This window comes from Stegostoma tigrinum, chromosome 39 (assembly GCF_030684315.1).
Source record: "Stegostoma tigrinum isolate sSteTig4 chromosome 39, sSteTig4.hap1, whole genome shotgun sequence".
Classification (NCBI taxonomy): domain Eukaryota; kingdom Metazoa; phylum Chordata; class Chondrichthyes; order Orectolobiformes; family Stegostomatidae; genus Stegostoma; species Stegostoma tigrinum.
The window spans coordinates 14,239,653-14,474,919 of record NC_081392.1 but is presented as its reverse complement, the minus strand read 5'-3'; the positions used below and the strand labels follow the sequence as shown (position 1 = coordinate 14,474,919).

Below are 235,267 nucleotides of genomic sequence, written 5' to 3'. Positions count from 1 at the left end.
TTCAGAACATAATAAACAAGACACCAATCAGTGATAACGGGAACTGCAGATGCTGGAGAATCCAAGATAATAAAATGTGAGGCTGGATGAACACAGCAGGCCCAGCAGCATCTCGGGAGCACAAAAGCTGACATTTCGGGCCTAGACCCTTCATCAGAGGGGTCTAGGCCCGAATCATCCAAATCATCGAAAACAAAATTTAACAAAAGGAGCTACTAGGTCAAGTGGCCCAAAGCTTGTTCAAAATAGTTGGTTTTAAGTTGCGTTAAGGAGGTCACAGGGATCAGAGAAGTTTAGGGAGGGAATTCCAGAGTTTGGGGTCTAAGCAGCTGAATGCATGGCTATTTCTGTTGCAGTGCCCATCACGAACAGACACCAATCATCCTGTTTTGAATTTTGAAATGTCCTTTGAGTCGTTACTTTATCTCCCGGTTGAGCATTTGTTGGTAGAAATTTGTCCGTTCTATCTCTGTAATCTCCTCTACCTCTCACAGTCTTAGAATCCCTACAGTGCAGATATAGGAGATTTGGCCCACATCAAGCGACTCTCTGAAGAGCATCCTCTCCAGACTCACCCCATGCCTGTAACCCTGCATTTCCCACAGCTAATCCACCGACGCTACACATCCTTGAACACTACAGGGTAATTTAGTATGGCCAACACCCACATACAACCACACAATATGGAAACCCTTCAGTCCAACTTGTCTATGCTGACCAGATAACCTAAATTAATCCAGTCCCATCTGATTGCATTTGTCCCATATCCCTCTAAATCCTTCCTCTTCATGTACCCAATATCTTTGGGCTGTGGGAGAAACCCAAGCAGCATGGGGAAAACATGCAAACTTCACGTAGAAAATTGCTGAAGGCTGGAATCAAATCCAGGTCTCTGGCACTGTGAGACAGTAGTGCTAACCACTGAGCCAACATGCCTCCTTTATCCTCCCCCTTCAACTAATTCTGGCCTCTTACTTCTCCCCAGACTTTAATCAGTCCACATTTTAACAGGTTACACAGACCCTTGATGGGCACTGTAACAGAAATAGCCATGCATTCAGCTGCTTAGACCCCAAACTCTGGAATTCTCTCCCTAGACTTCTCTGATCCCTGTGACCTCCTTAACGCAACTTAAAACCAACTATTTTGAACAAGCTTTGGGCCACTTGACCTAGTAGCTCCTTCTGTTAAATTTTGTTTTCGATGAAAGCACCATGGGGCTTTTCATTACGTTTAAAGGTGCCACATAAATACATTTTGTTTCTGGTTACTATAAAGTCACTTTCACATCCTCAGGAAGTCAGAATGTCTTTGGCAGCTCGTGAATTATTTTTGAAGTGCAATCATTGTGAAGACTTCTAACACAGCGTGCTCTCGCAACAACCACAAGATAAAGCAGCAGCTATTCCAGGGCTAGCTAAGGGAGAAATTTTGTTCAGCAAGGAATGCTCCCTGGCTTTTCAACAAAATAGTTCACATTGAGTTTCTTGCGCCTATCAGAAAGGAATCCCAGTCCTTCTCTCAACTTACTCATGGTCTTGCATGACCAGGTTATTATCAGACTGCAGTTCATGGGACATTAATTCGAAGTGTTTGCCATGTTTCCCGCATCAGCACAGTGACTGCATTTCAAATGTACTTCAGGGCATAAAGGGTTTAGAAAACATCCTGACGGTTGGCTCAACGGGTTAGTGCTTCTGACTCACAGCGTCAGGGACCCAGGTTCAATTCCACCCTCAGGTGACTGTCTGTGTGGAGTTTGCATGTTCTGTGTGGGGCTGATCTGGTTTCCTTCCCACAGTCCAAAGACGTGGGCTAGCTGTGGGAAATGCAGAGACAGGGTGGGATGCCCTTTAGAGGGCCATAGTGGTCTTGATGGGGCTGAATGGCTTCCTCTCACACTACAGGGATTCTGTGATGGGCATCAGAGAAATGTACATTTTCCAAGATTGCCCAGTCTTGTGCTATTAGCTACCTATGTGGCCCATCTTCATGTCACAGAGTAGGAATAGGCCATTCAGCCCTTGAGCCTGTACCACCATTTTACATCATGGCCGATCATCTATCTTAATGACATTTTCCCACACTCTCCTCATATTCCTCGATATCTCTGTCCGGGATATACTCAACAACTGCATCTTCTGGGACATTGAATTTCAAAGATTCACCGCCCTTTGAAGAAAGCCCCTGCTCCATCCCAGTCCTAAAATGCTTGGCCTTTTATTCTGAAACTGTGTGCCCTGGTTCTGGAACCCACAGCCAAGAGAGGGGAGAAACATCCATTTCCTCTGTCCCTTTAAGAACTATATAAGCTTTTGTGAGATTGCCTCTCAATCTTCTAGAACCAGAGACTACAGGCTCCGTCTCCTCAAAAAGTCAGTCCCACCGTCCAAGGGATCAGTCTGATCAGCCTCTGCTCCCCTCCTTACATGGAAAGTGCACCCTTCCTCAGACCAGACAGCCAGGATTTCACAAATACTCAAAGGTACAGTCTTGGCCTTGTTCTGTACAATTGAAGCAAGGTATCTTTGCTGCTGTGTTCAAGCCCTTTTGTGACAAACGTATTCATTTGCTATTTGAAACTCTTACTGCACCCAACACCCGGGGTCCTTTTGGAGATCAACACTTTACAATTTCGCACGATTTAAAAAATGCTCTGCACCTTTCTTGAGCATCTTCATTGCTTTTGAAATTAATAAATAAAGGTATAAACAACAATTCAGAATTTAAGAATCAATTCCCAGGGGATTCAAGGCTGACCATGGGATAAGGTTTAGCAACTAAACAGAGAGAAGGAAGATTATATTTAATGTTATATCTGGAGGATACAGTACTTTAAAACCACCAAGATCTCTCCACAAGGAAACAGATTCTCGATTCATGTGCCTAAGGTGAAACTTGAACCCACAACCTGTAGGGGCCAAACTGACAATTAGCGCTAATTCTCTGATTGCAAATTGTCAACTTCAATGCAACTCTGACCTGCAATGCCTCTCGGCTTGGGGGCTTGGTTTGGGGGGGTAGGGGGGCTGGGTTAATGAGGACGGCTGGGAGGCGAGGTGGGGGGATGGTCTCTTGTGCGAATGAGAGAGGGAGCGAGATATACACACACACACGCGCGCGCGCACACACACACAGACACAGACACACACACACACACACACACGCATGCACCAAAGGAGTCACAGGCATGGGTTACATGATCTGGGCACCAGATCTCCTTGCGTCTGAACTCTCAGCAGTTTCGCTGGAAGCAGGAAGGCGAATATGTTTTTTCACTCTCTCTCTCGCAAAGAGAAACGTTTTGCAAAGCAGATGTTAATATTTCCCTTGAAGGGCTTTGACCTGCTCACCTGCCCTCCAAGGGCAACAGCTCCGACTGGAATGGCCCCAGTCTCTGAGGCACTGTCGAGTCAGTAGGCAGTGATTATCCCAGCCCTATTGATTGGACCTGACCTGCCAAAGCAACAGTGACCTGTGAATTGCAGAGGTCACCAGGCAGCCAAGTGCAGAGTAGATTGTGGACCCCTCCCTGACCCAGGGGAGTTGAGGGATATCTCTGGATACACTGAAGCCCATGGTCACCGTTGTCAGCTCGGAGATTCTTCCAGTTGGCAAGCAGCAGCCATTTTGAATGTCATGCGCTCAGTTACCAGAGAGACAATGACCAAGAAACAACACACAAGGCCCACACGGAGCTCCTGGCACAACTTTAAATTAGTTCGCTGTTCCTCAATCCGCCCTTTATCAACACGTTTTTAAAGATTATTTTCCAGTGATTATTCTTCTCTCTGTCTTATCTTCAAGTTGCTGACATATCTTGAGAGAGATAATAGGAACTACAGATGCTGGAGAATCCGAGATAACAAGGTGTAGAGCTGGATGAACACAGCAGGCTAAGCTGTATCAGAAGAGCAGGAAGGATGACGTTTCAGGTCTGGACCCTTCATCAGAAATGGGGGAGGGGAAGGGGGTTCTGAAATAAATAGGGAGAGAGGGGGAGGCGGATAGAAGATGGATAGAGGAGAAGATAGGTGGAGAGGAGACAGACAGGTCAAAGAGGCGGGGATGGAGCCAATAAAGGTGAGTATAGGTGGGAAGGTAGAGAGGGGATAGGTCAGTCCAGGGAGGACGGACAGGTCAAGGGGGTAGGATGAGGTTAGTAGGTAGGAAATTTGGGGGCGGCTTGAAGTGGCAGGAGGGGATAGGTGAGAGGAGGAACAGGTTAGGGAGGCAGGGATGAGCTGGGTTGGTTTGGGGATGTGGTTTGGGATGGGAGGGGAGATTTTGAAGCTGGTGAAATCCACATTGATACCATTGGGATGCAGAGTTTCCAAGCAGAATATGAATTGCTGTTCCTGCAACCTTCGGGTGGCATCGTTGTGGCACTGCAGGAGGCCCAGGATGGACATGTCGCCTGAGGAATGGGAGGGGGAGTTGAAATGGTTCGCAACTGGGAGGTGCCGCTGTTTATTGCGAATCGAGCGGAGGTGTTCTGCAAACCAGTCCCCAAGCCTCTGCTTGGTTTCCCCGATGTAGAGGAGGCCACATCGGGAACAGCGGATACCACATTGGCAGATGTGCAGGTGAACCTCTGCTTGATGTGGAAAGTCATCTTGGGGCCTGGGATGGGGGTGAGGGAGGAGGTGTGGGGGCAAGTGCAGCATTTCCTGCGGTTGCAGGGGAAGGTGTGGGTTGTGGTGGGGTTGGAGGGGAGTGTGGAGCAGACAAGGGAGTCATGGAGAGAGTGGTCTCTCCAGAAAGAAGGCAAGGGTGGGGATGGAAAAATATCTTGGGTGGTGTGGTCGGATTGTAGATGGCGGAAGTGTCGGAGGATGATGCGTTGTATCCGGAGGTTGGTGGGGTGGTGTGTGAGAACGAGGGGGATCGTCTTTTGGTGGTTATTGCGGGGACAGGGTGTAAGGGATGAGTTGCAGGAAATGCAGGATACACGGTCCAGGGCGTTCTCGACCACATATCTTGAGGTCTGGTTTCCAAGGACGATAGGCACTGGGTATTTATTCACTCGTGGGATGCAGGTGTCGCTGGCTGAGCCCAACATTTATTGGCCTGTCCCTAGTTGCCCCCCTTGAGAAGGTGGGGGCGAGCTTCCTCTTGAACCACTGCAGTGCACTGGCTATGGGTTGGCCCATAATGCCGTTAGAGAGGCAGCTGAACACAACAAGTTCTCTGATCCCCCCATTTGCTTTGATCATTTTACAGAAGGACAAACAAATTTGGACCAGGAATAGGGCATTCAAGATACTGATCCAGTAAGATCATTGGCTGATCTGATCACGGCCTCAACCCTACCCTTGGGGGTAGGAAAGCACCTATCTACCTCTGCTTGAAAATATTCAGCGAACCTCTGCAGAGGAAAGGGAACCCTGTAAACCTCTGAGAGAAAACTATTTCTCCTCATCTCCAATCATAGACTCCCTTTAGTGCAGATTGAGGCCATTCGGCCCATCAAGTATGCACCAACTTTCCAAACGGCATCCACCCAGGCTCACCCTTTCCCATGGCTCCACATTTACCATGGTTAATTCACCCAGCCTGCAAATCCCTGTACACTATGGGGACATTTAGCACAGCCCATCCACCCAAACTTTCACATCTCCAGACTGTGGAAGGAAACTGGAGCACCTGAAGGGAACCAACACAGACACGGGGAGAATGTGCAAACTCCACACAGACAGTCACCTGGAGCTGGAATTGAACCGGGTCCCTGGTGCTGTGAAGTATGTGAAAATGTGTTCCCTGGTTCTAGTGTCTCTCACAAGGGGAAAACATACACATCTCAATTTTCCGAACTCAAGCGGATACAGGCTCAATCTCTTTGGATAAACTGACAGTGATTCCTACAGTGATGTATCACCATCCTTTTATACAAACAGCTCCATTGCTTATAACCTCTTTATCTATGTGACACCCTCCAGTCTTGCCAACTCTGCAACATATCTCCACCCATCTAACTCTGCCCTATAATAGTCATAGAATCCCTACAGTGTGGAAACAGGCCATTCTGCCCAATAGGTCCACACTGCCCCTGCAAAGAGCATTCCACCCAGACCCATTATCCTACCCTGATTTCCCATGTCTAACCCACCTAGCCTAAATATCCCTGGACTCTATGGGGTAATTCAGCACAGCCGATCCACCTAGCCTGCACATCTTTGGACTGTGGGAGGAAACTGGAACACCCGGAGGAAACCCACGCAGACACGGGGAGAACGTGCAAACTCCACACAGACAGTTACCCGAAGATGGGATTGAACCCGGGTCCCTGGTGCTGTGAGGCAGCAGTGCTACCCACTGAGCCACCGTGTCACTTGCTCATCCTGTAGATTTCAAAGTGGGGGGGGGGTAAGGGAGCCTTTACCTTTAGCTCTTGAAGTTCATTCATCTGCCCCTCTCTGTTTCGCTTTTCTCACTCAAGAATGCTCTTTAAAATGTTCCTTTTTCACTGAGTTGTTGGCCTTCCTATTATATATGTGAGTAACTCAATGTTAACTTCTGTGGTACAGCATGGAAACAGGCCCTTTGGCCCAAACTGTATACACTGACCAGCTTTCCTAAACTGAACCAGTTTGATTTGCCTGCACTTTGTCAATATCCTTCTAAACATTTTTTATTCATACATCTGCCTTTTAAATGTTGTAATTGTACCAGCCACCACTTCCTCTGGCAGCTCATTCCACACACACACCACCCTCTGTGTGAAAAAGTTGCCCCTCAGGTCCCTTTTAAATCTTTCCCCTCTCACCTTAAACCTGTGCCCCTCTAGTTTTGGACTCTGCTACCCTGGGGAAAAAACATTGGCTATTCACCATCTGATTTTATAAACCTGTGTAAGGACCCCTTTTGTTCCACGAGCGGTGCCAGATAAATGCAAGTCGGCATTGTTGTTGTACCAGGAAATTGTCCAGTCCTTTTCTCCCCGCGCCCCCCAACCCCACCAAGTGACATTTGTGGCCTTCTCGAAGGAAAGCCCTCTGGTGCAGTGGATGCCATTTGGAGTTTGTTGTTAAGTGGCCTGGCTGTCATCCCAGTCTAATGAACAGTCTAAATCCACCATTCAGATAATTAGTGTCCAATTACTAGATCAGGATGCATATTATACAGACAGAGAGAGAGAGAGGGTGAATGGAGCCTCACCTTAGAGGGGGACAACTCAACCTCTCCAACGTAGCACCCCCACCTGATACTGGTTTGATTCAGTGGGGATCCTGGGAGCATAAATTCTCCAGGTTGCTGACTTTCCTACTCAGAGCTAACCACCTCACCATTCTGGCCTGTTAATTAATTTGGAAAAACACATGAATGCACTGAGGCTTAATCAAAGCACCCCCTCAACTACCCCGTTAGATTTAACCCTGACATAAGGTCATGGACTGCCCCATTGTGCAACCACCGTCAACTATTCAATGCTGTGCCAGGCAACACAGATCATTGCCATCTGCAGCAGCTCAGACACCGCTCCCTCTCCTCAGCCACGGGAGACCACAAGGAACAGATGTAGGTAATTTCTACCTGGGCACAGACCAGCCTGGTAATTACAGTCTCGGTGTGTGGGGGCTGGCAGGTTGTGGGGTGGGGGGGGGGTTATGCCGCAGACATAATGCCTAACGACTGCCCCACTGAGCCAAGGCAGCTGGCTAAGCATGACAGAGGTCAGTGTTATTACACAAAGCGTGTGTCAGCGAGCACCAACTCACTGAGTTTTTTAAAGAAAACCGCTGACAGTAAGGCAAATGCGAGCGCCGTTTGCTGTAGATCAGCCTGCCCTGTCTCCGTGCATCAATCCCCCACCAACTCCCCCCTCAATCCTCCTGAAACAACACCAAGCTCACAAGTTCCTTCAGCGACCCCGTGTTCTAACGGCTGCAGACCAGTACTGAATAGGGGCAGGGTGGTTGATGGGTTGGGGGGTGGTGATGTGATGGAGAGATGGTGCAGGATGGGTGATGCGGTGGGGAAGGTGAAGGGTGCGTGACGGGGTGGGGGAGGCGAAGGGTGGGTGATGGGGTGGGGGAGGTGAAGGGTGGGGTGAAGGTGTAGGGGAGGTGATGGGGTGGGGGAGGCGAGGGATGGGTGAAGGTGTGGGGCAGGTGATGGGTGGGTGATGGGGTGGAGGAGGGGGAGGATGGGTGATGGGGTGGAGATGGCGAAGGGTGGGTGAAGGTGTGGGGCAGGTGATGGGTGGGTGATGAGGTGGGGGAGGCGAAGGGTGAGTGATGGGGTGGGGGGTAATGGAGTTAGTGATGGTGTGGGGCAAGTTGTGGGAGGGGCAGCTAGCGAAGAGAGAGATGGCACTGTGCCTGGTATGGCCTGACGGCCCCCAACATGGGGGTCTGCCTGGCACAGGAGGACACTGGGGGATGGAGTTGGGTGAGGCATTACCCTGAGGAGGGTGCTGGGGGGGGGGTAACTCTTCTCAAGCCCCTTGGATCATTCCCAGTGCGTCCAGGGGCCCGATGTCTCTACCTGGGATCTTGCTGTGTGCAAAATGGCTGCCATCCTGCCCGCGCTCAAAAACCTGCGAGACACCCTGACCAGGCACCACACAAATGCAGGTCTTTGTGCGGTACCACCACTGGGGGGGTCAAGGATGTGCAGGATGAAGGTTAAGGGCGGACATGAAGGAGTTAATGCAGTAACTCCACAGTCTCTCCATCAGAGCCTGGGGGATCCTTAAAACTGTCCCCTTCTCCCTCATACACCTCCTGGGGCCCTCAGATACCCCCTATTCCAAACTCCTTCCCCACCCCCACCCTTGCTCTGTCCCACCCTCCCTTTTTTCTCTCCTTTCCCAACTTACCCCCTTCTGTCCACCACTCCCGTTCCTCCTGTTTGCACCTCCCTCTCTTCCTTACTCCCTCCCCTCACCCTCCCTACTCCTCCCCTTCCCATCACGCTCCTCCCACCCTTCCCGCCCCCACCCCACTTTCCCTCCCCAACCCTTTCCCTTCCCCTTTCCTTCCTCCCTACTCACCTGCCCTCTTCCCCTTCCCACTCCCCCTTCCCCACGCGCCTCGTTCTCTTCCCTTGCCCCCCCCACTCCACCTTCCCCCCATCCCCCTCCTCCCTTCGTGCCTCTCCTCTCCCCTTTTCGCCCTTTTGCCTTCCCCCCTCCCTCCCTGTTTTTACCAAACCCCTTCTTGTGTTCATTGCCCCCTCACTGCCTTCTCCCCTTGCCTCTGCACAAACCTCCAGCAACCCCCACCCCCCCCCTCCAACGTTCAGACACCGGCTGGGTCTCTCCTGGCCCTGACTCCCAGCCCCCATACTCACCCCCACAGGTGGTGTTTCAATAAACACAGGTGTCTCATTTTTGTCAGGAACCCCCCCCCCCACCCCCATAGCCTCTGGCTACTCCTCTGTCTGGGTGTGATTGGTAACCTCGCGACCCTGCTGTCTGGTCATCTGGGGTCAAGGAATCCCTTTCAGCTGGGAAAGAAGCTTCGAGAGTGACCCTGACCCTCACAGATCCACAACATGGAGCCCGTCGCTGCCTGTTTCCAGCTTAGCAAATCCTTCCAGCTCCTTTGTGTTGTTTGGCAGAGACAGGCTTTAACAGAGAATCATTAGGGAGGGTTGGGTTAAACACAAGGAACCACTGCTTCACATAGCCAACCCAAGCCTCCCATCGATCACAGGACTTGCTAACTCTGTCCACAGCCTGTTCCCTTTGAAGGGGCAAATTTAATCTGGGGCAAAATGGTGGGGCACATGCATTCCTCTACAGTTTGCAAGACTGGCTCAGACATGGAGTGCGTAGCCATCTGTCACACCCCACAAGGAAGTTGAGGGGGTGTTCCTCAAATCCCACGTTATAGAGCCCTCAGTGTGAAATCGAGGCCACACCGCCTCAGCATCTGCCTTTTCGATGAGGCGTTAACCCGAGACTTCTCGGGTGGATGCTACAAAAAGGCCCCCAGTACATTTTTGCTGAAGGGCAGTCCTTCTGGGAAGTCTGGTCAATATTGATCCCTCATCGTATAAAACACACTGTCGGGTCATTACAACAATGCTGTTTATGGGGTCTTGCTGTGCACAAGTGGGCTGTCCTGTTTCCTGCACTGGGGAATCCTCAGTTTGTGTGTTTTGCTGACTAAGTGTACATTGGCCGTTTCTCCTTGTTTATGAGCTCAGACTGAAAGTGCGGACGCCCTCTGTTTTCCAGGGTTGCTGTAAGGAACCCTGGAGGCTGGAAGTTTGGGGACCCATGGCATACTTTACTAGACCACAACATGCAGCAGTGACTGGATATCCCTTGGGTTAAGGATTTATTCAGAGCTTTTTAAAATGGGATGTGGATGTCACTGAGTGAGGCCATCAATTATTGCCGATTCTTTTTTGGATTTGATTTATTATGGTCACATGTACCTAGGTACAGTGAAAAATTTTGATTTGCACGCAGCACCAGCAGATCATATCATGCAAAGTGCATTGGGGTGATAGAACAGAGTGATATCAACATTAAATGTAAACTTTGAGAGGTCCGTTCAGAGGTCAAATAACAGCCAGAAGGAAGCTGTTCTTGAATCTTCTCTAATTGCCCTTGAACGAAGTGGGTTGTTCAAGCTATTTGACAGGGGCATTGCCATGGATGTGGAGTTCCACGTAGGCCAGACCAGGTGAGTTTGGCAGGTTTCCTTTCCTGATGGACATCAATGAACCAGACAGGTTTCGAAACAACCATCAACAGTTTCATTGCGACTATCGCCGAAACTAGCTTTCTGAATTTGCATGCTACTAGTTGTTCTCAGTGGGATATGAACCCATGCCCCCACACAGTATTAGCCCAGGCCTCTAGATGACTAGCCCAGTAAGGCAGCATTTCATCTTCATTTGTTAGAATTAGGTAAAGTTTGGGGTAAAGTTAGGATTGGTTTGAGTTACAAACATTGAATCTAGGAGCAGGAGTAGACCATTAGGCCCTTTGAGCTGCTATATCAATCAATATCGTCATGACTGATCCTCTATGTCATACTGGGTCGGGTTCCGGTTATTGATGGTTTAAGGTTAGGGTTTGGGTTTGTTTCGGGTTAGGGTTATTGGTGTGTTTCGTTTAGGGTTGCCATTCGGTTTGGTTTGGAGCGATAGGCTTGAGTTAGTTTTGGTGAAGGTCTTAGGGTTAGAGTTAGGTTTTAAGGTCAAGATAAACGGGACAGTGCCAGGTAATGAGGGTTAGGGTCAGGATAAACTGGATGGTCCCAAGCTGTGAGGTAGCTGTTCCGATTTCTCACATATTCCTTTGTTTCAATGGTAACCTCAATCTTCGATTGACTATCTCTTTCTATTGCTTTCCCTATCCTGGCCAGGTTAAGACAGTTAAACCTTGGAGTCGACATTGAGTAAATTTAAGGAGATGGACAGATGTGTAATTACTACTGGGTTGAAGGCTGACGGGGAGCAAAGTGGAGTTGAGGCTGAGATGAGATCGTATCAAATGGCAGAGCAGACTTTTACTGAATGATCTACTCTTGCTCCTAGTTCTTATGTTACTTACATCTCAACATTTGTCCACAGCCAACTGTTGCCTTCTAAATCCGTGGGATGGCACGGTAGCTCAGTGGTTAGCTCTGCTGCCTCATGACGCTAGGGACTCAGGTTTGATCCCACCCTCGGGTGACTGTCTGTGTGGAGTTTGCACATTCTCCCTGTGTCTGCCTGGGTTTCCTCCGGGTGCTCCGGTTTCCTCCCACAGTCGATGAGTAGGTTAGGTGGACTGGCCATGCGCAGGCTAGGTGGGTTAGCCATGGGAAATGCAGGATTGCAGGGATAGGGTAGAGGGGTTGGTAGGGAGAGTTGATGGGCCGAATGGCCTGCTTCTACGCTGCAGGGATTCTGTGAAATCAGTGATGTTCACTTTTGGTGTAATCCATATAAATTGGTTGGTTTTACTCCTCAGGCTCCCAATTTGGGGCATTTGCATTTTGGCTACAAAGGTTACGTTTAGGAATAGGGTTAGGGTCAGCAAACATCAGACAACACAGCCAGTAAAATTCATAGTCTTTGCATCCTGGTGCCTGCACCCAGTATTTCAGAGTGAGGTGGAGGGGGTGTACATTGTGAAATGGTTATCCCCGCCTTACCCTTGAGTTCCCACACCATCTTTCTCTCCTCTGGGGGAAGCTATCAGGCAAGTACAGAAACATTCAGAACTTGGGCTTTCTTGCTTTCCAGACCCTCTTAGGTGTTCAAAGTTACAAGGGGTCCAGACAAAGTCGGAAGGGAGAAACCTTTCCACTCTTGACAAGATCGAGAACGAAGGGGGCACGGATTTAAGAGTATAAAAAAGTGAATGGGGGAAGAAATCTTTTTTACCCAGTTGCTAGTGTGGCCTGTGAGTGTGGTGGAGGGAGATATCACTGAGGCTTTCATAAGAGATTTTGATTCTTATCTGAAAAAGGTGGTGGTGCTGGGGAGAAGGCAGGAGAACTGTAACTATTCTGAGATTCTGTGAACATGCACGTTACACTATGTAGAGTTATAGAGTCACACAGGCACGGAACAGATCCTTCAGTTAGACCAGTCCATAATCCCAAACTAAACTGCTGCTCCTGGGCCATCTCCCTCCAAACCTTTCCCATTCATGTTCTTATCCAAATATCTTTTAAACATTGTACCCATGCCCACATCCATCACTTCCTCAGGAAGTTCATTCTGCGTGAACCATCCTCTGTGTAATTTGCCCATTGTGTCTTTTTTAAACTTTTATCTCCTCTCACCTTAAAAATGTATCCCCTAGTCTCGAAATCCCCCATCCTAGGAAAAAGACAATGACCATTAACTCTCTCAATATCCCTCATGATGTTATAAACCTCCTGCACTCCAGTGAAAAAAATCCCAGCCTGTCAAGCTTTCTTTAAAGATCAAACCTTCTACACTTGGCAACATCCTGGTCAATCACTTACTGAGCCCTCCTAATACTGGTAGGAAAACCTCTTTAAAAGGGTTTGTAAAAGACAAACCACCTGAGCTGGATTTTGAGAAAGGTAACTTTTGGTCTGTTTTTGAACTGCTCAGTTTACCCGCTCTGCTGGCTTCAATCTCCTGCAGTATATTCTCGCTGCTTTTCCCTCCTAACTTTCTAGGGCATATTTTAAACCCCTTGCCTGGCTAAATTTGTCTCGCCTCGTGTTGGGTGAGTACAGCTGCATTTTCCTGGAAAACCCTTTCTGTACCCCTACTGTTAAATGATGGGAGTTGCTCATCTTGTAACCTGAAATATAACAGTGAAGTGTTATAAGTGTGCTGTTAACCTACAAACCCATTTACCATTCTCCCTTACAACCTGTCTCCCTTTTAGGGAGTTCGATGCCTTCCAGACTCTGACAGTGACAGACTGATAATGAAATAGTCTCTCTGGTACTGTCAAGAGCTCTGCTTCATTCCACAGGGCAAGTGCATTGAACTTGACAGTAAAACCAGACGCCGGACTGAACTCTGCAATGGTGGGACTGTCCCTTCAAGTGACTAGAAAAACAAGAGGTGATCTCATTAAAGCTTACAACATTTTTCACAAGGGAAAATGCTTCCCCTAAGGCTGGAGGTTAGCGAGAGGATCAAGAATCAGGTGTATGGTCTTGAGATGAGGCATTTTTTGAATCTTCACTCTGGTGAATCTTTGGAATTCTCGATCCACTAGGGCTGTGGAGACTCAGTCACTGAGTATGTTCAAGACAGATTAATATCTAGAAGTCTGTCAAAGATTGAGGGACATATGGATATCCAAAAGGAGAAATCTGTAATACCTAGAAATGAAATTATTGGAAACCAGTTTGAAGTAGACAGGACCAGTTAGACCACTGTGTATCATTTGCAAGAACTGCATCCAGGTAGTTGATCAGCCATAATCTAAGTGAACAGCAGAACAAGCTTGAGGGACCAAATGGCCTACTCCCACTCCAATTTCCTATGGTCCTATCTCTATTTCACTCTCCCTCATTCTCTACATCTGGCTCTCACCATCAATTCACCTGTCCCTCCTTCCGTCCCTCTCTCACGCTCTGCTGTAATCCCTTTCTACTATTTGACATTTTGATACCTCACGTTCGGTTTTCTTTCTCTCTCACTTTCACTTCTTCAGCTCCTCAGGCTGTCACTCTCTTGATAACTGATTAAAATCTCATGTTCCAATTCCTCCCCCAGTCTTGATCGCCACCCTCTCCCAAACCCAAGCTTCACAACCCTCTGAGATCTCTGCCTTCATGAGTACAGGAGATGGGACATCATATTACAGCTGTACAAAACATTGATGAGGCCACCCTACTATAGGAAGGATGTGATTAAATTGCAAGAAAGGTTTACAAGGATGTTACTGAGACTGGAATGTTTGAGTATCGGGAGGCTGAAAATGCATAGGCCCTTTTTTTTCCTGGAGCGTAGGAGGCTAAGAGCTGACCTTATAGAGGGTAATAAAATCAGGGGTGAGGGGGGGGGGGAGAAGAGAGGAGGAGGCGGCAAGGTCTTTTCCCCAGGGTAGGGGACTCCAAGACTAGAGGGCATAAGTTTATGGTGAGAGCAGAAAGGTTTAAAACGACCCGAAGGGCAACTTTTTCACGCAGAGGGTGGTGCATATGTGGACTGAACTGCCAGAGAAAGTGGTACATGCAGGTATAGTTACTTTTAAAAGACATTTGGACAGGTACAAGGATAGGAAAGGTTGAGAGGGATATGGGCCAAATGCAGGCAAATGGGACTAATTCAGTTTAGGAAACCTGGTCTGCATGCACAGGCTTGGCCAAAGGGCGTGTTTCCATGCTGTAAGACTCTTAATTCTAGCCTCTTGTGCATCCCCTGAATTTAACTCATCCACCACTGATGTTGGCTTCTACTGCCCAGGCCCTGAGCTCCAGAATTCCCTCTCTAAACCTTGATTTCCCCTCCACCCACTCACTCCCTCTCCTTTGAGCCACTCCTTAAAACTTACGTCATTGACCAAGGCTTCTCTCATGTGACTTAACATCCCTTTTGTGGCTCAGTGTCAAATTCTGCTTGGTAGTAACTCCCGTGAATCCACCTCGGAGGCATTTTGCTAAATTAAAAGCATTACAAGTTTATTTTCCCCACCCCCAACAAAAAGCATTATTCAAAACAAAATGTGCCTTTTACAGAGGGGCCCCATACAGACAGGTTGGCAGATTTTGATATCTGCTGAAATCACCTCTGTCTAGTAGGTGTTGAGGAGGTTAATACCAGTGTTAACTGAAAGCCTGGAGGGTTGTAAAAGGGATTAGCAACTCTTGTCTGTCTGCTACTAATACCTTGGGAATGAAAAATCTTCTCACAGAGAAAAAGCTCCATTTACAGAGTCATAGAAATAACTGAGTTCCCCTTCATGTCCACAACATCTAACTTTACTCAAGTGTGCTGACGGGGGATGAGAATAATGAAATCTCTTATTGTCTCCGGCATTACACTTTCAGTGCTCTCCTCCTGCTCAACTTTGGCCCTGTACAGCTCAGGCATAACCTTTGTTTCTCTACTTTTATAAAAACGCACAGTTTAGGATGAAGACCAGGCCATTTGGCCCATTCAGCCTGCTCTGCCAGTCAATACGATCATAATTGATCTCAAGCTTCAACTGCATTTTCCCCCCTCGCTCCCCATATTCCTTGATTCCACAAGAGGCCAAATTATCCATAGAGCTGGATGAACACAGCAGGCCAAGCAGTATCAGAGGAGCAGGAAATCTGACGTTTCGGGCCTAGACCCTTCTTCAGATTTCTGAAGGGTCTAGGCCCGAAACGTCAGCTTTGGTGCTCCTGAATGCTGCTTGGCCTGCTGTGTTCATCCAGCTCCACACCTTGTTATCTCAGATTCTCCATCATCTGCAGTTCCTACTATCTCGCCCAGGCCAAATTATCTGTCCCGACAGGGGATGTGCAACCCTCTGGGGGGTAGAGAATTCCAAATATTTACAACCTGTTTTGTACAAAAGGATTCTTCCTCATCTCAGTTTTCAAATCAGCAACCCCTCATCCTGAGGTTCTGTCCCCCCGAGTTCTTGACTCCCCAGGCCCAGGGGAGAATAGATCTGCGTCGGCCACTCCACCTTCATAGCATGGATTGTTTAATGAGATCTCCTCTCATTCTTCTAGAATCTAGAGAATATGGGCCCAATTACTCAGCATCTCATTGCAGGACAAACTCCTTCATCTTAGGGGCCAATGTACTGAAACTTTACTGTTTCACCTCCAATGCAAGGTCACACTCCCTCCAACATTTGGTGGGGGGGGGGGGGGGGTGGGGGGTTGCAAGACTGCTTTGAAAAAACCCAGAAATGATGTGCAGATTTGAGAGGAGGGCTGAAGGCAATGTAAAAGAAACTTGCATTTGCGTAGCGCCTCATGTGTAAGCTCCGGCCGCCTCAAAGCGGTTTGTCAGCCAATTCGGCCGTAGCATTTTAGGAAAACGCAGCAGATCACTGATACACAGCGTGGTCCCACAGGGAGCAGGGTGGTCGCAATGGGATAGTCTGTTTCAGGTGTTTGTTGAGGGATCAATATTGGCCCAGAGCTGCCCTGGACATTGTTTGAACACACCAAGAAAGGAGACAGCACCTCTGACAGTGCAGCAGTCCCTCAGCACCACACTGAGTGAAACAGCCTGGATGGAGCTATTCAAATTTCATATGTGGCACTTGAACCAGCGAGCCTCTGCGTCGGTCAGATTACTAAGGATTGGGTGCAAAATAGGCAAAGAACCTAGGTTCAAGGGAAGAGGGAAAAGATTTAAATGGGGCCTGAGGTGCAACGTTTTCCACACAGAGGACGGTGAGAGTATGGGAAGAGCTACCAGAGGAAGTGGTAGGAGCGGGTACAATTATAACATTTAAAACGACATTTGGACAGGCACATAGATAGGAAAGGTTCAGAGGGATATGGGCTAAATGCTGACAAATAGGACAAGTACAGTTTAGGAAACCTGGTCAGCATGGACAAGTTGGGCCAAAGGGTCTGCTTCCATGCTCTATTTCACAGGTAAGGTTGCTGTCCACTCTGCTATGGTTCTCTTCGAGCATATGTTAAGAGCCTAAAGTCTTTCTCTCCCTCCTTAAACCCCTACAAACCAACTAGACCCCATGTTAAGTGGAGAAACAAGAGGAAATAGTAAGGGTGCAACTCAATTCCACATTGATTCCCCAAATTCCACTTTCCTATTCCAGTTCTTCCCCACTCCCTCTGGGGAGGCTAGGATTCCAGTTGATAGGAGCTCTGTACTCAGCTCGAGTGACCACCTCTGGGCCGAGTCTGGTCAAAGAGAATCTGTAGGCTTCTCAACTGTGCTGGTATCACCGGTCCTCGTTTACTCATAACCCCAGTTCCCAGTGGTTGGGGGATTTCTCAAACAGGGCTTTGCAGTGATGGGGTGAACCAGTTCAGAATGTGGCAAACCCCAAGAGTCAGGATCCTAGGTGTAGAACTATTAACGTGTTTTGTGTGGCACCTTCAGCAGAGTAAAAGGGTCCTCCTCCTGTGGTACAGTGGTAATGTCCTTAACCCTGGACCGGGACACCAGGGTTCAAGCACCACCTGCTCCAGATGTCTGTAATAACGTCTCTGAACAGGTTGTTGAGGAAAAATAGTAAAATGTGTTTCAACAGGGGTATTTGTCTGACATTGAGCCCGCATTTGGAGCTGCTGACAGAAGTGTCCAAACGTGCTGCCCAGGAGGTGCATTTTAGCAAGTACCTAGAAGAAAGAGAAGCAGAGATGCTTACGAAAGGGAATTCCAGAGCATGGGGCCCAGGCAGCTGAAGGTACAGCCAGCAACAGTGGACTGATTAAAGTCAGCATTTCTACAAGAGAGCGGAACTACAGATCAGAGACCTCTGAGGGATGTAGGTGGTTACATAATCCATGGGGTGATGCTGAGCGAGGGTCATGCCTCGAGATTTGAAGCGTCAGGAGAAAGGCAGCTTGCAGCCAGGTCATGAGTATACATATGGGCTCACTGTCGATACACCCCCCCAACCCACCCTGGCACCCTATGCCTGGATTGCACAGATGTGGAGTAGTTTGCGTGAGGTCACCTAAGGAACACGCTGTTGAGAGGACAGTCTGAAACAAGGCTGAAAGAAACAACAAATTCTTTGTTAACGATTAAATCCTCCCAGGCGCCCCGACTGCTGCAGATCTCCCCCACCTCCCCAGCCATGGCTGGGTGAGAACGGATCCTGCTCACGAGCAGGGCAGTCACTGGCTTGAGAAAGCCACAGCATCCAGCAGGTCAGAGAGATAAGGAAACTCACTCCAGTTCCCCGAGACGGCCTCACAAACCACCGGCAAACACCCACAGTCACCATGGTCAGTACAGATGGTCATTGTGGTCAGGCTGCGTTTCAGCTGACATTTCCTGCTGACAGCTCATTCGTTTCTCACACTTTGGATATCCTCCATCCCCCCCACAGTCCTTCCCGTTTGTTCAGCTTCTTCCCAAGGATGGAGATGGGGTTTGGTGTCTGTGCGTGCGTAGATTTAACAGAAATCAAGGAACAGCAGACCATTCAGTCCTTCCTCACTTCTGTCGGCATTCACTTCTATCATGGCTAATCTGTATCCCAACAGCCCAACTGCAGACAGAACCGATGCCTGACACAGTCTCAGTCTGAGTGCTGCAATTTTCAATTCATCTCTCCCCAGTTGTTTTGGGTTTAAGTTTAAAGTGTCCAGCCCATTAGATTGATGTCTTTACACCCCATGTTAGCGCCTTCCATCTCCTTTTCATATTCTTCACTACGTTTCATCTACATTTGTACCCAGTTCTCCCTTTAATGCATGCGCGGGGTCAATATATTCCCGACATCTATGGGGTTAATCCTACCCTAGCCCCACACCCAGACCAAAAATGTCAAGGGTCAGGACAAACATATCTCTGGCTTCCAGCTTCCCTAGGCAATTCTCAAAATGCACTTCCTCAGATTAGCTCTCTCTATCCTCCCCTAGTGCTCCTGCATCGACAATGAGAGACAGTGGCTATCACAGTTCTACAGGTCAATCTTCTCCCAGCAGCAGCAGGATAACATACAAAAAAAAAAGCAGCCTGAACCTCTAAAACCTCAATGCTTGATGTTGATGTTGCTCCTCATAACAAATACATGCTGTTCCTGCCTTGGGAGTGTTTCATGGGGACAGTATAGAGGGAACTGTACTTTTGGATTAAAAGAGTACAGAGACTACTTCATTCAGTTTAAAAGCAGGGGATTCTGTCTCAATAAAGATCGAGCACGTGCATTTGCTTCGTAGTTTCTGCCGAAAACACACCCCAAACTAAACAGGGCAGATTAAACAGACCCAGGAAACTGCAAGACCTGCCGCTGTTTTAAGTGAAACAAATGAAAATAATTTAAACAGATTAGGAAAACCAGAACCGAGATGTGATATGAGGCAGGTACAACAAGGGCATTTAAGGGACTTTTAGGTAAGCAGATGAATATGCACAGAATGGAGAGATAAGGACCAAGGGCAGGTAGAAGGAATGAGGTTCATTTGGCATCATGTTCTGTACACTAGTGGGCCAAAGGGCCTGTTCCTGTGCCATACTGTTCTATGCTCTAAGTTGTAAGAGGCCTTACTCCATATCAAACCCTATGCTGTCCCTGTCCCTGGGAGTGTTTGATGGGGACAGTGTAGAGAGAGCTTTACTCTGTATCTAACTCCGTGCTGTTCCTGTCTTAGAGGTGTTTGATGGAGACAGTGTCGTGAAACATTTACTTTACATTTACAAGTGTAAAGAGAGCTTTACTGTGTGCTGTCCAGCACATACTTGGAAAAAAATATAAATAATACTAGCCAGAGAAAACAGAAACTTTTACTTTTTGTTAAAGGAGAAACATTTTACAGAAAGAGGCAAAAATTACAAACTGTACATGACAAAAACTCCTAAAAATATTTAAACACGTCAGAATAAAGTGGTGAAGCCCGAATCAGTCTGCAGTCACAGCAAGACACAATAATCACAGAATCACATCTTCACAAGCAGGGCCCTCCTTCCCATAGGTATAAGAGAGGGAACAAAACAAGACAGACGATGTCAATGAATTAATACAGCCAAAGGGTGGCGAGCTGGGGGAGAGAATAATCAACTCACGAAACACAGATGGTTTCCTAATTGATCTGAAAATTTTCAACAAAAGATGATTAACCAAACCAGGTTTCGCTGCATTGGAATTGCAGAGCAGGTACTGCCCAGGACAGACACTTGCTTAAACCAGCTCTGAAACAGGACATCTCCAAAATCCCTCAACATGGGTTTGAGTTGGACCTGATAGCACACACACCCAAGAGTAAACTCTGCACAGAAATGATGCTTTCTGGTAAAGAACAATTTCCTTTCCAACACAGTGACTGAAAACTCGCCAGGCACAGCACTTCTGCGGAACCAAACTGTCCGACACTTTTTAAAAAAAAAGGACAGGTGTTTCCTCCTGGTGGGGCTGTCCATCTTGGGTTTTGTGCCCTGGCAGTTCTACTTTCCGTTATGGTGCTTTGCTTCATCTCCAGTTGGGTACAGACTTGTTGCTGAATTTATTCACAAAGCAATAAGAAACATTTGGCAGGAGCACCTTCAACTCAAGGGAATGATGGTATTTTGGGGGGGGGGGGGGGGGGAAAAGAGTGGGGCTCACCACTGGCACTTAATGGGCGGGAGGCTACAACAGCCCAGAGCAGAGCCTTGTCAGAAAGGTGCAGCAGAACCTTTCTTTCGGAAAAAAATGGTATGTTTATTTGACACAGTTCTGTATTCATGCCATGCAGGCACAGTTCTGCACCATCAGAATGCACCCTCTCGCTTTCAATCTTCCCAGGCAGGTGGGATACCAAGGTGCTGGGCAAACTCTCTGTTTGTGGGAGCATCTAATCGCAGTCTGAGTCTGTGAACGTTTTAATTTGTCACTAAATACCCATTTTGGTTTTGACACACAATAACATCATTCTGGAGTCACCAAGCTATGCTAAGAAAGCACAGGGGCCCAGTCCTTGAACAGGGAAGAGAAACCAAACCATGTACCAGACCTTACAGGAAGTTCAGTTCAGTTCAGTTGCTATCACTTGTGCTCTCCAACATAGTAAGGTCACAAACTAAGGGAAGGCTTTCCTTAGTTTCAGCCTAAGGAAACTTTCAGCCCCTTAAAACTAACGAGGATGGCTGTCAAATGGAGATACAAATGTACACGCATTACATACACACACACACACACACGCGCGTCCAAACATTTTGTCAATATTGTGACTGAGAAAGCAGACAGAAGATTAGGTGTCAAAGAAGGAAAAAACAACGAGATTAAAAACAGAGCTGTTTGCTGGTACAGTCACCTTAAAGCAAATCTTTTGAAGCAGAGTCACTCTATACTTTACTAAATAAAACTGTGACAATTACAGACGTGCTTTGCTTCCAACCCTGGGTTATACACAGCTGCAGCGCAGATACAACCCAAAGTGGATGAATGTACATCGCTGACACGATAAATAGAATGTACATACATACAGGCACACGTGCACAGTAGTTATTAAGCATTTGGCTCCTGCAGCTAGTTCTTGATGGCTCTGCGTGGAGAGAATGCTGTGTTACTGGCCGTGTCAACGGATCAAGAGGAACGCTAAAATTAGCGAGGGGGCCAACTGAAGGATGAGCAGTGGCTTCTAATGACGATGGTGAGGGCTTCTTGAACGCGAGCGAGAACGTCTGGAAGACAACAGAATGAAGCAAACACATTATTTTCCGGAAACTGTTATTTTTCACCACCCCACCATCTCACATTTTTCTCCCAGAATGCTAATTGACGTGGGGGCAATTCTACTTGGGGTTAGGAGCCAACTGGATAGCTACATTAAAGAGGTCAATAGAGATTTATTGATTGAATGGCCTCCTTCAGAGCTGCATGATTCTTCAGGAGATGAACTCCTCCTTATTCGGGTGACTTGAGGTTTCACAAAAGAGCCTCAGGAACAGGTGCCAATTTGAGACTGTGTGGACCGGGCTGGAGTTGTGGGTTGGGGGGGGGGGGGAAGAGAGAGAAAGAGAGAGAGAGAGAGAGAGAGAGAGAGAGGAGATGGGGTGGGGGGAATGTGGAAGAGCATAGCAGGGGGCTGCAGCAAGCCTCAACATTTATACAGCAGTCAGTTGATGGATCACACTAAGGAGTGGCTGGTCTTCCAACCCCAGCAACTGCTGAGCTCCTTCTCTGAAATAAACCTCCTTCAATGCCAACGCAGCAGTGATGCCTTAAGGTTGTTCAGGTCTGCACTGCTCAGACAGCTCACATCCCCTCCAACAAGCATGGCCTGGCTCACAAAAGACACATTCCAGTGTTACTGTGCAGACTGGTTTCTCTTACCTTCGTGATGAGCTGCTGTAATCACGGCCTACAGGGCAAAAGAGGAGAGAATCAGTCACAGTGGGAGATGGAATCATTGCAGATACTCCCACAGGCAAATCACCCCTCCGATTCAGACCTCTGCACAAAGTGTGAGCAACTCAATTCTCAAGAGATAGGGTGATTTCACTTAACCAGCCTGTTGTTTCCATACCCAGTGTGGTATTGGGTCGGGAGAGGTGGAAGACAGGAGCACTGCATTGTTGTTGCAGATGCTGTCTTTCCGATGCAATATTAAACCAAACTTTTACCAAATCATAAAAACCGAAAGAATTGTGAATGCTGTAAATTAGGAACAAAGACAGAAGTTGCTGGAAAAGCTCAGCAGGTCTGGTAGCAACTGTGAAGAAAGAAAGAAATCAGAGTTACTGTTTCGGGTCCAGCGACTCATCCTCATGTCACCAGACCTGAAATGTTAACTCTGACTTTTTTTCTTCACAGATGCTGCTCGACTTGCTGAACTTTTCCAGCAACTTCTGCCTTACCAAATCATGCCGAAGAGACAACTTGTTATCTCACGATGGACATTCATTCAGGGAAAAGGATAATTTTCTAATGGAAAGCATGTCAATTCACACTCTCTACACACAGACACAGTCCACCCTCTGGTTGTAGATCTCTCTAAGGCTGCCACAGCAACTTGTGATACCCTCTGTGATTTCTCTGTCACCCCTTTGTGCACACAAGACAGCCTTGCATTTATACAGCACCTCTCACGATCTCAAGATATCACAAAATGGTATACAGCCACTGAAGAACATTTTAAGGTGCAGGCACTTGCATGCAATGTAGAAAATGCAACAATTTCTCCACAGCAAGATCCCACAACTGGTGATGTGATAAGGGGTCCAGGTCACCTGCAGCAGGCCCTGACAAAGGAATTATTAAAGCTGCCAATGCTGCACTCCCTCAGCACTGCTGATGGGGCACTTCAGCCTCCACATTATGCTCAGGCTTCTGGCAGAGGAGTTGGTGGAATTTTTATTTAACTAATAAAGTAGAATTGAATTCTAGTTTTAATCATCAAAAGAAAGAAATTGGCTGCCTTTACCTGCACTTACGTGTAATCACAGACCTACTCTGATGCAGTTGGCTCTTAAACTCCCCCGAAACGTCCCAAACAAACAACTCGGTTGAGGTGTATTTAGGAATAGTGAAAAAAAATTACAAAGGGGCAAAATGAAGGAGCATAACTTGACCTTCTCTTGGGAAATAAGGCAGGGAAAGTGACTGGGGTGCAAATGGTGGAGCACTTTGGGGACAGTGATCTTAATTCTATTAGTTTTACATCGTTATGGAAAAAGATAGACCCGATCTAAAAGTTAAAGCTCTAAATCGGAGTAAGGCTGATTTCAACAATAACTTTCAGACGTTGCTGGAAAAGCTCAGCAGGTCTGGCAGCATCTGTGACGAGAAATCCGAGTTAACATTTCGGGTCCGGTCACCCTTACTCAGGTTTCTGAGGGTCATTGGGCTTGAAACATTAACTGATTTTTTTCTTCACAGATGCTGCCAGGCCTGCTGAGCTTTTCCAGCAGCATTTTTCTCCCCCCTGATTTATAGCATCCGCAGTTCTTTCGATTTTTAACTTTCAAAAGTTGACTGGGAGAGGCTATTCGCAGGTAGAGGGATGGGTGGAAAGTGGAGGGCCTTTAAGAATGAGATAACAGGAATTCAGAGACAGCACGTTCCTGTTAGAGCGAAGGGCAAGACTGGTAGGTACAGGGGATGCTGGATGACGAGGGAAATTAAGGCTCTGGTCAAGAAAAAGAAGGCAGCGCATGGCTGGTAGAGACAGCTGGGATTGAGTGAATCCCTGGAGGAGTATAAAACCAGTAGGAGTATACTTAAGAGGGAAATCAGGAGGACAAAAAGGGGACATGAGTTAACTTTAGCAAAGAGGTTCTACAAACATAATTAAGGGGAAAAAAGTAAAAAGGGAGAGAATAGGGCCCCTTAAAGATCTGTGTGGAACCATGGAAGATGAGTGAGACACTAAACAAGTATTTTGCATCAGTTTTTCCTGTGGAGAAGGATATGGAAGTCAGAGAGCATAAGGAAATAAATGGTGACATAATGAAAAGTGCTCACATTGGATACAAAGGTGCATAAATGCCCGGGACCTGATCGGATGTATCCCAGAACTTTGCAGAAAGCTGGGGAAGAGACTGCTGGATACTTTACTGAGTGGCCACATGGTAAAGTGGTTAGTAACGTTAGATGACCTGGGATCCAGGGAGAGCTCGCCAATGGGACACAAAATTGGTTAAAAATAGGAGACAGAGGGTAGTGGTGGAGGGTTTTTTTTTTGGATTGGAGGCCTGTGACCAGCGGTGTGCCGCAAGGATCGGCACTGGGTCCACTGCTTTTCATCATTTGTGTCAATGATTTGGATGCAAGTACAGAAAGCATAGTTAATAAATTTTGCAGATGACACCAAAATTGGTAGTGTGATGGACAGTGAAGAAATTTATCTCAGAGTACGACAGGACCTTGATCAGATGGGCCAATGGGCTGAGGAGTAACAGAAGGGAGTTTAATTTAGATAAATGTGAGGTGTTGAACTTTGGAAATGCAAATCAGGGCAGGACTCATACAGTTAATGGTAGAGCCCTGGGGAGTGCTGGTAAACAAAGGGACCTAGGAGTGTAGGTGCATTGTTTCTTGAAAGCGGAGTCACAGGTAGACGGGATAGTGAATCCTATCCTTAATCCTGTACTCAGCTTTCAAATTCGACCTTCCAAAATGCATCACCTCGCATTTATCCAGGTTGAACTCCATCTGCCACCTCTCAGCCCATCTCTGCATCCTGTCAATGTCCCGCTGCAGCCTACAACAGCCCTCTATACTGTCAACGACACCTCCGACCTTTGTGTCGTCTGCAAACTTGCTGACCCATCCTTCAATCCCCTGATCCAAGTCATTAATAAAAATTACAAACAGTAGAGGCCCAAGGACAGAGCCCTGTGGAACCCCACTCACCACTGACTTCCAGGCAGAATATTTTCCTTCTACTACCACTCGCTGTCTTCTGTTGACCAGCCAATTCTGTATCCAAGCAGCTAAGTTCCCCTGTATCCCATTCCTCCTGACCTTCTGAATGAGCCTACCATGGGGAACCTTATCAAATGCCTTACTGAACCTGCTCCACTATTCAATACTGACCAAACCTGATCTGTCTGTGGCTTTGTTTCCCCTTTCCTGCCTGATCTCTGGGAAAGAGTTCCACAGAATAATGATTCTCAGAGTTAAAACAATTGAACTCTTCTCCATCTTAAGTGGAAGATCCTTCACTGTGTTCCCTATTTCCAAACATCTCAACCCCACTGTGTCAAGCACCCTTGGGACTTTGCGTGCGTCAACAAGATCACCTCTGTGATCTACACCTGACTGGGTATGGGCCCAGCCTGTCAATCTTTCCACACAAACTGAACTCTTTTACCTAATAAACTCAAAAGATTCCCTAAACTGTTTCTAATGCCATTTCATACTTTAAGCAATGAGTCAAAACTATGCAGTTTGCATTCTTTGAAAACAGAACAGTAGAACAGAGGAACAGGCCCTTTAGCCCACCGTGTCTGTGCTGACTGTGATGCCATTCTAAACCAATCCCAACTGCCCGCACAGGATCATATCCCTTCCATCTATTCCCTGTCTGTTCATGTCTCTGTCTAACTGCCTCTTAAATGTTGCTATGGTATCTGCTTCTACCACCTCCCTCGGCAGCACATTCCAGGCACCTACTACCCTCTACGTAAAAAGGGATGATGTCTTTTTCTAAACTGGTGCTTACTTAAGATATTTAACACACAGCTTGGGGTAGATTTTATGGTTGCGTTGACAATTGAACTGAACTGTTGCTTGTCACAGGCACCCCACAGACTTAGGGGATGGAATCCTGTCTGACCCATCCAGGCTCAATCATGAATAAGATAGGGGCTTGGACTGAGTCAGTCCCTGCTGAGTGGTGGGAGGTGCGTCAATTGACGATACATAACGGAGAGAGAGGCGGACAGAGACTACTGGGAGGTGACGGCAAATTTCAAACAACAGGAGAGGAGGAAATAAAAAGTGACATTACTGAGTGACGTACAGTTCCCAAAGTCTCTCCCACAAACGCAGCAACAGGCAGAAAATTTTACACCACGCGGGAAGACCACTTGGGATGGGCAACAATGGCACTGTCTCAATGCAGGGGAAAAAGCATGACTGGCAACAGAAAGTGCTGTGTTTACGTTAGTGTGCCACTACCTGGTGGTTGTGGGTACGCTGTCAGCAAGGGACAGCAGAGATTTAACAGCATTAGTAATTAAAATAAGCTCATGATCCAGAGTATGTGCCCAGGACCATGAGGAACTCAAACTGGCTGCAAAGTTCCCTGAACAACAATGACTAGACTTCAGAAGGTGCCTCACTGGCTGTCAAGCTCTCTGGAACATGGTGAAGCCAAGGAAGATGCTACAGAAATGCAAGGTGTTCTCCCCCCAGTTGTGGATGCCCTTAGCATTTCAGATGGTGAAAGCAGCCCTACAGTGCTTCACAGGCCTGAGGTCCTGGTCACTGGTCCGTGACAAATGGGTACCACATCCAAGGTGGCCAGACTGTATGAACCCTGGATCAGAAAGGAGAGTGAATGATAAACCCAACCCTCGCTCGTGATCAGTAACCAAGTGAACAAGGCCGGGATGGAGTAGTGATGCCCCCAAAGTCCAATAACCCATTGCTAGTCACGTGAATTCAGCCACTGACACAATTAGAACAGTACCCTATAGTTAAGGGTCAGGACAGGTGAGGAGAAAATTAGGCTGTAATTAAATTGAAAGGTTGAGCCAACAACAGCTTGTGAAAAGTGAAACTTGCTTCATTCAGCTTTGAAAGCTTTGGGGCGTCTCTGAAAGATGTGATAAATGTTACATAATGCCTTGGCTCGCTCTTTCTCTCTCAACCGTGCCAAGCGTTCATGATCAGCAAAAAAAAACAAAACACAACAGGCTGGTTTCTTAGCTCCCTCCCTCCCACATAGCTTACTTTTCCAGGAAAAGCAAAGTTCCTTTGGTGACAAACAGAAACCCGAGAGCAGCAGAACTGAGCAGTGCTGCACAGTACTGGGGAGATCCCACAGAACTACCTGTCCCAGGGCACAAGACAACCCCAATAACTTACATTTTTAGAGTGCCCTAACACAGTAAACCCACAAGGTGCTTCAGAGGAGCAATGTTCAAAATTTGACACAGAAGGAGCTAATTTTAGGACAGGTGACCCAGGGGAGCCAAGAAACGTTTGAAGAATCTCTTAAAGTAGGTGATGAAGGAGAGGTTTATGGGGGGGAATTCCAGAGCTCAGGGCACAGGCAGCTGAAGGCTCAACAATTAAAATTGTGAATTTTAACAGTCCGTAGTAACCTCATGACACTAACACTCACTGGAGATACAAAACATTACTGTAGGGATTCAATGAATAAAGTTGGTGGTGAAACTGGACACAGTGGAGGGCCAGAAAGGACAGGTTTTCTCCCTGCCACTACAGACCCATTATTGTTTTGTCCTCCCGTATGACTTCCAGCTGGCCCAGAGCTTTCGCTGGACCTGACCAACAGGGGAAAGCAGACAAAGTGACCACTAAGAAGCAGGACTGAGATGAAGATACATTCAGAAAACAAAGAATGCTGGAAAATCAGTGGGTAAAGCAACACCCATGCAGAGAGAGCAAGCTAATGTTTTTGAGTGTAGATGACTCTTCAGAGTTGAGCCGCTTGCATTTTCTGAGGTGGAATGCACAGACAGAGGCTATTCGCCCCACTCACCTTATCGCACTAAGGTACAAAGGATCTGAGCGCAATGAAACTATTGTGCCATCTGGTGGCACAATGCATCACTGCAACACAAATACCAAATTGAAGACTTGCATTTACAGAGCACCCATAGCAATATCAGGACCTGGCAAAGTGCTTCACAGGCAATAAGCAAAAGATTTCACACAGCAGGGAGCAGGAAGGAATTGCAATCCCACCAAATCAAGGCTCCTGTCACATGAGAACACAGTGACAGTGAATACGTACCATGTCTTGGGGAGCATGAACGGCTCCTTCTCGGGTATTCCTTCTCCCACTCGTCCCTTTCTTTATCTCTGCGTTCTCGCTCCCTGCATTTTTATTTTGGGAGTGTGGGGGGTAAAGGAGGAGGAGACAGCAGGAAGAAAAATGAACAAATGGCACTGTGCAACAAAACAAAAACACAACAAACTGTGCTCCTAGATACTATCTGTACACCTGCGCAGTTTCTAACTTCAACATTCTACCTGCTGGTTACTCCAGAGGATAAGTACCCAAACAAGCTTGACTATTTTTGCTCACTTTCCCAATCATAATGTTCCCACTCTCGATATTACAGATTTCAAAGGATATGAAGATTGTGCACGAAAGTGGCATTGAGCTACTGACTAGATGAGTGACAGAGCAGGCTCAATGGGCCGAATGGCCTACTCCTGCTCCCATACCCTATGTTCTCCCCACCTTTTCTGGAGCTTTGGAGTCATCAGTACTGGCACCTTGCAGTGTCTCAGTGGTGAGGCCATCATTCACAGCCAAGCGTAAACCTCTACAGGAACAGCACAGCATCCGTATCATTACAGTGTTGGGCATGCACACACAAACACAGCCATTGCTTTTAAAGAAGGGAAATTGTTTTTGAAACTCTTCACGACAAAACAAGGGCCCACAAGTGTTAATATGGCAAACAGTTAGGCAGGGTTATTTGATTAATTAGCTACCTTGTCTGGGCATGTTGGCTAATCGATTAAAAAAAACACAGGTGATTTGGTGATGGGGAAAAAAAAGACTTCACTTATGCATAAAAGCACCTCTGGATATGAGAATAAAAACTAACTGACGAGATAGATCTAAAAGGACATTTCTTGTGGTACAGTGGTAATTTCCTTAACAGTGCGTGTGCGTAGGCCCAGATTCAAATCGCACCTGCTCCAGAAGTATGTAACAATGTTTCTGAACAATTTAGACAATATCTAAAAGCTGACCAGGTGCAAGTGGTGTGTGAAGGAGCTGTAAGACTGAGCAGTCAATAAACTCTAATCACAAAGAACAGTAACTGGCTTGGATCGAGATTGACGTGCAGATTCTGAAGACAGCATATAAAAGGCTGTAAATGATCAACACAGATTTTGATCCACTTGTGTGGAATTGATGTTCTGTTCATGAAGAGCATTCTGGCGCCACCTTGTGGGGGATGCAAGAATTCAACTGAAGAAACAGTGAGCTAGCCCTTATCATCCCGCCCGACCTTGTTGGAGCGCTGGAAATTGCAGAGTATGCCTGAGCTCGTCGACAAATCAATTTTTATCAAGGATAAGTTAACCTTCAAAAAGAACACATGTGGTAGGAGCAGATCTGAGTCATTTGGCCCCGTGAGCCTGTTCCATCATTCCACTCAATAACATTGTGGCTGATCTAACTGCGGTCCCAACTACGCTTTCCTGTCTGACCAGCGCCGTCCCCACCCTCCGGCCCTTCACCTCCAACAACCCGACTCACTCATCAATCAAAAATCTGATACAGCCTTAAACGTATACAATGAACCAGCTTCCTCTGCTCTTTGTGGGGGGTCGGGGGAAGAGACAGCATTCCAAACATTAACTATCCTTGAAGAAATTCCTTCCCATGCCCATCTTCAATGGACAAACTGAAACTGCAAGTTCCACCACAGCTCATACTGAAACAAGGTGGTCTGGAATTAAACCACGGGTGCAGCCTGATCTCGCGTAGAACAATACTTGAAGAGGACTTGTTTTCAGACAGCAAGATGACGTGGTGAGGGACTGGGAAGTGTGTGGCGGATCACAACGAGAACAGGATTGAACTGGTGGCTCAACAATAGTTCGCTACCTGTATTTTGGCAACAAGCATGGGCCTGTGTACCAATAACAGTTGGAAAAGGGAACGAACAAGGGAGGAAGTGCTGCTGAATTGCCTTTGTTGATTTGGAGAAACATTCCAATTGTTCAATGCACATGAATGTACAAATTAGAATAGCTTTCTGCATTGCTTCTCTGTTGGATCCACACCATGGTCACAACCAGTGAAGCTAAGTAGAGATCTGAAGCAGAGGTTACAGCAGCCTTATACAGTAATTTACTGCACACACAAAGACAGATGGAGGGAGAAGAAAAGTATTACTTTAGTCGGATCTTTCGAGCCATGGCTCGTAGTTCATCTTCACGCTCCTGTAAAGAGAAACAAACAGTTCAACTGAAATGTTTACTCTCAGATTATTTCAAATTTTCCATATATAACAAAGTTTCTCTGTACCCACCTAGGTATAAGTCCCAGGGTGGCAGCTCCAACAGATTCTCTCACTGTTTTACCGCCACTCACTTGCCCCTGTACTCCACTCCCACCCTCATTCTCAGACACCCTCTTTGTCTAATCCACCAGTTCCTTGATCTCTTTCTGCACGCACAATGCTTCTCTTGCTTAACCATCACACCCTAGTGACCTGCTCTTTATCCACAATCAAGCCAGGCTCATTTTTATCTGTGGTGCAAGACTCTTTGCTGGCTCTTCTCCAGTTTCTCTGACTGCAATATTCTTTCCTTGCTTCCCTCTCTCAGTATCTACATCTTGATTAAGCCACTTTAATGTTAGTTCTGCCCCCAGAATAAGTATCCCCCCTTAGTACTTTCAAAAATGCCCTAAATCCCAAAGCCCTCTCACTTTAGCTGTCCATTGCTAACATGCTGAACAATTCCCTTGTTTAACACCGTCTGAAAAAGTCTCTTGCAGTCTCCTAATAACCTGCCTTGCATCATGCTCAAAACCATATGTTCCCCAGCTCCACATCATCAGACTAGAGGCTTGATGGTCAGATCTAGCATGATCATGCTAAGAAATATACTAGCGGGGCTGTTTTAATCCCAAATTGTGTTGTGTAATCTTGCATTTACTGAGAGAACAGAACACAGGCCAGTACATCACACAAACCAGCATTCCATCCATCAATTCCATCCCATCGGCTCAGGAAAGCAACCAACGTAATCAAAGGACTCCTCCCAACCCAGTTATATTCTCTTCCGTTAGACAGAAAGTATAAAAAAAGTTTGTATACAAGTACAAACAGATTTAAGAACACCTTCTTCCCCCACTCTTAGACTTCTGAATGGACCTGTCAAGTTTTAAATTTAACGGTGATCCCATTCTTTGTAGCCACCACATTGTATTCCTCGCGAATGCACTTGGTACGGTTTGATCTGCCTGTATTGCACGCTAAACAAAATTTTCACTGTACCCAGGTGCACATGCCAATAATAAATCAAATCAAAGACTGCTATAAGGCAGTCCCATTTGTCTTTCAGCCCCCGTCAACCAGATCTCCAAATGCTTTGTGAAAGTTAAATATGATCTGCTTCCAGCATCCTTTCAGGGAAGGCAGGTTTCAGATCACACCAACTCGCTGTGTCAAACTGTTTTTATCTCCATCCTGACTCTAGCAATCTTAAATGTGTGTCCTCTGGTGGCCAACAAAATGAGAGCTTCAGGCAAGCAAGAGATTGCAATCAGCGTGACAGGCAGCAACACAGTTATGTTACTTGTACTTGCTACTTATCAAATTGTGGTGGAACCATTCCTCATTGCTGGATAAATTCCCAATATGTGTACCAGGATCTGTTGGAAGGCCAAATGGACCTTTGGGCCTAATTCACCATTTGGTAAGTGACTGTGGTTTTAACTCCATTCATCTCCCTGACCCCACGTGATCTTTGACTCCCTTGTCAATCAAACAAAATCTTCTCTAACTCCGCTCTGAATAAATTAAATGATCCAGCCCCCACTGCTCTCTGGGGAAGAGAATTAAATGGGAGATCCCTCATTTTTAAACTGTACCCCTAGTTCTCGATTCCACATAAACAGGAAACTTCCTCTCAGAATCTAGGCTATCAAGCTGCCTCAGAATGCTATATTTTTTTTCTAAGATCACTTCTCCTGCCCCCGCTGTAGAGGCCCAGTTTGGTCAACTTTTGGACTTGAGAGAACCACATCACCACACCCCAGGGATCAGCCACGGTACACTTCCTTGAAGTATATTGTAACAATGTATTAGTATATCATTGCATAAGTATATAAGTAACATTATAAGTATATCTCTTCTTAAAAAGGAGGAAGCCAAAACTACACTGACCAGTTGTTGCAAAACTTCCCTACTTTTAAATCCAATGTGCTCATAGTAAAACAACATTTAATTTGCCTTCCTAATTAACTAATGTATCTACATACTGACATTTTGCGCTCCATGAGCAACACAGTATCTTTTCTGCACTGTAGCACTCTGTGGTCTCTCTTTCTCTATTTAAAAGTTACAGTCAGTAGAAATGAATATGAACAAGAATTTAAATTGAAGTCCCACTGCAACCCTCCATGAGATGCAGCTGTTCAGCACTGAGGAGTGAACTCAGTTCTAAACTAAGCACTAGCTACATGCCATAAAATATACACTTTAAAGACCAGTCAATCAAGGAATCAAAAATGGCCAATGGGATGCTGGCTTCTATGTAAAGGCAGCTGCATGAAGTTTTGCTTTAGTTAAACAGAGCACTGGTCTGGCCCGTCTGACGTAAAACATTCCCCGGAAAGAGATACTGCTTTCAGAAGGATGCACTCTGCTTGGCAGTACATTTGAACTTAAAGAGTTAAGACTTTAGGGTGCTTCAGAGTGACTCGTATTCTACAATGAAGCCCAATCTAATGACGGTGTCTAAATGACAAAGGGATCAAGGGAAGTGATGGCCTAATGGTATGATCACTGGAGACCATAGACATTATCCAGGGACCCACGTAACGTTCTGAAGACCCAGGTTTGAATCTGGCCGAATTGTGAATTCAATAAAAATCTGGATTTAGGAGTCTACTAATTCATTGTTGATTGTCAGAAAAACCTATCTGGCTCACTGACGCCCTTTAGGGAAGGTAACCTGGTCTGGCCTACATGTCACTCCAGACCCACAGCAATGTGGTTGACTCTTAACTGCCCCCTCGGCAATCAGGGATAGGCAATAAATACCAGCTCAGCCAGAGACGTCAACATCCCGTGAATGAATAAACAGAAAAAATGAAACTTGTATCCATCACGAGTGATTCCAGAGAAAACTGTGATGAACTTTTACAGCCAGGTCTGTTTAGCAGTGAATCAGCACTTCTTCGTGCAAAGGGTCAAGTAATCTGGACATCAACTTCCTCAAAAGATGTGATGCTAGAGAAATTTGCGAGACTAATAGATTTTTTTTGTTCATTCTTCCTCCTGCCGATGCACTGGCAGTAAAAGTTGGTGCCGCTGATTTTATTTTGCACATTGTAGCTACACTTCTTTTGCTGCCCCACTTCCCAGTCTCCTCTCTGTCCTAGTGTTCACTCCCCTTGAATTCCCCTCCCCCCAGTTCTCTGCTACATTTGCTATCACTCCCCTCCACATTGTACTTAAGGTTCAGGGTAATGTGTGGAAAATTGAGGGGTCTTTTGGGAAGCTCCTGTGGGTCAACAGTTTTGCAAACATTTTATAACTGGGAGATTTAACAGAAGAAAGGATAATGTATTAAGCTTCCCATTGCAGTTAGTCTGATTCGTGGAGGGTGGATTTCAGGCAAACTTTGGTTTAAATGAAAAGAACACTTTCAGATGCAGGCAGCAACATGCAGTATTAATGGCAACGATATGTCACACACACTGATGCTGCCTGGGTGGTGGGTACACTGGATTCTGGCATAGGTAAGCATTTTATGGATTATGTGACAACAGCAGGTTAAGTAGAATTAAGCCACAGATCAGCCATGACCTAAACAAGTGGGATGAATAGTCTAAAGAGCCTGAATGCTTCCCTCTATTACAATGTTTCTAAACATCCCACATCTGCAACAACTCTTCCCGCGATCTGACTGGCTGTTGCTGCCCTGGGAGATTACCTGTCGCTCCTGTTCTTGCTGCATCTGTTTCTCCTGAGCCGCTTTCTTGTCAGCTTTAACTGGAGGAGGCAAAAAAAAAGGATTAACTTCTGTCAATACGTGCCTGAAGAGGTATTCCCACTCCCACATATCTAATCATTCCAATGTACTCTCTCTCTCTCCAGGAACACAATCCCCAGCTACTCTCAATCCCTCTGGATGATTTTATAGGCTCACTTGTGATGGAGTTCCTGAGCCCAGCAGAGTTATGGCACCTTGGCCCTCAATTTGTTATGGATTAGCGGGTCTGCAGCCAATGGCGAGGGGTAATTCACATTTCACCCAAGATACATCTGAGCCTGGTAACAACAGGATGGTGGAAATTGGAGTGGGGTAATCAGTCAGGCTTTCCTTCCCCCAGATTTCGGTCCCCAGAGAACATGCCCATGCTGTGGACATTGGGCACGGCTGGGTTTGACCATGATGACTTTCAGAGGTGAACAGCTACTCAGTCACTGCTCAAGGTCATATGTAAACAGCATCACTTGGGTTGTGTAAATTGTTGTAGGATGTATGAAAAATGAACAGCCACATGTATAGCCTCCTACAGCACAGAAAAAGGCCCTTTGGCCTACTGAGTCTGCACTGGAAAAAGACAAGCGCCTAACCCATTCTAATTCCATTTCCCAGTTTATATGGCACCTTTCACAGCTGCTGGATTGTCTCAAAGCACTTAGTAGCCAGTGAGGTACTTATTGAAATGTAGTCACCATCACAGCACGTTCCCACTAACAGCAACGTGACAGCAACCAGATTTTCTTTTTTGTGTGTAAGATGTTGATGGAGTGATAAACACCGGGTCAGGGCACTGGAGAGAATTCCATCATTCTTCTTCAAAACAGTGGACATGGGATCTCTCGAATCCACCAGAGCAGACAATTTAATGTCTCATCAGAAAGAGAGCACCTCAAAGCACGTCCCTCAATACCACATCGGAGTGTCAGCATTGACTTGTGTGTTCAAGCCCCCATGTGGTCCTCTCTTCTGAAGTACAGAGTTTGGACAAAACAGGAGTTTTACTTTGTATCTAATCCCATACTGTACCTGTTCTGGAAGTATTTGATGGTGACACTGTGGACTGAGCTTTACTCTGTATCAAGTCCTGTACTGTTTCTGTTCTGAGTGTATTTGATGAGGGAATGGTGCAGAGAGAGCTTTACTCTATATGTGACCCTGTGCTGGGAGTGGTTGATGGGAGACAGTGTGGAAGGAGCTTTACTCTGTATCGAACCCCATGCTGTCCCTGTCCCAGGAGTGGTTGTTGGGAATGTATAGGTAGATTTACTATTTCTACAATCAGCAGAATTAGCAGAACCTGTTGCTTGGTCAAAGCACCGACTCAACGATCACCTTGAAGGACAGAAAGTTACCAAAATCCCGCAGGGGTTAAAAGCAGCAAATTGGGACTTAGAACCTTACACTGTTTATTCAGCGCCTTCTGCATGCGGAGTTTCAGCTTTTCCTGTGGTGTCAGCTTTGGCTGGAAGAAAGAAAAAAGGTGACATTTGTTCGGAGCCAATATTCCAGCAAGTCAGACAGTATCAAAATCCTGCATCACGTCGAGAGAAACAGCACGGAATGGGACTCATTTTTCACCCTGGAAACTCTGACTGCCTTGGCAACAGTCAGCCAACCAGCCTGTGGGAAAGGGAGAGCCCCACACAGACTGGGAGATTTACACCATTTCAAGTTACAATTACGGGCTTTCTGCAACCTAGATGAATGCAAACATAAGGTAAGGGTTTATTGCACACAGTACACTTAGCAATGATTCAAATAATAGCAGAAGCAATCAGAATTTGAACTCTCTGCAACACAATAAGCAAAGGTCTGACAACCATGCCATCAAGCACTGCTAGCTGGCACTGTTGATTCAGCCCCTAAATTACCAACATACAGCATTGTTGCAAAGACTACTGATTGCAGCACTACATTAAATTTTCTGTCCGGTACTGAGCCGTTCAGGAAGTTAACACTAATACCCTGGGCATCTCAATGTATGTGCACGACACGTTGCAGACTTGAGAATCCTGTTGCAATCTCACTGCTGAACATGAAGATGGGTCCAAGCCTCAGTGAAGAAAAGATAATTAAACCAGTTTTGTGGCCTAACCTTCTGGGAGCAAGTGGTCATTAAAAAATAGACAGAAGATACCTTCTGTTTCGTCTTTAGACAGTGGATCATACAGGACTAACAGTGTTAAATGCTTCAATGAGGATTCCATATGAAAACCTCCAGACATTATTCAGGAAACAAAGGTCAGCTTTGCTAAGGCAGGTGCTCACAGTTACAAAGGAGGTGGAAATGACAATGAGAAATTAAACATCTTCAAACCTGAGGGCTCAAGTCTGGGATTCAAAAGGTAAATGTTCAGGGCGAGTGAGATATCATTGCTCTGTCTAGCCTCAAATGTAACGGTGTTAGGAAGATTCTGCCCCCACGTTTCCCACCTCCCCCCCCCCCCCAACCACTGAGGGTGCAGATTTAACGCTTTGTTACTGCTGCTGCTGTGTTCTAATAAAGTTATGTCTACTGGGACCACTGGCAGCTTAACTGGGTGCAGGATATGGTCAACTAAATCAGAAAGTTGAGTATAGGACCCACCCGAACATGAGAGACTTGCAGTTACACAGCACCTTCCACAAGTTTCAAAGCACTTCACAGTCAATGAACTATGATTTGAAGGGTGATCACTGTTGGAAATGTAGCAGCCAATTTGCACACAAGCTCCCACAAACAGCACAGTGTCCAGGTCATTTGTTTCAGTGATCTTGGCTGAAATGATGAGAACATCAGGGACAACCTCCCTGTTGTTGTGACAGACTGTGCCTCAGGATCTTCCTTTGCCCACCAACTACAAGGAGGCAGCTTGTGCCTCATCCTCAACGAAAAACAGCACTTCTGACATCACAGTGTCCCCTCATCGCTGACTAGAATGTTGACCTGGATCACAGGCAACTTGCCAATGACACAGCCATGTAGTAAAGGCTGATGCTTCAGTACAGTACTGACAGGAGATGTTTATCTGAGGGCATGTTATGAGTAAATATAAAAGATGCTCTCACGCTGTTCTTGGAGTAAGTGAAGTGCCCTGGTTAATAATCATTTTTCTCATTTAAGTGCCCTGTCATGTTTGTCCTGCACAAAAACAGACTGTAGTTCCAAAACAGTAATTTGCTTAGTGCTGTGTTAGCATTCAGCCATATAAACTAGGGTTCATTCTTGTAAATAGCACAATTTCTTTCTGGGCTGTATAAAATGGCCACAGTAACACTAACTAGATCCTTTGGACTGTGTGTAAATGTGCACATGGGTCACAAAGGACAGTGTCAGAGCATGCAGCAGCTGTCTAGGGGTATGACTCTGTACATCAGAAAATGAAAAGCATGCAGAATAGCTTGGGAAAGGCATTTTTTTAAAAAAAGGTTAGTTTTAGTAACTTAGGCTCGACATGATCAAAGTAAACATTGAAAACTCCTGGCTTCCCATAGTCACTTAAACCTTCACCGTACCGTTTTCCTAACACATTGGTCTGAAGGTTCATGCACCATTCTGCCTTTTACCGAAAACTGATCAAACCTCTTTTGGAAAACTCCCAACACAGAACTGACTTACAATCACCTTGTAAATTTTTACCACCTCCCCGGATGCGTTTAACCCTTTGTGGGGTGCAATTCAACAACAATCAGCTGTCTTCTTACATCATGCACAAGGCAAACAGCGGGGACTGTTGTGCTGTGGAAGATGAACGCTCACTTGATGCAGGATGTGGGCAAATCAAAAGAAGCTACTCTACAGCCAGGAAAAAATGACCTGGCTTTACTTCCTCCTGGACACAGTGGGTGCTGAATAATGTCTGGAAATGCTGCCCAAGGCCTTGACCACTTATGGAACACAGGGGGCTTTCAGGCCTGCACGACTCAGAAAAATGCCTAATTTAAGAGGATGATTAGAATAGTTGTCGTGGTGATGCAAAAAGATTTAAAATACGTTGTCTTATAACACCGTAAAACCTATTTAGCCGACACTGGTGAACCACCTCTGCTGTTGCACACATTTAGCTGACAGAATTGAAACACACTTCAGAAACTCACTTGAGTATCCCTAATGGCTAGAAACTGCAAGTACAACTGTGACAGTTGACATAGCAAAATTCAATGGAAAACATGATACATTAATAGAAAAGCTAACCAGCAACTGTACAATGTGGAAGCATTAATCCTGCAAAATATAGACCTGTAACAAATTCTAAAATGTCTCTGCAGTAACTTTAGAGCATTCACAGAATCACAGGAGAGAGGAAGATTAGAGACGAGCCTTATTGATTCTTCGGCAGTTCAATGCCTTTGAATTTTAGTACAATTTGGGGGGTGGAGACAGAAAGGGAACATATTAGAACTCATTAAAAATTAATACAGTTTGTGTGTGTGAGCCAAACTGGTATGCACTCTGCTTCGTGTTTCCAGTCACTCGGCCTCAAGGACAATTTCAGGTTAAAAAGAAAAGCTACTAAAAGTTGCTGAAAGACTACTTGAGGCTGCATAAGTGTTTCTGTGAGGTTTTCAGAAGGGCTGTGTTAACGGAGGTGAGCTAAAATTCTTACTGACTTTGGCAGCTCCGGACTCTTTACCCACAGGAGTGTCAGACCTGGAATGAGAGAAAGATAGAGAAAATGCACAGTTCAGAGGATAACACAGTGCAATTTAACCAACATCTGTGTTTCACCAACTTTTAGGAGCTGGAACAATACAAACCAGTAGTTCCTAAATTTAACTGTTGGTCTGACGAATAGCTTTCAACATGTGGAAGATGGAAAACTGAATAAAATCAACAATGAACTTGATTTAAGAGTAGAAATTGCTGGGAGATCTTAGTACGTCTAGCAGCATCTGTGGAAAGGAATCAGGCTTTACGTTTCGGGTCCAGTGACCCTTCTTCAGAAGGGTATGTTCTGAAGAAGGGTTACTGGACCCAAAACGTTAATTCTGATTTCTCTCTACAGATGCTGCCAGACCTGCTAAGCTTTTCCAGCAACTTGTTTTTGTTTCTGATTTCTAGAATCCTCTTCTGTCGGTTTTGATTTAAGAGCAGTAGGCCATTCAGCTCCTATCTACACCACTTGTTGTTAAGATCCATCTGGTTTCTAATGTCCTTTACAGAAAGAAATCTGTTGCGCTTCCCTAGTCTGAACTATATGTGACTCCAGAACCACAACAACGCAATTCACTCTTACACGGCCTAACAAGCCTCTCATTTCAAAGGCAATTAAGGATGGACAACTAACGGTGATGTTGCCAGTGACTCTCATATCTCACAAAAGAATTCAGAAAATAAACTGACAGATTTAAACATTAATAAAAATAGTCACAAGCAATTCAAAGTCACGCTCACTTTTTCAATTTCTCGCCCATGGCGGGTGAAGCAGCCACTTTTCCCAGGTTCTCTTTGACGGGGGACAAAGATTTGCTCTGACTCTGGGAGCCACTCATACTGTCACTGCTGCTCCGACTGCTGCTGTTCCAACGTCGACTCGAGCTGTAGCTTGTCCTGCTGCTCCGGCGATAACGGTCACCTGAACGCGAATGACTCCTTGATCTTAAATATGAAGCAAAGATCCAACAACAGTGTGAAGCAGGGGCAAGGTACACACTGTCCAATTTGGATCCAGATACTACGTGGAACCAAGACAACTTTCTTCGTGGATAGTGTTTATTAACTACTCAGTCTTGCAGCTCTTTCTGCATACTATTCCCGTACATCTCTCATTTGGGCACTTAATCAAGCTGTTCGGAAGGGAATATGGCCAAGGAGCAGTGTCGCTACCTCTGACCTAGAGAGCCTGGGTTCAAGTGCCAGCTGTTCCAGAGGTGTGTAATAACATTTCTGAACAGGTTGAATAGAAAATACAAAAGGATGATACATCCCTAAACAGGTTGATTAGAAAGTTCTCAAAACTCATTAGAAAGTATCTCAGCCTGTTCAGAGGTTGTTGTGGCAGGGTGGTAATTGCCTATCTGTAAGCCAGGAGGCCCAGGTTCAAGTCTCACAGTGGTGTGCAATAATATCCTTGGGTAGGTCAATTTAAAAGATCTGAAAATTGGTAACTGAAAGTGATAATGGCTGGTCTTTGCATAGTGCAAACTGAACACTAGATGGCTCCCCTTCTTGGGAGTTCCAGGAGGCCAGGATGCAAGACCTACCTGTTCCAGGGGTGTGCAATGATATCCTTGAGCAAGTTGATTAGATACATATGATACACTTCCCAAACAGGTTAGACCTGAACCCAGCCATTCTGAGGTAAAGGTACGGACGCTACCAGTACGACCCATAGAGTCTCCTGTTCCCCATTTGTATCTAGCCAATTAATCAATTAACTCCAACCACGTAGCGATATTAAAACATACCTAGGCAATTTCCTGTCTCTCGTAACCTCCTGCCCTCCTCTCCTGAAGGTACTAACTTGCTGGGTACTTCATTAGCTTTGCTGGAACTTTGTGTAAGTATTACATTAATTCACGGCTCAGAAATAGGCCATTCAGCCTTACTGATCAATGTCAGCATCATGGCACCACACAAGCCTCTTCCCACCCCTCTATTTCACCATCAGCATACCCTTCGAACTATCCTTTTCTCATTTATCTAACTTCCCTCTCATTATCCAATCGAACATCACGTGCCTGTGCTACACTTGGCCATGTTCTGTATCAGAGGCATGACTCCTCACGCTGTTTGTAAACACATCACAAGCTCTCCAATAGCCCCAAATAATTTCCTTTTCCTTTCTGAGTTGCCTCCTTCCCCTAACCCTGTAACTCCCTCCTAACAAGATTTCTTTGAGTCTAGCTCTACTGATTCAGGGGCTCGGATGGAGAGCAATGTTAGATGTCTCCAGAAGGGCTTTTTGTGATAGTATGTTGACAATCCGGAGAGGAGGCCAGATTAGATTTGGTATTAGGGAATGAGTCAGGACAGCATTTTGGGCTTAGTGACAATAACTCCATAAGATTCTGAGTAGTCATGAACAAGGACAACAGTGGCCCTCAGGTGAGGGTGCTTAGTTTTGCAAAGACTAATTACATCCAAATTAGACAGGAACTGGGGAAGTTATTTGTTATTTGAGTTATTTAACTGAGCAGTTATTTGAGGGCAAATCTACATGTTATACGTGGGAGGCTTTTAAAGACCAGTTGATTAAAGCATAGGACATTGCACGTCCCTGCAAAACTGAAGGATAGGAATAGCAGGATTCAGGAACCGTGGGTGACAAGCAAAATTGTAAGCTTGGTCAAAAGGGAAAAGGATGCATACGATAGCTCTAGGTATCGACAAACTGACAAAGCCCTTGAGGAGTGGAAAGCAGGAAGGACTTAAACGCGGAATTAGGAAGGCTAAAAGGGGCAATGAAATGCCTTTAGCAAACAGGATCAAGGAAAATCCCAAGGCTTTTTATACATACATTAGAAGAGGGTAGCAAGGGAAAATGTAGGCCCACTTGAGGACAAAGGAGGGAAGTTATACATGGAGCCATAGGAAGTGGGAAAGATTCTTAATGAGTACTTTGTATTAGTATTCACCAAGGAGAAGGATATGACTGATATTGAGGTCAGGGATGAGTATGTGAATTTTCTTTTAAAGAGGTGACAGAGATATTTGATGAGGGAACGGTTGTGGATGTAGTTTACATGGGTTTTAGTGAGGTATTTGATAAAGTCCCTAAAATCACATGAGATTCAGGGTGGGCTTCCTAGATGGGCACAAAACTGGCTTGGTTATAGGAGACAGAGGGTGACAGTAGAACAGTGCTTTTCAGAATGGAGATTGGTTCTCTGTTGTTTGTAGTATTATATAAATGATCTGGAGGAAAATGTAGGTGGTCTGATTAGTAAGTTTGCAGATGTTACGAAGACTGATGGAATTTCTGGTAGTACCAACAACTGTGAAACGACAAAACAGGGTATGGATAGATTGGCAACCTGGGCACAGAAATGGTGGTTAATGCAGACAAATGATAGGTAATGAATTCTGGAGGATCAGATTTAAATGTGAATAATACTGTTAATGGTAGAACCCTTAGGAACATTAACATACAGATGGAGAGGGGAGTGCAGGTCCACAGTTCCCTAAAAGTGGCAATACAGGTGACCAAGCTGATTAAAAAGGCATATGGCATGCTTGCCTTTATCTGTCGGGGCATGGGGTACAAAAGTTGGCAAAACATACTACAGCTACATAGAACCCTTGTTAGGCTGATTTTGGACAGCTGTGTGCAATTTTGGTCATCACACTACCAGAAGGATGTGGAAACTCTGGAGAGAGTACAGAGAAGATTCACCAGGATGTTGTCCTGTCTTGAGGGCACTGGCTCTGAGTAGAAGTTTTAAAGACTAGGATTGTTTTCACTGGAAAGACGGAGGCCGAGAGGAGACCTGATAGAGGTCTACCAAATTATGAGAGGCAGACATAGGGTGGATAGTCAGAGGCTTTTTCCCGGGGTTGAAGTTTCAATTACAAGAGGGCACAGATTCAAATGTTAATGGGGTAAAGTTTAAGGGAGATGTGTGAGGTAAGGTTTTCACGCAGGCAGTAATAAGAACCTGGAACGCACTGCCAGAAGTGGTGGTGGAAGCAGGCACACTGGCGGCATTTAAAAGGCATCTGGATGGTTACGTAAACAGGGAGGGAACAGAGGGATATGGACTGAATAAGGGCAGGTTTGTTTTTCTCGTTTTACTTAGGGCATGATGATTGGCACAGGCCTGGAGGGCCAAAGGGCTTGTTCCTGTGCTGCACTTCTCTTTTGCGTCACCCCATCAATGCTGGATGAATGGGCTCACATTCAAATTCACTTTTGAAAATGACTCTATTGTTGATTTTCACTTGGGATCCACATTAAAATCCACCTCTATGGCCAAAACTCTGGTCTCTCCTGGCCACTGCAGATACTGTGTGTTGGCTTCCTTCCTTCTGAGCTGACACCTCCTACTCGCCCTTCTTTCCCTTGACCTTTTGAAGTCACACTGGACTCAAAATGTAAAACACGTTTCTTTCTCCACAGACATTGCCAGAATGCTCAATTCTTCCAGCATTTTGTGTTTATTACATTCCTACCTATCTTGTTTCTTCAACAAATGTAGCCAGCATGCATTGGGTCCCTTCATTCAAGTCATTGAAACAGTTTGTAAGTATCTCTGGTTCCAACACTGATCCTATGGCACTCCACTACTTAACAGTCTGCCAACTTGAAAGAGTCTACTGTTTCCCATTAGCTAACAATCCTCTATCCATCGTAAAACATTACCTTGGATGCCACAGGCTCTTATGTTCAGTAATGTTTTAATGTGGTGACCCATCAAATACTTCTGGGAATCTAAATGTTGCTCATCCACACACGGTCCATGCAGTCACTTGCTTCTTCAAAGAACTTAGAGAAATTACGTCTGCCTAATTCTCTGTCATTAAACGATGCTGACTCTGCTTGATGTCACGGAGACTTACTAAGTGCCCTGTCATAACCTTAACATCAGATTCTAGCATTTTCCCGATTACAGATGTTAAGCCCAATTGGCCTGCAGTTTCCTTTTATCTGGAATAAAAGAGTCTCTTTCGCTATTTTCAAATCTGAAGGTTATCAGTTTGGAAATAAGGATAATCTTGTAAATGGAACACACTGCTGCTACTGTGGTACCAGCGGTGGAGGGAATGGATGTTGACGGTGATGGATGGGGAGCCAATCAGGAGACTGCTTTGTTCTGGATGGTGTTGAGGTTTCAGTGTTGATGGAGCTGCACTCATCCAGGCAAGTGAGGAGTGTTCTTTCATGCTCTTGACTTGTTCCTTGTAGGTGATGGGCAGGTTTCGAGGAATCAGATAGTGAGTTACTTACCACTGAATTCCCACCCACACGTGTGTCTGGTATCCATTATACTTATATGATTAGTCAAGTTCAGCTTCTGGTCAATGGTAACCCCCAGGATGTTGATAGTGGGAGATTCAGCAATGTTAACATCACTGAATATCAAAGAGAGGTGGTTAGATTCTCTCACATTGGAGACTGTCATTGCCTGGCACTTGTGTTGTTTTAAAGTGCCTTTAATGAAATTAAAAATGTTCCATGAGATTTTACTTTGTGTTAGAAAATTTTAAAAAAGAGCCTCATAGAGACGGCATGTGGGCAGCCTTGTTAGAAAGTTATATTTTTAAGGACGATCTTGAGAGAAAATCGAGGTGGCGAGACATAAAGGTTTGGGAGGATATTCCAGAGCTTCAGGGTCACATCATCTGAAGATGAAGCCCCCAGTGATGGTTTGATTAAAATCAGGATTGTTATGAAGAAAGAATTAGAGGAACACTGAGATCTTCAAGTGTTCTGGGGCTGGAGGAGGGTATACAGATAAGAGGATGGGTGAGGAACCACATGGATTTGAAAATCCCAAATTGAGATATTGCTTGGAAGGGTAAGGATGTTTCTCCTGAATTCCCTGCTGAATTTACAATTGGGTGTCTCATATTAATGACTCCCGAATCTAGTATTCCCTGCAAGTGAATAAGGCGTTTGGTATATTTACCTTTATTGGTCAGTGCATTGATTACAGCAGTTAGGAGGTCATGTTGTGGTTGGACAATGATGAGGCCGCTTCTGGAATACTGTGTTCAGTTCTGGTCTCCTTGCTTTAGGAAAGATGTTATTAAACTTCAAAGGGCGCAGAAAAGATTTACAAGGATGTTGCCAGGATTGCAGGGTTCGAGCTATAGGGAGAGGGTGAATAGACTGGGATTTTTTTCCCTGGAGCATCACAGGATGAGGAGTGACCTTATAGTGGTTTATCAAATCATGAGGGGCATGGATAGGGTGAATAACCACAGTGTTTTTCCTAGGGTGGAGGAGTCCAAAACTAGACAGCATAGGTTTAAAGTGAAAGGGGAAAGATTTAAAAAGGACCAGAGGGGAAACATTTTCATGCAGAGGGTGCTGTGTGTATGGAATGAGCTGCCAGAGGTGGAGGCTGGTACAATGACAACATTTAAAAGGCATCTGGATGGGAACATGGATAGGAAGGGTTTAGAGGGACATGGGTCAAACGCTGGCAAATGGGACTACACTAGTTCAGGATATCTGGTCAGTATAGCTGAATTGGACTGAAGGGTCTGTTTCTGTGCTGTACAACTCTAACTCAAAGCTGAAACATCTTTGCTACATCTTCCCAATCAAACAGTTTAGCATTTTTTTAAATGCCTGCTAATTTTTTTGCCGAGTTCGCAATGGACTGTTGCTGAGTTAGCAGAGTGAACTGGCAGCACACCTGGATCGCCTGCCACGGCTGCGGGAGCTGACGTATCGCATCCTGTCGGCTGAACGAGACTGTGAGCGTGAGCAGCGGCGCCCGTCCCGGGAACACCCCCTGCCGTACCGCCCGTGGGACCCAGAGTAGTGCCTGTTGCGTGAACGGGAGCGTGAGTAGCGGCTTGATCGCCGATGCCTGCGGGAATGGTGGTTACGAGAACCGGACCGAGATCTGGAAGACCTGGAAGAGGAAGAGGAACGACGCCTGTGGAAGTAAACAAAGAGAAAAAGCAGAGAGAGGAGAGAAAACGAAAATCAACAGGACACACTACATCTCGCAAGCACCGAGACCAAACATGCTGCAACTTTCTTATACTCAAACCTCTTGTGACCTTTGAATTACAAATGTAAAGACTAGCACGCTGGAGGTGAAACTCAAGAATGCCCTGCCCTGGACTTGAAATTTCACTAACATAAAAAAACAGAAAATACAACGCAAGTTGAAAATTATAATAAACATAGAAGATGTTGGAAGTACTCAGGTCTGGCAAATCCCTGAAGTGAGGTGGGGGGCAGAATTTTAAATAAAAACACGTTTCAGGTTGATGACCTATCATAACCAAGAAACGTTAGAAACTGAGCAACATAAGCAAGACATGAGTGGGAAAAATGGCAAAAGGGAATTCTTGTGATCGGGTGGAAGACAGACATCACATCTCTAACTGTTCCCAGTTCCAATGACAGGTCACTGACCTGAAGCACTAACTCTGACTTCCATTGTCTCCACAGATGCTGCCTGACCTGAGTATTTCCAGCATTTTCTATCTTGATCTCTCATTTTAAGGGTCAGCTTGGTCTAAGTAGTTCCGCTGAGCTGAGGAATCTTTGTCTGGGAGCTCACCACATTCTAGGCTGACACTCCACTGCAGCGTCAGTGGACTGTTGCATTGAATGGGGTGGGGGTGGGGTAAGAGAAGGGAGTTGTAAGAAAATTGTGTTGTGATGGGGCCGAAGGATGTCAAAGAAATCCATCACTGCCAGAGGATGATTATCAGGTTACATAACTTGATTGTTCGGTGGGTTCTCAGTGTGCACAAAATAGCCCTCATTTGCCTGTACAATAATCACAGTGCTTCAAATTAACTGCCCAGAAAAGGTGACGTGCTTTTCTTGATGAGGAGCTTAACACTGACAAGTCTTACCACGTGAAAACAGCCACAGCCTCTCATTAATCCCTAGCCAGAAAACCTTCCTTTAACACAGAAGCACTGCTGCCACCAAAATTGCTTGGGTATGGCTTGCCATCATGCCCGCTTGCATTTATATAGTGACATTAACATGGAAGAACACTAGTGTTGCTTAATGCCTGTCAACATGCAGTATTAGCATCCACTCGCTACTCAGGAGAAAATGTGGTCCAACTCAAGAGTGATAGAGATGTACTGCATGGAAACGGACCCTTCAGTACAACTCACTCATCCTGACTAGATATCCTAAATTAATCCAATGCCATTTGTCAGCATTTGGCCCATATCCCTCATCCTATTCACATACAATGTTGAAAAGGCATCTGGGTTGAGTAATTGTACCAGCCTCCACCATTTCCTCTGGCAGCTCATTCCATACATGCACCACCCTCTGTGTGAAAAAGCTGCCCATTGGTTCTCTTTTAAATCTTTACCTCTCACCTTAAACCTATGCCCCTCTAGTTTTGGGCAACCCCCTACTCCAGAAAAGACCTTGTCTATTCACCCTATCCATGCCCCTGCAGATTGTATAAACTTCTATAAAGGTTACCCCTCAGCCCCCAACACTCCAGGGAAAATAGCCCCCGCCTATTCAGCCTCTCCCTGTAGCTCAAACCCTCCAACCCTTGCAATATCCTCGTAAATCTTTTCTGAACCCTTTCAAGCTTCACAACTTCCATATAGCAGGGAGACCAGAATTACAAACTTCTGACGAATATTCTCCTGGTCATGGCTTAACACTTTGACAAAATATTGTATCAAGCCAGGGGCTGTCATGGTCCATGTCCTTAATTTTTAAAAATCAAACCTTTTGTGCCTCCATTTCAAAAACTCAGTCTGCCTTCTTGTATTTCATCTCTTTTGCTCTCTTCCCAAGCACTTAATTACATGAGTTAAGCCATTATCTCTCATTAAAACTATCACAACTGCATCCCAACTCCCAAACAAACCAGTCCAAAAACATGCAGATTAGGTGGATTGGCCATATTAAAGTGCCCATAGTGTCTGGGAATATATAGGTTAGGTGGAATACCCATGGGAAATGCAGGGTTACACGAATAGTGTAGGGGTCGGGTCTGGATGGGAAGCTCTCCGGAGAGTTGGTGCAGACTCGTTGGGCTGAATGGCCTCTATCCATACTGTAGGGATTCTATGATTCTTTCATTGCTTGCTCCCTGCCCAATCTCCACTTCCCTCAGGACTCATGGGAAACCATCTTTACCAAAATATCCCACCTGAAATTCTTTTCAATCTGGTTTGATTGAGTAGCAAGTGAGCAGCTTGGCAGGTTATTCCTTGCCTGTCTCCACAACATCATCTGACCCTTTTCTTTGTGGTTCACTTCATGCAGGTGATACAGCACAAGCTGCAGTAAACCTTCACATGGTTCGTATCCCTCTGCTCATGTTCCTTTTAAATGCCTCTTAAACCTTACTGGCATATCTGTTTCTACCACCTCTCCTGGCAGTATGTTCCAGGCACCTACCACATTCTGTGTAAAATAAAAACTTTCCTCACATATCTCCTTTGAACTTTTCCCTTCTCACCCTATACCTGTCTCCACTGGTATTTGACATTTCCACCCCAGGAAAATGACTCAGACTATCCACTCCATTTTATATTCTTGTAATCAAGTCGCCCTCAGCCCATATTGCTGTAGCAAAAACAATTCAAGTTTAGCCAACCTCCCCTCTTGGCTAATACATTCCATATCCAGGCAATGTCCTGATAAACCCCTCTTGCACCCTCTCCGAAGTCCTACATCCTTCCCAAGTTGTGTGGGGACCAGAACTGCACACAGTACTCCAAATGAGGACTAATGAGGTCTTATACAGCCGCAACACTACTTGGTAACTTTTATACTCAATACCCCGACCAATGAAGGTAAGCATGCTGAATGTCTTCTTTACCACTTATTCACCCGAGTTATCACTTTCGGGAAGCTATGGACTTGGATCCCAAGATCCCTCTGTATGTCAATGCTTCTAACGGTTCTATCATTAACTGTATACTTACCTCTTGCATTTGACCTCCCAAAATGAATCACTTCACACGAGTTCAGATTAAATTCCATCTACCACTTCTCCATCCAACATTCCAACCGATCTGTATCTTGTTTATCCTCTGATAACCATCCTCACCATCCACAACTCCAATAATTTTTTAGTCGCTTACAAACTGCGTAATCAGACCACTTACATTTTCATTTGGGTTATTTAAAACCATTACAAAACAGAGGTCCCAGCACTGATCTTTGCAGAACACCAATGGTCACAGACCTCCAGTCAGAAAAATACCCCTCCACAATTATACCCGCCTCCTATGACCAAGCCAATTTTGTTTCCAATTTGCCAACTCAGCATGGACCCATGCAACTTAAATCACCTAGAGCAGCCTACCATGGGGTCCTTGTCAAATGTTTTGGTGAAGTCAACGTAGGACTACATCCACTGCCTGCCTTCACCAATCATCTTCACATTTTCAAAAATTTCAATCAAGTCTGAGAGACAAGACCTCCCCTGCATAAAGCCATACTGACTTATCTCTACTAAGTTCATTTTTTTTTATTGGAGTGTAAATTCTGTATCTAAATATCTGTCCATATCACTGATGCAAGGTTCACTGGCCTAAAATTTCCTGGATTATCCCTTTTGCCCTTCTTAAACAAAGAAACAACATTGGTTATTCCAGCATCTTCTGGAACCACAGCAATTGCTAAAGATGAAACAAAAATCTCTGTCAAGGTCCCAGAAATCTCCTTTGCATTCGTCAGTATCCTGGGGTAGATATCGTCAGGCTCTACAGACTTATTTACCTTAATGTTTCTCAAGATATCCAACACCACCACCTTTTTAATATTGACAGGCCTTGAATATCTCTATACTCTTACCTTTTCCTCAGTGAATGCTGATGTGAAACTCTCATTAAAGACCTCACCCACTTACTCTGGCTTCATACAAATTCTCTGTCCTTCAGTAGACCTATCCTTTCCCCCATTACCCTCTTGCTCCTAATTGGTGTATAAAATGCCTTGGGATTTTTCTTAATTCTACTTGCCAAGGACATTTTGCAATGAATTCCACACCTCCAATTTTATTAAAGCTCTTTTCTGCTTCCTTTATATTCCCCAAAGGTCTTATTTGCTTTCAGTTTTCTTAATGTTACACATGCTTCCTTTTCAACCAAATTTTCAATATCCTTTTGTCATCCAAGGTTCCTAAATCTTGCCATCCTTATGTTTTATCCTCACAGGAACAGTCTCAACTCTGTTCAACTGGCCTTTAAAAAATTCTTACACATCAGATCTACCCTCAAACATCTGCCCTCAACCTAAATTCTCCAGTTCCTACCTAATGCTGTTGTAATTAGCCTTCCCCCAATTTAGCGCTTTCACCTGAATCTTATCATTATCCATGACTATCTTAAAACTTATGATCGCTGCTCCCAAAATGCTCTTCGAACTGAAACTTTAAACACTGGCCAGGCTTATTCTAAAATACCATGTCTAGTACGGCCCCTTCCCTCATTCAACTATGTATTATTTCAAAAAGCCCTCCTGGGTGCACCCAACAAATTCTGTCCCATCTAAGCCCCTGGGCACCAAGGGAGTCCCAGTCAATGTTGGGTAAGTTAAAAGTCACCCACTACACCAACCCAGCTGTTTTTATATCTTTGCCTGATCTGCTTACATATCTATTCCTCTATGTCCCACTGGCTACTGGGAGGACCACAGTGAAAATCTATGGGAGGCCCAACTGATACAGGCAAGGAAATCTGTTGTTTATTTGCAGTCTGACCAAAATATGACTATGGATTCTCAGATGCTCTCAAACTCCTGCTGCACCCCCACCTCGGTCAGGTCTCGTCATAACAACAAACTAATTCCCCAAGTTCCCCACCAACAGCAGAAGTCTGCAGCCCTTGCCCACTTAACAACTCTTGCATCCCCTCAAACATTCACTTTACGGTCTCACTGGAGAAAGGTTTGGGAAGCACTGCTTCAGGGTCAATGCCAATGCCAATTCTGCCCATGCCAATTTATCTCCATGCAGAGCTTAACGACAACATGGTGGGTGAAAATGATCTGCTCATCATGGCCTTTGTTCCTTTCTAGAGTATAACATGATTGGAAGCTGTCACTGTACTGAATAATTTGTCCAGTTACGTGCATTAGCTTATAACTCCCATGGTGGGAATCTTGCAAGGCAGCGTTAGTGTCCCTGTCTCTGAACCAGGACGATGGACTCAAGTCCTAACTGTTCCAGAGGTGTGTCATAACATCTCTGAACAAGTTGTTTAGAAAATATCTAGGATTGAAAAAGACAGTCATTCCAAACCTTCTGACCCACGGTCATATTTACCACAGTAAACAGGGCTAGTGGGAATGGTTGTGTGGGACAGAGGAAGGGGCGGCACTCAGACTCTGTCAGGGTTTAAAGCGGGCCAAACCTGCAACTTAGGTATCCTGCTGTTTCAAGCCAAAGCCCTGTATATCAGTCTGAATGTCCCCCAGACATACAGTGTCACACTCATTTGCGATGTTGGACTCCCCGACTACCCTGGCTTCCAGGGGCTTTTAAAATTCAGGTTAGTGTCAGTTCCCTGGTTTCTGATTGATCTCTGCTGCTGTACGACTTCTCTCCAACAACGACAATGTGCTCTCTACTGCACAAGACCCTGGCTGCTCTCAGAATTAAACTAAATACCAGATAATTAAAGCGTGAAAACTCCCCTCTTTTGGACGCTCCAACCTTTCACCCTAGAAGCACAAGCAGCGTCTTTGGGAACGGTAAAGGAATGATTTTGAAAATTACCGACCGGGAAGAGCTGGTATGACCTGTGCCAGAGCTTTGCAGCGAATTGGAAGTCCGGTGCCTGCTCAATGGGGTCTTGGCTGTGGCCACTCCTGCCTGTGCAGCTGATGCGCCCTCATCCTCACTGCCCCCAAAACTTGTGATGTAAGTGATCTTCTCCTCGTGGGCTGGGGAGTTCGAGCGTGACCGTGATCTCGTCCCTGAGCTGGATTCAGACTGTGACCTGAAAGATCCACAAACAATACTGCATGTTACAATGAGACTAGGGCTGAAAAGTGCCCAAAGGACCACCCATCAAACATAGTAAAGGTTAATAAGGCAGAGTAAAGCTCCTTTCCTGAGCCATCAATAAAGCCCAGTTTACTAAATAAGGTTCCGGCTGGACTGTCCAAATTCTAACATTAGCATGCCTGACCAGACACTGTCCTAGAGTTTTCTCCAGATTTAGGGGAAGCTTTTTGCTGTGCAAACTGGCTTATCAAACCGAAAAGGCTAATTGCAGCAAGCTTGTAAAAAAAATATGAAACAGACATTGGTGTAGTTCAGCGTCATGAGACTAATAACTCAAAAGGCTCAAACACTCTGGAGAAGTGGGTTTAAACTCTCTGTGCGCCTTAAGTTCAATTATGTAACAATAAAGGAATTATCCATGACATTACCTGTGACTACGTACAATTCCAGACACATGGCAATGTGGATGACTCTAAAGTACCCTCTGAAATGGTCAAGCAAGCCATTCAGTTCAAAGGCAGCTCAGGATCGTCAATAAATGCAGGCCTTGTCAGTGCGGCCCACATCCCACGGAAAAAATAAAGAAAGTTGCCCTTGCACAAGTACAATTCAGCATAAAAAGTCAGCTGGAACCAGCAAGACAGTAACAGCATTTGCACGCAGACAGCTGTATTACTGTTTATTGTCATATGTGCAACACGCACAATATTTTTTCACAGATGACAAGATAATCTTGACTTGCGCATTCCTCTACAAACTGCATCATTTGAGTCATTAAGACTGCGCAACAAACTTGGAAGGTTTTGGAAGCTGAAAACTTCCAACAAAGTGATTTCACTGGAAGTCTTAACTTGTTCAATATGATAACCCACTATTGCCTGTTCCTTGGGTTCAAAAAGGAGTGGCCAACTTGGAGAGATGGAAGACAGCTGTCCAGTACACTACATTCTATTTGATAGGGCCAGCTGGAACAAGTGGGCACAATCTGAAAAGACTGGTCCAATCTATGATTCTTAAAAAAGTGGGTCATTCAAAAAAAAAACTCAGGAGACATTTCTTCCCCGAACAGAACGGACAGTGGGAATCTAAAACGCTCTTTCTCAAAAGGTGGGCATATCAATTCAGATTTCTGGAATTGATACATATTTGTTCAATAATGAAGCAAAGGATGGCATATGGATCTAAGAGATTAATGGAACAGGCTTTCAGGTCCGGATGGTTTTCTCCTGTTCCTACCCCCTCAGATTGGGGCACATCAATTTCACTAGTTAGTAGTGCTGCTTGTGTGTTGCAGTTCATTCAGGGAGTCGGAGCTGCTGCAACAACATGCACATTTTAACATCGGTAATCTGGAATTATGGCTAGTGGCGTCTTCTCAACGTGGGAGTTGTGACCCTCAGCGGAATTGAGAGCTGAAATGAGGGTTGCGAGCTATTGGGCAACAATGTCTGCCATGGAACTCTGATGGACCTGCAAGATTAACTTAAATCCTTGCGGGTTAACGTTAGCATTAGTTTCAAGAGGGCTAGGACACAGCAGCAAATGTACTGCTGAGGTGGTATAGCGATCTGGTCAGCATTTGGAATATTATGATAAGTTTCTGGCCCTGTACCTAAGAAGGATGATCTCGCGTTAGAAGGGATTCAGGGGAGGTTTTACAATAATGATCTTGGGGATAAAGGGCTTGTCAGGTGAGTAGGGGCTGAGGACTCTGGGTCTGTATTCTTTCAAGCTAAGAATGAGGGAGGATCTGACTGAACTTGCAGGATACTGTGAAGCCTGGATAGACTGGACATGGATGTTTTCACTAGTAGGAGACTAGGACCTGAAGGCACGTCAGAGTAAAAGGATGACACTTTTGAACTGAGATGAGGAGGAATTCCTTCAGCCACAGGGTGGTGAATCTGTGGAATTCATTACCGCAAAAGGCTGTGGAGGTCAAGTCACTGACTATCTTTAAGATCGTGATAAATAGGCTCTTGAATAGTAAGGGGCTCAAAAATCAGTCTCTTGGCTCAGACTCCAGGAGACAGAAGAATGGGGTTGACAAACATATCAGCCATGATTGAACAGTGAGGAAGCCTTGATGGGCCAAATGGCCTAAACCTGTTCCTATGTCTTATGATTTTATGGGTGTTTTTATTGGTGGTTTAAATAGCCAATGTTTCAAAGCTGCTTACTGTCAAAAAATCCCCACTACTTGTGAATTAACAATTTGGCAGTTTAAATGACCCACTGCTCTCCCAGCACTTCCTCACACTCTCCCCGCTCTGCCTCTCCACTGCACAGCTCTCTCGACTCTCCATCTAAACCTTTCCTAATCATCTGTTTGAATAATGTCTTTTTAAATGTTGCAATTGTGTATCCCTCTAAACGCTCTCTATTCAAGTACCTACCCAGACGTCTGTTAAATGGTGTAATTGTACCAGCATCCACCATTTCCTCTGGCAGCTCATTCCATACACGCACCACCCTCTGTGTGAAGACATTCCCTCTCAGATTCCTTTTAAATCTTTCCCCTATCGTCTTAAACCTGAGCCTTCTCATTTTGAGCTTCCCTACCCTGCGGAAAAGACATTGGCTATTCACCCCATACATGTCCCTCATGATTTTATAAACCTCTATAAGGTCACCCCTCAGCATCAAGGACCCAGGTTTGATTCCACCCTCAAGCAACTGTGTGGAGTTTGCACATTCTTCCTGTGTGTGTGTCTCCTCCGGGTGCTCCGGTTTCCTCCCACAGTCCAAAAGACGTGCAGGTTAGGGAAGACTGGCCTTGCTAAATTGCCCCGTAGCGTTCAGGGATGTGTAGATTAGGTGGGTAATAGGGGCATGGGTCTGGGTGGGATGTTCTGAGGGTTGGTGTGGACTTGTGGGGCTGAATGGCCTGTTTCCACACTGTGGGGATTCTGCGACTCTACACTGCCTCTTTCCCAAAAACCAGTGCAAAGTATTTACAAGTCAATTATGTTGTTCCCTCAGGAGTGGATTGATCTATTAGTTGGAATTCTCTTCTCCGTACTTCAGACGAAGGTTATACATTTACCTTTTATATGGATCATACGTTGGGCTGTCCCTCCTTGCATAGCTGAAAAGGAAAGCAAACAACATCAAACACTGATTCTTACTTGCATCTGCTCATCCTGCCTCATCCCTTAGGTGATGCTTGCTGCTTGTTGGATGAGTCAAACATGTTTGCCTGATGTAGCAGCAACACATTTCATGGAATGGCGAGACAGTTTCAATCCTTTACACCTCCAGTGTCTAAATCACTTCCCTCCACTGTAGGCCAATGGTCGCTACCTTTCGACCACGCAGTGTCCTTAAGCGCTTGCTGCTCAGTCAATAAACCTTGTGCCTCTGAATGCAAGGTTGTGGGTTTGTGTCCCATACACCACAGGCTTGAGCACAACACCGAGGCCAACACTCCCAGTACTGAGAGAAAGTAGACCAGCTGGGAGGTGACGTCTTTCAGTGGACATGTCAAACCCAATGTCTCATCTGTCTCTCAGGAGGCTGCAGAAGATTGCTGTAATTTCTTTCAAAGAACAACAGTTTTCTCCGGAGCCCCAGACAATCATTATCTCTCACTTAATTCTCAGATTGTTACCAGACTGGCTGGCTGTGGTGTCTCACAGTGTAAAAAGATAGAATGCCTTTTCTTAAAAAAAACATTACTGTCATACTGCGAAAAGTACTTCATTAGCCACAAAGTCCTTTGAGACAGCTGGAGCTGTGAAAGATGAATGCATCTAGTCCACACAGCAGCACAGCTTCCAGTTTGAATCTTGGGATGTGCCGATCTTAGCTGTGATGGCATTTGGGGACTAAAACTATCTTCATTTACCCTTGACGGAGCACAGACATGTCAATGTTAGGCAAGTATAGATGTCTTTAGCTGTGATGCTCTCTGCAGTCGAATAGCCGGGACCCCATTAACTCAGCACATATATGAAGGGCAAACACTTGGCTCAGGTATCAGAAATTGACTAAGCTAAGTGAACTGAGCCCTAACCATCAGTATGCTTTGGATTGAGGTGTAGAGGCAAAGCTAAAAGGACATTTTGAAAACCACAGCAAGAATCTTTGTCCACGACAATGTGACATTGACAGAGGGGCCAGGTTGAGGTAAAATGGTACATACTCTTTTTCTAAAAAAAAGGGTGGAATTGAAGAGAGGGGGCTTTTCAATGATTGGAGACACTGGGGAGAATGGCCTGTACCTGGGTGGGCTGATTTTCCTCCCCTTCAAACGCTTTTCTCTGAATTCTCTTCTTTGCCGTCGTGACCTTCGTCCCTATAAACAGAAAACATGGCAAAATAATTGCACTGCTCACCTGCACCAAACCCTAACACCATCAGTAATACTCGACAGACATGCTCCCACCAGCTGGCATGTGAAGAATAATGAAAATCCTTACCGAGTACATCGCCTTCTCCTCCTCCAGGGCCTTGGCATGTTTAATTGCCTCCACCTCCTCTTTGTCCTTACGCAGCATCCTTCAAACAGAAACGAGGATCTTACTGTAAAAATCTGACAACATATTGATGCACTACACCTTCCATTACACTTCAGGTGGTGAAAAAGCAGATGCGATATCCCCACCCAGAAAAAACAAAATCCACTGTCTGACTTTGCAGGAGATTAGAAATGGAGGAACTCCTCTTGTCCGATAAACTCTTCTCCCAAACAATCGTCCTTCAGTTAACATACCCAAACAGAGTCTACAGCAGTTCTTTAACTCAAGCCCAAAGTATAATCCCTCTGCCCGTAAAAGGCCTATTAATTTAGCAAACACTAGCCTGAGTCAGGATTTTTTCTGCTGAATAAGATGTCTTTCATTTAAGATAGTGATGAGGAAGGATTTCTTCTCCTAGGGGATTGTTAGCATTTGGAATTCCACTGCCATCAGCAGTGGACGATAAGCCACTGGATATACTCAAGGCTGAATCAGACAGGTTTTTAATCAATGGAATCAAGGGTTACGGACAATAGATGGGAAAAGTGAATTTGAGGCTACAACAGACGAGTCATTTGGTGGTCAGTTAGCCGGATGGCTGGTTTGTGATGTAGGTGCCAACAGCACTGGTTCAATTCCCTGCAGCAGCTGAGATCACTGTGACGTCTTCTCAACCTTGCTCCTCAGCCGAGGTATGGTAAGCCTCAAGTCTGAACCATGTTAAGTCATCTCTTTCTAATTAGAGGACAGCCAATGGTCCTCAGGGACTGTGGCAATTTATTTACACTTTTCAATCCAGCCCTATGATCTTATCAAGTGGTAATTTAGCTTGAGGGGTCAAATGCCCTTCTCTTTATGCTCTCATGATTGACAGGAGATGGCATTCTTACTGGTCAAATAACAGATAAGTTGCAACCTCACCTGACAAAGTCACCCTCAGACATTCCATAAGTGGTAGCGAGTTTGTTCAGCTCCAAAGTTTGTTCAGAGTTTAATTCATCAACATCCACTTCAACATCTTAAAGGTAGTAAGTAAATATTCAGAATACTTTACAGAAAAACAATCAAGACTAGCTGCAAAAAATATACGTTAAACCACGTACTGCCTTCAAAGATTAAAAAGTAAAAAAGTAACAGATATGCAACAAGATCTCTGTATGAGTTAGAATAGTCACCTCCAAGATGTTCGCACAGTCTACTGCTCCGCAGTTTCTTGTGATAGATCTGCTTCATTACTTTGTTTAACAGATGCTTTCAAGAAGCAAAAATAATCTTCTACTAAAATATGCTCATGGGATGTAGAATCATTGGCAAGGCCAGCATTGGTTACCCATCCCCAATTACCTCTGGGAGCAGTTAAGAGTTCTCTCCCCTCTGTCACTGACAGCATATTTAAAAAAGAATAATTACAACTGAGAACTCCAGTTCGTTTCTCATCCCCTACTCATTTCTTGCTTTATTCCTTCACAAGATGGGAGTGTCATTGGCAAAACAGGCATTTGTCAGCCTTCCCTAAATTACCTTGGACCAAGTGGCTTTCTAGGACATTTCAGAGGGCAGTCAGAGTCAGCTATGGCACGATGCACCTGGAGGCCAAAGCCGATAAGGACAGCAGATTTCCTTCCTGGTCACCACTATTTGTCGAGACTTTTCATAGTTTTGGATAATTAATTAATTGAACTTTAATTCTATCAACGCAGTCATGCTCCCAAAGCATTAGTCTAGATTTCTGGATTACTAGTGACATTACCACTACATCACCATCTCCAACTCTTCTCATACTTTGCCTTGCTTAACACGTTGCTATTCTGAAATCACCAGTTGTTTTTGACTTTATTATTTCACTGGTTAGGTAGCCAGACGTCAGTGGTCGGAAAGATGCTGGAGTCAATTATAAAAGATGAAATTACGACTCATTTGGATAGCAGTAACTGGATAGGTCAGAGTCAGCATGGATTTAAAAAGGGGAAATTGTGCTTGACTAAACTGCTGGAATTTTTTGAGGATGTAACTATGAAGATGGATAAGGGAGAACAGTGGATGTAGTATACCTGGACTTTCAGGAAGCCTTTGATGAAGTCCCACACAGGAGATTGGTGAACAAAATTAGGGCACATGGTATTGGGGGCAAAATACTGACTTGGGATTGAAAATTGGCTGGCTGACCGGAAGCAAAGAGTAGTAATAAACGGGTCCCTTTCGGAATGGCAGGCAGTGACCAGTGGGGTACCACAAGGTTCGGTGCTGGGACCGTAGTTGTTTACAATATACACTAATGCTATAGATGAAGGCATTAAAAGTAATATTAATAAATTTGCTGATGACACAAAGCTGGGTGGCAGGGTGAAACGTGAGGAGGATGTTATGAGAATACAGGGTGACTTGGACAGGTTAGGTGAGTGGACGGATGCATGGCAGATGCAGGTTAACGTGGATAAACGTATGGTTATCCACTTTGGTGGCAAGAACAGGAAGGCAGATTACTATCTCAATGGAGTCAAGTTAGGTAAAGGGGAAGTACAACGAGATCTAGGTGTTCTTGTACATCAGTCAATGAAAGCAAGCATGCAGGTAGTGAAGAAAGCTAATAGCATGCTGGCCTTCATAAAAGAGGAACTGAGTATAGGAGCAAAGAGGTCCTTCTGCAGCTGTACAGGGCCCTGGTGCGACCGCACCTGGAGTAATGTGTGCAGTTTTGGTCTCCAAATATGAGGAAGGACATTCTTGCTATTGAGGGAGTGCAGCGTAGGTTCACGAGGTCAATTCCCGGAATGGCGGGACCATCATATGTTGAAAGATTAGAGCGAGTGGGCTTATATACACCTGAGTTTAGAAGGATGAGAGGGGATCTGATTGAGACGTATAAGATTATTAAAGGATTAGACACTCTGGAGACAGGAAGGACGTTTCCGCTGATGGGTGAGTCCAGAACCAGAGGACACAGTTTCAAAATAAGGGGTAGGCCATTTAGAACAGAGTTGAGGAAAAACTTCTTCATCCAGAGAGTGGTGGATATATGGAATGCTCTGCCCCATAAGGCAGTGGAGGCCAAGTCTCTGGATACTTTCAAGAAAGAGATGGACAGAGCTCTTAAAGATAGTGGAATCAAGGGTTATGGGGATAAGCCCGGAACAGGGTACTCATTGTGGATGATCAGCCACGATCACAATGAATGGTGGTGCTGGCTCGAAGGGCCGAATGGCATACTCCTGCAGCTATTGTCTATAGACATGTTTATCATGGAGTGGAGAATTTACTTCCACTGTGCAAATTACATTAATCATGTCACCTTCGTTCAGTTAACCAGAACCATGAAGTGACAGGTTTGATCTTGACTCCCAAATCAGGAGCACGTATCATGACACTTCAGTGGAGTGCTACACTATCAGACATGCAGACGAAAAGTCAAGCCTGACATTAAAAGTTCCCATGGTAACACTTAAGGAGTTCTCCCTCCAACACAATGAAAACAGCATTGTTTTGTTCACCTTAGGTATCAATGGACTGCTATGCATTTCAAAACATCTCAACACTGACTAACTTTTGAAGTTCTGTTACGTGAGTCAGTCTTAGCTTAAAATAATACCCTTAACTTCAACTCAGCTGTATCATAATAGCAGTTTACATAAATGACTACAGCACCCACTTAACCTTGAAATGTACTGCAGGCTGACTTGCAAGTCCGAGGGGATCTAAACTAAAATGTTACTCAGGATGCAGATGCACTGTCAGAATGGAATGCCTCTGATGTCCATGCATCTAAAACATTAAGCATTCTTTTCTCGTGTCTGTCCTATTCTGTATTTTCAGTAACTTTCTAATTTATTTCAGATCACCCAGTTTCATTATCATATTTCTAAGCCCATTAAATTTTCCTCTCAAATTACTGTGCTTCTGAAAGCCAGGTGAGGTGCTGGTCAAATCTCATGAAAACCCACAGGTCACCACTAGGGTCAGAAATTTGACCTTGACATATTAAGAGGTGATGGCCCAGCGGTATTATCGCTAGACCGTTAACCCAGGAAGCCAGGTGGGAGACCTGGGTTCGAATCCCACCATGGCAAATGATGGAATTTGAATTCAATAATAATCTGGAAATAACAGTCTAATGATAACCGTCAAACCATTGTCAATTGTCAGGAAAAATCCATCTAATGTCCTTTAGGGAAGGAAACCTGCCATCTTTTTGGTCCCAACTACTCCAGACCCACAGCAATGTGGCTGACTCTTAACTTAGGCAATTAGGGATGGGAAATAAATGCTGGTCCAGCCAGTGACGCCCACATCCATGGATAAATGAAAATTAACAGAAGCAACTGAGTAACCTCGTTGTTTACGATATTTGACATTGTCAATTTCTACTGTGAAAGTTTCAGGGACAGTTTACAGAAACATCGCAGTCTCACCTATGTCTGGGATCTCTTCATCCGAGTCACTCTTCTCATCTGAATCTTCCTCTTCATCTTCGTCCCTCTCCTCAATCTTTTCATCTGTGGTTACTGAGCTGTCATCGTAAGTGTAGCCAATGGAAGCTTTCTTTTCTGCCAGTCTGTTATGGAGGAAGATGGACAGACTATTAATTGGAGTGAGGAAAGAGAAAGGGTTGGATCTGGCTGTCATCAAATTATTGCTGCAGAAAATTCATAGCACAGGAACATAGTTTGTTACACAGGGAGATCTTTTGCACTCTTCTTTCTGCAAGTTGCTGTGAGGGCGTTGAACTTGCTAAGTAAATAGCACTGATGCATTTAAGAGTTTAAATAGATAAAGGAAACAGAAACTGAAGGGTAAGCTGGGGGTGGGGAAATGATGCTCCGAAGCTGGGAGGATCATGTGGAACGGGGGTCAAATGGCCTATTTCTGGTACTGCAAGATTTACCTAACTTTATTATACAGAATTTCTAAGAGACAGTGATAAGCCAGTGTATAAATTAAAGATAATTCTTTGAAGGGACCCTCAGCATCTAAACAGCAATTGACAAACAGTTAAAGATTTACAGATTCCAGTCTGCTGAGAAAATGTTTCGTACTTGTTACCAAAGTGATGGCATTCAAAGGCCGAGGCAAAACGTGACAGGAAAGGAGACTTTACCCCCAGCCTGTTCCACATGGAATGCCATTCTGCTGTTTGAGATAAAAGCCACAGAATTCAAAGCAAATCCTTACTGCTGTTAACCGTGTTATAGAATTCAGATGTGTTGAAATTGCAAGTTACTTCACACAAACTAGTCAGTGTCGTTATGGAATGAATTCTTAACACTCTCTTAATTTTTACAGTTTGTGCTTCTGAGTACGCAGTGTTTCGCAGGCACATTTTATTTGGGGGTCTGAAAACTAGTCTGCTATAAGGGTATTGCAGGTGAGCAGCACCTCAGAGGAAATGCAGGGTTATGTGGATGTCTGGGTGGGGTGCTCTATTGAGGATCATTGTGGACTCCATGGGCTGGGTGGCCTGGTCCCACACTGTAAGGATTCCACAATCTCCAACCTCAGCAGACAGCTAGCAAGAATAAGAATGCTGGCAGAAGTCAGATATGAGACAATTTGGGTTTCAGAAAAAAAAAAGTAAACAGGATGGGGCTCTTTTCTCTACAAGAGAAAAATTGCAGAGGGGCTGATCTGAGAGGTGCTTAAGTGTATGAAAGGCTAGATGCAGAGAAGCTGTTTCCATTTGAAAGCAACATCAGACTTAGGGGCCATAACGACATGACAGTAATTAATAAACACCAATGGGGAATTCAGGAGAAATGTCTTCACCCCAAAGGGAGTGGCTGAAGTGAACCAGCATTGGACACAATTAAGTGAGAGATGATTAAACATGCTGGAAAAAGGAATGAGAAGGGTGAAATGCAGAGGGATGGGATTAGGCTCTGGAGGAAATGTTAAACACCACCACTGACCAGTTGGACCAAATGGTCCTGAGCTATAAACACACTTTCCTTCTTTGCCTTCAATACCCATCCCTTTAAGAGGGCAACAGTGCTACTAGCAGTAGCCCTGATTAACATCAATTCACTCAACACAAACCTGGTCCATTTGGGCATTAAGGTATCAGAGAGTCTGGGCAACAAAAGAGAGGGATAATGCATAGCTATTTCCTGTTGCATCCTTTCACCCTCCCTCCCCCTGGATTCTGAACATACTTCTTCTTCTCATCGTCGTTGGGTTTCTGCATGCCCCCGTACAGCTCATCGATGTAGATCTGGTACAGGCACTGCTCCTCAGCAACTGAAATACAGAAAGAGATCCAAGAAGGTTTAATACTTTGAAAGAAGGAATCTCCCACAGATGAACAGCAATATCTTTTCTCGGAGAGCTGTTTATCTCCGAAATTCTCTAAAACTAGGTCACTCAGTTTACTCAAGGAAGAGGCAGCCAGATTTCTGCTTACAAGGAAGTTAAGTAGTGGGGGTCAGACAGGAAAGTGGAGCTGAGACCACTGTCATATCATCCACGATCTTATTGAATGAGAGAGCATGATTAATGGGCTGAATAGCCTACCCATGCTCTTATCTTCTGATGTAATAGACAGGTTGGACAGTTGGGCAGCTGAGATACAAATAAACAGTGATCTAACTGGATGATGGAACTGGTTTGAATGGCTGATTGGCTTCTGGCCTTGCTCCTAGGCTTCTATACGTTTCTTCCTTCAGGTGGCTGTTGTATATTTCCAATATTGTTCAGACTTCTTTCAACAAGTGATGGCTCAACAACTGTAATGGAGGAGCTGCAGCCATCAATGGTTCCAATAAAAATTCATTCTGCATTTTTGGGAAACAGAAAACAAAACTGATCTCCATGGAACTGCCTGTGGATCGTCAAGGTTAAATGACAGGGTATATCATCACGAGAAATTGAAAAGGTCAGGTTTCTTTTTAAAAATGATTAGGACAACCACCAGTTTGGCCAATTAGCCAGCTGATCTACTGCAACAGCTCCACAGCCAGAAATTTGGCAAGGGTTACAGATAAAGTGATTCAAAAAACAACCTTGAAACTTACTGCCTGCAAAATCATTCTGCACCAGACCTCTGTACCGCTCGTAATTACACTTCCGTTCATCATTGTCATGTTCTGGAGAGCTGAAGAAGAAAAATTAAACTTTCATCACAAGTGTAAAATGTTTGAATTAGACACAGGGTCTGTTCTTCAAACAACCACAAAATGGTCTAATTAAGAGATATTACTTGAGCTTGCAACTTTCAGGTCAACAAAAAGCTGGTGTGAAGCTCCAACTGTTTAGATTATCAAGAATACCAGGGAGAAGTTGAGTACAGGAAAGGGGTCAGTTGTTTCAGACGGGCATGAAGATGAATCCTTTCATCACAGGACTGTGGATTACTGGAATTCTCTGCCCAAAGCATGTAATCAGAAGCGAGAGCTCCATCTCATTTCTTGTTTAGTCATAGCGTTTACAGCATGGAAACAAATCCCTCAGGCCAACTTGTCCAGATATCCCAAAGTAATCTAGTCCCATTTGACAGCATTTGGCCCTTAGCCCTCGAAGCCCTTCCTATTCATATCCTCACCAGCTGTGTTTTCTTTCTTCTTTCATGGGATGTGGATGTCACTAGCAAGACTGGCACTTGCTGCCCATCTCTAATTGCCCCTGAACAGAATGGTTTGCTCAATCATTCACAGGGCAGTTAAAGTCAACCAGTGCTGTGGGTCTGAAAAAAATCTATAGTCAGAGCAGGTAAAGGACTTCAGTAAATTGAATGGGATTTTATGATAGACTGACAAGTTTCATGATCATCATCACTGTTCCAGTCTTTTATTCTTTAAAGAAATTATTGATTTTAAATTTCTCCAGATGCTGAGATTGAGTTTGAAGCAGTGGTCCCAGGGCATTTTCCTGGGTCTGTGGATTACTAGTCTAGTGACATTACCACTACATCAATGTCTCTCCTATGGACAGAGGTCAACATCTCTGTTAATTTTAATGCTCTATTGTCGCATTTAAGGGAAGCGAATGCAACGGAGCCTGACGCAGCTATGGGAGTAACCCAACCAGATGGTCGGCTAGATCACCAGGAAAGGTGTGTGCTCAGCAGGCCAGTGGGAGGTGTGGTGATGGCCTGAATTAAGGGGCACCCTGTGTAATGGCAGGCTGTTCCTTTACAGATGTAATTCTATGCAAACTCAAGCAACAAACACCAATACGGGACCAACATGGATGGGACTGTATTAGGAGGAAAGACTGGGGTAGGCTAGGCTGGATTTAGAGGAATGAGAAGTGACTTGAGATCTTGTGGCACACTGGTAGTGTCCTTATCTCTGAAACTGGAAGGCCCAAGTTCCACCTGCTCCCGAGATACATCATAGAGTGTTTGGGCAAGTACTTCAGAATGTTCTAAATTAGACACGCCATTGTTTAAAAATAAGGGGCTGCTCTAAAACAGAGGTGGATTTTTTTCTCACAGGTTGGGTGCCTTTGGAATTGTTTTCCTCACTGGGCAGTGAGATTTAAGTTTAGGACAATTTTAAGACAAGAGGGAGACAGATTCTTAATAAGCAAAGGAATTTTTAAAAATTCGCTCGCAGGATGTATAAATCACTGTCTGAGCCACCATTTATTGTCTTCCTCTACATGCTCTTGAAAAGGTAGCACGAAGTTGCCTACAACTTCTGCAGTCCATCTGGTATACCCACAGTGCTTAGAGAGGGAGTTTCCATGATTTTGACCCAGAAACAATAATATATTTCCCAAAGGACTGGAACCTGCAGGCAGTGGTGTTCTGATGTTTCCCCTGCCTTTGTATCTCTAGACGGTTAAATTGTGGGTTTTCACGTTTCTGTCTAAGGAAAAGTTATTGGAACCAGGCAGAACTATGGAGTTGAGACCATAATCAGATCTGCCATGATCTTACTGAATGGGGGAGCAGGTTTGAAGGATCAAGGGCCTATTCCAGTTATTAATTGTTATGTACACATGTATTTCCTTAATGCCCATTAGTTTAGGTCATTGTGGATAGGCACTTGGTTAAAATTGAGTGGAGGTCTGAAGTTTTCAGGATCTTTTGGCAATTAGAGGAAGCCAAAAGGAGAGAAATTTCACTTGACCAGGGTCGATATGAGTTTCCTCTTTTTCCATCAAGTTGATACTCACAGAGCGCTCAGAAAAGGTGGTGTATACTCCAGGATGTAATCCAGATGAGCCCGAACATCAAACCGATCAATCATGTTGTTTGTATCACCCTGCCAGGGCATCCTTGAGAAATTAAAACACAAAACCATTAGTTTGGCTGAACCAAATCAGGAGCAGACAGTGTACAGGGAATAATTCAGCACTGACAATGGGAGTGCCCACATGAATTATGTACATAAATCTCCAAAGGGGGAAGTGAATTCACAACATGCAATGCTACCCACAGAGCCAGGATATTAGTAGTAATGTGTGCAAATTCATAAATGCTGGCCTAGCCAAAGTGGCCTGCGTTGTCTGAGCAAATTAAAAAAAAACTTTCTTCATATGTCAGCACCTTTTAATGTTGGAAGAGCCAACAAGTTTAGAACAGAAGCCTGGTATGTAAATGAAAACCTATAACAAAAACAGTTGGGACTTCAGTCAGCAGGATAAGCTAAAGAATTACTCTTAATCAGTCCTTCAACTGGAATTATTAATATGTAGAGAAATTGCACAACTGCTGGAAGCAGCTAGTGTGGGTGCCATGCAATTCTCTAATAATACCCTATAACTGCGACCTAAGCTGACATGTCAACAATGAAGCCTTCTCAGCTCAGGAAGTACAGAAGCTCAACAACTTGTGGCAACTTCATCTGAACCCACAGTATTCAATTTATCTGTCTACTCCTGTTCCCAACTCTTCTTATTGTTACTAACAGAAGACTGCCCATTAACTTTGTTTCACTTGGCATACTAAGCACCAAGAAGGTAACAGCACCAAAACGTATCTTGGCAACAGACAGAACACCGCACATTATTGGAAAGCAGAGGGGATTGGCAGCCATAACTCGACGGGTAGCATGCTTGCCTTATGGTCTGAAGGTCGTAGATTAAAGTCTCGCTCCAGGACCTTAACACATGTATTAACGCTGACACTGCAGGGTGATACTGGAGGAATACTGCACTGTCAGAGATGCAAACATTCCAAATGCTAAGTCCCCAGCTGTCATTGTGAATAGATGGCAGTCTTTCAAAGACAGCAGCTGGCATTTCGGCCAATCTTTATCTTGACTCAAAGTCAGAGCTTTATAGCAGAGAAAGCTGCCCATTGTCTACACGGTGATCACCAAACATCCTTCATTCTAACTCCATTTTCTAGCACTTGGCTCATAACTTTGTATGCTATTACATTTCAAGCACTCATCCAAGTAGTTCTTATGTCTTGAGCGTTCCCAACTCTGTCACTCTTTTAGGCGGTGAGTTCCAGATACCCACGAAAAATTGTTTCCTCAAATCCCCTCCAAACCTCCTGCTCTTTACTTAAAGACCGTGCCCTCTAGTTACTGAGAGGTTATTGTAAAGTTTCACCCTATCTATTTCATCTACACCCCTCATAATTTTGTATGCACCAATCATAGCCTCCCCTCAGCCTTCTCTGCGCTAAGGAAAACAACGCCAACCCATCAAATCTCTCTTCATAACAGAATTGCTCTAGGCCAGGCAACATCCCAGTAAATGCTTTCCGAACCTTATTTAGTGTAATCACATCATAGCTATAGTTATAGGTCATTCAATCTCTCAAGCCTGTTCTGCCATTCAATTCGGTCATGGTTGTTCTGTGACCTAACTCCATATACCTACCTTTAGCCACATCCCCTAATACCTTTGCTGAACAAAAAAGATATCTATCTCAGATTTTAAAATGAACTGATCTAGCATCCACTGGTATTTGTGGAAGAGAGCCTCTACCACCCTTTGCGTGTTTAAGTGCTTCCTAACATCTCTCCTAAACAGTCTGGCCCTAATTCTCAGATTATGCCCCCTAGTTATAGAAACCCCAACCAACAGGAATAATTTCTCCTTATTTATACTATATTTTCCTGTTAATATCCTGAAATCTTCAATCAGATCCTCTATATTCTAGGAAAATAATAAACAGGCCTGATTTGTATAATCCCTCCTAACATAACCCAACCCTGAAGTCCAAGAACCATTCCTGCAAACCTGCATTATACAGCTTCCATAGCCAATATATCTTTCATAAGGTATGGTGCCCAGATCTGCTCACAGTGCTCCAAGGTCTAACCAGGATTTTTACAGCTGCAGCCTGTACTCTAGTTCACTGGATATCAATGCCTGTATTCCATTAGCTTTCTTGATTATTTTCTACACCTGTTTGTGACATTTTAAAGATCTGTGCAGCTGAACCTCCAACTCTCAGGTGGGATGGGCTCCAACTGAACAGGGCCGGGTCCAGTGTTCTGGCAAAAAGGGTAAATAAGGTGATCAATAGAACTTTAAACTAGTAAATAGGGAGGGAGAAAGGGAGGAGTGAGCGTACAGGGAGTATAAAAATTAAGGGAAGGCAAAGCAGCAGGTGATGAGGAAGTTTCCAATCCATTGAAAAAAATCAGGAAAAAAGCTAAAGGGAAGGAGAACTCAAGAGCTGTTAGTAATGGAGGTGATAGGACTGAAAAAGAAGGTGCAAAAACCGGCATTAGGGCACTTTATCTGAATGCTCGGAGCATTCGAAACAAGCTGGATGAGTTGATGGCACAAATCATGGCAAATGGGTATGAGTTAGTGGCCAATACAGAGACATGGTTGCAGGATGGTCATGACTGCGAGTTAAATATCCAGGGATATCAAACTGTTCGGAAGGACAGACAAGAAGGTAAGGGAGGTGGTGTTGCTCTGATTTTTGAGGAATGTATCAGGGCAGTAGTGAGAGATGACATAGGTTCTAGTGAACAAAACGCTGAATCCATTTGGGTGGAAATTAGGAATAGCAGGGAGAAGTTGTCACTGGTAGATGTGGTCTATAGGCCACCAAATAATGACATCGTGGTGGGGCAGGCAATAAACATAGAAATAGCTAATGCATGTAAAAATAGTACAGCAATTATCATGGGGAATTTTAATCTACATATCACTTGGTCAAACCAGGTCGGTCATGGCAGCCTTGAGGAGGGGTTCATAGAATGCATCCACGATGATTTCCTTGAACAATATGTAATGGAACCTGCGGGGGAGCAAGCTACCCTCCATCTAGTCCTGTGTAATGAGACAGGAATAATGAATGATCTCAGTTAGGGATCTTCTCAGAAGGAGTGATCACAGTACGGTCAAATTTAAAATACAGATGGAACGTGAGAAGGTTAAATCCAGTACCAATGTCCCGTGCTTAAACAAAGGAGACTATGATGGGATGAGGGAGGAGTTAGCTAAGGTAGAATTGGACGAAAAAGTTTCTGGTACATCAACTGAGGAACAGTGGAGGACTTTCAAAAACGATTTTTCACAGTACTCAGCAGAAGTATATTCTAGTGATAAGGAAGAACTGTAGGAAAAGAGAAAGTCAGCCATGGATGTCTAAAGAAATAAAGGAAAGTATCAGATTGAAAAAAACACATACCAAAAAGCAAAGATTAGTAGGAAACTAGTAAACTAGGAAGTCTTTAAAGGCTAACAGAAACCCATTAAAAAAAATGAAAAGTAAGATAGATCATGAGAGTAAACTAGCTCAGAATATAAAAACAGGCAGAAAAAGTTTCTATAAATGTGTAAATCATAAAACAGTGGCGAAGGTAAACATTGGTCCTTTAGAGGATGAGAAGGCCAATTTAATAACTGGGAATGAGGAAACAGCCAAAGCGTTAAACAGTTATTTTGTGTCGGTCTTCACAGTGGAAGACACAAATAACATGCCGAAAACTGATGGCAAAATTAGAGCAGGTGAGGACAAAGAAACTATCATTATCACTGAGGAGGCAGCGCTGGGCAAGCTAATGGGGCCAAAGGTAGACAAGTCTCCTGGCCCTGATGAAATGCAGAGGGTCCTAAAAGAGGTGATGGGGCAAGTAGCAAATGTACTGGTAATTATTTACCAAAATTCACTGGGCTCTGGGTTGGTTCCCACAGATTGGAAAACAGCCAATGTGACGCCACTGTTTAAAAAGCAAGTGGACAAGAAGTAGGTAACTATAGGCCAGTTAGCTTAACTTCGGTAGTGGGGAAAATGTTTGAATTTATCATTAAGGAAGAAATAGCAAGACATCTAGATATAACATAGAACACAGAATATTACAGCACAGTACAGGCCATTCGGCCCTCAATGTTGTGCCGACCTGCCATACCAATCTGAAGACCATCTAACCTAAACTATTCCATATACGTCCATATAAGTTGTCCCATTGAGAAACAGCCAGCATGGATTCATGAAGGGTAGGTCATGTTTAACTAATTTGGTGGTATTCTTTGAGGACATTACTTGCATGGGGGGCAATGAGGATCCAGTGGATGTGGTCTGTCTGGATTTCCAGAAGGCATTTGACAAGGTGCCATGCCAAAGGCTGCTATATCAGATAAAGTTCCACAGTATTACAAAGTAATGTACTGGCATGGATAGAGGATTGGTTGACCAGTAGAAAGCAAAGAGTAGGGGTAAATGGGTGTTTTTCTGGTTGGCGGTCAGTGGCTAGCGGTGTACCTCAGGGATCAGTGTTGGAACCGCAACTGTTTACAATTTTGGAATTGGGTACTAAGTGTGGTGTGTCAAAATTTGCAGATGACACTAAGATGAGTGGTACAGCAAAGTGTGCAGAAGACGATGAAAATCTACAGAGGGATAATAGATAGTCTAAGTGAGTGGGCAAAGGTCTAGCATATGGAGTACAATGTTGATAAGTGTGAGGTCATCCATTTTGGTAGGAATAACAGCAAAACGGACTATATTTTAAATGGTAAAAAAAATTACAGCATGCTGCTGTGCAGAGGGACTTGGGTGTCCTTGTGCATGAATCTCTAAAAGCAGGACTGCAGGTGCAGCAGGTAATTAAAAAGGCAAATGGAATTTTGTCTGTCATTGCTAGAGTGTTGGAGTTTAAAAACAGGGAGGCTATGCTGCAGCTGTATAGGGTCCTCATGAGGCCACACCTGGAGTAGTGTGTGCAGTTTTGGTCTCCTTACTTGAAAAGGGATATACTGGCACTGGAGGGGGTACAGAAGAGATTCCCTCAGTTGAGAGGGTTGGATTATGAGGAGAGACTGAGTAGACTGGGATTATATTCAATGGAATTCAGAAGAATGAGGAGAGATCTTATAAGAAACATATAAGATTATGAAGGGAATAGATACAGTGGAGGCAGGGAGGTTGTTTCCTCTAGCAGGTGAAACTAGGACTAGAGGGCATCGCCTCAAAATAAAGGGAAGCAGATGTAGGACTGAGGTCAGGAGGAACTTCTTCACCCAAACAGTTGTGAATCCGTGGAATTCCCTGCCCAGTGAAGCAGTTGAAGCTACCTCACTGAATGTTTTTAAGGCAAAGCTAGATAATTCCTTTGCTGTTCAAAAAGTTAAGGGTTATGGTGAGCAGGCGGGTAAGTGGAGCTGAGTCTCAAAAAGATCAGCCACGATCTTAACAAATGGCGGAGCAGGCTCAAGGGGCCAGACGGCCTACTCCTGCTTCTAGTTCTTATGTTTTGATATCCACTGTATTTAACTTCATGCCATCTAGAAAGTACTTGAATCTATCCCTTCTCAGTTCAAAGTGGATAACCTCACACTTGCTTACATTAACCTCCATTTGTCACAGTTTTGTCTTTCAATACCTCTTTGTAATTTTATTCTAATATCTACACTGACTACAATGCTACCTATTTTAGAAATGACTTTTTTTGCCATTATCTGAGTCATTAATAATGTGAATAATTAAGACCCGAACACAGATCTTGTGACATGGGTGACATCCTGCCAAACTGAGTATCTACACATAATCTCTACTTTCTGTTGCCTGCTACACAACCAAATTCCCAGCCATCCCATAATATGGCAACCAGAACTGCACACAGTATTCCAGTTGTGGCCTAACTACATACTGCTCCATCGTAACCACCTTTTCTTGTGCTCAATACTTTGATAAATGAAGGCAAGAATCACACATAAGCCTTCTACTATAACCTTATCTACTTGTTACACTGCCTTCAGGGATCTATGAACAAGCAAGCTAAGGCCTTGCTGATTATCTGTACTTAGAATCATAGAATCCCTACAGTGCAGATAGAGGCCGTTTGGCCTACTGAGTCTGCACCGGTCCTTGTAACCCAACATTCATCATAGCTAAATCAATGTAGCCTAAAATTCCCTCGACACTATGGGGCAATTTAGCATGGCCAATCCACCTAACCTATATGCTTTTGGACTGTGGAAAGAAGCTGGAGCGCTAATCGGAAACTCATGCCGAAAGTTGGAGATGGTCTGCGTGAAGAAGTTTGTACAGTCACCTGAGATTAGAATTGCACCCAGGACCCTGGTGCTATGAGGTTTTTAGGATCCCTTGTATTCTACCCAGCAATGTGTACTCCCTTGCCTGGACAGTCCTGCTAAAATAAATCACGTCACATTTTTCAGGATTAAATTCTACTTGCCAACAGCCAGTCCATCTGTATTGCCCAACTATTTTGCCCCAGAGTGTAAATATAGTCACTTACACACTGCAGTTTGTGGGACCTTGCTTTGCGCAAATTGTTGTAACGTGGCAGCCAGTGGCTACACGTCAAAATTATTTCATTGGCAGTATGGCATCCTAGGCTCTTGAAGATGCTACGTAAATGTAAATCTCTTAGACTGACACTGGTCAGTCTATCTTCATTAATAATATAGACACTAAGACAGCGGGTGAAGCATAAATCTGCATAGAAATCCACATTACCATAGTTTATTCACAGAATGCAACATCGCACATATTAGCCTCCTGCTGACTAAACAACTGTGTCCCAGCAATGCCTTTTCAAACCGGGGTCAAACAAATAGAGTCACAGAGATTTATAGCACAAAAACAGATTCTTTGGTCCATTTTGTTCATGATGACCGGATATCCTCTACAAATCTAGTCCCATCTGCCAGCATTTGACTCATATCTCTCCAAACCCTTCCAATTCATATTCCCATCCAGATGCCTTGAACGTCTAACTACTGCTCCAACTGATCCACGCGATCTGATAGGATTCACAACCAAGAACACCTCCTGCAGACATATTCATCTGTAACATGGAAACTCCCTACTCTCCCACATCCAACAGGAACAGCACATCACTCTACTAATGACCATCTCTGTACTTTCCAACATGTGATCACTGCCGGTGTATCTTCCTCCTTTTTTGAAGTGCCGTTACTTTGATCCTTTTCCCCCCACTAAAGTTCCAAAACAAGGCAACAGCTTATAAAACAGTAATTACTACTCCTGGGATGTGAGGAAATCGGCTCCAACACTGAAAATACCTCAAAAAGGCAGCTCTTAAAGCCATGATTCTTTCCCGTCCTCCATCTTGAATTACTCAGAGATAACAAATTTACTAAGGAATCTCTCAAAGCGGAACTTTAACAATGAGTAGCTTTAATAGTCTCTATATATAATTTTGAAACAATAAAACAAATTAAATATACTGATGAACAACCCTTTTGAAAAAGGGTCTCATTTACACTTTCGAGCAAACAATTAAAAATTAGCCAAATAGATAGTGTCTTAAAGGGAAAGGCCCCTTTTTATACATTAGGACAATTACTGAAGGAATTAACTAATATTCGGCCTCTTAAAACATCTTTCTGGGGCAAAGTCTATTTTTATAATTACTTAATCAAACTCTTTTGTCACCTCAAGTCACACCTTGGTGGGACATGGGCTGGATCAGAGGGAGGGGCACTGTTAAAGACCTTTTAAAATCCAGGAACTTCAGCTGTATTGAAAGTCCATGAGCATGATAAGATTTGAACTCAGGTCTCTTCACTTCATCTCTGATGAAGTCATCAAAACTTGAAAGGTTAGCTTGCCTTCCATCCATGGATGCTGCCTGACCTGCTGTGACCTCCAACATCTTTTGCTTTCAGTATGCATTCTTCATACATGGCCTGGGTATCGAAATACTGCCGCTACATCACAAAATTTTAATTCCTTAGATATTGAAGGCATCGAAGGGTGTGGAGAGAAAGCAGGAATATGGCACTGTGATTCAGGATTTGCCATGATCGTACTGAAGGCTGGAGCAGGCTCAAGGGCTGTACTCAGGTGCATTGATTCTATGTTTGACCCTCATTTTTATTATCACCCAGGTTTTGACAGGTTATGACATTACTCCAAGGCAGGTGGGCCTTCAACCCAAATCCTCTCACTTAGAGTTTGGGACAGTAACTACCACTGTGTCACAAGACCCAAATCCGTTTTGATTAAAAAAAATCATCTTTAGTCAGCCTGTCTGAACTAATTAGAAGACATCCCCTATCACAGGTCAAGAAAGAGAGGCATGACCCCTGTACCACAAGAGCTGTGCTCAAGATGGTTAATTGATCAGCAGCCTCCATTTGTGTTCTTTACAAAACTGTTAACTTTAACAATGCAACGGTTCAGGTATGGTATCACTCACATGTTGAGAGGACTCTCGGCAGCAAGGGCCACGGCAGAATCCAGGTGAATTTTACATGCTCGACCGTGCACCTGCAGAAACTGCGCTGGATCCTTTTTCTGGAAATCAAAGATGGCAGAATGTTGCTTACATTGGGAAAAGAATTTTCAAAGCCAGGTTTTAACGTCAACTAACCCCAACGTTATAGAATCGTAGAGCAAGGAAGCAGACCTGTCAGTCCAACAAATCTACCCTAACCATGCTCCCAAACTAAACTAGTGCCATTTGCCTGCATTTGGTCCATATCCCCCCAAACCTTTCCTAGCCATGTACTTATCCAAATGTCTTTTAAAATGTTGTAACTGTACGTGCATCCTGCACTTCCTCTGGCAGTTCATTTCACACACGAACCACTGTGTAAAAAAAGTTGCACCTCATTCCTTTTTAAAGGTTTCTCCCTTCACCTTAAAAATATGCTTCTTGGTTTTAAACTACCCCGCAATAGGAAAAATACCTTTGACTATTCACCTTATCTATGCCCCTCCTGATTTTGTGAACTTCTATATGGTCACCCCTCAACCTCCTATGGTTATCCAAATTGGAAGAGTGGATGTTACAACATGGTGGCAAACTCACTATCTTCTCGTAGTACTCCCTGCGTCGCTCAGCCCGTTTCTTGTAATCCACCATCATCCCGCGCAGTTTCCGCTCGTGTTTCCGAGCCTCGTGCCACATCCTGGATTCTTAACTTGACACAAGTTACACAAAATAGCAAGTCTGAAGAGAAACAGAAAGTGATTCCAATTGAACCGGCCAGCTTTCAACAACACGCCACATTTAATTAGAACCTAGAATGCAGCAAAGCAATCCAAGACATTTCACAGACATCCCCAAAATGTAATGTGACGCCAAACTACAGGATAATGAGAGACAGAGAGGCAGATTAGGCCAAAATCTTGGCCAAAGAGGAAGCTTATAAGGAATGCTTTAAAAGAGAGCATTAGAAAGACAGAGAGGATTAATGGGGGAAGTGGAATTTTGAAACTGAGGGACCAGACAGCTGAAGGCACAGCTACCAATTAAAATTGGAGATATTCAAGAGGCCAGAATTGGAGGAATACAGAAATTGTGGAGGGCTTCAGAGATTGGAAGGGTCAAATCCATGGAGAGGTTTGAAAACAAGGACTGAAATATTAAAATCAAGATACTGCTGGATCGGGGTCAATGTAGGATGTGTGAAAATTGGTGCAAGACTACAGTGTAGGTAGCAGACTGATTTTTCCTTTTAGAGACAAAAAAAACTGCAGATGCTGGAATCATAGGTACACAAAAAGGAGGCAGGAAGAACACGCAAGCCAGGCAGCATCTGGAGGAAAGGAGAAGTCAACAGTGTCGTGTCCTTTCCTCCAGATGCTGCCTGATTTTTCCTTTTGTTGTTTACACAGGTTGGCTTCTGGCATGTGCCTAAAAAGAACATGCATCGGATTTGTCCTCACGTTTCAAAGTCCAAAGAATTAGCATTCAGGTTCAACACCAAGGAAAAGATATGACCACACTTTCCTTCACAGCATGACAGGAAACTGATCTGCAAGTGGGGTACAGAGCCATAAAAAACAAGTTTGATTCCTGATTAGCTTCAAAACACTAACACTGGAAGAGTGTATAGATGTATGTCATTTAATACATGGAAGATCATCGATATATGCGCTGGCAATCTCCTGAGAAATTGCTCAGTGACTCAGAGAATATGCTGGCCACCAAGTGAAGCCAGTTCTTCAATGTCATTCCAATTCTGGGGATAATGAATGCAGGCTGAATCCTGACACTGAAGCTCACGGGACAAAGAGAATTGCACACACAGCCGACACCCATATTTATCTCTGATTCCATCCTCTCATAGGACATGGGCAAAGGTAATAATTCCTCAAACTTGAAGCTTTACAAGCTTCTCTCTCTGTAAAAGTGATTGCAACATTTTCTCTTCCTTGTTCCAATTGCTTATACATTTAAAAGGGCAGGATTTATTGGCCATTCCTAATATCCCTTGAACTGAGTGGAACAGACAGATAAGAGTCAAACACACCACTTTGGATCCGAAGTCAAGTGTAGGCCAGAATGAGTAAGGATGGCAGATTACATTACACTAAAGAACAATGAACCAGATGGGTTTTTAAGTTTCACAGTCACTGTTACTGAGGCTAGCATGTAATTCAAGGTTTATCATTGATTGAATTTAAAATCTGCCTGCTTCTGTGCTGGATGTGAATCTATAGCCAGGGCCTCTGGATTATAACTCCAGAAACATCAAAATCTCAAAAACAGACTGTTAACTATAGATAAATGATCGCCAATAGAGGACCAAAGCCTGGATAGTAGTGCATTTTCAAATGCACTTAGTGTTGTAATCTTGATTCAGATGCAAAAAAAAGTGATGTTGACAGGTGGTATGGATAAGAGTCAAGGGCAGTAAACTAACTCAACAGATGCCAGTGAGTGTATGTGGTTCTCACAGGGGTCAAATTTGAGTACAGTGAATCCCAAACAGGTAAAATGAAACATGCAGAGAGCAGCTTGAGAATCTCCAAAGATGAGGACACAGCATCTTTAGCTTTGAACAACATCCCAAGGCATTTTGATGAGGGACAAAGAAAATGGACACTCTATCAGGGTTTGGGTTTTAAGGAGCAAGGGCACATCATAGCTTTCAGGTCCCTTCCTTGACACATGACACCTTGAATACTTAATACTGTTCTATTGTTATTGCTGAATCAAAACCATGAGACACCTCGGAAGTTTCTTTATGACATCAATTTCAGTATTTTGAGCAGAAAAGTAGTATGCTAGTACAGCAAGTATTAAGGAAGGTGTATGGAATTATGGCATTTATTGTTAAATGAAGAGAGTATAAAAGTATGGAAGTATTGCTGCAAATGTACAAGACCTTAGTGAGACTGCATAGAGGTTTGTTACCCTTGAGGGATAATTGTCATGGAGATAGTTAAGAGGATGTTCACTAGACTGATTCCAGAGATGACGTGCTTATCTTATGAAGACAGTTTGAGCAGTTTAGGCCTATATTTCTGGAGTTTAGAAGAATGAGGGGAGATCTAACTGAGGGGACCGACAGAGTAATTGCAGAAAGAACATTTCTTCGTTGGGCAATCTAGAACGATAGGTCATAATTTTAGAATGAGGGCTAGCACATTTAAAACAGAGATGAGAAGAAATTATCTTTATTCATTCACAGGATGAGAACATTGCTGGCTTTTATTGCTCATCCGAGAAGGCAGCTGACAATCAATCATTTTGTCATGGGTTTGGAGTCATATGTAGTCCAGGCCAGATGGCAAATTCCTTCCCTAAAGGACATGAGTGAACTAGACGGGTTTTTCCAACAATCAGCAATGGTTTCAGGGTCATCATTAGATTGTTAATTCCATGAATTTATTGAATTCAAATTCTAACATTGCTGTGGCAGGTTTTGGAGCCAGGTCCCAGAACATCACCTGGGTCTCTGGATTAACAGTCCAGCAATAATATCACTAAGCCATCACCACCCCAAAGGGTTGAGAATCTGTGGAGTTCACTACTCGAGTTCAATGGACGCTGGCATATTGAATAAATTTAAGGAGGTGATAAGATAAATGTTTAAAAACAATGGGTTGAAGCGTTATGGAGAGCAGGCGAGGAAGTGGAGTTGAGGCTGACAAGAGATCAGTCATGACCGTATCAAATGGCGAAGCAAGTACAAGTTGAATCACCTCCACTTGCTCCTAGTTTTCGTGGAAGGTGGGGATGGACGAATTTATGGAAATATACCAATTCAGTGGAATTTAAGCCGAAGACACTATGACAAAAAACGGAATACATACTGTCTCAATCCCTTAAACGTTTGTGTGCCCTTGAAAAAACATTACTCGCTCACTTCACTTGTACAAGAGGCACAGAGCAGCTCTGCTGAAGGTGAAAAGACAGGTAGAGTAGTGGCGTTCAACCTGGAGAGAGACAGAATGGATGTGTCATTTGTTAAGTGGGAATAAAAACTCACTCCTCTGGGATCTTACACAGAGGGGTCAACAGAGGTCTTTCAATACCAGTCTGAAATTTTAACTTTGATTCTCTCCCGCTCTGCAGTTGACGCTCAGACATTTTTGTCATTTTTTTACCAATTGGTTTTACAAAATGCACCCTGCCACATATCACTTAAATTACATTGCTTCAAGGTATTAGAGACAATTCCCTGGATCAGGTGATCCATCCATTGCCCTCCCACCTCTAATTCTACTTTGCCTCCCTTGCACCTGTCCCCACTCCTGCCATCTCCCTACATCTCTCCACCCACTCTTCCTACCCTCAACTACATTCCTCCTGACCCCCTCCCCCTACCTCTTGCCCCCCTCATCTCATCCCAACCCTCTCACTTTCAACACTCCTTCCGTAACCCCTCACCCCTCCCGTTCACCTTCAACTCACTTCAACATTCGCCTTGATCTCCTCCCTCATCTTTCCCTCCCCTACTCTTTCCACACATCACTCATAACACCTCTCCACTTACCCATCACTACCCAGCAACCTCATACCCTCCACCTCCTCATTCATCTTCAACTTGTTACCCCCCACATATCTCATCCTCCATCCTTTCCCATTCTGACCTTCATCTGCACCCGTTGCTCCCTCATATACTCCCTCCTCCCAACTTAAGCACCACATCCAAATTTAGGCTCAACCCTCCCAATTTATACACTCCTTCCCCTGACCCACCCAATTTACACCCCTAATCACCCCCAACCCTCCTTCCCCTCCTAATTCATACCCCCGGCCCCCGCTTCCCGCCTCAGTGCATACCCCAGACCCCCGCTCCCCCCCTCCTCAGTGCGTACCCCCGACCCCCGCTCCCTCACTCAGTGCGTACCACCGACCCCCAACCCCCGCTCCCCCCCTCAGTGCGTACCCGAGCCCAACTCCCCCCTCAGTGCGTACCCCCGACCCCCGCTCCCTCACTCAGTGCATACCACCGACGCCTGCTCCCCCCCTCAGTGCGTACCCGAGCCCAACTCCCCGCTCAGTGCGTACCCCCGCTCCCCCCTCAGTGCGTACCCCCGACCCCCCCTCCCCCCTCAGTGCGTACCCCCGCTCCCCCCAACTCAGTGCGTTCCCCCGCTCCCCCCCCTCCCCCCTCAGTGCGTACCCCCGCTCCCCCCCTCCCCCCTCAGTGCGTACCCCCGCTCCCCCCCCTCCCCCCTCAGTGCGTACCCCCGCTCCCCCCCCCCTCAGTGCGTACCCCCGCTCCCCCCCCTCCCCCCTCAGTGCGTACCCCCGCTCCCCCCCTCCCGCCTCAGTGCGTACCCCCGCTCCCCCCCCCCTCAGTGCGTACCCCCGCTCCCCCCTCCCCCCTCAGTGCGTACCCCCGCTCCCCCCCTCAGTGCGTACCCCCGCTCCCCCCTCAGTGCGTACCCCCGCTCCCCCCCCTCCCCCCTCAGTGCGTACCCCCGCTCCCCCCCTCCCCCCTCAGTGCGTACCCCCGCTCCCCCCTCAGTGCGTACCCCCGACCCCCGCTCCCCCCTCAGTGCGTACCCCCGACCCCCGACTCAGTGCGTACCCCCGACCCCCGCTCCCCCCTCAGTGCGTACCCCCGACCCCCGACTCAGTGCGTACCCCCGACCCCCGCTCCCCCCTCAGTGCGTACACCCGACCCCCGACTCAGTGCGTACCCCCGCTCCCCCCCTCCCCCTTCAGTGCGTACCCCCGCTCCCCCCTCCCCCCTCAGTGCGTACCCCCGCTCCCCCCCTCCCCCCTCAGTGCGTACCCCCGCTCCCCCCCTCCCCCCTCAGTGCGTACCCCCGCTCCCCCCTCAGTGCGTACCCCCGCTCCCCCCTCAGTGCGTACCCCCGCTCCCCCCCTCAGTGCGTACCCCCGCTCCCCCGCTCCCCCCTCAGTGCGTACCCCCGTTCCCCCCCTCCCCCTCAGTGCGTACCCCCGCTCCCCCCTCAGTGCGTACCCCCGCTCCCCCCCTCAGTGCGTACCCCCGCTCCCCCCCTCAGTGCGTACCCCCGCTCCCCCCCCTCCCCCTCAGTGCGTACCCCCGCTCCCCCCCTCCCCCCTCAGTGCGTACCCCCGCTCCCCCCCTCAGTGCGTACCCCCGACCCCCGCTCCCCCCTCAGTGCGTACCCCCGACCCCCGACTCAGTGCGTACCCCCGCTCCCCCCTCAGTGCGTACCCCCGCTCCCCCCCTCCCCCTTCAGTGCGTACCCCCGCTCCCCCCTCCCCCCTCAGTGCGTACCCCCGCTCCCCCCCTCCCCCCTCAGTGCGTACCCCCGCTCCCCCCTCAGTGCGTACCCCCGCTCCCCCCTCAGTGCGTACCCCCGCTCCCCCCCTCAGTGCGTACCCCCGCTCCCCCCTCAGTGCGTACCCCCGCTCCCCCCCTCAGTGCGTACCCCCGCTCCCCCCTCAGTGCGTACCCCCGTTCCCCCCCTCCCCCTCAGTGCGTACCCCCGCTCCCCCCTCAGTGCGTACCCCCGCTCCCCCCCTCAGTGCGTACCCCCGCTCCCCCCCTCAGTGCGTACCCCCGCTCCCCCCCCTCCCCCTCAGTGCGTACCCCCGCTCCCCCCCTCCCCCCTCAGTGCGTACCCCCGCTCCCCCCCTCAGTGCGTACCCCCGACCCCCGCTCCCCCCTCAGTGCGTACCCCCGACCCCCGACTCAGTGCGTACCCCCGCTCCCCCCTCAGTGCGTACCCCCGCTCCCCCCCTCCCCCCTCAGTGCGTACCCCCGCTCCCCCCTCAGTGCGTACCCCCGCTCCCCCCTCCCCCCTCAGTGCGTACCCCCGCTCCCCCCCTCCCCCCTCAGTGCGTACCCCCGCTCCCCCCCTCCCCCCTCAGTGTGTACCCCCGCTCCCCCCTCCCCCCTCAGTGCGTACCCCCGCTCCCCCCTCAGTGCGTACCCCCGCTCCCCCCTCAGTGCGTACCCCCGCTCCCCCCCTCCCCCCTCAGTGCGTACCCCCGCTCCCCCCCTCCCCCCTCAGTGCGTACCCCCGCTCCCCCCCTCCCCCCTCAGTGCGTACCCCCGACCCCCGCTCCCCCAATGCATACTCCTAACACCCGCCTTCCCCATTTACAGCCCTAGCCCCGTCACACCCTCCCAGTTTACTCCCCTAAACTCTGTTCGCCCCCTTAATTTACACCCCCATCCTATTCTTTTCTCACCCCGCCTTCAGCAGCGCCCCTCCCCCGTACACTTTTCTCCGACACAACCGATCCTTTCGCAATTCCCCGGCAGCCTCAGACCTTACTTTCCGAGTTCCTCTCACCTTTGTAAGTGAGGTGTCTTTCCTTCCAGTTTCCCTTTCTGACCCCCTCCACCACACCCAGCGTTTACCTGGTGTAAAGCTCTACCCACTCTCCGCCATCTTTTCCCTCTCCGCCCCCCACCTTGTGCCTGACCGCGCACACAACTTCTGCCCCGCACTGTCCGCTACCATGTGCTCCCTCCCGGCCACTTCCGCCCCGCTCCAGGTACTCCAGGAAAAGACCTTCTCCGGCAGTTCAGCTCCACTATCAGTTCCGCGGAATGTCTATTACATACATTTGGAGCTGTTTTCAATCATTTATTTTGTTTCGGTTTCAGTCGTACCAGCATCACAAACTAATATCCACATTATTTTTTATTAATTCACAGGAACGGAGGGAAACAGAGATAAAGTATAAATTGCGATATTGATATCCCAGAAAATAACTTACACTAAGATTTTCTTCTTTTAATTCATTAATGTAATGTGGGCATTGCCGGTTGTCTCATTATTTATTGTCCATTCTAGCTGCCCCTTGAGAAGATCGCAGTGCAATTCGTGTTGTGTAGGTAACCTCAATGTTATTGGGGAGGAAATTCAAAGACTTTGATCCAGCAACACCAAAGGAATGCTGACATATTTCCAAGTATGTGGTTTGGAGGGGAACCTGCAGGGCAGTAATGTTTCCATATTTCTACTGCCCCTTGTCTTTCTAAATGGTAGAGATCACGGATTTGGAAGGTGCTGTTGTGCATCTTGTCGACGGTACACTGCTGCTACTGAGCTTCAGTGTTGGATGGAGTGGATGTTGAAGGTGTGATGTGGTGGGTGCTGGCCTGGGACTGCTTTGATCTGAATTTTGTTGCGCTGCTTGAGTTTTCTTGCCACATATCTAGACGAGGGGGTGCTGCTTGCTAAACCAGGCCTGAGCTGCTAGGATGATCATCCTGATGAAGACAAGTGGAACCAATGTAAAGATGGGTAGTGGTGGACTTAAAATGATGGGCTTGATGCCACATTACTTCATGATAGAATTCCTACAGTGTTGAAGCAGCCATTTGGCACATCAAGTCCTCACTGACACCCTGAGGAGCATCCCACTCCCCTTCCCTATAACTGTGCATTACCCAGGGCTAATCCACCTGGCCTGCACATCTCTGGACACTATCAGTAATTTCCCAACCTAACCCACACATCTTTGGATTATGGGAGGAAACCGCAGCACCCGGAGGAAACCCATGTAGATACGGGAAGAATGTGCAAACTCCAAACAGACAGTTGCCTGAGGGTCGAATTGAATCTGTGACCCGAGTGCTGTGAGGCAGCAGGTTAACCACTGAGCCACTGTCCTCAATACTAGATCATATGAAGTTCTAACTAAGTCAAAACTGGAATACTATCAGAGATAATGGGAACTGCAGATGCTGGAGAATTCCAAGATAATAAAATGTGAGGCTGGGTGAACACAGCAGGCCAAGCAGCATCTCAGGAGCACAAAAGCTGACGTTTCGGGCCTAGACCCTTCATCAGAGAGGGGGATGGGGAGAGGGAACTGGAATAAGTAGGGAGAGAGGGGGAGGCGGACCGAAGATGGAGAGTAAAGAAGATAGGTGGAGAGAGTGTAGGTGGGGAGGTAGGGAGGGGATAGGTCAGTCCAGGGAAGACGGACAGGTCAAGGAGGTGGGATGAGGTTAGTAGGTAGCTGGGGGTGCGGCTTGGGGTGGGAGGAAGGGATGGGTGAGAGGAAGAACCAGTTAGGGAGGCAGAGACAGGTTGGACTGGTTTTGGGATGCAGTGGGTGGGGGGGGAAGAGCTGGGCTGGTTGTGTGGTGCAGTGGGGGGAGGGGACGAACTGGGCTGGTTTTGGGATGCGGTGGGGGAAGGGGAGATTTTGAAACTGGTGAAGTCCACATTGATACCATATGGCTGCAGGGTTCCCAGGCGGAATATGAGTTGCTGTTCCTGCAACCTTTGGGTGGCATCATTGTGGCAGTGCAGGAGGCCCATTTTGGACATGTCATCTAGAGAATGGGAGGGGGAGTGGAAATGGTTTGCGACTGGGAGGTGCAGTTGTTTGTTGCGAACTGAGCGGAGGTGTTCTGCAAAGCGGTCCCCAAGCCTCGACATTGGGGAAACCAAGCGGAGGCTTGGGGACCGCTTTGCAGAACACCTCCGCTCAGTTTGCAACAAACAACTGCACCTCTCAGTCGCAAACCATTTCCACTCCCCCTCCCATTCTGTAGATGACATGTCCATCATGGGCCTCCTGCACTGCCACAATGATGCCACCCGAAGGTTGCAGGAACAGCAACTCATATTCCACCTGGGAACCCTGCAGCCATATGGTATCAATGTGGACTTCACCAGTTTCAAAATCTCCCCTTCCCCTACTGCATCCCTAAACCAGCCCAGTTCGTCCCCTCCCCCCACTGCACCACACAACCAGCCCAGCTCTTCCCCCCCAACCCACTGCATCCCAAAACCAGTCCAACCTGTCTCTGCCTCCCTAACCGGTTCTTCCTCTCACCCATCCCTTCCTCCCACCCCAAGCCGCACCCCCAGCTACCTACTAACCTCATCCCACCTCCTTGACCTGTCCGTCTTCCCTGGACTGACCTATCCCCTCCCTACCTTCCCACCTACACTCTCTCTACCTATCTTCTTTACTCTCCATCTTCGGTCCGCCTCCCCCTCTCCCTATTTATTCCAGTTCCCTCTCCCCATCCCCCTCTCTGATGAAGGGTCTAGGCCCGAAACGTCAGCTTTTGTGCTCCTGAGATGCTGCTTGGCCTGCTGTGTTCATCCAGCCTCACATTTTATTATCTCAAAACTGGAATACTATTTTGCAAGCTTTCCTTAACCGTGATTTCCCTCATATTCTCAAATCCTTTCTCCAATATCAGTGCTTAAATATTGAATCCATTACATTTATATAAGAATATAGGAACAGGAGGAGGCCATTTCGCCCCTTAGGCCTGATCTGCCATTCATTGGGATCACAGTTGATCCACGGCCTAATTGCATGCACCTGCCTTTGGCCCATATTTCTTAATTTGTTTGTTAAGCAAAGGTATGATCTGTCTCAGATTTAAATTTAACACTTTCTTTTTCCTCTTCTGTCACACATTCTATAGATATTTGATTAGGTTTCATTCTTACAGTCCTAAATTTGAATTAATAAGCTTCAGGGACAAGCTAGTGTTGCTATTTAACATCAATCTGCAGACTGCTCTTCTAGCAAACAGATGTGTAGTTCATAGCTGTACCTATTAGAGCATAGAGAACCTAGCATCTTCTAGCCACTTTGATTTCATAACTATCTTTTCAAATGAGAAGAACCAAAGACAGTTGTTTTTCTCCACTGTACCTTGGCAGCAGCTGCTCCAAGTTTATTTTATTTTTAAGATGGCAACAGCAGCACAGGCAATGTCTGGGCTCAACCAGGGGCTCGTCCTCTCCGTCCACTCCTCTTTTTAAAACACATTTTTTTGGTTATTTTTAACCTACCTTGTCTCACGAAGCCCGCGGTGGTGCTGCTGCAGCTGAGGGCCTGGTGTGAAGCAGGGTAGCCAGCAGTTGACAGGCTGGGGTAGGGCAGAAAGGCCAATGATTGACGGGCCAGAGAGAAGCTGCCAGCAGGCTGGGAACCCAGAGGGGTTGGCTGGCAGACTGGGGCCCAGTGCAGTCAACCTGTCACAGACCTCAATTTTGGTAGTGCAGGGAGCGTGAGACCACATGTGGAAAGCCCACAATGTGGAGAGACTGTAGGCTACAGAAGGACTGTAACATTTAACTTTATTTCTTTACATTCCTAATTTATTACTATGAAAAACTGTAATGTACAACTTTTAGCTTTCATCTGTATTTCTCTATTTTTGTACCTAGGTACATTGCACCTAAAATGGCACCTTGTGTGATGAGATTGTACACTTCTCATTGTACTCCTGCACTTTGTACTTAAGTACATGTGACAATAAATCTAATTCTAATTCTTAATCCTCGGTATGTAGTCCTGAACCTTGGAATGTGCCTGTCTGCAACACTTGGTTGAAGTCAACTCTTTGCATTAGAAGACCAAGTTTTGGGGTAGAGCAATGAGCATGTTTCACTGAGTTCATGGTTCTCCAGTTGCAGTTGATTCTTGGTGTGCATCTCAGGGAACAGCCTGTACGGCACAGAGTCCAGCCTCTAAATGATATATTCAATACCTGCCTTTATATGGCTGGTTGGGTCTTCCCTTACATCTGAACCCCTTCTCCTCTCTTTTCAAGCAAAACATTTGTGTGAAGGTTTTCACTCTGTGTAACAGTCTATTGCTTGTAAACAAAGAATTCCTGCGTGAAAACCATTTAATTGGAAACTTTTAACTTGGAATCTAACTAATTTTAATTTTCAATGATCAATGAACAATTAGTGTGAAAAAAGTAACAGGTTAGAAACACTTGGTGTTCAACTGAACATTCTCAACCAATCTGAACAATGCATGCATTACAACAGCATATCCCTTGGGTCTCATTAACAGTATATCAAAGAATCACACACTCTGGTTAAACTGTGCGATTAAAAAATAAACCACAAATCTCATGGTGGTTTCAGTCTCAGAACCGCCTAACTTTCCTTTTTTGATGACTCCTTTAAAGGTCTGCAGGGAATCTGAGATCCAGAGATGGGTCTGCAGAATGGTTTTTCCTAGTCTTGGACTAGTCTATATACACCATGAGTAATGGCTCTATTTTGGTGTTCAACTATAAACGGTGCTCCTTTCCAGTCAGGCTTCTCGAGATTTTACGTTGGCACTGAAAGGAAAGTTTCAGACAGCCTTGCCTTTCAATGAACCCAGAAATGCAGTTGTTTGGTAAATTGGACATTATGGTGATGGTGTGGAGGATTAGCCCCAGTATGCCAAGAGATTTAGATAGTTTTTTCAAGCAAACGGGATACGACGGGATCATTGACAAAACGTCATTCCCCTGGCTACTTACTTTCAGCATCGTAAAGAGTTTAGTCTTACCAGCAACCATGCAGTCAAATCCTTTGGTGAACTAAAAACAAAAACTGCTGGAGAAACTCAGTATTTGTGGATGCCTGTGGGAAGAAATCAGAGTCAACGTTTTGAGTCTGCTGACTTCATCAGAATACTCACCAGATGAAGAGTTACCAGAATCGAAAAGCCAACTATGCTTATTTTGCACAGATGCTCCCAGACCTGGTGAGCTTCTCCAGTTCCACCACCCCCCCCCCCCGACCTTCAGCATCCACAGTTCCTTGTTTTGTTTCCTTTGATGAATTGATAAGTATGGTTGCAGACCACTACAACGCTAAACCATCTGTTAAATTGCAGGTTTAAGATAGTAAATAAACTTCCTGAGGAACCATTCACTGAGTTCTTGACAAGATTGCAGAAATTGGCGAAACTGGGAGTACAGATCAGCCCTTTGCGAAATGTTAAGGTTTGTGGAATTAACAATTCTGTGACCCAAAGAAAACTATTGACCAAACCATAGTGGGACCTCAAGAAAGCCATAGAACTGGCTCTTTCCCATGAAGACACAGAAAAAGAGGCTCAGGAGATTCAGGAGTCCATACGCAGTACCATCCTCAGGCTTTGACTAGCTACACAGTGCAGAGCCAAATTTCCAGCAGATATTGCTCACACCTCCCATTCATTGCCAAAGAAAGGTGATAGGAGTCAGGGATCACATGGTTCCAGAACCAGGCAGGAAGTTTCTCCAGCAAGGAGCAACAGTGACCATTCTGCACTTGTAGTCAAGAGGGTCCACCCCTAGACAAGACTACTGAAACAGGCAAAACATGTACTGTTCAGGCCAGAGTGTGATGTCACCTCCAGACAGGGCTTGACTTGACTTGATTCATTGTCATCACACGTACGCAAGTACAGTGAAAAGCTCTGTTTTGCGAGCAGTACAGGCAGATCATAGCAAACAAGGACATGCTGATCATAGGGTGCTTAGACAGAGCGACACCTACAGGTTACAGGAGGTATGCATCAACATTAGCAAGATCAATATTACTTGAAGTTAGCAAGGTCCATTCAGCAGATAAACTGCAGGGAAGAAGCTGTTCTTGAACCTGATCTTAAACCTGTTGGTGTCTGTTCTCAAGCTTCTGCATCTTCTGCCTCATGGAAGAGGTTGTAGGAGAGCATTTGTGGGGTGGGAGGGGTCTTTGATGTTGGGAGCCTTTCTGCGGCAAGAAGTGTAATTGGAGTCCATGGATGGGAGGTTGGCTTCTGTAATGTTCTGGGCTACACACGTAACTTTCTGTAGTTTCTTAACGGTCCTCAGCAAAGCAGTTGGCATACCAAGCCATTACGCACCCAGATAGAGTGCTTTTTATGGTGCATCTGTAAAGGTTAGAGAGAGGGTCCTTATGGACATGCCAAATTTCCAATGCTACCTGAGGAAGAAGCAGCATTGTTGTGCTTTCTTGACCGTTGCATCTACACAGTACAGGCCCTTCGGCCCACAATGTTGTGCTGACCTATTATCCTACCAAGACCAAACTACTCTGCATTCCCAACATTGTACTTTCATCCATATGCCTATCCAAGAGTCACTTAAATGTATCCAATGTATCTATATGGGAAGTCCAGGACAGATTGTCAGTTATGTCATTCCTAGGCCTTGCAAATAAAACAGCCCGAGGAAGAGGAATTGATATTGCTAAATTACATAATTGGAGCCACTTTGGAAGCAGCTAAGATAAAACTCCAAGTAAATAGCTAGCTCCTCAGCACTGAGGTAGACACGCTGTATCTGTTCTTGGGAAACAAACCTTTAGAAAATTCCTTGAAGTCTGAGAGACACCAAGGCTAGGTTGGCCACATGGTTGTGAATCAGGATATATTTACAAAGCATTTCTTTAATACTTCTGCTGTGAAACCATCATTGTTACAAGCTTGACAGCAAGCTACCACAGCTGCAGGAAATCTCAAATTGAGGTACAAAATGCTGAAAATACTCACAATCAGGCATAATCTGTGGAGAGAACCTGAGCAACAATGTCACCAAGTGAAGGGATGGGAGCAGGGTGGATGAAGGTAAAAAGGAGATTTAATCTCTCATTATCCAGCTGACCACAAAACCTGCTTTTTATATATTTCCCACTCATCCTCACTCCCTTTGCTTAAAACCTATTTCTTTTCTCATTTTGACAAAATGTCATTAACCTGAAAATAGCCTTAGGCCTTCTGGATGTTGCCAGATTTTAGCCAAATGTTTTGGGCACTGGGCAGGTTGGGCCAAACTGGGTCGTTGGTAGGGTCAATGGTCACTTGGAGCAAGGACTGGCTCAAACTTGACAAAACTACCAACAATTCTGGTGCCAGACAACACCTTGCCAGATTTTCCACGTACTTTTTATTTTAAATTGAGTAAAATTTGAGGAAAAAACAAGAAGTCAGGTACTTTCTGAAAATGTCTATTTTTGGACAACTTGCACATTTTAGACAGCCAATTTTGAGAGCGTATGTCTGTATTTCTCTAGTCATAGACATTATCGGACCGACATTTACAGTCAGTCATACAGCACGGAAACAGACTCTTCGGTCCAACCAGTGCTTGCCGAACACAATCCCAAACTAAACAGGTCTCACCTGCCTCCTCCTGACCCATAACCCTCCACACTTTTCCTATTCACATACTTATCCAAACATCTTTTAAACACTAATTGTACCCACATCCACCACTTCCTCTGGAAGTTCATTCTGCACACAAACCACTGTCTGTCTAAAAAATTTGCTCGCCAAGCCAGGGTTTGATTGCAGACGTTTCATCACCCTGCTCAGTAACATCATCAGCGTGCGTCCGGTGAGGCGTTGGTGTTCTGTCCCACTTGTTGTTTATAATGCCTCTGTTTGCTGGGGTGATTGGCATCACTTCCAGTTCTGTTTTTCAGTGGCTTGTATATTGAGTCCAGTTCAATGCATTTGTTGACGGAGTTCCAGTTGGAATGCCAGGCCTCCGGGAATTCCCTGGTACATGAGATAATGGGAACTGCAGATGCTGGAGAATTCCAAGATAATAAAATGTGAGGCTGGATGAACACAGCAGGCCAAGCAGCATCTCAGGAGCACAAAAGCTGACGTTTCGGGCCTAGACCCTCCAGAGAGGTCAGAGATAATGGGAACTGAAGAAGGTCTAGGCCCGAAACGTCAGCTTTTGTGCTCCTGAGATGCTGCTTGGCCTGCTGTGTTCATCCAGCCTCACATTCCTTGGTACGTGTCTGTTTGCCTTGTGCAATTATGGACGTGTTGTCCCTGTCGAATTTGTGTCCTTCTTTGTCCGTGTACTGAGACCAGTGACAATTGATCAACCACCCCAGCAAACTGAGGTGTATAAATAGCAAGTGGGACCGAACACCAATGCTTCACCAGAGGCGCACTGACTATGTTACCAATGGTGATGAAACATTTGCCACCAAACCCACCAGCGAGGCAAGCAAGTCTACAACCACATCCACAACCCAAGCTACAAATTACCTCAACAATTTTTTAAAAATTGCCTTGTGTCTTTTTCAAATCTCTCTTGTCACCCGGAGAATGTGTCCCCTAGGCTTCAAATCACCCATCCTAGTGGGGAAGACAACTATCATTAACTCTATTTCCCAGTATTTTCTGCCTGTGTTAAAAACCGTTTTTAAAAAAATTTTTCATGGGTGAGAGAAGCACTGGCTGGGGCAGCGTTTATTGTCTATCTCCATTTGACAAGAGGGCAGTTACAAGTTAACCGCATTGCTGCAGGTCTGGAGTCACACATAGGCCAGAGAGGGTGAGGATGGCAGATCTTCCTCCATAAAGGCTATTAGTTTTTAAAACAACAATCAATACTGGTTACATCATCACCGCTAGACTGGCTTCTTATTTCAGATTTTTAGTAAATTAAAATGTTAACCAGCTGCCAGGGTGGAATTGGAATCTACGTCCCATCAGTCTGAACCCATGCCAACCATCAGCGCCACAAAACAGGGTGGATTGTTAGCGAGTTTTGAGAAGAATTGTAGCTTGGGTTGAGGTTCTGGATGTAAGTTTGGTCGCTGAGCTGGAAGGTTCGTTTTCAGACGTTTCGTCACCATTCTAGGTAACGTCATCAGTGAGCCTCCGGTGAAGTGTTGGTGCTATGTCCCGCTTTCTATTTATCTGTTTAGGTTTCCTTGGGTTGGTGACACCATTTCCTGCATTGGTGATGCCATTTCCTGCATCGGTGACGCCATTTCCTGTTCTTTTTCTCAGAGGGTGGTAGATGGGCTCCAAAATTGATGTGTTTGTTGATGGAGTTCTGGTTGGAATGCCATGCTTCTAGGAATTCTCGTGCATGTCTCTGTTTGTTTGGCTTGTCCTAGGATGGATGTGTTGTCCCAATCAAAGTGGTGTCCTTCCTCATCTGTATGTATGGATACTAGTGATAGTGGGTCATGTCGTTTTGTGGCTAGTTGATGTTCGTGTATCCTGATGGCTAGCTTTCTGCCTGTTTGTCCAATGTAGTGTTTGTCACGGTTCTTGCAAGGTATTTTGTAGATGATGTTTGTTTTGCTTGTTGTCTGTATAGGGTCTTTTAAGTTCATTAGCTGCTGTGTTAGTGTGTTGGTGGGTTTGTGGGCTACCATTCAAACCAGCATCTACAGGAAAACAACACATACGGACCAAATACTGAACTACAGAAGCAACCATCCCAACACCCACAAACAAAGCTGCATTAGAACATTATTCCAACGAGCCACCACACACTGCAGCACAGAGGAACTACGAAGAGCAGAAGAAAATCACCTATACAGCGTATTCAAAAAGAACGGGTACCCAATGAACACAGTCCACTGATTTCTCAGCAACAAATCCAAACAAACAGACAAAACGGGCTCAGAAATCATAACCACTCTCCCCTACATCAAAGACATTTCAGAAATGACTGCCAGACTACTCAGACCTCTTGGCATCAGGGTAGCCCACAAACCCACCAACACACTAAAACAGTAGCTAATGAATTTAAAAGACCCTATACAGACAACAAGCAAAACAAACGTCATCTACAAAATACCTTGCAAGAACTGTGACAAACACTACATTGGACAAACAGGCAGAAAGCTAACCACCAGGGTACGTAAATATCAACTAGCCACAAAAAGCCATGACCCACTATCACTAGTATCCGTACATACAGATGAGAAAGGACACCACTTTGATTGGGACAACACATCCATCCTAGGACAAGCCAAACAAACAGAGACATGCACGAGAATTCCTAGAAGCATGGCATTCCAACCGGAACTCCATCAACAAACACATCGATTTGGAGCCCATCTACCACCCCCTGAGAAAAAGAGCAGGAAATGACATCACCAACCCAAGGAAACCTAAACAGATAAATAGAAAGCAGGACGTAACACCAGCGGAGTCTCACTGATGTTACCTAGAGTGGTGACGAAATGTCTGAAAACGAACCTTCCAGCTCAGCGAGCAAACTTACATCCAGGGTGGATTGTTACAGAGGCCCGTGTTAGACAATGCTGCATACTCCCCAGTCACCATCCTTAGTGTTATTGCTTGCCAATGGAGAAAGACAATTATGAAGTCAAGTCGAAACAGAGCATTTAGATCTTTGCTGGCTAAGGCAATTATGAAGCCAAGGCTGAAAAATGGATCCAGGATGTAGATCAGAATAATGTAATTACAGGCATGCCAGGCTGAATGGCATACTCCTTGTCACAGGCAGACCCCAGTTGTGACTGACGTCCATTCTGGAATCTGCTTGAAAGTCAATTTGCAGGCATGTTGGAACGCAATGCAGGACAGAAAACAACTGTTTGTAAGTTTGGGAAATGTTTGTGCATTGTTTCTTTAAAATTGCAACGACATATGGTATCACGATCATAAGTCAGGGACTCCCTGTACTATGTTGCTAAACAGCAAGGTCAGAAATCACATGACGCCAGGTCACAGTCCAACAGGTTAATTTGAAATCACAAGCTTTCGGAGTGTTACTCCCTCTTTACACTCTGAAAGCTTGTGTTTAAAAATAAACCTGTTGTTGTGTGATTTCTGACCTTGTCCACCCCTGTCCAACGTTGGCACTTGCACATCATGATTAAACAGCACACAATGAGCTGAAGTAATGAATATCTGAGACACACACTGGGCAACCGTAACCTGACACAATCTATTGTGAGCTTTGCAGATGAATCAGTTGAAACATCTACATACTGAAAAACCAGCTCTTCGAGCAAAGTAACCACAGCAGCAGTGACCTTTTCTTGAAGTTGTCATATGTGAATGTAGGGTAAGTAGTAACTGGGTTCATTTTTGATATATTCTCTAAAGGAGGGACTTAAAGAATTCAGCAACCCACAAGTTCTTCATGTCCTAAACTATTATACAGTCAAAATGTTGGGCAGCGCAGTGGCTAATATGGTTACCTGACAGTGTCAGGGAGCAGAAGTTCGATTCCTCAATTAGGCAACTGTGTGTGGAGTTTGCACGCTTTCCCAGCTTCTACACGGATTTCCTCCAGGTGCTCTGGTTTCCTCTCCCAGTCCAGATGTGCAGGTTAGCTGGATTGAAATGCTAAATTGCCCAGTGTCCAGGGATGTGCAGGCTGGGTGGGTTAGCCATGGGGAATGCAAGGTTACAAGGATGCTCTTCAGAGGGTTGGTCTGGACTTGATAGGCTGAATGGCCTATTTCCACACTGAAGGGATGTTATGATGCTAAGTGGTGGGTTAGCTTACAGTTTATACACAGACTCACACAAGTGAAGATTTAAAAAAAAAAATTCATCCATGGAATATGAGTGTCCCCTGAGAAACCAACATTTATTGCCCATCTCTAGTTGCCCAGAAGGTGGTGGTCGTGAGCTGCCTTCTTGAACCTCTGCAGTCCATGTGGTGTGGAGTCACACACAAAATGATATTAAGGAGGGATGCTCCAGGGATTTGAACCACAGACAATGAAAGAATTGGCAAGACAGTTCCAAGTGAGGATGGTGTGTGCCATGGAGGGGAACTTGCAGGTGGTGGTGTTCCCATATACCTGCTATCTTTATCCTTGTGGCTGGTAGAGGTGGAAGGTACTATCAAAGTTGCCTTGGATAGTTGCAGTACACCTTGCACCCCATGAAGCATTGCCTGCGGAAATAACACCTTCAAAAGAGGGGAAAAAATGGGCAGGAAGAGGAGGAATATATCAAGAGTTTCCTTATTAGATGTCATACACAGTGGCAAAGGAAGCTGTTTAGCAAAATGCAACAACCTGCAGCACAAGCTCTTGTTGAAGAAGGGCCATCTTATGTTCCAGATAGAGAAGAGTTCCAGAAAACAGCAAAAGAAACACAAAACAGACGGGGTATAATTTAAGAAATTTTTAAATTTTTAATTATTAACCAAGATTCTGAATAAACCCAAAGATGCTGTAAAACTCACATAATTGCACTAGGCTCACATCAGAGCCTTGGGAGGCTCAGTGGAAATATGCCCACTTACCCAGAATCAACAGATTAATCAAGTATTTTGTACAAGTGCAGGTACTTGAGGAGGCATCAACATACATTGATTGTGGGCAGAGATGCATGCTCCATCATCCATGGGTACAAAAGCAACACCGACTCTGGGGGCACCATCTCATCCTCTTTTCAAAAAAAAACTTAGATTATCAGCAACAAAAGAAATTGGACATTTTGGGCAACGTACCAGGCTCCAGGAACTAGGTAAAATGAAAGGGAGTCTTCCCTGCATAACAGCAAACTCACTACAGAGATCAGCTTTGCAGCATTAAGCAGTTAGATAGTCAACAGAAAAACGGAGGAAGGGGTAGATTGAATTTCTGTCAGTCTTGCTGGCCAAGAAAGTCAACAATAACGAGAGCAAACCGGTCTGCTGCTTTGGTCTTACCAGTTAGAGAAACGGTCGTGCAACTTACGTTGAAATTAAGTTGTAGAAGTCTGGGAGTTTTAGCAAAACAAGTGAATAAAAGGGTGCTATGAAAGAAAAGTAGAGAGGGAGCTATAGAGAGGGTCGGACAGACAAATAAATGGGGGAGGGGTGCATTGTGGAGGAGCAAGAGTGATTGACAGACAGGGGAAGGAGCAAAAAAGAGAGGGAGGGAGGGGAAAGAGAGAGAGCAGGAGAGACAGAAGGGTTAAGGAGAAGCAGAGAGGCAAGAGAAAGGGGAGACAGTATGCAGGCACACAGGGATGGGAAAAGAGGAGACAGACCAAAGTGATGGCTATTTTAATTTCTTAAAAACGAGTGTGGTCATTTTGCAGCTATATTTCATCTTATCGGGCTCCCATAAACAATTTCCCTAAACTGCTCTCAGCAATTCTCTTCTAAAAAGAGTCATATTCAAGTTAAAACTTAGGGTCTCTATCCATAAATGTTGCCTGAGTTTCCCCAGCACTTTGTTATATTTTGAATTACTAAGCATCTGCAATATCTTGCTTTTATTTTATGATCTACATTGTCTCCACAGACTGCTTGAATTGTGTCCTTTTACTCTAATAGTATGAGACTGCCATGAGTCAATTTTGAACACAGCACTTTAAAAACAGCTGATACTTTGGTGAGCTGAACTTCCAATTCACCTCTTCCTTACTCTTGTAAATTTAGCAAACAAAACGAATGTGTAATAATGAATATGAATGTCTCCTCTTTCATGCAGCAAAAGACCAAGAACACCACCACCAATGAGTGGTGCACTGTGTTGATATTAAAGTGTTATCTGTCTATAGTGCATAATCTGCTGTTGGAATTGCAAGGACAAAAGTAAAGTTTTAAATTACATTACCAAATAGTTTCATGTAAAATATTTGACTATCCTGCAGTGTATTACATAGGAGTTTAATATCTACAAACAAAACTGTAGCAGTGCTGGCGAAGTTGTCCAATGTCAGGTTCTGCAGGTGTGACAAGTGGCAAAATCTATGAAATTTTGGCCATCCTACAGAGAGATGCTTGGGTTTATTTAACCTGACAAAGGGGCAGGGTGATGGAGCAGAGGGCGAGAGGAATACACAACAGCAAGCAAAAAGCAGCTGGAAATCATTTTAACCTGGCTTCCTAAGCAGGTTTAACCTTAACATCAGTCGCTCTCATAACCTGTGCCTCTGGTTCTGGAGTTGGTGGGGTGCGTGCGTGCGCGTGCACAAAAATAGGGAATTACTGGATCAGAATAAATTGGAATTCAAATGAGTTCTCAATCCCTTTTTCCTATTGTCAAAATTATTTCAGCTTGCACAGAATTGATGCATTCTGCCTTTTTAAAAAAATCTGTGCCCTTCTGGAGACAGGGAGATGGCTGTTCGCAGGTCACACCACATTGCTGCATCTTTTCACTGTGTTTTGAGAAACCTCTACCCCCATTCATTTGGCCAGAAATAGGTCCTGCAAGAAAATCACTGGCAGAGCAAAAGGCCACTTAAATTGGAAGCACAAGCCAATTACTTATGGGTGAATTAGAAGAGAACAGAGTCCCAAATCTTATGCAGGGCCAGGAACATGAGGATGGAGCCGGTGTTGCCTTTTGCCCACAGTAAGTACTGGACCAGGTTGCTTGGGAGGAAAGGGACAGGGAACACACAACTCTGCTCAGAACCTGCTGGGCACAGCTTCACATCTGATGCGCTCCCCCGTGGGAGGGCCAACCTGACTGCTCAAAAATTCTCACATGGTATAACAGTCATTTTAAAAGCAGTATTCTCAGAAATCACTCCCTCCACCCAAACACTCCCTTACCAGCCCCAGCAACAGTCATTATTCTCACAGAAAATCTTTGTTCTTCTCCATGACTCCCATCCAGGCATTTCACATTATCTCCATTTCTGATCATACAGCCACTGTGTGAAATTTCAATATATTAGTGTCCCATGTCACCATCACACCCCCTCCTATTCATTTCAGTGGTGCTGACTGGATAGATTCACTATGCTTACAGCTTAGCAAGTCTCTCTTTCTCACCTCCAGGAACAAGCATCTGGTGTCACTCAGCCCAAACATTCAAGATAAATGAATCATTAACGGCTGGTAAACAACAGACTGTTTCTCCTTTCCTCACACTGTTGGCCAATGCTGCTGACCCTTACTCATATGCATGACCAATGTCACCTTACATTATTTCTAGCTGAGCATTACAGTACTCTGAGGGCAATACTCATTCCTGTTTTCACCCAGTGTATGCTTCCAGACACTGGCTACTGAGACCGAATCAGGTACCATGTCTGACATTTCTGTGCCCTAGCCCTGAGACACTGAAACCAATTACAGCTCAGCTGTGAATGATGCAGTTTCCCGACCTGTCTAGGACCTTGAAACAAGCTTTTTATGTGTAGATTTAAACATTTGACCCAATCCTAACAGCTGAATTGCAGAATAAATTAGAATCTCTTCCAAACGATAAACTGCCTCACGTATAACTAATGGCTGCTTTGTTCACTTAAAGGGCAAGGGTACAGTTTTTCCCAAAAGACGTCATGTCCAAAAAATCTACATTAGTGTCATTCACAGATCCGATCTTGAAGGACATTAATCTCCTGGAATATACAACAGATTACGAGTTGCATTGACAAAGTATAAACAAGTTCAAATAAACAGGGAACTTGTCATAAGGAGTCTGTTAAAGAGTACTCCAATTACACAGGATGTCAGGGTTTGGGTCTGCTGCACAATTTCTAATTGGGTTGACAAATTTCAGAGACCAGATTCGCATTTCTGTTCCTGCGAACAGGGGCATGTTTCCATAAAGGCGGTGGTGTTTACTACCATGATCACTGACTCATTCTCATCAGTCACAGCAACAACCTCTGATTTTGCATAATCATTCTATTTCAGTCGTGGGTCCCCGAGGGGGACAGCTTTGAGAAGTGACTACAGTAGCAATTAGCTCGGTTTCTACATGGATATGTTCCCGCCGATGTGAACTGTGTATATGTGTGTGTGCCACATGCAACAGAGAACAATGGAGAGAGAGGGGGAGAACAACAGAGACAGCAAGTGTGTGTGTGAGGGAGAAAGTGCAAGACAGAGCAAGTGTGTGTGCGTGTGTGAGCGCGTGCGAGAGAGAGAGAGAGAGAGAGAGAGAGAGAGAGAGAGAGAGAGAGAGAGAGAGAGAGAGAGAGAGAGAGAGAGAGAGAGAACACACGCAAGGGACAGTGAATGAGAGACAGCGAGGGAGAGAGCGTGAGTGCGACAGATAGAGAGAACGCAAACGAGAGCAAGCAAGAATCCAGCACTGCAGTCAATTCCTTTGATATTTCCCTTAAAACAAAAACAGAAACCCACTGAAATGAAAAGGAATCAATGTCCAGGGTCCAACTGTTCAGTGATGTGTTGCCAGGACATGAACATGACAATGACAATTACACAAACCAACCCTATAACCCCCACCAACTCCTCCAAGACAGCCAAAGTGTACAAGAGTTGCCACTACAAACAAAGACTGCGAACAAAAAACAATTATTACAACAATCTCCCCACAAGAGGAAACATCAGGAAACAATAAAAATGAAGAAGCCCAGCAACACCATTTCACACTCATTTCTAAACATAGTGTTCGACTAGAAATCAAATCTTCAGCATTTGGAAGTTACAGAATCAATTTATACATATCCTGCTGTAATTTTTGCATGCAGTTAAGTCTTGATGCACTGCCCTGAAACATTTATTGCACTTCTTAAAAGATCATCTGGAATCTGACACCCAGCCTTTCAGGGCTGATGCCAAAGTCCTGTTTAATTTGGATTAATTGTGGAGAGACACCCTCACCCGCTCTTCCGACCTTCTTTCACACAAAAGTTTTTTTTAAATATATAATCTTTTCTAAAATGAGAAGGTTCTTGCACATTTTAAACTCTCCCCTTGTCTGCTCACTCCCATCCTCTCTCGATCATTCATCACCGTGACCTTTCAAACACTGGTCACATTTGCGAATGTGGGGTAGTCACAAAACATTGCATACCTGTGGCTTGCACATCACAATCGCAGTTAGTCTTTCAGGCAGTTTGTAAATTACTTTCTTTCTTCAACTTCACAAAAGATTGATCCACACTCTCCTGCGCTCAGAAGCAAGGATCAGGTCACCATTTATCCAAACGTGACAACCCCGGTACTGCAATAAATTGTGTTTCTGCTCCTCAGGTTTCTTACAGTTGTCTCAAAAACAGAATGATGCATCTGGGATGACCTCAGTTGGCAGGCTGTTAACTACTGCCTCAGAATGCTTCACTGGTCTTCGCTGGACAGTCAGAAGAAATTGACCAGTACAGGAATCTACATTAAACATCAAACTTCAGGAGGCAGATACCACAGTTGTCAAATGTGCATCCCAATCCCAGGATAAGGCTTTAGAAAAGGATGGTCCTTTCCCCTATATAACCTCAGTTGCAGCTCAGCTGGATAAAATGTGCAGACACAACAAGTACTTACAGAATATGCTACCATTACTTTCTCAAAACTCAAAAAAAGCCAATTTACATTTCTGAATAATGGGTAGCAGAAACATACACAAACAAATACCCCATCAGGTTCAGGTCATGACATAAATCACAAGAGAAAAGAGCCTGAATTACTTAATGCTGATTGGAATCCAAATGACATGTCGTGATGCTAATTTTCTCTTTGTATAATGAAGGTTTTTAAAAAAGTGTTCCAGCAAAGTTCTCATCTTACTTTTTTCTTCCTGACTGCCACTTTTACAGATAAAAATACCTCTCCCTGTGTAAGGGAGGAAATGTAACACAGTGAGCCAAAACACCGAGGTAGAATTGGGAATAACTATCCCACTGACCTCACAGTGTCTAACAGAATCAGGATGCATGTCTTTCCATAATATTTCCATTGCTGAAAGGGCAACAAGGTATATATTGATGACTACCATTTAAACTGATGAACTTTTGTTCTTTCTGAGAGCTACTGCTGCAAAGAAAATTTCTGAAAACTACTAGAATTGCAATTAGTTCTAAATGCAAAATCTCCCTTGCAAAATCAATTCTGAGGTAATACAATGGTGTACCCCCTATACAGGGACTGCTGGATAAGATCATCTCACTTTGTTATCAAGAAACCTCAAATGGACTTCTTGCATCCCCCACTCATCCTGTGCAATAGGGGGAGCAACCAAGACCATGTATTGCTTCAGTTCAGTTACCCTGTCTCAGTGAGACAATTTTCCCAGGCTTCACAGTGAAAATTTGGTGCTGGAGGGAGATGGGTGAAGCGTGATTCTACAAAGTATGATTTCATATCCCAGGGGCAGCTTCAAACAACAGTAAAGGAAGTAGTCCTTTCTTATTTTCTCCCCCAGGCCCATCCAAGAGGAGGAAAACAGCTTTTTCTTCTGGTAATGCTCATGTTTACGGTTTTTAGTTAGTTGGTGTGTAAATAGGTTGGGGGGGGGGGTCAGGGGGAGGAAGAGAACGAAACACAGTTAGAGACAGATCGAGAAACAGACATTTTGCGTGTGTGCGGGCATGTGTGTGCGCGTGAGAGACAGTGACAAAGAGAGAGTGAGAGGGGCAGACAGAGAATTTGAAAAAAGTGGGAATTTAACACAAATTGCTGAATGCAGATTCAAAAATCTGCACAGGCGTCTTGACCAGTGGAGATTACGACTGTCTGACTGCTATCGTCAGTAAACAAGAAATTGCAGTGAGATTGTGCAGAAGTATATCAGATTGGAAATTTGAAAATAAATCATATTGGAAATGAAACAGCTGATCAGTCAACATTTATACTGGTTGGTGATGGGTTTGAAATGAAAATTCATAAACTTCCTGTTCTATTTAGCAACATGGTCTGGTAAGCAAGGATTCTTTCCCCAGTATTTTCTGCATTATTTCCCATCGTGTCAATTTAATTGATTCCGAATTAATTACCCATGTAATCAGACAGAAGGAAAAGGATGGGTTCACTCCACACAGCTCCAATAGCAGTGTAGATTGCCAGGTGTGGGTTTGTAGGAAGAAAGGAGGCTATTATAATGCTGAGTTCTGAGCAGTCACCAGTTCAGAAGTAACAGCCTCTGCACCTTTGATTAAAGAAAGTGTAAGTAGGAAAATGGTGCACAGCAAAGTGAATAAAGAGCCATGAAGAGCAAAGTAACCCATTTATTGGTGGCAAATTTCAGTTTTTTTGCCAACTCTGTGGGTTATTTCTGCTGAAAAGGACGGAGATTATGATTTATCTGCTGCACCACAGATCAAATTGTGAAAAAAAAAGTGTTTTGGCCACTGGAAAAGCTTTTGCACATTGTCAAACATCATTGTGCCGGTCTGGCAGTTTAATGGGAATAATTATTGAAGAGGTATCCATAATTTTTAACCTCCCACAACCCTCCACCCTCCTCAAAGATTCACAAGTGCAATGTAGAAAGCCCCTAGGTGATCAATCTACTTTTACCAAATGATTGGGGACTTGACTCATGTCACTGACCAGATTAACTAACATTCAGCGAGTTCAATTAGTGTTAACGTCTAGTTGCCGAAGTCAGTAATCCTACATGTGGATAAGTAGTTTTGAATAGTCTTAACCGTCCTGCTAACTCAAAAGTTGCATTAAAATTGGAGCATTCAAACTGCAACTCCTCAGGCAAACTCCACACTGCCAATTTTTAAAACATTAACCAGACATCAATAAACATCAACACTAAAAATAAATAGCATCTAATCCAAAATTAAAAACAAAATCTCACTGGTAAACTAGAACACAAACAGTACCAAGCTGAAAATTATCTTTTGAGTGTCTCTGATTTTCTCCCCGGCGTTTCCTCAGTGCAAATCCTTTCACTATCAGGAGAGAAGACGGATCACAGGGTGGACCAACAATCAGGATTAAGCAGGCAAGGGGTTGGTTTCTGGAATCGTGGATCTGCCCCTTGCTAGGGCTGAGACTACTAGCAAAAAATATGAAGAGACAGTGGTGGAAAATCCTACTTGCAGTTTACCATGAATGCCCTGATGGCATGATACATGCACTGTCAGAGCAAATGTCCATTGTCTAAGTCACGCTGTTAACAGTCTCTTCCAGACTCGACGGTCCCAGGCACATCTCTCGTGTTCAGATGGTCTCTGTTTCCACAAACGAGACACAACTTCCCCCAGCAGACAGGGTTGGACAGCAATCTCACTTCCTCAGGTGGCACTTTCTTTGGTTTGTACTCCAAGCATATCCCTTTTCTGGAGGCGAGATGGAATGGCATGAACAGCAAGGTGAATTGACAGTGGATAGTCCGATGGCCCCTGCTAGAGAGGGGGAGAGAGAGAGAGAGAGAGAGAGAGAGAGAGAGAGAGAGAGAGAGAGATTGACAGCAATGAGGAGAGGGCAAGAGAGAAAATACATCTTTTTGTTGGTGCTGAGGGGGCTTGGGAATCTTCAAGGACAGTCTCGGTACATTCAGCAAGACCCAAAAGACACTGTGGAATAATAAAAGTGAATATCTGAGTTAATACTGATACATCAATAGGGGAAAGTCAAAAGTGACAAGAATCAAAAGTGACAAGTGACAAGAAATCACAAGCAAAATATTCGGATGTGAAGTACTTCCTTACTTGCTCACACTCCTGATGTTTCACGACATGTCTCTTGACTCGCTTCCAGCAACAACTCCTCCAGCTCCTTTTCAGTTTTGGGAGATGTAAACTCTTCAAAAATAAATGAAAACTATTCACAGAAAGGGCAAGGACCAGTACATGGTGAAAAACAAAAATAGTTTTAAAACACTGGGGATCGTAAGGCTTTTTACTGATTGCTATTTTGAAAAAAAAAGGAAAACTTTGTTCTTTGCTGGAAGTGCTGCTTCCTCCTGTGAAATGTCTCACATTCACCAGGAACCCTTTTTAAACTCTGAACCGAAGTGCCTGTATTTCATGATTGTGTGTGGATGTCAGGTGCTGTCAGGGTTTATAACCTTGGGAAAGTGTGGGCATGGGCTGCTCAGAATCAGCAGAGCCAAGACACAGTGAAACTTGTTGCAGTATCTCCTTGAGGGCTTTGGCTCTAATTGTTAACTTAGCCAAGACCTTCAGGTCTTGTGGGAAAATATGGGTCAGTGAAGGTGGTTGCTAGTATGTCTCAGGGAGCATGGAAGGAACGGAGACAAAGTTTGGACAACTTTAGTCAATTGTACATGATGAACTGTTGATAGGGATACTATGCCTAAGTCTAACTGCACAAGGAACGTCAATTATAAAGTGCATTCTGCCTAACTTAATTTTAAACATCCAAGAGAAAGAATTTTAAAAATTGCTGGAGAGGGGGACGAGTTATCCAATAGTTATTGTTGTTTTTAAAATATTGAATAATGTAGTAATTACAAGGATGTTGCCATTGTTGAGGGGTTTGACCTAATACAGAGAAGCTGAATAGCCTGGGGATGTTTTGCCTGGCATGTTGGAGGCTGAAGGGTGACCTTATAGAGCTGTATGAAATAATGAAGGGCACGGATAGGTTGAAAGGTCTTTTCCCTTGGGTTCCCGGGGTAGGGCAGCCCAAAACTAAGGGGCATAGGTTTAAGGAGAGGGGGGAAAAATTTAAAAGGAACCCAAGGGGAAACATTTTCATGCAGACGGTGCTGCACATATAGAATGAGCTGCCAGAGGTGGTGGTGAAGGTTGGTACAGTTACAACAATTGGAGTGGCACAATAGCTCAGTGGTTGGCAGCGCTGCCTCAAAGCATCAGGGATCCAAGTTCAATCCCAGTCTTGGGTGGTCATTCTCCCTGTGTCTGCATGGGATTCATGCAGTTTCCTCCTACAGTCCAAATACGTGCAGGTTAGGTGGATTGACCATGAGAAATACAGGGTTACAGGGATAGGTAAGAAGGCGAGTCTGGATGGTATCCTCTTTGGAGAGTGGGCTAAATGGCCTATTTCCACACTGCAGAGATTCTGGAACATTTAAAAGACATCGGATGGGCATGAATAGGAAGGATTTAGAGCAATTTGGACAAAATAGTGGTAAATGGGACTACATTCATTTTAGATATCTGGTCAGCATGGATGAGTTGGAGCAAAAAGCTGTACAATTCTATGGCTCTAAGTAAAGGATCAAAGAAAGAGACAACTTCAAGTTCTGTGAAAATTGAGTTAGAGGTTAGAATATGATGCAAAAATTCTTGTTGGTATTGGTATCGTAATGTGGTGGATTTGTAGAAGAGGGATTCATTTGCAGCTAAGGAGGGGGACATGGAGTACGATTTATTGAATTTTTGCTTCAATTAAAGATCATTAGTGCTAATTTATTAGGAGTCAGATTTAATCCATCAGAACACATACTCACCATGCTCAATGCTGCAGCTCATTGCTTTACCATCCTTGCCTGTGGTCAGCACTGTTGTCTCAGGGAGCCTTTGTACAAGCTCCGCTTTCAGTCCATTTGGTAAGGCAGCCCCATGTACCGTGTGATCACAGTCTCTGGCACAAACCGTCTCAAAGTCATGCTCAGGGTTAGCTACCCCTCTGTCCAGGTCTGACAGACTTTCAGTCTGGGAGCTACCATCTGGGGCAGGAGCTGGTACAGTCAAAGTTGTCAGAGGGTCTGATGCTGAACAAGGCAAAGGCTCTGATGGGGATTCTGTCTCTTTAGTGGAGATAGTATGCTTTCTGCTTTGCGTCGTTTCATTATGCCATTGCATGTCCTGGTTGCTGGGGTTCTCTGGTGGGCTCTCCACTCTGGTTACAAAAAAGACTTTGTGTCCCCTGCCTGGACTGGACACCAGGCGCTCATTGTTTCTTGGTGTGATCTCGATTGGTGAGCTGACGATCACTGGACTTTCAGGCCCTGGAGATTTTAATTCAGTGGGAATCAGCATTGGCTGTTCACCAAAGGCGGTTGGGCTGCTTCTGTGACTCACATCACCTGCTATGACCGAGTCCTTTCCGCAATGTGTTTCCACAAGATCCTGCCGTTGAAGCTGCTGTTTCTCAGAGCTTGACGTTCCAACCACACTCACTTGTGCCTGGTTCTGGTTCAATTCCAACTGTGCTGCAGACTGCAGATTTTGCTCCACAGGACAGGACATTACAATCGATTCACTGGTGCCAACCAGCTCTTCAGCATTCTTGGGTATGGATGGTACTGTCTCTTGGGTAGCTCCATTTTCTGAACCCTCTGGCATTTTCTGGGTCTTCAGACAGGCCTGGCTTTTTTGGGGCTCTTCCTTATTTTCACACAATGTCACAGTGATCTCTGGCATCGACGCAGATTGCTGCATCTTATGTTCTTTCTCCTCCTTCTCCTTTGCCAGGATGAAGTTCCTCTTGCAGCCATTTTGAATCTCTGTGAGAAGAGCCTTCTGAGTTTCAATGAAGCTCTTTACCTGAAGAGAAAGTAGAATGGCTGGTCGGTTATACAGGAACAACTTTTGTTTATATAGCAACTTTATTGCAGTAAAGCACCCTGACTTGCTTCAGACAAGAATCAACAAAACTTGAATCACGAGGAGATATTAGGTCAGGTGACTAGCAGCAAGGTCAGAGAGGTATTGAGAAATGTCTTAAAGGAAGAGACATAGAGAAAGATATATGTATTTTACAGACAGCGAGCAAATATGGTAGACAGGCAGACTCTTTCTCACAGAAGGTGTCAAGTATCAAGGGGTGACAATATTACAACATGTCAAGCTTCAAAATGATAAAATGCCAGAATTAGCTCAGGAGCTAACAACCACTTTTGCCAGGAGTTAAATAATCAATAGCAGGAATAATTTTACTGAACATGGAAAGCTTCGAAAAAAATCCTTAACTAAGAAGTATGTTAGGCTTCAAACCAGAAATTTTACATTATATATAAAGTTTGAAGAGCAGAAAAAGACAAGCTTTTCCATCAAGGCTGCTCCAGTCCATGGTAGTTTGGATACCTCCATTAGAATTTTCTTTTCTCCCCAATATATCCTGCAACGATCACTAGGTAGTCAAAATGATGTGCAGCAAAGTGAAGGTAAATTGCTTGTGCGGTTGTGTTTAAGAATTCTTTAAAATGGAAAAGGAAGGACTGGAGATGGATATCTGAAACATAAGCCTAAGATTTTCTATTTTTTAAATTTGTTTGTGGGTTATGAACATCATTATCTAAATCGTAGAATCACTGAATCACTACAGTGTGGAAGCCGGCCTTTTGGCCCATCAAGTCCACATGATCCTCCGAAAAGCATCACACCCAGAAGTACCCTGCTATCCCATCCCTGTAACCCTGCACTTTCCCCACAGTTGACCCACCTAGTGTGCACTTCCCGGGATGCTATGGGCAATATAGCATGCCAATTGACTTAACTTACACTTCTTTGAACTGTGGGAGGAAACCGGAGCACCTGGAGGAAACCCAGGCAGACACAGGGAGAATATGCAAACTCCACACAGACAGAGTCACCGGAGGCTGGAATTGAACCTAGGTCTCCAGTGCTGTGAAGCAGCAGCACGAGCCACTGTGCCACTCATGTCAACATCTATTGCCCATCTCTAAACATTCCATCAGAAGGTGGACGACTGCAGTCCATGTGGGTATATCCACAGTTTTGTCGGAAAGGAAGTTGTAGGATTTTGACCCAACGGCAGTGAAGGAATGGCAGCATAATTCCAATTCTGGAATAATGTTTGGCTGGGAAAAGAACTTGAAAGTGTGGTGTTCTCATGCAACTGTTGCCATTGTTCTTCTGGAAGGTAAGGGTCACAAGTTGGGAAGGTATTGTCAAAAAGCCTTGGTGATATGCTGCAGTGCACCTTGTGGATGGTAAACACTTAACCACTATGCGTCAGTGGCGAAGGGAGTGAATGTTGAAGGTGGATAGGGATCAATCAAGTGGGCTTTTCAAGCTTCGTTGGAGCTGCACTCATCTAGGCATGTGTCAAGTTTTCCATCTCACTCGATGTATGCATTGTACTTGGTGGGCAGGGACTGGGAGGCAGGAGGTAAATTACTTGCTGTAAAATCTCTAGCCTCTAACCTGGTCTTGTAGCTATTGATGCAAGGAATATTCCATTTCAAAACAAGGGAGACAATGATTACTAACTGTTTCTTTCTTGGGCTCCCTGTCCAGGTCAAGCCTTAGCAGGGAATGGTTCACTTTAAGGGCTAGTGAGAGCGCCATAAGTCCACCAGTCTTGATCTCATTTTCACGCAGATCCAAGCGGAGCAGACGGGGACTGTCAGCAATGAATTCTGCCACAGCCACAGCGCCTAGTGACAGAAAAAAAATCATAGCAACATAATTCCATTCGTCATCATCAACACCGCAAGTTAAAAACAGTTCATGTCCACTACTGTAAATAACATATCAGAAACTTAATCATTAAATTCCTGGTATGGAACGTAGCCAAGCAAATAACTTGAGAATGATAGTTGAGCTGTAAAGTTGCATAAATTCTCAGGTATATAGTGGGCCAGGGAATAAAATTTAAACAAGTTTACAAACTTTTAAGGAAAACATGCAATTTTATTTGCCCCCTTCTGACTCTTGAAGGTACTGACTACTGCATAAATTGGTTCTGTGGATATTGAGCGACCTGCCTGGGATGGGATGTAATAGTGGTGTTGTCACTAGTATGGCAATTCACATCTCCAGAGCATCAGCCTGAGCATATGAGTTCAAATCCTGCCACTGCAACTGGCTTTAAATTCAATTAATAAGATCAGGAACCGAAGCCTAGGCTCAGGAATGGTGATCATCTATGGTGAGACTACCATCAAATGTCATGAAGATCCATCTGGTGCACTGATTGAAATCTGCCACTCTTATCTGGACTGGCTTATGCAAGAGTCCACATCCACTGCAACGTGTTTGACACTTAACTGCCCTTGGAAGTGGCCTAGCAGCCAATCAATCCAAGGACAATTATGGGATGGTCAATACATGCTGGCCTTTCCAGCGATGCCCATGTTTCATGAAAGCATAAAGAGTCCAGCACGTTCAAGTAGTATACATGAAGGGCACCATACTTTAAAATTCTACCTCCACTAGTGCAGGTACAACTCCAGTAAGGTTCATTGCATTGAGAATAGAATTAATCTTTTCTGACTCTTCTCCTCTTTGGGCCAGCCCATCAAATGAACTGTTGTCAGTATGCACCGTCAGTTAAAACTCATATGTGAATAGCAAGCGCTCAAACAAGATGCTGGAAGGGACACAGCACCTTAGAATTGCTCATTCAAGAGAGGTCACTGTTTTCAACAATGCAAAAAGAAATGGCAAGATCGGAATCATAGTACATGATAATCATCAGCCTGGGTGAATTGCAGAACTTTGTCCAATCTTTCCTTCCTGCAAAGAAACAGTCTACTCCTGAATATCTGAACCTGTAGCAGTTCATCTGATTTCTTCTTGCAGACAGTGAGTGTCATTTGGCTATTTGACTGTGGAGTGCATCACAATTGAGTCCAGTCCTATCTTCTGCAGGATTGTTTCCAGTATTGGGAGTGGGCTTTGGAGTTTGACCACAGGATAACAATCGCACATGGGACAACTGACTCTTACCCATAACAACCACCCTATTGATAACATTGGTGCTGTGAGACAATGGTAGCCTCCCCAGATAATTTGTGATACAGTTCAACTGATCTAGACAGGGACAAAAAAGAAAAATCTTTCCATTTGGACAGCCCTTTTGGATAGTTAGTTAGTTTTGAGACAAATTTATCAATAATGTACTTTAGTTGTATAGATCTTAAAACAGAGCAGTGCAATAAAAATGCTCAGAAAATTGGTCTGAAAGCTGCAGGATGCAGCAAGATGCACATCTGAATGGGAGTCATGTGTTTCACTCTTACCTTCACAGGTGAGTTTTGTAGATGCCAATCCCAAACGCAGGACCGATCGATTTGCAATCAGTCCATCTTTGAGTTTGTGTACACCTTCATTGCCAATAGCATTGTGGCCGAGATTTAAGGTTTCCAGACTCAATGTATAGGGCTGAGAGAATAAAAAGAGAAAGAGCGAATATAGGTGAAAGAAGGGAGATTTATTTTTCAATGTAACTTGAATCAGTCTGTTGATTTTGCACTGAAAACATTTGCAGATGCAGCTCCTCACAACAGCAGAGCAGTAGAAACCACCTGGACTGAAATCACTAGTTCAATGCAAAATTTAAATGGATAGGTGTCATATTAAATTGTGACATATAGTTGAGGCAATTTTCACTTCTGAACACAACTGTTGGGAGTCTGTGAGAGCGCGAGAGCGAGAGCGACTTAAATCACATGTTTCCATCTGGAAGAACTTGAATTCAATTAATGCCTCTTGGAGAATGAAATCTGCTATCCTTAGCCAGTCTGTCCTATATCAGACTCCATAGACACAACACTGAAGCTGGCTCTTAACTGCCCTCTCAAGTGGCCTCACAACAGAATCATCTAAAGGGCAATTAGGGATGGACAACCCAAGGTGACACACACATTCCATGTAAGAAATTTTTAAAAACTGAATATTTTTCTGTCAGTTTAAGTGGCTTTATTCAGTAACTTGACCTATCCGCATCATTAAAAACCAAAAGAACTGCGGATGCTGTAAATTAGGAACAAAAAAACAAAATTGCTGGAAAAGCTCAGCAGGTCTGGCAGCATCTTTGAGGGACAAAATAGAGTTAACATTTCGGGTCTGGTTCCGAGGGTCACCGGACCCGAAACGTTAGCTCCGTTTTCTCCTTCACAGATGCTGCCAGACCTGCTGAGCTTTTCTAGCAACTTTGTTTTTGTTCGGCATCACTATTACATTTGTAGTGACAAAATGTGCCCAACCTGTGTGAATGATAACTCCATCACATCTAAGCTGCCTACCCTGGTGTTTGAATCTTTGGGTGTATAGTTTGACTGGATCTGCTTTAAAAAAAGGAATCATTTTTCTAGCACATTTCACAACCGGTCTGCAGTGTAGTTAATGAAGTCACTTTGAGGTGTAGTCACTGTCGTAGGAAGTGTTAAAGGTTATTGCACAGCAAGCAGCACTGTGGTAATGACCAAATTGTCTGTTTTGGGATGATGATTGAGGGATAAAAGTTGGTTTAGACACTAGGGGGAACTCCTTTGCTTGATCTGTGCCATGAGATCTTCAACAGTCAACTGAGAGACACTCCCAATAGTTGGCACTTCCAAAAGAACAGCCCTCCCCCAGAATGCAGTGCAATACAAAGTCAGATTTGTACACTTGTGTTTGGTTCAGGACTTGAACCCACAACATTCTGGATTTTAAGGCATGTGTTTGTTTCAAATTCTTTTAAGTGATGTGGATCATCAGAAAAGGCTTATGAACATCAGAAATAAAGCAGAGTTAAAATGAAGGTGCAGAAAGAAACAACAGGTAGCAATCAAAATTTTGAAGTGCATTGTAGCTCAGCTCATTATGGGTCAGAGTAAATGTTGGGGCTACACAGTGTGACTGCAAACAATTAATTCAGAGTTGTCTGGAATGTTTACATAGGCAATTCCATTATAACTGATTACATAGGAATTTTCAGCATTAAATATTGACAGAAGACATCTGAATAAATCTCATGACAACTGGAAGTCATATCTGTGGACAGGAAATGTCCAGATTATGCCTGGTAATGTTTAAAAATTACTAAAAGTACAGCCCACAGTAACGGAATATGTAGTTCCAAAACAGCGTGATTCAAAAGGCAATCACTCACTTACCAGTGCAGCTGCCATGTAGGTCATCCCATTGTGGGTCAGCTGATTGTTCCACAGAACCAGGGTCACTAAACCCTGTCTTTGCTCCTTCAAACCATCAGAAATATATGCCAAGCCTGTGAATAAAGCAAAAACACCCTGGCAAACTCCTGAAAACCCATTCATAGTCAGATTTCTCCTTCCTCTCTTGAAAGCACTAGTTATCACTGGTTAGAGACAAAACACATGCAGATACTGGAATCCAAGGTAGACAAACAGGAGACTGGAAGAACACAGCAAGCCAGGCAGCATCTGGAGGAAAGGAGCAGTCTGCTTTTCGAATATAATCCTTCTTCAGTCCTGAAGGGTTTATAGCCAAAACATTGACTGCTCTGTCTTCCAGACGCTGCCTGGCTTGTAGTTATCACTCATGTCTGGGTTGGAAATCTGACTCTGACACTTTGCTCATATGATCATGTTACCGGTCTGCACAGGCAATGTGCTTGTAGGAGAAGCCAACACATCACAGCTGCACCAGCCTTCACCCGAGATCCAAAATTCTGAAGTAATTAAGCAGAAATAAGAATCTGTGGTCAGGTCTTCTCTATCCCTCCTCCCAGGCTATGGACAACAAAGGCCACGCTGACCTTCCTGTTGTTGCCTTAGCTGAGATCAATTGACTCAACTGGGTCAGAGACTGGGATTGTCCAGCTAGTCTGAATGGCTCAATTGCTGTAACTGGGACCGCAAGGATCTTTTCTGAGCTCTCTGCCGAAAGACAAGTTTCATCCATGGCACCAAATCTTCATCAAGGGTAAGGCTAGGGGCAGGTCCTGAATACAGCATAGCCAGAACAGATATTGTAGGTCATGCTATTGGCACCAATATGACCTATACTGGCCATCCAGCCGATTGAGCTAACCAGCCCCCGAAAGAAGTCAAAGCTGCTGTGTCAGCTAATACTTTTATATGTATGCATTAATCTGGAGCTAAGGATAATGATGGCAGGGACTCCAATTTCTTTCCATAAAAGAGCTGGCCACAAATGTCTCCCACTGTTCATGTGCATCACTGATAGAAGGATTTGCAGGTTAAGACTTAACCTGTGTGGCTGCATTGTAATGATTCCTTCCTTGGCCATTGAGTTCTGGAGCAGGACTTGAACCCAAAGCTCTGGCTCAGAGGCAAGGACTTTACCACCGTCCCACAAGATCTCCTGAAAGACATCTTAACCATTGGTAATGAAGCACTGGATGAATGAAATCTTATTCTATTGTTGAAGAGCTGGTTCACACACTGTAAAGAGATGGCCAACAATATAAAGAGCCCATGGGTGTGGTCTGATTAATGGTAACTTAGAAACAAAAGGGGTTTTCTTCATACCACAGCTGTATTTACAGTCCAAACTCAGTCTGAAGATGAAGTCAGAATCTAACCAAACTACAGGAAAGCTGAACTATTGCTAGTGCAAATCCATTACAAAATCCAACTCAATGGATATAATACAACATTGAAGCAAATTACTGCGGATGCTGGAACCAGTACTGAAAACAAGAAGTGCTGGAGATCACAATGGGTCAGGCAGCATATAACAGTGGCATCATTTTGAGAGGATCCAACGGCCCTGAATTAAAAGAACTAAGATTACATTCTTCTAAATTGTAAGGAATATAAGATGATCTAACTTCAACAAAGATTTTAAATGGGCTTGACAGAGTAGACACTGAGAAAATGTTTTACCCCTGGCTGGGTGGTCTATAAAATGGGGTCAGAGTTGCAGAATAAGGGGTCAACACATTTAGCACGGAGATGAGGTGATCCCTTCATTCAGAATGCTGTGAATGTTTGGAATTCACTACTCCAAAGAGCTCTAGAAAGACATTCAATTATTGAATATACACAAGGCACAAAGGTTCACAAATCTTTGTATTTCAAAGGAATCAAGGGACAGGTGGATCGTGTGTGAAGAAGGCAGTGAGACAGATGATCAGGTATGATCAAACTGAACAGTGGAATAGGTTCAAAGAGCCAACGGACCTATTCCAATGCTTATTCGGGGATGCAGTGGCGTAAGTGTAACGTTACTGGACTAGTAACGAGAATCCTAGACTAACGCTTTGGGGAGATAGGTTTAAATCCATGGCAAATGTGAAATTTTGGATTCAATAAAAGATTGCAATTGGAAGTTAGCCTAGTGCTGACAATGTAACCACTGCTTACTATAGTGAAATCCCATCTGGTACACCAATATCTTTTAGGGAAGGAAATTGTCTGCCCTCACCTGGTTTCGCTGACAATGATTCCAGGCCCACAGCAGTGTAGTTAACTGTTAGCTGCTCTGTGAAATGGTCCTAGCAAGCTACTCAGAACTCAGATCAAGGGGCAATTAGGGATGTGTAGTAAGTGCATATATCTCATAAGTGATTGAAACCAAGTTTTCATGTTTGGCAAAGACTTAACAAGGATATACAATAAACGGCAGGTTTGTTGGCAACACACAGCTCCCTAGAATAAATCTGAACAATTCCATAAAATTGTCTCATAGAAGCTAGTGATGCCCTGTCAGTTCAATCCAATTAGCCAGAAGGTAGACAACAAACCATGGCAACGAAGTAAGTGCTCCGCACAACTTGAATCACCTGCACTGCAAAACTGTAACCTAATTATGTAGATGTATGAAGGACATTGTAATAAGAAGATCTATAACATCACAGTCAACCTTAGAGAGATGAGCGCAGGAGAAGGAAGCACAGTGTATACCTGAGTCCAGAATATGGTTGTTGCGCAAGTCCATTAGCTGGATGGTGCAGTTGAATTTTAGGAGGTTTCCCAGTTGTGCTGAGTCCTGCAGTCCATTCAACTTGTTATCGGCCAAAAACAGCTCTCGCAATGTCATGTTCATCTTCAACGCAGTTGCTACCAGGTGGGATAACAGGCACATAGTGAGGTACAGGACGTGGGTACCATAATGGCCATGATGTTGGCACCATGCTACATTACGAATCAGCTATCTAACTGTGCTGACCTACCTCCAACAAAAGGCTTGCCAGACCAGACAGCTTGGCATGGACTTGAAGGGCTGAATAACTGCCTTCTGTGCTACGACTATTTTAAAATCCAGGAAATTAAACTACAACTGAATTTTACTTCTCTTACCCAAGAGCATGAGTGGTCGGCCAGATAAACTGGTGTTTTCCAGATGCAATACCACCAGGCTGCTGCTGATTCTTAAAGCACGAGCAACAAAGGGTGCCGAATGGTCGAGGAGAGGGGTGTTCCTTGCATCCAGGTACTGCAGGCAACTGGTCTGCAAAGGAGAATAATAATATTCATCAGGAGGAGATTAACAAGGCTAGTTTAAAGCAGTGAGAGATGCCTAAGTGTAATGCGAGAAAAGCATTGTAAACAGGGCACAATTACAAAGTTTAACAGACATTTAAATAAGTACATGAATAAAAAAGGTTTGGAGGGATACAGGCCAGGAACAAGCAAGTGGGACTAGTTTAGTGTGAAATTATGTTTGGCATGGAATGGTTGTACTGAAGGATTTGTTTCCATGCTGTATAACTCTACACCTTCTCAGAGTTCAAGAGGAATAAAACCATTTACCATTTCACTCCCAGAGTTATCCATCCACCTTGTAGCCAATATAGCTCAGTACTTAGAGCAAGCAATAAACTTATCAAGTCATCGATCGGGATTCACTCAAGCATTTAGTTTAATTGAGCCCATTTAACGCTGCAGATACAGTTCTCCCATTGTGTGATGTGGCAATTAGACAATAGGCTAGCCTTCAGTCCAATGACTTGTGTGCACAGTCTCCATATGACACTTGTGGCACAATGGCAGTGTCCCTACCTCTGGGTCAGGAGGCACAGGTTCAAGTCCTGCCTTCCCCAGGCAGGCTACAATGCTTCTGACCAGGTCGACTAAAAAATGTCTACAATCTTCAAATGGTACTTCTTTTGCTTTTTACTTTGAACTGCAGAATGGCTGACTGTATTTGGCCCTGAGAAATGATAAGATCCCTCAGTGAGTAGGTCCAAGTAACTGTGATGACAGAAGATGGCAGTATTGAAATTAAGCAGATTAGCTCTGGTTGGGGTAACTGGAAGAGATGCAGAGAAATATTTTCACTGAAATTGAAAGGAAGAATCTACAGGACAGTCATGGGTCTAGCCTTGTTACATTGTACAGAAGCGTGAACGTTATCAAGTGAAGAAGAATGATGACTGGACAGAAATAAGGTGTGAATACTGAAATGGAGCTATGGGGTAACAAGAAAGAACAAGATGAGAAAGCAGCACATCAGGGACCTCATTAAGACTGCAGAAACATTGTCAAAAATGACTGAGAAGAGATTGAAATAGCTGTCTGCTGTGACAAAGAGAGACAGAATGTAGTGCTGCAAGTGATGGAGATGAGATTGCCAGTAGAAGACAGAATAGGAAGGCCCATGACTAGACGGAAATATGCAGTGGCAGGAAGGCTTTTTTTTTAAAAAAAGCAGAATTGGAAGGGAAATGGGTGACTGACTGAGGAGATATATTAGGGTCATTGCAGCAACCCCAAGTAAAACAGCAGAATCTAAATGAAGTGTGATTACTTAATGAGTCCACGTACAAACTATACCAGTCACACAGATCAGAAGGTTCCAATTGCCACAACACTGACAAATTAGCGGGGCTTGGCTGCAGTTGCACTTGGATTGTCTTCAGCATCTCAGACTTGGGAGAAGACAGCAGGATAGTGAAAACATTATGGGGCTAGTAATCCAGAGGCTTGGACGAATGCTCTAGAGACTAGTTCAACTCTGAACATTGGCCCCAAGGAAATTTAAATTCATTGGTGAACCTAGAACAAAATACCAGTCTCATTAATAATGCTGGTGAAGTTGCTGGCTTATCATAAAAATCCATCTGGTTCACTAATGTCCTTTAGAGAATGAAATCTGCTGTCCTTATATGGCCCATTTGCAACTGCAGACACATGGCAATAAGTGAGGCTCTTGATTGCTTTCTAAAATGGCCTAGCAAGCCAGTCAATTCTATTACACAACAGGAATAAAAGCACCATGGGTTTAGCTAAACCATACGGACTGCAATGATTCCAGAACAAATTCACTATATTCCTGTAGGAATGGGTATTAAATTCCAGAGATAATGGGAACTGCAGATGCTGGAGAATTCCAAGATAATAAAATGTGAGGCTGGATGAACACAGCAGGCCAAGCAGCATCTCAGGAGCACAAAAGCTGACGTTTCGGGCCTAGACCCTTCATCTGAGAGGGGGATGGGGAGAGGGAACTGGAATAAATAGGGAGAGAGGGGGAGGCGGACCGAAGATGGAGAGTAAAGAAGATAGGTGGAGTGAGTATAGGTGGGGAGGTAGGGAGGGGATAGGTCAGTCCAGGGAAGACGGACAGGTCAAGGAGGTGGGATGAGGGTGCGGCTTGGGGTGGGAGGAAGGGATGGGTGAGGGGAAGAACCGGTTAGGGAGGCAGAGACAGGTTGGACTGGTTTTGGGATTAGATCCCAAAACCAGTCCAACCTGTCTCTGCCTCCCTAACTGGTTCTTCCTCTCACCCATCCCTTCCTCCCACCCCAAGCCGCACCCCCATCTACCTACTAACCTCATCCCACCTCCTTGACCTGTCCGTCTTCCCTGGACTGACCTATCCCCTCCCTACCTATACTCTATCCACCTATCTTCTTTACTCTCCAGCTTCGTTCCGCCTCCCCCTCTCTCCCTATTTATTCCAGTTCCCTCTCCCCATCCCCCTCTCAGATGAAGGGTCTAGGCCCGAAACGTCAGCTTTTGTGCTCCTGAGATGCTGCTTGGCCTGCTGTGTTCATCCAGCCTCACATTTTATTATCTTGGTATTAAATTCCAGCCTGGCCAGTGATTCAACACCCAGAGAACAATACAAAAAAAATAGTTTCAGGGATGTCTGGGCCTGTGCTACTCCAAGTGGTACCTTTTTCCTTAGAATCCAAGCCCACAAATCCAATGACATAATAAGATTGATGCTTACCTTCCTCATCATGTGAGCTGCAGCCTGCCACCCTCGCGTCCCAATGTGTTTGTTAAATGAGATGTTTAGCTGTGTGGCTGATTCATAGTATTCTATCATATCAAACAATGCTGATGCACCCTGTAGAAATAAAAGTTAACATTGCTTGGACAGCCTGTACAAATTTGAAAAAACACCTTCTATCAAAAGGTTTTTCGAGGCATGTGCATTCATCAGCAGGGGCTAGACCTCTGTAGGCAAAAGGAACACATCCAGGCATTTTTTTTGAATTAAACTAAAGTAGAGGTCCTCGTACATTCTCCATGCCAATGACTTAGCTAATCACAGTGATGAGTGATGCTCCCTTTGAAATTTGACATTTGTCCTGATGACTACAAGTTCAAAAGTTTCAATTTTTTTTTGTTTTTCCACCACTACTTGGGAACTGATGTGTAAATATTAAGATAACCAGTTTTCATTATTGGAGCTGTGTTTCCAAATATGCTTAGTGTACATGGCTATGACAGAATAAACTTGAAAACACACTCGCTATTAGATTTAAAATGGCTCTGATGGACCAGAAACATGAACTTTTCCATATCGTAAGCTGTTGATTCCAGGCTAATCAAGTCCTCGGACCTTGCTCACTGGCAATCTTGAGAGGGGGGGTTGAAAGCATCATCGATACTAATTAGCTGACAGCCCACAAAAAAACTCATTGTCCAGCTATTTGGCACACAGGACAACACTGCCAAGAACCAGGTACTGTCCATTATGTCGCTATCCAGCTGGAATCTCTCAGTACAAGTGACTCATAGTATTTATAAGCACAAAGGGGGAAGTTTTATCCATGTTGCCAGCTGACAAGGCTGGGATAAATCCAAACTGGCACTTGTATAAACAATAATATCAAGATATGTTTTGTTTAAATTGGATCTAATTCAAATGTGGAAGTCAGCTGAAACCTAACCTCAAATATGCAGTGTAACCAAGGTGTTGTTATATAATACACATGCAAGAACAACATGAAGTAAAAAAAAATTAAAAATCTCAAATATACATTTAAAAATATGTAAGCAGCTCACATCTTCATCCAGGTTGGTTGCCTCCAAATCCACCAGCTTAAACTGGACACGTTTGAAAACCTCTTCCAAGGCTTCAGAAGCTTTGTAGTCCAGTTTCTCACCTGTAAAAGTGAATAAAAACCTTTTCAATAAACTCAGGGCTACCTCTGTTCGGTCATCCGCCTGGTTAATCTTATCTTTAACTGGTTTACTTGTTAAAACTTCCAAGAAATATACTTGCACAGCCATTCATCTGAAGCCTCTCTGTTTAAGATGTAAATTTACCCTTTGGTTTACGGATTTCCGTGGAGTTATGGTCAGGCAGGCCCAAATCATCCTCTGCAATGTCCTCACATAGACTCAATATGAAAAGGAGACACCACACAAGTTCAATTCCCTCACTTGTACACCAATGGAAGATCTATTGTTAACTTTCAACCTGAGATTAATAAGAATTTTGTCAACCAAAGGCAATAACAAGAGATTTAAGTTAGGCGTATGAGGTTTGGTCACATATCAGCCATAATCTAATGGAAGGGCAGAATAGGGTTAATGCTCTAAGTGGCCTTCTCTTAAAGAAAAAATCATTCACGAGTTGTAGACATCACTTGCAAGGCCAACATTCACTGCCCAAACCCACTTGTGTTTGAGAAAATGGTGGTGATCTGCCTCTTTGAACTGCTGTAGTCCATTTGGTGCGGGTAAACACATCACTACTGTTCAGGAGGGAGCTCAAAGATGTTGGTCCAATGACAATGAAGGAACAGTGATATCGTTCCAAATGTGGAATTGATGTTGTGCAATCTGAAAGGAAACTTGCAAGAGGTAGTATGCCAAGCTGTCTGGTTTCCCTGCCCATTCTAGGTGGTATGTCTCAAGTTTGGAAGGTGCTTTGGATGGAACCTCGATGAGTTGCCGTTGCTTGGCTCCCTGCGGGTGTCACCCTTTAGTAAATGTGCACAGGAAGTCCTGGTTGAACTGACTTGCCAATCTGGATGCACTGGAACAGCAAAATTAACTTCCCGACTGATGTTTCCTCAAACTATTAACTTCAGCCATCAATCTTCTAATATGGATTTTGGCATTAACAGGGTTTTCCTTAGTTCTGGCACGTTGTACATCAGACTACCAATGTATTACACTGATAATGAACCTCATTGGGAGAAGAATTGCAACTTTCTCCAGAAAAGCATGTGTTAGAAGAAGCAACTCAGATTAGCTTTCATCACAATGCAAATCCTCCCTCTGCTTTCTTGCAACCCTTTTGATAAAGGTGTTTTCAACAGAAAGGTGCTTTGGAGCCAAGGGTCTAGGCCCGAAATGTCAGCTTTTGTGCTCCTAAGATGCTGCTTGGCCTGCTGTGCTCATCCAGCTCTACACTTTGTTATCTTGGATTCTCCAGCATCTGCAGTTCCCATTATCTCAGAAACAATACTAACTGTTCCTTCTAGTGTCTCAACAAGCACCAGTCAGTTTGGCAACAAACCAAGGTAAACCAGAGGCCCCAAGATGAATTCTTGTCTGCGCTGAGTTTAGATTGCAGCTGGGATGTGCTGTTCAGAGTGGGCCGGGTTGGGGAAGGTGTGAAATGTCAAACATGTTGCTCTGAACATTAATTAATTAGTAATGCTGGAAAGGACCGAGCGAACATTTGGGAATGAGTTTAGGATTGAACTCAGTTCTGATGCTTGCTGCCTGGGATCACTTGCATGGAAATGACATGTGAAACTGAAGGCAGGAAAAGACCAGCTACCTGGCATGTCATGAGGACGCGACTCCCAGTAGAGGCAAGCGAAACAGAGAACAGAACTTAGACGATAAGGGGAAAAGAACATTGCAAAATTCTTATCCAAACTCCTCATGAGATTAAAACCTGTCCAGGAGATTGCAAAGACTAACTGTGTATATAAGATTTTCATAGATAACAATCTTTTGTACAGTTGTGAACCAGGCAACAGGGTTCAGGTCCCCCTTGATGCATAGGGTGAAGTGAGTCCAAAACTAGATTGCATAGGTTTAAAGGCGAGAGGGGAAAAATTTAAAATGGAACTAAAGGGTAACTTTTTCACACAGAGGATAGTGTGTGCATGGAACAAGTTGCCAGAGGTGGCGGAGGAGATTGGCACAATTACAATATTTAAAAGGCATATAGATGGGCACAGAAATAGGAGAGGTTTAGAACAATTTGGGCCAAATCCTGGTAAATGGGACTAAATTAATTTAGGATATCTGGTAGGCTTGGACAGGTTGGACCGAAGGGTCTGCTTCCATGCTGAACACCTCCATGGCTCACCACACCAGCTAGACACCTCAATCCCAAGGTTCACTATTCATTGGGTATAGACAAACCACACAATTACTGATTCATTCTGACACTTGCTGAATTTAAACCAGTGCTTTGACTCATCCCAAACAAAACAGGTGAGATACTCCACATCTGCTAGTATCAATAGGGGCATAAGTCAATGCAATAATGAAAATAATTATATACTATTCAGGACAAACAATCTAAGCTTCTACGACTGTCCCGTTTCAAAGTAACGTCCCTTGCAGCCTCCCCAGCCTAGAAATTTTATTGCAGTTATTTCGCATTCATGTAGTTTTTTGGCAAAGAGAAGACTCTTCACTATCATCCCAGAGATGCAATAAACATTCTGGTATCAGCCTTACCTTTCAGATCCAGGCAGTCCAGCCTCTGTGAAAGTTCTTTAAACTCCTACAAAACAGGAAATACAACCTATAATTACCTGCAAAACCAACAACAATATGCATTTATATAGGGCCTTCCTAAGGTGCTACACTGTCAACAAAATTTGACAAGAAGTGACAGAAGGAGATATCAGGACAGATGGCCAAAAACTTGGTCAATGAAGCAAAGCATAAAAAGGACACTGCAAAGGATGCAAGTGAAATATAAAAGCAGGGAGTGCAAGGAAAGAATTCCAAAGAATTATAGAAGGCATAGCTGCCAACAATAGTGCTATTAAAATCAGGGGCATTTGGGAGGTCAGGGTTGGATTTTGTAGGATGTTGGACAGGAAAAGGGTAAGCGATACGGAGAATTATGGGTCTTGAAAGAAACAGGGTTCAGAACTTGAAATCAAAGTATTAATGGAAGAGAAGCCAACACTGGTCAGCTACCACAAATGGCAATGGCCAAATCAGACTTGAGATATACAGGTAAGAGACTTTCAGATGAGCTTATGTTTGCACAGATTGCAAGACAGAAAGGTCAGAAAAACGTTGGAATATTCAAGTTTAAAAAGTAACAAAGGCAAAAATGAGGGTTTTAGCAGCATATGAGATGAGACAGCACAGATTTGGGTAATGTTATAGCGATGAAAGGAGGCAGATTAGTCAACATGGTTGCTTATAACGATGTAATTTTCACTGCGTTGAGGGGTGTTAGCAGTATCACAACATTCCTATGTCAAGGTGAGTCTTCAGAAGGACCAAAATAGATATTATTATTTGACGGGCAAATTTCAACCTCAAACAAAAGCAGAGAGGATTAGTCATATAGGACCTGAAACATTAATTTTTTTTCCTGTCTCCACAGATGCAGGTAGACTTGCTGAATTGTTCTAGCGCTTTCAGGTTTTATTTCAAATTTCCAATCCTTGCTTGGTATCTCCTCTTATTGAACCAGTCAAATCTAGACATTCTACTTAAGGATATTGGAGGTACAAGTTCGCCTCACACTGTATAAAAGCTTTCTGAAGTACTTGGTCATAGTAAGGTTGCGTTAACATTATTTGGGTTTGTCATTATCAGACACAATACAGCACTTGGAGTTTGGTTCCCCATGACTCTGAATAAATTATTCATTGATTAAAGGCATTTGACAAAAGACAATGGTGTCACTAAATATACAAAAAGCCTTGAAAGGATGAAGGCATTTATCTTTCAGTTCACAACCTCAAATCGTCATAAATAACCTTGCACTAATTATGTAGTTTTCTTAAAAGTGCAGTTATTTGTATACAGCAAGGTCCTGTAAACTATGAAATTTCCCATTTTAGTGATGCTGCTTGAAGGTAAACATCTGCCAGGATACCTGCTGTTCTTCAGAGCAAAACAGATTCCTTTATGAGACAAGCAGAGGCAGCTACAGTTTAACAAAAACAAATTACTGGAAAAGCTCAGCAGGTCTGGCAGCATATGTGGACAGAAATCAGAGTTAACGTTTTGGGTCGAGTGACCCTTCCTCAGAACACAGGAAGGCTCATTCAGGGATGTCAACAGATTTGTTGAGCTTTAAATTTCTGTTTTTGTTTCTGCTTTACAGCATCTGCAGTTCTTTTGGTTTTTATTTAGCTACAGTTTAAAATCTCCAACTGGACTGCAGTTTCAAACCAGATTGTGTTCAAGTATCTGAAGTAAGCATAAATCTCAAACTCATTAAATCAAGAATGGGTAGTTAAAATCTGGTCACAGGTCTAAAACGGTCGACCTGAAATTTGCCCCTAGACAGACAACTACTTGCAAAACAAGTGCTCCACCTCTTGGAGTGAAGGCAAATTATCAAAGATATGCTGGCTCATTAAAATATAAAGCATTCTCACATGCTCTGCTGTTACTAGAGGAATATATTTCACAATCAACATCCTTCGTGTAACCACTGATCACAAACTGAACATGAAATAGGAACTAAAGTAGACAATTCAGCTCTTTCACCCTGCTCTGCCATTCAATAAGATCATATCTCACATGGTTTGTTTCAAATGACACATTCCAATGTACTCTGAATGACTTTTGATTCACTTGCCTAACAATAATCAATCTACTTATGGCTTAAAAATATTTAATGAGCCTGCCTTCACCGTCTTCTGAGGCAGAGAGTGCTAAAGTCGCACAGCTTTCAAAGAGAAAAACATAATCATCCACATCCTAAACAAAGAAAAGGCTCTCATTTTAAAACAGTGCTCCATAATTTTGGGCAGACCTACAATTACTCAGCTCTATAAACACTTGTGACTACAAGAGCAGGTCAAAGGCTGAGAATTTCATGGTGAGTAACTCATCTCTCAACTCCTCAAAGCGGGCCCACCATCAGCAAGGCACAAGTCAGATGTGTGATGCAAGAGAAATGTATTGTCCTCAGGCTGTATGCCTGACAAGGAAAATAATATTTACGACGTAAGAGTATTACAAGTGAATTGAGGACGCTGAGAGTGGACAATTGCTGCATGGAGACAAGTTGAACTTTATTGCATTTTCTGTAACCTACACATTGAAATGTCTTGTAATGTACACTTACAAATTTTATGAATCAAGTAAATTTTTGGGAAAAGAAAGAATCAAACCAGGAGTGTGACAGAATGCTCTTCACTTGCTTACATGAGTGTAGTTCTGACAACACTCAAAGGGTTCAACACCGTCCAGGATAAAGCAGTCCACTTGATCTTCACCCTATCCACCACTTTCAACATTTACTCCTTCTACCACTGATACGGTTAGAATCCTTTGCACATCAAACATCCTGGACTGCAGCAATTCAAGTAGGCAGCTCATAACCACCTTCTCAAGGGCAACATGCAGGGTTAGAGAGAAAGGGTAAGGGGAATGGGTCTGGTTGGGATGCTCTTCGGAGGGTTAGTGTGCACTCAATGGGCCAAGTGGCCTGCTTCCACACTGTAGGGATTCTGAGAATTGATCTATCTGCATTGAATATATTCAATGATCCAGATTCTTGTGTATTCCAGGGAAGAAAATTACAAAGATTTAATGACATTTAAAGAAATTCCTTGCTTCTATCTTAAAACGGCTGTGGTCCTTGGTTCCAAATTTGTCCACAAGAGGAAACATGCTCTCAATGTCCAATATTTCAGTACACATCAGAACCTTGCACACTTCAGTAAGCTTGTTTCTCAGTCTTTTCAGCAAGTATAGGCCCAAACTGGTCAACCATTCCACATAAGTCAAATCCCTTCATTCCAAGAATTGATGTGGTCAACCTTCTCTGAATGGCCTTTAATGGGAAGTTTATCCTCCGTAAATAAGGTGGCCAAAGCCAGATGTGGCATGAGAGATGTGGACTCACCAATGCGCTGTGGAGGGCAATAAATGAGTGTGGTGAACAAGGGTGAGTCCAAGGCCATACATTCAGCTGTGCTGCCTGTTTGCAATGCTGTAACTTGTGAAAGGCGTAACATATAAAAGATGTTTTCTTGAATGAAACACCCAAGTCAGACACCCGCCTGTTGGGACAACTGGGATAGGCACCAGCTGTAGATCTGCAGTCCTCCAGTGTCAATATCATCCCGCTGTTCTGGCAAGGGAATGAAGCAGTGCGAAAATCACCAGTCAACAAAGGCGTATTTGACACTTCAGCAAAGGAAACTCGGGGTTTTGGTTGTAGCATAAGCAGTCATGTCAGCGGATTGGAATTCAACAGTCTCTCATCAGCAGAACGCTGGAGCAAGAGGCAGAATGTCACACTACACTGTCAGAGTAACTACAATAGCTGTGCCCCTTTACAAAGTGGCTCCTAAATTCCACAGGAAACTGATGACAGGAACAGACAAGACTTTGCTGGTAAAGGGTAAGGAACAAGAAGAAAGCAAAAACAAAAACCTCAATATTTTACTGAGGAGCAAACGTCAAAATGAAATCTGCGATGGTGCGGCTTACAGATTGAGTTGCCATCCAGAATTCTGAAAACAGTTCTGACATGTTTATTCCAGAAATTCAGCTCTTGCTGGTTAGAACAGCAGACTCGAGAGATGGATAGCCTTCTCCAGCTATTTTTTAAAAACTTAATTTGGGGGATGTGGGCATTGCCAACTGGGCCAGCATTTATTACCTGTCCCTAGTTGCCCTTGAGAAGATGGTGGTGAACTGCCTTCTTGAACCACTGCAGTCCAGGTTGTGATGTTCCCAAGTATCTGCTGCCCTTGTCCTTCTAGACAGTAGTGGTCATGGGTTTGGAAGGTGCTGTCTGAGGAACATCTGCAGTGCAACTTGTACACACTGCTGTTACTGAGCTTCTTTAGTGTAGGGAATGAATGCTTGTGGATGTGATACCAATCAAATGGGCTGCTTTCTCCTGGTGTTGAGCTTCTTGAGTGTTGTCGGGGCTGCATTCACCCAGACAAGTGAAAGTATTCTAGCACACTCCTGACTTTTGCCTGGTAGACGATGGCCACGCTTTGAGGAGTCAGGAGGGGAGTTACTTGCCAAAGAATTCCAAGTGCCTGGCCTGTTCCTGTAGCCACTGTATTTGTGTGGCGAGTCCAGTTGCATTTCTGGTCAATGGTAACCCCAAGGACGTTGATTGTAGGGTATTCAGTGATGGTAACACCATTGAATGTCAAGGGGTGGTGGTTAGATTGTCTCTTATTGGAGACGGTATTGCCTAACTGTTGCAAGGTGCAAACATTACTTGCCAGCCTTCTGTCTCCAAGAGGCCACAACTGTACTTTAGTGGATCCTTCATGTGTAATGTGCAGTGAGTTGCAGCAGTCTACAATTCTCTTACAGTTTTGGTACCTGTATTTAGAAAGAGGTATACTGGCATTGAAGGCTGTTCAAAACAGAGACTGATTCCTGGGATGAAGGGCTTGACTCATCAAGAACCCAAATCAGGTTAGGCTTTTAGTCATAGATAACAAGGTGTCGAGCTGGATGAACACAGCAGGCCATGCAGTGTCAGAGGAGCAGGAAAGCTGACGTTTCGGGTCTGGTCCCTTCTTCAGAAAGTTATTATAGTTTAGAAGAATGAGTGATCGCATTGAAACATACAAGATTCTGAAGGGGCTTCAAAGGAGTGATGTTGAGATGATGTTTTCACTAATGAATCTTGAAAGGAGTACGCATACACAGAAAATGAGGATACCCATTTAAACATAAGGAATTTCTTCTCCCAGAAGGCAGCAAATATCTGGAATTCTCTATCTCAGAGTTATGGACGATAGATTATGGAAAACACTTAAAGGGGAGTTCGACAGATTTTTTTTAAATATCGGGGAACTGCCAAACTGGGACAAAAGAAGAATTGGACCTGCAGCAGATCTGACATTATCTTGTTGAATGACAAAGCAGGTTTGAGGGGCTGAATACTTCCGCACCTACATACGTTCTTGCGTCTACTCAACTGTAGCTGCAAAGTTGAGCCTGGCCCTACCTTCCCAGCGTACAGGTAGTTCTGGTATAATGTATGCTTCATTAACACAAATTGGCTGAAACGTGATTGATAAATAGCAGATGATGTTTGTCTAATGCAAACATTCTGCTGTACAGGTATAGCAATTTTCTACGGCAATTTCCCTATAACAATTTTCTGTATTGATTTTCTATAGCGTGAGGTCACACAACAACTCAACTATAATGTTATAGGAGAACTACCTGTAAATACATTTAGACTTTCCACATGGATGACTGAACGATCAATAGGAGCAGCCATGCAGATTCTTTCTTCCGTCCTGACCTAGTGAGCAGAAGTGGGCTGTAAGGCCTTCATACTTGCACAGTCTTAGTTGAGCAACTCTCCACTCCAGTCCAGTCATTGAACACTGTTGCTCTGTATGGCCATTAATAAATACCAGGTTATATTTACAAATTGAACTGCAGGGGGATCCAGCTGAAGGCCATTCAGCCCATCACATCTGTGCTTGTGTTTTGCTACTAAACTAATTCTACAACTCTGCTGTTTACTCACATACTTGTAGCTACCCACGCTACAAATATTTATCCAGCTGTCCTTTGAAGAACTTTTATCTTAGCCACTCCCTATCGAACTCTGTGCTTCGATAGCCATTTGCATTAAAGACATTTCTCCTAACTACTACTTTAATGAAGATCGTCACAAGGTGGTGTTGCCATTGGTGCAGATAGACCCCAGCCAAAGTCAGTAATTTCAAGAGAACGTGGAGGGGTCAAAATGGTGAAAACTCACTGGAACAAGGGCAAGTTGCACAAGATGGGCACTGAAACATGTAGTCTAGACTTACTGACTGCAGCAGGGGGCAATCAACCATATTAAATACGATCTGGACAAGTACACAGCTTGGTTAGAGCTGGGACAAACTTATATTTACAGTTGTTATGTCAAGAGGGCTCCAGAAACTTGTGACCACATGTAAACAACATTTTAGGTAGCTAGTGATAACATGTGAGTAATCAAATGCTTGCTCTGTTAATAACTGATAAGGGGAGAAAACAGCAAATCTGCATTGCCTCAAAACGCAATGATTTCACCAGCCAAGAGATGGATAAGCAGTCATTTTAGGTAGGTAGTAAAAGCCTGCCAAGCCTAACCAAATCATGCCAAAAAAATTCTAATTAGCTCACTGGTCAAGTCTGAGCGTAGTAACAAGAAGGATCTCTTTAAATGTTTGGATTTCACAGCTTGGTGAAGAACCATAGGTATGGAAGGGTGCCTATGTATTAGTCAACCAGCACAATGCCACAGCCAAGTAGAGTGAGTGTTACACACACTCTTGTCTGCGTCCTACATAACAGAGTATAAATTCACAATAAAGTTTTCGTTCTACGTAGTGAGTATTCGCTGCTATGGGTCACTTTAGGGCTGACCATTCGATCAATGGGTAATTTCTCCAGTTACTAGCTTTCTCCCCGACCTCCTTTTCTCCTGGGGCTACACTTCCACTGGCTTCCACGCCCCACTATCTCTCAAAACTTCACTGTTCGACAACGGAGCATTACAGTTAAATTCAGTTCTGTCCTCCCTCAAACTGTTTCCCCCAGAGATCAGCAGATTTGGTACAAACCTGGGAGCTTACCAGTCCACACAACTGTTCATAGTCAATTTGTTCACAGAACTATCGTGGGATCAGCTAGGCAAAATGTGGAACACTTATCAGGCTAGATCAGTAAGTTAGGCAAATTAAACCAACCCAAGGAGAATAGGCACCAAGTGCCTCATTTGGAATTGAGCCTAATAAAATACAGTGGGCCAAATCCCTACAACAGAATGTGCATTATTTGTCATTAATGTATTTTCAGTTTAATAACTGCAGGACTCGTGTCATGGGTGAGTTTACTCTGGAAGTCCAACCTTACTTGGATCTGTTTGAGCAGCTTGTTAATTGGTTTGCAGTTCAGCTTCTGGCAGGCCATCTTGTAGGCAGCAATGATCTCCTCCACTGTCACATTCTGGGCTGAAAGACAGCAAACATTTCAGAATCACAACAAAACTCAGCAACCAGTTCAACAGTTAAGTAAATCATCCTTCTCCACCCAAGTCCTGAGTGCATACATGCAAGTGTGAAGTAAAAATTGCTTAAATCCACAACCTAACTACAACACAGTTTATGCACACAAATGCCTAGCATTTATTGAAGGCACATTTATTTCTGATTATCACTAATTTTCTCTGCTAAGATTAATCTTCCACAAAATCATGGGGCAAAGGACAGTATTCAGTCTATCAAGTCTGTGCCAACTCTTTCACAGATCATTTCAGTTAGTTCTGCTCCATTACTCTTTCCCCAAATTCCCACAAATCATTTCAAGTACTTATCCAATTCCCTTTCGAAGGTTACCATTGAATCTATACACACTATTCTAATCAGGTTCCATACTCCAAAACACAACAATTCAATGTCACCTCCATATTTTTCTTCCAATCTAAACAGACAGTGTGCCATATCGCAACCACTCCCTTTTCTTTATACAGACTGATTTGTTTTAGGAAAAGTTGTGGCATCATAGCCCATTTCTGTTAGTTAACCCTAGAGTTTTTATTCGTATGTGAATTCTGACTGTAAGTGAGAGAAAAATATCTAATTATTGTGCAACATCATAACCAACCCAATCATGTTCTTATTCTACACGTGCCTTCCAGCAGAACTCAACAGGCAGTGTTCCTCTTCCCAATTCTCAGTAATTGCAGCAAATTTGTGACACTGCCCCTGTCTGAAAGCAGTCTGGCACTCACGGGCACCCTGTTAATCAAACTTGGGTCTACTGAGCTAAAGACCTCAGTTCTTGCGCATTGCTTTGAGCCTTAATTAACCTAAGGCTCAAAGCAATGCTTGTATAAAGAATTAGTTCTGCAATGTGAGGCAACTGGCTCTGAAATGGTTATTGAAGCAGGTAGTAGATGCTTGGTGGTATAGACCTGCAGTATTCCTGCAAATAAGCCATTCCAAAACTTTTATCTTGCACTCATTGAACACAGTCACAAGAATTCCAAATCTCAAAAGGAAGGACAATTTATGCTACAAGGAAAGTGAGCTCCGATTGGAAGAGGTGTTACCAACCAATCAGGGCCCTCTCTTACGTGATGTAAGTTATTGCTCTCTGAGATTTGGCATTCTAGCACAATTGTCCTGATATGTAGAATGTGAAAAACATGCTTTCTTTCTTCTGACAATAGTATGGTTTACACAGAGTTCTAACAGAGGTCATTTTCAGCCATGTGAATGCTGAATGGGTGAGTGAAGATTCTGACTCTCCTGCAGACAGCCCACCAGAACAAGAAGAATGGTGTTGGCTTAAAGTAGCAACATGACAAGCTACAAGCAAAATACTGCAGATGCTAGAAATCTTGGATAAAACAGCTGGCACTGGAAATGCTCAGCAGGTCAAGCAATTCCTGTGAAGGAAGACAGTTAATGTTTTGGGTTGTGAAGTCACATCAGAACATGGACATGACAATCTACTGTAGTGTATTAGATACACTCTCAAACAGAGCACGAAGCCTTCAGAAACCAAATTTGATCTAGTTCCGAATGTATGTTAAAGAACATAATTTATTCAATTTCCCAACTCGTCTGTCCAGCATATTCAAGGCACTTCATATATGATGAGTAAATCTGCACTGTCATGATATTGCACTTGCACAGATTTTTCTTCAAGGGAGTTGAGGGTTAAAAGTAATAGACTGGAAAGTGGAGTTACAGCCACAAACAGATCAACTATGATCTTAATGAAAACACAGCAGGCTCGAAGGGTCAAATGCCTGGTGATTATTTCTTAAGGCCTTATGACAGTTTAAATGTCTAACAAGAAGGAATTTTGCATACCAGATACCTCAAATAAAAAGAGAGTGAGATTTTGGTGTTAAAGGCAGAATTGCAGAGACAACTAATGAGCACGTTTGAATGATGCCATTGAGCTTTATCATCTTGATTACCTGGAACAGATCAAAGAGGCCTTTGGTCAAAATCTCATTCGGACAGTGTTTGCAACAAGGCATGCATTTCTTTCATACATGGTCACAGTCTGGAGTGTACTTCGAACTCAGGTCAAAAAGACTCCTGACAGACGACATGAGTTGCAATGTAGTGAAAACAATAGAATTATAGAACCCTTCCATTGCAGAAGGAGGCCACTCAGTAAATGAAGTCTGCACCGAGCCCCGGAAGAGCATCACACACAGACCCAGCCCCCCTACCATATCTTGTAATCCACTTAGCCTACACATCCCTGAACACTATAGTTTCCGTGTGGTCGATCCTTTTGGCCTGCACATCTTTGGACTGTGGAAGGAAACCATAGTGCCCATAGGAAACTGACATAGACATAAAGTATGACATGCAAGCTCCATATAGACAATCACCTGAGACTGGAAACGAACCCAAGTCACAGAAGCTGTGAAGGAGTAGTTCTAACAACTGTGCCACTGTGCTGCTCAATGCCAAACACTCTTTTTTTTTGCTTTCTCAGATGCTGGTTCCAGGGAAAGTCTCACACACTGCACAGAAATAAATTCCAAGGATGTAGCTAAACTTTAGGGGTCAGGCAGCTTAGGACCATAAGAATGGGAGGCCCTCAGCCCCAAACCTGTGCTTCCAATCTTGTGGATGATCTGTGAGCTAACTCCACATATGAGCCTTTGCCCTATATCCTTTGATACCTTTAATTAGCAAAAATCTACCAATTGCAGTTTTAAAACTCACAATTGACTTAAGACCAATTGTCATTTGTGGAAAAATATTAAAAACTTCTACCATCCTTTCCATGTAGAAAATTTTCCCCAATATCACTCCTAAAAATTGAACACAGCTGGTTAGCATGGTTCACTAGAAGGTGAGAACGTGGTTCCCCTTCTGGATGGATTCAGTAGTCCTTCAGGCCTGTCTTCTCATTCGTTGCCGTGATTTAGCATTATAATAAAAAGTTAGTTAGTCTAAAAATTAGAATCAGATTTGTACTCCTAGTTTAGGAGAAATGACTTTTCTCCATCAACCCTATTTGTTTCTCTTGAGGTCTTGAAAATTTTGATCAAGTCATTCTAAATTCTAAGGAATATAACCCAAGTTTCTCCCTTCTTGCACACCTGGCGCCCAGCTACCATTTCAGTGCATCAATATTGCATTCCCCTCCAAGGCTAATTCTTCCGAAGGTATGGTGATTAGAACTGCTCACAGTACTTTAGGTTTGACTGGCCAGGGCACTGTGTAACTGAAGCATGACCCCAATTCCTGTATTCTCTGTTCCTCTAGATATAATCAAGGATGACAGCTCCAATTTGCAGGCGGCCTACTCCTGCTGAAACAATACTTTCTGGTTCCCTGATTGAGGATTTGGTTTGATAATCAAATCACCATGATCAAATTGTTTGGTTATGTCCAATGTCAAGGATGTTCCTTAGGTGTATGAGAGACTGATGGGTGATCAAGTAGGGTGCATATGTGGGGGTGGCTGGGTGTGCATGCATGTATGTTTTGTGGTGGTTTAAAATGGAAGAGAAAATAATAGAGCTAAATGCCAATAAGACCCCTTGACCTATTGGGTTGCATCCTGGGATATTAAAGGGAGTAGTTACAGAGATAGCGGATGCACAGGTTCTGGAAAAGCCTCAGAGGACTGGAAAACAGCCAATGTAGCAGCCTTTTTCAAAAAGGAGGGGAAACAGAAAAAATAAACTACAGAACAGCTAGAGTAAACATCTGTCATTGGGAAAATGTTACAGCCTATTATAAAGAACGCACTAGCGGAGCATATTAGAAATACGCATGATCGAGTAGAGACAGCGTTGCTTCGTGAACGGAAATCATGCCTGACATATTTATTCCAGTTCTTTACAGAACTTTGTTAGAATTATTTGAGGTGGTGACATGCAGGATATATAAAGGGTAACTGGTAGATGAAATATGTTTGGACTTCTAAAAGACATTCAATAAGAGAGTTCTCATAATAAGGGCACATGGCATTAAGTGGAATATTTTAGCATGAATAGAGGACTGGCTAACATTTAGAATAGTGTTGGTTAAAAGAGGCACTTTTAGGACGTTAACATGTAACTACTGGAGTGCAACAGGGTTCAGTGCTGGGCCCATAATCATTTACAGTGCATGTTATATGGTAATGGAAGTGAATGTACTATCTGCAAACTTGGCAATGTCACAGAAAGGTGGGAAGGCAATTAGTAGGGAAGACACAAGGAATCCGGAATGATAGAGACAGGTTAAGTAAGTGAGCAAAAACGCAGCTAATAGAATATAATGTGAGAAAATGAGAGGTTACGCTCTTTGGCAGGAAGAACAGAAGAGCTGAATGGAACTTAAATGAGGAATGACTGCAGAAAGCTGAAGCATGGAGAAATTTGGGAGTCAAGGGCACAAATCACAATAATGCTTGCAGCATCATTCAGCAGATTATAGGCAAGCGGAATGTTGGCCTTTATTTCAAATGAGATGGAGTATAATGGGTAGGTCTTGCTAAAACTATACATCGCAGTAGTCAGACCACACCTAGAATACAGTGAGTAGTTTTGGTCTCCTTATTCAAGGGAATATACTGGCATTGGAGACAGAACGTTCATTAGATTAATCCTGGGCATGGAAGGATTTTCATGAGGAGGGTTCAATAAGTTGGGTTTGTACTCATTGGAATTTAGAAGACTGAAAGGAGACTTTATTGAAATATCTTATTCTTGGGGGGAGGGGGCTTGTCAGGGCAGATGCAGATATTTTGTAGAATATTCCTTCTAAAGCATAATTTTCTACCTCATAGAACTGCATGGTATTGGCTCATTCGTGCATTCATCTGATCACATCACCACATTCTTTTAATCCCCCCCACTAAGACTGCAGGTACAGAGTGTACAGTCTGTCCCAGTTTATGAATGTGTGCTATGTGCAGTTGATTGATTTAAGATTTTCCATGCGATCATTGTGTTTGCTTCACGCTACACAATCTCTCTGGAGCTATGTGGTTGAAAACAATTTCGCTACTAGCCAGACTCATGGAAAACTGCCTGAAGTACAAAAGGTCTGAGTGGGGTCACAGGAGGGACCACATCTCTCCACATCAAGTGTTTTCACCCTCAGTGTCATGCTGCACACAGGCAGAAGCTAGATATAGTAGGAACTGCAGATGCTGGAGAATCCAAGATAACAAGGTGTGGAGTTGGATGAACACAGCAGGCCAAGCAGCATCAGGGGAGCAGGAAAGCTGACGTTTCGGGCCGAGACTCTTGCTACTTACTTTTATCTGAGGTCCAAACAGAGGCCCTTCCTAACGCCTCAATCTTTAAATTGAAACCAATGATTCCTCATCTTGTGGAACTCCCTACTGTTCTGTCTCTGCTTCCTACCAGAGATCTACACTTCCAAATGCAGAGTTGCTTTAGCACTGGTTCATTTGCCTTATACTATCTCATATCCATATCAGGCTTACAAACCTCCTGTACTGTGGGGCTCCGGGAAAGGCAAAAACTGAACAACCTTATGTAGACAAACAGGAGGCTGGAAGAACACAGCAAGCCAGGCAGCATCTAGAGGAAAGGAGAAGTCAACATGTTGGGTATAACCCTTCTTCAGGACTGGATATGGGGGTAGGGGGAGCTTCAGGAAAAGAGGAGGGGGTTGGGAGCGGCAGAGTGGTGATTGTAGGTGGACACCGGTAGTAGGTATGACCTGGTGGTGGCTGAAAGGGAGACTCAGAAGATGGAATGGAGGGGGGAGGTGGGATTGGAAAGGGAGCCAGGAATGGGTTGGAAGGTTATTTGAATTGGAGAACTCAATGTTGTGTCCCCTGGGTTATAGAATGCCCAGGCAGAAGATAATGTGCTGTTCCTCAAATTTGCATTCTGAGTCTTCATAACACTGGAAGACGCCAAGGATAGACATGTTAGAGGGGGAGGGGGTGGGTGGTGGGAGTTGAAATGGACGGTGACCAGGAGATTAGGCTAGCTGTTATGGGCCAGGTGAAGATGCTCCATGAAATGGTCACCTAGTCTATGTTTGTCTCACTGATGTACAGAAGACCATATTGGGAGCACCTGATGCAACAGGCTAGGTTGGAGAAGATGCAGGTGAAGTTCTGTCTCACCTGGAAGGACTGTTTAGGGCCCTGGATGGAGGGGAGGGAGGTAGTGTGTGGGCAGGTGTTGCAACTTCTACGGTTACAGGTGAAGGTACCGGGCAAGTTGGAGCAGTTGGTGAGGAGTGTGGCATAAACTAAGGAATGGCAGAGGAAATGATTCTTGTGGAAGGCAGACAGCGGTGGTAAGGGGAAGATGTTCTGGGCGGTGGGATCTAATTGGAGTTCGCAAAGTGTTTGAGGGTGTTACATTAAATGCAGAGGGTGGTGGGGTGGAAAGTGAGGACAAGCAGGATCCTAGCTTTCTTATGTTTGGAGAAAGTGTGATGGTTAAGAGCTGTGGAGCCGGGAATGGAGGAGGCACGGTAGAAGGCTACCTCGATAACAGGGAGAAAACAGTGTTATTTGAAAAAGGTGGACATCAGGGATGCTTGGGAGTGGAACGCCTCCTCCTCCAAGCAGGAGCAATGGAGACAGAGGAATTGGGAAAAACAGGATGGTTTTTGCAGGATACAGGATGGGAGGAGGTGTAGTCTAGGTAGCTATGTTGGTCCATAAACTGTCGCCAGAAATGGAAATGGATAGGTCAGGAAAGGGGCAGCAAGTGCCTGAGGTAGACCAAGTGAATTTGAGGGCGGGGTGAAAGCTGCTAGCGAAGTCGATGAACCGCTCCAGTTCAGCCTGGGTGCAGGATGCAGCACCGATGCAGTCATTGATGTGATGGTAGAAGAGTTGGGGAACACTACTGGTGTACATACTGATGAGGGACTGTTCAACAAACAGGCAGGTATGGCTGGGGCCCATTTAAGTGCCCATGGAAACTCCCTGGATTTGGAGAAACTGGGAAGAATTGAAGGAAAATTTATTGAGAGTGAGGACTAGTTCAGCGAGGCAGAGGACGGTATCGTTGGGAGCGGAACTGGATGAGTCAGTCAGAGAGGAAAAAAAAACTGAATGCCTGTAGCTGGTCCTTGTGGGGCATGGACATGGAATGGGGTTGCTCATCCATAGTAAAGGTGAAGTGCTGGGGTGAGGGAGCTGGAAGTCTCCAAAGACAGAGGATGTAGTTTGAGTTCCAGATGTAGGTGGGGAGTGCATGGGCCAAGGGGAAAGACAATGAAGTCAAGGCAGGAAGAAATGGGTTTGGTCGGACAGGAACATGTGGAGATGATGGGTCGGCTAGGGTAGTTGCACTTGTGGATCTTGAGGAGCAGGTAGAACTGGGCACTGCTGGGCTGGAGAATTAGAAGGTGGCGGTTGGTCACTGGAAGCAATGAGGTCATGGACAGTGTGGGAGACAGGAGCTTGATGGGTCATGTTTGGACCATGGTCAAGAGGGAGGTAGGACTCGGTTACAAAGTGACAGCATTCAGAAAAAGGTGTCTACTCATTCCACTGACCCCCAAACATAGGATCCTGAAAGGACAGGATCTAGGGTTATGAAATGAATGTGAAAGGAAATAGATGACTATTTTAAGAAAAAGAAATTGGGAAAGATTGCAATAAACTCATTATAAAAAACATAAATTACACTGGTACCCAGTCACGTTGTTCCAAGGCTCCTTTGGAAGCACCTCACAAACCTGTGAATTCTGCTACCTGGAAGAACAAGGGCAGCTAGTGCATGAGTACGCCACCACTTGCAAGTATCTCTCCAAGCTACACCTTATCCTGACTTTGAAATATACTACCGCTCCTTCAGCATCGCCAGATCAAAATCATGGAACTCCTTTTCTAACAGCACTGTAGGTACACTTGGGCTACTGTGGTTAAAAAAGGTTTAACAGAGAACTATGGGGCAACTTTTTCACACAGAGGGTGGCGCCTGTACGGAATGAACTGCCGTAAGTGGTAGATGCAGGTACATTTAGAACATTTGGACAGATACATGTGTAGGCAAGGTTTACATGGACATGGGCCAAACACAGGCAAATGACACTAGTTTAGTTTGAGAAACCTGGTCAGTACGGACAGGTTGGACTGAAAGATCTGTTTTCTTGCTGTATGACTCGTATGACAGCTCATCACTACCTTCTCAAAAGGCAATTAGCGATGGGCAATAAATGCTGGCAATGCCAATGGCGTCAACGTTCTGTGAACAAATAATGGCAATGTGCAGAAAGATATCACAGTTGATCCCTCATCTGTGCTGAGCTTTTTTGGGTTGGAGGGGCAAGTGTTTCTCAATATCTGTACTTGAGAAAAATCAGCTAGGCTAGTGTCTTGCACTATAAAGAGTGGATGTCAGCTAAGGACAGATTAACCTTGGCTGTGGCATCCTGCACACTCAAAATAACCTCTCATCTGCTAGACTCACATGCTAAAAGTGTCCACTTGCAGGAGAGTAGCCATTGCCAGAGAAACAGTATTCCTGCAAGTCACACAGCATAAACAACTGCACCTCCCAGTCGCGAACCATTTTAACTCCCCCTCCCATTCCTGAGACGACATGTCCATCATGGGCCTCCTGCAGTGCCACAATGATGCCACCCAAAGGTTGCAGGAACAGCAACTCATATTCCACTTGGAAACCCTGCAGCCCAATGGTATCAATGTGGACTTCACAAGCTTCAAAATCTCCCCTTCCCCCACTGCATCCCAAAACCAGCCCAGCTCGTCCCTGCCTCTCTAACCTGTTCTTCCACTCACCTATCCCCTCCTCCCACCTCAAGCCGCACCTCCATTTCCCACCTACTAATCTCATCCCGCCTCCTCGACCTGTCCGTCCTCCCTACCCCCCCACTCTCCTCTCCACCTATCTTCTCCTCTATCCATCTTTGGTCCGCCTCCCCCCCTCTCCCTATTTATTTCAGAACCCTCTCCCCATCCCCCTCTCTGATGAAGGGTCTAGGCCTAAAAAGTCAGCTTTTGTGCTCCTAGGATGCTGCTTGGCCTGCTGCGTTCATCCAGCTTCACACTTTGTTATCATGGAAACAAACCCTTGAGTCCAACTCATCTGTTCTGACCTGATTTCCCAAACTAAACTAGTCTGATTTGCCGAAGCTCGCCCCAATTCTCTCTAAACTTCTCCGATTCATGTACTTGTCCAAACGTCTTTTACATGGTGTAATTGCACCTGATCTAACACTTCCTCTAGCAGCTCATTCCACACAAGAACCACCCTCTGTACAAAAAAGTTGCTCTTAGATTTGAAAAGTCCTTTCTCCTCCCTCCTTAAAACTTTGCCCTCTAGTTTTGAATTCCCCCACCCTAGGGAGAAGACATTTGCTATTCACCTTATCTATGGCTCTCGTGATTTTATAAACCTCTATAAATGTCACCCCTCAACCCCCTACGCTCAATGGAAAAACGTCCCACCCTATCCAGGAGTGGCAATTTGTCAATATGGCTTGTTCCCGAAGAAGAAATAGTAAAGCTAACTAAGGGCTGGTTGTGCAGCTACTTTAAAATTTGATCCTTAGTCTCTCCTGATGCACCGGATAATCTGCCCTCTGCCAAGATGTCAAACCTACTAACGCACTGCTCAAACTAAAGCAACACTTTGTCCACACCTGACATCCGGCTGCACAACTCCACCCATTCAGCAGACAACTGTAACGTGAAATTCATTTGTCACCAACCAGTGCTAGGTAATACTAGTGAGCATTGTACCCGTAACTGTCTGTAAATTGAGAATATGTTTAGTATAAAGGGCAGGCAAAATCACTAAGCATACTCTTGTGTTGGCGTAGTACAGTTAGCTATCTGACATAGGAATGTGAAATCTATCTTGAGGCAGTACCACAAAAAACAAAGTTTATGAGCACTTCCATACCAACTTGTTACAGCTTATTTGTGCTGAAACTCTGCATCTATGCCTTCATTACTTCTAGATTTCACTGTTTGCTGGCAGGCCTCTCATCCTCTAAACCCACAAAAAACCCACGCTCATCTAATCCTTAATCAGTGACGAGATACTCAAAATTCTTTTAAATCAACCTATTCAGGAATGTTATTACATGCCTCTGGAACAAGTGGGTTTTGAACCCAGGGCTTTCTGGTTCAGAGTTCAGGATACTACCAATGAACCACAACTGTCCCACGCACATTTCCTTCCAGGAAATCAGTTCACAAAAGGAGATGACAGTCAAAAGTGAAGCTCTGCAATGTCTCAGGTTCAAGATCTAGCCTGTACCAGCTGCATCATATCAGATGACATAGGAGTCCAGAGTAGGCTTGACAGTGACCAAAATGACAAAAAGGGGGAAAAAAAAAGTCAGTCAATCTGCTTGGTTACTTGCTTCTTGTCACTGACTTGTAACCCTCCTCTTCTCCTGCTGAATGAATACTAGAAGGTGACAAATCACATTGGGGTTGCCATTGGGTAAAACTCAGTTGGGGCAGGCTTAGGGTCTCCCACCTCTAGTACACCAAGGGGATGCAAACGTCACAAAATCCCTTTGGCTGGTCATGAAATATCTATTGTAAAACAGAATCAGTAGTTATAAGTTTAGTGAGGCGCGTCTGTTCAGCTGCCACTAAAGGGCCAAATGGCCTGTTTCCAAATCCACTGGAAGAACTGGCTTTTTATTTAAACTGTGTGATTAAATAAAGAAAATATGTGAATGAAGAAATACTCATGTAACAGCTCCACAAAACGTAAAACGTTCAGAGTCTAAAAAATTTTCTTCTTTAAAAAGAAAAATTTCACCAACTATCAACCATTGTTATTAAAAAATACATCTGGTTCACAAATGACCATTGGGGGAAGAACATCTGCCATCCATACCTAGTCTGGCGTACGTGTTACTTCCGACTTACAGCAATGTGGCTGACTATGGAGTTGCCCTCAAACAGCCTAGCAAGCAATTCAGTTCAAGGGCAATTAGGGCTGGACAATAAGTACTGGCCTCACCAGCGATGCCCACATCTTATGAAAAATTATTCAAACACCTCTTCACAACATAGTGGTCCTACAGGAAATACTGCATTACAGATAATTGAATTCCAGAGTGGACAAATGGAACGCTGTCATTTATTGCAAAAGGAATGGAAGTCAAAAAATAGGAGCATTTTGCTCCAATTGCATAGGGCATTAGTGAGACATATCTGGAGCACTGCAGAGAGTCTGGTCTCCTTATTTCAGAACGGGTATGCAGACAGTAGAATTAAGACCACATTTACTTCAGCCATGTTGACTGAGCTCGGACTTTTTTCATTGGAGAAAAGGAGGAGGAGAGGGGACCTAATTGAGGTATACAAGATAACGAGAGGCATAGATAGAGTTGATAGCCAGAGACTATTTCCCAGGGCAGAAAAGGCTAGCACGAGGGGTCATAGTTTTAAGCTGGTTGGAGGAAAGTATAGAGGGGATGTCAGAGGTGGGTTCTTTACAGAGAGTTGTGAGAGCATGGAATGCGTTGCCAGCAGCAGTTGTGGAAGCAAGGTCATTGGGGTCATTTAAGAGACTGCTGGACACGCATATGGTCACAGAAATTTAAGGGTGCATACATGAGGATCAACGGTCAGCACAACATCGTGGGCTGAAGGGCCTGTTCTGTGCTGTACTGTTCTATGTTCTATGATCTTATCAGATGACAGAACACACATAATAAGCCATGTGGCATGCTCCTGCTCCCAAAAATCATATGTTTACATATACAACACAATTGGACTGGTTTATGAAAATGCCCTGTGCTTAACAGAATGTCAACACTCCCGGTCTAGACTCAAATGTGCAGTGGGGAATCAGAAGGTTGTTGGCTCTCATTATGCTACATTGTAGAAATAAATCAAGCTCCTTGGACAAAACTGGGTGTGTATCTTTAAACAGACGTCAAACGTGGCTCACTGAGCAATATTTTTGCCTCTGAGTCACAAGAATCTCTGTCCCAAGTCCAACTCCAATATTTAAACACAAAAAAAAAGTCAGGGCTAACACTCCAGTGCAGTGCTGAGGGAGTGAAGCACTGTTGGAGGTGTTGCATCTCAAACATTAAACTGGGTCATAGAATCCTTACAGTGTGGAAACAGGCCATTCAGCCTATCAAGTCCACTCTGATCCTCTAGATAGCATCCCACTTAGACCCACCCCCACTATCCCGTATTTCCCATGGCTAATCCATATAGCCTGCACATCCCTGGATGCAATGGGCAATTTAGCACGGCCAATCCAACGAACCCGCACATCTATGGATTGTTGGGGGAAACCAGAGCACCTGGAGTAAACCCACATAGACACAGGGAGAATGTGCAAACTCCATACAGACAGTCACCTGAAAGTGAAATTGAACCTGGTCTCTGGCCTTGTGAGGCAGCAGTGCTAACCACTGATCCACTGTGCTGTCATGGACGGATGTCAAAGATCCTAGACATTATTTTGATGAAGAGCGGGACAGCTCTCCCTCGTGTCCTGACCTTAAATTTGAACATCACAAAAACCAATGATCTTGTCGTTACTACATTGTTGTTTAAGTCAGTTTGCTGTACATAAATTAGGTGTTGATGTTTTTGCCTTACATCATGATTGCGCTCCAGAGGTATTATGCTCATTGTAAAGAACTTTGGGACATCCAGGGATCCTGAAAGCTGCATATAAACCCAGGCTTTTCTTTTAACGTAAGTGCCCCGAAGCATTTTACATGCGCGCTACTGAACAGCTTGACATTGAATCATTTCAGGAGATATTATGGTAGGTGACCAAAAAAAATTGTTGAAAACACTTCTAAGCAGCAACTTAAAAGGAAGACGGAGAGGTAGAAAGGTTTAGGGAGGGAATTCCAGATCTTGGAGCCCAAGGCAGCCGAAAGCACAGTCACCAATGATGGACTGATTAAAATTGGGAATGCTCAAGTGGTGAGAATCAGAGAAGCACAGAGATCTCAGAGTGTGGAGGTGGGAAAGCTACATAGAAAAAGAATGGGAAGTTAAGGCCATGGATTGGCTTGAAAACAAATATGGGAATTTTAAAATGGGGACACTGCTTAACCAGGTGCTAATGTAGATCAACAAGCACAGGGCTGATGGATGAAGGAACTTGGTATGCATTAGGATAGGGGCAACAGGGTTTAGGTGGCCTCTGGTTTCTGTAGGGTGGAAAGTGGGAGACAATAAAGATAGCATAATGGAACAGTCAACCAAAGATTTGAAGGAGGGTAATAACAGGAGATGAGCGGAGGTGTTGTGGAGACCGCGGTGTTATGGAGATGGAATCTGCAGTCCTAGCAATAGAGGATAAGCATCAAAAGCTCAACTCAGGGCCACGTTACACACCAGGTTGTGACCAGTCAAGGTTACATTCAGACCAAAAGCATTACTTCCCTTTCCAGACACTAACTTATTATGTGCATTTTCTGTTTTTATCCAGTAATCATGCTGTAATGCTTGTCATTGGAATTTGTGTAAGAACATATATCTGTCCAAGTGTGATGCTCCACATCCATAGTATTAACTCTATGGTAACAGTCTGGTCCCATTCATCAAGAGCAAGCACCAAGGGACCCCTAAGCCACCCAACATCTCAGAACTATACCCTCTCAGAAGCTTATATTTTCCAAGAAAGTAGAAATTCTGAGCTCAAAACCTGGAAATGCAGTTTGAATATTTCGACCTAGAAGGACAAGGACAACAGATGCACGGGAAAGGCTGCAATGTGCCCTTCAAGGCATATACCATCCTCACTTGGAATTAGATTACCTTCCCTTCACTGCTGCTAGATCAAAATCCTGAAACTTCCCAACAGGTTCACCCAAACAACAAGGACTGCAGCAGTTCAAGAGGGCAGCTCCTCACCTCCCTCTCAAGGGTCAATTAGGAATAGGGCAATAAATGGTGGTCTAAGTATTGCCACCTGAATCCTGTGAAAGAATTTTTTAAAAACTGTCTCAAAGTTGCCCAAACATCACATTGCATTTTCATTAGGAACCCCAGGAATGCTCCCCAAACCTTTAGATATCCTGCCCTAGCAGCTAGTGAGATCAGGGCCATAACAAAAATGGTGGGAGTGAAAGGAACCAGGCTCCTGTTTTATGGCATTCTGTATTGTCCCACTTTCTCTCACAAATACACTTATCAGTTTCTCAATGTTTAAATGGTAAGCACCGACAATAAGGTGACTTGATTCAGCCCAACAAAACAAACAGAAAGTTAACATTAAAACTAGTTAGTACTAATTAAAACAATGTTTCTGCCACACACACAACCTTGAAGTAAGGGGATCGGATGGGGTCAGTGTTTAACACCTCAGCAAAATCTTAGGTATATTGTTGTCCTCTTAATGCAGGCAGGAAGCAAACAAAGTGAAAATTTCGAAGGGCAACCAATGCCAACCCCTTCCCCAACATCCTGCAAACACTTCTGTATGCTAATGCATGCTCAATTCAGCTCCTGGCACTTCAGCCAAGCATTTGTTTCTGTTGAGGATGGAAAGCAATGATAACACAGCTCAACCATGGCAAGCATTATTTCAATCCTGCTCTCATTCGATTGCTACGGGCATGGGGGACTGGGACCAACTGCTCATGGGGAAGATCAAACACTGCCTGTTGCTGGCCCCTAACATCCGTATAATTTCTAGTACAGATAGTGGTCACTGGTGTGAGAATTCAAGCTCCCTTTCTTAGGCCATAGGCATTGAGGAAAATTAAAGCAAACCCTGCTGCCCTTCCACCTTAAACAGGCAATTCAGCATGAGACGATTTACACAAACCCATTCTGACACTTAACTATTTAGCCCACAAGACATGTAAAAACTGAATCAAGAGATAAATGTGGAATAAAAATTTTTTCTTAATGGCTTTACCATGTCTCCATGGGTCTTTTGGCTCCACAGCTCCAGAAACGATGGCCTCATCTGAGGGAAAGGTTACCCGCTTCACGCTTTGCTTTGCTCGACTGTCCACTGAGGGCGACAGCAAAGTGGTGTCATCAGCCTGGTCCTGGGAGGAGGAGGTCAATGCAAGAGGATGGGAGATGTCGCCCACTGGGGAGAGCAAATCCAAACGCATTCGGGACGAAACAGATTGTTCAGGGCAAGCGTTGCTTGCTGAAGTGTTTATCTGTAACCTGGCAGAGCCTGCTGCCAGAGGTAATGGCCCCTCACCATCTGAATCAATTGACCTACACGCCTCCTCCAACTGCTGGTCTGCAGAATTTTCTGCTTCCAAAATCAATGTGCAGTTTGCCTTCTCCTGGTTTATACCTCGCTCCTTGCTGATCTGTTGTGTCATGTTTGTATCCGCCTGCTGCATCGCAGTCAGTTCCAGATTTCGGCAGTTCCTCTCACTGTCCATTTCTTTGCTGATCTCACTGCTGCTGGGGTTTGGCTCCCATTTTTGCAGTGCTTCAATTTTCACTTCCTGCAGTCTTGTCTCTGTTGACACACACTGTGTGAATTTATCTGTCGTTTGTACAGTAGACATGTTCTGTCTCCTGTCCTTTTCTTCCACTGTTCCTATCTCAAGGCAGTTTTCCTCTACCATGCTTTCTTTCACCACACAATTAGCTTCACACACGCAGAGTTCTTGGTCCATCCCCTCCTCTTTATCCCTTCTTGCAGATTTCTCTGTGAGCAGATCTTTGCCTTTGGTATTGATGGTCCCTCGTTCCTGGTGCATTCTTCCCTTCAATTCTCCTCCAAATTTCTGTGTGAATTCACTGTTTCCTGCCTCATACTTCCCATCGTCTGACCCCAGCTTGTTTCTCTCACTCTCTGAACAGTTTCCCTTCTCAGCCTCTAAAATGAGTGTTCTCTCCTGTCCCCTCTCTTCCTTAGGATCTCCCTTCATCTCCTTATTGTCTAAAAGGCAGTCACCAGTTGCTCCTCTCGCACCTTTCCCATCATAAGGACGGACTACCTCTTCCTCAGTTGAGGATGCTCCCGACCCGCTGTTAACCATTATCTCGGTCTGGTTACCATTTACCTCTATTCCCCCCTGACGTGGATGGTCTCCACTTCCACTGTAAGTACCCTGTTCTTGGACATCATTACCCTGATTGGGAGAGGTTAGCAGCAGCAGATTATCACTATTCTCCTGCTGACAGTGGTACCCCCTGACAGAAGTAATATCAACAGCCATGTCGCTTACAATATTAGCAGCTTGACCATCATAGAAGCCCAAACTTTGATTAGGATTAATTCCTTGGTGGATTTCCAATCTATCAACCTGACTGCAGCAGCTGCCCACTCTCAGTTCAGTCTTACTCTCCAGCTGGTGGGTCTGGTCTCCCCATTCAGGGGTACTAAGCTTTCTACTTCTCTGATGATCATCTCCCAGGGTATTATCACACTGACTATGACAGTAGCCCTCTCTGAGATCAGTATTATTCTCCTGTTGCTCTTCTGGGTCAGTATTATTATTTTGGCTATGGTTAAAACCACCCTGAAGCTGGGAATCAGCCTGTTGCAGGGAATTATTAGTCTTATTATGGCAATAATTATCTCTAAGGTGTGTATTATTCACTTGCTGCTCTCCTGGGTCAGTATTATTACACTTAGTGTGGTTAAAACTTCCCTGAAGCAGAGAATCAGCCAGTTGTGGGGTATTACCACTCTGACTGTGACAGCAGCCTCCTCTTGGGTCAGTATTCTCTATATGATGGCTTTGGTCTCCCCTGAGAGGGGTATTACCAACCTCCATCACTTCCAGGGTATTGCAATCCTGAATATACTAGTAAATCACTCCCAGTTCAGTACAATACTATTAGATCAATATTATAGGGCTAATAATGGTTAAAGCCTTTTTGAAACTAGCAATCAGCTTGTCCCACTGTATTACTAACCCAAATATAGCAACTGCCCTCTCCGAAATCGGTATTATTGCTCTTAACTGTGAATGTTAAGGCTTCACTAGAGCTGGAATCACCCTGTTCCACAGAATTATGATTCCAATTATTGCAGTAATTCTCTCCTAGGTTAGTATTATCGCTGATTTAAGCTTGGAGTTGGAAACCAAGGGTAATGGTCCCCGTGCTATAGCAATAATTCTCACGGTAGCGTTACCTGATTTTGCTGCTGTCCTAGGTCCGTACCATTATCGTGACTGTAGTTAAAGCTTCTTTGCAGCTGCTGTAGAGAATTACTACACGGATTAAGGCAGTAATTCTCTCCCAGGCCAGTATTATCCTCTTGCTGCTCTGACAGGTCGGTTTTACGACACTGACTGTAGTTAAAAGCTGCGGACAGCAGCTCACTCCCAAGGACAGTATTGTTCTCTAGCTGGCGAGTTTGAGCTCTCCTTCACCTACATCCCTTCCCTGGAGCTGGGGATGGGGATAGCTTGGAGACGATTCTTCCTCCCCACCCCCACCCCCCTCCCACCGCTGTCTGGAAAGGGGGGTGGTGGTTAAAGCTTGTTTCTTTCTCCTCCCTACCCACCCCCAACCACCCCCCCCCCTCCTCTCACCACCCAACGGGTTTCAGAGACTGACTCCTTCCACCCACTCTAATTGATTATATCTGCACCTCCGTCCCTCCCTTCTCCCCCGGACTCCGTCTCACTACTTGAGGTCCTGGTCCCAACGGAGGCCTGATAAAAGCTCACTCGACCCCCCCCCCCCCGACAAATATTGGAGGAGGAAGAAAGGGCCTCGAGTTAGCGTCTCCCGAGCGGCTGCTCTTGCTGCCTTCCACTGACTGCCTCCATGTCCCCGGCTTCTTTTCTCCACAAAACCCCCGCCCCCTTACAATCCCGATCCTGTCTCCGCCGCGTCTCTGTCTAATCGAATCGATTGTTGTCGGAGGGAGGGCAGGAGGAGAAAACAAAAAAATCGCGCACCTCTCCAAGCGTCGGCACTTTCGCCACCACCCGTGCGAGCTAAAGACGACGAGAAAATGTATCAATCTTCTCCAGATCGCCCCCAACTCCAAATAGCGGCATTTAATTCACTTCATTTTTTTTAAACGAAGAAAATGAAAGGTCCGCCTCGCTTTTGTTTCCGGCGGGAAAGGGAATTCCATCCTGAATCTGCCGATTGGATTTACCTCAATTATCGTCCGCCTCTCCCCGGCAGCCGCCATTTTGGAAAGTCAGGTAAACAGCGGGCGGTTACAACACCTCCCCCCTTTAAATGTCAACTTTTTATTTTCCCCAGGCACACACTCCTTCTCTGCTTTTCGTTTGCCTCTTCCTGAGTAATAACAAAAACAAATGAGGTAAAGGGAACGGAATTGTTACGAAGGAGGCCGTTCGGCCCGACGTGCCCTGCTCCCTGCTCCTTATGGACCTTGGTGACGGGGCGGGTGCTGTCTCTCGCCTTTATACCGTCTGCACATTTCCAGGAACGGGGAATGGAAGAAAGGAGAGAATCCGGGGAAAAGCCGAAGGGCGAGGATGTTGAACGGAAGAATAAGAGAGAAGGAAGGGAAAAGGGGTTGGGGGCGAAGCGGGTCGATCCTCAATTTCGTGTAGGCTGCAGGTCCATGCTGAAAAGTTGGTGGCCCTAAGGCAGATCTGGACTTTGTCCAGTAGGAACCTGAACTGACACAGAGGGAGTAAACTAGTGGTCAAGAAATTCGGATCCAGCTGCTGTTGGGGTTTGGGCCCGATATACTGGTCCTTGTTGCATACACTTGACAAGCCAGTTCCGGGCACACAATGAGGAAACAAACCATTAAAAGGATGAGTTATAATCTATAAATATTTAAAATGAGTTGAGATAGTATGTGAAAGTTAAAGATTTTTTATTATGATATATGATTTTTCATACTATTCTGTTGGTATCGGAAATGAGTTACAATGAAGAAAGGATACGAGGTTCGTAGACGAGATTGTTCAGTGGTCATATTTTAGCGAAACACCATTAATGTGTGGACAACTTGGTGCCCATCGACACGGGTTTACTAATAGCCGGGCCGGTTGCCTAGAAACAGAAGAGGAGTATCAGAAAGCATGAAGGGCATTGACTATCTCCAACAGGAGAAAATCAAACATCTCCCATTCATATCAGGTCTACCAATGATATTGTCGCCACTGAATTTTGACCATCCAGGTCAAAACAACCCACTTGACTGGCACCCCATCCATCACCTCGAACATTCACTTCACCATTGATACACACAATAGCAGCAGTATGTACTATTGACAAGATGCATTGTAGCAAGTCACCAAGTCCAAACATATAGCCTGTGCCACTTAGAAAGATAAGTGCAGCTTATGCAAGTTCTCCTCAACAAGAAAATAAGAACAGGAGTAAGCCATTTGGCCCCTTCAGACCTGTCCAGCCAATCAATGTGATCATAGTTGACCATCCTCCTCAGTACCCTGCTTCCCCTTTCATCTTATACCCTTTAGCCCGAATAACTATATTTATCTCCTCCTTGAAAGCATTCAGTGTTTTGTCCTCAACTGCTTTCTGTGGCAGAGACTTCCACATGCTTACCACTGTCTGGATGAAGAAATTTCTCCTCATCTAACTCCTAAATGGCCTATCCCTAGACTGTTTCCCTGGTTCTGGATTGTAAAGTCATCCAGGATATCCTTTCTGCATTTACCCTGTCCAGTCCTGTTAGAATTATGTAGGTTACCATGAGATCACCTCGTCATTCTTCTTAACTGGTGATTATAGTCCTGACCAGTCCAGCCTCCCTTCAGTCCTGCCTTCTCAGGAATCATTCTGGTAAATCTTTATTGCATTCTCTGCGTAGCCAGAACATCCTTCCTCACATAGGGAGACCAAAATTGCACACAATACCCGAGGTGTAATCTCCCACATTGATACCATTGGGCTGCAGGGTTCCCAAGCGGAATATGAGTTGCTGTTCCTGCAGCCTTCGGGTGGCATCATTGTGGCACTGAAGGAGGCCCATGATGGACATGTCATCTAAAGATTGGGAGACCACTCTCTCAGTGACTCCCTTGTTTGCTCCACACTTCCCTCCAACCCCACCACACCCGGCAACTTACCCTGCAACCGCAGAAAGTGCTACACTTGCCCCCACACCTCCTCCCTCACCCCCATCCCAGGCCCCAAGATGACTTTCCATATTAAGCAGAGGTTCACCTGCACATCTGCCAATGTGGCAGATGACATGTCCATCATGGGCCTCCTGCAGTGCTACAATGCGGAGGCTTGGAGACCGCTTTGCAGAACACCTCCGCTCGGTTCGCAATAAACAACTGCGCCTCCCAGTTGCAAACCATTTCAACTCCCCCTCCCATTCTTTAGATGACATGTCCATCATGGGCCTCCTGCAGTGCCACAATGATGCCACCCGAAGGTTGCAGGAACAGCAACTCATATTTCACTTGGGAACCCTGCAGCCCAATGGTATCAATGTGGACTTCACCAGCTTCAAAATCTCCCCTTCCCCCACCGCATCCCAAAACCAGCCCAGTTTGTCCCCTCCCCCCACTGCACCACACAACCAGCCCAGCTCATCCCCTCCCCCCACTGCATCCCAAAACCAGTCCAACTTGTCTCTGCCTCCCTAACCTGTTCGTCCTCTCACCCATCCCTTCCTCCCACCCCAAGCCGCACCTCCATTTCCTACCTACTAACCTCATCCCACCTCCTTGACCTGTCCGTCTTCCCTGGACTGACCTATCCCCTCCCTACCTCCCCACCTATACTCTCCTCTCCACCTATCTTCTTTTCTCTCCATCTTCGATCCGCCACCCCCTCTCTCCCTATTTATTCCAGAACCCTCACCCCATCCCCCTCTCTGATGAAGGGTCTAGGCCCGAAATGTCAGCTTTTGTGCTCCTGAGATGCTGCTTGTCCTGCTGTGTTCATCCAGCTTCACACTTTATTATCTTGGATTCTCCAGCATCTGCAGTTCCCATTATCTCTGCTGTTGAGTCTGTTTCCTTGCAAACACAATTCACAATCATAGCTGAGAAGCTTTACTTTATATGTCTCTAGTATGCACTGGGTATTCATCAACCTGGAAATAATTTGGAGCATTTCAGTCTATAAATTCTTTGCACTTCCTCAGTGGTGAGTATACTCTTGCTAGTACCATATTCTTAGGTTTCTATCTGCCTTATGTATACACAGGGTGAGCCAGATGGAAAAAAGAATTGTTGAATAAATAGCAAACGAGGCTACAAGAGCAAGGGAACTTTTAAGTAATACTAAATGAGACAAATGAAGTTTTTTGGACATGTTCTCATTATAGAAGTGTTGGAGCTGAATCACTGGCAGAAGGATTAACAGAAAATGATCAAGAGGCCAACAATGAAAGCTGCAGCTTCAGAATAGTAAAGACAGGCTTAATCAGAACTCCACAAACAAGGACACCTACTGATGCTATGATCAGAAAGTTTGGAAGATTAAAACCTTGTAACTCATGTCACTTGGCATGACACTTAGACATTCCTTTTGGTAGCAACTTTCATATTTTTACTAATCTCTGGGTAAAGTGGATTTTCTTGAATTCCTTACTGGATTTATTTTGACCGTCTTGTGTTCATAGTGCCTGGTTCTGGTCTTGCCCATAAGAGGAAACTGCATCCCCATCCTTACCCTGTCAAACCCCTTCATAATTGCAGTCTTAATTATTGTGCAGAATGTGAAGATCAGCAATTGTTGCCCAAACCTTTTGCCCTTGAATGAAATGGCTTCTCAGACCATTCCAGAAGGAAGTTAAGAGTCAACTGCATTGCGGCTGGTCTGGACTCATGCATGGGCCAGACCGTGTAAGGATGTCAGACTTTCTTCCCTATAGGGTTTTAGTGAACCAGATGGATTTTAAACGACAATGCAATGATAATTTCACGGTCACCTAGCTGAAATTATTCTATATTTTTTCAAAATGCTTCTTGTGGAATTTGAACCCTCCCTCCCTCCAATGCAAGAGTATTAGCCTACACCTCTGGATCATTAATCCAGTATATCAATCTACCACCATCTCCTCATAAAGATTAGGCCATTTTCCAAGTCAATCCTCAATCTCCTCTTGGTCCTACCCTCTGGAATTCCCTTCTTTGACCTGGGTGTCCCTCTGTCTTAAAGGTAAGGACATAAATGTTTTCTGACAAACACATGCCAGTCTAGCCGAAGAGGTTTTGGTGTGTTAACATAGTGCAGTAAAGGCTGTTTGGCTTATTAAGTCCATGCTGGCTCTCTGTAGATCCAGTCAGTTCCATTTCCACAAGGAGAGTCACAGCTAATGACATTGATTTAAAAAAATAAAATAACTAAAGCAGAAATGAAAACAGAAATTGCTGGGAAAAGTCAGCAAGTCTGACAGCACCTTTGAAGAGAAATTAGAGTTAACATTTTGGGTCCAGTGACCCTTCTTAAGAAATGATGGTAGCTAGGAAAAGGTTGGTATTTATACAGAAAATATGGTGGGGAAGGGTTAAGGAGTAAACAATGAGTGGAGAAAGACCTCAAAGAGAGAGGACAGTTGGACAGACAAAGGAGTCGATAATGGTCATCCAAGGAGAATGAATAGCTGCTAATGGGGACTATTAGTGGCTAACAATGGGTTGTATGTAATAGTGGACTATGTGATAACAAGGTCTGGTGTTTTTCAGGTTGGTCTCAAGCCCTAAAGTCATTGAACTTAATATTGATTCCAGAAGGCAGTGGAGTTTCCAAGTGGAAAATGAGATGCTGTTCTTTCAGCTTGCACTGAACTTCACTGGAGCACATCAGCAAGCCTGAGACAGTGATGTGGGCCAGGGAACATGGTGGTGTTTTGAAGTGACAGGCAGCTGGAAGATCAGCGTTTTTTTTTGCAGACAGAATGTAGGTGTTCTGCAAAGCAGTCACCCAGTCTATACTTTGTTTCCCCAATGTAGAGGAGACCACATTGTAGTCGACTTGATCGAGTGAGGTGCAAGTGAAGCACTGCTACTGCACTGCTTCACCTAGAAAGTATATTTCGGACCCTGGATACTGAGGATGGAGGAAGTAAACAGTCAGGTGTTACACCTTCTGCAGTCACCGGAGAAAGAGCTGTGAGGGACATTGGGAGTGAAGGAATGGACCAGGGTGTCACAGAGGGAAAGGTCCTTGCAAAAGGCTGACAAGAGAGAGGGAAATATATGTCTAGAGGTGACATCCTGCTGGAGGTGGTGGAAATGGCGGCTAATGAATCTCTGGATGTGCAAGCATTTGGGATGGTATTTGAGGACAAGGGGAACCCTATTGCTATCGTGGGAGGGAAGAGAGGGCTTGAGGGCTGAAGTGCGGGAGTTGGGTTGAGGGCCCTGTCAGCTATGGTTCTGGGGAATCCTTGATTGAGGGAGAAGGTGGACATTTCAGGGGTCTCCTTGTTGAAGTTGGCAACATCCAAACAGTTGCAGCAGTGACAGAGGAACTGACAGATTGGAAGAGTCTTTACAAGAAGCAGAGCCTGATGTCTGTCGGGGGGGAACCCCTTGTAGAAGATACTGAGAGACAAAATACACACATATTTAGAAGAAAATGGACTGGTTAGTGACAGGCAGCATAGTTTTGTACAGGGAAGATCATGTATCACCAACCTGATTGTATTTTTTGAAGAGATGACAAACTTAATTGATGACGGAAGGGCTGTGGATGTAGTTTATTTGGATTTAAGTAAGGCATTTGACAAAGTACCACATAGCAGATGGTACCAAAACTAAAATCACATGGGATTCGGGGTGGGCTGGTTGGATGGAAACAAAACTGGTTTGGTCATAGAAAACAGGCTAATGTTGGAAGGGAGTTTTTCAGAATGGAGACCAGTAATTAACAGTGTTCAACAGGGATCAGTGTTAGGTTGCCTGTTGTTTGTAGTATATATAAATGACCTGGATGAAAATGTGGGTGGTCTGATTAGCAAGTTCGCAGATGACATGAAGATTGGTGGAATTGCTTATAGTGCCAACGATTGTGAAAGGTTACAACAGGATTTAGATAGATTGGCAACTTGGGCTCAGAAATAGTGTTTAATCCAGACAAATATGAGGTGATGCATTTTGGAGGATCAAATTTAGATATGAATTGTACTGTAAATGGCAGAACCTTTATAGGAACACTAATGGATCTGGGTGTGCAGGTCCACAGTTCCCTAAGAGTGCAACACAGGTGGCCAAGCTGATTAAGAAGTATATGGCATGCTTTTGTTCGGAGTGTGAGGATGTAGATAACTGTGGGAATTGTTGGGTTTGTAGTGGATATTGGTGGCCACTCTATCCCCAGAAATAGAAACTGAAATGTTGACAAATGGAAGGGAGGAGTCAGAGATGGACCTGGTGACGGTGAGAGGAATGGAAATTGGGGGAAAGATTGATAAATGTTTCCAATTACGGATGAGAGAGAGAAGCAGCACTGATGATATCATCGATATGCCAGAGAAAGATCTGTGGCTGAGGGATGGAATGAGACAAGACATGGTCTACATACCTCACAAAGAGACAGTCATAACTGTGGTCCATTCAGGTATACATGGCCACCCATTTGATCTGAAGAAAGTGCGAGAAGTTAAAAGAGAAGTTGTTCAGAGTAAGGACGAGCTCAGTCAGGTGGAGGAACGTGGTGGTGGATGGGGACAGTTAAGCCAATTTTCCAGGAAGAAGCAGAAAGCCCTAAGACCATCCTGATGGGGGTTGGAAATCCATGGTAAAGGAGAGGTGGCTAGAGCCTGCACACTGAAATTCTGAAACTGACGTAAAGTATCAGAGGAATCGCAGATATAAAGGGAACGGATAGGACAGGAAAAAACTGAGTCAAAGCATGAAGAGATGTGTTCTGTGAAGCAGGATCAACCAGAAACAATGGCTCTACCTAGGCAGCCCTGCTTGTGGATTTTGGGAAGGATGTAGAAGTGAGCTGTGTGGTCTTGGGAGACGAGAAGCTTGGAGGCAGTGGGGAAGAGATCACTGGATGAAATGGTGTTAGTGACCATTGTGGACACTATGGCCTGGTGTGCCATGATGAAGTCACGGTCTGGGGGAGATACGAGGAGGTATTTGAGAGCAGCACTCAGCCTCCATAATGTAGAGGTCAGTATGCCACACAGCAGCAGCAGCACCTTAGCAGGCTTGATGACAAAGTTATGATTGGATCTGAGAGCATGGATTGCAGTAATTTCACAGGTAGATAGGTTGGAATGGTTGATCGGGGCAGGGAAATTGATGTGACCAATGTCTCATTGAACAGGTTGAGTGCAGATAAGAGGGGTGGGGGTCCAGGTAGAAAGAGAGTGTTGGAAATGGGCTAAGGGGTCTGTGGGATATGGGCGAAGGTGATGGAAGAATTGGACCATCATATCGTGCCTAAAATTAGTTAAATTGGGGATGCAGAGGAATAAAACAGACCTTTTCTGAGTGCAGATCATTCAGCATAAGACAGCAGAGGGGGTAGTAAATACACAAGAGGTGGGACCAGGAGAGAGGTTGGAGTCAGAAAGGGAGGGAAGGAAGGTTTCTGAGTCCCTGGATATCTCAGAGCTATTGTATCTTCCTTGATACATAAAAGGAAATGAAAAAAAATCTTGTTAGCGTGTCAAATGACTTGGAGAATGAAGCGGAGCTGGGGTGCAGTTCTGAGCCAGGATGAAGTGGTCCTGCTGGAGACAGAGGTCAAGAGTGTGTATATGACAACGTATGACACTGATTGTGGATCTTGATGTGACGAGATCAGCTGACTGAGGAATATTGAGCATCACAGAGATATCATCCTGGGTAGATTCAAAACATGAAGGATGAAACTTAAGTTGGAATCCACATGGGGTGAGTTTAACTCGGAGACAGTCATTGAGGAATGTGATGTGGCTATGGAAACATAATTTTAGCAAATATCGTGTCAAACACCAGGAGCGATAATGACATTAATGACAGGGAGCAAGAAAAAAGATTTGAAAATAAATCCTTTTGGAGAGAGGAGCAGAAATATTCTTCAAAGACGACATTCCTGAGATGCCTCAGTGAGTTAAACACTACATAAAAAATACAAAAGAACTGCACAAGGAAGATGGTGGCATAGTGGCAGTTTATGTAGTCACATAGTCAAGTTTGGCCTACATATGACTCCAGGCCCACAACAATGTGGTTGACTCTTAACTGCCCTCCGACATAGCTTAGCAGTCACTGAGTTCAAAAGCATTTAGGGACAGGCAAAAATGTCAGCCCTGCCGGCAATGGCTACATCCCATGAAAGAACAAAGAAGAGTTCTCACGCTTTCTCTTTTTCATCAATTACAATTTCTCTCTTGCCATTTTGTGAAGAGAATTGCCCTATTTGGGAAGATCGTAAAGATTCAGATACGTACTCAATTTCTGTTGGTTCAGGCACCTTCCAGGCAGACAAACTTTCCAACATGGGGAACTTTAGCAGCCTCTGAATTTCATCCAAATCTGTCTTCAAAGCTTCACCAAAAACAAGGCAAATGAAAAGCAAAAAGTGACATGTTAAAATGAACAATTCTGCAATACTTTCCCTTCATGTATTTAGCTAATCTTCTTTTGATAACTTGATCGAATCTCCTTCCACCTCCCTTGCAGACAGTGCAGTTTAGATCTCGACTGGGCCTATAATCTCTATGTTTTAGAAGAAGGGAAGGTGACTTTTAAAAATAGAATCCCTACAATGTGAAAGCAGGCCATTTGGCCCATCAAATATACACTGGCCCTTCAACAGCATCTCACCCAGATAGTTCCTGTAGCTAGGATGGTTAGCGGGTCTAGAACAAGGGCTAATGACTCATTAAAGGATAGGTTATTTAGAACTGAGATGGGGAAGAATTTTTTCACTCAGAGAATAGTGAATCTTTGGAATTAGAGAGCAGTTGAAGCTCATACATTGAGTATAATCAAGGCAGAGATTGACAAATTTCAAGGTATTAGAAAATATGAAGGACATGGAGATATTACAGTAACATGATCAAGGAGCAGAAATACAGCTTTCAGACCCTCAAGCCAGCTTCACTTTTTAATAAGATTGTGACTGATCTAATTGTGATTTCAAATCTGTGTTCCCACCTGTCCCTGATACCTTTCATCCTCTTCCTTATCACAAATCTATCCAACTCTGCCTTTAAAAGAATCAAAAGCTCTGCATCTACTACATTTTTCAGGAAGAGAATTTCATAAGACATGTGACCATCTGAGAAAAAAAAGCCCTTTGCTGTTTTAAATGGGTGATACCTGATTATTTTTTATGTAACCCTAGTTCTAGAGTCCCCCACAAAGGGAAACATCCACTCCACATCTAACCTTTAGAGACCTCTCAGGATCTTCTTTTACCCAGCCACTTTTTGTTCTTCTAGACTCCAGTGGATACAAACATCATTTGTCCATCCTTTACTCATAAGATAACCTATTCTTTCCAGGTATTGGACTGGTAAGCTTTCTCTGAACTGCTTCTAATGTATTTACATCCTTCCTTAAAAAAGATTACCAAAACTATGCACCCTACTCCAGAAGTGGTCTCACCAGAGCCCTGTAGAATTGAATCCTAACCTCCCTACTTCTATGATCAATTTCTTCTGTGATAAATGATAATATTCTGTACTTTTCCTGATTACTTGCTGTGCCTGCATACTAACCTTTTGTAATTCATTTACCAGGACGGTTAGATCGCACTGAATCACAGAGCCCAGAAATCTCTGATCATTTAAGCAAAATGATTTTCTATTTTTCCTGCCCAAAATGGACAATTTCATGTTGTTCCACATTATACCCCATTTGCCAGATCTTTGCCTACACATTTAACCTATCTAAATCCATCTGTTCTGCTCTTCATAATTTATTTTCTACCTATCTGTGTCATCAATAAATCTGGCAACCATTCTTCATGTATGGAAGGAGAGGGGTAAATAGCATTGAGATGCAAAATCAGTCATGATCTAGCTGAGTTGTAGGGCAGGTTTGATGGTCAAACAGCCTACTCCTGCTTCTATTTTTACTGTAACAACCCTCCTTGCAAATATCTTTCCCCGGTTCTTTTTAGAGTCGTAGGGATGTGCACCATAGAAACAGACCCTTCGGTCCCACTCATCCTTGCTGACCAGGTATTCTCAATTAATCTAGTCTCATTTGCCAGCATTTGGCCCATATCCCTCTAAACCCTTCCTTTTCATATATCCATCCAGATACCTTTTAAATGATGTAATTGTATTAGCCTGCTCCACTTCTTCTGGCAGCTCATTCCATATATGCACCACCCTCTGTGTGAAAAGGTTGCCCCTTAGGGCCCTTCTAAATCTTTCCCCTCTTGCCTTAAACCAATGCCCTCTAGTTTTGGACTCCCTTCCCCTGGGGAAAAGACCTTTACTATTTGCTCAATCCATGCTCCTCATGATTTTATAAACCTCTATAAGGTCACTCCTCTGCCTTAAATGGTCCAGGGAAAATAATCCAGCCTGTCCCTGTAGCTCAAACCCTCCAACTCTAGCAACATCCTTGTGAATCTTTTCTGAGCCATTTCAAATTTAAATTCTTCCTACAGCAAGGAGACCAGAATTGAATGTAGTATTCAAAAAGGCCTAACTAATGTCCTGTACAGCCGTGACAGGACCTCCCAACTCCTGTCCTCAATGCAATGACCAATAAAGGCATTCATACCAAATGCCTTATTCTCTCTCCTGTCTACCTGTAACTCCAGTTTCAAGGAACTATGAACCTGCAGTCCAAGGTCCCTTTACTTGGCAACACTCCCCAGGACCTTACCACTGAGTGTATGAGTCCTACCCTGATTTGCCATACCAAAATGTAGCATCTCACATTTATCTAATATGAACTCCATCTATCACTCCTTGTCTCATCTGATCAAGGCCCCGTTGTAGTCTGAAGCAAACCCCTTCACTCTCCAGTACACCACCAATTTTGGTGTCATCTGCAAATTTGTAGAGATAGGGTCTACTGGTCTGTGTAGATGCTGTGATATAACTGACTTTAGTAGTAATCTGTTGGAATATTGGAACTAGAACAGGTTAGAGCAAGGAAGTCTGCTGCATGATATTTTTTGAAGTATTGTTAACAAATACTAAGGTCTAAGGAAGCATTTTGAGGTTTGGGCAAAGTTATCTTAAAGATGAACCATATTAAAACAATATCCAAATCATGCCTGGGTCCTTTAGGCACTCACCCTGTGTGGAATTCAACACACATTTTTTATTCTTGTCCAACGTTTCTCCTTTCCGTAACCTCCTTCTGCTGTCAATGCAGCTTATGGGGCAGGCCCCTGGTTCCCTCTTCTCTAAGTTCATCTGGCCAACAGAAAAGCCATTGGCCAACTCATCAGGAGAAATGACACTGAGCATCTGATACCTTGGCACATTCTTGTACACTCTGCCCTTCCAGTTGGTGAGCTCCAACTTTGCTTGATTCTTCTCAGTGCCACCAAAGTAAAACCTGGGCTTATCTTCATCTTGAGTGTAAGAGACAGCTCCACTTTTGCTCTTCCTAAGTCTTGGAAAGCTGATCATTGTTGCCTGAGGAATCTTCCTAATGGTTGGCAAGCTTACCCGTTTCCCCTGTTTTTCATAAAACCTAAACATGATAAATAATGGGTATCATGAAGAGATTTGCAAAACTGTTGGATGAGAAATTGTGCTATACTCTTCATCTAATCTTGAAGATCGTCAATCAAGATCCCTAAAGCCCCTTCGACATTGGAAATAAAAGAGCTTGCGGTTACTATTTTGAAGAAAAGTAGGTGCCCTGGAGAACAATTGTACCTCATCAATGAAAGGCACGAAAAGGCTCACTGAGTCCAGCTGATTGAAATGTTTCAATCTGATTTGGGATTCCTGCACCAGCTGGAATTGGTTGAAGTGCTCGATGGTGAGCAAGCCACAGGGACAGTTTTCCAGACAGGCCTACAGATCGTCATGCCAGCCTGGCTGCAAGAACAATCACAGCTATCATCTTTCACACTCTGGATATGGCCCTCTTGCTTTCCACATCCCGGCACCCCTGTGACATGAGTTGGATGGCTACGGAATCTGATCTACAGTTATAGCATTGCTCTCTGTAGGAGCTTGCTGTGCTCAAAATTGGTATCCAGACTATAACAGGGTCAACTGAAGCCAAGTGGGTTGTCTTTGCCTCTGAGTCATGAGGTTCTTGGTTCAAATTCACCTCCAGGTTTTAAGCATAAACAAACAAAGCTGGTATTGAGGGAGAGCTGTACTGTCACATGCCATTCTGTCAGATGAAATGTTAACACAAGACCCCACCTACCAGCTTAGGTGGATGTATAAGATCACATGACCTAATCATCTTTGAAATTTTCCACCTCAGAAGACTGTGGAAGCCTAGTGATTGAGTATGTTTAAGACAGAGATCAATGGCTCTTAGGATATGCTGATAATGTGGGAAAATAGTGTTGAAGTGAAAGATTATCTATGATCAGGAATGGCTGGACTGAACGGCCAACTTCTGCTCCTGTTTCCTATTAACATTGCAAAAGTACTTAATTGGTATAAAGCAAGTTATGATGAACCAAGTTTGTGAAAGCCTCCAAATAATTACAAGTTTTCCTTCAGTATTAACAAATGGATTACTTACTTATTAGAAAAGGAAGTATCCAGTCCATTACTGATTTCACTTGATATCTATATTTATCAATAGTCTCAAGCAGGGGTCTTGGATAATAATCACGAGCAAGCATCCATCTGCCACCTGGATTGCTGAGGTCAGGGTCTTGATGGTTCTTCTGGGTTGGGAAACAAAGGCCTGGACTCTTTCTGAGTCTTGAATCCTATCCGAGGTGGTGGTGAGAGAGGTGTGGGGACAGTCACATACAAAGATTTTCAAGGGAACACCCTTCTGTTGTAATGGAGACTAGTTCACCGTCCAATTAGGAATGGCAGGCCAGCACTTGAGGAAAGCCACCCAATCAGAGATTTTCTAACTTGAGAGGTGCAGCAAGTTGGCTGCCATGGAGGGTAATCCCGAGAGTGGGTGCTTCAAAATACAGCTGGGCTCTCTCCAACATTTTACGTTATTACTTATAAAGAAAACAATTCAATTATCAAACTACCACTGTTGCAGGTGGAAGAGGGAGTGAGGTTGGAAGGGAGAGAGGAGTCCAGTGTAGTCCTCTAGGTCTTCAGTTCTACAGTAGAGTCATGCTGGGCTCAAAATAGTAACTCAGTTTCTCGCTCCACAGATGTTGCCTGACCTGCTGAGTTTCTCCAGCTCTTTCTTTTTTAAATTTAAGTACTCTAAGCCTGCCTGGAGCACTGTCCCCTTGGCTTCCTTGCCTCCAAGTCCTTCAGGTTGTCCCTGCATAGTGAGAATCCCAAACTGGATTGAGAAATACCAATCAGCCTCTATTTTGTGAACTCAGTGAACCTTTTCAAGAGGTCTTTTTCAGGCAGGCAGCCAGTGACTCCTTTATTCATTGATGGGATGAGGGTGTTGCTGACCGGGCAGCATTTATTGTCCATCCCTAATTGCCCAGAGGGCGGTTCAGAGTCAACTACATTGCTGTGGATCTGGTGTCACATGTAGGTCAGACCAGGTAAGGATGGCAGTTTCCTTCCCTAAGGGACATTAGTGAACTCAGATGGGTTTTTCTCGACAATCAACAATGGATTCATGGTCATCATTAGAGTCTTAATTTCAGACATTTTTTATTGAATTCAAATTCCACCATCTGCCATGGAATGATTTGAACCTGCATCCCCAGAACATTATCTGGGTCTCTGAATTAACAGTGCAGCGATACTACCACTAGATCATCACCTCCCCAATGTCTAGCAGCATTCTGAATGGACTGTATTGGGACCACAAGTATTCTCGTTGTATATTACCAACCTGGATGAAAAAACTGAGAGCATTATTGTTAAGTTTGCAGATAACACAAAGATAGATGGAGGGACAGGTAATGTTGAGAAAGCAGATAGGCTGCAGAAGGACTTGGACAGGCCAGGAGAATGGGCAAAGAAGTTTTTGATGGAATACAATGTGAAAAGTGTGAGGTTATGGACATTAGTGGGAAGATTAGGGAAACGCTTCAGAAATTTGAAGAACAGTGGGACTTAGGAGTCCTGGTTCAGGACTCTTTTCAAGTTTAAATGCCAGCGGCTGACAGCTGACAGGTTGGCAGACAGGAATGCAAATGCAATGTTTGCATTCGTTTTGAGAGGGCTAGAACGTCAGAGCACAGATGTACTGCTGAGGCTGTGGTCAGACCACATTTGAAATATTATGAGCGGGTTAGGACTGCATGTCTTGGAGAGTGTCCAGAGGAACTGATAAGAATGATTCTGAGAGTGAAGGACCTGTCATTTGAAGAGCAATTGAGGATTCTGGGTCTGTGCTGTACTAAATGAAGTTTATAAGGATGAGGGGGAATCTCATTGAAGCTTACAGAATACTGAGAGGCCTGGATGGAGTGGACATGAAGAAGATGTTTCCACTAAATGGGAGAGACTAGGACCCGAGGGCACAGCTTCAGTGAGAAGGAATGACCCTTTAGAATAGAGGTGAGGAGGAATTTCTTCAGCCAGAGTATGGTCAATGTGTGGAATTCACTGCTGCGGAAGGCTGTGGAGGCCAAGTCTTCAGCATCTTTAAGGTAAGATAGATAGCTTCTCAATTAGTAAGGTTATGGGGAGAAAATGGGAGAATGGGGTTGAGAAACACATCAGCCATGATGGAATGGCAAAGCAGACTCATTGGGTCAAATGACCTAATTCTGCTTCTTTATCTTATGGTGTCTGGTCTTATGGTCTTCATATGTGGAGGCCTTCTACTGATGCAGAGGACAGTGATGAATTGCAAGACTTTCTTGGTTGATATTGCTTATAGTTCCCAGCCCTGCCTCAAGCTGAGGCGAGAGTCCAGAGCAAGGATACATAACCCTAAAATTAGAGCTGGACTGTTCAGTTGTGAAATCTTCATAGGGTAGCAGAGATCAGGAACTCTCTCCCTAAGAAAGCTGGTGGGGATATGAGGTCAACTGAAAATTTTGAATTGATATCAATAGATTTTCATGGGACATGGGTACTAAAGGTTATGAAAGCAAGTTGGATAGATTTGGAAGGAAGATCCTAAGAGTTTAAGATCAACGTTAAAGAATGATGGCAGTAATGTCACTGGATAAATAATTCAGAGACCCAGGTTAATTAGTTGAAATCCCACCACTGCAGCTCGTGAAACCTAAATTCAATTAATAATAAATCTGGAATTAAAAGCTAGTCACAGTGTTGGGGACTACAGAAATATAATTGATTGTTGTAAAAGCCAGACTGGTTTACTAATGGCCTCTACAGAATGTAGTCTGCCGTCCTTGCCTGTTCTGGCACATATGTGACTCCAGGTCCATGGTATTGAGGCTAACTCTTAACTGCCCTTTAAAATGACCCAGCAAGTCACTGAGCCCAAGGGCATTACGGATAGGCACAAATGGTCACCACATTCCATGGGAAGAAATGCCGGCCTGGATTTTTCCTTTCCTTATTACTGTGCAAATGGGAGTTGCACATGCGGACCCTGCAGAATCCCTGCATAACTGACTCTTGGGGAATTGCCTGGAAAATTGTAGATTCTGCCGTGTAATTCTGCTATAACTGGAACTCTCTGGCTCCATTTAAATCTGAAAATTCACAAGCTTCTGCTGGAGTTAAGACTATTAAAAAGAGCCTGACTTCTGAGCTATTATATTGACCACCCCCACCCCAAAACTTACTACCCACATCCCAACCACATTTGTCCCAGATCTCCGTGCTCCCCAGTCCCCTAACCCAGTATTCTCCATCTCCCCCTAGGATCTGACAACTATTTTATCCCCGAAATGTGGCACCCTCTTTACCTCCAGGATCTGCCCTACCCCTACCTCTGGGACTTGACATCCCCGACACCAAGCCTAACAGCCCCTCTAACCCCTGGGAACCAACACTCTGCCTCCCCCTCTCTCTCCAGAACGTGACACCATCTCCCTCACCAGTGAACTTGACCTCCTCCCCGCTTCCTGCTGCCAGCCCCCAAACTCTCACTGGGCACAATATGAACAGACTGGACAGAGTTGATGCTGGGAAGGTGTTTCCTTTAACAGGAGAGACTAGAACCTGACAGCACAGCCTTAAGGTAAAGGGAAGACCCTTTAGAATGGAAATGAGGAGAAACGTCTTTAGCCAGAGAATGGTGAATCTATGGAATTCATTGCCACAGAAGGCCAAGGAGGCCAGGTCATTGAGTATATTTAAAACAGAGATAGATAGGTTCTTGATTGTCAAGGTGAACCAAGGTTATGGAGAGAAAGCAGGAGAAAGGGTTTGAGAACCTTAATAGCCATGATTGAATGGCAGAGCAGACTTGATGGGCCAGTGCCCAATTTAAACTCCTATGTCCTATGGTCTTATGGTTACGGTCTTATGATATTGCCCGCACATCCAACCTACACTGAACATTCCATCACTTAGCTGGTCACTTATGCCATCTTGCCTTTTGGTACCCTAACAACCTGACACCATATTTACTCTGCACTATCACTTCCTGTCGCACTCACTCTATCTACCTGGAACCGTACTTAACTGACACACTACCAACCTGAAATCCTACTTACCTGGCACCCTACCTGACAAGCTCCAAATCTACACACCCCACACCTTAACTTCACATTTACCTGACATACTTACCTTTTCGCAGGATTTGTCAATGTGGCTGGCTGTGATGCTGGACCTTTGAATTACAGAATACAACAACTGACTGCTGTGAAAAAGTAAGTGTGATTTGCCTTCCCCAAACTAATCTGCACTAAACTAATCTGCATTTAAGTAACTGCTTGTATTTATGAAGGAACCCTAGTGGAAACTGCCTGTTGGAAGTACAGAGCCCTTTCTTAATGTAACAAAGGAGTGGAGTGGCAATGTGTGTGTGGCTGTCTCTCCTCAGAAAATCCAGCTCAAATGATTGAATTAAGTTGGGAACCTGCTCGAGGGGTTGAATTGCCTCCTCCTTTTCCCTAACCAGCGGAGCAGTGAGGGATCTTACCGCTGGTTAGGTTGCAGGAGCTCCAATCGCTTCCGTAAAGTAGGTAGCTGTTCTTGACTGAGCCACCGGTGAGCCATTTCGGTCAGTTTGCTCGTCTATGAGGGCGATACTGGTGAGAGTGTCACCGGGTAGCTGTTTTGCGGCATGTGGTCAAAAAGCCCAGGGATACAAGACAATCCCTCTCCCTGCAATGTTGGGAAATTAGTAGAGATATTAGAATTTTATTCAATGAACAGAAGGCAACTTGTATTATAGAGATTATGTTGCTCAGTGTTTAAGGCGTTGTATGAAAATAGATTGTTGTTGAACAGCAGTCATGCATTATTTATCCTGCAGATTACATAATTAGTACATATTATTATACATTATTAACGGATTTCCATTTGAAAGCCCGAATCGAATCAGTCTCCACCACAGTCTGGCAACATATTCCAGATCCTACCAAGCTGTGTGACAAAAAAAATGTTGCCATCGCTTCTTTTGCCAAGTACCTTATATCGGTATCCTCTGCTTTTCGATCATTCAAATGTATTGTCCCTGCCTACTCTGCCCAGAACCCCCTCGTAAAGTTTGAAACGCTCAAAGAAACCTCTTCACCCTCTCTGTTCTGAAGGAGAACAGCCCCAGCTTCTCCAAACAAAATCTGACACTGAGCTACCTGAGGAGATATTCGGACAGTTGACCAGAATCTTTGTCAAAGAATTAGAGATATCAGGATCAAGCATTTTAAAGGAGGAAATCATGGTGGAGAGACAGAAGTAACTCTAGACCTTGGGGCCCTGGCAACTGAAGGCTTGATCACCACTGGTATTCCCATTCCAGGATGGTGGTGGAGTAGGGCTCCTGAGTCAAGGGCTCATCCACTCGGTCAGATTTTTGATTGTTTCTCTTTTCTTTTCCTTTCTGTGCCTATCTCCTGTAAAGAGCTTAGTCACGGCGATGGCATCAGCGCTGGTAACTGAGGCCAGCGTGGATTCAAGTGGGCCCAACAAGGACTCAACTGAGCCCTCTGCAGACTCCAGTGGGCTCCATGCAGACTAGTGGTGGAAGATTCTGGCAAGATGACAGCAGAAGCATTCGGGGAGGGACGAGCACAGGACCCAGTATCAGCATCAGCAGCCACCACATCAGTGAAGGTGTTGTCAGTGAGGTAGGCCCAGTGGCGAAAGATGGCACCTGATGATCAGTGACTTTGGTTGTATCTGGCATTAGTAAAGCAGTGGTGGAATGGGCATAACAGCAATGTCAAGGGAGAAGGCAGCATCAGTTGGCAATGGAATCAGAGATGTTGTGTTCAGTTGCAGCGATGCGAAAGGTGCGAATTTTACCCCTGAAATGGACTGTGATGCTCAGGCATTATTGGGCCCGGAGCCGTTTGTGGAGAACTCCCGATGTCAAGCGGAGCACAGGAAGGGAGGAAGATGAACTTTGTTTTTACTTATATTTAGGTCATATAATCTTAATTTCAATCTCATATTTTAATATTTCCCGTAACTCGAAAATGGTGCCGTAGGCGTGACGACATCTTGTACTTTTCACTATTTATTTGTTAAATGCAAGTGGTAATAAATCAATCAATTCAATTCAATGGTGAAGCAATTAAAATCAGGGGATACTCAAGAGGCCAGAATGAGAAGAACACAGAGACCTTGGAGAGTTGGGGGAGATTACAGAGATGGTCTCAGGGTTCTCCACTTCTTCCTGAATCAAAGACCTGAATCGTCCCCATCCATTACCAGCTTCCTCTGCCTGGCCGAACTAGTCCTCACCCTGAACAACTTTTCTTTTAATTCATCTCATTTCCTTCAGGTCAGAGGGTTGGAGATGGGTACATGCATGAGGCTCCAGTTATACCTGTTTCTTTGTGGGGTACATGGAACGTTCCTTTTTCCAGTCCTATTCTGCTCCCACTCACAACTGTTTCTCCAGTATATCAATGACATCATCGATGCTGCTTCCGTCTCTCGATCAGAGTTGGAAAAGCTTATCAATTTCACTTCCAATTTCCACCCGGTCTATCTCTTACTCTTCCCTTCCCTTCCTCAACATCTAGATTTCCATTTCTGGAGATAGGCTAGCCACCAATATCCACTGTAAACCAACTGATTCCCACAGTTACTTTGACTATACCTCCTCATACCCCACTTCCTGCCAAGTCTTTATTCCATTCTCCCAGTTCCTCCACCTGTGTCACTTCTGTTATGGTGATGCCGAGTTCAACAAGGGAGCTTCCAAAATGTCCATCTTCTTCTCAACCGAGGATTCCCCAGCTCTGTAGTTGACAGGGCCCTCGGCCTGATCCAATTCATCTACCACACTTTGGCCCTCACCCCTTCTTTTCCCTCCCATAGCAGCAATAGGGTCCCTTCCTTCCTCACCTACCATCCAACTAGCATCCGTTTCCGAGGATCATTAGCTGCCATTTCTGCCACATTCAGCGAGATACCACCACGAGAAATACATTCCCCTCCTTTCCCTTGTCAGCCTTCTGCAGGGACTGTTCCTTCTGGGATGCCTCACTTCCCTCTTCCTTCACTTCCTACGCCACCACACAGCCTCACAGCACCTTCCCCTGCAACCGCAGAAGGTGTAACATCTGCTTATTTACTTCCTTAATCCTCAGTATCCAAGGGCCCAAATTTACCTTACAATGTGGCCTCCTCAACATTTATTGTGGAAACAAAGTGTAGACTACGAGACCGCTTCGCAGAATACCTACATTCTGTCCGCAAAAATGACCATGACCTTCCAGTTGCCTGCCACTTCAACACACCACCGTGTTCCCTGGCCAGTATCTCTGTCTCAAACTTGCTCTGGTTTTCCAGTGAAGCTTAGTGCAAGCTGGAAGAACAGCACCTAATCTTCTGCCTGGGGACCCTGCAGCCTTCTGGACTCAATATCAAGTTCAATAACTTTAGGGTTTGATCTCTCCAATGTCCTGAAACCAACCCCCACACACCAGACCTTGTTACCACACATTCTGCAATTACACTCGATCCATTGTTAGCGACTAACAGTTCCCATTTATTCTCCTAGCCTAATCGTTATCCTCTCCTTTGTCTATCCATCTGTTCTCTCTCTGGACTCTATCCCCACCTATCGTTTACTCCGTATCCCCACCCTATCTTCTGTATATAAACCGGCATTTTCCTACCTACCATCAGTTGAGGGGAAAGATCAGACGACCCGAAATGTTAACTGTGATTTCTCTCCACAGAGCTTTTCCAGCAAGTTCTGTTTTTGTTACTGAGATGGGGCAGGGCTTTTGTAGAGATTTGAAGGCAAGGAAGAGAACTTTTAAATTAAGGCATTGCAGGAGCCAGTGTAAGTTAGTCTGCACAGCTCAGTTACGTGCAGCAGGACCTGAGATGATCCAACAGTTACAGAGGGTAGAAGTTGTGAGGCTGTACGGGAGTGCATTGGAATGTATGAACCCGGGCAACAAAGACATGGAAAAGGTTTTCCAACCGACTTGCTTTACCCTTTGGCCTTGGGAGAGCTTGTAAAGATACAGCTATCAGAGAGACAGTGGTCAGAGATAGTGGGAACTGCAGATGCTGGAGAATCCAAGATAACAAAATGTGGAGCTGGATGAATACAGCAGGCCAAGCAGCATCTTAGGAGCACAAAAACTGACGTTTTGGGCCTCGACTCTTCATCAGAAAAGGGGGATGGGGAGAGGATTCTGAAATAAATAGGGAGAGGGGGAGGTGGACCGAAGATAGAGGAGAAGATAGGTGGAGAGGAGAGTCAGGTGGGGAGGTAGGGATAGGTCAGCCCAGGGAGGACAGACAGGTCAAGGGGGGGGGGGGGGCAGGATGAGGTTAGTAGGTAGGAAATGGAGGTGCGGCTTGAGGTGGGAGGAGATAGGTGAGAGGAAGAACAGGTTAGGGAGGTGGGCACGAGCTGGGCTGGTTTTGGGATGCAGTGGGTGGAGGGGAGATTTTGAAGCTTGTGAAATCCACGTTGATACCATTGGGCTGCAGGGTTCCCGAGTGGAATATGAATTGCTGTTCCTGCAGCCTTAGGGTGGCATCATTATGGCACTGCAGGAGGCCCAGGGTGGACATGTTGTAGAAGGAATGGGAGGGGGAGTTAAAATGGTTCACGACTGGGAGGTGCAGTTGTTTGTTGCAAAACGAGCGGAGGTGTTCTGCAAAGCAGTCCCCAAGCCTCCACTTGGTTTCCCCAATGTGGAGGAAGCCACAACGGGTACAGCTGTGTAGTGGTACAGTAATATCACTGGACCAATAATCTAGAGGCCCTGACTAATGATATAAAGATATGGTTTGGATCCCACGAGGGCAGCTGGTAATATATTAAAAAGTTAATAACTTTGAAAAATTAAGCTAGTGTCAGTAACTTTATCAATGAAATTATCATTGATTGCCATTAAAACTTATCTGGTTCACTCATTTTCTGTTGGGAAGGAAATCTGCCATCCTTCCCTGGCCTGGCCTACACATGACTCCAGACCCACAGTAATGTGGCTGATTCTTAACTACCCTCAGAAACGCGTTCAAGATGGGCAACAAATTCTGACTTTGCCAGTGACACCAATATCCCACAAAAATATAAGGGTAAAAACATACATATGCCCTAAAGGAATTCACATGCCTGCTTTATCAATCTCTGTAAATAATTTATACTTTTGGAAGCCTCTTGCTAAAAATGTAGTTTTTTTTGCTCACTCACAGTTATAAGTCAAGAGCTGTCTGATTTGTCCCCTGTGTGTTTTGTTTCCCACATATCCTGCTCCCGGCGTTGTCAGGTTTGCCATTATTACCCCCTTCCTCCTAGTCATGTTTTGGTGGTGACATCATAATGACTTCATAGAAGGTGGGTTGATATTTTTTTCAGTGTCAAACATTGAGTCAAAGCTATCTGCATTATCCTCCTCACTCAGTGGGATTTAAATACCAAAGAGGGATTAATGAATAGCATTGACATGATCATCCTCTAGAAAGCAGGCATCTTGGGCAGAGAAGTGACCATTCACATGAATGCCAAACACTCACCTTCCAAATGTGCTCTCTCCTCCCAGTTCACAACTGGAAAGAGTGGCCAGCAAAGAGGTTTCAGAGATGCCCTGAAATTCCACTTGAAGAAGATCAGCCTTGACAATAATAGATGGGAAGAGAGCATGCTAGACCTTACACAACAATAAGCCTTGCTTCATCTTGGAATAGCTGGCTTTGAAACCATTCAGATGACAAAAGCCAAAGACAGAAGAGCAAGATGCAGGCTCTGGAAGACAGGTAGACCTAGTGGTAATACCACTGGGCTGTTAATCTAGAAGACCCTGGTGCTGTCCTGGGAACCCAGGTTCAAATCCTGCCACAGCAGATGGCAGAATTTGTATTCAATAAAAATCTGGAATTAAGAGTCTAATGATGACTATGAATTGATTGATGTGTGGGGGGGTGGGGGGTAAAGCCCATCTGGTTCACTAATGTTCTCCAGGGAATGAAACTGCCATTCTTACCTGATCTAGCCTACATATGAATTCAGAACTGCAATCAATGTGGTTTACTTTTAACTGCCCTCTGGGCAACTTGGGACAGGTAGTTAATGCTGACCCAGTCAGCAATGCCCTCATCCTGAATTTAAAAGAAGACCTTCATCAACCATAGACTGACCAATTGGTAGTAGCATTGTGGTAATATCACTACATTAATAACCCAGAACCCTAGGCTAATGATCTGAGGACAGGGTTTCAAATCCCACCATGACAAATGGAATTAAAAGCTAGTCTATTAGAGATCACTTAACTACCATTGATTGTCGTTAAAAATTCGTTTGGTTCACTACTGTTGTTCAAAGAAAGAAATCTGCTGTCCTTCTCTGGTCTGGTCTACATGATACTCTGGACCCTTAGCAATATGTGTCTCTTACCACCACCGAGTAATTAGAGATGAGAAATAAATGTTAACCTGGATGTCCACATCAAATGAATGAAAATTGATTGACAGTGTAGATGTTAATGCTGTTTCACTCTCAGGATTTACTTTCTTTTCCACTTCTTTTTTCTTGCACTGAATTCATTATCCTATTTCTAACATCCCCTCTTTCTCTTTTTCTACTTTGTTTTTATCTTTCTCTCCATCTCCATTCTGTGGCACTCTGTGGTACCTGTGCTTTCCAAGGGTCTACCAAAGTTTATTGTATTCTTGAGTCAGAGGATTTTGCTTTGGAAGGGTTAATACTGGGGAGTGCCATAAGGTTAAGTTGCCATAGTCTTACCAGACCTGGGGGTTTCTCTTCCATTAGAGAGAGATGACTGGTGATAATTTAACCTGAAGGTCACCATACCTCAGACAAGGAGAGAGGTTGAGAAGGAGAGTCCTTCATGATAACCTTGGCTAGTTGGGAATTGAACTCACACTGTTGACATTATTCTGTACTACTAACTAGTTAGCCAGCTAGCCAACTGATCTAACCAACCCCCTAGTGCTGTAAGCACAATTCACGATGAAGAGCGGAGCAAATTATTGCAGGTGCTGGAGTCTGTACTGAAAACAAAAACTGATAGAAATCACAGCAGGTCAGGCAGCATCTGTGGAGAGAGAACAAGCTAACGTTTCAAGTTAGAGAGGATGGTGAAGCAGCTCACACGGTGGACTGAACTGGCATGCCCATATTGCTAAATACCAGAGGTTAAGAATGTTGGTAAGACAAAATATAGGCTTGGCTTTCTAGTCAGAGGTTATACCAATTCACACTCCATGACACTCATTTTTTCTTCATTTACACGTATTTTCTAATTAATCTGTTCAGAGATGCTATTATACATCTCTGATGTAGGTAGGACTTGAACCCCAGGCCTACTGAGAGGTAAGGACACTATCAGTGCCTCACAACGGCCCCTAAATAAATGGGGTTGACATGGCTGCTTATTATCCGGGGAAGGTCTCCCCCTCTACACCATTGTCCTGACAATGGTGGCCCTGAGCAAGCATTAGTTTTTTTCAAATGTATTACCCTCTGTGTTGAAGTGTTTCCCAATTTCAGTCCTGAAATAATCATCATAGAATCTCCACAGTGTGGAACCAGGCCATTCAGCCCATTGACTACACATTGACCCTTGAAGGTCTGGCTTTAATGTCTATACTCTGACCACTAGTCCTTAATTCTCCAACCAGTGGAAATTGTTTCTCACCATCTTATAAGTTTCCTTAATATCTTGAAAACTTCAATCAAGTCACCCCTTATCCATCCAAGCTCCAGGAAATCTGCTTTAGTTTGTGTGTAATTTCCTTGTAGCTGAACTACTGCAGTTTAAGTCTAATTCTGGTAAACCTATACCACACTCTTTACTCTCTATGACACTCAGAAGCAGAGTGTTAGATTGTGTTGTAGTGTCGGCTCTTTATGTCTTAACAGCAGCTCAGGTCAAAATTCTTAGTAACAGTTAAACTTCACACTGTTCATGATGGTAAGGCTACAAAGGCATGTACTCCAAGGATCCAAACCTTTTACCAGAATACTTACATACACTGAAATCTTAGTGACACCACAGCTGACTTAAAAGGCTCATCTAAATATTCATTAAACCCTATCGCTATGCACAGTGACTCTAGGAGATGTCTTATGAAGACTTTGCATTGCTATTGGCAGACTTGTGACTACTTGTATTCTAGTTCTCAAAGTTCAACATTTTTCAGAAATCAATCCAAGACCTTCTAGCTTACGTGACTGCAGCTTACACCTAGTTGTGTATTTGGGAACCATGCAATGCTTTAACATCATTCAATTGTACCAGCATGTTGTGTTTCTGTCTTGTGTTGGTGGCATGAGCAGGAAATCAAGGTTGCTGTGGCTGCATGGACTTTTTACAGGCATGTTGTAGTCTGGAGCTAGAGAGAGAGAGAGATAGCAGAGGCCTTAACAGCTTTTCCATGACATGGAAATCCCTCCCTTCCCTGGCATGGGTTGGAAGGACGCACATTGATGGTCACCCTGTTTGGCCACATTGCGAACACACCTTCCTTTAAAGCCAAGTCATGGAGTGGGATTCAAATCCGGTGCTTCCAATTCAGAGGCAGGTATCCCCCCATCATCACAGTCTTGAAGACAGGATAATTAAATTTGCCAGATTTGACAACATCTGTTATTCCTTTTAGAGCCACAAGAGGACTCCAAAATTCCAGTTACATTCCTATCCTGGGGAAATGTCCTTTGTTCACATTTTCTTGCAGTCAACTGATTCTTAGGTACATGTTACTGAGCCAAAAGGTTGCAAGTCAGAGTCCCATTCCAGAAGTTAACCCAGGATGAAATTCCCAGTGCAGAACTGCACGAGTGACTTTAAGATGACACATTAAATCCTGTCTCCTCTTTCCAGTGGATGTAAAAGAGTGAAGTGAATACTCCCTGGCGCCCTGACCATATTTATCCCTGATGTGGAGGTGCTGGTGTTGGACTGGGGTGGACAAGGTCAGAAATCTCATGAAGCCAGATTATAGCCCAACGGGCTTATTTGAAATCACAAGCTTTCGAAGAGTGCAGCCCATTGTTAGTTGCAGTGCCTGCCATGGCAAACTCTGCAAGACATGACAGATTATCGACATGGACACTACTACCACACACAGGAACCCCACCCACCATGTACATGGCAGTTATTCATGTAACTTGCTCAGTGTTGTCTATCTCATATGCTGTGGGCAAGGATACCCTGAGGCATGGTTGTGTACTGTTCTGTCCCATTTGGGGAACACTTCACCTGTCAAGGGCATTCAGTCTCTGGTCTTTGGGTAAATGTCCTCCAAGGCGGACTCTGAGATACACAACAACGCAGAATCACCGAGCAGAGGCTGATAGCCAAGTCCCAATCCCATGAAGAGGGCCTCAGTCGTGATCTTGGGTTCATGCCGTGCTACATGTGACCCCACCAAACTGTTCTGTATCTGTAAAATCTTCCTCACTGTCCTGTTTTGAGAACATCACCTTGGTAGATTGTTATAATCTCTCTACCTTAATTAGTTATGCAGTTTTGAGTTACTTATTACTTTAGTTAGACCCTCGGCATGCAACTCTTACACATATCATGTTATTCCAGTCATTTAGTTTGTCTGTGCCTCACTTAAATCAGATTATAGGTCATCATTTTGTTGGTTATTCAGCTGTTGACACTTCATTCACTGTCTAACATTCTTGGTCACCTGCAGAGACTTATTGTCTGACACTCCACTCACACCAGTTGTATGATCTTTTGATTTCTCAGCCCTGATATCTCTGCCTGTATCTGTGTGCTGTTCTCTCTCACTGCACCTGACAAAGGAGCTGTTCTTCAAAAACCTGTGATTTCAAATAAACCTGTTGGACTATGACCTGTTGACATATTTGTCCCTTAACCAACATTGGTAAAAGAATATTTTGTAAAATTTCCCTCATGGAAAGTATTTCCCATTCTTCATTGCCTTTGAGTAGGTGGTAGTGAGCTGTGTAGTGACAGTAATGAGGTCAGCAAGGTGGACATCATAGAATATAATTTCTCTGATTGGGGTTATTAATCTGGTCCAATCAGGGAATCCTGGCTGACAGTTGAAAAATAGGAGTGTCAGACATCCTGTCACTCTGAGAACTAGCTTTGAGGGAGCTGGATCAGTGCCAAGAACTTTTCATATGTAAATAAAGGGTGGCTTGGTGACAAAATACTGGCCCTTGTGGAGTTATTTCAAGCTACCTTCTTTTAACACTGCAGTTCATTTGTTGTAGATATGCCTAAAATGTTGTTGGGAGTTCCAGAATTTTGACCCACTGCAATATACAGCAATATATTGGTGGCAATGCCTACATCTGCCTGAGCCCCAAGCTCTGGGACTCTGTCTCTCCTGCTATAATTCTTAAAATCTTTGTCATTGATCAAACTCTTGTTCGCTTCACATTACATATGAATTAGTGTCAAGTTTTGCTTTATTACATTGCTGCGAAGCACCTGGAGACGTTATTGAGTTGAATGTGCTCTGTAGAAATGAGCTGGTGCACTTTTAGTATAGTGCAAAGATTGAGAGATTGATGATTAGTTATACGGTATTATGGAATAGATTCCAAAGTAGATAGCCCTGTACCTTCAAGACAGATGAATTCTCCATATGTGACATTCAAGCTTAAAGGAAACTGTTTTGCCTTCAACACTCCCTGGCACCCCTCCTATCTTTGTGTCATCTGCAAACGTACCAACAATGCCCTCAGTTCCCGGTCACGAATGTACAATGTGAAATCTTGTTGTCCCTATGCAGAACTCCACTAATCATTGTCTGGCACCCTGAAATTGACCCCTTTTCCCTACTCTCTGCCTTCTGCCATCAGCCTATCCTCTATCCATGCTAGTACTTTGCCCCTAACACTTTAGTTCATATCTTATTTAGCAACTACCTGTGCGGGACATTGTCAAATAAATCATCTCCACTTTCTTTTTCTTTTGGCTCTCCTTTGCCAAACTTGCTCATTACCTTCTCAAATAATTCTAACAGATTTGTCAGGCATGAACTCCCCTTGATGAAGCTATGCTGACTCTGTCCTGTTTTACCATACACTTCCAAGTACTCTGCAATTTCATCTTAATAATGGACTCTAAAATCTTACCAATGACTGATGTTAGGCTAACCGGCCTATAACTTCCAGTCCTCTGCCTCCCAGCCTTTATGCACAGGGGTGTTATATTAGCCATTTTCCAATCTTCTGGTATCCTGCCTGACTCCAATGATTCCTGAAAGATCACGACCAATGCCTCTAAACTCACCTAGCTGTTTCCTTCAGAATCCTGGGGTATAGTCTATCTTGCCATCAGTGATTTTTCCACATTCTAACCTATCAGCTTTTCCAGCACCTCCTTAGTGATGGCCATGACACTCATCTCTGTCACCTGACTGTTGAATTTCTGGTATGCAGCTGGTGTCTTCCACCATAAAGACAGATTCAAGGTACCTACTCAGTTCCTCCACCATTTCTTTGTTTCCCATTACTACATCCCCATCCTCATTTTCCAGCAGTCTAATGTCCACTCTTGCCTCTCTCTTTCATCTGTTATATCTAAAAAATACTTGTAATTTCCTTTTATGTTACTAGCTAGCTTAAGCCCATTTTCATACTTTTTCCACTTATTCCTTTTTTAGTTGCCTCTGCTAGTTTTTAAAGGCTTCGCAATCCTCTAGATTCCCAATAATCATCACCACATTATATGCTTTCTTTTTCTTTTGCTTTTATACTGCTACTGACTTCCCTTGTCAGCTACAATTATCTCATCCTACCCTTAGTATGTTTCTTCTTCCTTAGGATGATTTTCTGCTGTGCTTCTCCCAGAAACTCCTGCTATTGTTGGTCCATCATCTTCCCTGCTAGGTTCCCCTTCCAATCAACTCTAGCCAGCTCCTGTCTCATGTTTTTGTACTTTACTCAGTTGTAACACTATAAACAGTTGATCCAAGCTTCTCCCACTCAAACTGTAGGGTGAACTCTATCATATTGTGGTCATTGCTGCCCAGGGTTCCTTCACCTTAAGCCCCCTAGGCAAATCTGCCTCATTATACATGACCAAATTCAAAGGTGCCTGTCCCCTAGTGAGCTTTACCATAAGCTTCTCCACAAAATCATCTTGAGGCATTCTGTAAATATCTTTTCTTGGGATCTATTATCAACATGATTTTCCCAATCTGTCTGCATATTAAGGACCCCCATAATTATTATAACAGTGTCTTTCTTTCATTCCTTTTCTATCTCCTTATTTATTTTCTGCCCCCCATCCTTCCTACTACCAGGAAGCCTGTATGTAACTCCTATCAAGGTATGCTTTCTTTTGCAGTTCCTGAACTCTACCCACACAGATTCAATATCTTTTTGACCCTATATTGCTTCCAGGATGGGGATGTAGTAATGGGAAACAAAGAAATGGTGGAGGAACTGAGTAGGTACCTTGAATCTGTCTTTATGGTGGAAGACACCAGCCGCATACCAGAAATTCAACAGAGTTTCATACCCTACCACCCAAGACATTTTTCCATCCCCTCCCCTGTCTGCTTTCCGGAGAGACCACTCTCTCTGTGACTCCCTTGTTCGCTCCACACTGCCCTCCAACCCCACCACACCCGGCACCTTCCCCTGCAACCGCAGGAAATGCTACACTTGTCCCCGCACCTCCTCCCTCACCCCTATCCCAGGCCCCAAGATGACATTCCACATTAAGCAGAGGTTCACCTGCACATCTGCCAATGTGGTATACTGCATCCACTGTACCCGGTGCGGCTTCCTCTACATTGGGGAAACCAAGCGGAGGCTTGGGGACCGCTTTGCAGAACACCTCCGCTCAGTTCGCAGCAAACAACTGCACCTCCCAGTCGCAAACCATTTCCACTCCCCCTCCCATTCTCTAAATGACATGTCCACCATGGGCCTCCTGCACTGCCACAATGATGCCACCCGAAGGTTGCAGGAACAGCAACTCATATTCCGCCTGGGAACCCTGCAGCCATATGGTATCAATGTGGACTTCACCAGTTTCAAAATCTCCCCTTCCCCTACTGCATCCTTAAACCAGCCCAGTTCGTCCCCTCCCCCCACTGCACCACACAACCAGCCCAGCTCTTCCCCCCCAACCCACTGTATCCCAAAACCAGTTCAACCTGTCTCTGCCTCCCTAACCGGTTCTTCCTCTCAGCCATCCCTTCCTCCCACCCCAAGCCGCACCCCCAGCTACCTACTAACCTCATCCCACCTCCTTGACCTGTCCGTCTTCCCTGGACTGACCTATCCCCTCCCTACCTCCCCACCTATACTCTCTCCACCTATCTTCTTTACTCTCCATCTTCGGTCCGCCTCCCCCTCTCTCCCTATTTATTCCAGTTCCCTCTCCCCATCCCCCTCTCTGATGAAGGGTCTAGGCCCGAAACGTCAGCTTTTGTGCTCCTGAGATGCTGCTTGGCCTGCTGTGTTCATCCAGCCTCACATTTTATTATCTTCATTTCTTACTAACAAGATAACCTTGTCCCCTCTGCCCATCTCCTGTCCTTTTGATGGCACATGTATCCGTCGACATTTAGTTCCCAGCCCTGATCCCCTTGCAGCCACGTCTCTGTGATAACCACAACACTGTACCCACCAATTTAAATCTGCGCTACAAGCTCATATACCCTGTTTTGCATACAGCGTGCATTTAAGTACAACATCTTCAGACTTGTGTTGACTGCTTCCCTTATAATTGTTGCCTTATCCGCTGCATCTGAAGTTTGATTCCTGACCCTTTCCATATTCTGTTCCCATGTATCTGCTATCATTGCTTACAGCAAAAAAAAGGATAGCTTAAGACCTCTTAGGATTTCCAATATCTCTAATAATGATAAGAAAGTTAACATTAAGGCACTTTATCTAAATGCTCGTAGTATTCGCAACAAAGTAGATGAATTAACAGCACAAATCCTCTTGAATGATTATGATGTGGTAGGCATCCCAGAGACATGGTTGCAGGGAGCTCAGGACTGGCAATTAAACATCCAAGGATTCACAACATAGCAAAAAGACAGAGAAGTGGGCAGAGAGGGTGGGGTTGCCTTGTTAGTTAAGAATGAAATTAAATCTACGGCACTGAATGACATAGGGTCAGAGGATGTGGAGTCTGTGTGGGTGGAGTTGAGGAACCACAAAGGCAAAAAAACTATAATGGAAGTTATGTACAGGCCTCTTAACAGTGGTCAGGACCAGGGGCACAAGATGCACTGAGAAATAGATAGGGCATGTCAGAAAGGTAAGGTCACGGTGATCATGGGGGACTTCAATATGCAGGTGGACTGGGCCAATAATGTTGCCGGTGGATCCAAAGAAAGGGAATTCATGGAATGTTTGCAGGATGGCTTTTTGGAACAGCTTATGATGGAGCCCACAAGGGAGCAGGCTATTCTGGACTTAGTGCTATGTAATGAGCCAGACTTTATAAAAGACCTTAAAGTAAGGGAACACTTAGGAGGCAGCGATCATAATATGGTAGAGTTCAGTCTGCAGTTTGAAAGAGAGAAGGCAAAATCGGATGTAATGGTGTTACAGTTAAATAAAGGTAACTACAGGGGCATGAGAGAGGAATTGACGAAAATCAACTGAAAGCAGAGCCTAGCGGGGAAGACAGTAGACCAACAATGGCAGGAGTTCCTGGGTGTAGTTGAGGACACAGTACAGAGGTTCATCTCAAAGAAAAGAAAGATTATCCGGGGTGGGATTAGACAGCCATGGCTGACCAAGGAGGCCAGGAAATACATCAAAGAAAAAGAGACAGCCTATAAAGTGGCCACGAGCACTGGGAGATCAGAAGATTGGGAAGGCTACAAAAACAAACAGAGGATAACAAAGAGACCAATAAGGAAGGAGAGGATCAAATATGAAGGTAGGCAAGCTAGTAATATTAGAAATGATAGTAAAAGCTTCTTTCAATCCTTAAGAAACAAACGAGAGGCAAAAGTAGACATTGGGCCACTCCAAATTGATGCTGGAAGGCTAGTGATAAGGAAATAGCTGAAGAACTTAATAAGTACTTTGCGTCAGTCTTCACAGTGGAAGACATGAGTGGTATGCCAACAATTAGGGACAGTCAGGGGGCAGAGTTGAGTATGGTAGGCATTTCAAAAGAGAAAGTTCCAGAAAAGCTAAAAGGTCTAAAAATTGATAAATCTCCTGGCCCCGATGGGCTACATCCTAGAGTTCTGAGGGCAGTGGCTGAGGAAATAGCAGAGGCTTTGGTTGTGATCTTTCAAAAGTTACTGGAGTCAGGGAAAGTCCCAGATGATTAGAAAATTGCTGTTGTAACCCCCTTGTTTAAGAAAGGATCAAGGCAAAAGATGGAAAATTATGGGCTGATTAGCCTAACCTTGGTAGTTGGTAAAATTCTCGAATCCATTGTCAAGGATGAGATTTCTAAATTCCTGGAAGTGCAGGGTCAGATTAGAACAAGTCAGCATGGATTTAGTAAGGGGATGTCGTGCCTGACAAACCTGTTAGATTTCTTTGAAGAGGTAACAAGTATGTTGGACCAGGGAAATCCAATAGATGTTATCTATCTAGACTTCCAAAAGGCCTTTGATACGGTGCCTCACGGGAGGCTGCTGAACTAGATGAGGGCCCATGGTGTTCGAAGTGAGCTACTGGCTTGGATTGAGGATTGGCTGTCTGACAGAAGGCAGAGAGTTGGGATAAAAGGTTCTTTTTCAGAATGGCAACTGGTGATGAATGGTGTCCCGCAGGGTTCTGTGTTGGGGCCGCAGCTGTTCACCTTATATATTAATGATCTGGATGAAGGCACTGAGGGCATTCTGGTGAAGTTCGCCGATGATACGAAGATAGGTGGACAGGCAGGTAGTACTGAGGAAGTGGGGAAACTGCAGAAAGATTTAGACAGTTTAGGAGAGTGGTCCAGGAAATGGCTGATGAAATTCAATGTGAGTAAATGTGAGGTTTTGCACTTTGGAAAAAAGAATACAGGCATGGACTATTTTCTAAATGGTGAGAAAATTTGTAAAGCAGAAGTACAAAGGGATCTGGGAGTGTTGGTCCAGGATTCTCTAAAAGTTAACTTGCAGGTAGAGTCCGTGATTAAGAAAGCGAATGTAATGTTGTCGTTTATCTCAAGAGGGTTGGAATATAAAAGCAGCAATGTGCTTCTGAGACTTTATAAAGCTCTAGTTAGGCCCCATTTAGAATACTGTGTCCAATTTTGGGCCCCACACCTCAGGAAGGACATACTAGCCCTGGAGCATGTCCAGCGGAGATTCACACGGATGATCCCTGGAATGGTAGGTTTAATGTTTGATGAACGGCTAAGGATCCTGGGATTGTACTCATTAGAGTTTAGAAAGTTGAGGGGAGATCTAATAGAAACTTACAAGATAATATATGGCTTTGAGGGGGTGGATGCTGGGAAGTTGTTTCCGTTAGGTGGGGAGGCTAGGACCCGTGGGCACAGCCTTAAAATTAGAGGAGGTAAAGTTAAAACTGAAATGAGACGATATTTCTTCAGCCAGAGAGCGTTGGCTTGTGGAATTCATTGCCACGGAGTGCAGTGGAGGCTGGGACGTTAGATGCCTTCAAGGCAGAGATCGACAAATTCTTGATCTCACAAGGAATCAAGGGCTACAAGGAGAGTGCAGGGAAGTGGTGTTGAAATGCCCATGAGCCATGATTTAAATGGCGGAGTGGACTTGATGGGCCAAATGGCCTTACTTCCACTCCTATGTCTTATGGTCTTATCTTGTCGATCTTACACACTGATGCTACTGAACATCATTGTTGGAGAGAGTGAATGTTTGTTGAAATGTTGCCAGTCAAGCAGGCTGCTCTGTCCTAGATCGTATCAAACCTCTTGACTATCACCAAATCTGCACCCATCAAGGCAAAAGGGGCCTGTTCCATCACATTCCTGACTTGTGCCTTGAAGATGATGGACAGGCTTTGGGGAGTCGAGGTGACTTATTTGCTGCAGTATTCCTAGCCTCTGACCTGTTCCTGTAGTCATGACATTTACATGGCCAGTCCAGTTCAGTTTCTGATCAATGGTAATTCCCAAGATGTTGATAGTGGGAGGATTCAGTGTTGGTAATGACATTGAAAGTCAAGGTGTTATGGTTATGTTGTCTCTTGCTGGACGTGGTCATTACCTAGCTCCAGCTGATTCTTGATATCATGTGGAGTTGATCAAATTGTTTGAAATAACATGGTATGGAACTGGATGAACACAGCAGGCCAAGAGGAGCAGGAAGGCTGACCCTTCTTCAGAAAGGAAGTTGTTGTACATCAAAAATTTGTTTGAAGACTGGCATCTGTGATGCTGGGAACCTCTGGAAGTGGCTGAGATGGTTCATCCATTTGGTACTTCTGACCCAAAATTGTTCCATGTGCTGCAACATTAAATGTTGCAATGATGCGATGGACTCCATCATTGAGGATCTGACATTTGTGGAGCCGCCTTCTCCAGTGAATTGTTGTACTTGTCTATTTATGACTGGATGTGGCAGGACTGCACAGTTTAGATCTGATCTATTGATTGTGGAATTGCTTATCTGGTTATTACCGCATTGCTGTTTGTAAAGGTTTGCTGTGCATCAACTTGTGTTTACTACATTACACCAGTTATTACAATTTTAACAATTACTTCATTTGCTGAAAAGCACTTTGGGATGTCTTGAGACCATGAAAGGTTCTACGTAAACACAAGACTTTCCTTTCTTTTACTTATGGACTTACCCAAATTTAATCCCTTAGCCGCAACAGATGCAACATTTTACATTCCACATTAAGCAGAGGTTCACCTGCACATCTGCCAATGTGGTATACTGCATCCACTGTACCCGGTGCGGCTACCTCTACATTGGGGAAACCAAGCGGAGGCTTGGAGACCGCTTTGCAGAACACCTCCGCTCAGTTCGCAACAAACAATTGCACCTCCCAGTCGCAAACCATTTCCAATCCCCCTCCCATTCTCTAGATGACATGTCCATCATGGGCCTCCTGCACTGCCACAATGATGCCACCCGAAGGTTGCAGGAACAGCAACTCATATTCCGCCTGGGAACCCTGCAGCCTAATGGTATCAATGTGGACTTCACCAGTTTCAAAATCCCCCCTTCCCCTACTGCATCCCTCAACCAGCCCAGTTCGGCCCCTCCCCCCACTGCACCACACAACCAGCCCAGCTCTTCCCCCCCAACCCACTGCATCCCAAAACCAGTCCAACCTGTCTCTGCCTCCCTAACCGGTTCTTCCTCTCAGCCATCCCTTCCTCCCACCCCAAGCCGCACCCCCAGCTACCTACTAACCTCATTCCACCTCCTTGACCTGTCCGTCTTCCCTGGACTGACCTATCCCCTCCCTACCTCCCCACCTATACTCTCTCCACCTATCTTCTTTTCTCTCCATCTTCGGTCCGCCTCCCCCTCTCTCCCTATTTATTCCAGAACCCTCTCCCCATCCCCCTCTCTGATGAAGGGTCTAGGCCCGAAACGTCAGCTTTTGTGCTCCTGAGATGCTGCTTGGCCTGCTGTGTTCATCCAGCCTCACATTTTATTATCTTGCAACATTTTAAGAAGCAAGATCATTCTAAGATGTTTCCGTAGGTCAGTTCTTTGCTTTAAATTCTCTCTCTGGGTTGTGAAGGCTGCTGATTCTCAGGGGAGTTGTTTCCTGCACTGTCAGAGTCTTATAGTGTGGGGGAGAAGGACCTTTGTACTGTTGACTGTGTACTGTTCCAGATCCCGGGAGAAATCCATGATGTCGAGTTACTCCTTCACATCCTGTGAGAGATCCATTGCCTTGTCATCATCGACCTGCACATCTGCTCTTGGGTGTTGTACAACCTATGAGGGTATCCATCACTGCGTCATCACCTATTTACAAGGTTACCAGAGTACAGTAACTACTTAACCATTTCCATAGAGCCAGTTCCTAGATTTATTTGGCACTGACAGACCTGGGGCCAGGGGTTGAGCAAAAGCATTTGCAGCATTTGTCATCCAGTGCCATGATTAACCATGAGATACAGAACACAGCTCTTCCTACTCTTTTAAACTGAATGTAAAGCTTTCTCTACATTGTCCCCACCAAACGTTTCCAGGACAGGTATAGCATGGGGCTAAATAGAGAGTAAAGCTCCCTCTGGTCTTCTAAATTGAAAGAAATACTCTCTCTGCATTGTCTCCATCAAACACAAAGCTTCTTCTATGCTATCACCAACACACACTACCAGGGCAGATATAGCAAAGTAAAGCTCCCTCTTTGAAGAGGTAACAAGTACCTCATCAAACATCCCAAGGGCAAGTACAGCACAGAGTTAGGTACAAATTATAGCTCTCTCACACCTATTCATCTCATGTGCTCACTGTATTTCATTGGCTCTTAGTTAACCATTACTCCATTTTAAAATTCCCAACTTTGTTTGCAATCCCTCTATTGTCCTAGACTCTAGTCCCAGACCCCATTCCCCTAACCGACACATCCTTGAACATGATGGGCAATTTTAGCATGGCCAATCCACCCTAGCCTGCACATCTTTGGACTGTGGGAGGAAACTGGAACACCCAGAGGAAACCCACACAGACACAGGGAGAATGGACAAACTCCACACTGACAGTCGTCCAAGGGTGGAATCAATGCTGGGTTCCTGGCACTGTAGATTCCAAAGTAAACAAACTTGTACCTTTAAGACAGGTGATATCACATTATGTGACATTTAAGCATAAAGAAATTTCCCTTGCCTTCAGCAACTTCCTACATAATGGAATCAATGTTTATTTAATATCAGGAAGCACAGAACTTAAGCCTATGGTGTAAGTTTGTGAGTCATGTAACCAGTTATTATTGTAAATAAACTTCAAGACATCTGTCTCAACAAGGACCCAACTCCCTGTGATATACATTATACAGGCTCAGGTACAGGTACAAACCACATCATGTTGGCAGTAGATAGTAAAAGCAAGTCATGACATCTAGTGACAGTAAATAGACTAAAGACTGAGAAGACTCTGGCAGAATGCCAGGTATGAAGTCTTTTTATTTATAGCCATCTATCAATCTGTCCAACTACAACCAAAATTAATGAGCGAAGGCTGGATGACAAATGCTGCAAATGCTTTTGCTCAACCCCTGGCCCCAGGTCTGTCAGTGCCAAGTACTTGTTTTCAAAACAAAAAAAAACCCTGCAGTTTATAAGAAGTTCAGAACTACACTCATTTTTAAAAATGGCTTTTAAGTGGTGCTGAAAGGACAGCTCCAGGTTATTAAACTGATTCTCATTTTTGAAAACAAATACAAAATGAAATATTTTATATACCAAATGGCTTGCCAGTTCACAGTCATTGAGTGTTTTGCCACTTTGCCCCTCAGAAAAGGCACAAAGACAAAGAGAAAAAGCATGCATGGCATCATAACTTACTTTTTTTTAGATGCAAGCATTACCTTCAGGAATAAGTCTGCAATCTTTAAAAGAGGAACCAATGTCTAACATTACAACAACAGGGGATAACAAAGTAAAGAAAGAAGTCAACGAGAAAATGAGAAAAGCACAATAATGCAATATAGATTATGTTTGCAATTTTTAAAGCTGCACCAAAGAAAGATGGAAAACAAACATCTCATAATGGATTGGTAATCCATTGACATTCTGTTAGAACTTTTATTGTTTAAAGAAAGAAATAATTCCTATGGATCAACAGATGAGTGACAGAGAATGCTAGGCTGTCAAACTCCTCATTTTAGACACTGAAAGGTTATGAACACTACAATTCTCTGGTATTTTTGATGATGGCTTCATTAATCCTGGCAATATTTTTCAGATTTTAAGAGATCAATTTAAAATTTGAGTCAATTTCAGGATACACAAGATAGAATTTATGTTATACCACCAACAGCCAAATGAAATGATCAACCAAAAGTACAGAATGTGATTTCACAAAGCTAACTTTAGAAGCATAGAAACATCGAAAATAGGTGCAGGAGTAGGCCATTTGGCACTTTGATCCTGCACCACCATTCAGTATGATCATACAATCTCAGTATTCCATTCCCACTTTCTCTCTATACCCATTGATCCCTTTAGCTGCAAAGGCCATGTCCAGCTCCCTCTTGAATATATCTAATGAACTGGCCCCAACAGTTTCCTGCAGGAGAGAATTCCATAGGTTCACAACTCTCTGAGTGAAAAAAATTCTTCTGCATCTCAGTTTTGAATGGCTTACATTTAATCCTTAGACTGTGATTAGTTCTGGAATTTCCCAGCATCAGGAACATTCTTCCCACATCTAACCTATCCAGTCCCATCATGTTTTTATGAAATGCCCCCGTCCAATTCTTCTAAATTCCAGTGATTACAAGCCCAATCAATCCAGTCTTTCCTTATATGCCAGTCCTGCCATCTCAGGAATCAGTCTGAAACAGCTTTGCTGGACTCCCTCAAGAGCAAGAATGTTCTTTCCCACGTTAGGAGACCAAAATTGTATGGAATACACAAGGTGTGGCCTCACCAAAACCCTGTATAACTGTAGAAAGACATCCTTACTCTGATACTCAAATCCTCTTTGTTGAAAGGTTTATGAACAGGCCATTGCCCCCTCACTGATCAAATCCTTCAGAAGGGCACTACTGGACAAACCCAAAGAAAAGACACTTGATGCTTTATGAGAAGAAGCATGCAAGTCTGAAGAAATTGTGGCAAATAAGAAGCATTTCCAAATGCTTGACTCTTCAAGAGCTATTACAGCCATCAGCAGGCTTAGTGAAACATCCAATCTTGCATGACCTGTGGCTTGTCTCAGACGTCAAGACAGTGTTCAGCAATTTGTGACAATGTAAGCAATGTTCTAAAAGAGGACATTGGGATAAATGTGTATGCGATGCATTTGCCCAGGAATACCGTAGTGCAGAGCAACTCGATGCTCAACTGGAGTATTTGAGAAAGAGATAACCAAGGAATAATGCCAAGAATGTTTTCAATGTTCCATCCATGACACATAAATACATCAACAAGAAGGAACTGCAATATTATAGCTTACAGACCTCAGACAGGCAGTACATGTGGTCAACTTGGTACACCATTGGATCCTGACAACAACGCTGAAATCTTCACCTCTATCCAATTGGTAGTCTCCAAAAGAAATGGTTAATATGTGCTAAATGTCAAAATTGACATTTGTGCATGTAAAAATATAATTGCTTTGTGCATTTTACAACGACATACTCAGGAATTGGACACAGCATGGTAATGACTGCACAAGATATGCTAACCACTTACAATAGGTCTGACTTTCCATGATTCACATATTCCACCTTGTATCATCAACTTTTTCCATTGTTGAAATAGATGGTCTACCAGTATTCATGGATCTGTATATTATTACAATCCCCAAGGTAGCACACCAGAATGAAAGCTATATGTCATGCAAACATGTAAGAATGAGATCTGGTCATGTTGAACATCCTGCAAGCCATTATCTGAAAGTATAAAGATAATATACCTAGGTGCATCTTGTAAATGTTTATTGCGAGAAGCGTTCCCAATGTTAAAAGGAAAAAGGAGGAAGAACCGTATTGTATCAGAGTTAATAGGAACTGCAGATGCTCGAGAATTTGAGATAACAAGGTGTAGAGCTGGGGGAACACAGCTTGGTCTGCTGTGTTCATCCAGCTGTATACCTTGTTAACTTAGAAACGTATTATATTGTGGCATAGATTCCACACCAAATAGACCTGTACCTTTAAGACAGTTACAAGACACCACGATATGTGATGTTACAATATAAAGATCAATCATTTTCTCTAAGTGTTCAGTCAGACAGCTATGAACATGTAGTGTAAAATAACATCAGTAACCAGACTATTATGGCCATATAAATAGTTGTTGTTGCAAATCAGCTTCAACACAACTGTCCCAACAATAACCCAATCTTCAGCATATCTTATAAGACAATAAGGAAAAGGCACAGGTGTAGGCCATTTAGCCCTGTGTGCCCTATCTGCCATTCAATAGGATCATGGCTAATGTGACATGCCTAAGGTCCATTTTCCTTATCACTATTGATTTCTGAATTGATCAAGAACCCATATCTCAGAATTACATAAACATACGGACTTTGCCCCCACATGCAGACTGATGTTTGCAAAAGCACAAACCACGGAAATCTAGTATAATGTACTACAACATCCTTCCACGACTTTTGTATGACGTGCTTGAGAATGAAAAATTCTCTGCTGCTAGCATCGTGTTGTGTTATCTCCACATTTTGTTTACTCAGATGAACATCATGGCCCAAACCATGCATAAGGTATTGGGTAACACAAAAATACATGGACTCATTCATTAAAGATTGGAGAAACTGGTTGCAGTATGACCCAGGTGGGGAACTTGTACGCTTGTCCGAATCGGTAGCTTCTTCAGGACAAACTAGGTCTGAATTGTAGTGGTTGGGTTTAATGAATGTGCAGAAGAGCCTCTGAGGAATGCTGTGTCTGTAACTTCAGTAATGTTGTGGAAGAAACTGTGCTGGAACACTAGACTTAAAGCAGATCTTTGGAAGATGACTGCAGCTATATCATCATGTATACATTGTTCATAAAGACAGTCTAAAACAAAACCTTGAGGTCAGGCCTGAGCAAATCTGGAGATTGGAAAATCCCATATTAAAACATGAGTCGCACAATATACTTTATCATTTCTCCTCTAATCATATATACAGAAAATGTAACCACACCCGCTTAATAGCTGTACCCCAACAATGATTGTAATCTTTACCCCTGCCTGTAGGATTCTGGACTTGCAGCACTTTTATGGATTCTTAACATGATAAGGAGTGGCCCAAGCACCCCACTAGATAGCAACCTATATTTGTATTTCCAAGCCCATCATTAAGCTTGGAGCAGGGATTTAAACGCTGCACCTTTTGACACAGACCCAGAAATGCTATCACTGATTTAAAAACCTACTCCACATTCCTTGCCCTCAAGAGGTGTAAGTGGCAATCTACATGCACCTAAACTCGTTTCTGGAATTGAAACGGAAATAGAGCTAAGCTGGAAACAAGAGGATGCTCCCAATAGTGGCTAACCAATGACACAGATGATCTATTGATAGCCAGAGCATCGGGCCAGAATGATAGCCCTACCTGTGTGGAAAGATGTGATATGTGAATGCAGCTGAATGACAGCAGAGCAAGATGCAATAATCAACTCTTGAGTAAGGTTGTTCCCAAGTTTGGGTTCCCACCCGGTTCCCGTCTTGTGCCTTGTTCAGAGGCTGCCCAAGGAAACATGTCCTTCCCACTGAAACATGTTTTAGATCCTGTACAAATAACAGGATTTCAAAACATAAGTATAAACATCAATTGTTTAAAAGCGCTCATATGGAGAAGGGAGGCAAGGATATCAAGAAAGACAGGAAAACAAATCTCAGCATTTAGTCCTACAGGTCACTGTGATTTTGTCTCCAGCCCACAGTTTATAAATGGAGTATCCCCACTCAGTAATGTCCTCTGAGAGTTCAAATCACAAATTGTCTCCTTGTCCAGAAACCCAGGATTGCAGAATCCTTTAGTTTCCCCCGTTGATCAGCAACACAGTTGTAATATTCTTGTGCTTGTGTTCAAATTCTCCCTATATTTAATTTCCTCCAGTCATATATCCTACGCCCGACACTCCCTGAGATATTTCCACCCCTCCAACTCTGACCCCTGAGACCATCTTGATTTTCAAAAGCAAGTTGGATGCAGTATAGGGGAAATTATGTTTTACTCTATCATCTCTTAGAGCATAGATTCTCTTCAGTGTGAAGCAGGCCGTTCAGCCCATCGAATCCATAATGACCCTCTGAAGAGCATCCTACCCACACCCACTCCATAACCCTGCATTTCCCATGCTAACGCACCTAGCTTCGACATCCCTGAAAGCTATGGGGCAATTTAGCATGACCAATCCATCCTAACCTGCACATCTTTGCACTGTGGGAGGAAACTAGATGAAACCCACACATACATGAGGAGAATGTGCAATCTCCACACAGATTGACACCCAAGGGTGAAATCAAACCTGGGTCCCTGGTGCTGTGAGGCAGCAGTGCTAACCACTGAGCCAACGTGCCACCCCAAACTAGATACCTCATCTACGGTCAAGTGGACAGTGAAAGAAGAGTTGTTGAGGCATGGTTGAGTGATAGATGTTACAGAGTGGTTGCAGATGAGTTACAGTGTACATGTGAGGATGGTACAAACGTGACATACTGTGACAGCCAATCTCCTGGTAAGTGGAGATACAAACAGAACAGCCAGACAGCCTCAGTCATAGCCTTGATAAGCCATCAAGTGAATTGCCTCCTATGAATGTACTGAACTCTCACTCACTGTGCTGGGAGTGATTTGCACACATCTACCTCTGGACCCCAGAGGAACATAACACCCTTTACACATCTGTGCAGACACTATTTGTCTTCTTTTAGGTGGGAGCCATTTCTCAGAGAGAAAAAAGGACCGTTTCCTGACCAAGAGTTTATGATTTTGAGCCTCCTATGCACCGTCAGAGCAAGATTTCTAATATTTCGCCCAGAGACGACCCTGACTCTCACTCCTCATAAGTGAATGCACACCTATCATTTGACTGGGAACGTGGCCCATCAACATACATCACACACATTAAGAAGATGAAGACAGAAAGGATGATAAGAATGAAACCAGAGAAGAACCAAAGGGTTAGAAAGAGGGAAAGAGAGAGACGGAGCAGGACGGAGCGCAGGGTTAGAGAGAACATGAGAAAGGGAGAAAGTGAGAGACACAAAAAGAAACAGAGGGCAGAGATAAGAAAAGGAGGGAGACAGGCAGAGAAGATGGGGGAAAGAGAGGGAGAGAGTTAAAAGAAAGTGAGAAAAGGAGAAAAAGTGAGAGATGTAGAAAGAAACAAAAAGAAGCAGAGAAAAAAGGGGGAAAGGTAGAGAAAGAAAAAGGAGAGAACCAGTAAAAGAAACGTTTAAACAGGAAACCAGGAATATGCACATGGGGAAGCACTAAGATTGTCTTTCCAATGTTTTTCCAGGGGAGGGAGATATGCAGTGGCATATCCACAGGATCAGCTTTGATCAGGTTAAACTTTAATAATCCAAAACTCAGGAATGGCTCAAAATATGACAGGGGAAAACATTTGGAAGCTGCCTTCATGTTGGTTATTGTTCAATGCCATGGCTGAGCTGAAAATCACTGGCATTATCCAGAAGATTATTTTTCTTGACAACATTGTGAGATGGTCCTATCTAGTTCCATTTCTCACCATGTTGTATTAACTGTTGGGCATTGGCTGGCTATTTGGAGATGCTGCATAGAATTCAATCCTGCCCTCACCAGAGGTCCACTTTCCAACAAATGGTCCAATAGAAAATGCCAGTAGAACCTTGACCTTTATCTCCAACGTTCTTACCATAGGGAGGAAGATTGCTTCAGTTGCCCACAGTCTCAAACCAACCCCATATGCAGCACTGTTCTTGGACACTGCAACCCATATTGGCCTTGAAGGGGGTAACATCAGAGTGATATCATTTCTAGAAGAGTGAAATAATGAGTACAGCGTTGTACAAGATAATTATTGTGGACGAGGTTTGGTAGAAAGGACATGGAGGTACAGCATGACATAAAGGGTGCTACTTAAAGTGGTTGTACAAACATAGAAACCTAGATGTACATGTGCATAAGTCAATAAAGGCATCAGAACAGATGAAGTCAGCTATTGATAAAGCAAACCATACCCCAGACTTTATTAGTAAGGGCATAGAGCATAGAAGGGAGGAAGTTGTGCTGTATTTGTACAAGATACTAGCCGGAGGCAGTTCAATGATATTTCTACTATGCCACTCTGAAAACAAAACTGATTAGATCTTGTGGAAAATAATAAAGGTTCATTATATGAAAGGGAAAAGTTCAAAGAAGCTACCCTCAGGGAATTGCTCCATCAAAAGCCTGCACAGATGTGATGGCATCCTCTGTGTTGTAACCATTCTATGTTTCTGTGGCTTTCCCCAGTCAATATTGCCTGGTGCTTGAGGGTCAGTTGGCTAGGTAAACAGAATGTGATGCCAGAAGTGTGGATTCAATCCCCATACTGGTTATGGTAATCCATGGAGTCCCTGTCTTTTCAGCTAACCCCCACACTTTTTTGGTATAGAATTCCTACAGTGTGGAAACAGGTCCTTCAGCCCAACAAGTCCACACCAACTCTCAGAGTATCCCACCCAGAACCATAGCCCTATAACCCACCTAATCTATACACCCCTGGACACCAGGGGCAATTTAACATGGCCCGCAGATCTTTGGACCATGGGAGGAAACCAGAGCACCCGGAGGAAACCCACACTGACAAGGGGAGAATGTGCAAACTCCACACAGACAGTCACCCAAGCGTGGAATTGAACCTGGGTCCCTGGTGCTGTGAGATAGCAGTGCTAACCGCTGATCCACCGTGCAGTGGAGCATTTACTCTCAAGCCATATATAACTGATTGTTTGTGTGTGTCTCTCTCTCTATCTCTGCCTCTCTCTCTCTCTTTCTCTCTCTCTCCTTCCCTCTCTCTCTCTAATGGAGAGGAAGATTTTACATTCTTCTGGACTTCCTTACGCTAATGGCAGGTCCATGGTCTATTGTCAATGGCCAATGCTGGACCCAACACAAATGGGTCACAGTTCTTCATCTGTGCTCAAAAACTGATTAGTTAAATGGAAAACATGTTGTGTTTGGAGAAGTTAAGAATGTTGTGAAAGTGATGGAAATAGTGGGAATCAAGAAGTTGGACTACACGATTTTGTGGTGTCATTGCTGACCATGGGGAGTTGCAATAAAAGCTTGGAGTATTGTATATAGTTCTGGTCACCACACCACCAGAAGGATGTGGTTGGTTTGGAGAAGGTACAGGAAAGTTTTACCAGGATGTCGCCCAGTATGGAGGATTTTAGCTACGAAGAAAGGTTGATAGGATTGGGTTTGTTTTCATAGAGATGCAGGAGGTTGAGGGGAGACCTGGTAGATGTTTATAAGATTGTGAATGGCATGGATAGAGTGGAAAGTATGAGCTTTTTCCCAGGTGGAGGGATCAATTACTAGGGGGCACACGTTCGGGGTTGGGGGGTCAATATTTAAAATAGATCTGCAAGGCACGTTTTTCACACAAAGAGTGTTGAGAGCCTGGAATACGGTGCCAGAAGAGGTGGTGGAAGCTGACACAATAGCAGCTTTCAAGAGATGAATACATGAATAGGAAGGGAATAGAGGAATATGGATCCTGGAAGTGAAGGCAGTTTTAGTCTCTGGAAAGGCAAAATGTCTCAGCACAGGCTTGGAGGGCTGAAGGGCTTATTCCTGTGCTATATTGTTCTTTGTTCTAAGTATAACACTTGGTGATATGACAGTACTTTGCTATATTCAACTACCGGACCAATACTCATGTTTTATAATGGGAACAACCATTCAGTAATTATTTATTTTCTGAAGAAGGATCTCGACACAAAAAGTCAACATTCCTGCTCCTCTGATGCTGCCTGTCCTGCTGTGTTCCTCCAGCTCCACACTGTGTTATCTTAGACTTCAGCATCTGCAGTTCTTACTATCTCTGAGTAAATATTTAGGGTTGCCTTAACAAAATCACAACATTCAAATGAAATAAATACATGTCACCTAAAAAGAAGGATTCTTACATACATTAGCCAGTACCAACATTCCCCCTGCAAACCTGAACCACCTGAGGAGATCAACAACAACAGCAGAGAACCTCCTTCTCTATGCCTGAGTGAGAGAAGGGTTGGCACTTGTTGTGAGAAGTTCTGTGATTTTTCGAAACAACAAGACAATCTATGATTGATAACAGCAGTTTTGCAAATGATTTTTCCTATCTATCCAATACAGGAGAAACCTCCATACCCAGACAGCAATGAGAATGTGGAACTCGCCCCCACAGGCAGTGGTTGAGATGAACAACGTGGATGGATTTACAAGGATATTAGACAAATACATGATGCAGTAAGGAATGGAAACCCTGGATGTAACAATATGAGGGGATGAAAGAGGGATGGGAGGACGCTGTGGTGCAAAATGACCAGCATGTACCAATTGGGCCAGATGACCTGTTTTTGTAAACACTGTGTCAGAATCTTGGGGCTGATTCATTCTATGATTCACACTACACTACTCCCTGGAGGGCTGAATGTTAAATATAACTGGTAACGCATCTACAGTCACAGAAAAGTAATCAATGAAGCAGGCAAATCATCCTTGATCTATATTTGCTGACGGGGATTGTAGCGTGGTACCTCTCCAAAGCGCTCTTTCAGAGTGTCAGGGTGGGTTTTTTTTCTGAATGCAATCTTGTATCTGGAACTCTGAACTCTTTACTTATCTTAGAGAGTGCTTGCTGAAGTCAGTGCCTGAAGTCAGCAGCCTGAAAAATTAATCCAGGGAATGTTCTCAGTCAAAATGAGTGTGGAGACTTTTAAAAAATCCATTCATGGTAAGTGGGCATCTCTGACAAGTCCAGCATGCATTACCCATCCCTAACTGGGTCTTGAACTGAGTGGCTTACCAGGCCATGTAAGAAGGTCAACCAGATTGCTGTGTGTCTGGAGTCACTTGTAGGCCTTACTGGATAAGAATGGCAGATCAACCCCAAAAGGCATGAGTGAACAAGCTGGGCTTTTACAACAACTGACACTGGTTGCCATAGGCTTGCTTTTAATTCCAGACACTTTTTTTAAAAAATGAATTCAAATTTCACCTTCTTCCATGGTGGGATTTGAAACCACACTCCCAGTACATTAGCCTGGATTACGAGCACAGTGACGTACCACCACCTCCTACATTGTCATGAAAACCCAACTGGTTCATTAATGTGATAATGGGAACTGCAGATGCTGGAGAATCCAAGATAATAAAATGTGAGGCTGGATGAACACAGCAGGCCCAGCAGCATCTCAGGAGCACAAAAGCTGATGTTTTGGGCCTAGACCCTTCATCAGAGAGGGGGATGGGGTGAGGGTTCTGGAACAAATAGGGAGAGAGGGGGAGGCGGACCGAAGATGGAGAGAAAAGAAGATAGGTGGAGAGGAGAGTATAGGTGGGGAGGTAGGGAGGGGATAGGTCAGCCCAGGGAAGACGGACAGGTCAAGGAGGTGGGATGAGGTTAGTAGGTAGGAGATGGAGGTGCGGCTTGGGGTGGGAGGAAGGGATGGGTGAGAGGAAGAACAGGTTAGGGAGGCAGAGACAGGTTGGACTGGTTTCGGAATGCAGTGGGTGGAGGGGAAGAGCTGGGCTGGTTGTGTGGTGCAGTGGGGGGCAGGGGACGAACTGGGCTGGTTTTGGGATGCGGTGGGGGAAGGGGAGATTTTGAAGCTGGTGAAGTCCACATTGATACCATTGGGCTGCAGGGATCCCAAGTGGAATATGAGTTGCTGTTCCTGCAACCTTCAGGTGGCATCATTGTGGCAGTGCAGGAGGCCGATGATGGACATGTCATCTAAAGAGTGGGAGGAGGAGTGGAAATGGTTTGCGACTGGGAGGTGCAGTTGTTTATTGCGAACCGAGCGAGGTGTTCTGCAAAGCGGTCTCCAAGCCTCCGCTTGGTTTCCCCAATGTAGAGGAAGCCACACCGGGTACAGTGGATGCAGTATACCACATTGGCAGATGTGCAGGTGAACCTCTGCTTAATATGGAAAGTCATCTTGGGGCCTGGGATAGGGGTGAGGGAGGAGGTGTGGGGGCAAGTATAGCATTTCCTGCGGTTGCAGGGGAAGGTGCCGGGTGTGGTGGGGTTGGAGGGCAGTGTGTGGCTTCCTCTACATTGGGGAAACCAAGCGGAGGCTTGGGGACGCTTTGCAGAACACCTCCGCTCGGTTCGCAATAAACAACTGCACCTCCCAGTCGCAAACCATTTTCACTCCTCCTCCCATTCTTTAGATGACATGTCCATCATCGGCCTCCTGCAGTGCCACAATGATGCCATAACTCATATTCCGCTTGGGAACCCTGCAGCCCAATGGTATCAATGTGGACTTCACCAGCTTCAAAATCTCCCCTTCCCCCACCGCATCCCAAAACCAGCCCAGTTCTTCCCCTCCCCCCACTGCACCACACAACCAGCCCAGCTCTTCCCCTCCACCCACTGCATCCCAAAACCAGTCCAACCTGTCTCTGCCTCCCTAACCTGTTCTTCCTCTCATCCATCCCTTCCTCCCACCCCAAGCCGCACCTCCGTCTCCTACCTACTAACCTCATCCCACCTCCTTGACCTGTCCGTCTTCCCTGGACTGACCTATCCCCTCACTACCTCCCCACCTATACTCTCCTCTCCACCTATCTTCTTTTCTCTCCATCTTCGGTCCGCCTCCCCCTCTCTCCCCATTTATTCCAGTTTCGTCTCCCCATCCCCCTGTCTGATGAAAGGTCTAGGCCCGAAACGTCAGCTTTTGTGCTCCTGAGATGCTGCTTGGCCTGCTGTGTTCATCCAGCCTCACATTTTATCATCTTGGTTCATTAATGTCCTTGATGGAGGGAAATCTGCCATCCTTACCCAGTCTGTAACTACATGTAACTCCACACCCACACTAGAGTATAGTTATTTCTGAAGGTCACATGACTTTACTCCACACTATCCAGCCATTGGTCAGCCAACAGATACATCCTCCTGACCTACAGCCTTCCTACACGAATTGGAAACAAAAAACACACTACTCAATTGGATGATGGATGTTGGATGACTGTCAGCCAACCAGCCTTTGTATTCCTCATATTTTCACTATTTTTATATCTGGTAAAGAGAGAAATTCAAAGCACATGACAGAAAAAAAGTATCATTTCAAAGTCTTTATCATTTTTCACCACTGTTACACATAGCAATATCTTGGAGACCACAAGCCATTCCAGCATGAGTCAGGGACTGTATCCCACATTAATTCAGTTGACACAGAACTACATTTGAGATGTAGAAAAATGAGTCTCACAGAAACAAAAGCTGTGGGTGGCATGGTAGTTCAGTGGCTAGCCCTGCTGCCTCACATTGCCAGGGATAATGGGAACTACAGATGCTGGAGAATCCGAGATAACATCTGAAATAAATAGGGAGAGAAGGGGAGGCGGACTGAAGATGGATAGAGGGGACAACCCTCCCCTTCCTGGTCCTTTCTGTCCATCCCTCACCTTCCTGGACCTTTCTTCCTCCATCTCAGGCAAGCACCTAGAAACCAATGTCCATTTCAAGCCCACTGACTCCCACAGCTACCTGGAACACACCTCCTCCCACCCACCCTCCTGCAAAAATTCCATCCCCTGTTCCCAATTCCTTCGCCTCCGCCGCATCTGCTCCCAGGATGAGGCATTCCACTCCCGTACATCGCAGATGTCCTCATTCTTCAAGGAGCGGAACTACCCCCCTGCAGTGGCCGACAAAGCCCTTGACCGCGTCTCCTGCATTTGCCGCACCTCATCCCTCACACCCCGCCCTCACAATAACCGCCAAACGAGAATCCCCCTAGTCCTCACAAACTACCCCACCAACCTCCGGATACAACACATCATTCTCCGACACTTCCGCCATCTACAATCCGACCCCACCACTAAAAACATTTTTCCAACCCCACCCTTGTCTGCTTTCTGGAGAGACCACTCTCTCTGCGACTCCCTTGTCCTCTCCACACTCCCCTCCAACCCCACCACACCCGGCACTTTCCCCTGCAACCATAGGAAGTGCTACAACTGCTCCCACACCTCCTCCCTCACCCCAATCCCAGGCCCTAAGATGGCTTTCCACATCAAGCAGACATTCACCTGCACATCCGCCAATGTGGTATACTGCATCTGCTGTACCTGGCGTGGCTTTCTCTACTTCGGGGAAACCAAGCTGAGGCTTGGGGACCGGTTTGTGGAACACCTACGCTCAGTTCGCAATAAAGAACTGCACCTCCCAGTCGTGAACCATTTCAACTCCGTCTCCCATTCCTTAGACGACATGTCCATCCTGGGCCTCCTGCAGTGCAATAATGATGCCACCCATAGGTTGCAGGAACAGCTACTCATATTCCGCTTGGGAACCCTGCAGCCGAATGGTATCAATGTGGATTTCATCAGCTTCCCTCCCCCCACTGCATTCCAAAACCAGCCCAGCTCGTCCCCGCCTCCCTAACCTGTTCTTCCTCTCACCTATCCCCTCCTACCACCTCGAGCCGCACTTCCATTTCCTACCCACCAACCTCATCCTGCCCCCTTGACCTGTCTATCCTCCCCAGACTGACTCCCACAGCTACCTGGAACACACCTCCTCCCACCCACCCTCCTGCAAAAATTCCATCCCCTATTCCCAATTCCTTCACCTCCGCCGCATCTGCTCCCAGGATGAGGCATTCATCCCCATTTATTTCAGAATCATCTCCCCATCCCCCTTTTCTCATGAAGGGTCTAGGCCCGAAACATCAGCTTTTGTGCTCCTAAGATGCTGCTTGGCCTGCTGTGTTCATCCAGCTCCACACTTTGTTATCTCACATTGCCAGGGACTTGGGTTCGATTCCACCCTCAGGCGACTGCTTGTGTGACGTTTCCACATTCTTCCCAGGTACTCCGGTTTCCTCCAGCCAGTTTGAAGATGTGCAGGTTAGCTGGATTGGCCATGCTATGTTGCCCTTTGAGTCCAGCGACATGCGGGCTAGGTAGATTAGCTGTGGGAAATGCGAGGATAAGGTGGGATGCTTTTTTGAGGGTCAGCGTTGACTCTTGCACAGTGTAGGGATTCTGTGATTCTTACCTACCCTGTAGCTCAATGCAGAGAACTACCACCTTCTCAAGGGACAACTCAGGAAGTGTAGGAAACATCAGCCTGAAAAGCAATACTACTTCCCAGGAATTCTTTCTAAAATAATCTTTTCTTAACAGGTGATGTTTGCAGAGCTATTCGTTCATGTGCGTGTGTTTGTTCTGCAAAGATTGTGCATCGATGCCTGTGAAGCCACCAGCCTGGCTGTTGCCTACATTACAGCAGTAACCTCACTTTATAAAGTGACTTAGAACATTCTGAGATTGCGGCAATAGAGAAACAAATGCAGGCCACTCAGCCCCTCAAACCCATCCACCACAATTCAATGCAATCATGGCTGATCTGTGACTCAACCTTTGATTGGTTAAAATTAACAACTGTTCATTTATCCTATTGGCTGGAGAGAGTTCCAAACCTCTACCAACCTTTGCATTGTGAAACGTATCCTTATTTCAATCCAAAAAGCCAGGCTCCAAGTTTTAGACTCTGCCTCCTTATCCAACAGTTTTTGAACGGTGCTATATAAATGCAAGCTATTGCATGTTGTGATATGCAATTGTTAGTTTAAACAAAGCAGTGTGAGGGACAGACAGTGACACAAGCATTAATGAAAATGACTGGCTCTATTCAGAGTCAGAGATATGGTGACATTTACAGTTTAAACAGACCGTTCAGTCTATCATACCCATGTAGCTGAAATTGACATGGTCACTTATCTAGACAAAAAAGATCGAAAAAAAAACTGCCACACTGGAAACCTGAAACAAAAACAGAAATTGCTTGAAAATCTCAGCAGATCTGGCAGCATCTGTGGAGAGAAATCAGAGTTAAAGTTTTGGGTCCAGTGACCCTTCTTCAGAACTGATGGTAGTGAGGAAAAGGATGGATTTTATACAGAAGATAGGGGTGGGAGGGGGGAGGAATAAATGAGAGAAAAAGAGTTGGACAAAGGAGTAGATGAAGACCAGCCTGGGAGAATGAATAGCTGTTAATGGGGACTATTAGTAGCTGAAATAGGGTCATGTGTGGTAGCAGCCCATGTATTGACAAGGCTTTGTGTGGAGGGGGTTGGGAAAAGATGCCTCAAGCCCTAATATTGTTGAACTCGATATTGAGTTTGGAAGGCATAGAATTCCCAAGCAGCAAATGAGGTGCTGCTCTTCAGCTGGCTCTGAGCTTCACTGGAGCACTGCAGTAAGCCTGAGACAGAGATGTTGGCTGGGGAACACGGGTGGTGTGTTGAAGTGGCAAGCAACTGGAAGCTCAGGGTCTTTTTTGCAGGCAGAACGCAGATGTTCTCCAAAGCGACCACCCAATCTACACTTTGTTTCTCCAATGTAGAGGAGAACGCACTGTGAGCTGCTACGCTTTCTCTCTCTTTGGGCTGTATCTCCTCCAGTCGTTTACTCCTCCCTGAGTTTCTATCTTCCGTGTAAAAAACATTATTTTCCTCGCTACCGTCAGTTCTGAAGAAGGGTTGCTGGACCCAAAATGTTAACTCTGATTTGTCTCCACAGATGATGCCGGAGCTGCTGAGATTTTCCAGCAGTTTCAGTTTTTGTTTTTGTTCATCTTAACATTAAAACACTCTTCCAATTAATTCCTATTCTCCAGAAATGTAACTGTTAAAAAATAGCTATCGACTTCATACATGAACACATGCTGCATCTGAGATAACAAAGTGTGGAGCTGGATGAACACAGCAGGACAAGCAGCATCTCAGGAGCAAAAAGCTGGCGTTTCGGGCCTAGACCCTTCATCAGAAAAGGGGGACGGGGAGAGGGAACTGCTCTCCCTATTTATTCCAGTTCCCTCTCCCCATCCCCCTCTCTGATGAAGGGTCCAGGCCCGAAACATCAGCTTTTGTGCTCCTGAGATGCTGCTTGGCCTGCTGTGTTTATCCAGCTCCACACTTTGTTATCTTGGATTCTCCAGCATCTGCAGTTCCCATTATCAAATGCTGCATCTGACTGGGGCTTCAAGCAGTCGTTTAACTTTCAAAGGACTTTGAGATTTGGGGACTATAGGTAAATTAAGGGTTAAGGCAGAGCCATTTGTCACTGAGAGTGGTAGAATATCTGCCAGCCTGTTTGTATAGCAATGTTCATCCCTTTCACCAGTGTCCAAAGGCATTTAGTAAGGCTGGGACAAGTAATTGCACATTCTCCTTCATATCTGTGACCTCTCAAAAGTGGCGCACATCAGTAAGCCATCAAGAGTAGAAGTCAAAAGACTGTTTCAACGCCCGATATGAAAATCTATTTAGTGCACAAGATTTATTTATTGTTAAATGAGCAGATATTGTCACCAGACTCCCTGGCAAAAGCAAAAATAGAATCACTAATTAGCCATTAACTTAAATTCACTCCTTTCGCACCAGAAGCATGGTGGCAAAAATGTGTGACATCTACAAAATGTGCTGCAGAAATTCACCTATGCTCCTTCGACAATGCCTTCCAAACACGTGATCATTACCATCTAGAAGGACAAATCTAGCAGAATTGAGTTTAAGAGCCGTGAGGTTATGCTGCAGCTCTATAAAACTCTGGTTAGACCACACTTGGAATATTGTGTTCAGTTCTGGTCACCTCATTATGGGAGAGATGTCGGAGCTTTAGAGAGGAGATTTACCAGGATGTTGCCTTGACTGGAGGGCAGGTCTTATGAGGAAAGGTTGAGGGAGCTAGGGCTTTTTTCATTGGAGTGAACAAGAATGAGAGGTCACTTGATTGAGGTTTACAAATGATGAGAGGCATAGATAGAGTGGATAGTCAGAGACTTATTCCCAGGGGGAAATTACTGTCACGAGGGGACATAATTTTAAGGTGACTGGAGGAAGGTATAGGGAAGATGTCAGAGGTAGGATCTGTACACAGAGAGTGGTGGGTGTGTAGAATGTGCTGCCAGCCGTGGTAGTGGAGTCAGATACTTTGGAGACTTTTAAGTGACTCTTGGATAGGCACATGGAGGATAGTAAAATGTAGGGTATGCAGGGTGGTTAGATCTTAGTAGGATAATAGGTCGGCACAACATTGTGGGCCGAAGGGCCTGTACTGTGCTGTACTGTTCTATGTTTGTTCTTTGCATGGGAATGCCACCCTCTGCAAGTTCCACTCCAAACCATCTTGACCTTAAAAAATGTTACTATTCTTTGAGTGTCATGGAATCAAAATCCCAGAACTCCAGTCAATGGTAGGGCTTTGGGGAGTGTTAGAGAACAAAGAGACCTAGGGTACAGTTCATACCTCCTTGAAACTGGGGTCACAACTGGTAGACAAGGCAGTGAAAAAGGCTCTTGGCAAACTTAATTTCATTGATCAGAGCATTGTGTGCAGGAATTGGGATGTCTTGTTACAGCTGTATAAGACATTGGTAAGGCCACATTTGGAGTACAGCATGCATTTCTGGTCATCTTACTATAGAAAGGATATTATTAAACTAGAAAGAGTGCAGAAAAGATTTACTAGGATCCTACCTGGACTGGAAGGTTTGAGTTATGAGGAAAGGTCAGATAGGCTGGGGCTATTTTCCCTGGAGCTCAGGAGACTGAGGGATGACTTTATAGAGGTTTATAAAATCATGAGATGCATAGATAAGGCATCAGCTTTTCCCCATAGTAGGGGAGTCTAAAATTAGAGGGCTTAAGTTTGAGGTGAGAGGGGAGAAATACAAAAGGGTCCAGAGGGGCAATATTTTCACACAGAGGGTGGTCTGTGTCTGGAACAGTTTGCCAGAGATAGTCATAGAGGCAATTGCAATTTCATCATATAAGAAACATTTGGACCGGTGTATGGAGGGATATGCACAAAGTGCAGGCAAGTGGGACTAGTTTAATTGTGAAAACTGAGTGGCATGGACAGGTTGGGCCGAAGGGCCCGTTTCCAAGCTGTAAACCTCTATAACTCTCTCTCCCTAAGAGTGGTATATTTCCAAGTCAAGGTGATTTGTGACTTAAGAGGGGAACTTTCAGGTGGTAGTGTTCCCACTTCTTGATGATATGTTTATGGGTTTGGAAGACCAAACAGTCATTCAAGACGGCAGGTCACCACCACAATCTCAAGGGCAGTTATAGACGGGGTAATTAATGCTGGCCCCACAAGCAATGCCCATATCCCCATGAAAAAAACATGATAAAGTTCAAATGCGCAACATAAATGAACAAAACGTGAAGCACTGGCTTTAACAATTGAAATATGAGAGACTGTTCTAATTCTACCTAATCAGCTGCCCTTAGAACTGTGCAGAATAAGAGAGGGTGATTTTGCTATAATTGGGATTCTGAATCCCTAGGGGAAAGATGGAGAAAGTTAAAAAAATGTCAGCCTGGATCCCTGTCACAAAGTATCTGCCCAGTTACCCACCTTCTTTTTCTAACTCCTCGCTGGCAAGTTTGAAGATTATTGCCAAGGCAGGATTTGACGCTGACTGTAATGTTCCCATAGTTGAATAGCTTGGTATCATTCACATTCTTAGCTTGCACAACATGTTTGAAGTGGATACCAGAGGGCTGGCCTATTAGCCACTGTTTTCAGGGCAGAGAAGACCCCTACACATAGGACGAATAGGGACTAAGTTAGAGTAAAAAGTTAAAAGTATCTTTCACCACGTCTGAATGTACAGTCAACTCCTTCTTTATTTTCACAGCAACAAAATTTCTAGTGTTAGTTGATTCCAGAGACTTGAGCACAAAATCCAGGCTAATGCTCCGTGTACCGAACTGAGGGAGTGCTGCACTCTCACCTTTCAGATGAGATTTTAACCAGGAGATGTTTCCCACAGTTGGGGTGTACAAGACCTGTTTCTAACAGGAGCTGGGCTGTGGAGGGTGGGGAAAGGGATTTGTTCTCCTCCCATGTCCTGGGCCAATATTTATCCCTCAATCAACATTGCCAAAAGTCAGATTACCTTGGCCTGGGTATCAACTTGTGCACAGCAAGATCCAACTAGCACCAATTAGGCAGCTATGTTCCCCTGCAATACTACAGCGACCAACCTGCATTCATAGAATAAAGTTCTTTGTCAACTGCCAAAGTGTGTCCTGAGGCCGTGAAAACTTGTCATACAAACACAAGTCTTTCTGTCAATAGCTTCTGGAAGGGGCAAACATGTTAGACACACCCTCTCAACAAAGCGTGACCCTCAAAATGCTATAGATGCTGGAAATTTGAAACAAACACAGAGCATGCTGGAGAAACTCAGTAGATCTGGCATTATCTGTGGGAGAGATAAAAATAGTTAATGTTTCGGGGAATGATATTCTCAATGACCAGGAAGTCCAAAACCAGGAATCACATTCTAAAGATATGGGGTAGACCTTTAAGGACAGAGATGAGGAGACATTTCTTCACTTGGGGTCAGTGAATCTATGGAATTCTCTGACACAGGAAACTATTGAGGCCAAAACATTGAAGACTTGCAAGAATGATATAGATATTAGTTTTTAGGATTGAAGGGATTAAAGGATATGAGGAGAAAGGGAAAGAGAGTACTGAGTTCGATGATGAGTCATGATCATACTGAATGGTGGAGCAGACTCAAAGGGCTGATGGCCTGCTCCTGCTCCTATTTTCTATGCTTTAATGATTCTAGGAGGACTCTTCTTGAGGACAGGGTTGGAGAAACTCAGGAAATCTAGTAGTATATTCGGACAGAGGAACATTTAACATTGTGTCCAATATGACTGCACCGTGCTGGAAAAGACATGATGACACCTTCGCACGCCCAACACAAGCCTGGACTGAGTCTCCTTTTGGGTGTAGACTCTAGAATCTAACCTCTCTGGAGGCTCGTCAAATCTCAGCATGCCAGGGGTCATTAACTGTTCGCCCAATTTTCCTAGGTTATATTTTTAAAAAGCCCTGGGAGGGTCATAGAGGTAGGAAACCTCACAACCTTTCTGAAAAGGTATGAGCACTCAAAATGTCATATCCTTAGAGACAATGGGGCAAGTGCGGGAAAGTGGAATGAGAGTAGATGGGGTGGGCACAGACTCAATAGACTGAAGGGCATCTTCTGTGCTGTATGACTCAATGAAGCCTCCCAATGACTCAACGAAGATGCGTCATAATTCAATGAAGACTCCCAATGACTTAATGAAGATCATCCATGACTCAATGAAGACCACCGCTATGACTCAATGAATACCCCCCGCCATGATTCAATGAAGAAATTTCATAACTCAATGAAGGGTCCCAATGACTTAGTGAAGACCCCAATAATTTCATGAGGACCGCCCAATGACCCAGTGAAGATCCCCAAAGACTCAGTGATGACCAATCCCAATGAATCAATGAACACTGTGCTATGACTCAATGAAGACCACTGCTATGACTCAATGAAGACGCCAATGACTCAATAAAGATCTCTCATGACTCAATGAAGATCCCCTCTGACTCAATGAAGACTACTCCCAAATAATCAATGAAGATTTCCCTAGGATTTAATGGTAATCCCCTTCCCCATGACATAATGAAGATCCCCTCAATGAAGATCACCCAATGACCCAGTGAAGACTTCCCAAGACTTAATGAAGATCCTCAATGACTCAATTAAGACTACCCCCCAGTTATTCAATGAAGACCATTTCCAACGACTCAATAACCTTGTGTGGGTTGGGGAGGACGGGGTGTTGCCTCAGCGGCATCCACAGCCTTCGACAGCCATCTCCTGGTAATTCTTGAGGACCACTCTCTCATCATCATCCAGGTACAGCATGGCGACGGGACTGAGCTCGGTGGGCACACAGCAAGCCTTGGGGATCTCGGTGTTCACTGAGTTGACCAGAGTCTGCACGATGGCATGGCTGGAGGAGTTCATGTGGTCGGCAAGCGGGAACCGGCACTCACCCTGGCAGTAGAAGGCGTCATAGCCTCGGGGAGCGATGATCCACTCGGTCCAGCCCACCCTCTCAAAGTCCACATACAGCGGCTTCCGTCGGCACCGATTCCGCTGCCGGACTCTGGCACGTGCCCCTTTCTTCAGGCTGTGCCGCCTGGGCCTAGAGCCCAGGGCCCTCCCGCCACCACCATCCTGGCCGTAGGTGACCAGGAGTGGCTGCCGGGGCTCCCCAGCATGTTCCTCAGACTCCCGCAGCGACCTGCCGACCCTCAGCCTCCCTCGGGACGTTGGGCCCGGCCTCAGCTCAACCAGGAAAGCCACCAGATCCCGCCGCTGCTGGTGTCGCCCCACTCTGGAGTTCATCACCGCCGGGCCCACCTCGAAGCTCTCCCACTGGCTCCGGTTACCAGGCAGCAGGCGCCTCTCCAGTAACCTGCGCCCTATCCCTCCTCCGCCTGGGGGCTCCAAGAGCTCGTAAACGGCCACCGCTTCCAGGCCGGGGCCGGCCCCGACCTCGGCCTCCCGGAATAAGCGGAGCTCGGCCGAAGTGACGTGCTCTCGGTCGGGGATGGTGGTCAGGTTGAAGACGATCTGGTGGAAACTTCTTCCCTCGGGATAGGGGACCTCCTGGGGATAACCTGTCATAAACCAAAAGGAGAAAGAAGAGAAAAAACACTCAATAACAAATTCTTTCATTCAGAGTAAAAATCTCCCTGATCCAACAGTTTTTTTCCTTTATTAATTCAGGGGAGGAGGGCCCGGCTGACGAGGCAGCATTTATTGCCCCATCCCTAATTGCCCCAAAGGGTATTTCAGAGTCAACAACATTGTTGTTGATCTGGAGTCACATGTAGGCCCAGACCTGGTAAGGATGGCAGCTGCCTTCCCTAAAGGGCATTAGTGAACCAGATGGTTTTTCCTGACAGTTGGCAACCGGCTTGGTCATCATTAGATTCTTAATTCTAGATATTTTATTGACTTCAAATTCCACCATCTGCTGTGGTGGGATTCAAACGCAGGTCCCCAGAATGCTATCTGGAACGCTGAATTGAATTAACAGTCCAGTGATAATACCACTAGGTCATTGCCTTCCCTAATTTAAAAAGAGCTTTCCTGGGATGTGGGTGTCATTGGCCCAATGATGATCATTCCCTATGACTCAAGGGAGACTATCCCCTTATGGGTCAATGATGACCACTCCTATGGCTCCATGGAGTCTGTCCCCTTTTGGGTCAATAACAATCATTCCCGATGATTCCATGGAGACTATCCCCTATGGCCCAATGACGACCATTCCCTATGGCTCCATGGAGACTATCCCATTATGGGTCAATGACAACCATTCCCTATGGTTCCATGGAGACTATCCCCTTATTGGTCAATGATAACCATTCCTTATGGCTCCATGGACACAATCTCCTATGGCCCAATAATTACCACTCTCTATGGCTCCATGGAGACTATCCCCTAATGGGTCAATGATGACCATTCCCTATGGTTCCATGGAGACTATCCCTTTATGAGTCAATAACGACAGTTCCCCATGAAGGTGTGTGATCACAGGGAGAACATTCAGCAAGTCAGTAAGCGTCCCATACCTAAGGAAGAATGTGCTGGGCTTGGATGGGAGTCCAGAAGACATTTATAAGAATGATCTCCTGGGGTGAAGGGCTTGTCATCTGAGACCGGTTTATGACTCTAGGTCTGTACTCGATGGAGATTAGAAGGATGAGGGGTGGGGATATCTTATTGAAATTTACAGAATACTGAGAGGCCTGCATAGAGTGGATGTGGAGCCGCAGGAGAGACAAGGACTCCATGGCACAGCCTCAGAGTGAAGGAACTGAGATGAGGAGGGATTTCTTCAGCCAGAGGGTGGAGAATCTATGGAACTCTTCCTGCAGAGGGCTGTGGAGGCCAAGTTATCGAGGCTATTTCATTCGGAAGGCAGGAGAATGGGATTATGAAACACGTCAGTCATGATTAAATGGCAGAGCAGGCTCATTTGCTCAATGGTCTAATTCACTCCTACATCTCTTGGTCTTTTATCTTTACCTTGCTGTCTCATTAGAGGGGCGACTGGTGGTGAGTTTAACCTGAGAGTCACCATGCCTAATGCAAGGGGAGACTTTCAGAAGAGGAGTCCATCCTGGTAACAGAGGGTGAGGGAAATGAATCTAACACTGTTGGCGACACTGTATTGCAAAGCAGCTAACTGAAGAAACCGAGACCCTAGAAAGTCAATAATTTCTCTCTACAAAGAAAATATGTCCATTTGGTTTCAATCTTGTCCACCCCTGATTCCACTGAAAAAGGTGATGGTGAGCCACTTTCTTGAACCACTGCAGGCCTTGGGACTTAGGGACATCCCACAGTACTTTTGGGAGGAAGTTCCAGGATTTTGAACCAGCAGCAATGAAGGAACGGGGATATCGTTCTAAATCACGGTATGGTGGGGCTTGGCAGCAAACTTGAAAGTGGTAGTAAGAGAGACAGTAGGAACTGCCGATGCTGGAGAATCTGCGACAACAAAGTGTAGAGCTGGATGAACACAGCAGGCCAAGCAGCATCAGAGGAGCAGGAAAGCTGACGTTTTGGGTCTGGACCCTACTTCAGAAATGGAAGTTCAGAAATTGAAGGTGGTAGTGTTTGCTTATGTCTGGTCAATCACACTGTTAAGATTTGCTAATGACATTGTAGGGTTAAGAGAAACAGGCGATGGATGTTAATTAGCTTCAAGCAAGCTGGGATTCTTGTGAAGTGGTATGACCCTACCTCTGAGCCAGGAGGCCTGGGTTCAAATCCTACCTGTTCCACAGGTGTGTAGTAACATCACTGAACAGAAAATATCCAGAAACAAGGAAGGCTGGGACACTGAGCGTGGGTGAGAGAGGACTAAGACTCAGCAAGTCAATCAACTCTCTCTGCAATGAAAGGAAAAGTACCTTGGTTTCTATATCACAATGTGACATGGGTTCTATTTACAGTCTTCCCATGCATCTGCTGCTCTTGCCCTTCTGGGTAGTGGAGCTTCTGAGTTTTGGGTTTGTATGGTACAGTTGAAGGAGCCTTGATGAGTTACTGCAGTGTATTTGGGGTACACCATGTTGCGAATGTGATTAACTTGTAATTGACCTCTGAAATGGTCCTAGCAAACCACTCAGTTCAGGTGCAATTAAGGATAGTCAACAAATGTCAGCCTTGTCACATGGAAGGATTCAACAAAGATTGCAATGGTACGCAACTTGGAAACGAGCTCCTTTCCTTTCCATTTGGGCTTCCTGAGTTATTACTGATTTGATTTTTGATTTTATTCCCATGTGTACTCAAGTACAAAAGTACAGGAGTACAGTGAAAAGTGTATAATGTTGCCAACGAAGGTGCCATCTTAGAAACAAGTACCCAGGTACAAAATCTTAAGAACAAGGTAGAAAGAAAGAACAAAGTTAAAAGTTAAACATTGCAGTGATTATAGCACAGTGACACCTTCTCAGTTTTAGGTAGAAAATAAAGCTGGAAATTCAAACATTACAGTCCTTATTAAGTGCTTAGCCATGATGGGACCTTACTTTGAGGAATAACCTCGAGACTGGAATCACGTGTTCCAATATTCAGCAACATAATATTGACCGTGAGTAAGCATTGAGAATCTGGTATGTCAATATTTGATTTAGGACAATTTCAAGTGTCTGATGAAGCTAGATGCACTGAGCATATGAATTATGTAGCAAATTGTGAATTCCATGAGATGAAACAGAAAATGACAAATTACACTTTTGCTATTCGTGTTTCTTCAAATCATCAATACAATATTGGAGAACTTGCATGGTAGCATGGTTCACATAGAGTCAGTCTAAAAAAAAAGGAGGGAGGAGATACTCACCTTTGAACTCCACTGCCCATGGCCTGTGCGTGGCAGAGGTTGTGGGTATCTAATTGAATATGTGTGATTGAGAAAAGTACTGTGAGGTAAAACGAATAGTCCAAAAGGAGAAGAACAGGCAGAGAGTTTGGACAGGATGTTTGGTTCTAGCAACTCACCCAAGTGATGGAAGCTTCGCACTGTGTTGGCGCCTCTTGCCTGTCTCCCCAAGTGGGCGAAGCTGGAATCCTGGACGCTGTCGTAATCCCCAGTGTGAAAGTAGTACAAATCACGCATGTACTGAGGGATGATGGTGGCAGGATTGGGCCTGGGGAGACGGCTCAGCCCCAATCTGCTCAACAGAGTCCTGTGGAGAGTATGGACCAGCTCAGGATCAGGCGAAGATAGTGCTGTACCTTCCTTCTGGCTTGCATCCGATGGCACTGTCCTCCCTCCTTCAGAGAATAAGCCGGCTTCTCCAGCTAACAGCACCCAGGCACACAGGACCACCATCTGCAGAAGACTAGCAGAGAGCATGGTGGAGCTGGAAGGCAATAGGCAACTGTAGGATTAGCTCAGGTTGTTGGTGAGCTACAAATCTCAAAAACTTTAAACTGGAGGGTTAGCAAACATGGGGAAAAAGACAAGCCTCACTTCTGATGTGGCAACAATCTTCACAACTTCCATTGTTCATTTATATAGCACCCTTCATGACCATAGGATACCCCAAAATGTTTCACACTGAGAAGGGAGAAAAAAAGACAGTAAAAGTGTAACTGAACATGTTGGCTAGACTAGAACCCCTACATCATGGAAGCTGACTACTTCAGTCCACACTACCTCTTTTGAAAGGCACCCCATCCCCCCTAACCTGCACACCTTTGCATTGTGGGAGGAAACCCACACAGATAGATACCTAAGGGTGGAATTGAACCTGGGTCCTTGGTGCTCCAAGGCAGCAGTGCTAACCACTGGGCCACCATGTCTCTGGGTGTTTAGGAGCTCCATTTTGAAATATACAAGTCAGACGGGTCAGTTTCATTCACCAGTTTTATTGTTTGTTTTTCCTCAAGGACAGTCAATCACATTCTATTCAATATGTTATTGGAAAAAATCAGACATGCTGTCAAGGGTTTTCATTTTGCACTCTCCAGGACAGAAACATAGGAACTCCAAATTTCAAACGAATTGTGTTACCAATTTTTACCAACAATTTTGAATTGTAGTTACTATTGTAATATAGATAATGTCCTCAAAGCAAGCTTCCACAAACAGCAATATGATTATGTCCAGATAATTTTTTTTGATCTGATTTGATTCATTATTATCACATGTACCTACATATAGTGAAACATTTTGTTTTGCATGCAGCACAGGCAAATCATACTATACAAAGTGCATTAGGGTAATAGAAAAGAGCGAGGAATATAATGTGACAGCTGCAGAGTAGGTGCACACCGAGTGAGATCAACATTAAATTTAAAATTTGAGAGGTCCATTCAGAAGCCTAATAACAGCAGGGAAGAAGCTGTTCTTGAATCTGTTGGAATTGTGAGGCTATGTTGAAGCTGTACAGGACATTAGTTACGCCACTTCTGAAATACTGCATTTAGTTCTGGCCACCTCCCATAAGAAAGATGTTGTGAAATTTGAAAAGGTTCAGAAAAGATTTACAGAGATGTTGCCCAGGATTGGCGGGTTTGAGCTATAAGGAGAGGCTGAACAGGCTGGGATTATATTCCCTGGAGTGTTGGAGGGGTGACCTTATAGAGGTTTATAAAATCATGAGGGGCATGGATAGGGTGAATAGCCAAGGTCTTTTCCCCAGGGTGGGGGAGTCCAAAACTAGAGGGGCATAGGTTTAAGGAGAGAGGGGAAAGATTTAAAAGGGGCCTACAGGGCAACTTCTTTATGCAGAGGGAAGTGTGTGTATGGAACAAGCTGCCAGAGGAAGTGGTTGAGGCTAATACAATCATATCATCTAAAAGGCTTCTGAATGGGTGTACAAATAGGAAGAGTTTAGAGGGGTTTGGGCCAAATGACACTAGGGATATCTGGTTGGCACAGATGAGTTGAATTGAAGGGTCTGTCGCTGTGGTGTACATCTCTATGACTCTATCTGTTTTTGTGATGGTGATAGAGGGACAAATATTGGCTGGAATGCTGAAGAGAGCTCCTGACCAAGGTAGGGGATCTCTCACCACCACCACCGCGCTCCCCACACCCCCCCCCCCACCCCCCCCACCCCCCACGCCCAGGGAGGATGGATGAAGCCAGTGTTTAATATAACATCAGCAAGATTTCACCTCTGGCCAGCTGGGCTTGGGTGTGTCAGCCTTAATTTTTCTGAGTTCAGGTCTCAGGTGGGTATGTTGCAACCATTGAACAGAGAAGAAACTCCCCTGTAAATGGGGAAGGTTGGGGCACACACATCTTATTCAAGGCCCCCAAGGAAAACAGTTTAAAAAAGACTTAATACTAGCAAATGGGACATGCTGGTCTGATTGTTTTGAAGTGTACGAGACCAGTCAGACTAGGATATCTCATTGAACAATTCCATTGAGGTCACTGGACCCCAAAATATTGACCCAGTTTTCTCTCCAAGGATAAGAACCGAAAGAACTGCAGATGCTTTAAATCAGAAAGAAAAATAAATTTGCTGGAAAGGCTCAGCAGGTCTGGCAACATCTGTGAAGGAGGAAGGGTCTGTTATCAGTTCTGAGGAAGGGTCACTGGACCCGAAACATTAACTCTGCTTTTCCCTTGACAGAAGCTGCCAGACCTGCTGAGCTTTTCCAACAAATTTGTTTTTGTTCTCTCCAAGGATCTGCTGAGATTTTCTAGCAATTTCTGTTTTTAAGTTCATTTACCAGTTTAACTGCTTTTTCCTTTCTTCAAAGCAATTTCCATCAGCTCGGTTGGTTTGCAGTGCAGTGTGATGCCAATAGCACATATTCAATTCCTGACACTGACTGAGGTCACTGTGAAGGTCCTGTTTTATCAGCTTTGCCTGAGATGTGGTGGCCCTCCATTTAAATTCGTTACCACTTGTCTTTCTGGAATGAGAGAGTGGCCTTCTGGGACAATGGCAGCTCTGCCTTTATCTTATTTATAGACTGGGGACTGCAGATGCCTTTTCTCCTTCATTTAATTGCATGTGTGCTTTCATACAGTTGAGCCAAAGATTGTGCCATGGGAACAAATTCAAGAAATTTCCAACAAAGTCCAGACCATGCTTTTTTTTTCATTTTTCCCCTGGGAATCAGTGTCTCTAACCACATGATTGGATTAGATCCCCTGTAGGCCCAACAAGTCCACACCGCCCCTTGAAGGATCCCACCCAGACCCATCCCCCTATAACCCACACATCCCTGAACGCTACGGCAATTTAGCATGGCCGATCCACCCTAGCCTGTACACCTTTGGACTGTGAGAGGAAACCGGAGCACCCAGAGGAAACCCACGCAGACACAGGGAGAATGTGCAAACTCCACACAGACAGTCGCCCAAGGCTGGAATCGAACCCGTGCCCCTGGCACTGGGAGGCTGCAGTGTTAACCACTGAGCCACCGTGCCACCCTAATTGTGTTTCCACAGTAGTGCCCCCATAGTAGTGTTTCCTTGGGGAGACAGCATTGGGAGATCCACTTGTGGAATTTCGGGACTCTTCCAGATTCCAAACTAAAATTACAGTGTGTTTCAGTGGTCAGAGGTCCTAATACATCAAGGTAATGGGTTATATTCTGTTATTGACAAGTCCAGATGAGAATTACACTTACTGGGACTTAACCTTGAGTGTATAGAGTGTATACAAGATAGTAAGAAGACCCATGGATTGTTATCAAACAACACTTGGCAGCTGTAGGAAGGATATTATTAAGCTAGTGAGGGTTCAGAAAAGATTTACCAGGATGTTGCTGGATATGAAAGATTTGAGTTATAAAGAAAGGCTGGATATGCTGAGATTGTTTATATAGGAGGTTGAGGGCTGATATTATAGAGGTTTATAAAATCATAAGGGGCGTAGATAGGGTTAATGGTAATTGTCTTTTCCCTAGAATGGGGGATTTCAAGACTAGGGGGCACACCTTTAAGGTGAGAAGAGAAAGATTTTAAAAAAGACATGAGGGGCAAATTTGTTTTATGCAGAGGGTAGCTCCTGTGTAGAATGAATTTCCAGAGGAAGTGGTGGATGTGGGTACAGTTACAACATCTACAAGGCATTTGGATAAGTACATGAAGAGGAAAGGTTCGAAGGGTTATGTGCCAAGAGCAAGCAGATGGGACTAGTTTAGTTTGGGATTATGGTCGGCATGGACTTGTGAGACCAAAGGGTCTATTTCCATGCTGTTTGACTCCATGACATAAGGAGATATTAAGACATGCAGCTAAAATCTTGGCCAAGAAAATATGGAGCATTAAAAAAGGGAGAGAGAAAAGGAGATTTAGGGAGCATATTCGAGGGCTTAGGGCCCAGTCAACTGAAGACCAATGGAATGATTATAATTGGAGATGCTCAGAGACCAGAATTGGAGGAATGGAGAGTTTTCAAGGCTGGAAGAGGTGACTTTTGTGGATCAGTATGGCTCAGGTGGGTTGAATGGTCTGTTTTTGGAGCCATTTGTTTGATGCACGGTAAAAGCAGCCTACTTCCTTCCTAAGTTGCTGGCTGCAGAGCTCTCTAAAACATCCCTGTTATGCACCAGCTTTCTCTACTTACTAGCCCGCTTAATTGTGGCAGCAGCCCTCTGAATTTAATGCAAGATAATCCCGAAGGCACTAACCCATGGGATACTGCCATTCCCTTCAGGAATTATCATCCTTCCACCAGGACCAAGCTCTGTGTCAACTGTCAGCTTCCTGCAATCCCACCACATGCTATCATTTCCCTTCAGGGCACAGTGGAAGATGACAGGAAAACACAAGCTAGGATTACATTCTGTGGAATTTAGAAAACTAGGATGGTTTTCAAGAAATTAGAGGGAACAGATGATGATATAACATTGGTGAGACCACATCTAGAGTACTACATGAGGAGATGGTGATGTCCAAAAAAGGAGCAAGAGTAGGCCATTCTGCCCATCAACCTTGCTCCACCATTAAATAAGATCTGATTGTAACCTTAAATCCACATTCCCATCCTGACCTTTCTCAACAGGAATCTATCTACCTCGGCCTTATTCTGCTTCCACCACCTTCTCAGTAAAAGAATTCCAAAGATCTATGACCCTTTGCGAGAAAAGGTTTTGCCACATCTCTGTTTTAAAGGGGATGTCCAACTGAGTAGAAGCATAGAGCTTCAGGTCAGAGTTGAGGAGAGTTTACTTCTCTCAGGGAAGTTGTGAGACTGTGGATTCCTCAGGTGGAGAAGGGTCATCAGATATGCTCAAGGTTGAGGTTCGATAGGTTTTTTGACTGACAATGGAGTTAGGGGTTTATGGGGAGCAGGTGAGCAAGTGGAACTGAATAGGGGTGTGGGTCTGCGTGGGATGCTCTTTGGAGGGTTAGTGTGGACTCAATGGGCCAAATGTCCATCTTCCATAAAGTAGGGATTCACTGGTGAATGCTCTGGATGTTCGCACAACGTTTACAGTGCAGACAGAGATCATTTAGCTCATCATGTCTGCACCAGCTTTCCCACACAACTCACTTAGTGCCATTCCACGACCTTCTCCCTGTAAACCTGCACATTCTTTCCTTTCCAGTAACAGACTAATCATCTTCTGAAAACCTCAATTGATTCTGCCTCGTAACATTCTCAAGCAGTGCGTTCCAGATCCTAACCAGTCTCTGCATGAAAAAGCTGTCTCATGTGTCACTGTTGCCTCTTTTGCAAATTACTTCAAATCCATGTCCCCCTCCTTCTCGATTCTTCCACCAATAGTAACAGTTTCTCACAGAATCACAGGCATGTTACAGTGCAGAAGGAGGCAATTTGGCCCATCATGTTTGCTCTGACTCTGCCTTAGTGCCAATCATTTTCCTTTTATTGTTCCCCATATCACCGCCCGTTGTTTCTATTTAAATAGTCATCTAAAATCTAAATCTACTCTGTCCAAGCCTCTCCTGGTTTTGAGCTATGTATGTGTGAACTCCTGGATATTTTTCATTCACTTTTGAGATGCCTGGACCAGCATTTATTACCTGTCCCTAGTTGCCCTTGAGAAGGTGGGGGTGAGCTGCCTTCTTGAACCGCTGCAATCCATGTGCTGTAGGTTGACTCTGTTAGGGAGGGAGTTCCAGGATTTTGATCCAGTGACACTGAAGGAATGGCGACAAGTCAGGATGGTGAGGCGTCCTTGCGAGGGGATGGTGTTCCCTGCTGCCCACGTCATTCCAGATGGTACCGATTATGGATTTGAAAGGTGCTATCTAAGGAACCTTGGTGAATTTGTATTGTGCATCTCTTAGATATTGCATATTGCTGCTATTGAATGTAAGTGGAGGGGACTGAATGCCCTACCATTCAAGTAGGTTGCTTTCTCCTGGATTTTCTTGAGTGATGTTGGAGCTGCACCCATCCAGGCAAGTGGTGGGAGTATTCCATCACACACCTCCTAACTTGTGCCTTGTAGATACTGAACAGGCTTTGGCAAGTCAGGAAGTCTGAAAGATTCCTAGCCTCTGACTCGCTCTTATAGGCTTTAGATGGCTAGCCCAGTTCAGTTTCTGGTCAATGGTAACCATCAGGATGTTGATAGTAGAGGATTAGATTAGAATCATAGAATCATATAGTGCAAATAAAGGCCAGTTGTCCCATCAGGTTTGCACCCACCCTCTAAAGAGCATCCAACCCAGACTCATAACTTCTCACCATAACCCAGCATTTTCCATCACCCCAGCTTGCACTTCTCTGGACACTATGGGGCAATTTCCCATGGCCAGTTTACCCTAACCTATACATCTCTGGGTTGTGGAGCATCTGGAGGAAACCCAACACAGGGAGAATGTGCAAACTCTACTTAGATTGTGTTCCCGCGTGGGAGGACTGCTGGGGTCTCTAGTGCTGTATGGCAGCAGTGTTAAGCACCGTGCTGCCCACTAGTTACCTAACACATTGCTCCTGAGCTGGCTTACGGTCCTGAGCCACTGGCAGAGGGACTGTCTCAGACCCTCTCAAGTGGGCACAAAAAAAGCCTGTCTCCTGTATTTAAAACTGTAACACATGATTTTTCAGTGTGCCGGCCAATACTTATCCCTCAATCAACAACACTAACAGCAGATTCTTGCTATGCACAGATTGGTTGCACGCTTCTGAGATTAGCACACTTCTCAAAGTGCTTCATGGGTTACAAAGTGCTTTGGGATATCTGGAAGTCATGAAGGGCTCTACAGAAATGCACATCTCTTCTCCACAGGATACCAAGGTCAGGCAAACCTTACTTTGGATTTAGTAACGTTGTAAATTGCCACAGTCCCAGGGGAAGCAGAGGCTACTCGCCACTGCCGGTGAGGTTAAGCAGAGGGTCACCACATCTGAGAGGAAGGGGCGAGGTCGAGAAAGTGGAGCTTCATTGTGATCTCATTCAGCACAGGAACTGAACACACGCTGTTGGTGTTACTGCGTCACAAACCAACCATCCAGTAACTGAGACAGCTGAGCCCCACGTGTTGAGATGGGACAAGGAACAACAGTGAATGAGAACAAGTGGCAGGGAGGGAGCTGGATGAAACTGGGGTTAGGGGGAAACAGAAGTTTTTTTAATATCCATTCATGGGATGAAGGTGTCACTGGTGAGACCAGCACCCCTAATTATTTATTGCCTGCCCCTAATTGCCCCAGAGGGCAGTAAAGTGATAGTAGGGGAACACTTTGAGTCTAGCAATCATAATTCTACTAGTTTTAAAATAGTCACGGAAAAGGATAAAAGTGAAAGACTTTAATTTGGAGTAAGGCAAATTTTAATGGTACGAGACAAAAAACTTTCAAAAGTTGATTGGAGTAGACTGTACGTAGGTAAAACGATGTCTGATAAGTAGAGATAACAAGGTGTAGAGCTGGAAGAACACAGCAGGCCAGGCAGCATCAGAGGAGCAGGAAAGCTGACGCTTTGGGTCTGGACCCTTCTTCTGTTGTTTATCTTGTTATCTCAGACTTCAGCATTGGTAGTTCCTACTATCTCTAATAAGTAGAAGGCTTTAAAAGTGTGATAGCAAGAGTTCAGATTCTTTATGTTCCTGTTAGAGTGAAAGGTAAGGCTGGTAGGATTAGGGAACAGTGGATGAATAAAGATACTGAGGTTCGAGTCAAAAATAATTACATGGTAGATATATCAGAACATGGTCAGCTTAGACGAAAGCATCTGTTCCTATGCTGCACGAGACAACCACATTGCTGTGAGTCTGGAGTTAATGGTGAGCCAGATTATCTTCCTTCTATCCTGAAGCAAATGGACTTTTCTAACACCCCATTTACAGTCATCATTAGACTCTGAATTCCAGAATTTTAATCTGTCAGGGTGCGATTTGAAACCAGGTCCCCATAACACTAACTGGATCTGTAGATTAGCAAACCAGCAATAACTGCCACTAGGCCACCACCAGCATATTGCTAGCTCACACCGACTGCACAAGTGGTCTCAGGGTCAAGGGATTTCAATGACATGGGGAGACTGGAGAAACCAGAACTGTTGAACCAGCAAAGGTGAAGGTGAGATTTAATGGATACTTTTGAAATCACATTTTTATAGAATAAATAACGAATAACTTGTCCACCCTGGTTGAAGGCTCGATAACCAGAGGGACACAGGCTAGAGGTAAGTGACAAATGAGTCAGAGAGAGAGAGATGAGAAATATTTTTAACACAGTGAGCTGTTGTGATCTTGCATGCCCTGCCCAAAAGGGTGATAGAAGCAAATTCAATTGGAACTTTCCAAAGGGGAATCAGATAAATAGCCACGAGGGGCAAGAGTAAATATGCAGGGCACTGGGTGGCTGATGCTGGGGCAGAGTGGAGAGCTTTTAACCTGCGATCTTGCTGTGCAGCTCTAAACTATCCATTGGAAAGAGTAAAGGGGTGTTAGGCTGAGGTATGATGGGCTCAATGGCTTCATTAGGTGCTGCAGGACTGCGTCATGTGTGAGCAACAGCTTTGCAAAGAAACCACATGATGTGCAGACATGACAAAATAATGTCAGTCATCTGTGACTCTCCCTCTCTCTCTTTCTCTCTGCAAAGTGTGTGTGCAGATTGCAAATGGGGTGTGGAAAGGACCAATATGTGTGATGGTTATAATCTATCTGACAGACATGGCTAAACTATCCCTTCGGTACATCAGGGGAACAGTCCGAGCACAACTGATAATAGACTTAATCTCTCTGACAGACAGAAAGACAGGGGTAATAGCAATTAAATACTTCAAATGAATGGGGATTGCAGCCAAGGGATCAGGACTGCACTCTGCACAGTGCAGTAGGTGGCCATTTGGTCCAGCATCTTCCTGCTGACTCTTCCAGAGAGCTTTCCAATTAATTCTGCTTGCCCTCCCCAATAGCCTTGCCCCTGTTGCCTGTTCTTCAAACATCACCCCAATTCCCTGTCTGAAAGTTTATCTCCTTTTCTGGCAGGGAATCCGGATTTAACATTCTGTGCACGAGCACTTTCTAAATCTGTGGATCCACCCCAAACAATACCCCCCCCCCCCCCCCAAGCTGGTTACCAACCTTTCTGACTGTTTCTGCTAGTTTCTCCCTCTCTAACAAAATCCGAGGTTTAGGGAGCGAATTCCAGAACTCGGGACCCAGGCAGTTGAAAGTTAGGGCTGCCAGTGGTGGAGAGATCAACATTGTGGATACCCAAAACGAACAAAATGCTATCATCTCCCCATCTGTGGGCAGGAGTGGTCAACTGCAGCAGGCGACCATTAAAGATACAATCAGGAGTATACCATTCACCCTTTAAACCTCAAACACCCATCAGTAAAGTGATAGCTGATCTGATCCAAGCCTCAACCCCTCCTTCTCCATACCCCTCCATTACCCTTGGCTCCCTTATCAGTCAAAACTCTAACACAGTCTTGGATAACACCCATAAAGAATAGAAGCAGGAGTAGGCCCCATCGAGCCCATCCAGCCTACTCCACCATTCAGTAGGATCATGGCTGATCTTTATCATGGATTCAGCTCCACTTGCCCGCCCACTCACTGCAAACCTTTAATTCTTTCACTGTTGAAAAATCTATCTTTGCCTTAAAAACATTCAAAGAAGTAGCCTCAACTGCTTCCCTGGGCAGGGAATTCCACAGATTCACAACCCTTTGGGTGAAGAAGTTCCTCCTCAAAAGGCTCTTCCTTATTTGAAGCTCTGCCCCCAGTTCTAGTTTCACATGCCTGTGGAAACAACATCTATCCTATCCATTGCCTTCATAAATTTTACAAGTTTCTATAAGAAACCCCCTCATTCTTCTAAATTCCAATGACTATAGTCCCAGTCTACTCAACCTCTCTTCCTAAACCAACCCTCTCAACTCTGGAATCGACCTAGTGCAATTCCCCTGCACCCCCTCCAATGCCAGTACATCCTTTCTCAAGTAAGGACCATTACTGTTGGGAGCAGAGAAATTCCTGCTCATCTCTGTCTTATTGGATATTTGGCGCATTGGATGTGGAGATGGACCTTCATTTTAAAGTCCCATTCAAAAAGGCTGTACCTTAGACAGTGCAACACTGTCTTACTGTGGAAGCTTTACAGGGAAGTGATTCCTACAGCACTTAATATAGGCTGCAAATCGAACAGCGGCCAAAGATTTAATTCCCTCTATCCCGAATTAACCAATCTCAGCATTACTGCCGCTACAGATGTTAGCTCCAGGCCTCTTACAACTCCTTCTGTGATGCCCTCACAGTCAAATATCTTCTTGAAACTTGCGTACAATTTACACTGCAATTTTCTCCGCATGCATCCGTACCCAAGTGAGATTCACTCACCTCGGGGAGCAGAGTGCGAGGTTGGAAGCGGAGAACATAATTTAAGCAAAATATGCATTTCCAGTTACAGCTCTAACTTTTCGTTGGGGTGGGGGGGTCCCAGCGGTTGAGATGTGAATTCACTGGTCTCTACCCCTCATGTTTCCACCGCAAACACTGCCAGTTGCAGAGGGGATCCAGTCTGGTGAGGAGTGGGTGGGGAGGTCAAAATAGCCTTAAAACAGAGGCAGTGGGGAGGGAGTGAGGGGCAGGTCTGACAGGCAGAGCGACTCACTGCATTAACAGATCCCCCCCCCCCCCCCCCCATCACCACACACACACACACACACACACACACTGTCACACATTCTCTCTCACACACACACACATACACATACACATACACATACACACACACTCTCTCTCTCTCTCTCTCTCACACACACACACACACACTCACACACACACACTGTCACACATTCTCTCTCACACACACACATACACATACACATACACATACACATACACATACACACACACTCTCTCTCTCTCTCTCTCTCACACACACACACACACACTCACACACACACACACACACAATCTGAACTGTCCTGCCACTTTAAAAGGTTCCCAATCAATGACTCCAGCACACATGCAAACATCACGAAAGACCCCCCAAAAAAGTTTCCATTTTAAAATGACAAGAGAAGGTTAAAAAATTAATTAAATTTTAAAGAAAACTCACTGAGTTCTGCCGATGTGTGAAGTCCATGGTTCACAATGTCCCAGGACGAGAAGGAAAATTAATTTCTCTACTCTGTGTGTCGATTAATTTTCAGAGTATGAGGGATCTTCACATCCAAATAAGACCCTTTTGTTTTTGTTCTAAAGAAAAACATTAGTCTTCCTTTATCACATTTCTCCTTTCAGTAGTTGTTATTCTCTTCAAAGCTGTTTTGCACTTTCTCTCCTTCCTTCCTCTCTCTCTCTCTCTCTCTCTCGTTCGTTCTGCGCTCAGTCCATTTAAACTGCTTCACACACCTTCCTGCTATAAATTGGCCAGACGCTGATGTCACAACGTGGCGGTCAGCCAACGATTCTATATCGCCAACAACAAAAAAATGCCTTGCAAAAGGAAAATGAAAATACACACAAATACACACGGACTAATCCCTGCTCGATTCTAATGTTGGAGGAAAGTTGCCATTTCAATGTATCCAACTCGTCAGATACTAATAGCATTGATGTGCTTCTGAATTTCGGGATGACCCTCATACTAGGCAGAATCATAAAATCTCTATACTTTGTGGAAACATTGTGGCCCATTGAGTCCACACCTACTCTCCAAAGAGCATCCCACCCAGACCCATTCCCCTCCCCAGTCCCTGTAACCCTGCATCTCCCATGGCTAACCCAACCAGCCTACACATCCCTGGACACTATGGGGGCAATCTAGCATGGCCAATCCACTCTAAAATGCCCATCTTTGGACCAGGATAAACCAGGAATAAGTGTTCCACTCACACTGCACTGCTACCTCATGGCGCCAGGGACCCAGGTTCAGTCCCACCCTTGGAAACTGTCTGTGTGGAGTTTGCGCATTCTCCCCCTGTCTGTGGGTTTCCTCTGGGTGTTCCAATTTTCTCACACAGTCCCAAAGATGTGCAGGTCAGGGTGGATTAGCCATGCTAAATCGCCCCATATAATGTCACAGGGATGTGCGTGCTGGGTGAATTAGCCATGGGAAATGTAGTGTTACAGGGATGGGTGGGGTTGAGGGCTGGGATGTGCTCCAGAGGGTTGGTGTGGCTTGTTGGGCCAAATGGCCTGCTTCCACACTGTAGGGATTCTATGACCCAGGGAGATTCTCCAGTACAGAAGATGAAAGGCTGAACTCAATCTTCCCCTTTCTGTACTTTGATCTGTTGAGAGTAGCCTCTGGGTTAGGGGGTCGGGGGGAGGGTGATTGTGGGCAGCAAGTAAACCATGGGAACAGGAGGAAGCCATTCATCCCCTCAAGCCTGTTCCACACCTTTCATTTAACCCACAGCTGCTCTTGCACCTCAACTGAAAGCATCTCCCGATTGACAACAGTAGCTGCACACTGCATGGTTCCATCATTGGGTAGAAAATGCAATAAGAATTCTGCAGGCTGTGAGAGACATCATGTGCAGGGGGTCCCTGATTTGTGAACATCCAACTCACAAACATTTGTATTTAAGAACCCAATCCCATGCAGGGGTGTAATTTTAAATATCTAACATATGTACATTTCCTGTACTTAGGAACAGCTGCTTTCTATTGCCCTGCATTGTGTTCCGACTTGCGTACAAATCAACTCATTGAGTGATAGAGCTGTACTGAATGGAAACAGACCCTTCGGTCCAACTCAACCATGCTGACCAGATATCCTAAATTAATCCAGTCCCATTTGCCAGCATTTGGCCCATATCACTCCAAACCCTTCTGATTCACATACCCAACTAGATGCCTTTTAAATGTTGTAATTGTACCAGCCTTCCCCACTTCCTTTGGCAGTTCATTCCATACATGCACCACCCTCTGCTTGAAAACGTTGCCCCTCAGGTCCCTTTTAAATCTTCCCCCTCTCTCCTTAAACCTATGCCCTCTAGTTTTGGACTCCCCTACCCTGGGGAAAAGACCTTGGCTATTCACCCATCCAAGCCCCTCATGATTTTATAAACATCTCTAAGATCACCCCTCAGCCTCCAACGCTCCAGGGAAAATAGTCCCAGCATATTCAGCCTCTCCCTGTATCTCAAACCCTCCAACTCCAGCAACATTCTTGTAAATCTTTCCTGCAACCCTCTCAATTTTCACAACATCCTTCCTGTAGCAGGGAGACCACTGTATGCAGTATTGCATAGGTGGCTTAACCAATGTCCTGTACAGCCACATTATTACATTCCAACTCCGAGACTCAATGCACTGACCAATAAAAGCGAGTGTACTGAACGCCATCTTCTCTGCCCTGTTTACCCGCAATTCCACTTTTGAGGAACTATGAAGGAGTCGGGAATGGAACCTATGACCTTCTGAGTTTCTGCAGCACTTTCTGCTTTTATTTGGAAGTCTATCAATCTCAGCTTTGAGGTTCCTAGCTTGCCTCCAGCCTCGAGCAGCTTTTGAAGGGAGGGAGAGTTTCAGATTCCCACTTTCCTTTGGGCATCGCTTCTGAATAGCCTGATTTGAATTTTTAGATTCTGTTCCCCTTATTCTGGTGTCTTCCCCCTTCCACCAGCAACACCCCCCCCCCCCCCCCCCCCCCCCGCACCACCCCAGTAGTCTCTGGTACCCAAGGCACAGGAGGATCACCTTTCCTCAGAGTTTGGGTGATGAATTATGTTATGCAGGTATAATGGTTTGGTGTTTTACATCAGGGACTGATCTGTTGACCACCCATGCATTTCTATCATGGATAGCAAGAACTGCAGATGCTGGAGTCAGAGACTACACAGTGTGGAGCTGGAGGGACATAGCAGATCAGGCAGAGGAGCAGGCAAATCTCTGAAGGAGGGCCTTGGCCCAAAATGTCAAATGCCCTGCTCCTCTGATGCTGCCTGGCCTGCTGCGTTCCTCCAGCTCCACACTGTGTTGTCTCATTTCCTTCAATGGGACAGGTTTTGAATAACTGGCCAATGCTGAGATCTCTTTGTGCCATGAGAGAAGCTAAAAGTCAAAGACTGTACAGCGCTCAACACCAGCCAAGGCTGAGATGACAAGATAAAGCAGAGTTCTGGTGGTCCCAAGTTAAGGTTTTTAGGGCCTGGAGATTTCACTGTGCAGTTCGTACCTTGCACCAAGTTCTGATGTTTTAAAATGCCCATTCATGGAATGTGGCCGCCGATCTCTAATTGCCATGGAAATAAGAATCTTGCAATTTCAGAGGGCAGTTCAGAGTCAATCATATTACTGTGGATCTGGGATCATATGTAAACACAGTAAAGACTGCAAGTTCATTCCCTAAAGGACATTTGTGAACCAGTCAGATTTTTACAACAAAGATTACACAGCCACCCCTAGTACTAGCTTTTAAATTCCAGATTTCATTGAATCCAAATTCCACCATCTACAATGGTGAGATTTGAACCCAGGACCCTCAAAACATTAAGCTAGGCCTCCAGACTTCTAGATCTAACGATATCGCCACTGCACCATCACCTGCTTGCTTGGATCTGACAACATCTTGGTTTTAAGCTCATCTTCAATTTCCAACCCCTCTACAACCTCTCCTGTCCCTACCTCTGTTATCCCTTTCTGTCCTCACTGCCTTGTTGCACATTCCTAATTTTAATCGGTCCACCATTTGCAGCCATGTCTTCAGCTGGCTGAGGCCCAAGCTCTGCGGTCGTCTCCCGAAGCTTGATCTCTGTCTCCACCTTTAAAATGTTGCATAAATCCTACCTCTTTCACCAAGCTTTTGGCCATCCATCCCAATGTCTGACGGTGCTCGATAGCAGATTTTATCTGATTGCACAAATGTGAAAGCAACCCTAGGTGTTTTACTACATGAAACGTGCTTCAGAACTGTCTTGGGTTTAATGCTAAACTGGCTGATAACAGCCAAGCTGAAACATGACGTCCCATCTCAGTCTGGCTTAAAGAAGGCTGATGAAGCAGAAAAATGAGACAACTTCCTTTGTGGATAGAGTTCATTGACTATTCAGTCCTAAAGCTGCTATTCCCCAGAATTTCAGGTGCTTCCTATACACACGTACCTAGTCAATTAATAGTCTCTACTTGTTTTTACCTTAAGTAAAAACATGCAAAAAATTAACAAAGTGATTAACCAGACATTATTACCTCAATTCTGAGGAAGGGTCACCGGACCCGAAATGTTAACTCTGATTTCTCTCCACAAATGCTGCCAGACTTGCTGAGTTTTTCCAGCAATTTCTATTTTTGTTTCAGATTTTGAGCACATGCAGTTCTTTCAGTTTTATTAATTCCTCGATATCCAGAGTTAAACGTAAAAAGAGTTATAAACTCAGATCACTCTCCAGTTACTTCAAGATACCCTGCTTCAGCTGAATTGGAATTTGACTGCATGCAGATGTCAAAAGGTAGAAACAGCTGCATTTATATATGGTCTTTCACAACCACAGAACATATCCCAAAAGTCTTCATGACCAATGGAATAATTTTGAAGTGTAGTCACTGTGTGGAAACCATGGTAGCCAATTTCTGCACAGCCAGCTCTCTCAAACAGCAATGACTAGATCATCTGGCTAATGAGATTAAAGTCACAGAATCCCTGCAGAGCAGAAAGAGGCTTTTTGGCCCATCAAGTCTGCACTGACCTTCTAAAAAGCATCCCACTCAGTCCCAGGCCCCTACCCTATGCCCATAACCCCACATTTACCATGCCTAATCAATTTACCATCCAGGCTGCTGATAATATGGGAATTTAGCACGGCAAATCCACTTAGCCTGCACATCCCTGGGCACTATGGGTAATTTAGCACGGCCAATCCACCCTAACCTGTACATCCCTGGGCATTATGGGTAATTTAGCACAGCCAATCTGCCCTAACTTGCACATCCCTGGGCACTATGGGTAATTTAGCATGGCCAATCTGCCCTAACCTGCACATCCCTGGGCACTATGGGTAATTTAGCATGGCCAATCCACCCTAACCTGCACATTCTTGGGCACTATGGGTAATTTAGCGTGGCCGATCCACCCTAACCTGCACATCCCTGGGCACTATGGGTAATTTAGCACGGCCAATCTGCCCTAACCTGCACATCCCTGGGCACTATGGGTAATTTAGCATGGCCAATCTGCCCTAACCTGCACATCCCTGGGCACTATGGGTAATTTAGCATGGCCGATCCACCTAACCTGCACATCCCTGGGCATTGTGGGTAATTTAGCACAGCCAATCCACCCTAACCTGCACATCCCTGGGCACTATGGGTAATTTAGCACGGCCAATCTGCCCTAACCTGCACATCCCTGGGCACTATGGGTAATTTAGCATGGCCAATCCACCCTAACCTGCACATCCCTGGGCACTATGGGTAATTTAGCATGGCCGATCCACCTCACCTGCACATCCCTGGGCATTGTGGGTAATTTAGCACAGCCAATCCACCCTAACCTGCACATCCCTGGGCACTATGGGTAATTTAGCACGGCCAATCTGCCCTAACCTGCACATCCCTGGGCATTGTGGGTAATTTAGCATGGCCAATCCACCCTAACCCGCACATCTTTGGACTGTGGGAGGAAACCCACGCAGAAACCGGGAGAATGTGCAAACTCCACACAGACAGTCACCCGAGGGTGGAATTGAACCCGGGTCCCTGGGTTGTAGACCTATATGGCTCAGCGATTAACACGAGTGCCTCACAGGGCTAGGGAGCTGGGTTCAATTCCACCTTCGGTTGGCTGTCTGTTTGGAGCTTGTGTGTTCTCCCCGGGTCTGTCTGTGTGGGTCCCCTCTGGGTGCTCCACTTTCCTCCCACAGTCCAAAGATGTTCAGGCTAGATAGATTGGCCTTGCTAAATTGCTCGTTGTGTCCTGAGATGCGTAGATTAGTCGTGGGAAATGCAGGGGAAGTGGGCTGGGATACACTTTGGAGCATTGCTGTAGACTGGATGGGTCGAATGGCCTGCTTCCACACTGTAGGGATTCTATGGATACCAGAGAGAATTCCACTTCTTTTCTATGAAAAAGTGGCCATGGGATCGTTTTACACCCACTTGAAGTTGCAGACAGGCTCAGCTTAACTGCTGGCCTCCCAACAGTGCAGCATTCCCTCAGCGTTACACCGGGAGTGCCTGCCTGGATATTTCTCAAATCTGTAGTGTGCACCCTTCAAACTACAGCCCGACAACAGGAGATGGGAAGTGGCACACAGCTGATGCAGTTGGCCTGGGACCACAGTTCACGGTCAAATTTCCTGCCAACGCTCGCTGATCGATGGAGTGAGGTGAATAACGGAAAATTGCATTAGGAGCGGAGAGGGAAAAGAAAAACAAAAATATTCCAACACAGGAAGAAAGTTCACAATAATATCACCGCAGCGTGGAACCTCATGATGGGACGAGCTCCGAGTTCTTTTTCTGGCAACGCTATTGTTTGTGCAAGAGGTTCCAGGCAACTGAGAGCAGGGAACACACAATGCTACCTTTCCTGTCCTGCTTAATTGCCACTTCCGCCCTTTATTGTAGACATTCCGATCATATTATGCAGTCTTGCCCCTTCAGAAGCCAAAACATAAAAAGAGAAAACATTGCAGGAGGGTGAGTCGTCTGTTTTGCTCCTCTCCGCGGCCACGAGTCGCGGCTGTGCGGGAGAGAGATCACAGCAAAGAGGGGAATGTTTGTGATGGAAACGAATCTGCCCTCTATCCCCATTAGGAAGCCTTCTTTCCGCCCCCAGACTCCAATAGGAGAGACCGGAGCTCAGTGGGATCAACACTTTGACTCCACTGGATATCCGGGGCAGCGCAGTAAATGAATGAGCGTGTTCGTTCCTCTGGTGACCCAGCTACAAGGAAAGTGCTGAAGAAGGGTCACTGGACCCGAAACGTTAACGCCGCTTTCTGTCTCCAAAGCCCCAACAACACTCAAGAAGCTCGACACTATCCAGGAAAAAGCAGCCCCCGTTTGATTGCTACCACATCCACAAACATCCCATTCCCTCCACTACCGACGCTCAGTAACAGCAGTGTGTACCAGCTACAAGGTGCCCTGCAGACATTTACCAAAGATCCTCAGGCAGCACCTTCCAAACTCATGACCACTTCCATCCAGAAGGACAAGGGCAGCAGATACATGGGAACACCACCCCCTGCAAGTTCCCCTCTGAGCCACTCCCCAACCTGACTTGGAAATACATCGCCGTTCCTTCAGTGTATTTGGGTCAAAATCCTGGAATTCCCTCCCTAAGGGCATTGTGGGTCAACCTATAGCACACGGACTGCAGCGGCTCAAGAAGGCGGCTCACCCCCATCTTCTCAAGGGGCAATTAGGGACGGGGTAATAAATGCTGGCAACAAATGAATTTTAAAAATGCACAGACAAGGTCACACAGGAGAAATCAGTAAAGCAAATGGTGAGCAGGCCTTCATTAAAAGGGGATTTGAGTTCAGAAGGAGGGATGTCTTCTGACTGTTCTACAGGACCTTGGTGAGTGTATGCCTAGAGTATTTTGTGCAGATGTGGTCTCATCATCTAAGAAAGGCCATGGATGGAGTTTCAGTAGGCTGAGGCTGAAGACATTGGTTCTGAAGAACAGTCACACGGGACTGGAAACATTCTGTATCCAAAGAAACTGCCAGACCTGCTGAGTTTCTTTGGCAATCCTTGTGTCTGTTTCAGCTTTCCAGCATCTGCAGTATTTTGCCGTCACACTGGTGATGGCAGGACTGTCCTATGAGAAGACATTGGCTCAACTGAGCCTGTCTTAACTGGAGTTTAAAAGAATGGGAGTGAATCTGAATAAAACATAGAATTCTAACAGGGCTGAACGGACTAGAAGCAGGAAGGATAATTTCCCAGGCTGGGGAGCCTAGAATGAGGAGACATAGTCTCAGAGTATGGAATAACTGAGGTGAGTAAAAATGAAATTATCATTTAAGGTGTAGCAATCCTCTATAGAAGACTGCGGAAGCCAAGTCACTGAATATCTTCAAAAATGGGATAGATATATTTTTAGACATGAAGGGTATCAAGGAGTACAGAGAGAGAGAGCAGGAATATTGCACTGACCCAGGGATCAGCCATGCTTAGACTTTTCTGGGATTGGTGATGGCCTAGTGGTGTTATCATTCCAGAGACCCAACTAATGTTCTGAGGAAGGGTCTAGGCCCGAAACGTCAGCTTTTGTGCTCCTGAGATGCTGCTTGGCCTGCTGTGTTCATCCAGCCTCACATTTTATTATCTTGGAATTCTCCAGCATCTGCAGTTCCCATTATCTCTAATGTTCTGAGGACTTGTGTTTGAATCCCACCACAGCAGATGGTGGAATTTGAATTCAATGAAACAAAAATCCGGAATTGAGAGTCTAATGATGACCATGAATCTGTTGCCAACAGTTTGGGGAAAAGATCCATCAGGTTCATTAATGTCCTTTAGGGAAGGAAACTGCTGTCCTTGCCTGGTCTGGACTACATGTGACTCCAGACCCACAGCAATGTGGTTGATTCCTAACCACCCTCTGGGATAGAAATAATTGCAGGTCCAGCTCCCTCTGCCTAAGGGGTTCGAGGCCCCAGAGGAACAGGAGCCAGTTTTAGAGACTTAAAGCCTTTTCCTCGGGAGGAGGCCTGGAAAATATTTAACCCTGGAATGGGACTCTGCCCAAAGCAAAATCCAGCAGATTCTGGAAATCTGAAATAAAAAGAAGAGAGAGTGTTGGAAATGGTTAGCAGTTCACACAGCATTGGTGGAGAGGGAGAGCCTTTATATTTCACAGCTTCGGAGAATGATACGGCACAAGACCACAAAATATGAGGCCAGAAGAATCATAAGTCCACAAGATATAGCAGCAGATTTAGACCATTCAGCCCATTGAGTCTACTCAACACATCATCATGGCTGATGTGTTTCTCAACCCCATTCTCCTGACTTGTCCTCTTTCTAAGTGTCCCATTAGGCTTTCTTGGAAGGGCAAACAGGAATTATCCCATTTCCCCTGCTTGTGGTGACCCCTCAGTGAAAACTGAGAGGGAGTTGGGAAGGGGTCCATCGGGGCAGAGCCCTGTGAGATGGACTGCAGTTGGAACTCCATCGTGGCCATTGCTTTCTCAGCACTTGGAGCCCCCAAAATCTCACCACATGAGACCCCCCAGCCCGACCCCCAAAAGCCGTGGTTCGTTTTTCTCCAATCCTCTTTCGAAAATTATCACCGGCTTTGTTTCCACTATCCTTTGAGAGACCGTATCCCAGCTCATAGCAATCAACTGACATAATAGATGGAGGCAGCTCACCGCCACTTTCTCAAGGGGCAACTAGAGATGGCCAATAAATACAGGGCTGGCCAGTGAGGCCCAAATCTGTGAATATCATTTTTGAGAAAAGGCCCAAACTGATCCCTCACCAGCACCAGGAGCTGGATGTTTTTCAGGCGGTCATTAATCTCAATCTAAAATTAGCCCCTCTTGGTTGTCCACACAGAAACTGGGCAGTGCCGAATGACGTAGTCATTATGCTTCGGCCTACAACAAGTTTTTAAGAGATGCAAAATTAAAACGGAAACATTGATCCCCGAAGAATCAGGTCCGCTTAAATTCAGGGCAATTTGTTCCCTAAGGGGTGCAGTGTATCGGCCTGAAATCATGGCTCAAGGGGAAGACCAATACATTATCGGCCTTTATTTCAAAGGAAACAGAGTTTAAAAGTAGGCGGGGGGGCTCTGCTGAAAGTATACAAGGCACAAGTTAGAACACAAGTGGAACACTATGAACCAATTGGTTGTAGGGAGAGATATCCTGGCATTGGAGGCAGTCCAGAGACAGATTGATTGATATGGAAGGCGTGTCTTATGAAACGGGGGAGTAGTACATTGGGTCTGTACTCATTGGAGCTTAGAAGAATGAGAAGTGACCATATAGGAACACATGAGGTTTGTGGAGGGATTCACAGAGAAAGGTTGCTTCTCCTTGTGGGAGGGTCTGGGACCGGAGGGACATCATCCCAGTATAAGGAGTTGCACGTTGAAGACAGAGATGGGGAGGAATTTCTTCTGTCAGAAGGGAGTGAATTTTCAGAATTCCTTATCCACAAAGGGCAGTCAAGGCTGGGTCATTAAGGCTAAAATAGATCGTTTTAATCAGGAAGAGAGATTAAGGGTTTCTAGGGAAAAGGAAGAAATTGGAATTGAGGATTATCAGATCAGTCTCAGTCTCATCCATAGGCAAGCAGGCATAATGGGCTGAATGGCCTACATTTGCTCCTATGTCTTACGGTCTCAGAGAAGGATTTTGTAACTGACTCATACTACATAACCCTACAGCCAACATATAGCTAAGGGTAGCTCAGCATGTATGTCAACATGAAGCAATGCAGTTTCTCCACCTTTTGGGGTCAGTTAGAGGTTAATTTCTTGTGCGTAGATCATCAGACCAATTAGAAATCAGGAAACATCTTGCACATTTCATATACTTTTGATTTGGAAAGTATGGCATCAGAATATGCACATGTAACACCTCAGGTATGAGAGTTGTGTTGCAAGACTGCGTATGCACAGGGACCAGGTGCCTGTGATTGTCACATTGTGGTCATTCAGAATGCAATCATAACCTTTAATAAGTACAGACTCCACATTAACAAGTCAATTTCTCCCTCTCTATTTTGAACAGGAAGTTATCGATGCCCAAATAGTTGAGTCAGATGAGTACAGACGTTGGGATGTCATATTGAGGCTGTACAGGACATTGGTTAGGGCCACTTTGGAATCTCGTGTTCAGTTCTGTTCTCCCTGTTATATGAAGGATGTTGTGAAACTCAAAAGGGTTCAGAAAAGATTTACAAGGATGTTGCCAGGGTTGGAGTGTTTGAGTTACGGGGAGAGGCTGAATAGACTGGGATCATTTTCACTGGAGCATCAGAGGCTGAGGGGTGACTTTATAGAGGTTTATAAACTCATGAGGGGCATGGATAGGGTGAGTAGACAAGGTCTTTCCCCTAGGGTAGGGGAGTCTGAAACTAGAGGAGCATAGGTTTAAGGTGCGAGGGGAAAGATTTAGAAGGGGCCTAAGGGGCAATATTGCACACAGAGGGTGGTGTGTGTGTGGAACGAGCTGCCAGAGGAAGTGGTGGAGGCCGGTACAGTTACAACATTTAAAAGGCACCTGGATGGGGACATGGATAGGAAGGGTTCAGTGGGATATGGGCCTAAGGCTGGTAAATGGGACTAGAATAATTTAGGATAATCTGGTTGGAATGGACAAGTAAGGGTCTGTTTCTGTGAAGTAAATTGCTATGACTCTGTACAATTTGAGATAAACTGCACCTCCCACACCAGCATGGGGAGGGCCTGCTTTGAGAATTGCTATTGACACACCAGACAAGTTAATCTCCAGCTCCTCTCAGTTACACAGTGACCCTGAATCATTTTCCGGTAAGATAATAGCGTCTGGACAGTGACAACAAAGTCGCGATAGGGTTTGGCATGGTGACTGGTCAGCGATGTCTGAGACACTCTGAGAGACACGAGGCGTGTGTGTGCGTGGGGGGGGGAGGGGGCAGCGGCCACAGGGTTTTTATCTCCCTTTCGCTGCTGTTTGACCAGGATGCAGTTTCAATCTGTAAATAAACAGACCAAGGCATGCAGCAACTTCCTCTGAAACACTCGCTTTCCATCCTGTCAGCCTTATCTCTCGACTAACGCACAGTCGATAGGAGGTTTCCAGCTCCAGGCAACAACTGGCCAGTAAAACAAGGACACGGGGTGGGGGGGTAAGGATCTCTGGATCATTGGCTATGCTGAAGTTGCCCTCAAAGAATCACTAAGTGACATTAGTCACAACGATGCCCCTGGAAACTGAAGGAGTAGCGCCTCATATTCTGTCCTGGAAGCCTACAACCCAATGGTCTCAATGTGGACTTTATGAGCTTCAAAATCTCCCCACCCCCTGACCTCTCATTCCCACCTCATTGAGCTGTCTTCTCTCCCATCTATCCGCTTCTCCTTCCTCGCTGACCAACCCCCACCACTTTCTACCTACACACACCTGTACTAGCTTCATCCCGCCTCCTCGACCTGTCCATCTTCTCTCCCACCTATCCACTCCACTTTCCACCTTCTAACACCGCCCACCACCCCCCCCTCTATTTATTTCAGAGCCCCCTTCCCCTCCCACATTTCTGAAGAAGGGTGCCGACCCAAAATGTCAGCTTTCCTGTTCCTCTGATGTTGCCTGGCCTGCTGTATTCATCCAGCTCCACACTGCGTTATCTCTGACTCCAACATCGGCAGTTCTTACTGTCTCTGACATTAGCCAGTTGTTGAAGGACATTACTTCCAGGTCGCAGGATGGAAGAAAGCAAAGAGAGAGAGAGCGAGCGAAATATCTATATAGATGCTGAGAAAGAAAGAGCTAGAAATATAGGACAGAGAAGTGGACCATTCAGCATATCAAGCCCACACTGCTATTCAACGCAATGACAATGGGCGATTGTCTGTGTGGGGTTTGTAATGCCTTTTGGGTGCTCCTGTTTCCTCCCACAGTCGAAAGATGTTCAGGTTAGGTGGCATGGCCGTGCTAATCACCTGTAGTGTCCAGGGATGTGCAGGTGAGGTGGATTCAACATGGGAGATACAGGGATAGGGTAGTGGGTTGGGTCTGTTTGGATTGAGCTTCAAAGGGAATGGTGTGAATTCGATGGACCGAATGGCCTGCTTCTGCACTGTAGAGATTCAGTGAGAGCCCCCAGGAAATGGAATGCTTGCTGTAACTCAGTAATTAGTCAGTATAACTTATCCAAGCAAGGAGTCTTGTGGTAGTGTCCTTACCTCTGGACCAGAAGGCTGAGGTTCAAAACCATCTACCCCAAAGAGTGCAAACTATTACCTCTGCAAGGGTCAATCAGAAAAATGTCTAACTGAGTTGAGAAGCACAAACAATGCTCCACATTACCAACCATTGTGACAACGCTCCATCATTCCAATCAGACCCTGCCCAAGCCCCCACCCTGTCCTGCCTTGCCCATACACTCTCCTTCATTAAAGGACATAAAACTCATTTTGACTTTCCTGCACCTAATGGACTTTCCTTGCGGGAGACAGGAGGACTGACAAGTAACATTTGTGCCACTCAAATACTAGGCATCACCAATAAGAGACAATCTAACCATCACCCCTTGATATTCAATGGTGTTATTGTCACTGAATCCCCCGCTATCAACATCCTGGGGGTTACTATTGACCAGAAACTCAACTGGATTCACCACATAAACACAGTGGTCACAAGGGCAGATCAGAGGATAGGAATACTGTGGTTCATAACTCAACGCCTGACTCCCCATAGCCTGTCCATCATCTATAGGGCACAAGTCAGGGGTGTGATGGAATACTCCCCACTTGCCCTGGATGGATGCAGCTCCAACAACACTCAAGAAGCTCAACACCATCCAGGACAAAGCAGCCCACACTTGATTAGCACTACATCCCACTCCCGCCCTCCACTGACGCTCAGTCGCTGCAGTGTGTAGCGTCTACAAGATGCATTGCAGAAATTCACCAAAGATCCTCAGACAGCACCTTCCAAACCCATGGCCATTTCCATCCAGAAGGACAAGGGGCAGCAGATACATGGGAACACCACCCCCTTGCAAGTTCCTCTCCAAGCCACCTGCCACCCTGACTTGGAAATATATCGCTGTTCCTTCAGTGTCGCTGGGTCAGAATCCTGGAATCCCCTCCCTAAGGGGCATTGTCAGTCAACTTACAGCACATGGACTGTAGTGGTTCAGGAAGGCAGCTCACCACCACCTTCTCAAGGGGCAATTAGGATGGAGCAAAACATGCTGGCCTGGCTAACGATACCCATAATTCATTTATGAATTTTTAAAAACTGGTCATTTTTGTTTCACCAAGGGTCAGTCGGCAGTCCCAGTGGAAAACAGACAGCTCTACCACACGTTGGCAGCTGGACACTGCCCACGGCATCACCATTGGCCTGAAGATCTGGCCCAAATGCCATCAGAAGTCCTGTGTAAGCATCCACCTGCACCCAATAAAGAAGGTATGTTCTCCTCTTCAAACAGCCGCTGTGGGGTCTTTCTCAGGCACTGGGGAAAGATGGCATCTTCAACCGTGTGATCCAGAACCTGGGAGTGGGGCTTGAACCCCAGACCCTCAGCCTCCAGGAGGCAAGATGCTACCCATGGAAGCCAAGCTTTCCATGACCAGCCCTGGTCTGCAACAGGAGTTCCCAGCTCTGAATGCTACCACGCCCCCACACCTCACCAACTGGGCAACATGGCAGTCAGGCAGTTTGGTTAGCCTCTGTGGAGTCTCATGCCAGAAGGTGGTGAACCTTCTGAGATGGTTGGGTATTGGACAAAAGACCGGAATGAGAACACCTCACGACAGCACTGAAATAGTTAAACCATGTCCTGTCAAAGATTGAGGCTATTGTAAAGTCGGCTCTTGGGATTTTTGTTTATATATAGCGGCTATAACTTGTGTACACTGGTAGGCCAGGAGATGGATTTGCCACAGATGAGATAGGACAGGAAACAGGGAAGCGGGGAAGGGGACCTGCTGGCAGGAGCGCGGGCTCGCAATACCAAGCCCACCCACCACACCTCCACCAACCACTGCTACAGTATCCTGGGGTGGGACTGTCAAAGCATCAATCCATTCACTGATACCTGACACTGAACTCTCTCCTGCTCTCCCCCCTCCCACCATCTCCCAGGCAGGAGATGATAGGGAAAATGCTGCAGGTTTATAAAAAGTCTCAATGTCCCAGGGATAGCTCAGCGAATTCTGGAACGCACATTAGCTGTGACGGGTCCTTCCCCACTCCCCCTCCCCCACCACCCCCCACCCCCACAGCGAGGGTTCTTAGGTTTCACATCAGCAGATCGAAGACTGACCACCTCCCCCTTCCATCCTCCACCACCCCTCCCACCCCCACCCCCACCCCCAACCCCAGTCCCCATTCCTTGACACACCGCTTGGCTCCATCCTGATTCCACAACAGCTGTCAGAATGCTTTGTGAATCCTGAGTGAGGCAGTGAGGTTTAGTAATTAAGGGAATCGAGTGATTGGGGTGGGGGGGGGGTGGGGAAGGCAGAAAAAAAAGGAATGGAGGGTTGGCAGACCAGGTATGATCTCTGCGAATGGCGGAGCAGACTTGATGGGCCAAACATCCTAATTCTGCTGCTACACCTTATGGTCTTACACTGTTCCTGGAACCTGAGGGGGTACAGATTAAAGACGATTGGTAAAGAGAGTTGGGGGTAAGATGAGGGGTTTTATTCACTCTGCAAGTTGTCACCCTCTGAACTACTCTCCCCTAAAATGGTGCTGAAACAGATTTAACAGTGACTTCATTATTGGGTTTTATCGGTGGGGGCGGGGGGCGTAGTTTTCGGTGGAGAGGACAGACAAGGCAGGTAGAGCTGACTGGTTAGTGCTCCTCAGCGCACATCTAAGATAAGGAAATAAACATGGGATCTTCCTTTGTAGTTCTAAACCCCAACCCCTGCAGCCTGGTGGGTCACTGACAAAGGCTGTGCCTGGCAGAGCAGGAGGGGTCTCTTAAATCAAGCATGTGTGTGTTTGAGCAGCTCTGACATGTCCAAGTGCGGAAGCTGCTGAACGGGCCGAAGGGCATAGCTTAATCCCAGAGGCAGTCAGGATGCTCCAGCTGACCAGCAGCCAGGGGTCTGAGTCAGACTTGCTGTCCAGACAGACAGTCCCAGGCCTCTGGGAGAATAAATATGCCCAGTGATGCTCAGAGAGCAAGCACGTTCCACTAAAAGTCAGACCATGGGGTCAAAACCCTACTCCACACACGAGAACTATAATCCGAGCTTCCAAAATCTTCAGAGATATTTTTCCTTGGGGCCCTCTCCACTCAGTCCCAGATCAGGGGAAGCATAGGGTTAACAATAAAGTAAAGCTTCCTCTACACCATCTTCAAACACTCAGGATAGGTATAACCTGGGGTTAGGTACAGAATAAAGCTCCCTCTACTCTTGTATAAGAGGAAGTAACCTGAAAGTAAAGCTCCCTTTACACTGTCTGCCATCAAATGCTCCCAAGTGCAGGGACAGCACGGGGTTAGATACAGAGTAAAGCCTCAATAGTACCCTTCAGAGTCAGGAGTGAGAAGCAGAGCTTGTGGGTTTAGTGAGTGCGCATTGGGATTGGTCTATCTGCAGCTGGTGGAGAGTCGGAGGGGGCTCTGACAGACCGGATGTTGAGAGGGTATTTCCCTTGGTGGGGGATTTTTGGAGTGAAGGGGCACTGTTTAAAGACAAGGGCCTGTCACGTAAGATACCGAAGGTAGATTTCCTTTCCCAGAAAGGAGTGGAGATGGCATATTGATGCCCAGGTTAGACAAATGTTTAATCAACCAGATTCATTTTGGAACGACAAACTTGAAAGCATCATACAGGGTTAACAGAAAGATTCGTGGCAGTGTGGAGGAGCAGAGGGATCTTGGGGTTCATGTTCACAGTTCCCTGAAAGCTGCCACCCAGGTGGATAGATTTGTTAAGAAGGCATATGGGGTGTTAACTTCCATTAATAGAGGAATTGAGTTCAAGAGCTGTGAAGTTATGCTCCAGCTATACAAAGAAGCCTGGTTCGGCCACATCTGGAGTATTGTGCCCAGTTCTGGCCACTTCATTACAGGAAAGATGTGGAAGCGTTGGAAAAGGTGCAGAGGAGATTTACCAGGATGTTGCCCTGGAATGGAGGGAAGGTCTTACGAGGAAAGGTTGGGAAAACTAGGGCTTTTCTCTTTAGAACGACAAAGGATGAGAGGTGACTTGATAGGGGCGTACAAAATGATCAGAGGTATAGATAGAATGGACAGCCAGAGACTTTTTCCTAGGGTGGAGGTAGCTATTTCGAGGGGGCATAGTTTTAAAGTGAGTGGAGGTAGATATAGGGAGTTGTCAGAGGTGGGTTCTTTACTCAGAGAGTGGTCAGGACGTGGAATGCATTGCCCGAGAGGGTAGTGCCTCATTAAGGGCATTTAAGCAGCTATTAGGTAGGTATATGGATGATAGTATAAGGTAGGGGTGGAGTTTAGACAGACTTTAGGATTAGGATAAAAGCTCGGCACAACATCATGGGCTGAAGGGCCTGTACTGTGCTGGGCTGGTCTATGTTCAGAGTGGGCTGGGGAGGGGGGCTAGTGGAAAGTAGAGTAGAGGCCACAAGCAAATCAGCCATGATCATATTGAATGGCAGAGCAGGGTTAAGGGGCCGAACGGCCTAGTCCTGATATAATCCGTGGAGGATAAGGATGTACAACACTTGTACAATGCTGGTTAGAATACACACAAGTAAAGGACTCTGGACGGGGCTGAAATCATATGCCTGGAGTTAAAGGCCATCACTTTTACATATATTTTTAAAACGTTTGGGCATCGTGGTCAAGGCCAGCTTCTGTTGCTATCGCGAACTGCCCACTGAATGGAGTGGCTGCTTGGGCCAGAAAACAGTAAAACACATAACCATGGTCTGGAGTCACAGAGACCAGATCCGGCAGATTAGCTTCCTTATAGGATATTAATGGACCAGGCGGGTTCTTTCACGAATCGACGATCCTTTCGTAGTCACCGACACTGAGGCCAACCCTATATCCCAAATTTTATTAATGGGGTCCAAATTCCACCAGCCATGGTAGGATTTGAACCCACGACCCCTAAGCATTAGCACGGATTACCAGTCCAGGGTCGTTACCACTAAAGCTGCCTTTCCAAGTGAGAATGAATGACTGATTGATTGACTGACT

General features: G+C 44.8%; 3 protein-coding genes across 8 annotated transcripts; all 3 read right to left on the bottom strand.

Moving 5' to 3' along the window:
- Positions 1 to 19,812: 19,812 nt before the first annotated feature.
- Positions 19,813 to 81,372, bottom strand: clasrp (CLK4-associating serine/arginine rich protein). 5 transcript variants are annotated; one of them, XM_059641022.1, is made up of 22 exons: positions 81,251 to 81,372; positions 77,819 to 77,941; positions 74,583 to 74,723; positions 73,968 to 74,065; positions 65,533 to 65,634; positions 63,426 to 63,505; positions 62,568 to 62,652; positions 60,831 to 60,973; positions 57,346 to 57,442; positions 56,386 to 56,464; positions 56,188 to 56,261; positions 55,011 to 55,052; positions 51,738 to 51,956; positions 45,692 to 45,937; positions 39,783 to 39,986; positions 38,999 to 39,038; positions 35,810 to 35,870; positions 34,352 to 34,410; positions 30,579 to 30,625; positions 28,449 to 28,531; positions 22,352 to 22,379; positions 19,813 to 21,699 (listed from the first exon to the last, which is right to left on the bottom strand). In XM_059641022.1, exons 3-22 carry the CDS (start codon positions 74,679 to 74,681, stop codon positions 21,657 to 21,659), a joined length of 1,929 nt encoding a protein of 642 aa, XP_059497005.1. In that variant the 5' UTR covers positions 74,682 to 74,723; positions 77,819 to 77,941; positions 81,251 to 81,372; the 3' UTR covers positions 19,813 to 21,656. The 5 variants fall into 5 exon arrangements, 4 of the variants coding, with proteins under 4 accessions (XP_059497005.1, XP_059497006.1, XP_048378279.1 ...); XM_059641023.1 differs by having other exon boundaries at positions 81,319 to 81,363; XR_009443057.1 differs by lacking the exons at positions 19,813 to 21,699; positions 22,352 to 22,379; positions 28,449 to 28,531 and having other exon boundaries at positions 30,573 to 30,625; positions 38,995 to 39,038.
- Positions 81,373 to 93,583: 12,211 nt separating this feature from the next.
- On the bottom strand, positions 93,584 to 144,432 carry LOC125447890 (protein phosphatase 1 regulatory subunit 37-like). 2 transcript variants are annotated; one of them, XM_048522689.2, is made up of 14 exons: positions 144,072 to 144,432; positions 141,873 to 142,442; positions 126,920 to 127,017; positions 119,567 to 119,612; positions 116,918 to 117,018; positions 115,854 to 115,973; positions 112,976 to 113,126; positions 112,580 to 112,735; positions 109,844 to 109,956; positions 107,984 to 108,125; positions 106,230 to 106,396; positions 103,502 to 104,540; positions 101,772 to 101,864; positions 93,584 to 101,636 (listed from the first exon to the last, which is right to left on the bottom strand). In XM_048522689.2, exons 2-13 carry the CDS (start codon positions 142,360 to 142,362, stop codon positions 101,776 to 101,778), a joined length of 2,712 nt encoding a protein of 903 aa, XP_048378646.2. In that variant the 5' UTR covers positions 142,363 to 142,442; positions 144,072 to 144,432; the 3' UTR covers positions 93,584 to 101,636; positions 101,772 to 101,775. The 2 variants fall into 2 exon arrangements, with proteins under 2 accessions (XP_048378646.2, XP_048378645.2); XM_048522688.2 differs by having other exon boundaries at positions 141,873 to 144,432.
- A 52,706-nt stretch (positions 144,433 to 197,138) lies between these two features.
- Positions 197,139 to 217,844, bottom strand: LOC125447634 (bone morphogenetic protein 2-like). Its single transcript, XM_048522209.2, has 3 exons — positions 217,554 to 217,844; positions 206,083 to 206,447; positions 197,139 to 202,679 (listed from the first exon to the last, which is right to left on the bottom strand). Exons 2-3 carry the CDS (start codon positions 206,438 to 206,440, stop codon positions 201,838 to 201,840), a joined length of 1,200 nt encoding a protein of 399 aa, XP_048378166.1. The 5' UTR covers positions 206,441 to 206,447; positions 217,554 to 217,844; the 3' UTR covers positions 197,139 to 201,837.
- Positions 217,845 to 235,267: the final 17,423 nt, after the last annotated feature.

Coding starts and splice junctions, on each gene's coding strand:
- LOC125447634 (XM_048522209.2), bottom strand. CDS start 206,440: ATGCTCTCTGCTAGTCTTCTGCAGATGGTGGTCCTGTGTGCCTGGGTG. Junction 202,680..206,082: donor GCGAAGCTTCCATCACTTGG/GTGAGTTGCTAG, acceptor GGTTTATGACAG/GTTATCCCCAGGAGGTCCCC.
- LOC125447890 (XM_048522688.2), bottom strand. CDS start 143,709: ATGGAGGTTGGTAATACCCCTCTCAGGGGAGACCAAAGCCATCATATA. Junction 127,018..141,872: donor AAAAGACCCATGGAGACATG/GTAAAGCCATTA, acceptor GCTGTCTTTCAG/CCCAGAATGTGACAGTGGAG. Junction 115,974..116,917: donor CAACCAACCTGGATGAAGAT/GTGAGCTGCTTA, acceptor TTATTTCTACAG/GGTGCATCAGCATTGTTTGA.
- clasrp (XM_059641022.1), bottom strand. CDS start 74,681: ATGTGGCACGAGGCTCGGAAACACGAGCGGAAACTGCGCGGGATGATG. Junction 63,506..65,532: donor CCACCTTTTCTGAGCGCTCT/GTGAGTATCAAC, acceptor TTTCTTCTTCAG/CTCTCCAGAACATGACAATG. Junction 28,532..30,578: donor GCTCGAAAGATCCGACTAAA/GTAATACTTTTC, acceptor ATAAAAATGCAG/GGAGCGAGAACGCAGAGATA.